The 260575-nt window shown below is 42.5% G+C and overlaps 5 protein-coding genes, 1 long non-coding RNA gene, 2 other non-coding genes and 4 pseudogenes across 81 annotated transcripts, besides 14 other annotated features; 5 read left to right on the top strand and 7 right to left on the bottom strand.

The window, feature by feature from the left end:
* Window positions 36367-36956: an enhancer, noted in NCBI's record as "NANOG hESC enhancer chr21:40931347-40931936 (GRCh37/hg19 assembly coordinates)". NCBI's record gives its function as "activates a minimal SCP1, AML or CMV promoter by ChIP-STARR-seq in naive H9 embryonic stem cells {active_cell/tissue: H9 hESC(naive)}" and the evidence as "EXISTENCE:reporter gene assay evidence [ECO:0000049][PMID:30033119]".
* Window positions 44208-44709: an enhancer, noted in NCBI's record as "NANOG hESC enhancer chr21:40923594-40924095 (GRCh37/hg19 assembly coordinates)". NCBI's record gives its function as "activates a minimal SCP1, AML or CMV promoter by ChIP-STARR-seq in naive H9 embryonic stem cells {active_cell/tissue: H9 hESC(naive)}" and the evidence as "EXISTENCE:reporter gene assay evidence [ECO:0000049][PMID:30033119]".
* Window positions 58129-59022: an enhancer, noted in NCBI's record as "OCT4-NANOG-H3K27ac-H3K4me1 hESC enhancer chr21:40909281-40910174 (GRCh37/hg19 assembly coordinates)". NCBI's record gives its function as "activates a minimal SCP1, AML or CMV promoter by ChIP-STARR-seq in primed H9 embryonic stem cells {active_cell/tissue: H9 hESC(primed)}" and the evidence as "EXISTENCE:reporter gene assay evidence [ECO:0000049][PMID:30033119]".
* Window positions 59917-60811: an enhancer, noted in NCBI's record as "H3K27ac hESC enhancer chr21:40907492-40908386 (GRCh37/hg19 assembly coordinates)". NCBI's record gives its function as "activates a minimal SCP1, AML or CMV promoter by ChIP-STARR-seq in naive H9 embryonic stem cells {active_cell/tissue: H9 hESC(naive)}" and the evidence as "EXISTENCE:reporter gene assay evidence [ECO:0000049][PMID:30033119]".
* Window positions 66566-70017, bottom strand: JCADP1 (JCAD pseudogene 1; annotated as a pseudogene).
* Window positions 67703-68698: an enhancer, noted in NCBI's record as "H3K4me1 hESC enhancer chr21:40899605-40900600 (GRCh37/hg19 assembly coordinates)". NCBI's record gives its function as "activates a minimal SCP1, AML or CMV promoter by ChIP-STARR-seq in primed H9 embryonic stem cells {active_cell/tissue: H9 hESC(primed)}" and the evidence as "EXISTENCE:reporter gene assay evidence [ECO:0000049][PMID:30033119]".
* Window positions 80870-150511, bottom strand: SH3BGR (SH3 domain binding glutamate rich protein). 5 transcript variants are annotated; one of them, NM_001317742.1, is made up of 7 exons: window positions 150484-150511; window positions 133816-134001; window positions 121161-121241; window positions 96461-96553; window positions 87349-87378; window positions 84567-84696; window positions 80870-81288 (listed from the first exon to the last, which is right to left on the bottom strand). In NM_001317742.1, the coding sequence occupies exons 2-6, from the start codon at window positions 133900-133902 to the stop codon at window positions 84601-84603; spliced, it is 387 nt and encodes a 128-aa protein (NP_001304671.1). In that variant the 5' UTR covers window positions 133903-134001; window positions 150484-150511; the 3' UTR covers window positions 80870-81288; window positions 84567-84600. The 5 variants fall into 5 exon arrangements, with proteins under 5 accessions (NP_001304671.1, NP_001001713.1, NP_001304670.1 ...); NM_001001713.1 differs by having other exon boundaries at window positions 150447-150505; NM_007341.3 differs by lacking the exon at window positions 150484-150511 and adding an exon at window positions 144235-144406 and having other exon boundaries at window positions 80872-81288.
* On the bottom strand, window positions 80872-216050 carry GET1-SH3BGR (GET1-SH3BGR readthrough). Of its 3 annotated transcripts, NR_146618.2 has the most exons (14): window positions 215890-216050; window positions 205513-205678; window positions 204540-204607; window positions 203096-203210; window positions 190318-190462; window positions 189645-189814; window positions 185439-185532; window positions 170342-170616; window positions 133816-134001; window positions 121161-121241; window positions 96461-96553; window positions 87349-87378; window positions 84567-84696; window positions 80872-81288 (listed from the first exon to the last, which is right to left on the bottom strand). NR_146618.2 is itself a non-coding variant. In NM_001317744.2 (9 exons), the coding sequence occupies exons 1-8, from the start codon at window positions 215989-215991 to the stop codon at window positions 84601-84603; spliced, it is 822 nt and encodes a 273-aa protein (NP_001304673.1). In that variant the 5' UTR covers window positions 215992-216050; the 3' UTR covers window positions 80872-81288; window positions 84567-84600. The 3 variants fall into 3 exon arrangements, 2 of the variants coding, with proteins under 2 accessions (NP_001304673.1, NP_001337229.1); NM_001317744.2 differs by lacking the exons at window positions 170342-170616; window positions 185439-185532; window positions 189645-189814; window positions 190318-190462; window positions 203096-203210; NM_001350300.2 differs by lacking the exons at window positions 84567-84696; window positions 87349-87378; window positions 170342-170616; ... (2 more) ...; window positions 190318-190462; window positions 203096-203210.
* On the top strand, window positions 104458-104900 carry RPS26P4 (ribosomal protein S26 pseudogene 4; annotated as a pseudogene).
* On the bottom strand, window positions 107421-108067 carry MYL6P2 (MYL6 pseudogene 2; annotated as a pseudogene).
* Window positions 144426-144964: an enhancer, noted in NCBI's record as "H3K27ac-H3K4me1 hESC enhancer chr21:40823338-40823876 (GRCh37/hg19 assembly coordinates)". NCBI's record gives its function as "activates a minimal SCP1, AML or CMV promoter by ChIP-STARR-seq in naive H9 embryonic stem cells {active_cell/tissue: H9 hESC(naive)}" and the evidence as "EXISTENCE:reporter gene assay evidence [ECO:0000049][PMID:30033119]".
* MIR6508 (microRNA 6508) lies at window positions 149307-149366 on the bottom strand. The gene has a single exon (NR_106763.1). It is a non-coding gene; the product is annotated as a microRNA 6508 (primary transcript).
* Window positions 150428-150687: a silencer, noted in NCBI's record as "silent region_13328". NCBI's record gives its function as "represses an Ori minimal core promoter by ATAC-STARR-seq in GM12878 lymphoblastoid cells {active_cell/tissue: GM12878}" and the evidence as "EXISTENCE:reporter gene assay evidence [ECO:0000049][PMID:35858748]".
* Window positions 150598-190648, top strand: LCA5L (lebercilin LCA5 like). 57 transcript variants are annotated; one of them, XM_047440690.1, is made up of 14 exons: window positions 150598-150651; window positions 152175-152241; window positions 156603-156742; window positions 160209-160279; window positions 160803-160956; window positions 166982-167245; window positions 167873-168204; window positions 168471-168617; window positions 172886-173400; window positions 175533-175670; window positions 184574-184658; window positions 186009-186112; window positions 186280-186397; window positions 189764-190648. In XM_047440690.1, the coding sequence occupies exons 7-14, from the start codon at window positions 167883-167885 to the stop codon at window positions 190492-190494; spliced, it is 2160 nt and encodes a 719-aa protein (XP_047296646.1). In that variant the 5' UTR covers window positions 150598-150651; window positions 152175-152241; window positions 156603-156742; window positions 160209-160279; window positions 160803-160956; window positions 166982-167245; window positions 167873-167882; the 3' UTR covers window positions 190495-190648. The 57 variants fall into 57 exon arrangements, with proteins under 57 accessions (XP_047296646.1, XP_047296645.1, XP_011527763.1 ...); XM_047440689.1 differs by lacking the exon at window positions 156603-156742; XM_011529461.2 differs by lacking the exon at window positions 160209-160279 and having other exon boundaries at window positions 160834-160956.
* Window positions 165599-165893: an enhancer, noted in NCBI's record as "tiled region #12540; HepG2 Activating non-DNase unmatched - State 24:Quies, and K562 Activating DNase matched - State 5:Enh". NCBI's record gives its function as "activates a minimal TATA promoter and a strong SV40 promoter by Sharpr-MPRA in HepG2 and K562 cells {active_cell/tissue: HepG2 | K562}" and the evidence as "EXISTENCE:reporter gene assay evidence [ECO:0000049][PMID:27701403]".
* GET1 (guided entry of tail-anchored proteins factor 1) lies at window positions 167848-216050 on the bottom strand. Of its 9 annotated transcripts, NR_146615.2 has the most exons (12): window positions 215890-216050; window positions 205513-205678; window positions 204540-204607; window positions 203096-203210; window positions 190318-190462; window positions 189645-189814; window positions 188459-188583; window positions 187699-187770; window positions 185439-185532; window positions 182372-182503; window positions 170342-170616; window positions 167848-168144 (listed from the first exon to the last, which is right to left on the bottom strand). NR_146615.2 is itself a non-coding variant. In NM_001350296.2 (5 exons), exons 2-5 carry the CDS (start codon window positions 205676-205678, stop codon window positions 199437-199439), a joined length of 423 nt encoding a protein of 140 aa, NP_001337225.1. In that variant the 5' UTR covers window positions 215455-216050; the 3' UTR covers window positions 198487-199436. The 9 variants fall into 9 exon arrangements, 6 of the variants coding, with proteins under 6 accessions (NP_001337225.1, NP_001337224.1, NP_001337223.1 ...); NR_146614.2 differs by lacking the exons at window positions 167848-168144; window positions 170342-170616; window positions 182372-182503; ... (3 more) ...; window positions 189645-189814; window positions 190318-190462 and adding an exon at window positions 198487-199510 and having other exon boundaries at window positions 204900-205678; NR_146616.2 differs by lacking the exons at window positions 167848-168144; window positions 170342-170616; window positions 182372-182503; ... (4 more) ...; window positions 190318-190462; window positions 215890-216050 and adding exons at window positions 198487-199510; window positions 208521-208595 and having other exon boundaries at window positions 204900-205678.
* Window positions 208091-208260: an enhancer, noted in NCBI's record as "active region_18469". NCBI's record gives its function as "activates an Ori minimal core promoter by ATAC-STARR-seq in GM12878 lymphoblastoid cells {active_cell/tissue: GM12878}" and the evidence as "EXISTENCE:reporter gene assay evidence [ECO:0000049][PMID:35858748]".
* Window positions 210236-210285: an enhancer, noted in NCBI's record as "active region_18468". NCBI's record gives its function as "activates an Ori minimal core promoter by ATAC-STARR-seq in GM12878 lymphoblastoid cells {active_cell/tissue: GM12878}" and the evidence as "EXISTENCE:reporter gene assay evidence [ECO:0000049][PMID:35858748]".
* On the top strand, window positions 221955-222613 carry RNF6P1 (ring finger protein 6 pseudogene 1; annotated as a pseudogene).
* LOC105372804 (uncharacterized) lies at window positions 225482-246402 on the bottom strand. The gene is made up of 3 exons (XR_937717.2): window positions 245948-246402; window positions 229014-229214; window positions 225482-225795 (listed from the first exon to the last, which is right to left on the bottom strand). It is a non-coding gene; the product is annotated as an uncharacterized LOC105372804 (long non-coding RNA).
* Window positions 236105-236329: a silencer, noted in NCBI's record as "fragment chr21:40731973-40732197 (GRCh37/hg19 assembly coordinates)". NCBI's record gives its function as "represses an EF-1alpha promoter that drives an FKBP-Casp9 reporter gene in an ReSE screen in HepG2 liver carcinoma cells {active_cell/tissue: HepG2}" and the evidence as "EXISTENCE:reporter gene assay evidence [ECO:0000049][PMID:32094911]".
* Window positions 244528-244732: a silencer, noted in NCBI's record as "fragment chr21:40723570-40723774 (GRCh37/hg19 assembly coordinates)". NCBI's record gives its function as "represses an EF-1alpha promoter that drives an FKBP-Casp9 reporter gene in an ReSE screen in K562 erythroleukemia cells {active_cell/tissue: K562}" and the evidence as "EXISTENCE:reporter gene assay evidence [ECO:0000049][PMID:32094911]".
* Window positions 246606-246885: an enhancer, noted in NCBI's record as "active region_18467". NCBI's record gives its function as "activates an Ori minimal core promoter by ATAC-STARR-seq in GM12878 lymphoblastoid cells {active_cell/tissue: GM12878}" and the evidence as "EXISTENCE:reporter gene assay evidence [ECO:0000049][PMID:35858748]".
* Window positions 247096-247695: a silencer, noted in NCBI's record as "silent region_13327". NCBI's record gives its function as "represses an Ori minimal core promoter by ATAC-STARR-seq in GM12878 lymphoblastoid cells {active_cell/tissue: GM12878}" and the evidence as "EXISTENCE:reporter gene assay evidence [ECO:0000049][PMID:35858748]".
* Window positions 247288-254061, top strand: HMGN1 (high mobility group nucleosome binding domain 1). Of its 4 annotated transcripts, none has more exons than NM_004965.7 (6): window positions 247288-247473; window positions 247799-247831; window positions 247925-247954; window positions 248037-248084; window positions 251102-251230; window positions 253217-254061. In NM_004965.7, the coding sequence occupies exons 1-6, from the start codon at window positions 247459-247461 to the stop codon at window positions 253262-253264; spliced, it is 303 nt and encodes a 100-aa protein (NP_004956.5). In that variant the 5' UTR covers window positions 247288-247458; the 3' UTR covers window positions 253265-254061. The 4 variants fall into 4 exon arrangements, with proteins under 4 accessions (NP_004956.5, XP_047296713.1, XP_047296714.1 ...); XM_047440757.1 differs by lacking the exon at window positions 247288-247473 and adding an exon at window positions 250418-250546 and having other exon boundaries at window positions 247771-247831; XM_047440758.1 differs by lacking the exons at window positions 247288-247473; window positions 247799-247831 and adding exons at window positions 248898-248997; window positions 249084-250546 and having other exon boundaries at window positions 247923-247954.
* On the top strand, window positions 250919-251025 carry LOC124905074 (small nucleolar RNA U13). The gene has a single exon (XR_007067953.1). It is a non-coding gene; the product is annotated as a small nucleolar RNA U13 (small nucleolar RNA).
* Window positions 254062-260575: the final 6514 nt, after the last annotated feature.

Raw genomic sequence — 260575 nt, 5'->3', positions numbered from 1 at the left:
AAGATCAAAGTGCTGGCGAATTTGGTTCCCAGCGAGGGCTCTCTTCCTGACTTTCAGACAGCCACATTCTTGCTGTGTCTTCACATGGCCTTTTACACAGCAGAAAGAGATAGAGGTCTCTGATGCCTCTTCCTCTTCTTCTAGGGACACCAATCCTATTAGATTAGAGTCTCATCTTTCTGATCTCATTTATATTTTATTACCCCCTTATAAGCCCTACCTCCAAATACAGTCACATTGGGGGTTAAGGCTTCAACATAAGAATTTGGGGCAGAGAGCACAAGTCAGTCCCTAACACTCAGGTTTCTCGATGGAGGATTCAGGAAGTATGAACAAGACCCAAATTCTAACCCTTCATGCCTCAAAGGTCTCTGGCCATGGCTGACATTAAAATACATCAGTGCACTGAGGGAAAAGGGTGAAAAATCTTATTTCATTTCTTTAATATTTACTTCTTGCCTTCCTTTTGCTCTAGCCTTATTTCCTTGGTGTGGCAATTTATGGCTATTGAATCTTAAAAGAAAAAAGAAAACACAATTTTTATTGAGAACTCATGTATGCTGAGTATACATTAGTCAGAAGAAAATCTTGATGGGAAATTAGAGGAAAGAAAATCTTCCCACTGACGGCAGCACTTGCCAACTCATTATCAAAATGGATGTTGTGCTTTGTCTCGGCTGGCTCCAACTAGCTGCAGTACGAGTATCTGGGACCTGGGATGTCAGAACCCATTGGACTTCACAGAAGACAATTTCCTGAACAATGAGCAGTGGGAATTATTTTGACAGACTGCATAAAGATCCAAGGAATAATTTCATCCTGTCTAGAAGACAAAAGTCAATGCTTAATTAGCATAATCACTGTGAACTTCCCCATTCCAGCAGTTAAAACCCCCAGAGTTTTCTATTTGGCAAACTAGTTGTATTATCCAACGTCCTCCAGAGAAACAGAAACAATAGGCTATGAAAAGAATGAGAGAGACAGATTTTAAGGATTGATTCACAGTTTTAGGGGCTGGCAAGTCCAAGATCTGCAGGGTTGGCCATCAAGAGTAGAGACCCAGGAAAGAGTTGTATTGAAAGGCAGTCTGGGCCGGGCATGGTGGCTCATGCCTGTAATTCCAGCACTTTGGAAGGCTAAGGTGGGAAGGTCACTTGAGCTCAGGAGTTTGACACCAGCCTGGGCAACATAGCAAGACCCCAGCTCTACAAAAAAAATTAAAAATTAGCTGGACATGGTGGCACATGCCTGTAGTCCCAGCTACTCAGGGGACTGAGGTGGGAGGATCGCTTTAGCCCAGAAGGTTAGGAGGCTCCAGTGAGCCATGATCACACCACTGCACTCCAGCCTAGGGGACAGAGCAAGACCCTGTCTCAAAAAACAAACAAACAAACAAACAAGTAAATAAAAGCAATCTGGCAGCAGAATTTCTTCTTGCTCAGGGGAGGTCAGTCTTTTTCTCTTAAGGCCTTCAGCTGATTGGAGGAGGCCCACCCACATTATGGAGTCTGCTTAACTCAAAATCTGTTGACCTAAATGTTAATGACATCTAAAAAATATCTTTATATTGTTGAAACAAAGAACAGGGCACCATGACCTAGGCAAGTAGACACATAAAATTAATCATTACACCACTCAGCAAATTTCTTCACTGGCATATGTTCCTTTCCCTGTCAAAATAATAAAGATGGCTTTGTATTATTTAGCACCGGTGGTCTTTGTTTTATTCTTGGACGGTCTGGTGAGTCCACCGAGATTGTCCAGCTGGAACCTGTAAAGCAGAAAGGCACAGCTCCTGGAACCCTCAAGTGCTGAGGCTTGGTCTTCCAACTCTCCTGCAGCCTGGGTGCCTTGCAGAGGCAACTGAGCTCAGAGTGCTCCTGGATTTCTCACTGAAACTGCAATTTGTTTTGTTGAAGCTAAGCTGTCCAAGTACCATAGCTCATGCCTTGTGTTGTAACTGATCGGTAGTCTCCCGTGAGACTTCATTTTTTATTTTTTTTTAATTTTGTATTTCCATTGGTTATTGGGGAACAGGTGGTGTTCGGTTACATGAGTACGTTCTTTAGTGGTGATTTGTGAGATTTTGGTGTACCCATCACCCAAGCAGTATATACTACATCCACTCTAGAGTTTTGTCCTCTGAAGTTCCAGTCTCAGTTTGTTTTTGTTGTGTCTGTGATATGTCAGAAGATGAAAAATTGCCACCTTTCCCAGGACTTGGGCTGTAGAGGGAAATTCTTCTATGTCCCTGATGTGCTCAGCCTAGAACAGCTGAGCTTGAAATGGTTAACGCCACCCCCACCACTCCTTAAGAAAGTCTTTCAATTCTGCAATGACCATTATCTGCAAACTCTAGAATTATCTAGTTCAGATAGATAGAGTTAACACTAAATAGAAGAAAATTAACATATCAGATTACAAAGTTTCTTGTAATAAATGCTTTATACAGACTTGTAAGCACTTATATAAATTTTAAATAGAATAAATCCAAAAGGAAAAAATATGAACTCCTAATGCTTCAAATGTTTTGGTTCCTTTAAGTAAAACATTCTTATTGAGACTGCAGTTCTGAAAGCAAAAAGAAAGGTTTAGCCAGAGTTGATTTAATAGCCTTGGCTAATCATATTTAGGTCATAAGAAGGGTCACAGCTGAATCACCACTGTTAACAATTTAAAGAGAGAGAGTTATACACACATATCTGTATAGACAGAAATTTCTCAAACAATTAAACAATGTTTAATCAAGATGAATCATTCAAAATTAGACCATTTTGAGGCCAGATATGGTGGCTTACACCTGTGATCCCAGAACTTTGGGAGGCCAAGGAGGATCACTTGAGGCCAGGAGTTCAAGGTCAGATTAGGCAATATAGTGAGACCTTGTCTCTGCAAAAAACTAGCCAGGCAAGGTGGCATGTGCCTATAATCCCACCTACACGGGATGCTGAGACAGGAGGATCCATCGAGCACAGGAGTGCAAGGCTGCAGTGAGTAATGATCACACCACTGTACTCCAGCCTGGGCAATACAGCAAGACTCTGTCTCAAAAAAAAATTAAACCACTTTGATAATCTGCCTTCTCTTGGATTTAGTAACAGTATAAATACAATAGTAGTATAATATTCTAATTTATGTACATGTAGTTTATTTACTTCCTCATAGAAAGCTTAATCTGAACTTCTTAAATTTCCTATATTAATTTCACCTGATCTTAAACTAACGTTGCTTTTATACATTTTAAGATTACAAAAATGTGTTCAACTAAATTGAATTTGGGCCAGGTATGGTGACTCATGACTGTAATCCCAACACTTTGGGAGGCCAAGGCAGGAGGATCACTTGAGCCCAGGAGTTTCAGACCAGCCTGGGCAATACAGTAAGACCCCATCTCTACAGGGGAAAAAAAAATCAAAAAAATTAACTGAGTGTGGTGGCTCATGCCCATGGTCCCAGCTACTTGGGGAGCTGAGGTGGGAGGATCACTTGAGCCCAGGAGGTCAAGGCTACAGTGAGCCATGATTGCGCCTCTGCACTCTAGCCTGGGTAATAGAGTGAGACTCTGTCTCAAAAAACTAAATCATAAATTGAATTTGAATAGATATTTCTTTAAGAGGGATTAATTCTTATAACTGTTTTCCAGGGTGTCTGCACCATTTTACATTCCCACAACAACACGTGAGTGACCCCGTGTCCCCACATCATTGCAGGCATTTGGTGGTGTTATTCTATTTTGGCCATTGTGATAGGTGTGTTGTGATAGCCCACTGTGAATTTCCAGAAAAGCTAATGAGCACCTTTCCATGTGTTTATTTACCATCTGAATATCCTCTTCAGTGAAATGTCTCTTTATACCATTGATCCATTTCTAATTCAGTTGCTTATGTGTGTTTTGAGAGTTCTTTATATAAATACGCATATGTATGTACACATACATAATATACTAGGATTTTAACTTCATGTACATTAGTTATTTGTCAGATACGTGGCTTTAAAATATTCTCTTCCTGTGTGTAGCTTGTCTTTTCACCCTCTTAACAGGGCCTTTCACTGAGGGAAAGTTTTTAATTTTGACAAAGTCCAGTTTACCAATTTTTCCATTTATGGATTGTGCCTTTGGTGTCAAGTCCAAGAATACTCTGCGTAGCCTTAGATTTCAAAGACTTTCTCCTATATTTCTTTCTAAATGTTTTAGAGTTTTACAGTTTTACATTTTACATTTAAAGCCACAATCCATTTTGAGTTAATTTTTAAATAAATTGTGAGTCTTAAACCAAGCCTTACTTTTGTACCTATCGATGTCCAATTGTTTAAACTGTTTACCTAAATGACGATCTTTCTTTCATTCATTGAATTGCTTGTGCATCTTTGTCAAAAATCAATAAGTCATGTTGTTTATGTACCACATTTTCTTGTACATATACACCATGGAATACAGCCATAAAAAAGAATGAGATCATGTTTGCGGGGACATGGATGGAGCTGGAGGCCATTATCCTTAGCAAACTAACACAGGAACAGAAAACCAGATAGATACTGCATGTTCTCACTTTTGTAAGTGGGAGCTAAATGATGAGAACACACGGACATATAGAGGCGAACAACATACACTGGGGCCTTTCAGAGAATGGAGGGTGACAGGAAGGAGAGGATCAGGAAAAATAACTAATGGGTACTAGGCTTAATTCGTGCGTGATGAAATAATCTGTACAACAAAACTCCATGACACAAGTGTACCTATGTAATAAACCTGCACTTGTACTCCTGAATTTAAAAGTTAAAAAAAAAAAAATCCATACACCATACTTGTGTGGGTCTATTTCTGGGTTATCTATTCTATTCCCATTGATCTATGTGTCTACCCCTCTCCTTATAATATACTCTCTTGATTACCACAGCTATAAAATAAATCTTGAAATTGGATAGACTGGCTCTTCCTACTTTATTCTTTTTTTTTTCTGACACAGCGTCTCACTCTGTCGCCCAGGCTGGTGTACAGTGGCACGATCTCAGCTCACTGCAGCCTCGACCTCCCAGGCTCAGCTGGGACTACAGACACATGCCACTGTGCCCAGCTAAGTTTTGTATTTTTTGTAGAGACGAGGTTTCACCTTATTTGCCAAGGCTGATCTCAAACTCCTGGATTCATGCAATCCACCCTCCTCTGCCTCCCAAAGTGCTGGGATTACAGGCATGAGCCACCACCCCCGGCCCTACTTTATTCTTTTTCAAAATTGTTTTGGCATTATAATTCCTTTGCCTTTCCAAATAAACTTTAGAATACTCTATATTTTCTATTTGTTTTTGGCTTAATATATTTGTTTAGTTTCTTACGGCGGAAGCTTAGATTGATTTGAGACCTTTTATTCTTTGTAATAAAAGCACTTAATGCTTTAAAATTTCCTCTAACTACAGCTTTATCAGAATTCTACAAATTTTAATAGATTTTGTTTCTTTCTACACTCAGTTCAAGCAAAATTGTCTAATTTCCCTTGTCACTCCCTCTTTGACTTATGGATTATTTATAATTTCCAAGTATTAAAGGATTTTCTAGATATCTTTCTGTATGGATCTCTGGCTTAATTCTCTTATGGTCAGAGAATACTTTTCAACATTTCAATTATTTTAAATGTGTTAAGGTTTGTTCTATGGGCCAGAATATGGTCTATCTTGTTCAATGCTGTGTGTATGTTTGGAAACCATATGTATTCTGCTGCTGTAGGGTGGAATGTTTTATAAATGTCAATTACATCAAATTGGTTCATAATGTCATTCAAGCCGTCTATAGTTTGTTGACTTATTTGCTCTCTCAATTACTAAGAGGAATGTTGAAGTGTCCAAGCAGAATCATAGATTTGTCTATGTCTACTTTTAACTCTATCCATTTTAGATTCATATTTTAAAATTTACATGTATACACATTTAGATGATTCTTCTTCTTGGTAAGCTGACCATTTTATCATTGTCAAATGCCCCTCTTTATTCCTGGTAAGTTTTGTATGCTCTGAAGTCTACTTTGTGTGATGTTAATGTAGTCACTCCAGGTTACCACTGATTGATACTTTCATCCTTTTATTTTTAACCTGTCATTATAATTAGAAATTGATTTTTTTGTACTCAGCATATAATTAGGTCTTGTTTTCTTGTCCCAACTGACAATCTCTGATTTTTAATTTGTATTTTTAGACCACTTGTATTTCACATAATTATTAATATGGTCAGGTAAGTCTTCCATGTTATTTGTTTTCTGTTCATTTCTTTGTTTTTTATTCCAGTGTTTCTGCCTCCCAGGCTTCAATGTGTTTAGATTTCCATTTTAATTCATCTATAGGCTTTTTAACAACATCACATAGTACTTTGATTTTTAGTCGTCATTCTAGGGCTTACAATATAAATGAATACATACATATATTATATATAAATGTGTGTATATATGTATATGTATAGACCCTATGTATATTTCACAGTCTACCTGGAATTCATATTTTATACTACTTCAAGTAAAATGTAGAAGACTTACAACCATATAGGTTCTTTTGCCTTTCTCACTTTTTATTATAGTTGTAATATGTATCATTTCTTCACATATTAAAAACTCTACCAGTGTTATAATTTTTGCTTTTAACAGCCATATATATTTTTAAATACCTAAAAACAAAAAATCATCTTACTATGTCTACCCAGATATTTACCATTTCTGTTGCTCTTCTTTCACTCCTGAAGTTTTTTGTTTTTTTTTTTTTTTATTTTATTTATTTATTTATTTTTTTTGAGATGGAGTCTCACTCCGTCACCAAGATGGAGTGCAGTAGCACTATCTAGGCTCCCTGCAACCTCTGCCTCCTGGGTTCCAGTGATTCTCCTGCCTCAGCCTCCTGAGTAGCTGGAATTACAGGCATGTACCACCATGCCCAGCTAATTTTTGTATTTTTAGTAGAGACGGGGTTTCACCAGGTTGGCCAGGATGGTCTCGATCTCTTGACCTCGTGATCCACCCACCTCAGCCTCCCAAAGTGCTGGGATTACAGGCATGAGCTACCAGGCCCGGCCCACTCCTGAAGTTTTAAGTATCCCTCTGATATCATTTTTTCTCAGCCTAAAGAATTTCCCTTAGCATTTCTTTTAGAGCAGGTATGCTGGTGACAAACTCTTTAGTTTTCATTTATCTGATAATTCCTTAATTTGCCATCAATCCTGAAGAATATTTTCACTAGCTATCAAATTCTGGGTTGACTGTTTTTTTCTTTTGGCACTTTAATGATGTTGTTCCACTGTCCTCTCTACTCCATGGTTTCATATGAGGAATCTGCAGTCATGTGAAAAGTTGTTCTCCCATTTGTAGTTTCATTTTTCTGTGACTGCTTTCAAGATTGTTTCCTCTTCTTTGGTTTTCACCAATTTTATTGTTCCGTGTTTATATGTTCTTTTCCTTGATTTTATCCTGTTTAGGGTTTACTGGGTTTCTTGAGCCTATACAGCTGTGTCTTACCAAACTTGGGAAGTTTTTGGCCAGAATTTATTGAAATATTTTTTTCTGCTCCATTATTTCTCTATATTTCTTCTGAGATTCCAATGGCATAAATGTTAGATATTTTGGTATTGTTCCAAAAGTCTCTGAAGCTTTGTTACTATGGAATGAGTGTTTGTGTTCCCCCAAAATTCATATTGAAATCCTAACCCCCAAGGTGATGGTATTAGGAGGTGGGGCCTTTGAGAGGTGATTAGTTCATGAAGGTGGAGCCCTCTTGAATAGGATTAGTTGCCTTTTAAAAGATATTCTTTAATAAACATTGGAGACTATAAAAGATGGGAGGGTGGGAGGTGGGTGAGGGCTGAAAATTACCTATTGGGTACAATGTTCACTGTTTGGGTTATGGGTTCACAGAAAGCCCAGACTTCACCATTACATAATATATACACGTAAGAAATCTGCACTTGTACTTTCTAAATACATACTTTTTAATTTTTTAATAAAATAAAAGATATCCCAGAGAGCTCTCTCACTCTTTCCACCATCTGAGATTATAATAATAAGATGGCTATCTGTAACCTGGAAGAGGTTCCTCACCATAACCTGACCATGGTAGCACCCTGATCTCAGACTTTCAGCCTCCAAACTGTGAGGAATAAATTTCTGTTGTTTACAATCCACTCAGTCTACGGTACTTTCTTATAGTAGCACAAACTGACTAAGAGATTTCTTCATCTTCTTTCTAATTTATTCTTTCTATTCTTCAAATCTACTTATCTTTCTTCAAATTCACTGACTCTTTGTTTTGTCATCTTCATTCTGCTATTGAGCCCATCCAGTAATTTCTCTTTTAATTTCAGATGAGGGTATTTTTCAGTCCTAAACTTTCTATTTGCTGACAATGTCTAACTTTCTACTCATTTCAAGAGTGTTTACCTTTATTTCATGAGTGTTTACCTTTACTTCATGGAGTATAATTATAATAGTTGCTTTAATGTCTTTGTCTGATAATTCCAACATTTGAGTAATCTCAGGGTTGGCATCTGTTGATTGTGTTTTCCCTTGAGAATTGGCTACATTTTTCTGGTTCTTTGTATGTTGAGCAAATATGCATTGTATCCTGGATAGCTTGCATATTATGTTATAATATGACCCTGGGTCACATTAAAATCTTCTGAAGAACGTTGTTTTTTTTTTATTCTTAACATTGTTATTTAAGCAGTCAACCTGGTTACATTCAGACCGTAAGTTTTTTCTCACCTTCTCTGGCAGTAGTTTCAAGGTCAGTTCAGTTTTCAACGTCAGACTTATCTCTACATTCCCAGGTCCCAAGAGGCCCCTTATCTATTCTTCTGTCCTGAAAAATAAATCTATCAGAGTTCTAGCTGCTGCCATTGCTGCCATGCAGTTCTATGCAAATGGGGCTCTATTTAACGTAAAGCAGTAAGAGAAAGGAGAAAGAAAAAAATCACTTTTTGGAACACAGAGGTCTCTTTCTCCAGTTTCTTCTCCCTGCCAGAGAGACAAAGCTGTCAATGTTGTTTCCGGATCGTTCCACACTAGAGCCACATCTTGGGACATGGTCAGAAGAGAAAATGAAAACATGGAGATTCATTCTACACTCTCAGGCTTGCAGAGCCCCCCTTTTTTCAGACAGAGATAGAAAAATGGGGCTTTTCATCAGGTTCTTGTTGCCCACAGCTTCTGCATAGTTCCATGACTAGGACCACCCACAGGTCAAAGATAAAAGGTGAAAGAGGGCAGGCGCGGTGGCTCACGCCTGTAATCCCAACACTTTGGGAAGCCAAGGTGGGTGGATCACGAGGTCAGGAGTTTGAGACCAGCCTGTCCAACATGATGAAACCTCTTCTCTACTAAAAATACAAAAATTAGCTTGGCATGGTGGCATGTGCCTATAATCCCAGCTACTCAGGAGGCTGAGGCAGGAGAATAGCTTGAACCCAGGAGGCGGAGGTTGCAGTGAGCTGAAATCGCACCACTGCACTCCAGCCTCAGGGACACAGCAAGACTGTCTCAGAAAAAAAAAAAAAGGTGAAAGGAAGAAAGAAAACAGAGAACTTACCTTATTTGGGTCACTTCTTCAGGCTTTGATTCCTCTCCTGAATTTGCCTACTATTTTTACTTTTCAGAGCCATCAGGTAATTGCTTTTTTTTTTTCTTTTTCTTTTTAGTTGACATGTGGTAATCGTACATATTTATAGGATATAGAGAGATATTTTGATACATGTATGCAATTTATAATGATCAAATCAGGATAATTCACATATCAATCACCTCAAAGATTTATCATGTATTTGTGTGGTGAACATTCAAAACCCTCTCTTCCAGCTTTTTTAGACAAAACTTACTGTTAACCATGTTCATCCTACAGTGCTGCAGAAAACTAGAACTTATTCTTCCCATGTAGCTGTAACTTTATATCATTAGCCAACCTCTCCCTATCATCCCTTACCTCCTACCCTTCTTATCCTCTGATAACTAAAATTCTACTCTCTGCTTTTATGAGCTTAATTTTTTTTAGTTCCCACAAATGAGTGAGAACATACAAAGTTTGTCTTTCTGTGCCTGGCTTATTTCACTTAATATAATGACCTCCAGTTCCATCCATGTTGCTGCAAATGACATGATTTCATTCTTTTTAATTGATGAATAGTATATATATACACATACACACATACACACATATATATATACACACATATATATATACACCATATACCATATATATGCCAGATTTCCTTTATCCATTCTTCCATTGGTGAAGCCTTAGGTTGATTTCATATATTTGCTATTGTAAATAGCATTGCAATAAATGGAAGTGCAGGTACCCTTTGACATACTGAGATCTTTTCCTTTGGGTAAATATCTGGTAGTGGGATTGCTAGATCATATGGCAGTTCTCTTTCTAGTTTTTTGAGATACCTCTATACTGTTTTCCATAGTGACTATACTAATTTGCATCCCACCAGTAGTATATGAGTTCCCTTTTCTGCTGACCCTTGCCAGCATCTGTTATTTTTTGTCTTTTTGATGACAGCTATTGTAACTGGGGTGAGATGATAGCTCATTATGGTTTTGATTTGCATTTCCCTAATGATTGCTAATGTTGAGCATGTTTTCATATGTTGTTGGCATTTCTACATCTTCTTTTGAGAAATGTTTATTCAGATCTTTTGCCCATTCTTTAATCAGATTATTTGTTTTTCTGCTGTTGAGTTGTTTGAGTTTCTTGTATATTCTGGAAATTAGTTCCTTCCCAGATGAATAGTTTACAAATATTTTCCCCCATTCAACAGGTCATCTCGTCACTCTGTTGATTGTTTTCTTTGCTGTGCAGAAGCTTTTTGGTTTTATATAGTCCCATTTGCCTATTTTTCATTTTGTTGCCTGTGCTTTTGAAGTCTTACCCATAAAATCTTTGCCTAGACTCGTGTCCTGAAGTATTTCTGCTGTTTTCTTCTAGTAGTTTTATCATTTCTGGTTTTATGCTTAAATCTTCAATCTATTTTGAGTTGATTTTTTATATGGTGAGAGATAGGGGTCTAGTTTCATTCTTTTTCATATGGCTATTCAGCTTTCCCAGCACCATTATTGAAGAATACATCCTTTCCTCAATGTATGTTCTTGATGTCTGTGTCGGAAATCAGTTGGCTATAGATACATGGATTTATCTCTGGGTCCTCTATTCTGTTCCATTGGTCAATGTGTCTGTTTTTATACTGATACCATGTTGTTTTTATTACTATTGCTTTGTAGTATATTATGAAGTCAGGTAGTGTGAGGCCTCCAGCTTTATTCTTTTGGCTCAATGTTACTTTAGCTATTTGGGGTCTTTTGTGGTCTCATGTAAATTTTAGGGTTGTTTTTTCTATTTCTGTGAAGAATATCATTAGTATATTGACAGTGATTGAATTGAATCTGTAGATTGCTTTGGGTAGCATCAGGTATTTGCTTTTTGTGTTTGCCTGGAGTTATTAGTTGTAATCTGTGGTAGAAATGAGCTATACTGGGCTTAACTCATATTGGCCAGCACCAGAAGTATGTGTCTTAGGTTATGTTAGATGAGGCAATACAGACGCATCTTTAGAAAGAATTACAATTCTTAATTATTATTATGTTAACTTTCATCATGCTAATTTTTAAATGTGTATTTTCACTCATGCTAATGTGGACACCAATATAACAACTATTTCTTATTCTGTGACCAATCTATCCTGACTAATCATTTTAATATTGTTTTTGCCCAAATTTAGTCTCCAAATTTAGAATCATAAACTAAGATGTCTTTTACACCTAAAATGTCTTTGGGGTTTCCTAAGTAGCCACTAATACATGTGTATATTGGCTACTTCATCGTGTAAAAGGAAAAATAACAAAAATAATTGAGTTTATTTGGCATTCTCCAGATTTTGATTAAGCAAAACTATCTTGAGAGCTCTTCTGCTTATCAAACTCAGGATATAAGAAAATCCTGGCTGGGCGCGGTGGCTCACGCCTGTAATCTCAGCACTTTGGGAGGCCGAGGTGGGCAGATCACAAGGTCAAGAGATCAAGACCATCCTGGCCAACATGGTGAAACCCCGTCTGTACTAAAAATCCAAAACATCAGCTGGGCATGGTGGCACGCATCTGTAGTCCCAGGTACTCAGGAGGCTGAAGCAGGAGAATGGCTTGAACCCGGGAGGCAGAGGTTGCAGTGAGCCAAGATCGTGCCACTGCACTCCAGCCTGGCCACAGAGTGAGACTCTGTCAAAAAAAAAAAGGGAAGGGAAGGGAAGGGAAGGGAAGGGAAGGGAAGGGAAGGGAAGGGAAGGGAAGGGAAGGGAAGGGAAGGGAAGGGAAGGGAAGGGAAGGGAAGGGAAGGGAAGGGAAGGGAAGGGAAGGGAAGGGAAGGGAAGGGAAGGGAAGGGAAGGGAAGGGAAGGGAAGGGAAGGGAAGGGAAGGGAAGGGAAGGGAAGGGAAGGGAAGGGAAGGGAAGGGAAGGGAAGGGAAGGGAAGGGAAGGGAAGGGAAGGGAAGGGAAGGGAAGGGAAGGGAAGGGAAGGGAAGGGAAGGGAAGGGAAGGGAGAAAATCCTAACTAATTAAAAGAGAAATTTAATCTTCCTAGCTTAATTATATAGAAGCAATATATTGTTAACATAGCTATGTCTTTGTGAATACACACTTTTCAGGTTAAGAAGAAGGATACATATTTTCACGCACAAAAACTGATATGTTAATAGTCTACCAATTCACTTGTTGTAAGAGAGATTTTGTTCCTACGTTTAACTATCCTTCTCTTTTGGGGATAATTATAATTCACTTTATGTTTTAAAATAGAACACTGGAGGTCTGTCAATGCTCTGTCTATAATAAGTTTCTACTCTAAAGTGATTATTTATAATATTCCTATAAATTTACATATATTATACCTTAAAGGAGGATATTTTTCTTTATTCTGATACTATTTATTATTACAATAACTCTAAATAGTAATATGGTTTACATTTAATTTGCTTACCATTGTTTAGTCATGAGGCTTTTATTTCTTACTGACCATTCTAATTCCATGACAAACTGAAACCAAGATGATAGTGCCAACCTGAAAATGTGATCATTTGCCTTCCCAAAAGGAGGGATTCGAAGAGTTGAATTTCCATTTATAGCATCATTTGAATCATCAAAACTGCCTGTTGTTTCCTGACAGCGAACAACTAGTCTTCTTTTGACAGACTGGGAACATTTACGGACTCATCCCATCCTGTGTAGAAGGCAGTTTTTAAGGCTTAACTATCATAATCACCATGAACTCCTCATTTCTAGCAGTTAAAAAACCCTGACCTTTCCCACTAGCAAATACAGTCATGCGTCGCTTACCAAAAGGGATACATTTTGAGAAATGCGTTCTTAGGCAATTTCATCATTGTGTGAACATCATAAGTGACATAGCCTACTGCATAGCATACTACACACCTGGAGTAGATGGTACAGCCTATTGCTATGGGCTACTCGATGACACAACTAGCTACACACCTAGGCTACAAACATGTGCAGCATGTTACTCTACTGAATACTGTAGGCAATTGTAATGCAATGGTAAGTATTTGTTTATCTAAACATATCCTAACTCACAAAAGGCACACAAAAATATATTATAATCTGATGGGACACTGTTGTACATGCATTCTGTCATTGACAGAAATGTTATGTGGCACATGACGGTAACTGACTCTTAACTGACTCTGTTTTGTAATTGTTTATTTGTTCTCTGACATGTACATTTCCCCATTTAACTCTCATAAAAGTTGTAAAATAGAGAAAATATTATATGTTCCTTGGAACTTGAGAGAAGTTCTGTTTTTTTTACCCAAGAATAAGCAGCTGGTTAAGACAAAACCAAGATGCAAACCCAGGCCTGTCTGATTTCTGAGTTCACGCTCTTGTCTACTGTATTAATGTATTAGTGTCCTGTGGCTGCGGTGACAAATGACCACAAATTCAGTGGCTTAAAACAACACAAATTTATTATCTTATAGTTCTGGAGGGCAGAAGTGTCTCATGGTCTCATGGGGCTAAAATCAAGACAGCAGCAGGGCTACTTTCCTTTCTGGACGCTCTAGGGGAGAATTCATTTTCTTGCCGTTTCTGGCTTCCGGAGACCACCCTCATGCCTTGGCTTTTGACCCCCTCCTGCATCTTCAAAGCCAGCAACAGCCAGTTGAGTCCTCCCTACACTGTCATCGTTCTGGTCCTTCTGCCTCCCTCCTCCACTTTTAAAAACCCTCATGATTCTAATTGGCCTACCTAGATAATCCAAGATAACCTCCCTAATTTAACGTTAGTTGATTACCAAACCTAATTCCATCTGCAATTTCAATCTGCCTTTCCATGTGACCTAACATAGTCACAGGTTCCAGGGATGAAGACGTGGACCTCTTTGCAGGGCCATTATTCTGCCAGCACACCTATGTGATAGACTGTCTCATTTCCGAACACCCTTGAGCTGCCCTGTGATTAGTTACAAAGTTACCTAAAGATGGAGAATTTGCCATTTCTTTAAAGTATGGCTTTACTAAGTGACCACATCAAAGGTTACCACCTGCGTTGCCAATGTCGTATAATAAATGACAAAACCAGAGTAGCCAGGGCATCCCGACTGCTCTCTACAGGCCCCTTGGCAGGACAGCCTCATATCTACCCACACACATTTCTCATAGACTTAACCCACAATATCCCCATTTCCAGGGACTCCCACCTGTTGGTGGTGTAGGGATCTGTTCATAGCTCTTGGCCTAGACCTTGCCCCACTGGCCAGGACACTAAGTAGCCAGCAGGGGCAGTAGCATCAAATACCTCTGCCACCTCCTCCCAAGAGTTAGGTAACTGTCCCTAGGCCCACTTGCCCACCTTGCATTTATGTTGTCATTTAAAAAGCATCAGAAAAAAAAGGAACAGCTTATTGCTAAGTCTTTCAAAATCAACTCCATGTTAAAGAAAGCACACTCAGTGAGGCAGGACATAGAGGCAGCAGGCAGCAGCTAGGACTGCACTGGCAAAACTAGGCCAAGTAGAGCCCATTTCTGCTCAGATCGGCTCGCTCCCTGGACAGCCTTCAGGTCTAAAGATGACAACATGGCCCTGTTCTGACTCAAATCCATTCATCCAACAGGCTTCCCTAGGACACAGGCCTTCAGGCTACACTCAGCTGAGTTGGCTGTCCTTCCAGATCCCCCAAGAGTCAGTTCCAGAACCTGCACCCTCACCAATGTCCCCACAGCTATGGTCCTGCCAGGGCAAGAAACCAGCCTGAGCTGTCCTTCCCTTTGGCAATGTCTGGGAATCCCACCTGCTTGGTCCCAGGACTGATTTAATCCATGGCAGTGCTTGGCCAGACACACCACAGCTCAAACACCTCAAGGAAAAAAAAAAGTTACAGAAAAGCAAACTGCAACCCTCCCTTGATAAAGTGCAGGAAGTATTGTACCATATCAATTTAGATAACATGTAGATTTGTCAAGGACAGAGAGGAGATAATAAAAATGAATACTAGTAAAGTGGGAGAAGCCCTATAAAATGAATCTAAAGATGACGCCCTTCTGTTTACAATCTCATAACCTCAGGTAAGCCCCTCCGACAGCCTTGGACCAAAGGGTCATGTGCAGGTTCACTGAGAAACAGGACTGGCACACAGTGGCCTTCAACAAGTGATGGATGGATGAATGAATGAGTGCAGGATAGGCTGAAATCCCGAGCGGAAGATGTGAAGCCATAGGTAGAGATTTATTTGAATCCTTCATTGGTAACTAAAATCTTAAGATCAGTCACGGCATATAGGGTTAAAACCGAAAAGAGCAGTGTTTTAGTCCATTCTCATGTTGCTATAAAGAAATACCGAGACTGGGTAATTTATAAAGAAAAGAGGTTTAATTGGCTCATGGCTCAGCAGGCTGTACAGGAAGCTTGACAGCTTCTGGGGAGACCTCAGGAAATTTTCAGTCATGGCAGAAGGAGAGCAAGAAGCAGGTGCACGTTTTACATGACCAGAGCAGGTAGAAGAGAGAGAAGGGGGAGCTACCGCACACTTTTAAATAACCAGATCTCACAATAACTCGCTCATTGTCACAACCAAGGGCGATGGCACTAAACCATTCATGAGAAAACTGTAACCACCCAATGAGTTCACCTTTCCCGCTGCCCAGACAAGAGCCAATTTATCAAGACAGGGGAACGGCAGTGGCGAAAGAGTAATTCACTCAGAGCCGGCTGTGCGGGAGACCGGAGTTTTATGATTACTTAAATCCGTCTCGGGGATCAGAGTTTTTAAAGATAATTTGGCGGAGAGGGGCTTGGGAAGTGAGAAGTGCTGATTGGTCAGGCCGGAGGTAGAATCAGAGGGAGTTTTCTTAATGTCCTCTGTTCCTGGGTGCGACGGCAGAACTGGTTGGGCCAGATGACTGGTCTGGGTGGTGTCAGCTGACCCACCAAGGGCAGGATCTGCAAAGTATCTCAAGCCCTGATCGTAGGTTTCACAATAGTGATGTTATCCCCAGGAGCAATTTGGTGAGGTTCAAACTCTTGGAGCCAGAGGCTGCATAACCCTTAAATTGCAATTTCTAATCTTGTAGCTAATTTGTTAGTCCTGCAAAGGCAGACTAGTTCCCAGGCAAAAAGGGAAAGGGCTGTTATCGATTTTGTTTTCGAGTCAAACGATGAACTGAATTCCGTCCCAAAGTTAGTTCAGCCTATACCCAGGAATGAACAAGGACAGCTTAAAAGTTAGAAGCAAGGTAGAGTCGGTTAGGTCTGATCTCTTTCACTGTCATAATTTCCTCAGTTATAATTTCGCAAAGGCGGTTTCAAAACGCCCCCATGATCCAATCACCTCCCATCAGGACCCGCCTCCAACACTGGGGATTATAACTGAACATAAGATTGCGGTGGGGACACAAATCCAAGCCATATCAGATAGAGTATCTGGCATCTCTTAGGAAGGAGGCAGAAGTGGAGACGTGCCCTTCTGACAGTGGAGTCAGAACCATGCGGAAAGCACCCCTTACACTGCAAATGCCCTGGGGTTTTTATGGGTCTTGGGTGAAAAGCCAAGTTCAGGGATTCCCATGTATTTAGTAAGAAGACTGCTTGCTTTTTTTTTTTCTTTACATAAAAAAAGAGGTCCTGGATCCCTTCACATAATAACATCTGCTGCCTGAGAAGACAAACACTGACGAAAGACCACCTAGATTTTAAAGGAATTTGCACTTTCTGTTTCACAAGGGCCTTTCCACACATTTACACAAAAAATGGAACACAGAGATTCTTTATCCAGGATACTCCCACGGTTGAGGGCACACTGGGATTCCAGAGCCCCTTTTCAGAGCTCTCTGCTCCTCAGGGGTTTGGAAATTCTAGTAAAGTGGAGAAATATCCTGGACTTTGAGTCAGACAACTGATTTTGAAGTTATTTTCTGGTTCACAAAAGCTCTATGATTGTGAGCAGGTTATGTAACTCTCTGAGCCTTGGTTTCTTTATCTGTAAACAGGGAATAATACTAATTCCCTTACAGGTTTACTGTGAAGATTGACTCCAATAACATATGCAAAACAGCAGGCACAGAGTAGGCGCTCAATGAAAGTTAGCATCCTTCCTCTCAACATGCAGGTCACATGTAAATTCACACCCAAAAATGAAAACCTAGGAAAAGAAAATAAATACAACTCTGAATACTTATATCAAAATAATTATCAGATAAATCAACTTTCCTCTATTCCTATTTTTCCCTAGATTAGTTTGGAAATTATTTTCTCTTTCTATCTGTTGGGGCAACGAAGTTCCTCTTCAAAGACTCAACTTTCTGGTCATAAGCTGTATAAGTTGTAAATCAATCCTACCCCCTTTCTTCTTCAAATGCAAATAGCACATTTACCCTTTTTGGAAAAAGTTTAAGTCTTAGCCAATCAGGATTAGCTTAGATTGTGTGGTCCAACCCCAGCCAACAGGAGAAGGACACAGAAACAGGAACTGCGTTAGGATTAAAAACTCCTTTCCTCCTTTGTTCAGTGTGCTTTTGCGATTGTAACAGGCGCAAGCAGCACCCTTCTGCAGAAGTAAAGGTACCTTGCTGAGAAATTTTCTGTCTAAGTGCAGGTTTCTTTTGGCTACGCTGAGTACTTGTTTCCGACATATCCTTTTGCTAGTATCCTTTAAAATTAGACTAGGCATATGTCTATAGACATATACAAAGTCCAAAGTTAGTCCAATCTCTCTCATCCTCCTGAGCAATGCAAAAACATCACAATGTGGACTCCGGTCACCCTTCCCCAGGTCACATGGCATTATTGTCCTGCATTGCATCTTACCTCATTTATAGCCCAAAACTAGTCTTCATTATTTTTATTTTATATAGTCTGTGCTTTTGTCTTTTAGTGGTCTTTTTCATTGAGGGTCTACTACTTTCCATTCATGTTGCACTCACTCTTCAATGATCGCTAGCTGGCTCTAGAATTCTAGATTGATAGTAATTTCTCTCATATATTTGAAAATGCTCACTTGGCATAACAGTTATTAAACACAGGCTTCATCCTCAGAATCCCTGGGATCCCATCGTGACTTTGCCAATTAGGAGCTATCCGACCTTAGCAAATGACTCAAAGTCTCTGTGCCTCAGTTTTCTCATTGGAAACATAAGAATAATATTAGCTCACATCTTATAGGGTTACTGTAAAAATTAAATGAGATAATAAGTGTAAAGCACTTAGAACACAATTCCTTAAATAAGGCTGACTATTATTTTTATTATTACTTTATTGTCTTCTGACTTTTAATGTTTCTGTTGGGAAGTCTGATGGTGCCAAACGTCCTGTGTCTCTTGCATTTAACCTGACTTTGCTCCTCATTACTTTTAGGTAGGACCTTTGTTTTTGGTGTTTTGTGGTTTCATTGCTGTGTGTCTAGATGTTGATTTGTTTTTTTAAATTTATGCTGCTTAGGTCTCATTGTGCTTCCTGAATCTAAGGTTTCATTTCCTTCACGGAAATTAGGAAATGCTCAGCCATTATTTCTTTGAATATTACCTCTATTTCTTCTATTATCTCTCTCTGGAAATTCTGTTACACAACTGTTGGGATCTCTTTCTATCTTCCATTCTATTGACCTTGCCTTTATATTCTCTCTCTCATCTTCTAGATAATTTCTTCACATCTAATTTTTATTTCATTTATTTGGCTCTTTGCTCCATTTAGGTTTTAATTTCAATAGCTTTCTTCATTTATAGAAGTTCTATTTGATTTCTTTGCAATTCTTCTGGCCTTTTTTGTGTCTTTTTTCTTTTTTCATTCCTTCTAATGTCCTTAATGATTTTAAAATAAGTATTTCATGGTGTGTAACAAGTATTCTTTCACCTGAATATCTTGAAAGTCCTATCCTGTGCTGATGTGCCTGCTGACATTCCTGCATGGTGAATTCATTCTGCCATTTCTAACTGTGAGCTCATCTCAGTGGAGCTCTCTCTGTAATTATGCTGTGTGGTCTCATTTAAGAGTGTGTCCCCACAAAGCTGTTTGTTTCTGCTAGACACCCAGGGAAATTATCAGCCTAGACCACCTCGGTTCGTTGCTCAGCTGGATGGGTTGGTGGCTGTCAGACTCTGCAGGTAGAGCAAATGCAAGCCCCACCCCTACCTGAAGGCAGGTGAACACCCAAAGCCTGAGCCACAGCAGACATGCTTCCTTGTCACTTGCCCTGGTGGGCAGATTATTCTTCTAATCTGCCCTTTTATAGAAGATGCAGCAATCTGTGGGTCCTGACCTGATATAAATGTTTTCAGTTCCAGGTTTCTACCATAAGCTGTCCCAACACGATGCTCCTTTCCCAGCATGGGTATTAAAATCTAAACCCCTTGGTTAGGAAGATGAGCAAATCTCCCAAGGCAATAGCAGCATCATTCCTCTCTGACTGCTCTGTTTCTTAGGTCCTGCTCTGTTTTGGCCTAAAGGTGTCCCTCACTTTCTTGCAAGTGGAACTTTCCTTTAGAAGAAACTTGGTTGTATTTTATCTATTATTTCTAGTTGTTTTGTTTTGTTTTGTTTTCTATGGCAAAACTATTGTTTTGCTATAAAAAAATAACAGTTTTGGGGTATGTGGATTACATCATTGATAAAAATAGAAGTCCTAATCTGTGTATTTTTTAAGTTTTTAAAATTTAACATTAAATTCAAAAAGAATACCAAAGAACTCTTTAGAGACTTAAGCTACTTTTTTAAACCACAGAATTTGAATACATTTAATACAATGACATTATTCTTATTATGACTTCTAAGCTAATCATGGAAGCAAGGGAATGTTCAAATTTAAATTTCCTCTTACTGAAGCTCAAGGAAAGCTCAAAAACTTTCCTGAGTCAGCATCCTTTTCTCAAAAGCTTAACTGCCTGCACCAACACCTTACCAAGGCCAGTGAGTAAGAGAGGAAATATGCCCATATGTTTCCCTTGTAGGACTGCCAAACTGTTATTCTCTTCCATTTGTGGGCTAATTAAGCACCATGATTTCATTCTATTAAATATAACAATGCTAAATTTATATAATATATATATATGTGTGTGTGTGTGTGTGTGTGTGTGTGTGTATTCAGAACACTTGATAACACTTCATATACTGCCAATTTTCCAATGCCTATATTCACACTTAAAATCAATTTTTCCTATTTCCTTTTTTTTCCAGTTAACTCCTTGCTAGGAACATAGGAATACATTTATTTCTAAGTGGAATTTTTCCCTAATACATGCCTTAGGATTCTCCTTCTTCTATTTTGACATTCTTTAAATCTGGACTTTGTTGAAATCACTCTATCAGAATGTGAGCTCCTAGAGGGCAGGGACTTGTCTTCTTCAGCCCTATAACCTTTGCCATATAGTTTGTGCTCAGCAAATATATGTTGAATAAATGAAAGAACCTTTGAGCTTTTCCAAATTAACTTCCCTCCCAAAGCTGGAATTCTTTTTAATAGAATCCCCACAACCCAAACTTTGCCTAAATACTTCTAACGACACAGAGCTTTCCACAGCAGGAGGAAGCCTGTTCCACTCATGGCTACACCTGGTTATTTACTTGGTTTGGGTTTTTTTACTTGAATCACTCTACCCCTACACCTGTTCTACATGGGTCCCAGTTTATTCTTCTGTGGTAATGTTCCGCTATGGTGTGAATGTTTAGGTCCCTCCCCCAAAGTTCATGTGTTGAAATCCTAACTGCCAGTGCGATGGTATTAGGAGGTGGGACCATTGGGAGGTCATTAGGGTCATGGGGAGGGTGCTCTGATGAATGAGATTAGTGTCCTTTTTAAAGAGGTCCCAGAAAGCTGCCTTGCTCCTTCCATAATGTGAGGACACAGAGGAGAAGGTGCCCTTTATGGACAGGAAGCAGGTCTATACCAGACACCAAGTCTGCTGGCACCTTGATCTTGGATTTCTCAACTTCTAGAACGGTGAGAAATAAATGTCTGTTGTTTATAAGCCACCCCGGTTATGGTATTCTGTTCTTGTTATAGCAGCCCAAATGGACTACGACATGCTCCCCAGGATTGTACCTGATTCTTCATGGTAGCCTGTAAAAACACAACTCCCTTATCTTATAATAGATTCTTCGAGCTGTGCACGATCTTAGGTTTCATCCTAGAAATTGGGATTTTTTAGAATTTCCTCCACAGATTTGGATGCGGTTGATTCATGGGCCAGCACTAATGCATCACTTTATTCTGGCAACAAGTTCACCCCAAACTTCTCTCCTCCTCAGTTAATTGTTTCTCATTCCTGTAACCAGTCCTGGGCTTGGTCTAATCTGGGCATCCCTTTGGAAAATATGTCACCCCCATAAATGGATGTACACTCTAAGTGCTGTCGGCCCACCCAGGCAACGAAGGAAACGATGTGACACAGTTTTTCTATCAATGTGGCCTGAGCATTTCCGTTGCCTTATGTTTTGTCCCATTTTTAACTTATTGTCAGTTAAGTCTCCAGTTCTTTCTCATAAGCATAGCACATGCAGTCAGGGAAAGAAAACTAAATGCAGAAATTTTCATTTACTCTTTTTAAATTTTAAAATGATTTTTGGTCAATGTTTCAATATTTAGATCAATTGAAAATACTATACATTCCAAGCAAATGACAGAGATGAATGACCCAAAATAAGCCTAGACCTAGACTCAATACCACATATCTTAGCTGCTTGATTCGGAGCCTGGAAAAGAGAATTTGGAAGAAGCAAGTGAATGGACATAAGGGAGATCTTTCAATCCCATGTCAATGCCCCAGGGAGAGAATTCACCATGAAAAGGGCACTAAACAACCAAGTGGGCAGAATGACCTGGCCAGTTACTGTAGCCAGCCTCTGTCACCAGCCACACTAGCAGGCTCCTGAACAAAGGAGTCATAATGGCAAGGGTGGAGGTTACGCATGAGTCCAAACGCATGGGCTCCTATTCACCAGCTGATCTAACTACTGCTACTACCCAATGTCCAATTTGCAAGCAACAGAGACTACCTCTGAGCCTCCAAGATACAATCATCCCTGGAGAAGACTAACAAGACACGTCTTTGCAAGTTAATTACATCAGACCCCTTTCTGATGCAGCAATGCATCTTAATGGAAACCAACACATTTTCTGAGTATGGTTTTGCCTTTCTTGCCTAGAAAGCTTAGCCGGCATCACAGTCTGATAAAATTTATAAAACTATACACACACACACACACACACACACACACACACACACACACTTTTTTATCCACCAACTAAACAGCCTACATAACATTGCATATTGTGGGTCAAGAGACCCACTTTACAATAAAAGAAGTGTAGCAGTGTATACCTGAGCATGCAATCCCTTGGTCCTATCATATAACACTACACATGGAAGCTGCTAATTTAGTGAAGGCTTGGAATCACCGTTTGAAGATGCAACTGAGGCATCAGCTTGGAGGTGATAACCTGCAAAGATGAACCACCATCCTCCAGGAGGCAGCCTAAACCCTTCATGAAGGACCATCATATGGTGGTTTGTCTCCAATAAGCGGTCACAAGAACAAAAGGGGGAGGACAGAGTGGCCCTGCTCCCCATTACTCTCCGCGATCTGCTTGGGAAATTTGTACTTCTCGTGCCCACACACTCCAGGTGCTGTGGGTATAAGGTCCTAGTTGACAGAGAGGGAATGCTTCTTCCAGGGCACACAGTAAGAGTCCCATTGTGGTTTTTGCCCACTCTCTTTAAGCTTCTTGTGACAAGAGACCAACCAGACAGGAAAGTATTTCCCTCCCAGCAGGGGCCATTGACCCTGCTCGTTGGGGTGGGTAAGACTACTGTCATGAGTGGCAGTAGGGAAGATTACATTGGCACCCAGGTGATCCACTGCGTGTCTTTTGTTACACCCCTGCCCAATCTTGACAACAAATGTCCAAGTGTAGTTCTGTGTTAACATGGTAGCCAGGTGTTCAGACTCCTTAGGGATGAGGGTCTAGGTCACCCCCATGAGGTCAGCCACTTAGACCAGAAGTGCTACTCAGCCAAGGGCGGGGAATACAGAACGTGTAAGGGTAGAGGGAGAAGATGAGTGTGCGCTGTGACTTTGAGACGAGTTTAGCAATAAAGACTACAGGACTATAGGGCTCTCCTGAGTTTCCCTAGGAAAGATTAGCCAGAATGCTGGTGCAGCTGTTTAATTAAGCATGATTATGTGCTGCTACATCATCTGTTAGAAAAAAGGGGGAAAAGATACTAACTTGGAGCATTTGCCAATTACCATGGTGTAAAAATTTCCTCCATAGCCTATTTCAAGCTACCAATGGCTTAACAACTGTCCTGCAAAATTCCTGAAAAGTCTAACAATCTGCTGTCACAATCTGTTACAAGCTGGTTTCAGCACACCTTTGAAAGCACATTGCTCTGTGAAGGGAGTAGATCTGAGTCGATCTGGAGTAGATGCTCCAGGAATGTGAGATAGTAGATGCTGTCGCGTACTTCCTGGGTTCCCTACCCTACCCTTTTCAGCATTGAGCCGTCCAGGAATTGCCCTTGGCAAAGGAAGCTGCCTTTCCTAAGGTTTTGCTGGGACCGCCTGCATCTGATGAAGCGGGTGGAGTGGGGACAAAGGCTCAGCCCCCTTGCCTCAGTGGGATGGCTCTCAAGGGCCATCCTAGCTCCAGGGCTCCTAGCAGGATCCACTGATGGCCTGCGTTCAACCAAGGGCAACTCAATCACAGTTTACCTTCCCCCTCCACCCAATCATATTCCTCTCACCCCTCAAAAGAAAATATTCTTCAATAAGTCCCCAGCATGCAAAGCTCAGAGGCTCAGAATCTGATTCCCAGACCTACAAAAATTAAGAAGACATATTTTTGGCAAGAATCATCAAAATAGTGAAGAAGAGAAAGACCAAGAGAATGAGAGAGAAAATATATAAATAAATATAATATAAAATAAAAAGGGGACATAACTACAGGCAAAATGAGATTTGAAATAGTGTAAGAACACCCATATACTAATAAATCTGGGGACCTAGGTTAGAAAGGATCTATTTCTAGGAAAATTGGCTGTTTACTCTGCTGATAGTTTATTTTGCTTTTACAGAAGCTCCTTAGTATAATCAAGTCCCACCTGTCTATTTTCAGTTTTTTGCAATTGCTTTTGAAGACACTTGGGGTGCAGCAGGGGAGCTGTGCCTGCCCAGGATGGGAAAGGTTCACTTGGGGTGCAGCAGGGGAGAAAGATACACAAATACCAAACCTGGCACCAGGAAAAAAAGACAAATACAGAGTAAATGTTAGAGAAACTGATGTAGTGGTCAAAGATCTCTGCTACCAAAAGACCTCCAGTCTCTGACAATTTTCCTTGTTAGATCTCCCAAACATTCAAGAAACCATTAATTCCTAAGTTATCTTGTCTTAATCTAAGATGTTCACAAAATATTAAAAGAGCAAAATAAATCGGACACACTCACTTTAAGAGAGATAATGTAATCTTAATTCTAAAACCAGAAAACAACAATGCGAATTACACACACACACACACACACACACACACACACACACACATCTATATTTGCAAACTCATTTTGTTCTTTATTTTACTAAATCATTTATTTAGCAAAAATTCTAAATAAAATATTAGCTAGCTAAATCTAACTCTATGTACTTTTGAAAAATACAATGTGACCAAATAGAGTTTATTCTAGGAAAACAAAGAAAAATCTGTCAATGTAATTTACAACATTCATAGACTAAAAGTACGTACAATCTCATGACCATTTCAATCAGGAATGACAAAGTATTTGACAAGTTTCAGTGTATATTTTATAATTTAAAAGGTCTCTGGAATAGAAATCAGTTTCTTAAACTTCATAAAGCTTGTATACCAAAATGTTACAGCAAACATCAAGGGAGAGATGCTAGAAGCACTTTAAAATCAGGATAAGACAAGGATGTCCATGATACCACTTCTGCTCATTCTAACAAGGAAGGAAACAGCAACCCCAGATATAGGAATTGGGAAGGAAGCAACAAATCTGTCATTTTCTGTACCTTCTAAGAAATACAAACAGAATCAGGGGACAAATCTCTTGAACTAATGAGTGGGTTCAGAAAGAGCGCCAGAAACGAGCTTACCCAGGCTGGACTCAGTGGCTCACATCTGCAATCCAAGCACTTGGGGAGGCCGAGGCAGGAGAATTGCTTGAGCGCAGGGGTTCGAGACCAGCCTGGACAACATGATGAAACCCTGTCTCTACTAAAAATACAAAAAATTGGCTGGGCATGGTGGCGTGCATCTATGACCCCAGCTACACAGGAGACTGAGATAGGAGGATCACCCGATCCTGGGAGATCGAGGCTGCAGTGAGCCATGATCACGCCACTGCACTCCAACCTGGGCAACAAAGCGAGACCCTGTCTCAACAAAAACAACAACAACAGCAAAAGAAATGAGTTTACCCTGCAAAAATGCAATGACATTGCAACTAGAAAACGTTGTCAAAAATAAGATGCCACTAAAAAAGAACTAAAACTCTAAGTATCAAGATATTAATATAGCCAAGAATTTACAGGCTGTCTGTGGAAAAAAAAAAAAAACATTAATTAAAACTCTGTACAGGACACATTCGCTCATGCAACAAAAATGGTTGCATACCTGCTCAGTGCCATGCACTGTACTGGAGTCAAAAGGTAGAGCAAAATAACAAACCAATCTCTGCTCCCGTGAAGTTCAGATGCTAGTGGGAGAGAGAAAATAAAAAGTAAATATAAGAAATAAATTCTATAAGGTAGTATAAGAACGTAGTATAAGGTCATGGCTCATTGCAGCCTGGACCTCCCAGGCTCAGGTGATCCTCCTACCTCAGTCTCCTGTATAGCTGGGACCACAGATGCACGTCACGATGCCCAGCTAATTTTTCATATTTTTAGTAGATACAGGGTTTCACCATGTTGTCCAGGCTGGTCTCGAACCCCTGGGCTCAAGCAATTCTCCTGCCTCGGCCTCCCCAAGTGCTTGGATTGCAGATGTGAGCCACTGAGTCCAGCCTGGGTAAGCTCGTTCTTTCTGAACCCACTCATTAGTTCAAGAGCTTTGTCCCTTGATTCTGTTTGTGTTTCTTAGAAGGTACAGAAAATGGTAGATTTGTCACTTGCTTCCCAATTCCTAAATCTCTGATTGCTTTTTCCTTCCCTGTTAGAATGAGCAGAAGTTTAAATGCTAGTGGGAGAGAGAAAATAAAAAGTCAATATAAGAAATAAATTCTATAGGGTAGTATAAGAATGTAAGTTTCATGGGTGCAATAGAACGGGTTTAGGGATGCTGGAGAGGGGGTCTCAGATTGAAGGGGGTTGCCAAAGTAGGCCTCGTAGAGAGGTTGATAATTGAGCAAAGACTTGAATGAGAAAGCAGAGTGAGGCACGGGGATACATCAGGGAAGAGTGTTCTAGGCAGAGGAAGTAGCCAGGGCAGGGGGTCTGGGGTGGAAATGTGCCTGGCATATTCAAGGACCAAAGCCAAGGCCAGCGTGGGTGGAGCAGGGTGAATGAGCAGGAGCTGTAGGAGACGATGTGTAGAGAAATGAGGAGCCACTGGACAAAGGAATGATGCGTTCTGATTGACATTTTTAAAACTCATTCCAGCACAGGCACAGTGGCTCACGCCTATAATCCCAGCACTTTGGGAGGCCAAGACGGGCAGATCACTTGAGGCCAGGAGTTTGAGACCAGTCTGGCCAACATGGTGAACCCCTATCTCTACTAAAAATACAAAAATTAGCCAGGCACAGTGGCGCGAGCCTGTTATCCCACCTACTTGGGAGGCTGAGGCACAAGAATCGCTTGAACCGGGGAGGCAGAGGTTGCAGTGAGCCAAAATTGCACGATTGCACTCCAGCCTGGGCAAAAAAGCGATACTCCATGTCAAAAAAAAAAAAAAAATCATTCCAGATAGAGTGTAAGGGAAGATGGGAAAGCAATGAGAAGGTACTGAAAATATCTAGGAAGAGCAAAGAGGCTTGGCCCACAGAAGCAGCAGGGAAGACAGGAAGAGGCAGTCAGATTCTGGAAGTATTTTGGAGGGCCACTCAACGGCATTTCCTGATTAATTCGCTATGAGGTGTGAGAAAAAGAGAGGCGTCCAGGGGGACTTTCAGTGTTTTTGGCCTGAGCAGCTACAGAAGTAGAGCTGCCACTGAAGTGGAGAGAGCAGGTCGGGAGGGAGACCACAGGTTCCGTCCTGGATGCGTTGTGTGTGTAGCAGCCATCCCAGCAGAGAGGTCGGGCTGCAAGCTGGATCAAGGCGTCTGGAGTCCAGGTGGGAAGTGAAGTGGAGATGCAAATGTGTGAGTCATGTGCGTGTAATTTGTATCCACAGCCATGAGCTTGGAAGACAGGGAGCAGGTGTAGGCAGAGAAGAGAAGAGGTCCCAGGACAGGGACCCAGGCAGGAGAGCAAAGGAGAAAAAAAAAAAAAAAACAGAAAGCAGCTGGAGAGGCAGGAGGGAAACCTGGAGTGGTAGACCACGGAAGGCCAGGAAGCAGGCAGAGGAAGGAGAGTGAGCCACACCAGGCGCTGCTGATGGCTTCAGGAAGCCGAAGGCTAAGGTTTCCTCACTGCAGCTTGGTGAAGGGGAGCTTATCGATGACAGTGACAAGAGCAGTTTGGGGAGAGGCGTGAGAAAACCTGATTACAGTAATTTCAAATGAGAATATCACCTTTGCAACATTTCCATAAATCTGAGATCATTCTGAAACAAACATTTTCCTTAATAAAATAAAACAAGAGGAGAGGAACTAGGAACCGGAAATATGGACAATTCTCTCAGAGGTTTTCTGTAAAAGGGAGCAGAGAAATAGGCAATAGCTGAGGAGGAGAGTGGGATCAACAGAAGATTTTTTTTTAAGGTGGAAGAAATGAAAGCATGTTTGTGCACTTATGAGCCAGGAAAGAGATAGAAATGATGATGTAGGAGAGGGAGGGGAGTCTCACGCCGCAGCACACCTTTCAATAGGCAACAGGGGACAGGTCCTAGGCACAAGCAGGAGAACTTCCCCGCTCTAGGAGCTTGGGCAGTTCATCTCTATGGCAGCAGAAGGGAACGTGGAGGATATAAATGCAGACACAGGTGGGTGGGTAGGTGCAGTGGGAGTTTGGAAACGTTCTCTTTCATGTCTTTAGTGAAGAACGAAGCAAGATCACCAGCTGAGACAGGAAGAAGGAGAGGATGGTGGGAATCCAAGAAGAGGAGAACCTCTTGGCATCTTCACCTAGGAGAATGGAAAAGCCAGTGCGCCGGCAATACACAGCACTGCAGACTTGCAGCCGAGTGCGGGTGCCCACTTGATGATATCGGTCATTCGTGTAAGTGGGACCGGTGGGTGCAGTTGTGTTTTTCTCTAGCCCCATTCTGTTAAATCGGCATGAACGAGGAGCACATAGCAAATTGCAGTCGGCAAATTGCAGTGCATCCGCACCACAGCCTGAGCAAGCAAGAGCAATAAAATAACAAGTGCAATAAAGCGAGCAGCAACAGGGAACTGGAAACATGGCAGCAAGTGACTATCATGTGTGCCCAGGACATTTAACTAAGTGAGGAGGAATGAGGACAGGCTGCAGGGCCCACAGGGGAAGGACAGTGGAAAGGGGTCCATGAGTTGTGTGCAGGTTGCTGAAGGGTCCAAGGTTTGGCAGAGTTCAGGCAGTAGATGGAGAAGAGCGGCAAGGCCAGGAGGTGGTGGGCAGGGAGTGGAGATGTCCAGCTAGGATTATGGAGACATTATACTGACTGGTAATGACAAAGCCCAGGGCAATGCTAGAAAGTTCCAATAGAACTATCTGTGATGATGGAAGTGTCCAATATCTGCACTAGCCAACACGGTAGCTGCTAGCCACAGGCACTTGAAATGTGGCTAATGCAACTAAGAAATCAAATGTTTACTTATTCTTGATTGTAACTAATTTAAATGTATATAGCCACTAGTGGTTAGTGGCTACCATATTGGACAGCACAGGTCTAAGGTATAATGAACCATAAGAGTGAGGCACTTGGGTTGCAGGCAGGAGGGGATGTGTATATGACACAATCATTAAGAGAGAGATTCGGGGAACTGGAAGGTTCCTTGTTGGAAGAATCAACCACATGGACTGAAATCATGCAGAATTAAGGCTGGAGTGGTGATGGAGAGAGTGACAGGGAACCAGAAGCCCCAATCACTGAGAAGTGAGCAGTCTGCAGATGGCTGCAGCCGGGGGAGAGGGGGATGCGATCTGATGAGATGAGGCAAAGCTGAGGCATTTAGAGAGGTCCAGAAGGGACAAGAAGAAGCAGGAGGGACCCCTGCCTCACCTCCAGGTCCAGCAGAGTGTTTTCTAGAAGGAACAGTGGAAAGGCCCAAGGGTTTGGGCAGGAATGAGAAATGCAGCAGATATTGGGGATACTCAGACACTGTGGGGATCCGGAAGGAAGCGATGAGGAACCACCTAGAATTCCAGGGCATCCGTGGTGATTGACATGTATGTAAGTGAGAGTCACGCAGAGGCAAGCCGTAGTGGACACAGGGCCAGTGCGTGTGTTGACACTGGGTGCTGGGGCCCGGGAGGGGATCCGGATTCCCTCAAACCCCTGCCAAGGGAGGCCTTCCCCCCAGCCACCATGCCTCTCTCCAGAGCCTCATTGAAATCCTTCTTGGTGGAAGGTAGGAGACCAGCAGAGGTGCACTCCCTGCTAGGCATAGGAACGCTTTACTTCAAGCACTCAGGGTACATTCTACATCCTTGTTAATAGACGTGAAAATGTCAGGAATCCTCAAAAGATGCCACTTAGATGGGTGAAAACCAGAATAAAGACATCATTCTCCCTACATTAAGATATAAACGCAATCCAGTTGAAATAAAATTACAGGCAGGTGTTTTGAGAAACTCAGTAAACTTATTTTAATTTTAACATGGAAGAAGAAAGGTCTATGAAGAGCTGGGTTGGGCCGGTGTGGTGGCTCATGCTTGTAACCCCAGCACTTTGGGAGGCCAAGGCGGGCAGATCACCTGAGATCAGGAGTTCAAGACCAGCCTGGCCAACATGGTGAAACACCATCTCGACTAAAAATATAAAAATCAGCCTGATATGGTGGCGTGTGCCTGTAATCCCAGCTACTCAGGAGGCTGAGCCAGGAGAATCACTTGAACTCAGGAGGTGGAGGTTGCAGTGAGCCGAGATCGTGCCACTGCACTCCAGCCTGGGCAACAGAGCGAGATCCTGTCTCAAAAAAAAAAAGAAAAAAAAAGCTATGTCAACTTTTTAAAAGCCAAGAGCCAAGTGAGACCAGGCACAGGTGGCTCACACCTGTAATCCCAGCACTTTGGAAGGCCCAGCCTGGTGGATGACTTGAGCCCAGGAGTTAAGGACCAGCCTGGACAACATGGCAAAACCCCATCTCCAAAATATATATATACACACACACATACACACACACACACACACACACACACACACACACACACACACACATACATATACAAAAATTAGCCGGGCATGGTGGTGCACACCTGTGGTCCCAGCTACTTGGGAGGTTGAGTTGAGAAAAATCCCTTGAGGTCCAGAGATTGAGGCTGCAGTGAGTCATGATTACACCACTGCACTCCAGCCTTGGGGACAGAGCAAGGCCCTGTTTCAAAAAGAAAAAGAAAAAAAAAAAAAGCAAAATGAAGTAGGCTTGTTCTGCTAGGCATTAAAACACATCTCAAAGTTAAGGTAATGAAAAGACAGCATGCAAGCTGCACAAAGTAGAAACTATATCAAGGAGACAGAATAGAGAGTACAGAGTGAAACCTGTGTCTGAAAAGGATTTAACATATAGTAAAGGGGAACAAAACTCAATAAGGAAAAGAGGACAATGGTTAGTACATAGTGCTGGAGAGACCATGACTGTATCAGTCAATCGAAATATGACTGAATCTCTACCTAACACAGAAATCATCATGCGCTCCAGATGAAAGCAATACCTGCCTGAGGAAGGTAAAAGGGTGAGGATAACAGAAAGACATATAAGAGAATATCTTTATGATTTGTAGATAGGGTAGGACTTCTTAAAACTTCCAATGTACAGAAATATTAATACATTTGATTATATGAAAATGAAGGAGTTTTGTTCCAAATGGTCACCCCAGGGACAAAAATAAATACAGGACAGACAGGGAGAAGATTCTGCAGCAGATAAAATCTACCAGATAAAAAAACAGAAATGTAGAACAAAAAACCCCACAAACCAACAAGAAAATTCCAGCAGCTCTAATAGTAAAATGAGTACAAGCAGTTTACTGCAATGCAGCCAGATGAAAGGCCGCCTGCATTGGGGGAAATGTTGGCCATCATCAATAGTCAGAGAAATGCAAATTAATACCATGGAAAATCACTTTACACCTATTAGCCTGGCACAAATTCAGCAGCTGATGCCAAGTGCTGGCATGGATGGAAGGACACTGGAACTGTGCCCACTGGTGGGAGGGGAGGCTGGGCACAGTCGGGCCTAGCTCACCAATTAGGCCTCAGCACCCCAGGGCCTGGCATTTCTGATTCCAGGCCATGGAAATGTCCCCACGGCCCCTTGTGGAGACATATTTGAGAATATTTGTCACAGCTTTATTTGTAGGACAGAGAGCTGGAAGCACTCTGGGTCCACCACTGGAAGAAAGGATGGGTGAAATGATTTCCTCTGGGGGAACCAGAAAGTACCTGGCCACCAAGGGAAGCGAAGGCCTAGAGAAAATAAGAAACAGAGACATTTACAACAATAATTTCTTGACTGTTTTTTAAATGACTACAAAACAATGATATCCGTTTTGTAGGAACACATAACAAAATGATATCCATTAAACCTAAGGGGAGGGGAAGGGGGACAGTGCAGAGCCCAAATCAAAGGAACAGACTGCCTGGGCTTAGCCCTGACACCACATGCAACTTACCAAGCTCCTCCAGCTGGAGGCCGTGGTGGAATCCATCTCAACACTTGCAAGTGGGGAGCAAACAGTGAGTGTACATAAAGCCCTTGGTACAGCATCTGGTCTGAAAGTGACATTGGAAGGGTTGGGTAATTGCTGTTGCTGTTATAAAAGGAAATTAAAGAACCAAACAAGTGAGAGTCCTTGCAAGAAGCCACACTGAAAATGTGCCAAGAAGCGAGGAGTGTGACCAGATCAGCCCTCTGAACCTGATGTCCAAGCAGGAATGAGAGAGAGAGATGGAGAGGGAGGGATAAGGGAGAGAGGGAGGGAGGGAACGAGGAAGGAGGGAGAGGGGAAAGAGGGAGGAAAGAGAGAGAAGGAAGGAGGAAGGTGGGAGAGGGAAGGAGAGAGGGAGGCAGAGAAAGAGAGAGAGAGAAGAAGGGAAGAGAAAAAGGAGGGAGGGAAAGGGGAAGGGAAAGAGGGAGAGGGAGGAAGTGGAGAGGGAGGAGGAGGTCTTATAGGTAAATGGGGGTGGAGAAGAGGATTTACTGGAAGAGGATTTACTGGAAGAGGATTGCAGGCTGAAATGAACCAATTCTGCTGCCAACCAGTGAGAACAGATGCCACTCTGAATGTCTCCTGCAGCTCCAGGAACTAATACTTTAGTCTTGATTGCTGCTCTCCAGGAGAGTCACAGTGGGTCACATGCCCTGGCAACAGGCAATTTCGATTATTCACCAGACAGTAGCCCAGCAGTTGTCTCTTATTAGAAGAGCTCAGGGCGATCTGTCTCGGGATGTGGCAGTGTCTGCAGCCATACCTAAAACTGCCGCAGAGTATGGTATTTTCCACAACATTATCTTATCCTTTGCCAAAGTTGGCAAATACCGTAAGTTCCTCAGTGGACGCTTGGTGGGTATTGCTAGAAGCTGTGCCAGTGTGCAGTTATGGCAGGTGGTGCTGAGCCACGGGTTCCTTGTCTTGCAAGAGCAGTGCCACCTACAGAAGAGAATGTTCCACAATCTGACAATCAAATGATTAAGAGCCGCAGGCGGTATCTTTCCAGGTTCCTCCCCAAGATTCTCCCAGCGTCTGCACCTTTTCTTCTGCCCTAGGAAGTTTGCTTTCTTGGGGGCTGGGTTGACCACACTCATATCCCTAGGGATCCAGAAGTTCCCTTGCTCTATGATTTCAAAATTAACTCAGCAAAGGGGAGCCCCAGCAGGGGATTGGAAGGAGGAAGAACAGTAAAATTTCGGCTTTATTCCCTTGACCATATCCTGCAGGGTGGCTGTGGTCACTGCCGCATTGAGGCACCTTCTCTAGAGACTCTCTCCTTCCCTGTCCCTTTGCTCACTTCCTCTCTTCCATCCCTTTGGTTTTAGGGATGGTAACAGCTGTTCCACCACTCTCCCTCTCCCTGTTACCACACAACCCTGGTGGTTTCCCTACACCTTTGTACCTGGTGCCTTTATTAAGCCTTTCTTGGGTTTCCCTAATTTGAGTGTGCTTTTCCTGCCTGCTGGGACACTGATTCTGGTGCCCTGTCATTATGATAAGATCCAGCTATGTCTGCTTCTATTCTTGGGCCCTGATACAGGCTTATTTCATGCCATCTTTTTAAAGAACCACTTATATCCCCAGTCATGTTCATTATATATGCTGTGCTGAAGTCTGTTCTCAGTTCTTAAGATTTTCAAAGTCATCCTTGATTAAGCATTCACTACATTCCAAGTACTGCACCAAACACTCCAAATGCATTTCCTCATTTAATTCACACAACACCAATAATAGATGACGTTGCCATCATCATTTTATAGATGAAGACTTTGAGACTTTTGGCTAAGATCTCACAGCCAATTAAGGATCTGCTTATCTTTGGGAAGTTACCAAGAATCTTTGATCGAGATCTTTATTGATTTTGCATCATCATTTTGGGGGAAGTTTTGTTGGTGGTAAGTTTCCTCTCAAAGTGGCTCAAGGAGCTTGTAGCACTATTTCAAATTTCAGTCTCAATGATGGGGACTCTGCGCTGGCTGCTGGCCGCTCCCAAATTGTCAGAGTATTGAAAATGAGTCAACATCTACTTAAAGTTTTAAGATCATTTGCCTTAGCCAAGAGGGGCAGGAAAAGAGAGCCGGAGACAGAGTGAACTTTGTAGTGATTGAATAATGTCTCCCCAAAATTCAAGTCCACCTGGAATCAGAACGTGACCTTATTGGGGAAACAAGGTCAATGCAAATACAATTAAGTTAAAGATCTTGAGATGAGATGTCCAAGTTTTAGGGTGGGCTGGTGGACACCAACTCTATCGCTGATGTCCTTGTAAGAGGAGATTAGGAGACACAGAGACCAGAGGAGAAGGCCGTATGGGAATGAGGTACAGGCTGGAGTGAGGCTGCCATGAGCTGAGGAGCAACTGGGGTCACCAGAAGCTGGAAGAGGCCAGGGAGGATCCTCCCTAGAACCTTCAGTGGGGTTGCAGCTTTGCCAATACCTCAATGGCAGATTTCTGCCCTCCAGAATTGTGAGAGAATACACTTTTGCTGTTTTAAGTCACCGAGTTTATGGTGGTTTGTCACCTAGGAAACTAATACAGTTGGATTAAACAACCTGGAGACAGGAACCTTATTTGAACCATCATAGAAACACTTTATCACCTAAAGCAAACAGTCAATCCAAAAGAATAATACAAGATAAAGAAAACTCTGGCGATTATCTAGCAAATGCACATGGTGTGTTAAATGATTACTTCTAAAGACTGGGGAAAAAATGAGAGGAGAAAGGAGATTTTTATTTTTTGTGCCATTTAGATTTTTTTTTTTTTTACCGTGAACATGTATTACATTTATAACTTTTTAAAAAGATGATGCTGACATTAAAGGGGTTTGGGGTGGGGAGGCCTTACCTGGTAGGTCAGGGGGCATTTGATGCAAACGTGCAGGTTTTGCTCCTTAAGTCCCTGTTGATTGATATCCCAATATAGTCCATGCCCACACTTTGGGGTTTTCACCCCTTCAACAAAGCTCCTAACCTTGTTTGGCTTGTCATTACACATGTCTACGGTTAATCGGTGTTTTCTGAGTGTGGTGTGACTTGCCCCTGCCCTGTAGCTTTTGTTGCTGCATGACTGAGAGAGAGAGTCAGAGACACAGAGAAGAGCAAGAAAAGAGAGACAGAGACAGAGTGAATTGGCAAATGCCTCTCTAGCCCCAGCCAGCTGTGTAGAGGTGCCATGGTCCTATCACTGGGACCTCTGAAGTCATCAGGAACCTAACGACCCTCAATACAGCCGGTTGTTTTCCCCAAGCATGTTGCCCAGGGCGATTCTTCAATTGATGTGGCCCTTAGGATGGGGGACATGATGTCTACAGCCTAGAATCTCACAGCTCTAACTCTGCCAGCCCACAGGGAACTCATGTAATTCAGAGCTACAGGCAGGAGTAGGGGATGGAGGGGCAGCACTTGCCTTAAGGCAATTAGAGGCCCCCAAATCCCACTAGGAACCACTTATGCCCGGTATGAACTGAAGACTTTCTAGGCACCATAGGCTGTGCGAGGCACTTCGGGTGTGTCTTTGTAGAATCCTCATATCACCCCTGTGGATTCAGTACTAATATTCTCCACAGCTCTCTTGATGACACCAACTGTATTAGTCCATTTTCACACTGCTATAAAGGAACACCTGAGATTAGGTAATTGATAAATAAAGGAGGTTTTATTGGCTCACTATTCTGCAGCGTACAGGAAGCATGGCTGCATCTGCTCAGCTTCTAGGGAGGCCTCAGGAAACTTACAATCATGGTGGAAGGCAAGGGGGAAGCCGGCACTTCTTACATGGCCAGAGCAGGAGGAAGAGAGAGCAAGGGGGCAGGTGCCACACACTTTAAAACAACCAGATCTCAGGAGAACTCTATCCCAAGAACAGCGCTAGGGGGATGGTGCTAAACCCTTCATGAGTGACCGCCCCTGCGATCCAATCACCTCCCACCAGGCCCCTGCGATCCAATCACCTCCCACCAGGCCCCACCTCCAACATTGGGGATTACAATTTGACATGAGGTTTGGGCAGGGCCACAGACTCAAACCATATCACTAAGTCTTGCTCAAGGTAATGCAGCCATTAAGCAGAAGAGCTGGGAGGTGAACCCTGCCCTTTCTCCTGTGCACTGGAGCCTGAGGCATAAAACCACACAAGCCCCTGGCCAGTCTCACCCTCGTGACTTTAGGAAACAAAAGACAAGCCATCACTAGAACATGCAGTGAGACCTTCAACTGTTTTCAGTCTTGACTTGAGGAACCACGGGGTGCCCTGCTGGCAGAGAATCCCAGAGGCTACAGGGCCCAGGTGGGGAAGAAATTCTTTGCCTGTGGCTGATTCTCCTTGCCGTTTCCTTTTCCCTATCCAGACCCCCAGGCATGCAGCTGCTAAGGAACACTGCTCACCTCCAGCAAGGACGGCCAGGGTACCGCGCCTCCACATGCATTCCTAATCCTCAGCTGTAGGAAAAAGCATACCTGTCCATACCCAGAGTAGGAGGCTCCATACAAAGCAGGATGGCTGGCCAATCCCACCCACAGTGAGTCCTATAGTGACCATTACAATAATAGGAGTTAAGAAGAAACCACTTAAGCAGATAGCAAGGGTATGGGAGTCCTTGGTAAGGCTTTTCTTTTTAATGAAAAGCAGCCCTGAATTACTTTCCTTTCTAACCAAGAGCAGCCTGTAAAATCGAGCTGCAGACATAGATACCTGCAGTAGTGCCAATCATGTTTAAGATGGCGGCTCCATCTTCCCTTGTCTTTGTCAGCCACATGTAATGTAAGGAGCAGACAAGATGGCGCCCATCACCTGGAAAGCTCATTTGCATAATAAGATGAGGGTGGGGCAACCAGCCTTCCCTGTGTGCTATGTAAACATCATACCTGATTGCACTGAACCAATCTGTGAGCCTTATATAAATCAGACACCACCTCCTCAAAGTGGACTATAAAACCTGGTGCATTCACCAACAGCCGGTCCTTTGAGCTTGGAGACCCCTTTCTCTATGGAGAGAGCTGTTTCTCTTTCTCTTCTCTTCTGCCTGTTAAACTTTGGCTCCTAAACTCCTCGTGCATGTCCATGTCCTAAATTTTCCTGGCACACGACAATGAACCCCGGGGTATGTACCCCAGACAACGTAGCCGCTTCAGCTACAGTCCAGAAGTTGAAACCAACATCTTGAGGAACTTCAAGCACAAGTCAAGAGTTAGGCTAACTCTCACAGTACAGTTCCATCACCACATTCTATACTGTAGTAATTCTTTCCAAAAAATACGTGCATGGCCTGATTGGCTTAGCCATAGTTGAGCCATCAAAGGTAGACCTAGGAATATACAACAGTGTTGAACCCTGACTGGTCACAGTGCTAAGTACATTGCATAAATTTTCTCATTCAATTCTCACAACATTCTAAGGTACTATTTTTATCTCAATTTTAGAACTGAAGAATCACCCAAAAAGAGGTTGAATCCTTCACCCAAAATTACTGTATTAGTCCGTTTTCACACTGCTGATAAAGACATACCGAGACTGAGCAATTTACTAAAGAAAGAGGTTTAATGGACTCACAGTTCCACGTGGCTGGGGAGAGCTCACAATCATGGTGGAAGGCAAAAGGCACATCTTACATGGCAGCAGCAAGAGAGAATGAGAGAGAAGTGAAAGCGGAAACTCCTTATAAAACCATCAGCTCTCGTGAGACTTATTCACTACCACTAGAACATTATGGGGCAAACCACCCCCATGATTCAATTATCTCCCACCAGGTCCCTCCCACAACACGTGGGACTTATGGGAGTACAATTCAAGATGAGATTTGGGTGGGGACACAGAGCCAAACCATATCAATTACATATCTGGAAAATAAGAAAACCAAGATCTAATTGAAAAGCTTAGGATTCTACCGCTGTCACATCCAATGTAGATGTTGTTGTAAATCAAATGAACTGGAATTCAGGCACATTTTTACTGTCACTAAAATTTCCAAACCGAACACTTCTCTTTTTCTAGAATTCAAAATTATACCTTTTTTCAGGTTCAATACTTCTAGTCCCATTTTGTTAATTTGGAACATATTTTCTCTTGAATTTATAACACACTGGTTATTTTTCAGTTGGCAATAAATACCCTTCCTAATGTGACCATAGTAAACAAGTTTAGAAAGACAAACAACCCCATCAACAAGTGGGTGAAGGATATGAACAGACACTTCTCAAAAGAAGACATTTATGCAGCCAAAAGACACATGAAAAAATGCTCATCATCACTGGCCATTAGAGAAATGCAAATCAAAACCACAATGAGATACCATCTCACACCAGTTAGAATGGCGATCATTAAAAAGTCAGGAAACAACAGGTGCTGGAGAGGATGTAGAGAAATAGGAACACTTTTACACTGTTGGTGGGACTGTAAACTAGTTCAACCATTGTGGAAGTCAGTGTGGCGATTCCTCAGGGATCTAGAACTAGAAATACCATTTGACCCAGCCATCCCATTACTGGGTATATACCCAAAGGATTATAAATCATGCTGCTATAAAGACACATGCACACGTATGTTTATTGCGGCACTATTCACAACAGCAAAGACTTGGAACCAACCCAAATGTCCAACAATGATAGACTAGATTAAGAAAATGTGGCACATATACACCATGGAATACTATGCCGCCATAAAAAATGATGAGTTCATGTCCTTTGTAGGGACATGGATGAAGCTGGAAACCATCAGTCTCAGCAAACTATCGCAAGGACAAAAAGCCAAACACCACATGTTCTCTCTCATAGGTGGGAATTGAATAATGAGAACACATGGACACAGGAAGGGGAACATCACATACCAGGGCCTGTTGTGGGGTGGGGGGAGGGGGGAGGGATAGCATTAGGAGATATACCTAATGTAAAGGACGAGTTAATGGGTGCAGCACACCAACATGGCACATGTATACACATGTAACAAATCTGCATGTTGCGCACATGTACCCTAAAACTTAAAGTATAATAAAACAAAAAAAAGAAAAAAAATCATGCCTCATGAACGAGAAGCCACTTTAAATCCCGCTTCATTCCTGAGTGGGAAATCCTACTAAGCCAGCAACTAATGGAAGTATAATATTCTAATAGTTGGGTTATTTTAAAACAAACTCTGTAGAAAGGATGGCTTTCATAATCCCTTTTAGATGCTCGAGACAGCTTTGGTACCGTCACAGAATGAGAAATATTTAAAGACCATGTTCAAATGATTTGCACACGAGCATTAAATGTGTTTCTGCAGGAGCATGTCGAATGAAGCAACGGTATGGTTTAGGAGAGCAGGCCTGAATTACATTCATCAGGTTTGCTAGCACATTGCATTCATCTATTCATAAAATAATTAATGTGTGAAGGGTAAGACTCACATTTTTCCCTCCCGGGTCTTCAGGCTGAAGGTTTGTCATAGCCACCATCACAACCAGCGGCTTTCCTGTACCCAGTTGAACACAGAAAAGGCTTTGTTGTAGGAATTAGCCTCCCAGCCTGAGGGCCTTGGGCTCTCAGAGCCACTTCATGGATGGCAATGCTGTTGCCATGGTTACCAGGCTAACCCTCCACAGTTTGCCTCTTCACCTCACCACAAAAGCTTCGGGAGAAAATAAAACTTAAAGTTGAGCCGCATGCTAATATATGAGCCAATACTGTTACTTGTTAATGTTAAATATTTAAAAAATCATTTTGGAAGAGAAAAAAATAGGAAAACAGGTCTTTGGAAAGCCATCTGTAATTGCTCAACTATTTGGATTTTTAACAGCTCACCAGAGAAAACAGGTGCTTTCCAAGCTTACAGATGTTGCTTTAAAATGGACTTGTTTCTTGGTTTAGAGCCACGCTGTTTGTGTTGGTTTTATTCTTGGATTAAAACCATTGTGACAGTCAGAAATCGGAGAATAATTCATCTCAGTCCCACTATTTAAAAGCCTCCCAACCATCATGCATAGAGCATGGCTTTGGGAAATGGAATTTTTGCTTTTCAATAAATGTCTTTACATTATGTCTATTTCATGTCTTGATGGGACTTCCCACCAGGAAATTCTATGACAAGTTACTTCAATAAGAAAAATTAAAATCCGGCCAGGTGTAGTGGCTCACGCCTGTAATCCCAACAATTTGGGAGTCTAAGGTCGGAGGATCATTTGAGCTCAGGAGTTTGAGACCAGCCTGGGCAAAAGGGTAAAACTGTGTCTCTACAAAAAATATATATAAAAGTTATCCAGGCATATGGACACACACCTGAGGTTCCAGCTGCTCAGGAGGCTGGGGTGGGAGGATCACTTGAGCCCAGAAAGTCGAGGCTGCAGTGTGCCGTGATTGCACCACTGTACTCCAACCTGGGCAACAGAGTGAGATCCTGTCTCAAAAAGAAAAGAAAAAGAAAGAAGCCAGGCGCAGTGGCTCACGCCTGTAATCCCAGTACTTTGGGAGGCTGAGGAGGTCAGATCACGAGGTCAGGAGATCAAGACCATCTTGGCTAACACGGTGAAACCCCGTCTCTACTAAAAATACAAAAAAAAAAAAAAATTAGCTGGGCGTGGTGGCGAGCGCCTGTAGTCCCAGCTACTGGGGAGGCTGAGGCAGGAGAATGGTGCGAATCCGGGAGGCGGAGCTCGCAGTGAGCCAAGATCGCGCCACTGCACTCCAGCCTGGGCGACAGAGCAAGACTCTGTCTCAAAAAAAAAAAAAAAAGAAAAAGAAAGAAAAATCCTTTTCAAGGAGGTTTTACTGATATAATGAGGTAAAAATTATAGTGTCCAATTAAAAGCCAGAATTTATGTTTTATGGACATAAAACCTCAGGTGTGTGCCAGCATGCCTGGCTAACTTTTATATATATATATATATATAAAATATATATATATATATATTTTATATATATATATATATTTTATATATATATATATATATATATTTTTTTTTTTTTTTTTTTTTTTTTTTTTTTGGTAGAGACAAACTTTCACCCTTTTGCCCAGGCTGGTCTCAATTCTTTTCCAGAAATCAGAATTACTCTAGATGAAGCACATCTTGGGCCCTCAGGGCAAGCAAAGGTCTTGGGGGCTAGTGGCATCACTTAAGCAGCTTCATGAGGAGTGGCTTCCAAGAATATGCAGAGCCTGGCCCCCTGCACCTGCAGTGCTGAGTACAATGCTGGCAGTAAGGATGACCAGCTCAGAGTGGGAACCAGAACATTGCCTGTAATTTTAGAAGTAAGGCCAACTCAATCCACATATATATGAAATGATACCAGAGCACTTAATATTGACCTTGGAATTTTGCAAAACCCACAAGGCCTGAGGACAGCTAACCTATGCCCAGGGAGAAAACTATGTGCTTTCTTCTGCATGATTCACTTACAGATAAGTAGACATCAAGGAGTTAAGAGCACTGGCTTTAAGTTGGGAAACTCTAGGGTCAAATGTCAGCCCTTTGCTAACTGTGAGTACTTAGGTGGTCCACATAGTGTTTCCAAGTGTTCATTTCCTCGTGGTAAAATGGGGATGATATTAATAATACCGACTGTATGACTTAATGAGCTATTGCAGGTCAAGTGCTTGGCACAACACTGGGGCAGAATAGACATGCCCTATGTGGTGGTTATAATGATGATGATAAGAGAGAAGGCGGTGGAGGAGAAGGAGGAAAGGATGGAGAAAGAGGAAGAAGAAAGAGGAAGAGAGGAGGTGGGGGCGCAGAATGACTAGGAGGAAGGAGGAGGAGGAGGACATGGAGAGAGGAAGGCAGGAGGAGAAGAATAAGGAGCCCTGAGCAGAAGGAAGAGGAGGAGGGGAAGAGGAAGGAGACCAGCGGCAGAGTATTTACAATATTTATAATCGCCTGCTGTGTACAAACAGTGATAGAGAAAATGACTCCACGGCTGTGGATATGGAGTGACCTGGGTTCAAATCCTGATCCAACACCCAGACATTCATGATCTCTAAAAGATCTCCATGAGTGCCAGAATTTACCACTTGGCCTTCCCTTCAGATCAAATTTACATTTTTTTATTATAATTTCAATAAAGGAAAGAATCCACCCCAACCACCTCCCACTTAAACAGGAATATTATGTAGGAGACCAAACTAAACTGTAGCTTGAGTTGGCTTTAGAAACTCTGTCTCACCTTCCCACCTTTTCTTCTTGTCTCTGCAGAAAAAGTCATTCTGTCTTACAGTCCATTCTCCAGAGCATAGCTCAGAAGAGGGCCTCCGAGGCTGCGTTGAGGTTCAGAATTTCTCAGGGCCACTTAACCATCCTCCTCACAACTGATGGCCCCTCCAAGTGTCACCAAGCAACAGAACGCAATAAAATCAAGCACTGGCTGAGCTTTAAGCTGCAGGAAATATTTCAGGTCATCAGCTGCCATTGGCAGCATTTGTTGGCTGCAGCACTAGGCCTGGGAGACAGAGAGTAAAGATACCCAAGAAACAAGGCTTAGGGAAACAATGCTGCCCTGATATTTTTAATCTTTTGCTGAGACAATTCCCCAAAATATTTCCAACTAGGAACCAAGGTTATTTTCCTGATTGCAAAAGCAGGGTAGCTGTGCCATTTTAGGAATTTGAAAAGGCATGCATGTGTGTCTGTGTCTGTGTCTGTGTGTGTGTAAGCTAAGCATTTGAAGTACAATTTACAGATTGCTAAAGACCAACTCTCGCTATTCACACAGATCATATAGTTTATTCAATAGATACCTCTTGACCCAAATAATAAAATACTTCATGAATTCACAGGCTCCAGCATCACAATCTGCAGAGATCTAAAGTTATAGAGTAATAACATCTGGGTGTTCACCAAAATTGGCATATAGTAGAGATCCAAAGTTCTGGAGTAATAACATCTGGGTGTTGGCAAGGCACCTGTAGTGTAGTTTGATCATTTTACAGTATGTCTTAAACAACATTTAATTCCTTGTGACACTACTTTCACCATAGGCACAAGTCACATTAGTATCTTTAAGTATCTATTCCATATCTTCATGGACCCAAGGTTCTTACAGATTGGCTTGTCCTTTCTTGCTGTATTCACTGCTTTTCAGATCCAACTCCTCAATGCTTAGACATTCCAAGATCCTCCTGCCTCAGCCTCTTGAGTAGCTGGGATTACAGATGCAAGCCACCGTGCCTGGCTTCAACAACTCTTAAATAAAGAGTCTGCCATTTTCATTTTGCACTGAGCCCTACAAATTATGTAGCCAGTCCTCGGTATAGGAAACATCCTTTTCTTCTCTGAGCAGTTGAAGTTTCCCAAAAGGAAGTTTTACTATGAAAATGAGGTAGCAACATCTTCATAAATGGTCTCCTGCCCATTCCAGCAGCAGCCCCAAATACTTTTGTGTTCCCAAAACAAGGCATTTCAGGATCATCTTGGGTCCCGAGATCTAAGATCTAGTACTATTTACACTTCAGGTGTATTAACCCTGTCTTTTATTTTCTTTATTCTGATTCTGTGACATCTGGAGCCTTGCTGACCCTGGACGGACTGCTCCTCCACCTCCAGGGTTACCCATTTCCTAGAGATAGTGAAACCATCCCAATAGTCCCATAGACTGTTCTTTTGGATAAACATAGAAATTGACCTTTCGGAGTCTTAAAACTTGAAACACGTATTTGTTTTATCTGAGTTCTTTTCTCATGAAAGGACTTTCAGCCCTCTCAAAAAAGTATCAAAGAACTGAAACTTACCAGATCACCGTTCCAGAAACCGGACCTCTCATTCATCATGATTACTTCCTTGCCCCTCCCTAGTTCCCGTTTTCTTACACATTATTACATTTCTTCCCTGCCACACAAACCCCTGGTTTTAGTCAGTCAGGGAGATGGGTTTGAGACTGAGCTCCCATCTCCTGGGCTGCAGCACCCTATTAAAGCCTTTTTCCTTGGAAACAATCATCATCTTGGTCATCATTTTCTGTGTGATGAGCAGCAGGACCTAGACCAAACCCCTGGTGTTTCAGTAGCAGTAGCAAACAGCTTGCCTGAGAGTGAGCTTTTCAAATGTAAACTAACCAATTCATAACACAACCGCCTCCTTTCCTGGGCTCTCAGACTCCCCTCCTGCCCTGTCTCATGCCTTTCTTCCCACAGATACCCCCTCCCTCTACCAGCTGACCAACCCTGGTGCTTCCCCAGGTGGTCTCCATGGTGTGACATGGTCCTTTCTGTTGGGACCTGCAAATAACAAACTATCTTTTCAATGGCAGTCACCATCTGATCTGTTGGCCTTAGTGGACCTCAAATTTTCTGTTAATATACTTCAGGAAAGCAAGTTTTTCTTGAGGGAAGCAAAGAGTAAAGGGCCAAACATTTGTTTCTGGACCCACACAATTGTGAGCAAAGTGATCCCAGAAAAGAGACTTCAGTTATTCACTGACAGAGTCTCACATCTTACAAAGTCATAATCTGTGCTAAAATTTTCAATCAAAACCTGGTTTCACTGAGTTGTTTTTCCTATATTAATCTAATATGAAAGTGTCTCTGTTTCTATGTAAAACCCAAAACCGTAAAAACCCTAGAAGAAAATCTAGGAAATACCATTCAGGACATAGGCATGGGTAAAGACTTCTTGACTAAAACACCAAAAACAATTGCAGCAAAAGCCAAAATTGACAAATGGGATCTAATCAAACTAAAGAGCTTCTGCACAGCAAAAGAAACTATCATCAGAGTGAACAGGCAACCTACAGAATGGGAGGAAAATTTTGTAAGCTACCCATCTGACAAAGGTCTAATATCTAGAATCTACAAGAAACTTAAAACAAATTTACAAGAAAAAAAAACAACCCTATCAAAAAGTGGGCAAAGGATATGAACAGACACTTCTCCAAAGAAGACATTTATGTGGCCAAAAATCATATGAAAAAAAGCTCATCATCACTGGTCATTAGAGAAATGCAAATCAAAACCACAATGAGATACCATCTCATGCCAGTTAGAATGGTGATTATTAAAAAGTCAGCAAACAACAGATGCTGGCAAGGCTGTGGACAAATAGGAACACTTTTACACTGTTGGTGGGAGTGTAAATTAGTTCAGCCATTGTGGAAGACACTGTGGCAATTCCTCAAGGATCTAGAACCAGAAATACCATTTGACCCAGCAATCCCATTACTGGGTATACACCTAAAGGATTATAAATCATTCTGCTATAAAGACACAGGCACACATATGTTTATTGTAACACTATTTACAATAGCAAAGACTTGGAACCAACCCAAATGCTCATCAATGATAGACTGGATAAAGAAAATTTGGCAAATATACACCATGGAATACTATGCAGCCATAAAAAAGAATGAGTTCATGTCCTTTGCAGGGACATGTATAAAGCTGAAAGCCGTCATTCTCAGCAAACTAACACAGGAACAGAAATCCAAACATTGCGTGTTCTCACTTATAAGTGGGAGCTGAACAATGAAAACACATGGACACAGAGAGGGGAACATCACACACCGGGGCCTGTCGGTGGGTAGGGGACAAGGGGAGGGAGAGCATTAGGACAAATACCTAATGCATGTGGGGCTTAAAACCTAGATGACATGTTGATAGGTGCAGCAAACCACCATGGCACATGTATACTGAGGTAACAAACCTGCGCTTTCTGCCCATGTATCCCAGAACTTAAAATAAAATTAAAAAAAAAGAAAGTGACTCTGCTTTTATTCTCTTTTCCTTACCTGAGCAATGATCTTTTTATCTTTTTCAAATGACATCCTTGCACTAGCTTTAGTGTATATATAGTCACATTTATTTAGTCAGTTATTCAACAGAGATTTATTGATTTACTGTATGCGGTGTTTTAGGGCAAAGGAATACAACAGTGAACAACACAGGGAAAAATGTCTGATCACACGGAGTTTGTAAGCCAGTACAGTGAGGCAGACAGCAAACTCTACAAATGTTATGTTAGGTAGGAATAACAAGGAAATAAAGCAGGAATGAAGAATAATGAGCGCCAGAAAGACAGGGAGTTCAAATTTTTCTATAATAGCTTTGTTGAGATATATTTCAGATATCATAAAATTCATCCTTTTAAACTATTCAAGCCTGTGGCCTTTAGTATTATTAAAGAATTGTGCAACTATCACCACTATCTACTTCTAGTACATTTTCATTACCCACCCATCTCCTCAAACATATATATATATGGGTATATATATATATACCCATTAGCAGTCACTCCTCATTGCCCCCTCTCCCCAGCCACTGGCTACTAATAATTTCCTTTATATCTTTATTGATTTGCCTATTCTGGACATTTCATATAAATGGAATTATACAACATGTGGCCTTTTATGTCTGTCTTCATTCAGTTAGCATAATGTTTTCAAGATCCATCCATGTTGTAGCATGTATGGGTACTTTGGTACTTTATTCTTTTTTGGCTGAATAATATTCCATTTTATGTATGAACTTTTATTTATCCATTCATCTAATGATGAGCATTTACGTTGTTTTTGCCTTTTGGCTGTTATGAATATTGTTGCCATGAACATTCAGTATGAGCTTTTGTAAGGACAGATTTTCATTTTTCTTGGGCGTATACATACAAGGGTATTATTGAGTCACAGAGTAACTCCATGTGGTTTTTTTGTTTGTTTGTTTTCTTGTTTTATTATTTTTTTTTTTTAGAGAAAGAGTCTCTCTGTGTCACCTAGACCAGAGTACAGTGATGCAATCAAAGCTCACTGTATCCATGTTTAACTTTTTGAGGAAGGAGTTTCATTTTAAATCAAGCAGTCAGGGGAGGCCTTGTTGATAAGACGACATTGAGCAGACCCCTGAAGGAGATGATCTAAACAAAACCTACATGTGGAGGGAGGGAGAGCATGCCAGGCAGAGAACAGCAAGATCCAGAGGCAAGAATGTACCTAGGTTGTCCAAGGAACAGCAAAGTGGCTGGAGTAGCAGGAAAAAGGAAGACGCCACATGTGCGCCCACAATGCTAACCTAAATGTGATCTGGAAACGCTGCACTTAAATGGCAATCTGTTAGCATGTTTTTTGAGCAAATGGAGCTACATATTCCAGCCTCCTGAACTTAACTTTTTAACTCAATTTATTCATAACGATTTTAATAACTGATTGATTCTGATTTCATCCAGGATTTCAGTTGCATCCAGGATTCTGTCCTCTCCAGACATGTTTTATTAAGGAATAAACATGATAGAAGTACACAATGATTGTATAACAAAGGCTAAATTATACAGGTTTTTTTTTGTGTTCAGGGTAGCACAGTACATTGCTGTCCCTGCCCAATAAAGGAAGGTAAACTGCTTTTGGTATTCTGTGCATGTACACTGAGATTAAGAAATGCCCATCATCAAGTTCTGTTACTGCCCATTTCTCAGAACTAACAAAGTATTCAGGAACAGCTACATGATCACAGGCACCAACAGGCCAAAACAGTGGTGTTTCCACACTCTCTGCATCACCTGAAAGGGAGCAAATAGGCTTGACTACTTGCATCTCCTGGAAGTCTTGATTGCTGTGGCTAACTCCTTCATTTTTCCAGGATGGCCTCGGGTTTATAATTTAAGAAGGCAATGAGAATTATAAACAAACATAGTGTGTAAACTGCTAAGGGAAGCTAACTGGGTACAGAAGGGAGTTGGAAGAGGTCAGGGAAGGCTTCACCACAAAACTGATATCTCAGCTACAACATGAAGGATGGGGGATTTCTGGTTTTGCAGATGAGTAAGATATTCCAGGAGAGTGGACAGCAGGGACAAAGGCTCAGAGGCAAGACAGAACATGGGACAGTTTAAAACAAAAAAGCCATTTACCTATGGCTGCAGCATAGAGTATAATGCAGAAATGGAGAGAGACGAGTAGTGTTGGAAAGCAGGGTCTCAACGGGTAGAGCCTTCTCTGCTGATATGGTTTGGCTCTGTGTCCCCACCGAAATCTCATGTTGAATTGTGATCCTGAGTGTTGGAGGTGGGGCCTGGAGGGAGGTGATTGGATCATGGGGTGGTTTGTGGTGGTTTAGCACCATCCGCTTAGTACTATCTCCTGACAGAGTTCTCATGAGATCTGGTTGTTTACAAGTGTGTAGCACGTTCCCCAAATCTTGCTCTCTCCTGCTCCACCATGGGAAGACCGTGCTCGCTTCCCCTTCACCTTCCACCATGATTGTAAGTTTCCAGAGGCCTCCCAGCATGCTTCCTGTACAGCCTGCAGAACTGCAAGTCAGTTAAACCTCTTCTCTTTATAAATTACCCAGTCTCAGGTAGTTCTTTAGAACAGTGTGAGAACGAACTAATATATTGGCCATATAAAGAGTGTGTTTTATGCTGAAAGCCCTAGGCAGGAGACAAAGTATTTCAAGCAGTGGAGTGGCATGATAAGGTTGATGTGTCTGACGGCAGTGGAGTGAACATGGGCAAGACTGGAGAAACAGCACCCGATGAAATTCCCAGTTCTCTCCGCAACAGGGGCTGGAGCATCCAGCCTCACCTAAGTGTGACCACTGAGTGCCATAATATCCATATTTGAGTCCCAGCTCTGCCACCAACTCTATTTAATATGAAAAACACACATTCATTGAGACAACAAATATACTACAGTGAGCCAAACATGACATTCAAAGTCAGACCAGTCCAAATTTAGCCCTGTAATTATTTCAAAATGAACTCATATTTTTTAAAGTTCTTAAAATGTTCTTAGCCTCATTAAATCATTCCTTTTTATTTAAAAACTATTTCAATCTAGTGAATACAGTTATGCCACTTGCCTCATGAGGAAAGCAACCATAACAAATACATGTATATTCATATGTTCTATGTCACTATTATCTGAATGCTTGTTTCCCCCCAAAATATGTTGAAACCTATACTCAATGTAGGCTATTTGGAGGTGAGGCCTTTGGGAGATAATTAGGTCATGAGGGTGAAGCCCTCATGAATGGGATTAGTGCCCTTATAAAAGACCCCAGAGAGCTCCCTCACCACTCCCACCCCTAACATGAGGACACAGTTAGAAGACAGGCATCTATGAACTAAGGAAAGGGCTGTGGAAGTGTTGCACAGCCTGGTCCAGAGGTCCCTTTTTTGGGAACCTGGAATTCAATGTGAAACTAAGATCCTTAATTTTGGGGGATCTAGGTGTTCCACCTTCCAGCGGCACCTGTTTTTCACATATGTAAGCATTATTCCCTGAAAATTACAAATGCTTTGTTGGCATTATTTGTTAGTGGGCTTCACCCTAAGCTCAGTGGTCTAGTTGGAAAATGGAGATTAAATTAGAAGCTACCTATCCAAATGAAATTGGTCTCCTTATAAAATCCTAGGGCAAATTCCTATGATTTTGTGTTACATTGGCATCCATTTTTAATCTCCCTTTAAAACACCCAAACTCCTTTTTAAACGTTCAAATTCTTGTTCTGTGCTTTGAGGTGCAAATATGCAACCATTTTATCTAAAATTTGGTAAGGCCTTTGGCCATAACTTGTTCCATTTACAGAGGTACAATTTAATCCAACTGTCCTTCTAAACTAGTGAGTTTTATTAGACTAGTAAAACTTTACTAGTAAAACTTTTACAGTAAAACTTTACTTTTTCACTAGTTAAAGTTTTACTAGTCTAGTAAAACTTTACTTGTCTAGTAAAACTCACCAGTTTAGAAGGACAGTTGGATTAAATTGTGCCTCTGTAAATGGCACTAAATGTACCTCAAATGGCACTCTGTAAATGGACACTAAAATTTCATGGCTAAAATTTTAAAATATAAGCTATAAAATCTTGATTTATGTTTCTCTGTATTTTTATGCATACATAAGTTCATGTCATATTATCTACATGGTACCAAATGGATTTATAAACAAATGAGTGCTTATAAATTAAGTAAAGAAATCCAACTGCTTTTCAAGCTTGGCATCTTAAAATTACATTAGAAACATTGGCAAATAAGAAACGATTTTGAGTTAACATTCTTTGAATTGTATTTGTATGGATATGTTATTCAAATGTGTTCCAAAATTGTATGAGATTCCTAAACTCTGATAGGTCTTAGTGTATGCAGTAAATTGCTTCATTCTGGTGATTTTACTCTAAAACCTTTTTGCAAATCCTAGTGTTGTGTCTTCAAGGAAATTTATGAAGGTGACCCTGGACTCTGATGAGTACTCTTGAATCCAGGTTTCTGATAACTTTGTAGAGCATACCACTGAATTAGGTAAAACCTTCAGAACTCTAATTTTAAAACTGATGAGTTCATGAAGATTGCTAACCCACCATCAGGCAGAAGAAAAATTATTACATGGGACTGAACTGATAGAGGACTGAAATGATTTTTTATGACTTTTTGTTTGAAACTGTATTAGTTTATTTTCATGCTGCTGATAAAGACATACCTGAGACTGGGAAGAAAAAGAGGTTTAATTGGACTTACAATTCCACATGGCTGGGGAGACCTCAGAATCATGGCGGGAGGTGAAAGGCACTTCTTACATCGCAGCAGCAAGAGAAAATGAGGAAGAAGCAAAAGTGGAAACCCCTGATAAACCCATCAGATCTCATGAGACTTATTCACTATGAGGAGAATAGCACAGGAAAGACCAGCCACCATGATTCAATTACCTCCCCCTGGGTCCCTCCCACAACAGGTGGGAATTCTGGGAGATACAATTCAAGCTGAGATTTGAATGGGGACACAGCCAAACCATATCAGAAACATTGATTATTTTTATATTTTGTTTTCCAGAGTCAAGGAAACTTTTTTGGAGCTATTTATGGTTTACAGCAATTTGGTAAAGTATACTTTTGTAAGCAAAATTAAAATACATTCTGTCTACTTGAATTCTCCAAAATTTCAAAACTATTCATTAGTATTCTCATTTTATGGCAATATGTTTTTTTGTATAAGTTTTATAAGAATCTCTTTTCTTTTTGTAACAGGAAACATTGGAAACACTGGTTATTTTATCAAGGCTTTGACTGGAATGTCGTATTTTCAAAGGGGACCAGATTGCTTTGAGGGATTGAGGTCAACTTTATAAGCCAATAGCCTTAGAAAAAGACTGGCCTGGTACCTTGTCTGCACAGGTCCCTTACAGTGTTTCTGACCTTATGGTAAGTAAAGAATGTCACTTTCTGACAGGACTAGGAGCGTCAAGATATTTGGAGGACCTTAAGAAGACAGAAATCACCCAATTCATTCAGGTGATACAAGCACAACCAGAGGGTGAATCCTTGGCTTGGCTTCCTAGCCTCAAAAGATTTTTGAAAGTCTAATCAGAGATTCCTCATGAAAATGGTCCAGCAAAGCAAGCTTAAAAAGAGCTTATACGACAATCACTATTCTTGCTGTACTTCATGCAAATAATTAGGCCAAGGATAATAAGACTAAAACTTATTTTGCAAATAAATTGGTCCTACTATGATTTATTTTTGGCGGAAATGGGGGATTAGAGAGAGAAAAATTATGCTTCAGAAGAAAGCTATAGTATACCTGTTACTAGATTTTAGTCCTGACCATTGGGGTGGTTTTTATTGTTTTGTTTTGCTTTGTTTTTTGAGATGGAGGCTTGCTCTCTCACCTGGGCTGGAGTGCAGTGATGCAATCTCAACCCGCTGCAACTTCCACCTCCTGGGTTCAAGTGATTCTCCTGCCTCAACCTCCTGAGTAGCTGGGATTACAGGCATCTGCAACCACACCCAGCTAATTTTTGTATTTTTTATAGAGACAGGATTTTACCATGTTACCCAGGCTGGTCTCGAACTCCTGACCTCAGGTGATCCACCCACCTCAGCCTCCAAAGTGCTGAGATTGCAGGCATAAGCCACCATGCCTGGCTGATTTTCCTACAGTTTGGACTGAATCCTGAATTCTTTCCTTGCAACAAGTCTCCAAACTAACATTTCCTTCCACGTTTTTCTCCCATTTTACTGACTTGGAACACTAGAAATTAAAACTGAACTTTTTTTAAAGTCCTGCAAGCTGAAACTAGACAATTTTATATAAATGTTGGGTTAAAGCACTACAGCAACGTAATAGACAAACAGCCTTCATGCCTGTCGATGTATAGATTACACAGAAAGTTCACTGGAATGCCTGATGCAAACTGCAAACCAGGAAAACTGTCAGATTCTCACTGTCTGCTCTCTTTATCTGCAGGTGCTTTGAGCCCAGCACCTACAATTCTTCTCAACTGGCTGCTCTCTAGACTCAAAAAACTGAGTTTATAGTTTGCCCTAACCATTAATCTTTGTTTTTATTTTCTTCAGTTTCTATAAAAATGCCTTTTTTTTTTTTTTTTGAGATGGAGTCTTGCTCTGTTGCCCAGGCTGGAGTGCAATGGCACTATCTCAGCTCACTGCAACCTCCACCTCCCCAGTTCAAGTGATTCTCCTGCCTCAGACTCCCCAGTAGCTGGGATTACAGGCGCGCACCACCATGCCTGGCTAATTTTGTATTCTTAATAGAAACAGGGCTTCACCATGTTGGCCAGGCTGGTCTCGAACTCCTGACCTCAGGTGATCTGCCTGCCTCAGCCTCTCAAAGTGCTGGGATTACAGGCGTGAGCCACCGTGCCCAGCCAGAAATGCCTCTTATTAAATATATGATTGCTCAAATCATATAGAGGCCTGACCTTAGTGGAAGCCTGAAATGAGATCCATTTTTGGGACTGAGATCCTGGCTCAATAACTTATAAGACAATCCACCAATCCAATTTCTGGACTGTGAAACTTCTTGGGAAAGTTTCAGACCAGGGAATGTTGGGATTCAGAAAATGATACTCAAAACAAAGACCTTGGAAGCAAAAGTTTTCGTCTGACCTTCTCCTGCCCTCATGTTATCCATCTCACGTTTCCCTGAGGCTAGGCATAGAAACCAGAATCCGTTTTCCCCAAAGCCAGCTATAAACCAAAAAATATTGCTCTAACTTTTCCTCCACCTTTCTGTGTAAAAACTAGCCATAAAGAAATTATCAAGGCCGTGAATGGTGACTCATGCCTGTAATCCCAGCACTTTAGGAGGCTGAGGCAGACAGATGACTTGAGCTTAGGAGTTTGAGACCAGACTGGGCAACATGGTGAAACCCCATCTCCATTTTTATTTTAAAAAAAATTTTTTTAAGAAATGATCAGACCTACGTTGTTTGATTGTATGTCATAAGGCTTCTGTTCCAGAGAGGGTCCTTCCCATACCCAGAAGGAAGGGATGTTGCTCAGAGAAGCCAAGAAGAATCTAGACAGACAGGCCTTGCCGGATTTCCCCTCCCAGCCTATCAGCATTAGGTCTTACCCCTTTCATCCAATCATATCTCTACACAGCTGTCCATACTCTGTTGAACCTAAGCATAAAAATGGACAGTTTCCCTCTTTGGTTGTTCATTCTGAAGTCTCCTGTGTCACGTAAAACTATGATCAAATGCATGTGTGTGCCTTTTCTCCTATCAATCAGCCTATTGTCATGATTTTCAGGGAAACTTCAGAGGGTGAAAGGGAAGTTATTTCTCTTGGCCTCGACAATGTCCACAAAGGAAGCACTTCTATAGGAAAATAATCACAATCTTTTAGCAAACTATATCCACCCTCTCTAAACATTTTTCTTTGCATCAATGTGTGATTAAAGGAGGAACCAAGTGGCTCAACAAACTGCCATAGTGAGAAGTGTGCATTTAACCTGGGGATTCCCAAAGCTCCTTTTCCTGCTCAGTGTTTCCATCTTCTTGGTGCTATTATTTTCCTCAAATACACATGCACAAATATCTGTTCACAGACATGCATGCACACACTGCAAAGCCTATCTTTTCATCTTTACACCCTGGCAGTTTTAGAGTGAAGGTTGTTATCGCTTTTGTCCTTAAGCTGTGTATGTTCTTTCAATTGAAAAGATACAATCTTGGCCAGGCACAGTGGCTCACACCTATAATCCCAGCACTTTAGGAGGCCAAGGTGGGCAGATCACCTGAGGGCAGGAGTTTGAGACCAGCCTGGCCAACATGGTGAAACCCTGTCTCTACCAAAACTACAAAAAAAAAAAAAAAAATTAACCAGATGTGGTAGCAGGTGCCTGTAGTCCCAGCTACTGGGGAGGCTGAGGCAGGAGAATCACTTGAACCCAAGAAGCAGAGGTTGCAGTAAGCCAAGATGGCACCACTGCACTCCAGCCTGGGCAACAGATGAAGACTCCGTTTCCAGAAAAAAAAAAAAAAAAGGAAAGAAAAAATACAATCTTATGAAAGAAAAAAAAAAAGCTGTACAGAATAGGAATCACTATACTTGCCATTAAAGATTTCAAATCAAAGGTTTAAGCCCTAATATGGTTTGGTTGTGTCCACACCCAAATCTCAACTTGAATTGTGTCTCCCAGAATTCCCACATGTTGTGGGAGGGACCCAGAGGGAGGTAGTTGAATTGTGGGGGCCGGTCTTTCCCGTGCTATTTTCATGATAGTGAGTAAGTCTCACAAGATCTGATGAGTTTATCAGGGGTTTCCGCTTTTGCTTCTTCCTCATTTTTCCCTTGCCACCGCCATGTAAGAAGTGCCTTTCGTCTCCCGCCATGATTCTGAGGCCTCCCCAGCCATGTGGAACTTTAAGTCCAAATAAACTCTTTTTGTTCCCAGTTTCAGGTATGTCTTTCTCAGCAGTGTTAAAATGAACTAATACAGTAAGTTGGTACCGGGAGTTGGGCATTGCTGAAAAGATACTCGAAATTGTGGAAGCAACTTTGGAACTGGGTAACAGGCAGAGACTGGAACAGTTTGGAGGGCTCAGAAGAAGACAGGAACATTTGGGAAAGTTTGGAACTTTCTAGAGACTTGTTGAATGGCTTTGCCCAAAATGCTGATAGTGATATGGACAATAAAGTGGTCTCCAGGCTGAGGTGGTCTCAGATGGAGATGAGGAACTTGTTGGAAACTGGAGTAAAGGTGACTCTTGTTATGTTTTAGCAAACAGACTGGCATCATTTTGCCCCTGCCCTAGAGATTTGTGGAACTTTAAACTTGAGAAAGACGTTTGAGGGTATCTGGCAGAAGAAATTTCTAAGCAGCAAAGCATTCAAGAGGTGATTTGGGTACTGTTAAAGGCATTCAGTTTTGTAAGGGAAGGAGAGCATAAAAGTTTAGAAAATTTGCAGTCTGACGATGCAATAGAAAAGAAAAACCCATTTTTTGAGGAGAAATTCAAGCTGGCTTCAGAAATTTGCATAAACAGCAAGGAGCCTAATGTTAATCCCCAAGACCATGGGGAAAATGTCTCCAGGCCATTTCAGAGACCTTCACGACAGCCCCTCCCATCACAGGCCCAGAGGCCCAGGGGGAAAAAGCGGTTTTGTGGGCTGGCGCCAGGGTCCCCATGCTGTGTGCAGCCTAGGGATTTGGTGCCATGTCCCACTGCTCCAGCTGTGGCTGAAAGGGGCCAACGTACAGCTCAGGCTGTGGTTTCAGAGGGTGAAAGCCCCAAGCCTTGGCAGCTTCCATGTGCTGTTGAGCCTGCAGGTGCACAGAAGTCAAGAATTGAGGTTTGGGAACTTCCACCTAGATTTCAGAAGATGTATGGAAACACCTGGATGCTCAGGCAAAAGTTTGCTGCAGGTGCAGGGCCCTCATGGAGAACATCTGCTAGAGCAGTGCAGAAGAGAAATGTGGGATCAGAGCCCCCACACAGAGTCCCTACTGGGGCACTGCCTAGTGGAGCTGTGAGAAGAGGGCCACCGTCCTCCAGACCCTGGAATGGTAGATCCACTGGCAGCTTGCAGCGTTCACCTGGAAAAGCCACAGACACTCAACGCCAGCCCGTGAAAGCAACCAGGAGGGAGGCTATAGCCTGCAAAGCCACAGGGGCAGAGCTGCCCAAGACCGTGGGAACTCACCTTTTGCATCAGTGTGACCTGGATGTGAGACCTGGAGTCAAAGGCAGTCATTTTGGAGCTTTAAAATTTGACTGCCCAGCTGGATTTCAGACTCGCATGGGCCCTGTAACCCCTTTGTTTTGCTCAATTTCTCCCATTTGGAATGGCTGTATTTACCCAATGCCTGTATCCCCATCGTATCTAGGAAGTAACTAGCTTGCTTTTGATTTTACAAGCTCATAGGTGGAAGGGACTTGTCTTGCCTCAGATGAAACTTTGGACTATGAACTTTTAGGTTAATGCTGAAATGAGTTAAGACTTTAGGGGACTGTTGGGAAGGCATGATTTGTTTTGAAATGTGAGGACATGAGATTTGGAGGGGCCATGGTCTTCCGGAATGATATGGTTTGGCTGAGTCCCCACCCAAATCTCAACTTGAATTGTATCTCTCAGAATTCCCACGTGTTGTGGAAGTGACCCAGGGGGAGGTAATTGAATCATGGGGACTAGTCTTTCTTGTACTATTCTTTTGAAAGTGAATAAGTCTCATGAAATCTGATGGGGTTATCAGGGGTTTCCGTTTTTGCTTCTTCCTCATTTTTCTTTTGCCACCGCCATGTAAGGAGTGCCTTTCGCCTCCCACCATGATTCTGAAGCCTTGTGGCCTCTACAGCCGTGTGGAGCTATAAGTCCAATTAAACCTCTTTTTGTTCCCAGTTTGGGAACAAAGATCTTGTCCCCAAGATGATCGCTGTTTCTTCTGCCCAGAAAAGCTGCACTTTTTTCTGTTCAACTGATTTTATATGCAAGGTACATAGTGGCCATCTCCATCCTTCCTACTTATAGGCAAAGGAAGTTGAAACCCTAAGTTCAAAACTCAAGCCTTAAGTTTGTTTCTTCACCTTTACAAGTTGTTTTTTCTGTTATTTAAAATCAACTGCTCCTTTGGGAAAGAAGTTCTCCATTCAAAAAAAGAAGACAGGCATGGAGCTGAAATCAACTCATGCAAAATAAAGTCACTTTAAAGCAAAAGAAGCAGCTCTTTTGGAATTAACAGTTACAGCTTCCAATATCTGAAGAAAGTAACACTCAGCATTGAATGAATCTATAAAAATTCCCCTGAAATGTGTAACACAGCCAGCATGCAGGGAGCACTTGGGGCAAGGTCTTTGCACCCATCCCCTCCGTGATCTTATTGCAGTAGGTAGTCGGGCAGACATGAGCAGGGCAGAAGAGGGCCCCATCACACCAGGAATGTCAGGCAACCATGAGTTGATGGCCAGGCGGTTGTTAAGCACTAAAATAATAATTGGTCACAGCTAGCGCCAGGGAAAGGCAGTCTCCCAGTAGAAAGAAAAAACCTGAAACTGGTAATCAGCAGCTTCTGGAGAAGATCTCAGGAGTTGGACGAGTGGGCTCAAGCATGCGCACTAGAAGGCAAAATGGCGGTGTTAAGTGGCACATGATCTTCCTCTAGGAACACTTGGCTGGTAAGGGAAGAATGCCTCAAGTGAGCATGCATACAACTCCAGTAAACACTGTACACGCAGCCCCTCCCAAGTGCTGGCAGGTCACAGCACAGGTGGACAGCCCACCCCAAGGGAAGAATAAGGAAAGAAGAGAAGCAAGACACCAGAAGCAAGCCAGCATGTGAAACCCCAAGTCAAAAGTCAAACAGTGCTCTTGTCTCTCCCACTTGGCCCTCTTCCAAGGACACTTCACTTCCTTTCATTCTTCCCCTAAAAATTTTTCATAAGCTTTCACTCCTACTCTAAGACTTGCCTCGGTCTCTCCCTCTGCCTTATGTCCTTCCGTCAAATTCTTTCTTCTGAGGAAGCAAGAATTGAGTTTGCTGCAGACCCATAAGGATTCACTGCTGCTAACAATCTCTAATAATTATGAAGTAGACATTATCATATTCATTTTACAGGTGAGAAAACTGAGGCATTACAAAAGTTGTATGACTTGCCATAACTTGTCAAAGATCACCATGCTAGGAAGTAACAGAGCCAGAAATCAAAATTGAAGCTTGTCAGATCCTAAAATCCATGCTCATAACTGCTACACTATAATGTTTGCCAGTGCTTTGGCATGACCAGTGTAGGAGACCACAACCTGCCCCCACCAAAATATGCCTTTTGGGCATAAGGATTATTTTGAGAAACTGCTGACACAGAAGAAGCCCTGAGAACACAGAGGCAGTTACCCTTTTGTAAGGGAAATTTACTTCTGTAAAGGAGCCCTCCATTTATGAGGGTGCCTCCCCCTCTGTACCAGGAAGACAAGGATGACTCAAATCTGCACAACAAACCTTACCCTTTTTGACTGCTTTTCCTGGTTACCTCCCCACACCTGCCAGCAACACCTTTCTTTGTGACAGCTGAAGATGGTATTAAATATTTAAGCCTGAATTCAAAGTCTCCTCCTTGAGACTGACTCATCTCTCTGGGTATCTATCACATACACAGGAGGCATGCATGTTAATAAACTTCCGTTTGTCTTTCTCTTGTTAATCTGTCTTTTGTTACAGGAGTCCATCCCAAATAATAACTGTGAAGAGCAGAGGGAAACTAAAATTTTCCTCCTCTACACCACAGAAACTTGGAAATAGACTTTAACCAAATTGTTTGTGCTTAAAGTATATGTAGGAATCAGAAAGATCAGAATCAAAACAAAAAACAATGGCTTTTGTCATACGGTGATCCCCCTTATCCAAAGGGGATATGTTCCAAAACACCCAGTGGATACTTGAAACCTTGGATAGTACTGAACCCTGTATATTCTGTTTTCTCCTATCTATACATACCTGTGATAGTTTAATTTATAAGTTAGGCACAAGAGATTAACAACAATTACTCATAAAAAAATAAAGCAATTATAACAATATACTGCAATAAAATTTATGCGAATGCAGTCTCTCTCTCTCTCTCTCTCAAAATATCTTTTTTTTTTTTAAGAGAGACAGGGTCTTGCTCTGTTGCCCAGGCTGGAGCGCAGTCCTGCGATCATAGTTCACTGACGCCTTGACTTTCTGAGCTCCAGTGATCATCCCACCTCGGTTTTCCGAGTAGCTGGGACTACAAGAATGCATCATCACACCCAGCTAATTTTTTAAAATTTATTTTTTGTGGAGAAATTTCACTATGTTGCCCTGCTGGTCTCAAACTCCTATACTCAAGCAATCCTCCCACCTCAGCCTCCCAAAGTGCTGGGATTGCAGGCATGAGCCATTGTGCCCACCCTCAAAATATCTTACTGCGCTACACTCACCCATTTTCAGACCTCCATTTATTGCAGGTAACAGAAACCATGGAAAGTGAAACCACAAATAAGGGAGGACTACTCCAATGAAGAGTGAGATAAGAATAATGGAAAGTGAGATTGAAGCTGCCTTTGCAAAACGATGACTGAGCCAGTGAAAGAGATCTAACTTAACGGGCCTCATCTTGCTTCTCACCTCCAAGCTGTCCTTGTTCATTCCTGGGCATAGGCTGAACTAACTTTGGGAGAAACTTAGTTTACAGTTTATAGTTTATAGTTTAAACAAAGATGGCAACAGCCCTTTCCCAAAGCAGACCTCCTTCTTGCCTGGGGACTAGATTGCCTTTGTAGGACCAACATTAGCCACAAAATTAGAAATTAAGGTTTAGGAGTCATGCAGCTGGAGGCTACAAGATTCTGACCCTCCCCAAACTGCTCCTACGATCAGGGCTTGAGATACTTTGCAGACCCTGCACTGGATGGATCAGCTGGCACCACCCAGATCGATCAACTGGCTCACCTTATCTTGTGGCTCCCACTCAGGAACTGACTCAGCGCCAGAAGACAGCTCCGACGCCTTGTGATTTCCTCCCTGACCAATCAGCATTCCTAGTTCACTGGCTTCCCCCCGCCCACCAAGTTATCCTTAAAAATTCTGCTCCCCGAATGCTCGGGGAGACTGATTTGAGTAATAATAAAGCTCTGGTCTCCCGCACAGCCGGCTCTCTGTGAATTACTCTTTCTCTATTGCAATTCCCCTGTCTTGATGAATCGGCTCTCTAGGCAGTGGGCAAGGTGAACCCCTTGGGTGGTTACAAATTAAGAATGTGATTGGCCTGTTGCCTGTACATTTCTGTTTTGAAAATAACTTTTAGCCAAGAGGTCAATAGCCAACTATTTAACAATTTGGTGTCATGGGACCAAGCAGTGAGAATGGACGGTGGCCAGGGCATTGGCACAGGGTCCAGAGGCCCCCTGCGGAGATGGGTGCCAACGCTTTCATTGCTGGAGCATAAGATGTTGGAGAGGAGAGAGCTCTAGGGGAGGAGCCAGGGCAGCCTGCTGTTTACCTACAGAAACAAAAGCATTTCAATATTGTGGGAATCACTGTGGACAAACCAGAGCATCCCAGCTGTGCATCGACCCCATTTCCAGTCCACCCTGCCATATCTATGGTGTTGGGTGCCACACAGCACTCTGTTCACAACTCTCTTCTACAGGCCTCCCCACCTGGAGGAGATGAATTGATAGGAAATTGTAAAGAACGCTGAACCCCTCAAAGTTCCTTTTCAACAAGAGTCCCATCGCTCAAGAAAAGGCCTCCAGAAAAGCCCATAGATTTTGTGGAAGTGTTGTTTATTGTGAGTCAACAACACATAAAAAGCTAGAAAATTCGTCTAAATTTCCACAGGTGACAATTAATTAGTGGCTTACCAGCAAAAGGTTGATAACAAGGAAAATTCAGGTGAATCTTTAAAAATTCAGCTGACAATGCTCCTTTATTTATTTATTTATTTTTTTTTTTTTTGAGATGCAGTCTCCCTCTGTCACCCAGCCTGGAGTGCAGTGACATGATCTTGGCTCACTGCAACCTCTGCCTCCTGGATTCAAGCGATTCTCCTGCCTCAGCCTCCCGAGTAGCTGGGATTACAGGTGTCCAACACCATGCCCAGCTAAATGCTCTTATTTTCAACAGTAAATGATACGACAGAATGGACAATGTCCCAGAGTTAAAGACTGACTCCTAAACTTCACTGTAGCAGGACCTGACCTACTTCAATGGCCAGAAAGGCTCTGCTGAGCCCACAGAGGCTCTCGGGAGAATTTACGGACTCTCCCACATGTTAAATCAACTTAGCTGATTCAACAGGCAGCCAAAAATAATACTAAGAAATAAACCTGGCCTTTGGAGTCCAACAGAGGGTTTGAATCCTAGCTCTATTAACTTATTAGCTGTGTGCTCCTAGGCAGGCTACTTAACTTTTCCAAGCCTCTAACTCTCCAGTTAGAAATAAAATTCTGGACTGGGCACAGTGAGTCATGCCTGTAATTCCAGCATTTTGAGATGCTAAGGCAGGAAGATTGTTGAGTCCAGGAGTTTGAGAACAGCCTGGTCTCGAACATAGTAAGACCTCCATCTCTGTAAAAATAAAAAAATTAGCCAGGCATGGTGGTGCACACCTGTAGTCCCAGCTACTTGGGAGGCTGAGGTGGGAGGATTGCTTGAGCCCTGGAGGTTGACACTGCAGTGAACCATGATCATGCCACTGCACTTCAGCCTGCTCAACAGAGTGAGACGCTATCTCAAAAAAAAAAAAAAAAGAGAGAAAGAAAGAAAATTCTGTAAAAATAACACATTGTATGGTTGTTGAAAAAACTAAATATGACAATATATAAAAAATCCTTTAAAAAGTAGCTGGCAATTAGTAAACATTTACTAAATATTCCTTCCCTTTTCTTACCAAGAAGTTCATTTAACACTGGCTCAATGCAGTGCGCTCTGGATCACAAAAATGAAAGAGACATGGATTCTATTTTCAGAAACCTATCATCTCAAGTTTTACTTGACATCTACTGAGGAGAAATAAAAACATTCATACTCAAAAAGACTTATCCACAAATGTCTGTGGCAGCTTTATTCAAAATACCCCAAAACTGGCAATGACTCAAATGTCGAGTGTGAGTAAACAAACTGGTAATGCCACACTCAGCAAGAAGGAACAAATTTATGTATATAAAAAATAAAAATAAAAAACTAAAATTTAAATTTAAAAATTAAATTCATTCAATTAAAAATAAATAAAATTAAAATAAATAAAATAAAAAATAAAAAATTTAAAATGTAAGTTTTTTAAAAAAATCTTAAAAATAAATGAATAACATAAAAAATAAATTTAAAAGAAGGAACAAACTACTGATATTAACGACATTACAGGTGAGTCTCAAACACATGTGGAGGAAGAGAACCCAGGCACAAAAAGAGGAAATAGCTGTTGTACTCATTCCCATGCAGTTCCAGGAAAGGAAAATCTAATCCGTAATGTCAGAAAACAGCAGCGGTAGCCTGGGGTCCTGTGGAAGGGAGGGATTAGCTGCACAGGAGAAGAGAGCTTTACAGCATGACAGGAATAATCTGTGTCTTGACAGGGGCATTGGTTATACACACTTGTCAGAACTCATCAAACCGTGCACTCAAAAAGGGTGCATATTGCTGGATGAATTAAACCTCAATAAAATGTATTTTCTAAAAATCCTGCAATCTAGTACAGGGCTTTCAACCCGAGCTCTGAATTTAGTCCCCTTGGGGTTCAAGGTCTCTGTAACTACAGTCAGAGCAGCTCTCTTTCCATCTGATTTTTTATGCTAGGGACCCATTTGAACAGAATCCTATGGCTTTAAAAAATTAAAAACTAGGCCGGGTGTGGTGGCTCACACCTGTAATCCCAGCACTTTGGGAGGCCAAGGCGGGCAGATCACCTGAGGTCAGGAGTTCGAGACCAGCCTGGCCAACATGGTGAAACCCATCTCTACTAAAAATAAAAAATTAGCCGGACTTGGTGGCACGTGCCTGTAGTCCCAGCTACTTGGGAGGCTGAGGCAGGAGAATTGCTTGAACCCGGGAGGTGGAGGTTGCAGTGAGCCGAGATCGGGCCACTGCACTCCAGCCTGGGCAACAGTGTGAGACTCCGTCTCAAAAAAAAAAAAAAATTAAAAACTACTGGACTGAAGGAGAGCTCTGACTTACATGAAAATGATTTGTATCACGAGAAAGGTTAGTTAAAATGCTCTGAGAGGTCAAGTATGGAGTAGTAAATACTCTCTGATGGCAATAGTGAGTAAAGCTTAATGACAGACGTGACCTCAAGCTGGGTCTTAACCTACAAGTAAGACTCAGGCATGTGGACATAGTCGGACGAATAAGCAAAGACTTGGATAGCATGGATAAGAACATGCTACATGTACATGAAGTTCTGATGATTGTGTAGAAAAATAATGGCAAGATACGTTACAATGATATTAATGGCTATTTCTGGGCACAGAGATTATAAATTATTTTATGTTTATTTTTTACTTATCTATATCTTCTTTAAAAAATATGAACATATGTTGCTTTTGTAACAAGAAAAAAGTTTTTAAGACAGTGCCAGGGCACAATGGCTGAAAGGCTGAAAGATTAGATATTGGCATCAAGATGAAAATTGCTTTGGAATCAAGATGAGTTAAATCTTTGACTTTTTTTTTTTTTTTTTTTTTTTTGAGACGGAGTCACACTGTGTCGCCCAGGCTGGAGTGCAGTGGCACGATCTCAGCTCACTGCAACTTCCGCCTCCCGGGTTCAAGCGATTCCCCTGCCTCAACCCCCAAAGTAGCTGGGATTACAGGCACGCAACACCACGACCAGCTAATTTTTGTATTTTAGTAGAGACAAGTACCTGCAGGACATCCACATGGAGACATCCTGCAGGTGCTTTGAATTCTGGGTGTAGTCAGTACATTTTGGGGTGCTTTCTCAGCCTGTACCCTAAAAAACTACCCTCAGCGCTCGCACACAAGTGGGTCTTCTCAGCCTTGTTTGCTCTTTATGATCGTATCTCCAGAACTCTCATCTTGCAAAACTAAAACTCTATACACATTAAACTATAATGACCCCTTGCAACAACCATTCCACTCGCTGTCTCCATTTGATGACTCATACAACGTACTGTATGATTCCACTTATCATACAGCACTCATCCTGTTGTAACGGGCTTATTTCACTTAGTGTGTTCTCAAGGTTCATTCATATTGTAGCATGTGACAGAGCTTCCTTTCTTTTGAACGTTTGAATAATAGTCTGTTGTATGGGCATTCCACATTGTGTTTATCCATTCATCCATTGATGGACATCTGTGTTGGTGCCACCTTTTGGCTATTGTGAATAATGTTGCTTAGAACACAGGTGTACAAATGCCTCTTCAGGACTCTGCTTTCCATTCTTTTGGGCATATACCCAGAACTGGAATTGCTGGATCATACGATAATTCTATTTTTAATTTTTTGAGGAATCTCCTTACCACTGTCCGTAGCAGCTGCACCATTTAACATTCTCACTAACAGTTCTCCACACCCTCACTAACACTTGTTATTTTCTGGGTTTTTTATAGTAGCCATTCTAAATGATGTGCAGGGGTAAGCATCCTTTTTTAAAGGTGGCTTGAGGGAGGCCCCAACCTTTGCAACCAATAGCCTCGCTAACACAGGACTTGAGAATCATCAGGATCTATAGCAAAACCATGAAAATGAAAGAAATTGCCAAAGAAGAAAGAATCAATGGAGAAGAATAGAGAGCCACGGACTGGTCCTTCAGAAATTTTCCTATTTAAAGGGTGAAAAGTGAAAGGAAAGGCAGAGATGGAGGGAGAGGTAGGAACGGAAAGAATCACAGAAGCCAAGCACGTCAGTGTCCTGGGATGTCCTGACAAAGCACCACAGATGGATGGCTTAAGACAAAGAAATTTACTCTCTGACAGTTCTAGAGGCCAGAAGTCTGAAATCAAAGGAGTCAGCAGGGCCACGCCCCCTCTGAGGCTCTGCTTAGAATCCTCTTTGCCTCTTCCTGGCTTCTGCTGGCAGCTGCCAATCCTTCCCGCCCCGTGTTTTGCAGCCTCATTCCTCTGATCTCTGCCTGTGTCGTTACAGGGCGTTCTCCCTAAGTGTCTCTGTCTTCACATGGGGTTTCCTCTCGTTAGAAGGTCACCAGTCATTGGTTAGGGCCAACCCCACTCCAGGGTCAGCTCATCTTTTTTTTTTTTTTTTTGCAATGGAGTCCCGCTCTGTCGCCCAGGCTGGAGTGCAATGGCGCGGTCTCGGTTCACTGCAACCTCCAACTCCCGGGTTCAAGCAATTCTCCTGCCTGAGCCTCCAGAGTGGCTGGGATTACAGCTCTCAAACTCCTGGCCTCATGTGATCTGCCCACCTCAGCCTCCCAAAGTGCTGGGATTACGGGCGTGAGCCACCGAGCCCGGCCGAGTCAGTTCATCTTAACTTGATTACGTCTGCAAAGACTGAGCATGGGCCACAGGGCACGGAGACACGAAGGAGAATGTGTGGCATTCACAGTCCTTTAAAATCGTTCACTAGATCTTCTGTGTCTAAATTTTCACACAGAACCACAGAAACACCAAACTATTTGCCAGTTTGGCCAAATCCTTCATGAAGGAGGGTTTCTGTGAAAACTCTTTCCTAATTATAGGCATTAAATCTTCATGCTATAAAAAATGATTTCAGCCGGGCATGGTGGCTAACGCCTATACTCCTAGCACTTTGGGAGGCTAGCAGATTACTAGAGCTCAGGAGTCGAGACCAGCCTGAGCAACACAGTGAGACCTCGTCTCATTTATTTTTTAAAATTTAATAAAGGGCTTGACGTGGTGGCTCACACCTGTAATCCCAGCACTTTGGAAGGCTGAGGTGGGCAGATCACATGAGGCCAGGAGTTTGAGACCAGCCTAACCAACATGGTGAAACCCTGTCTCTACTAAAAATACAAAAATTAGCTGGGCGTGGTGGCACATGCCTGTAATTCCAACTACTCAGGAGGCCGAGGCAGGAGAATTACTTGAATCTGGGAGGCAGAGGTTGCAGTGAGCCAAAATCATACCACTGCACTCCAACCTGGGCAACAGAGCAAGACCCTGCGTCAAAAAATAATTAATCAATTAAATTTAATTTTTTAAAAAAGGATTATTTCAACGGACTATTGCTTTATCTCCACAAAGCAATTCTGTGTGGATGGTAAGTTTCCTAGTGACAGTGGTAAAGAATGTCATCAGTACATTAAAAACCAGCAGTTTCCAGATCCTACATAGACGGAATCAGAGAATGCTCTTGCAGATGAACAGTGAAGAAAGAGAAAAGGAAAAGAAAACAACAACAAATAAGAGAATACTCCATCAGCAAACGCACGCAAGCGTCACTGGCATCTCATCACAGTCTCTCCTCTCTGCTAGGGTCATACGAATCTGGACACCAGATGCTCATTTTCTTCCCGTGAGATACCATCCTTGGAGAAAGACAGTGAGTGGCCAACTCTGACCCTGTCGTCCCTGCCTCTCAGAGACACAGAGCCTTCTGGAAGGTGGACCTGGCCCCTCCAAGCCTTCAGTCCCTCCACCTCCTCCAGGGAGTCAGCACTCCTGAAGCTCAATAGACACTCAACACACCTCTTCCATTCTCATCAGGTGGCAGGGTCTGCTCTCCTGGCCAGGGGGAAGCCAGTTTCTCTTGCGAACTTTCAATCACTTTGAAAGCACTTCTGAGCCTCTTTTCTGAGTCTGCCACACTTGGAGTCCTCTCTATGAAGTAGAACAAAGTGAATATGAAGGGCAGTTTTGCCCCCACTTCCTTTAAGGACTTGGACTCCAAGGGGTTAGCCTGAGACTCAAGGCTGGAAGCTCCATTGGTGACAACCCTAAGTGAGGTCTGAGTGCTCAGAAGCCTGGGGAGCCCACGTGGCACTGTTCCCTTCCCCTACCAAGAGAGGGCTTTCAGTCCAGCCACACTTTCTCCTGCCATAAAAGGCACCAGTGGACACCATAAGGCCATCAGCCAGTGCTGAGCTGGACAGCGACTCTTGCCTGGGGGCCTCTGGGCTGCAGACGCTCACCTCAGGGAGGCTGGTTCTGCCTCCACCCTCAGGGCACTGGCAGGAGAAATGCCACCGCCATTCAATGCCCAGGATCCTCACAGCCCTCACTTGCAGGGACTTGCCTGGAGGGTTTCTATTGCATCCACTTCCCTCAAAGACCCCTCTAGCTTGCTGGCTCACTCTACTCTTGCCCTGTGGTGAACACCATAGCCTGTAAAGTCTGGTGCCAAGAGCCCTCGGTTCTGGTTAGTCAGGGACAGCGGGAGCACTGTGTCCCTCTCTCCACCACTATCAACCTTCCAAGGGGCCACTTCACTCAGTTTCACAGAACTGAAAGTGCTGGTAAGTTTCTGACTTTCCTGGGACGCCTTGGCTCAGCCGGATAGGAGAGGGGCACTGGTTTTGTGTCACTTGATCTTGAAGACATCACTCTCTTTGCAGGACCTGGGCTCATTACCTCCATTGCCAACCTTCTGGTGTCTCTCTTCTGCTCTCAAGCTTTCATCTGCTGCCCGGAGGATGCATGGCTGTCGTCTCCACCTGAGAGGGACCCAGGGACAGAGGCCAGACACGCAGGTGGCCAGGTTCCAGCTCCTCACCTCAGCTCTCAGACTTATGTCTACCTTTTCCCAACTAAACCCAGGGTCCTCCAGCACCCACATCCTTGGCTGTTGCTCAACTCATTTCCGGGCTGTTTGCACAGAAGCCTGAATTCTCCAGTCTGGGGTCAGCACAGTTTTCCTGCTGCTGTTCCGCCTCCGTTTCCTCATTGCTGCAGCAGCTGTTTTCTTTGTCTTCCTTCTTTGTCTTCTTGAAGCTCCTTGTTAAAACTTACTCGTTAACTTAATAAGCCCAGGCACAATGGCTGACTGGTGTCAGGAGAAAACGCCCAAATCATTGTTTGCTGTTGCACAGACATGTGGGTACCTCCTTCACCACCTCCCACTTGGGCCGGGATGGACTGCATGCCCACAGACACCCACACAGGGCTGACTTCAGCCTGCTTTTGTCATCAGTGCCTGATTTATGGACAAGGAAGTCCTTGGAAAAGCACTGTTGCCGGCTGGGCTGAGGGACCTGTGACCTTTCAGGTTGCAGGCACTTCACCTCTATTTGTGGTCACCAGAAGGGACTGCCGTGTGCATCTGAGCTTCGGAGGCAGCAGGGTCCAAACATTTTGGAGTCAGGGACACACTAGACCCTCCCAGCTTTGCAACAGGAAGGAGCTGCGAGCTTTGGGATTCTTTGGGGAAACTGGTTTGTGTTTGCTGATCTCTGTACTGGTGCCCTGGCCAAGAGCCAGAATGCTGGAGTTCACTGTGCTTTGTAAGGTAAATGAATCCAAGGTCATTGATTGCTTTATCTTCTTCTGATCCCCACCCCCAGATCTTGTTTCTGGAGCTCCATTCTCCCACCCATGCTTCCTGTGACAGCCTGCAGCCCCAGGTCGCTGGAGGACATGCTCAGCAGACTCTGTGGTTGCAGAGCTGTGCTCTCATCAGACCCACTCAGATTTAAGTCATTGTTGTCCGTACCTGTATCTGGCAGCTGTGATTCTGATTTCACAGGGATGAAAATCAAACAAAATACAGTCTTGTTTTTTGTTTGGTTTTCATTTACTTCTTTGAACTTTTCTTGGTCCGAATCCCAGTTTCAAACTTTTTGAGTTTGGTTTGAGTTTCATGAGTGCCCTCGCCCTGTGGGCTTGGGGAAGAAACTTGGCTTTCTGCGTGTCTGTGAGGGCTGCCCCTCACGTCAGGCTGCCATCCTCTCATGACACAGCTGTCTCTTTGGTCAGGAAAGCCACCATTTTCTCTATTTCTGGGAAGCTGGACCCATGGCCACAAGGGGCTAGGATCAGCCAAGGCCGGGCCTCTCTTATTCCCTGACAAGGCTATCAGGCTCTGTGGATTCCAAATGGCACCATCAGCATTTTTCCATGAGCTGGCTCTTGGTCAGTGACAGGACTGGAGTTATAAGATTCATCACCAAACCTTGTGTCCTCAAAGAAACCCTGGGGTTGAGCTGGTTTGATATGTCATATCCTTGGGTCATCAAAGGGAATGTACTGAATGAAGCTGTCATGGGCAGTGGCAGATTGGAGGTGTGGAGGGAGCCCTGAGGTAAGAGGGTGTTTGCAGGGCCCAGTTCCAAGGGGGCCACAAGGAAGCCGACCACCAGCCCGGCCTTCTCAGTTGGAGGCTGCTGCTGACCGTGAATGCCACATATGAGTGAGCACTGTGTCTTCCAAGTAGGGGCTTGGGATGTGCTGGGGGGTGACCTGTGTGATGGTGGAGGTACCTACTGGAGGCTCCAATCCAAAGTCAGACATGCAGAGCTCATGCCTGGGGACTTATGGATCCGCTGCTGGCTGTCCTGATAGTCACCACTTTCTACTCCCTATGGGACTGGTGGTGCAAGCCGTCAGATGGGGGCTTGAGGGGTCTCCCAAACTTAGGCTGAGGAAAAGAGGCCAAGGAGCCACCCTTCTCAGGGTCACTTGTGAATTTCAAATTTGTTGCATAATTGGGAGAATACTGTGACATTTTAGGTAAATGTCTGTCATTTAATGGAATGGAAATTTCTGTGCAATTCAGGCTGTGGGTCGGAGGGCTATGGGGGTGGGAGAGGGGAGAGTTCTAGGCAATAATTGGGATTTCTCTTTGTTTTGAGAATTCGACACGTGTTCTCCTTGAATGAACAGTAACAGATCTTGAAATAATTTCTTCCCATCACCATCAGACACCCGCCACCTGAATTTCCTTGGCTGGTTGCAGACGTTCAGCCACTTGGCAGGACCCAACATTCTCAATTCTTCTTCCCAAGCTGCCTTCTTATTTATCTATTTATTTGAGACCGAGTTTCTCTCTGTTGCCCAGGCTGAGTGCAGTGGTGTGTTCTCAGCTCAAACCCCTGCCTTCTGAGTTCAAGCGATCCTCCTGCCTCAGTCTCCCAAGTAGCTGGGATTACAGGCTCCCACCACCACACCAGGCTAATTTTTGTACTTTTAGTAGAGACGGGGTTTCATCATGTTGGCCAGGCTGGTCTCGAACTCCTGACCTCAAGTGATCCACCCCTCTCAGCCTCCCAAAGTGCTGGGATTACAGAAGTGAGCCACTGCACCCGGCCCCAAGTTGTCTTATTCGTCACATCCTCTGCCCTTCCTCTGACTTCCTATGGACGCTGCCTCATGTGGACGGGCGGACTGTGGGCTTGGGTCATTCCTGCAGGTCTTCTGGGTCCCTCGGACCCAGCAGGCTGCTGACTTCCCGCGCTCCTCTTCTCCAGTTGGCTTGGTCATTAACAGTCTGGGGTTGGTTGATTATGAAGCCCTGCCTCAGAGGTTCTAGAAGCAGAAGTGCTCTGGGGATCCCCGTGGCCTCTCAGTGTGGCGCGGCAGCTTTCAGAGTCACTCCCACGCCCTTTCCCAGCAGGTGTCTTATGATGTGCAAAGGCCGCAGGGCCATCCTCATGCCTATTCAGCAGGCCACAGACCACTCGCATCCTTGTCTTTGCTGGCTGGCATCCCTCAGGGTTATCCCTGCGTGGTGCTGGGAGGTCTCTCAACAGTTTGTACCCATGAGTGATCAGGAGGTCTTCGGCACTGTACATGGTGCCCAGCCTCATTGAAGCTCCACCACTGGAATGCTGGTGGAGGCAGGACCCAGCTCCCCTGGGCTGTTGGTGTTAGCAAGTGCAGGGACTTCAGCATCCTTCAAGGCAGCAGGCTGGGGGAGCTTTTAAAAAGACTCTAGTTCCTGGGGCCTAACCAGAATCTGACTGAAGAGCCACAAACTGACTGAAGAGCCCTTGGGCCTTAAGTGAACGTTGGCAGGAGCCTGGCAGTACTCCTCGTGGGCCTGTGGCAATAGTGGCCATGTGACTGAGGCTCCTCTGCCTGTTGAAACGGGAGAGACTGTGTCTAATGATTTGAGTGCCAGCTTGGCTGCAGTACAATAGAATACTAGGTAGACTTCTAATGCAATTGGCATACTGAAGAATTCATCAGAGTTTTGTTCTATTTTTTTGAGACAGAGTGTTGCTCTGTCTCCCAGGCTAGAGTGCAGTGCAGTGATCTTGGCTCACTGCAAGCTCCACCTCTCAGGTTCATGCCATTTTCCTGCCTCAGCCTCCTGAGTAGCTGGGACTACAGGTGCCTGCCACCATGCCCAGCTAATTTTTTATATTTTTAGTAGAGATGGGGTTTCACTGTGTTAGCCAGGATGGTCTCGATCTCCTGATCTCGTGATCCGCCCACCTCGGCCTCCCAGAGTACTGGGATTACAGGCGTGAGCCACCATGCCCAGCCTCATCAGAGTTTTTTAATAGCAGAATTGATCAAGCAGAATAAGGAATCAGTGAGCTTGAAGACAGGCTATTTGCAAATACACAGTCAGGTTTTTTTCCAAGATGGCAGATCGGAGGCAGTGTTAGTGTGTCTCTCATATTTGGAAGGAAAGAATACTGTGTAGAGATTCACAATGAATTTTTTTTTTCCAAGAATCAAAGCAGGAACTTAACAAGAAAACCAAAAGAATCCACAGACCTTTGAAAGAAGTGGCAGGCTGCAGCCTACCCTATGAGACAAGTAAGAAACTGTTTAAGTCCCCGGAGTGTGAGAGGGGGAGAGTCTGCCTCCAGAGCACACACACCCACCATGGAATCTGAAAATCCAGGCCATGGGAGAAGGTCTTAACTCTACCCAGAGCTGGAACAGACTCAGGGAGTGACATGAAAGATAAAAGTGGAAGCAGCAGCAGGAAGTGCCTTGCAGGCATTCCCAGTCTCCAGCATGAACTGGGGGAAGCCATTCCTGATTATATCCCACAGGGGTCCTCAGAGAAGTCAGCCAACGAACTCAGGGAGGGGTCACAACTTAAAAGAAGCTTTCAACTGAATTAAGAAGTTTTCAACTGAATTTTATAATATAATCTCAGGTGGGGACAAATTCCCTTGAGCAGAATCTAGGGAGGGGTGAATGGCAAGTGCTCTACAGACACTACCCTCAGGAGCTGGGTACCCAGCCTTGTGGGCAGATGGGGAACAGTGTGACCTGAAAGCCAAGATTGCTATCTGTGCAGGGAAGCTGATGGCCTGGCGCAGCTCTGTGCACAGACTGCCTGGATCTAACCCAGCACTGTTAGCAGAGTACTGCAGGAGTGAGATCAGCCTTGCCAAATGCATGGGAGCTGCATGAGACTTACTGCTACCCACTTTTCCCCACTCCCTTTGCAAACTGTCCTGTGCAGCAGAGGCAGTTATGCTCCTCTCCAGAACATTACCCAAGCAGCATGAAAAAAATTTCCCCAACCCTTGCGGGAGCTGTCACTAACCCTGCTCAAGGAGAGTCAGAGTGCAGACCTGCCTAACCCTGCCCCAACCTGGTTGTGCCCCTCCACCCACTCTAGTAGCTTTACACAAAGGACATAAATTTTGGGGAGTTTTATAGCCTCACCCATTGCCTGAGAAACCAGAATACTTTCCCAGGGCAACTTAGGGCAAGCTCAAATCCCACTGTTACTACCACAGCTAGTGCTCTTTGGCAATCACCACCTCCTGGATGGAGGCCAACCAACACAGTCCATTGTAGCACTTCTGAGTAGAATAACACTGTGCCCAGGAAGGAGAAAACAGTCATGTGACCTCAGCTATCACCTCTGCATACAGCACCCTGGCTAACCAGAGGTCTTGAGTCTATCCACATGACAAGTTCACTACAATTATAACCAGCATTCAAGAAAGCCAACACACTAAGCCTATCTACAACCAAGGAATCTCACAGAATCCACATTGCTCCCCTGCCACCTCCATCAGAGCTGGTGCTGGTATCTACAGATGGGAGACTTGAAGACAGGTCACATTACTGGATCCCTTGTAGACATTTCCTAACACCAGCCTGGAATCTGGTAGCCCCACTGGGTGGCTAGACCCAGGAGAGCAATAACAATCCCTATAGTATGGTTCTCAGGAATTCCCATTTTTAGGGAAGAGGAGGAATACAACATCAAAGGGAAGAATACCCAGATGAAAGAATCTAAACAGCAGGTCTTGAGTCCCAGATCTATCCACTAATGGGAAGTTTCAGAGATACAATTGCATTGCTAGGGACAGTAGGGAAAGTCTGCCCCAGTAGGCAGGCAGCCTGTCTGTACATGAAGGGTCTTGGAAAAGGGGTTCTTGTTCTTCTCTGGTACACCATTGCAGACACAGCTGGTGCTTCTCTCATGGGTATGCAGCATGGATGCACCTATGGTCAGCCTTCTGGTACAATTCAGGGTGATAGCATCCCCACAGGAGGAGCACTCCTCAGATTTAGGCTTGCGTGGGAGGCAGAGTCACAACCCCTCTCTACTTGGAACATCAACATTCCTACAGATGAAAAGAAGTGCTTGTCTGATCTGAATAGCCAGAACACTGGGACAGGAGTGAAGCTGGGAGGTAAGTAGTTTTCCTGCTGGCCTGGCAGGGGAGCTGAGGTAGCTCCCACCCTTTACCCTGATAAAACCTTAGACATCTAATTGAGAGCTCCCTCAGACACCTTCATCAAGGCTGGAACCTGCGCCCACCACTGGGTATTACAGCTACCTACCTGTTTTAGCTACAACTGGTGTCTACCCAGGGTTACCTCCTCTACTGGCCTGAAGCCTAAATCATCAACTCAGTAAATAAAATGCTGGGGAAAAATCAAATACATTTAAAAACTGTTCACAATGGGAGAATGAGATAAGCTTCAAGAGATCCTTGCTATTCCAACCATGTAGGAGACAGTGAACTTGCCCATACACCAAGTACATAAATACTACAGCCAACATCTGGGAAAGCCAGCACACAAAGACTCTCTATAACTAAGGAACTCATACGGAGTCTTCCCCCCTAAAATCACCAAGAATCAAATTAGGCTATAATAAACTATAAACATTGAAGTCAGACCCTTAAGAGAAAAAAAAAAAGAAATTAAAGAAAAAAATACAGTCAAATACATTCAAGAACAATTTGAAAAAATAGTCTACCCAAATGAGAAAGAACCAGAGAATTAATTCTGGTAATATGACAGAATAGGGTTCAATAACACCCCAAAAGATCACACTAGCTCCCTAGCAATGAATTCAAACCAATCTAAAATCCTTGAAATAGCAGACACAGAATTCAGAAGATTGATTATTAAGCTACTCAAGGAGATACCAGAGAAAGGTGAAAAACAAAATAAAGGAATTTTTTAAAATTCAGGATATGAATGAAAAATTTTCCAGAAAGATGGGTATCATAAAGAAAAACCAATTAGAACTCCTGGAAATTAAAGACACACTTAGGGAAATACAAAATGCAGTGAAAAGTTTTAAGAATAGACTAGAACAAGTAGAAGAAAGAATTTCAGAGCCTGAAGACAAGGCTTTTGAATTAACCCAATCAGAATCAAAATAAATGAACAAAATCTCCAAGAAATATGGGATTATGTAAAATGGCCATACCTAGTATAACTGGTGAAGGAACTCAAACAAATCATCAAGAAAAGAACAAATAACCCATCAAAAAGTGGGAAAGGACATGAATAGACATTTCTCAAAAGAAGACAAACAGCCAACAAACATACAAAAAAAATGCTCAACATCACGAATGCAGGGAAATGCAAGTTAAAACCACAATGAGATGCTACATTACTGCTGCAAGAATGGCCATAATGAAAAAGTCAAAAAACAATAGATGTTGGTATAGATATGGTGAACACTTTTACACCACCAGTAGGAATGTAAAATAGTGCAATCACTATGGAAAACTGAATGGAGATTCTTAAAAGAATCTCCAGACTACATACATAGAACTACCATTTGACCCAGCAATCCCACTACTGGGTATCTACCCAAAGGAAAAGAACTTATTGTATGAAATGGACACATGCGCATGCATGTTTATAGCAGCACAATTCACAATTGCAAAGATATAGAACTAACCTAAGTGCCCATCAACCAACAAGTGGATAAAGAAAATGTGGTATATATACAACCACGGAACACTACTCATCCATAAAAAGGAATGAAATAATGTCATTTGCAGCAAACTTAGATGGAGCTGGAGGCCATTATTCTAAGTGAAGTAACTCGGGAATCAAAAACCAAATATCATGTGTTCTCACTTATAAGGGAGCACTAAGCTGTGAGGACACAAAGGCATAACAATGATATAATGAAATTTAAGGGATTGAGGGGATGTTTGGGAGGGGGTTGAGGGATAAAAGCCTACATATTAGGTACACTGCTTGGGTGACAGGTGCACTAGAATCTCACAAATCACCACTAAAGAACGTATCTATGTAAACAAAAACTACCTGTACCCCAAAAATTATTGAAACAAAAAGTGCATCAAAAATAAGAAAATACACAGAGAAGAAAAAAGAATAAAGAACAATGAAGCAATCCTACAGGATCTAGAAAGTAGCCTAAAGGGGTAAACCTAATAGTTATTAGCCTTAAAGAGGAGGTAGAGAAAAAGGTAGGGACAGAAAGTTTATTCAAAGGGAAGGTAACAGAGTTTCCCATACCTAGAGAAAGGTATCAATATCCAAGTACAAGGCAGTTATAGAACACTAAGCAGATTTAACCCAAAGAAGACTACCTCGAGGCATTTATAGTCAAATTCCCAAAGGTCAAGGATAAAGAAAAGATCTTAAAAGCAGCAAGATAAAAGAAACAAATAACGTACAATGGACCTCCAACAGACTTTTCAGTAGAAACCTTACAAGCCAGGAGAAAGTGACATGGCATATTTGAAGTGCTGAAGGGAAAATACTTACCCCAGAATAGTACATGCAGTGGAAATATCCTTCAAACATGAAGGAGAAATAAAAACTTTCCCAAAAAAACAAAATGCATGCTTGTACCAAAATATCTCATATAACCCATAAATATATACACCTATGTACCCACAAAATTTTTAATTTAAAATTAAAAATAATTTTTTAAAAAGCAGGGACTACAGAGAAACCTGACCTGCTACAAAACGAACTAAAATTCATGTCATGGGATTAAGACGCACTCATTAAACCATCCTCAACTAGAAGGAGTTGTTCTCTCAGCTAAAAATACCATGTGGGGCTGGTTGCAACTCTGGCACATCACTGCGTGGCAGTTGATAGCTCAGAACCAAATGAGTTATTGGTGTGTGTGTGTCCTTCCGCATCAGTGGGCAAGATATATCCAAGGACAACCAGGCTGGAAAAGGCAGGTGGCAGTTTTAGTATTTTCTCTCTGCAACCTGAAACTTCGGATCTGAGGCCACTGACCAATTTCTAGAACCCTGTGGGTGGACAGTGACCCAGTTCCCTCTGTAACTGGCGCTGGTGGTGGCGGCCACAGCTAGCGGCCCAAAGAACTGGAAGATGAAGGTAATGGAATAGACCTCTGATGGTGCAACTAAGAAAACAAAATAGGTGGATAGTAAGTGAGAAGGGCAAGGCACCTTGCACCAGGGCCCGAACGGCATCGAGTCTGAAGACAGAATGCGAGGACCAAAGCCAGGCGGAGGAGGCGCTCTGGGGCCAAGGCGCACACTGCCCACGGCCAGCCAGGCACCGTAGAGGAACCGTACTGTGGTCCAGGACCGAGAGGAAAGGGCTTGTTGGGAAGGCTGTTCGTGGCTTTGGAGTGGGACACAGGTATATCTCAGCTTCGGTTCAGCCATTGCCGAAGTACTGAATTGAAACCCGGTGCCTCAGTTTCCTCCTTGCCAGATAAAGATGGTATCCACCTCATCGGGTTACTGTGGCAACACACGAAGCCTTTAATACAGAGCCCGGCTCATAGCAGGCACTCCGTTAGTGTTAGTGAATAAAAATAATAGGAAAGCCCACACCCTGATTGTAAGCCTAGACTGTGAGCTTGATTCATGGGAGTCTGCCTCGGAGGTTTCTCTCACCTCCCCTGACAAGATCCGGGTGCTAAATCTACAGAATGCCGGACTGGAACCAGGAGCCCCCCAGGTTAAGCCCCCACTCCACGCCCCCTCTATGCTACTCACACCTGTCCACCTGAGCCCCTCCCCAACTGGAATCTTCCACACCTGAGTACATTTCCGCATCATTGAACAATCTCCTGACTTCTGATTTGGAAAACAGCCAGATGCACTGATACATTTTAAAGATTTCCCAACTCAGTTTTACTACTTCCAAGAAAGTCCTTCCAAAACAAAGTAGTGAAAAAGCCAAGTAACCTAGACAACTGTGAAAGGAATGCCTTTGTTAGGATCGTGAATATATTTCCAAATATTTGGACATATGTTCTATTCGAACTAAAAGTCTTGCGAAAGAAAAGGATAATCAACCCCTTCAATAATCAGAGTTCTGTTTTTACTTATTTGATAAGATAGAACCCCATTAGAGGCTAAAAGACCCCGTATCTTTATCAAAATTGTCAACATGCAATCAGTTGTTGACTGAATTTAGGCTCCTTTTGTATAATGCAAGGATGTGCATTCAAACAATAAATGCACATTTGGCCCAAAATAAAGTTATCTTGGATAAAAGCTTTATAAATGATACACTAATTAATTCACAAATTAATTATAAGTAGAGTTTTTGTCTATTTTCCTCCATCTGGTTGACAAATACCTCTTCCCACCTTCTAATGTCAACTAGCAGTACCCTGACTCGGGTTCACAGCCAGGGGACCTCGGGGGCAGCGACACCATAGCAAGAAGCTTGTCTTTTATCGCCACCTAATGGCCATTCTCTGTTATTACAATGTACCAGGCCCTTCACACCTACTTGCCGTGCTTGCACAGGTGTTAACAGTTAAATGAGGTGCGGTTTTTTTGTTTTGTTTTGTTTTGTTTTTGAGAAAGGGTCTTGCTCTGTCACTCGGGCTGGAGAGCAGTAGCGTGATCAATGGGCTGGGCTAGAGTGCTGGCTCAAGCAATCCTCCCACTTTGGCCTCCCGAGTAGCTGGAACTACAAGCACACGCAACCATGCCTGGCTGATTTTTGTATTTTTTGTAGGGATGGGGTCTTGCTATGTTGCCCAGGTTGGTCTTGAACTCCTGGGCTCAGGCAATCCACCCACCTCGGCCTTCCAAAGTGCTGGGATTACAGGCATAAGTCACCACACCTGGCCCGGGTAAATGAGTTTTGAAAGAAAACATTTGTAGGCTGGGCATGGTGGCTCACGCCTGTAATCCCAGTATTTTGGGAGGCTGCAGTGGGCAGATTGCCTGAGGTCAGAGTTCGAGACCAGCCTGTCCAACACGGTGAAACCCCATCTCTATTAAAAATACAAAAATTAGCCAAACATGGTAGTGCAGGCCTATAGTCCCAGATACTCCGGCAGCTGAGGCAGGAGAATCACTTGAACCTGGGAGACAGAGCTTGCAGTGAGAGTGCCACTGCGCTCCACCCTGGCGACAGAGCGAGACACTGTCTCCAAAAAAAAAAAAAGAAAAAAAATCTGTAAATATTTCCAAAGAATCTTTGCAGGCAATACAGTTCATTCTCTTCCTATACCTTTCACATTTCATTGAGAAAACTAAGAACTCAAAGACAACCACAAAGGAAGATTTCAGTCCAAAGAAACGAGAGGGAGCCCAGGAGAGGAGAGTGGGGAAAGGAGAGTGTATTGTTCAGTGGCTGGAAAAAAAATACACTCAAATTTTTGTGTAGTTGCTTTTCTAATTAAAAAAAAAAAAAAGGAAAGAAAAGAAACAGTTCCTTTGCGTGTTCAGGCCTCCTTTATACTATTAAACCAAGCTCTTTGAACTTCGATTCACTTCAGATCATCATGCAATTATTCCATTTCTCTGGTCTCTTTTGGTTTTTCTTCAAAATGATTTTCCTTATTCACTTGGGGTTTCCTTGTGAGTTATTCTTTTTTACAGATTCACAATGCTGCTTAGTTTCTAGAAGCTTCCTATATTGAAAAGCATTCAGATTTTTTAATCGTATTTTGATACCATACAGTCCATATCTGGGATTCTCCTCACTGTGCCACTGGATTGCTAACCATGGAAGGCTGAAGGGACAGCTGAAGCCAAAACTAGAAGAGAACTGATACCATCCATAGGGTACTATTGATCTAAGTGATTTTTGCATTTCAGTGATACTTTAAATAAAATGAAACAGGAGCAAATACAAATACCCTTCTAAGATGTTAATGTTTCTGACTACAGGAAAACAATATAAGAAAAAATTAATTCAATTTAAATAAGTGGTCTGGGTTTTTATCTTTGCTTATTGTCAGCATAGATATTTATTTTCTTTTTAAAATATGAGAAATAGCAAGGTGGGCAGATCTCTTGAGGACAGGAGTTCCAGACCAGCCTGGCCAATATGGTGAAACCCTGTCTCTACTAAAAATACAAAAATTAGCTGGGCGTAGTGGCACGTGCCTGTAATCACAGCTACTCAGGAGGCTGAGGCAGGAGAATTGCTTGAACCTGGGAGGCGGAGGTTGCAGTGAGCTGAGATCCTGCCACTGAACTCCAGCCTGGGCGATAGAGCAAGACTCTGTTTCAAAAAAAAAAAAGAGAGAGAGAGAGAGAGAAATAGGAGGAAAATTGGCACCTAACTAAATCTATCTCCATCCTACTCTGCCATGAAAGAGAGAAAAGTCAGCCCTGAGCAAGAAGAAGAAAGTTAAGGCCTATTTGTGTAGGGGGTTGTTGTAAAAATTATGCAAGCTTTTTAGATAGGACATAATTTAGTGCAATGAAATTAAAAGTAGAAATTAATTTTCAATTATATGAATTTCCATTTTACTGTGGTCTTTTACCTTAAGCAAAGGGAGAAATGTTTTTAACACAGACTACTTCAATGATTGGAAACAAAATAACCTAATTCTATTCAAAATGCCTTTTTTTGTTACTAGGGTAACAAGAAAAGAGCCGTTTCCCAGAGTTCATGACAGCCACGAGACTTCTGCAACTGCAGAATACACTCTGAAATAACACCAACAGACTCTGCTGCAAAATTAGGAGGCAGACTCCAGAGGGGAAAGTTTATGCCACTCCAAGTTGAATTGCCATAATTAACATGAAATAGGAAAAGAGCACAGCAAGGAGATGAGCCCCTCTGACAATACAGGAGCAACATTTGCTGCAAAAACACAAGGAATCACACATAGGCAGGGAGGTAGCAGGGGGAATATCAAAATCTTACAAGGAAGAAAAAATATCTACAGTAAACTGAGGCAGGCAGGTGAGCAGAGAAATGCTATCAAACTTACCTGGTGTACAAGTCATTGGAGCTGGATCAGCTGTAGGTGAACACACACTCCTGGCCATCAGGAAGAAAAATTACAGGACCCGTCTCCACAGCCATGGCTACAAATCAATCAACAGCAGGAGAAACAGAAGCAGCCACTCCCTTCAGCTCAGAAACGTGTGAAGGGCACTGGGTTGCAGATTTCTGTCCTTACCATCATCCCTCCTTACCATCATCCCCACACAAGTGGATGATAAAGTTACAGTTAGATAAGGCTTCAAAGATGATACGCACAACGTGTGTGTAATAAAAAAAAAAATACGACGTAATGAGACAATCAATGCAATTGAAAACATGGACCAAATAATCAGTGCAATAAAAGACATCGATCCCAACGCAGACAGAAAAGTGCTGCTGAAGATTTAGACTTGGCAACAGACAGACGGAGTTCAGGCATATGCAAGCAGAGACTATAAATAATGAAATGATGCTCCTTGGGACAAGATATTTTTCTATTAATCTTTATTTATATGATGGTTCTCTGGAAAGCACTTCATTTTAAAACCTGTTTCTGAGATAAGTAGCATAAGGCGCATTTGAAGAAATACTATTGTTGTATCACAGAGAACTTCCATGCCTTGAAATCATTTTTTTCAGAGTATTATTAATAAGATGGTCTAGCTATGCAGAGCAAAAAAGAAAAAAAAATCTTCAAAAGCCAAGACTGTCAGGCACATGAAGGTATGCATAAACGGTCTTCACATTTAATTTTGTATGATTCGGGAGATACCTCCATGTACATCTAACCAGGTCAGGCAGCATAAGTCCTCAGTAACCCTGGGTGTGCCGGCTTCAAGCCAAAGTATTCTGTTGAGTTTGGTTTGTGGAGAGACATTTGAAATGTTGCTTCATAGCTTCCATTTTCTAAAAGAAAAGGCAAATATTAGGGAAAGACTGTAGAGAAAGACACAGAATGTTTACCACAATCTTCATCACTTAACATACAATAAAGGAAAGTGTTGCCTTTTATTCTATAAACCACTAGTCATCATTTGCTCCCCACTGAAAGGAAAGGGAATTTGTCTCATGGAAAACTAAGCTAGATTTATATCCTTTCTCTGCATAAACACATATCAAACACCATAAGGAAGACAACATCTCCAATTATAATTTCCCACTGTGTTTTCATGGAAAATAGGCTGAATTGACAGCTTGGTCCCAGAGGCGGAGCTCTAAATGGTTCATGGCTACACCAGAAGAAGGTATTAAGTGGCAAGCTTTGGGGAGGTAGAATCCAGTCTCATATTGGACATTATTTGCCCTGGGACTCAAACATCAATTTAGATTCTAGGTCAGACGTGGTGGTTCATGCCTGTAATTCCAACACTTTGGGAGGCCAAGGTGGGCAGAGCACTTGAGCCTAAGAGTTCGAGACCAGCCTAGGCAACATGGTGAAACCCCATCTCTACAAAAAATACGAAAATTAGCCAGGCATAGTAGTGCGTGCCTGTAATCCCAGCGACTCAAGAAGCTGAGGTGGGAGGATCACCTGAGACCAGGGAGGTCAAAGTGAGCCATGACCTCACCACTGCACTCCAGCCTGGGTGACAGAGTGAGACCCTGTCTCAAAAAATAAAATAAATAAATAAATAATAATAATAATAGATTCTGACTCCAACTTCAACTATGGGAAATGAGAATTCTTTCATAGTTCCATTCATTGCCTTGTTCTGTCTAAAATCGTCTTTTCAAATAAAATGCATGGATAATCTATGAGTTATGAGATGGGTTTGTTTTTGGAAGCCAAATAGTTTGCAGAATACCTGACTGCATCATCATGTCGCATTTTAAAGGTTATTGACTCTCTTCGGGAGTCAGTGGCTGGGATTTAGGGTGCTGCCTGGTTTACTCCTTCACTGTCAGACATTTTGACCTCACAACAGACTATTAGGGACTGGATTCCAAACTAGAACCCATCAGAGAAACAGGCAGAATGTGCTAGCCACAACTGTAACTTGCCTTTTTTTCTTTCTTTTTTGGAAATGGCCTATAAAGAAGCCATCTGTCTACATTAAAGATTCTCTCTCGGCTGTGCCATTTCACATCCAATATTTCTTTATAATTATCACATTAAAACTGCACAATTTTTAAAGAACTTTCCAAGCTGAGTGAACAGACATGGATTTAAACAGGACCAATGAGTCTGTTACTGTGGGTTTTGCTTTGTTTTGTTTCTGGTATGAGGATAAATATAATCATATTTTCATTTTCTACCATTCTTCAGGTAGAATATCTTAAGCTTGCCAGTTTCCTTTTTTTCAAAAATGAGTCCCAACCCACTCCTTAGAAATGGAATTGTAACCAAGTGGCAAGCAGAGGGCTTTAAAGTAGAAGTCTGTGGGTCCAGAGCATGAAAGAAACACCCTGGAGAGACATCAAATCGTGGGCTAGAATCACTTTCTCATTCAAGCAAATGAATGACAAAACCTTTATGGTCCAATAACAAAGTGTGATGGCCACCCTCACTAGCTCCAAGATGCTCTAAAAATAGATTAAGTGCTTTTTATATCAGCTTTTTTTTGTAAGTCTATTAAGAAGGGACATCCCTACTATTCAAATTGGACTTTGGTGCAAAGAGCATTGCTATTTGTCAGCCAATTTTTAAAGAGCACCAAAGATTTCTTCTTCCTTCTCCAAATAAACCCTTCTATCCACCCTTCTTTGTACATGCACCAATTCTTAACTAGAGACCTGCCTGGGGAACATGGTGAAGTCACTTTAGGTATCTTTGACAAGTCAGCTTTTGCTGCCTTGTAATTTTAAACTTCTACTGACGATGGAAAATAATTATGTAATTCTTACTGGTTTGATAAGTGTCTCTCATTTAGAGAATAATGAGTGCATATTCCATCATTATCTCCTGAGAGTAACAGCCCAAAAAGCCGTCTTAATTTTCAGTGGAGGCATAATATGGGAGATAAAAAGACTAAACTTTTTTAAATTTTTTAAAAAACGCTTATAGCTCCAGAGCAAAACCATGAGCAATGTTGCCCTAGAGAATAAACTATGGCCTCAAATTCAGTTGCAAAGCCAATCATATTAATAATAATACAACATGTACCTAGGTATTTGCCAAATATCAGGAAAAAACAGATATTTTTATAGCACTTAATGTCTTCTGTTTTGTTTTGTTTTGTTTTTTGTTTTTGTTTTTGTTTTGGAGACAGAGTCTTGCTCTGTCACCCAGGCTGGAGTGCAGTGGTGCAATCTTGGCTCACTGCAACCTCTGCCTCCCGGGTTCAAGTGATTTTCAGGCTTCAGCCTCCCAAGTAGCTGGGACCGCAGGCATGAGCCACCCCACCCGGCTAATGCACTTCATGTCTTTAGGGGTTTTCACGCATGCTGTCCTATCTGTATGGCTCACAATATTTAAGCATTCGCCCATGTCCTCAAGATCCATTATCAGATTCTATTGTCTTATTAACACTTAATAAATGTTCACTAATATGTGGCACTTATCAAACTAGTAAGAATTACATAATTATTTTCCATCATCAAGGGAAGTTTAAAACCAGAAGGCAGCAAGAGCTTACTTGTCAAAGATACCTAAAGGGACTTCACCATGTTCCCCGGTGTTTCCAGAGGAGCGTTCTGGTTAATAGAAACGGAAATGGAGTACCAAGCACTGACGACTAAACCCGTGGCAGCAATAATTTTCTTTCATGACTCAACACCAGCTTTGTGATTTTTTAAGGTTATAATTTATTGCCATCATTCTGAACATCAGTAGTCACCCCCCTAAAGTTGTACATGTGGTTGGTGGAGGAGTTGAGGTTACAGAATGCTGATAAAAGGACACTTGCTGTATCTTCTCTCAAACAAAGTTTATATAGAGGAAGAGGAGGAAGTAAATGCAAAACAAAACTCTTCCCTGCATCAAAGGTGCACTTTTTCCTAGAAATCCCATCAACCATAGCCTTCTGTGCCCTAGTGTGCAAGAAACAGACCCACGAAAGGTCAGCAGCCCCGCAGCTCTAGAAAGGAGCTGGACCCCGCCAGAAAGGTGTGCAGACCAGGGCTTTGGAAGGAGACAGACAGCCCTGAATTGGAATTCCCTTTCTCCTGTTACTAAGCAAAATGTGCCGCAGATAGCATACAGTACGGTAACTAGCAGCTTTTCCACCCCAGAATCCTGTAGCTACCTGGAGAAGTGGAAGAAATGAAGCATGAAAAGGCCTAGGAATCTTCGTCTTCTCCAGGCTCTTCTCCTTCTGCAGTTTCTTCCTCCTCCTCGGCTTCCCCTTCCGCACCCTCCATGGCTATTTCTTCCGTCTTATTTTAACAAAACTTACATTAGTATTAAGAAGCATAAGGGCCAAGGATACAGTGAGAAAAAGACTGTAAAATGCTGGACTAGAGGTCAAAGCCTCCCACACCCCACCACACAACACACAAACAAACACACACAACACACAAATACACACACCACACATGCCACACAAACACATGCCACACACACACCCCACACACATACCGCCCAAACACACACACACCACGGAAACACACATGACACACAGCACACACACCCCCCCACACACCACCCAGACACACATCCACGCACACACACCACATACACACCACACACAAATACCAAACACCACATAGCACACACACACACCAGACCACACACCCCACACACCACATCACATATACCACAAATACACACACAATATACACATACACATCACACATACACATACATACCCTCCACACCATAACATACACACCATAACACACATCACACACACACACACCAAACACACCACACACCATATACACCACACACAAATACACATACACCACACATACAACACACCACACATACCACACATACATACACACACATAAAAAAAATCATCCTTCTAAACACAGAGTCCTCAATTTAGAATGGTGCTTTAGAATGATATGTTAATCCTAACAGGTTTTATAATCCCACCTAAGTGTACAGTCTCCACTCATATTAACAAACCATTCTCAGCAAATAACCTTTACAAATTCAGAAAGTATATATATATATATATATATATATATATATATATATAGTTAGAAGAATCAAATACAAAAAGAATCAGCAAATTGAATTTTGTCAGGATGAGCTGTTAAATGCACAAGTTGGTTACATTTTCTTGTAACAAGCTAATTTCTTGAAGCAAAAGTTATCAGCAACCTATATATATAATCTGGAATTTCTTCCAAATTAACAATATGTTTTTATCTTATTTTTAAAATTCTATTTTGAAGCTGGCCTAGCAAGAGAGAAACAAAAGAAATAATTATTGGAAAGACGTAAATATTGAGAAATCATGGTGTAGAATATACTAGAAATAATCTATAGGTCTAAGAAGAGGGGTTGGTTTGATATATTAACATTTAAAATGATGAAGCAGATCTGTACTGACTACCTCCCCAAATATAGACACATTCCATGAAAAAAAAGGAGACTACAAGAGTATTCACCAGAAATTGATGGGGTGTGTGTGTGTGTGTGTAGCTACAGTGTGTGTGTGTGTGTGTGTGTGTGTAGCTACAGTGTGTGTGTGTGTGTGTGTGTGTAGCTACAGTGTGTGTGTGTGTGTGTGTGTGTGTATGTAGCTACAGTGGTTATCTCTGGGTAACGAGGGTTAAAAGCTATGTTCATTTTCCTCTTCTATCTGCATTTTTTAAATTTTCTATAAAGATCATGAATTTTGTCATTTCAAAAGTTAACAAAGGCTGGGCGCGGTGGCTCACGCCTGTAATCCCAGCACTTTGGGAGGCCGAGGCGGGCGGATCACAAGGTCAGGAGATCGAGACCATCTTGGCTAACACGGTGAAACCCCGTCTCTACTAAAAATACAAAAAATTAGCCGGGCGCGGTGGCGGGCGCCTGTAGTCCCAGCTACTCGGGAGGCTGAGGCAGGAGAATGGCGTGAACCTGGGAGGCGGAGCTTGCAGTGAGCCGAGATTGCGCCACTGCAATCCGGCCTGGGCTAAACAGCGGGACTCCGTCTCAAAAAAAAAAAAAAGTTAACAAAAGTTTCTTTGGGGGGATTTCTTTTGACATTTGGGACCCTTTTTAATGTTGATGACCTTGTGCTGAAACATCTAGACAATACACGTAACTTAGTAAATTATTCTCCCTACCCTTGTGTTCATAATTTTAAGTTAGTTCTCTAGCATTTTAAAGTGATTAATCCAGGCCCAGTGCAGTGGCTCACACCTGTAATCCCAGCACTTTGGGAGGCCGAGGTGGGTGGATCACTTGGGGTCAGGAGTTCAAGACCAGCCTGGCCAACATGGTGAAATCCCATCTCTACTAAAAATACAAAAATTAGCCAGGTGTGGTGACACGTGCCTGTAATTCCAGCTACTCAGAAGGCTGAGGCAGGAGAATCGCTTGAACCCAGGAAGCGGAGGTTGCAGTGAGCTGAGATCACACCACTGCACTCCAGCCTGGGCAAGAGAGTGAGACCCTGTCTCAAAAAAAAAAAAAAAAAAAAACAATAAAAGTGATTAATTCAAAGATGTTCAAAAACATAAACATAGGTGGAATCCCTCCCTCAATGAAAACACCACTAACCACCATGCAGGATGCCTAAACCCAGTGCATTCAACAGGGTGGAAAAGGACGAGGAGCAGGCATCTCCAGCCAGTGCCCTGGCCTGGCCTGGCCTGATGTCAGTGAGAAACCACGGAAGACACCTTCACCTGAGGGGGCTCCGAACAGAGTCCACAGCCAAGCCCCGTTTCTCTCTCCACCTCCCTCGGACAAACTTATCTCCAACTTACTTTCCTTCTCAGCATGTTAAAGGAGGATTTTCTGGGTGTGTGGGTTGCATCGCTCTCTTATGTTATTAAGAACGTGCCTCAAGCTGCAATCCTCCCACCTAAAAGATGTTTTTATTAAGCAGATTAAGCACAGCTGTTAAAGATGGTCGACCGTACCTCTTCTGTGGCTGTCTCTCCTTCTTCTTCCTTACATCCATAAATCAAAATTAAAGAAAAAAACATAATTCAAGTACGTTTAAAGTCAAATCTGAAAATCAAGCAAACTATAATAAAATACAAGCTAATCAAAATGAACAACACATTAGTTTATCCATAAAATAAGTAAATAGCAAAGATATGATAGCTGGGTGATCCCTACTTCTTTCATACATTATATTTCAAGCTCTTAAAATAACTGTGAGATTAAAGACCGTTTCCCATCACTTGAACTCCTGAGAAAATGTAATTATTAATACTGCTTAGTAATACATTCAATTCTATTTCTAAAGCATACCAAAGATTGATAGTGCTATCTAGCGAAATTCAGACCATATGCAAGCAATGTAAAAATTTGAACAAAAATGTCTTTTCTGACTTTATGCCCTTATAACTATGTCTTTACTTCAGGTTTGAACAAGTTAATAAAAGTAGGTCAAAAACTTTTCCTCTATGAGAACAAAATGATAACATTTCTGAATCACAAAGTATTTTAAATACTGATTTCTGGGTAAAGAAAGAAATTTGCAAGGTAAGAGTGGGTGGGGTCACCCAAGGCTCAAATAGGTCTCTACTGTGCAAGCCACCAGCCCACTGGAATTTCTATTTCCCCCAGATCAAAGCAAAATAACCAGGTTACAGCTCCTAAAAATGCCTCTAAGAAGAAAACAAAAGCTTTTCCATCCCTTCCCAGAATGGTCCGATAAACCTCCCTGAAGCCAGAGTGCCACAATTGCTTTCATTAAAGAGAGAGATGTGGTTCTTGAGAGCAGTCCCTAAAAATTCCTAATGCCTTACAATTCAGGCAGTGAGCTCAGGGAATCATGGACGGGGGGCACTGAATGTGATCTTGCAGTCATATACATTCTCTACCCAGCACCATGTTTATACAGATGAGGACACTGAGGCCACAGAGGGAAGTCATTTGCCAAAGTCAAAGGTCACAGGACAAGGAGTCAACACAATCAGGACTCACTGCAAGTCTACTGATTCCTAATTAAGTGTCTTTGTTACACTACCAGGCAGCCTCTCAAGATTAATAATGGAAAAATCAAAATCACAGAAGGTGGCAGAGTACAACAGCTCATGCCTGTAATCCCAGCTCTTTGGAAGGCTGAGATGGAAGGATCACTTGAGGCCAGGAGTTCAAGACCAGCCTGGGCAACATAGCAAGACGCCCCCATCTCTATGAAACATGTTAAAAATTAGCCAGGCATCCAGAGGCAGAGGCGGGAGGATCACTTGAGCCCAGGAGTTTGAGGCTGCTGTGAGCTATGATCATGCCACTGCACTCCAGCGTGGGTGACAAAATAAGACCTTGTCTATAAAGTAAAATTTTAAAAATCACAGAAGGTAGGCCAGGCACAGTGGCTCATGCCTGTAATCCCAGCACTTTGGGAGGCCAAGGCGGGCAGATCACCTGAGATCAGGAGTTTGAGACCAGCCTGACCAACATGGAAAAACCCCGTCTCTATTAAAAATATAAAATTAGCTGGGCATGGTGGCGCATGCCTGTAATCCCAGCTACTTGGGAGGCTGAGGCAGGAGAATCGCTTGAACCCAGGAGGCGGAGGTTGCGGTGAGTCAAGATTGCGCCACTGCACTCCAGCCTGAGCAACAAGAGCAAAACTCCATCTAAAATAAATAAATAAATAAATATCACAGAAGGCAAGTTATACAGCATCCAACACACTCCCACATCTCCTGGCCCAACTTCATGTTTTTAGCCATTTCCAGAACAATACCTTCCTATTTCTGAGACGGGCACTGAACTTGAAAGCCTGACAGTGCCAGCCAGGTCTGAATCAGGCCAAGAGGACTTTTTCAGCACTGGGAATCTTCAAACTAACCTTTACGTTAAATGCCACTGGTGACACCCCAAGTTTTGGTGCTCAAATAATGTGCAGGAGAAGAGTCTGGCACTTGTTGCAAAATCCAGGGGTTGCTTTCACAGCGACGTGTTGATCGTGCCTCTTTAATCCTGCCTAATCCTGCCCATGTCTCGCCCCTCCTCTGCCATGACCACCATCTTTGCTCACTGGGTTGCTGAAGGAAGCTCCTAAAGAGTGATTATCACCTCCTCTTTTCTTTCTCATCTCCAATCTGTGCTCCAGACTGCAGCCAGAGAGATCGTTCCAAAAAGCACCCAACCTTACTGTACTACCCTCATCTTTAGAAACTTCCATCTCCTCAAGATACTCTATCCTCCTGATATGGTTTGGCTGTGTACCCACCCAAATCTCACCTTGACTTGCAATCATCACCACGTGTCAAGGGTGGGGCCAGGTGGAGGTAACTGAATCAGGGGGGCGGGTTCCCCCATACTGTTCTTGTGGTAGTAAGTCTCACAAGATCTCATGGTTTTGTAAATGGGAGTTCCCCTGCACAAGCCCTCTTGTTTGCCACCATGTAAGACATGGCTTTGCTCCTCCTTCGCCTTCTGCCATGATTGTGAGGCCTCCCCCGCCATGTGGAACGGTGAGTCCATTAAACCTCTTTCCTTTATAAATTACCCAGTCTTGGGTATTTCTTTATTAGCAGCGTGAGAACAGACTAATACACCTCCTTAGAACAGTGAAAAGGCCATCTGGCTCTGTGTACCCCTCTGGCCTCATCCCTCACCACTCTACTTCAGCCATTCTGAGTCACATGCAATTTTCTCACATTGGCCACACCTTCCAGGATATGCTCAAAACATTTCCAAGGAGACTTTCCTAACCCATAAGGTTGAGTTAAGGACCTTCTCACTTGCTCCCATAATCATCATTTACTTATCTGTCTCCCTCACTAGTCTGTGTGTTTGGGGGCATAACCTGTGTCTTATTCATTTTTGGATCTCTGGGAACTGTCTGGCCCCTCCAGGCCACTTTCTGGAACCAACAGGCAAGCTCGATAAATAGGTGTTAGTGATTGGATAGAAGAACACATGAAATCTGTTAGTAACTCTTTGGATCTCAAAGAACTTTGATTTTCTTCTTCTTCACATAGGATCAGAATAAAATTCATTATATGTACCATAGAATTATTGGTTATGTAGAGTTTTACATTCTTCTGAATCCAATTATTTTTATTAGTTATATTCAGTTGAAACAAATGAATTAACCAGATACTGTCAACCGTAGAGCTAGCCTGGGGGGCAGTAGGAAGTCTTATAGGAATGTAAGTCTCAACTTTTATAGTTAGCTAGCAACAACTATGGAGGAACCTAGCACTCTTTTTTTTTGAGACGAAGTTTTGCTCTCGTTGCCCAGACTGGAGTGCAATGGCGCAATCTCAGCTCACTGCAACCTCTGCCTCCTGGGTTCAAGCTATTCTCCTGCCTCAGGCTCCCAAGGAGCTGGGATTACAGGCACCCGCTACCACACCCAGCTAATTTTTTGTATTTTTAGTAGAGATGGGGTTTCACCATGTTGGCCACGCTGGTTTCAAACTCCTGACCTTCAGGTGATTCACCCGCTTCAGCCTCCCGAAGTGCTGGGAATACAGGTGTGAGACACCGCATCTGGCTCCTAGCACTCTTTATCAATATCTGAATTGACCTTAATTTCTTAAAAGATATGTTTAGCAGGGAAAGTGATTGCTCAGGGGAAGTGATTGCTCAGAGAATGCATAAAAATACTTAGCCTCGAAAGGATAAGTAAGCTTGGAAGAACTTTGGGTATTACCACCACAAGCTTCCCCAGAACATAAGCTCTGTGGGGGCAGTGACTCTGTCATTTTCACTGCTCCCTCCACAGTCCCTGGAGTCCTGCCTGGCAAGTGGCAGCACTCAATCTGCCCATAAAATGTTGAATGACTGCATTTGTGTAATGCTACTCCAGCTCAGCTTCAAATCCCCCATAGAATGAGGTGGGATATATTAGTTTTAAAAATAATGGCTGGGCGTGGTGGCACATGCCTGTAAACCCAACACTTTAGGAGGCTGAGGAGGGAGGATCACTTGAGGCCAGGAGTTTGAGGCCAGCCTGGTCAACAGAGCAAGACCCCATCTCTACAAAAAATGTAAAAATTAGCTGGGTGTGGTGGCCTGTGCCTATAGTCCCAGCTACTCGGGAGGCTGACGTGGAAGAATCACTCGAGCCCACTATGATTATGCCAATGCACTCCAGCCTGGGTGACAGAATGAGACTCTGTCTCTAAAAATAAATAAATAAAAATAATAATAATTAAGCTTCCAACCTTGGTTCATAGAATTATAAAATACTGGAATTAGGCAGATCCTTAAAAGTTATCTATGTAAAATGCTTGAATTGACTTTCACGGCTGGCAAGTAATTATAGGCACAAAAGCATTTTTTTAAGATAATTATAATCATCCAGTCAATTAAGCCAAGATCTCACATAATCACCATTTGAGGAAGCATACACCTTAAAGTAATTTCACCTTGTTTTTCAGAGAAAGCCAGAAGAGAGAAACCTCAGAAGTGGGAAGTCTTAGAACCTTCCACAGCAGCTATTTTTGTTGGAAACTTGGCCAGAAAAGCAGACTGCAGAGGTGGTGCGTGGCCAGAACTAAGGACAGGTGTCCGTGGTGGTGAGTGCCAGGCAGCGTTCACTGGGAACAGGTGGCAGGTGTGGGAGATAGTGAAGGACTAGCCCAGCGTGACCTGCAAGGGCAGCCAGCCTCAGAGCGGCTAGAGATGAGAGGACAGAGGCAGAGTCCTCTCGAGCTGCAGGCACTCCAGGGACCCAGGCTGAGACCCATGACTCCTCCCACAAACCTACATCAATGTTTGCCCCTTGAAACTTTTCTCAAGACTGCTATTGGAGGAAGCCAGAGAGGGGTGGTTACAGACCATAATCATGTTATCTGTCAAGCAAGGGCCTCATGACTTTCAGATAGGATGACTGGGTTCACAAAGCATACAATTTTAAATAATTGTACCTTGATCAAAAAACACAAACCAAACCTGCACAAGGTGCAATGTTTCCAGCATTTTCTAAAGCTCTCATGATGTCCCAGTCTGCAGTTCATTTCTTAGAGAATGCCCAGAAGCTGAGCTGACTTTCTGTTTTCCTCCTTTACTCCTGAGGCGCCGGTTCCTTAGCCCCTCACCCTCCCCTGGGTTATCAGGCCAGGCCCCATGAGGTCCCCTATTTTCTAAAGTTACAGGTAAGATCTTCCTAGGCATGAAGTCATGGTCTTTTCGGTGTTCACCCTCCTGACCTCCCAAGTCCTCCTGCCTCAATCCTTTATCAAGGACAGAATTTACATCTTGGCATCTTGTCTTTAAGAACCCTGGAAGTTGAGGAGGTGGTCAGGGGAAGTCCATATCATTAAAGAAGATAATAGTTTTTGTTTCCATTTCTGTTGATTTTTTTAATCAATGTCAAACATTAGGTAAATATTCCTCTCCATTAAATGGAATTGTATGAGTGCCTACAAGTGTGCATTGAGTATGCATGTTTCATAGCAGAGATCAGATAAGCCTGTCCCTGACTTAGGCATTTACCTGGTTTATCACTCAACTGAACATTGCCAGGTGCTGGAGAGAGGTTTTTTGCTCGTTTTGTGTTTTTACTGCACACATGACAATTGTTTTTAACACACAAATGAAGGCAGGTTTTTTTAAAAAAAAGGTAAAAACTTGATATGGTTTGTCATCTAGTTAACAGAAATGCACCAATGCATTGCATTTCTGGTTTCATTAAGGCTAGATGAGATGTCACCATTTGGGGAAGTTGGGTGAAGGGCACACAAGACTCTTATTTTTGAAACTTCCTGTGAGTCTATAGTTATTTCAGAATAAAATGTTTAAAACTGTTTTTATTCCTTCTCATAATAAGTGTGGCTGAAGGCCAGGATATGAATTGTGACTTGTTCTTTCTGCTACACAAAGCTGAGGGGGTAGAGGGGTCAGAGTAAGAGTTATTTTCTCTTCCCACAGGCGACCTATTTGTTCTGGCTTTCCACCCCTAAGGAAGAAAGTATAGACCTTGGTTTTCAAAACCTTAGGCTAATGGGGTGATAAAGCTAGGCGGTCCCTGAGGAAAAAAAAAAAAAGAGCTTGGAATTGGCAAGACGGAGGTGGCCAGACTGGGGAGGAAAGAAGGATTTTCCAGGAGGGGTACTGCCCAGGCCCTGCTCATACACAGAAACAGAGCCAGGGACCGCTGGGGCATTTAAGTAACACAAGGCACTCTGTACAGGCAGCAGCGTCCGCGGTCAGAAGGCCAGCCACTGTGAAAGGCCAGTCTGTGTCCAGCCAGAACAGAGGGTCTGGCCCATGCCAAGGGACAGACAGCAGAAACACCACCACAGACAACCAGCACCCAATCCCTGCCCAGTCACCACTAACGACCCCAGGATGGCTGTGAGACCCTCAGGAGGACAGGGTCTTCAAAACACCCCACCCAGCTGGAAGCTCCTGCCAGCCATGAGGTGGGCACATGGAGCAGATAGAGGGAATTTAAAGCAATAAAGGAAGCTGACATTCCTTGCCCAGGAGTCTTAGGAACCAAATGTGGGCCCACGAATATTCTAAACTTTATATCCACCGCAGCGTGTTGGTTAATGAGGGAAGCCCAGGGGAGCACCTCTGTTTTAACCACAGCAAGCCAAGAGGAGCAAAAAGAAATAGCCTCAAGATGGTTTCAACGGAGCCAGGAGTTTGAAAGCCTTGGATTTATCTGAGGTGTCATACCTACATGAAACTACTAGGATGTGTCTCATACTTTCAAAATCAATGTTCAAAACACACAGAGCTCTCCCTTGTCTTTCTGATTCCCTGTCAGCCTGTCTATGCCTGGGGTGCCCTGGGAGGAGAGATGCCTTTACAAATAGCCCACAATGTCCTCCCATTTCAGCAATTTTTTTTTGAGATGGTCTTACTCTATTGCCCAGACTGGAGTGCAGTGGCACGATCTCAGCTCACTGCAAACTCTGCCTCCCGGGTTCAAGCGATCCTCCCACCTCAGCTTCCCAAATAGCTGGGATTACAGGCGTGCGCCATCACAGCCAGCTAATTTTTGTATTTTTAGTAGAGACGGGGTTTTACCATGTTGGCCAGACTGATCTCAAACTCTTGACCTCAAGTGATCTGCCCACCTCTGCCTTCCAAAGTACAGGGATTATAGGCGTGAGCCATGCGCCCGGCCCCATCTCAGCTTTTAACAACAAACCAGAGACCGTCAAAACAAGCCAGTAGGTTCTTGAAGCACAAAATGCAAGCATTCTAAATATCTAAGTGGTGTTTGTCTCCTTCTTAAATTTTAAAATTCAGCCTATTTTCATATACACTCATAAGGGTTAATCATGTTTTTACAACATTTTTCATCTGTTTACTGACAATCACAGAGGGTTTTTCTAATTTAATTGAATTAAAGTAAATCAAAGAGCATGTGTTGGTTTTCAAACAGGAAGAAGTCAGAATCTGTCTTTCTGTAGGATAAATGGCATTAAAGAGTTGAAAAGTAAATTTGATAATATGATGTTAGTAATATATTCATATAAAATAAAAATATTTTTCACTTACGGTCATTTCTTCACCATAGCCCACACAAAAATAACAAAAAATGGTTTTTTTAATTCCTACCAGGATTCACAAGATTATAATTGACTTTGTCAAAGGCTCACAATTTTAAAATGTAGTAGCAAAGAGAACGTCCAAGCTGGGTGATTCATCACTTCACAGAACTAACCCAGCCCAGTGGCTGAGAAGCTGAAGCAAAGCCCACCCTGGCTATAGGAGGCAGGATCTGATTATAAATATGCTACCTTCCTGCTGGTCTCACGGGAGAAAGGGGCTGGGGTGTAATGCTTTTCATCTTTGTCTCTATGTCTTAAAAGAAGCAAACTCAACTTCAAAGTATTCATCAATATGACTGTAAGGGTGCATTAGGCAACTCATGCAAAGTTCAAATTGTGAAACAGATTATGTTTTAATTACAAGATAATGAAATGGTCACTATATTTAATTTTTAAAGTATTGTTTCTGAATTATACAGGCTGCCATGAAACACCGTCTAACTTCTAGGTCAAGATTGAAGATTTTGTCTTTCTTTAAAACAAAAACTTCAGAGTTGTAATATCAACATTTTGAAATAGCAGTCTACTTCAAATATAAGTCTAAATATCAGGGAATTTCCTTCCCTAGCCCCTCCCAATTTAAGTTCTTTGAGGTAAAGACAAATGGATGCCCAGCCCCACACCCCTTTTTCCATAGCGTGGGTGTGGGTCTCAGCCCCTTTCTAGCCACATTCTATCTGGTGAATGAGGATCCAGCTCTCATAAAAGCTCCCACACCTCTCCCAGAATAAATAAATTAGCAAACCATCAGGGTTTGAAAAATAGTCTTTGCTACAACTGACCCAGTGGAGAAGCCCTCTAACATTCTCCTCTAAGGAGGCCCAGAACAATGCCTGCACCCCATTCCCAGCCCCACCAGGCTCCTTCCTTGGCGCCTGGTTTCCCAGCACATTTTCAGAACTCCTTGAAGAAGTGGCCCATCCCATCCCCTATTATGTCAGCTTGGCACTCACAGAACCACAGTGTCCCCCAACATTGCCCACTCCTTACCCTGCTGCTACTGCATGGGAACCCCTTTAGAATTAATCATGTGACTTCACCAAGATCTGCTATTTCCCTGATTGAACTTAAATTAACTGAGTGTCAATTTCCCTCCCCAAGGAGTCCTTTTTATCCTCAAGTTCCTCTTGTCTTCCGCCAGATATACTGCACTCCCTTAGCTCTATTTCCCCACTGGGCAGGGCTCCTGGGTGGGTGTAAGCTAGGAGTCTGTCATTAATCATGATCAAGCAGAAAGGTCCCTTGTTTATAAAGAGCATACACCTAACCTAGCCATAACACCACCACAACAAATTCTCCAAGCCTTGTCCAGCCGGCTCCCTCCTGGTCTGGGTTCAGGCTCCTTTGTCTTCCCTTTAGCCCTCTCTGCACCAGGATTCCAGTGCTTAACACATCAGTAGAAATTACTTGCTTCCTCCCTGGCTAAACTCTCAGCTCCTTGCCCTCTTTCTGACTGCTTGTGCCCAGAGTCAAGTTGTACAAGCCCTGTAAAAGTCTCGAACAGCAGAGAATCCAGTCAAACTGCTGTGAAAAAGCGAAAACTCACATTCTTCTCCTGGGCTTCAGGGAGGTTGCCCACATCTTCACTGCCCTCTTTTTGTGCCTCAGTTTCTCCACCTTCTTCAGCCTTCTCTGATCCCTGGTCATAAAGGAAACCCAGGATATGAGCTCAAAAACAGAAAAAAGAAAAAAAAAAACAGGCCACATATGCTGTGGCTTTCTTATTTAGACACACAGTATATAAATGAAGCAAACATAGACTGCCCACTCATTAGGTCACTTAGCGACTAGAGCATAGGATCTCCAAACTCCAAAATGCCGACTGGGATAAGTCAAAGATCCAACCTATGTGCATTGCAGGGTAACAAACTGCCTAAGTGAGGAGTTTCAGTTCACCCACTTCAGGCTGATGAGGAGAAGAATTCTATCTTTACACAGTGTTTTCTATTGCTTGTATGGAGGGAGGCTTATAATTTTAGAGATTAAAAATTAAGAAGATAGATAAGGTAGAAAGATAAAGTAGACAGGTAAACATACATAGATGGATAAATGGATGGATGCATGGATGGATGGAGAGATGGATGGATGGATAGATGGATGGATGGATAATGTTCAGAGACAGACAGACAGACGGAGGAATGGATGGATGGGCAAACAGATGGGTAGGCAGGCAGACAGACATAGATAGATAGACAGATAGACAGATGATAGATAGGTGGATGGATGGATGATAATATGGTTAGGCTTTGTGTCCCCACTCAAATCTCATCTTGAATTATAATCCCCATAATGTCAATAATCCCCACATGTCAAGAGAGAGACCAGATGGAGGTAACTGAATCATGGGGTGGTTTCCTCCATGCTGTCCTCATGATGGTGAGTGAGTTCTCACGAGATCTAATGGTTTTATAAGGGGTTCTTCCCTCTTCGTTCAGCACTTCTCCTTCCTGCTGCCTTGTGAAGAAGGTGCCTTGCTTCCCCTTCACCTTCCACCATGACTAAGTTTCCTGAGGCTTCCCCAGCCATGCTGAACTGTGAGTCAATTAAACCTCTTTCCTTTATAAATTACCCAGTCTTGGGCAGTTCTTTATTGCAGTATGAAAATAGACTAATACAGATGGATAGATACAGATGATAGATGATTGATTAGACAGATGAATAGATAATAGATAGATGATAGATGGACAGGTGGATGGATAGAGAGAGAGAGAGATTAGGACCAAGTAGACATTTTGAGGAAACGGGCATGGGGACGATGGCTCGAGACACCAGTGTTTACCTCTGTGGTGCTCAGTGCCTCTCCCACTACATCACCATTGGGAAGGGACGATGCTTCCTTGGGTGATTTTGTCACCCGCATTATGTAAAGTGAGAGTGTTTGAGAATTTTCTTAAGGATAATAGCTTGCATTTCAATGTCTTAACTATTCAAACTATATTTCTCTTCATCCTTAATCTTCACTAAGTAGGTAGGGCAGTCATTACCACCCACACTTCAGAGACAGGAAAATAAAGGCAGAAAATGTCACATTGTGAGTTAGGGGAAGGACTAGGTCTACACCTCCTCCCTGATGCTCTTTTAACTTACAAAATGGGTCCCAGCCTTTTAAAATATCAGGTTATTTTTATTACAGAGGCTCTGCAAGCTCATGGGAGCAAATTAAGCCACACACACACACCCTCCAATCCCACCCTCCTGTGATAATCAGTATTAAAAATGTGATACGGTACCTCTGCATCCTAATACATAAAAGCTATTTTAAGGGGGAATTGATTGTCATTTTTCTTTTATTTTTGTGGTTTTGAAACAGAAATGGGAACACAGTATGCACAACTTCATTTTTAGCTCAATGTACCATGGACATTTGTCCAGGTCAATTCATATGATTGATCCTATTGAATCATTCTTTTTAACATCTGCTTCATATTAAATATACGATAATTTATTCAAACATTTCCCAGTCAATGGGTGTTCCAAATGTTTATATGTTTCTTCCACCACAAATAACACTGTACTAAACTGAATAAAATGGTGAGGCTATTCTTATTAGTTTTCAAAAAGGTGGCAGCAATTCATATCCCCACAGCGATATATGAATGTCTCCTTCTCCTTTATCCTCATAACCAGTGAAGATGATTGTTATTTCTAATGTTTACCAATATGTTGAGAAGAAAATAGAATTTCATTTTTGGTTTCACTTATACATTTATCATTATTGGAAATAAGGGCATATTTTTTATAAATTTTTAGCTATTTCTATTTCCTCTTCAAATAATTGTCTTGATATGTTTTGCCCATTTTATTTGATTTTTTTCTTTTTTGTAGACATTGCAGTGAATGCATTGCTCATTTTTACTTGAGTTGTTTGTGCTTTACTATAAATTTTTAGAGTATCTTTCTATATTAAAAATTTTAGTCCTTTGTCATGTTACAAATGTTTTCCTCCAGTCTACAGTTTTTACAGATTTTGTTGTATTTTTTTTAGTTTTTAGTCTTTTTATGGGCAAATTTATCTAACTTTTATTCTCTAAAATATGCTTCTATTACTTTATATTGTTATTAATATCTAGAGCTTTAATCCATCTGGAATTTAATTTAGCATATAATGTAAAGTCGACGTCTACATTTGTTTTCTTCCAGACAGATGGCAAATTATGTCTATATTATATATAAATCATCATTTCCCATTACATTCAGATTATATATTTGTCATTTACTATAATATATATAAATTGATGTTTCTACACTATCCTATATATAAATACTGATACAATGAAAATAAAAATTAAAATATTTTATATAAACATATAAATATAAATATATTCTCAGATATACATATAAATACATGTATTAGTTCCAAGACCAATATACTGCTTTTATCACTGTAGCTTAGAGGACATATTTTAATATTTGGAAAGTCAAGTTGTTACACAAAGTATTTTTCAAAATTTTCTTGGCTCCTCTCAGACAATTATTATTCCAAATACATTTTAAGATAATGTTTCTTAGTTCCAAAAATTAAAAAATAGAATTTTGATTGAAATAGCACTAAACATTTATTAATTTAGAAAATTTTCATTCCTTATTGTTAAATCATTCCATCCAGGAACACTGCAGGTTTATTTCTTCAGTATTTGTTAGTGTCCTTCAGAATAAAATTAAACTATGTTCTTCACAGAGGCCCTGTATGTTTCTTGATAAATTTATTCCTAAACATTTTACAGATTTTTATCACTACCATGAATGGGATACTTTTCCTTCTTACATTTTAACTTACTACTTATAATTATTGATGTAAACAAAACCTACAAATTTTTGTATATTTTTCTTTCATCTAGAAACTTAAGAAACCATCTTATCAATTCTAATGCATTTCACTGGAATTTTAAAGATTTTTAGGCATGCAATTATATCATATGCAAATAAAGATAATTTTTTTTTTTTTTTTTTTTTTTGAGACGGAGTCTCGCTCTGTCGCCCAGGCCGGACTGCGGACTGCGGTGGCGCAATCTCGGCTCACTGCAAGCTCCGCTTCCTGGGTTCACGCCATTCTCCTGCCTCAGCCTCCCGAGTAGCTGGGACTACAGGTGCCCGCCACCGCACCCGGCTAATTTTTTGTATTTTTAGTAGAGACGGGGTTTCACCTTGTTAGCCAGGATGGTCTCGATCTCCTGACCTCATGATCCACCCGCCTCGGCCTCCCAAAGTGCTGGGATTACAGGCGTGAGCCACCGCGCCCGGCCAAATAAAGATAATTTTAAATTTTATCCATGTCTTATATACATAAGACTTATTACACATTATTACATTATTACAATAACTACGGCTCCTAAAACAATGTTTAATAATATGGTGATGACAGGCATGCCTATCTTGCTTCTAATTTTAATAGAAATGCTTCAGTATTGCATGGTTCATTATGATACTTATAATTACCTTCTGATAAATGTATTTTATGTTTTGTTTCTTTCTACTTATATTTTAATCCATTCTTAACTAGAAATATCTGATAAATTATATCGAATATCTTCTTGGCATTTATAGGTGCAATCATATGGTTTTTCTCCATTAATCAGTTCATGTAATGAATTATGGCAACTGAATAAATTGTTTGATGATGGTGAATTATCTTTAATTCACTTCTGAATATATTTCGCTAATATTTTATTTAGACTTTTCAGAAGGAGCATGATGGCTTACATCTGTAATCCCAACACTCTGGAGGCCTAGATGGGAGGATCACTTGAGGCCAAGGGTTCAAGACTAGCCTGGGCAACATAGCAAGATCCTTCCTCTACAAAAAAAAATTTTTTTATTAGCAAGGCATGGTGATGTATGCCCATAGTACCAGTTACTTGGGAGGCTAAGACAAGAGGACTGCTTGAGCCCAGGAGTCTGAAGCTGCAGTGGGCCATGATTATGCCACTGCACTCCCACCTGGGTGACAGAGCAAGATCTTTACTCAAAAAAAAAAAAAAAGAGACTTTTACCCTCTGATTCATAACTGAGATTGATCTTGGTACAACTGAAAGTATCCTAAGTAATAGGATAGCTGCTACTAGAAACATAGAGTTTGCTGTTTGGGTCCAACAAAGTAAATGCCTGCTGAAACAAACACAATAGTCAATGTTTTTCAGAAGAATGTAACAAAATACAGAATCTCCACAACACAAGACTCACTATGTTCAAGATACCATCCAAAATACTTAACATACAAGGAACCAGGAAAATGTTACTCATTCTCAAGAGAAAAAAACAACCAATGAAGACCAACACAGAAAAGACCTGGATGCTGGAATTTGCAGACAAGGATTTTAAAGCAGCTATTAAACTATTCTCAAAGATGTAAAGGCAAACATGCTTGCAATGAACGAAACAACTGATTCTCAATAGAAAAATAGAAATTAAAAAAATCAAACAAGTGTAACATTTCAGAATTGAAAAATACAATATATGAAATAAAAAAATTACTAGACTGGATGCAGAATGAAAATGACAAATACAAAAATAAGTGAACTTAAAATAAATCAATAGAAATTATCCAATATGAAGATCAAAGAAAAACAAGACTGAAAAAATTTTAAGCCTTAGGGAAATGTGGAATAATAACAAAAGATTTAACATATATGTAATTAGAGTGCCAGAAGGGGAAATGAAAACAAATGGAGCAGAAATAATATTTGAAAATATAATGGTTGAAAATTTTCTAAATTTGGTAAATGATATAGATTCAAGACTCTCAGAAAACCCCAATAATAATAAGTACACAAAAAAAAACATAGGTAGGCATATCATAATCAAATGGCTGCAGACCAAAGATAAAATGAAAATCTTAAAAGCACCCAGAGAAAAATCATACACTATCTACAGGAAACAAGATCATGTCTCATCAGAAACTATGGAGATCAGAAGACAGAAGGGAAAAAAACACATCCAAGGTGTTGAAAGGAAAAAAACCTGTCAACTAAGAATCTTATATCCGGTGAAATATCCCTCAAGAATGAAAGCAAAGTAAAGACACTTCAGATAAAAGAAAAGTAAAGAACTTATTGCCAGCAGACCTTCACTATGAAACAATGCTAAAGGACTAAAGGAAGTTCTTTGGGCTGAAAGAAAATGACACCAGATGGAAACTTCACTCTTCATAAGGCATCAGAAATTTAAAAGTCTGGGTAAGCACAAAAGATTACCTCCTACTTAAAAAAAAAAAGAAGAAGAAGAAGAAGAAGAGGAAGAAGACTGTTCAATGGGAATATTACATAGTAGAGTTAATGGTATATGGAAATGTGATACACATGATCGTATAGCATAAAGGATGGGAAACAGTCAATGGATGCATATGATGGCAATGTTTCTACATATTACATGAAAGTGTTATAACATTAAGTCTAAGTAGACTGTGAGATGTTAAGAATATATATTATACACCTAGAAAACCCCAAAGACTCCTCCAAAAAGCTCTTAGAACTAATAAAAGAATTCAGCAAAGTTTCCAGATATGAAATTAATGTACACAAATCAGTAGCTCTCCTATACACCAACAGTGACCAAGTGAGAATCAAATCAAGATCTCAACTACTTTTACAATAGCTGCAAAAAAATAAAATACTTAGGAATATACCTAACCAAGGAGGTGAAAGACCTCTACAAGGAAAATTACAAAACTGCTGAAAGAAATCATAGACGACACAAACAAATGGAAATACATCCCATGCTCATGAATGGGTAGAATCAATATTATGAAAATGACCACACGGCCAAATGCAATCTACAAATTCAATGCAATTCCCATCAAAATACCACCATCATTCCTCACAGAACTAGAAAAAACAATCCTAAAGTTCATATGGAACCATAAAAGAGCCCACATAGCCAAAGCAAGACTAAACAAAAAGAACAAATCTGGAGGCATCATGTTACCTGATTTCAAACTATAGTATAAGGCCATAGTCACCAAAACAGCATGGTACTGGTATAAAAATAGGCACATAGACCAATGAAACAGAATAGAGAACCCAGAAATAATACCAAATACTTACAGCCAACGATCTTTGACAAAGCAAACAAAAACATAAAGTGGGGAAAGGACACCCTATTCAACAAATGGTGCTGGGATAATTGGCAAGCCACATGTAGGAGAATGACTGGATCCTCATCTCTCACCTTATACAAATATCAACTCAAGATGGATCATGGACTTAAATCTAAGACCTGAAACTATAAAAATTCTAGAAGATAACATCAGAAAAACCCTTGTAGACATTGACTTAGGCAAGGATTTCATGACCAAGAACCCAAAAGCAAATGCAATAAAAACAAAGATAAATAGCTGGGACTGAATTAAACTAAAGAGCTTTTGCACGGCAAAAGGAACAGTCAGCATAGTAAACAGACAACCCACAGAATGGGAGAAAATATTAACAATCTATGTACCTGACAAAGGACTAATATCCAGAATCTACAATGAACTCAAATAAATTATCAAGAAAAAACGTCCCATCAAAAAGTGGGCTAAGGACATGAATAGACAATTCTCAAAAGAAGATATACAAATGGCCAAGAAACATATGCAAAAATGCTCAACATCACTAATGATCAGGGAAATGCAAACCAAAACTACAATGTGATACCACCTTACTCCTGCAAGAATGGCCATAATCAAAAAATCAAAAAATATAGGTGTTGGCGTGGATGCAGTGAACAGGGAACACTTCTACACTGCTGGTGGAAATGCAAACTAGTACAGCCACTATGGAAAACAGTATGGATATTTCTTAAAGAACTAAAAGTAGAACTACCATTTGATCCAGAAATCCCACTACTGGGTATCTACCCAGAGGAAAAGAAGTCATTATACAAAAAAGATACTTGCACACACATTTATGGCAGCACAATGCGCAATTGCCAAAATATGGAACCAACCCAAAAGCCCATCAATCAACAAGTGGATAAAGAAAATGTGGTGTGTGTGTGTGTGTGTATATATATATATATACACACACACACACACACACACACCAAGGGAAACTACTCAGCCATAAAAAGGAATGAATTAATGGCATTCGCAGCAACTTGGATGGAATTGGAGACTATTATTCTAAGTGAAGTAACTCAGAAATGGAAAACCAAACATCGTATGTTCTCACTCAAAAGTGGGAGCTAAACTATGAGGACGCAAAGACATAAGAATGACACAATGGACTTTGGGGACTCAGGGGGAAAGGGTGGGAAGGGGGTGAAGGATAAAAGACGACAAATAGGGTGCAGTGTACACTGCTTGGGTGATGGGTGCACCAAAATCTCACAAATCACCGCTAAAGAACTTGTGTAACCAAATACCACCTGTCCCCCAAAAACCTATGGAAATAAAAAACTTAAAAAATACATACATATTATAGCCACTAGAACAACCACTACCAAATAATGCCAAGAGGCATAGTTAAAAATACAATAGATAAGTTAAAAAGGAAGTCTAAAACACATTCATAAAGCCCAAAAGAAAGCAAAAAAGCATACAACAGAGGAATAAAAATGGGAGACCAGCTCCAGTCTGTGCCTCCAAGATGACAAATAAAAGAAGGAACAAAGGTCATACCAAAAAGGGCCATGGCCACGTGTAGCCTATTTGCTGCACGAACTATACCTGATGTGTGCCCAAGAACAAGGCCATTAAGAAATTTGTCATTTGAAACAAAGTGGAGGCCACAGCAGTCAGGGACATTTCTAAGCAAGCTTCTTCGACACCTATGTGCTTCCCAAGCTGGATATGAAGTTACATTACTGTGTGAGTTGTGCAGTTTATAATATTAAAGCAAAGTAGTGAGGAATCAATCTCGTGAAGCTTGCAAGGACCGAACACCTCCACCCCTACTTAGACCTGCGGGTGCTGCCCCACGACCCCCACCAAAGCCCATGTAAGTAGCTGAGGCCTTAGAAGACTGAAGAAAAACTATTCTCTGGAGAAAAATAAAATGGAAATTGTATTTTTAAATAATAAAAATTGAAATGGGGCTGGGCGTGGTGGCTCATGCCTGTAATCCCAACAACACTTTGGGAGGCCAAGGCGGGTGGATTACTTGAGGTCAGGAGTTCAAGACCAGTCTGGCCAACGTGGTGAAACCCCCGTCTCTACTAAAAATACAAAAACAGCCCAGTGTGGTGGCACCCGCCTGTAGTCCCAGCTATTTGGGAGACTGAGGCAGGAGAATCGCTTGTACTTGGGAGGCGGAGGTTGCAGTGAGCCGAGATCACTCCGTCTCTAAAAATAAAAATAAAAAATAAAATAAATAAATAAATAAATAAAATGGAGGCCAATAGAAAAAATAAAGAAATAGTAAACCTAAACACAATTATGTCAATGATTAATTGTTAATGAACTAAATACTCTGATTTATAACAGATTATCAAGATGAATTAAAATGCTCAAGACCAGCCGGGTGCAGTGGCTCATGCCTGTAATCCCAGCACTCTGGGAGGCCAAAGAGGGAGGATCACTACAGCCTAGGAGTTTGAGACCAGCCTGGGCAACTAGTAGGACCCTCTCTCTATAAAAAATTTAAAAATCAGCTGAGGATGGTGGTGCATGCCTGTAGTCCCAGCTACTCAGGTGGCTGAGGCAGGGGCATCATTTTAGCCTGGGAGGGAAGTCAAGGCTGCAGTGAGCTATGATCATGCCACCGCACTCCAGACAGTGTGAGACTGTCTCAAAAAAAAAAAAAAAAATGCACAAAACCCAATCAGATGCTGTCTCCAAAAAACATATTATAAAAACAAAGACATAGGAAGTTGAAAGGAAATCGATGGAAAAACTATCCCAGGCAAACCATAAGCATAAGAAATCTAGAGTAGCTTTATATAATACAGATATAAAGACAAAGGGCGTTACCAGAAATTGTAAAAGACAGCTGATAATTACAGAAGCTGTAACAATTATAAATACAAATGTGCCTAATAATATAAATTTTTAAAATACAAGAAGAATAAATTGACAGGATTAAAGGGAGGAACAGAAAATGCACAATCATGGTCGGAGATATTCTCAACTGCAGAACAGCTGTGCAAAAATCCAAACGGATCGTCTCTTTTCTTCCAGGGAATTTTAGCCTTTTCAAATTTATTAGAACAACTGATATAGTTAGTTCAAATGCTTCTGCTGTATTAATTCATGACAGCCTGTCTTCTCTCTTATGCTTTTTCCCTTTCCTTACTATTGCTGGCTAAAGTTTCTCTTCACTCTGTTTTCCTCAGCTCTGCCTCCCGGCCTTGTTAACATAAATGTTCTGAAATGCTTCTCTATCTCACTACTGTTTAGTTTCCTATTCATAATAGTCATCATTAAACATAATTCTCTATTAACATTCACAGTTACACAATACATGGGTTCCCATCAAGATAGTTCACCTGCAATTGAGATGCGCCCTTTCGAACACTTACACTTATTTCCCTTCTTTTCTCCATACCCTCATCCATGAACAGAATCCTTGTAATGGATATTTTCCTATATCTCCTTTCTCACATAGTTCCATCCACAGTGATGAACTCACTAGTGATACCAGAACTCCTAGATCTTTCCAAGATAGTTTACAATTCTTGATTTCACTATTATTCAATGTTTTCCTTTACAGAAGTGGCTCTCCACATTGATAAAACATTAGGTTCACCTGGGAGCTCCCTGACTGAAGCTTCTGCTTAATTGCTCTCAAATGTAGCCCTGGCATACTATTTTTAATGGCAAAAACCGCAATTACTCTTGCACCAACCTAATAGCTTTAACAGCTCCCCAGAGATTTCTAATGTGCAGCCAGGGTTGAGGCTGACTGCCAGTATCTAAACTTCTCTCTGTCCCTCTGGAGTAAGAATACCTCCCTCAGACCTGCTGTGCCTCCCCACCCAACTCAGTGCTCACTGCCCTGCCCTGTTGATCACTCTGTTGACCACTGTGTTGACCCCTGCCAGGTCTAAGAGCAGGATGGAAGTGGGCTCTGCCTTTCAAGCTCCAAGCCCATGCCCAGGCCCTTCCTGCAACTGGAACACACCACTGAGGCTGTGCAGGGCCCACAGAGCCACTCCCATCTCTGACAGGCATTTGGACCTTGATTTCCTTCTTCAAACCAAATGTTTTTGCTTTCTAACCTTTCAGGGATTCTCCCATAGTTTCTAGTCCTCAGGCAGCACCCTTTCTGGTTTTCCTGCAGTCATAAGATAAGGGGATGGAGGGGGCTGCAGCAGCATCTCCAACTGGAAGACCCTGGCATCTCTCGAATGATTAGCCCTCTTCCATCTGGTCTTTTGTTGTTTCTGGAACTCCTCTCGTGCACATATCAGGTCTCTAGCATCTGACTTGCAAACTTGTACCTTTCACTCACAATTTCTATTTCTTTGTGTTTTATTTTATGTTTGATGCCTTCTTCCCTCTGGTCTTCTTGAATGGAGGCCTGAACACTGTTCATTCTCTCTGTTGCTCATCTTGTAGTTTTTGTTTGTTTGTTTGAGGGTTTTGGGTTGGGGGGAACAGAGAACAAGTTTATTGGTGAATGCTCATGGCAAGCATTATCCAAAAGAGACAAGATGGGAAGGGTGCTGTGACCAGAAAGCCTTCGGGGCTAGATACACAGTGTCTCACAGGGCAAAGGACAGGGCTGGGGGGATGCTGGGAATGTGCCCAGCTACTCAGCACCACACAGACGAGCTCTTCAGAGTTGACAACCATTGCTGTCCTCATGCCCGGCCGCCAGCATCTCTACTTCTGCCTCTGTCATCTTCCCACCCAGTATGACAAGGACTTGCCGGATTTCAGCGCCCATGATGGTGCCCTTCTCTTCCTTGTCAAACACCCAAAGACCTTCCATATAATCCTTGGACTCGGACATAATCCTAAAACTAGGCACCCTAGTCCTTGTTCCTGGCCACAGTCTGCAGCATGGGCAGGAAGTGCTCAAAGTCCAGCACCTTCACATTCATCTCATCACTCCTGAGGTTCCCCCAGGACCTGGAGCACCTCGGCATTGGTGGGGCTCTGGCCCAAGGCCCTCGTCATGTCCCCATACTGGCTGTAAGGGCCTTGCCATCACCCATTCAGTCAAACAGCTGGAAGGCCTCCTTGAACTCTGCGGTCTGGTTCTCAATGAAGTTACATGTCGGACTGCTCAGCTCTGCTCAGCTACAGGCCAGAATGCATCACCTTCCGTGAAGAATGACTGCTCAGAAGCCTGTCATAAAGGATTATATGCTAGAAACTTTGGAGTACAGGTTTCTGATGGTATTGCTTAAAGAACTGAGGCCATACCAGTGGGCTTAGTCAAAATTTCCAGAACTTTAGTTGAGAAGCAGATGGCTTCCTGAGACTACTAGCCCAAGATCCAGTGGAATGAGGATTCATTACACAGGACTAAATGAATTGGTGAGATATCATACCCTTTCCTGCAGTAAGGACCCATCTTGTAGTTTCAAATTAGAAAATTCCAGAACATCTTTTGAATGAATTTTGTGCTCCAAATTCATATCTTTTATGCTTCTCAACAAATGTTCCTCCAAAGCTCCTTCTGCTTCTTCCTTTTGTACTCCTTCAAGTGAAGTCGCCTGTCCTCTGTCCAGTTTGGCCTTCCTCCTTCAGGTCACCAGGAAATGCCACACTTACTTAAATATTTTGCCATTACTCAAAAATGCTTTCAATAGGCACTCGCTAGTGATACCGGAAAATGAATCTCAAAACTTTTCATCACAAGTCACTTTTGGCCAAAAGTTACATGATCCAGATATATTATCCCTGCCTTATTCATTAGACTGAAATGTGTTCTACAAGAAAATCCATCTTCCAATAGAAGATGTTACTATGACTCTAATAGAGGGATTTGAAACCTCTTTTGAGCAATGTTTGTCTGGCTGTTGGAATGTTAGAACTTCCTAATGTGGTTCCCATGAGAAGGACAGCCCTCGCTGGGATGTATAAGCTTTGGCACTGAGGAGTTACACACCAACAGCAATCTGTAAAGGTAACACTTTAACACTGCTATGACAGCTAGGCATGATGGCTCACACCTGTATATAATCCCAGCACTTTGGGAGGCTGGGGTGGGAGGATCACTTGAGCCCAGGAGTTCAAGTCCAGTGTGGGCAACATGGTGAAATTCTGTCTTTACAAAAAATACAAAAATTAGCCAGGCATGGTGGTGCATATCTGCGGTCCCAGTTACTAGGGAAGCTGTGGTGGGAGGATCGCTTGAGCCCAGAAGGTCGAGGCTGCAGTGAGCCGTGATCAGGCCACTGCACTCCAGCCTGGGAGACAGAGCAAGAACCTGCCTCAAAAAACAGAAACAAAAAAACATTGTTATGGCTGTGTATATCTCTGTCAATTAAGGGCAAATCTAATTGCCTAAATAACTGGATGTCTTTCATTGATATAATAATATTCCCCTGACTAAATTAATGTACTAAAAGACATTGATTGCTGGATGTGGTGGCTCACATCTGTAATCCTAGCACTTTGGAAAGCCAAGGCAGGCAGATTATCTGAGGTCAGGAGTTCAAGATCAGCCTGGCCAACATGCTGAAACCCCGTCTCTACTAAGAAAATACAAAAATTAGCTGGACGTGGTGGCACACACCTGTAATCCCAGCTACTTGGGAGGCTGACGCAGGAAAGTGCTTGAACTTGGGAGGCGGAAGTTGCAGTGAGCCAAGATTGTGCTACTGCACTCCAGCCTGGGTGACAGAGACTCCATCTCAAAAAATAAAAAATAAAAATAAAAAGACATTGATTATATTGTTGTTTTGCCTGGTATCAGACAACAGGTGCTTAAGTTATCAACCATAACTTCAGTTGTTTTAAATGTTAACTTGATCCTTCTTTAATCTGAATCTAGCATGTTTTACAACAGTGTTTTTCGATTGGGAATTCCCATCATATACTCATACAGTTTTATTAATAAATAGATGTTTAGGACCTACTCCAGACCTACTACATCTTGTTTCTTGATATTCTTATCATATGCTTGGTATAGTCAGAGTATATTATGTCTCTGAATAATTACATCAAGATTTTTGCTATGCCCACTTATTGTTGTAAATTAGATATAATGTTTTCTGTATTCTTTGAAATAGGCCTAATGATTATGTTTATAAGTAATTTGTCTAAAATTTGGGGGGTTGATTTTATAGTTTCGTTTTGCATGTCACAGAAAACAACAAATTTTCTCATCAAATATATTATTCTTGTTATGACTTTCTAGACTTTCACTTTTGAAAATTATAAGCAATGAATAAATGGCACCCATTTTAAGTTTTTTGTCATCTACAGATATTTTTGTTAGCATGTTTTGCTTTGATGCTTCCCTGAAGTTATTTGTAATGAGCTACAAGCAAAAATGCTTCATCTTTCATGAAGAATGACTGCTCAGAGCCCCACAGTAAAGGGTTATATGTTAAATACATTTGGGTTCAGGTTTCTGATGGCATTGCTTAAAGAACTTTGAGACCGGCCGGGCGTGGTGGCTCACGCCTGTAATCCCAGCACTTTGGGAGGCCGAGGCGGGCGGATCACGAGGTCAGGAGATCGAGACCATCCTGGCTAACACAGTGAAACCCCGTCTCTACTAAAAAACACAAAAAATTAGCCGGGCGTGGTGGCGGGCGCCTGTAGTCCCAGCTACGCAGGAGGCTGAGGCAGGAGAATGGCGTGAACCCTGGAGGTGGAGCTTGCAGTGAGCCGAGATCGCACCACTGCACTCCAGCCTGGGCGACAGAGCGAGACTCCGTCTCAAAAAAAAAAAAAAAAAAAGAAAACAACTTTGAGACCATATCCGTGGACTTAGTCAAATTTTCCAGAACTTTTGTTGAGAAGCAGATGGGTTCATTAGACGACTAACCCAAGATCCACAAGATCCAGTGGAATAGGAATTAATTACATAGGATTAAATGAATTGGTGAGGGATGATAGTAATTTTTGTCTGGAATACTGTTGATGTTATTTTAATGTCTTATTTTCCTTATATATAAGGAAGCCCTTTTTGCTTTCTCTTAAGCTTTCCATACATCATAATAATGTTGTAGATTCTGCTTTTGTAAGCTGAAATGAATCACTTGTAAATGACCTCTTATTCTCCCTGCCCGATTCCTCTGGAGTTCAAAAATTCTTATTGAATCTGCTTATTCAATCAGAATACATATATATTTTTTGGCAATATACTTATTTGCATAACTTCAACAAGAATCTGTCTTCCTTCTTGCCAGGGCATAATTGAAAACATTGGTTATGTAACCTAGGTCCTGCCTGCCATGTCCTATTAAGAATGATGTTCATTTAATCAGATATGACCACATGCTTTTAAAGAACTAAGGTTGACTTTATGGAACCAATGCTTACTTACAAAGCCCTCTTGGGAAAACTGGTCTGGTCCTTGGCCTAGAACAGCCTGTCTAAGACAAGAAAAATGTTCTAAAAGCAATGATGCTGCATATGATGATACGTTTTATGAGCATGCATTTTCTACATAATTGTCAAGAGTACCTATTTTTAGCTTGAGTGAGATTAATTTTCCTTGCTGACACCTTTCCACAATCTTGTTTACTACAACATGACACCGTGATAAGTAATGTTTCCATAAATCAGATGTCGTCTTTTCAAAGGATACTGGAAGTACTCTGTCCCTGCGCACAGTATAAACACCTATCAACCTAAGCAATGCTGACAGCACCAAAGGCTCTAGCACGAACTGTACTGCTAATTAGCGGGGTTCTTTGTACAAGTCACTTAAGCTCCTTGGGCTTCATGTTGCTTCTCTCAGAAGAGAAGAATCTGGACTGGACGGCCTCTTAGGTATCTCTAGGCCAGGTTTCATAATCCTGTGGCCATCCCTTTCTTCCACAAAACAAGAGTTTTATATAATATGACAGTACCTGAGCACAAATCAGGGTAGGATCTAAAAACGGAGATTAGATATTAAAATAAAAATGAGATAAGATAAAACACAGCAGAGGCTGAAATAGATTTATACGTATTAGTATAAATAGATCTCAAAATATAATTTTTTTTAAAATAGCAAGTTACAATAAACAAACCTGTCCCATTTACATTCAATTTGAAGAATGGTGCTGAATATCTCCGGAGTGTTTCATTGACTTTGGTACCCCAGTTAATTATTGCCTCGAATTTCAGAGGTGAACACCTACTACGAGTTATGAGCTGTATTTGGCTCTGAGGATGTAAATATGAAAGATATAGTCCCAGATTCTGCATCTTATCTCTAACAATCTTCTGTGTTGCTGTCTGAGTCAGAGGCTTTGTGAAATGTAAATCACTCCACACTGACCTTTTCCCATCATTCTCATTGCCAAGAAAAAAGTCCAGACACAGAAGGCCCTTTACAATATCATCCCTACTAACTTTTCTTGCCTCAGCTCTTATCTTTACCCACTTCCATATCCTGGGTTCTACTGAAACCTCTGATTCCATCCAAAGTATGACTTCACTGAATGAAACATACTCTCATAAATTTCATTGCCTTAGTGTATAAATCCATCTTCCCATAGTGTCTTGACTATCTTTTTCCACTTACTGAGCTCCTACTAAATCTTCCAATACCAAGTGAGGTATCAACTCTTTTCGGAGACTTAATATAAGGCCTGAGATTGGTGGACCATCTCCATATTCACATAGACAGTTATTTTATCTACTTACAGAATGCTCACATCTAACTATTCCTCTAGACCATAAAGTCCCTTCAATCAACCAGCCCAGTGTCTGGCCCAGCATGTACGCAAATAAATTCTCTTGAAAGAATAAATTATAAAACAAATACCCCTAAGAGGTAGGTGGTCATATTTCTCTCTTCATTTTATAGCTGGGAAAACGTTAAAAATCTTGCCCCCAAATTCAGGGTCAGCAGGTAAAAAGTATGTAAGGTTTTCTAACTGAATCATATGTTCTTTTCCACTGGAGTTCCTCTTCATTTCATGCTGAATGAGACAGATTATGGATGGAAAGAAATACCAGGACTACAAAAGCCTCGATGAGAAGAGAGGTGAACTCTGAGACTTCTCAGGAGAAATGCAAGAGAAGGGGTCTAGGAAGTGGGATGTCCCTAGACATGAATGGCAAGTCATTATCTCAGAGAAAGAAAAATGGCAATATCTATGTTGATCAACTTCCAACCATTTATTTTATTTTATTTTTGTTGCTGAAAATATGAGATTGATCCTGGACACTCTGCACACTGGAAAATAAGTTCATCTGCTCTAACTTTTCCACATAATTTTCTAAAGTCTGTTTTTTTCCCTGTAAAACTTAAAGCAGCTTTAGACATAGTAACTTTGGACACGGCCATTTGCCATTTGTGTGTCTTTCTGCCTTGAAACAAGTTTTATTTGAGTTGTGTTCTTCTCCATTTAGAGCAATCCTCCTCAAGTTTTGACTAGGACATTTTAAGGGCTTTTAACTAATAAGAGCAAAGGCAATACAACATTGCCATATGCTTAGCTCCAAATCCTTATTGCTCCAGGCCAGGCGCAGTGGCTCATGCCTGTAATCCAGCACTTTGGGAGGCCAAGGTGGGAAGATTACCTAAGGTCAGGAGTTCGAGACCAGCCTGGCCAACATGGTGAAACCTCGTCTCTACTAAAAATACAAAAATTAGCTGGGCGTGGTGGCGGGCACGGGTAACCCCAGCTACTCTGGAGGCTGAGGCACAAGAATTGCTTGAACCCAGGAGGCAGAGGTCGCAGTGAGCTGAGACTGCGCAACCGCATTCCAGCCTGGGTGACAGAGCGAGACTCTGTCTCAAAAAAAAAAGCATTGCTCCAGCTCTTCATTATGAAAATTTTAAAGACAAAGAAAAGCTTTTAAAGATGAACTACATAGATTGAACACTTGCTAACATTTTCATCTGTCTTATCAAACTGCACCCTTAAATATTCTAGTATCATCTTCTAAAAACAAGGGCATTCTCTTACGTAACTCCAGTATTTTTATCACATCTAAGAAAACTAACAAGAACTCCCTAATGTCATCTAATATCCAATTCCTTTCCAAATTCCCCAAGTTGCCTGCAATAAATATTTTACAGTTACTTTCTTTAGACTTGAACCTCTTAAAACATATTAATTGCATCTGATTCTCATATTTCCTCAGTCTATTTTAGTCTAGAACAATTCCATCTCTTTTTATTTATTTCTTTCATGACACTGAATGTTTTAAGAATCTGGGTCAGTTATCTTGAAGAATGTTCCAAATTTTTGTTTTGTCTGATTCTTTCTTTGTGATATTATTTAACTTGCTCCTCTTCCTCTGTGTTTTTTATAGACTAGAACTTGGAGCTGGAGACTGGATTGGATGCAGGTGAAATGATTTAGCAAGAACACTTGACTGGTGAGACTATGGACTTCACGTTTGCAACAGGCAGCATTTGATATCAGTGAGTCCCATTAGTAGTGACAGTGGTTTGGCTACTTTGTTAAGGCTGTGACCAATAGATCTCTTTATTATAAAGATCGGTTTCCCCTTTGAATTTAGCAAATAATGTTTGGCGGGGCTAATACTTTAGCACAGGAAATTTAACTGATTCCCCCAAGAAACAAATTCACCTAATGCCTTTTACCCAGTTTTATTATCTATTCATTAGCTATGCTGTAATCAATTATTACATTGGCTTTGGCAAACGGGTTATTTTTCTAATTCTATCATTTATTCGATATTTGACCTACAACAAAAAGTTTACTCTCAACAACCAGGTATGAATTATAGATTCTAGTTTAAAAGGCAGAAAAAAAATGTTTGGATCTTCTCTTTTAATTATTAATTTTAGAGTAAAATATTGGGGTGATAGTTATCTATATATGTGACAAATGAGTTTTTTAATTTTAATAGACTTAAGCGTAGATAGGTTTTCTATAAATGTAGCCCTAAACACAAGGGAGTGAAGAGGATACTGGGTTAATAATCAGAAAATGTTGAAATCAAATTCTAGGTCTACAGATTATGAGCCTTGTGACCTGGAGCAATCTACTTGAACTTGTCAGCCTCATTATTCACTTATCCATATATTTTCTTTGACATCTATTAATGCTATTATATGAGTTACTTTTTTTAATGGCTGGAATTTCATTTGGAGCTTCGCAATATCTGTTAAGTTGCTAGCCCTCTAGGAGTTTGTTTGTTTTTGTTTGTTTTTGAGAACAGGGTCTCACTATGTTGCCCAGGCAGGTCACAAATGCCTGGGCTCAAACTATCCTCCTGCCTCTACCTTCCTAAGTGCTAGGATTACAGGCACGAACCACAATGCCTGGCTAAGAGTTTGTTCTTGTTGCGACTGCTACTACTATTGTTGTTTAAAAATATTAATAAAATGTCCATGGTGTCTTTTTAAAAAGCAGATTTCATACAATATAACAATTAGGCATTGAAAATACAGCACAAAAAGATGTCTTGCTTGTGGAAAGAGAGATACCAAATTGATGAATGCAGGAGAGAATCAGGAATGGGGAAAGGAACAAAGTGGCCTTACAATTTCCCTGCCTATTTGAGTTTCTTAACTAAAGCAAATAAGATACCACATTCATTCTGGAGAAGCATATACATGAATATTAGTTAAATGAGTCTCCAGTGTAGTGGTTGTTAAACAGAAATGAGCATCAGAATCAACTAAGGGACTTTTTGCAAATGTAGATCCCTGGGCCTCTCCCCTGGTAATTTAGGGTCAGTAAGTCTAGAGTAAAACTCAGGCATCTGAATTTTTTAAAATTGTCCAAGAGATTCTGATACAAAGCAGCAACTGTAGAAGTATTGGAAATCGATTAAACAAAAGATACACAAATGGTCATCGCAGCAGTATTCATGATAGCCAAAACGTGGAAACAACCCAAATACCCAGCCACTGAGGAATGGATGTGTAAAATGCAGTCCATCCATTCGTGCCATGGATAGTAGTCTGCCCTAACAAAGAAAGAAGTGCTGACACCTGCTACAACACAGACAAGCCTTGACAACATGATGCCAAGTGAAAGAAGCCAGTCACAAAGGACCCCATGGTGTATGGTTCCACTGGCATTAAATGCTCAGATGAGGCAAGCCTGCAGAGAACGAAAGCATTTGAGTGGTTCCCTAGGCAGGAAGAATGGCTGAATTAGGGGGTGACAGCTAAGGGGTACTGGGTTTCTTTTAAGGATGATTACAGTATTTTGGAAGTAGACAGTGGTGGTGGTTGCACAACTCTACATATACTAAAAGCCATTGAATTGTACACTTTAAATGGGTGAATTGTGTGGTGTGTGAATTATATCCCAATAAAACTATTTTTTTAAAAAGAGCAAAGATATTAAAATCCTTAATCTCAAATTATGTAACTAAAAATAGATTAAATTAAATTAACCAACATATGGAAAGAAATTAATGGAATAACAGGGGATGATAGTTCCTTTTCAGGAAGACTGGGACCATTGAAAACTACAGGCAGTTTCTAGTTAATCATGAGAAGCTGAAAACAGATATTTGCTTTGGCTTCTTACCAGAGCCCCACTGACAATACAACAAAGATGTTAAAAAGAAAAGGATAAATTCACAAGAACAGGGTAAATGGACAAGAAGTCTTTTTGCAGGAAAAAAAAAATGTCTACGGAAATTCAAAGGCAGTAAAGGGAATCGTTGAGTAATAATTGACTTAACCAGAAAAAATCTGAAACCTAATTGCTTACAAAGAGCGATGTGAGAGAAAGAAGAAGTAGATTTAGTTTCCCTCCTCATCCCTGGACGGCAAGTGACTGTCCCCTTCTAAATAAGCAGTTTTTGTCTCTGTAGAAGCTGAACTAGAGGAAATATGACCTCCTGGGCATGAGGCCAGCTGAAGTAGGCAACCATACTGAAAACAAGGGGTCTATATAAGAAGTTCACATTCTGAAAGGGGAGACCCTCCATTCCCTTCCCTACTTGCTTCTAGAACACTGGCAGCCAGATTTATCTCCCACTTTCCATCACCCCCACCTCCACTACCATCACCACCACCAACACCAACATCACCACCACTACCATCACCACCACCATCACCCACCTCACCACCACTACCACCATCACCACCATCACTGTCACCACCACCACCATCACCACCACCATCATCTCCACCATCACCACCACAATCACCACCTCTACCACTCCACCACCACCATCACCACCATGACCATTACCACTACCACCATCACTATCACCACCAGCACTACCATCACCACCACCACCACCACCACCACCACCACCACCCTTACCACCTCCACCACCACCACCACATAGCCTCGTTATGTTGCCAAGACTGGCCTCGAAACCCTAGGCACAAGCAATCCTCTCACCTCAGCCTTCCTAGTTGCTGGGAATACAGACATGCACCCACCACTGCCAGCTCAGTACTTTGTTTTAAATACAAACAGTCAAAGATCACCAAACATCTGAGGAAAACAACTTACATAAAAATAAAAAGGAAAGCAAAGCAAACAGAGAAGAAACAGAATTAGAGAAAACAGAGAATGCAATGAGTTGAAGAAGATGTAAAAGAAAACTATATTTAATAAACTCAGAATTAAGAAAAATAATGAACCTACATAATAAGAATAGGAAGCTATTTAATAAGGGAACATGCAGAGATAACAACAAAAAAGAGCTTTTGAGAAGTTCAGATATGATTGATAGGAGAAATGGAAAAAAACTACCAATAGAGGGAAGATAAGGTAGAAAATTAAGAAAATATCCCAGAAAGCAGAAAAATACAAAAATATGGAAAATGGGAGAGAAAAGATAAGAAAATTAGAGAATTCATCCAAGAGGTCCAACATTTAAATAAGAAGAATTCCAAAAAGAAAAGAAAGTGAAAATGAACTGGAAATGAATCCGCATAGAAGTCCTCTAACATTTTGTTTTTCAGAGCCAAGGCACATGACCTTCCAAATTAAAGGGTCCCAGCAAATGCCCAGCACAAATAACGAAGACCTCTACCAGCTACCTCATCGTACAACTTCAAAACCAAAAAATTGGACCCTAAAATCTCCCAGAATTGGGAAAGACAAAAATAGGCAGATAAAAAGATCTGGAGACAGACTGGCATCAGACGTGATCTCAGAGCAGCTCTGGAAGTGGGAAGAGATGATGGAGCGGCACCTTCCCGGTTCTGAGGTGCAGCAACGTCCAGCCTGGAATTCTGCACCTAAGCACACTGCAGACTAAAGCAGGAAAATATAAGGCATTTTCTGGCATGAAATGTTTAGCAGGACTGTTTTTTTAAAAAGTAATCTTTGTAGGACTATTTGACCTTTCCAATATCATATATGTAATATTTGAAAAAAGTTATTTTTTTAATATTCAGAAAACAATCTTTTATAGCAAAATAGTCTGTTAGGAGAAATAAGTTCAAGATATTGATTTTACAAGATAGTGACTATAGCAAATAACAATGCACTGTGTTTTGAACATCACTGAGAGTAGATTTTAAGTGTTCTCACCACAAAAAAAAAGTATTCAATGAAAGGCAGATGTTAATTAGCTCAGTTTAGCCAATCCACAATGTATACGTATTTCACAACATCACATTGTACATGGTAAATATACACTTTATTTGTCAACTTAAAAAATAAAATATCACACAAAAATGAAAAAATATACATTCAGTTACAAAGACACTTAAGACAGACATTTATCAAAACCAAATTCCCTCCTCATAGCACAGTAAAACCAGAAACAAATTTCTAAAATACAATTTAATGGTCCTAAGATCAAGGTCATTAAAATGCTCATATCTGGAAGGTACAGTGAAGCTGGTCCACCACAGTGCAGCAGGATGAATGTTATAATCCTCCCAGAAAGTAATCTGGAGGCACGTTCAAAGCCATAAAAAGTTGTGTGCATTTTTGTCTCACTGAAAGAGCTACCGGGAATTTATCCTAAGGAAATACTCCAAAATAAAGAATACTATTTCATGGTGAAAATCAGTGCAGAGTTATTTGTAATTAAAAATAATGAGCAACCCCAGGTTCAAAAATATAAGCATAGTGAAAAAATATTATGCTGGACACAGTGGCTCACACCTGTAGTCCTGGCTACTTGGAAAGCTGAGGCAGGAGGACAACTTGAGCCCAGAAGTTCAAAACTAGCCTGGGCAACATAGCAAGATCCTGTCTCTAAAAAATAAATAAATGAACAAAAATTTTTTTAAATGCATGGCACATCAACTTGATGGAACATTATACAAAATATTTAGATGACATTATGACACCATAATAGCATAAACATGTTTATGACACAATAATAAGTAAAAATTAAACATATAGGAATAAGGAAGTCAATTATGATACATCAGTGTAATAGAGTATCAGACAAAAGTTTTAAATGATCATCATGAAGGCTATAGCCACATGAAAAAATAAAAGATTCTAATGCTATAAAAAAAGGAATAAAAAATAAAAAGATATTGCAAAGGGAAGAAATAAGGAAGACATGATTCCTGGAATTTGTGATGAACAGACAGAAAATATATTTTTCTACTACCGTCTCCCCTTCTGTTTATTGGGACTCTTGGTGAAGACAGTAACTCTGTCAAAAATTTGACCTACAAAAGGTTAAAAAAAAGTCATTTCAAAGCTTTGCCACATTATTATTGACCAAGGATAGAAAATTCCCTTTTGTTTAGATAACCCCCTAGTGGGCCTTTGTAAAAACTAGACTCTCCCCTCCTACCACCCACAGGTCTGGGGTCTGGAAGAAGGGGATTGAGAAGTAGTAGGAATACGGGAGATGTCTACTGAAAGACAGAGAACTTGGGTTAAGACGAGAGATTGAGCTTGGGTAAAGAACAGAGATGGGGGAACTTTCCAGAACATAGGGAGGAGAGAGGAAGCTAGGGAACCGGCAGCAAGCAGGGACGCAAGGGACTCTGCCCAAATTTCCAGTGGTGGGAAGGAGTAGGGCATTTTTTAAAACAATGATGTCTGCCATTTTTCTCTTTCACTCTGTGGGAAAATTCCCCCAAAATAATTGTCTATGCATAGTCCCTCGTTCTCACTACCAGCCCTCCTTAGACCACTCTGTCTAGACCACATACATCTGCTTCCACCTCTCCTCAGAAACTACTTCTGTCATGGCCTCTAATGACCTCCATGTCATCAAAGCCAGTGGTCACTTTTATGGCCTCACCTGACTCAATCTCTCAGCCGCATTTGTCACAACTAACATCACCCTCTTCTGTAAAGAGCCAAGCTCCTCCTGGGCTTCCATGACGCCACACGCTCCTGGTCTCCTCCTGCCTTCCCTACTCTCCATCTTAGCCTCCTCAACTGGTTTCTCATCTTCCAGGCAACTTTAAACTTGAAGTCCCACCTCCACCCCCACTCTGGTCTCCATCCTGTCAACTCTCTCATTACTCTGTTTCATCCACTTTTCATGACTTCAGCTCCATCTACATGCGTTCGCAGCTTCCACGTGTGTGTCTCCAACCAGACTTTGCAGAGACACAGATCAGTATGCAATTGCCTACCTCACTTCTTCACTCAGCTGTCTCATTCAAACTTAACTTCCCCCCTCAATATGGTCCTCTCTCAGAGTGGATTTTTACACACACTGATTAGAAGTCATCATGGAATCCATCCCTATCCACATTCAATCCATCAGCAAGTCTTAGCAAGTCACATGAATTAAACATGCACACAAGTCAAATTCATGGTTCCTGCTTTATTAGCATAACTCTCTATTTAATTATACATAATCAAAGATGAGACGTCACTGGAAGAAAAAAATCTGATAAAACCTACCTTGTCGTTGAATCGAGATCTTACCTGTCCCATTTTTATGAGACCAAAATGTAGTTTGGTTCATTTAAATAGAAATAATGTAAGGGTATATATCATTATGAAATTAACTCATATAAAGCTATATGAGAAGTCAATTCAAAACAAAATAATTGTATAAACACAACCTAGGAGCTCAAATGTTTACATATTTAATGAATGCACTTAAGATTATTCAAAGTAATGATATTTCCTAACTTAGGTATTATAAAATTTATTGTAACAAGGTGAAAACACAGCATAAATATGAAAAGCATAATTTTGGAACTTTTTTTAGTAAAAACTGCATTCTCTCTATGCATAGGACTGCATCAGAATAAGAAGTGTACTAAAGTAATGTTAATTTAGAGATCATCATGTATTAAACAGTCTTGGATGCGGTGATTTCTACCTTCATTTAGTATTACCTGTTTTGAACCCCAATGGAGTTTGTTCAAACTTACCTTTGAGTCTGGAGGAGGAGCCAAACCAAGGAAGGAATAAATAATATTCTCTTCTTTTGCAGAGAAGAAAGAGTCAAAATCCTTGAAGCAAAGAAAAAGAAAGTTTAAAACTACTGCACACTTGTGAGCCAGTTTATTTACGGAAACTGATCTTTTGTATTTCTTAGTCCTTAAGTTAGGAGCTCACACAAAAAGTCATCCCAGTTTGCTTTATCAAAGATGACTAACCTCCAGAGTTAAGAAATCTAACCATGAACTTTACATTTGTTTTTATACACTTTCATTGTGCTTGTATACCACAGCAAGAGCACACACACACACACACCCCTACCCATGCTCAGGAATTGCTGACAAGACCCAAATATACACAGTAAATGGCTTTTCCAAGTTTCACACCACTAGCTGGTTTACTTATAATCTGGCCCTATGCATATGGTCCCTGATCAGCTGAGACTGAGATGATACAGGCTGTCCATACTGTGATTAAAGTATCTCTAAGGGCCCAGATGCATCTCAGGCCCTCCCAATACGAACAGGCACAAGACCATGGGGGACATAGAGGGCGACTGTTTTGGCAAAATAGGAACAACTGGAGTGATTGGAAACTTGGTAGTGGATTGAAATCTGATGCTCAATGAAGCTACCACCCCATCCAGATCCTACCAGGGCCAGTCCTTCACCAGGCAGGTCCAGCCCTAAACCACCTTCCCAGTAATGCAGCTGTCAATAGCTTAGAAGAGTTTCAATTTTTATAATTAAAACATAAACGATATTCCCCCAGACTACTTTATTACTGCCAATCTTCATCATCAGGGCCTTGATGCAATTTCAACAGTGTTGCAAAAAGGCTCACAAAGTCACAGGTGTTTGTCCTACAGGGCAACACACAAACCAACTTAGTTGTTCTTTGCCTACCCTACTCTTAGTGTATGTTCAAAAAGCTTAAAACCAGCCAGGCGTGGTGGCTCATGCCTCTAATCTCAGCACTTCGGGAGGCCAAGGTGGGAGGATTCCTTGAACATGAGTTCAAGACTAGCCTGGGCAACATGGTGAGACCCTGTCTCTACAAAAAATACAAAAATTAGCCGGGCACGGTGGCACACACCTGTGGTCCCAGCTACTTGGGAGGCTGAGGTGGGAGGATCACTTGAGCCTGGCAGATCAAGGCTGCAGTGAGCTGTGATTGTGCCACTACACTCTAGCCTGGGAAACAGAGCAACACCCTGACTCACAAAAAAACCCACAAAATCTTAACACCAAATACAGGTCACAGCTGTTGAGAAAAAAGTATTATGTATTCCTGTGTGTTACTGTTTTTTGTTTTTTTTTTTGAGACAGAGTCTCACTGTGTCTCCCAGGCTGGAGTACAGTGGTGCAATCTCGGTTCACTGCAACCTCTGCCTCCTGGGTTCAAGCGATTCTCCTGCCTCAGCCTCCTGAGTAGCTGGGATTACAGGTGCATGCCATCATGCCCAGCTAATTTTTGTATTTTTAGTAGAGACGGGGTTTCACCATGTTGGCCAGGCTGGTCTCAAACTCCTGACCCCAGATGATCCACCCACCTCAGCCTCCCAAAGTGCTGGGATTACAGGCGTGAGCCACCATGCCCAGCCTCCTGTGTGTTACTCTTATTCAAAGCTTTATTGTTTTCCTATCCATTGCCTCAAGTCTCTCAGTGATTAATTTTATTCTTTTATACTGAATACATGGTTGGAAGCTGCCTCAAATCTTGGTTGAAAGGAATATAACATCATGAGTAAGTGCAGGAACTTTGGTATCAGAAATTCTGATTGATTCCCAGAGTACACACTTACTAATCATTGTTAAAAGATTACATGAGATAACACGTTAATAGTAGTAGCAGTAAGTTGGTGAAATGTAATAAAGTAAATCTATGCTATTTCCCAGAAATTCCATATATAAAGTTCTGAAAACTTCTTTAGTTGGCCAACTCTAGATTTCGAGGCAAGAAAGGTTTTATTATAGTTGAGTGAACTAGTCTTTTGCTTCAATTTAAGACCAAATACCTTCTTCAGAATTTCAGAAGGCTGAAGAACAATTCATCATTATCTTTGACTTGATGCTACCAAATATATGTAGAAAATAATGAACATAAAACAGGTTTTCAACTCCCAGTTCTGCTACTATGGCAGATTAGAGGCCCTAAAAGTTGTCTCAAAGAAAATTTTTAACCCAATTAAGAAAAAAAAAAATTTAAATACACTGCTGACCTGGCATAAAAGAGTCCAGCCAGTGAGAGCGTGAATCCTGAGAATAAGCACACACCAAAGCCACCGATCATGCTGAGAGTTTCTGACACACACATGACACCTTTACCATCACTTTGACACTGAAGAGGAAAAAGGGGGATGTAGATAAAGCCCGGAGCCTCGTCAAGCTGGGGAGTTTCATAAAGCACACACACCAGAACTTCAGAGGGTTCTGCCTTCAAAGTAAATATGAATGAGAAAATACCCCACCAGGCAGAACAGAATGGAAGGAAACTTCCCTGATTCAACTTTGCTTCTGGGTGAAGGGGAAAATATTCTCCTCTGAGAATTTATAACCACAAGTAGAATTCATGAGAGGTTGCAGTTCAAATTCCCATGCCATGTGTGATCCTAAAAAATCTTAAAAGGAAATCTGAGTTTAAGATGTGTCTAGGTTTGATACAGTTCTAAGGAAACTAGCAGAAATAAACCCCAGGCCTCAAACAGTATCCGCTGCTGTGATTTGAATGTCTCCGCCAAAAAGCTTGTGTTGGAAACTTAATCCCCAATGCAACAGTGTTGGGAGGTGGGGCCTAAGGGGAGCTGTTGAGGCCATAAGGGGACCACCCTCATGAACTGATTGATGACATTTATAAAAAGGCTTGAGGCTGTGAGTTTGGGCTCTCCCTTTCTCTTGCTCCTGGGATACCTTCAGCCATGTTTGATGCAGCCAGAAAGCCCTCATCAAATGCTGCCCCTCGATCTTGGACTTTCCACCTCCAGAGCTATGAGCCAAATAAACTTCTATTGTTTATAAACTACCCAGTCTGTGGTATTCTGTTTTAGCAGCACAAAACAGACTAAGATAGCCACTAATAAAGTTTTTAAAAATGAGCAGTTTGAAGCCAAAAGTTACAATATAAATAAGGGAATAAAAAGAAAACATAGTGAGAGCATGAAGAAATAACAGAAGGTGGAATTAAAAATCAGAATCAGATATTGGAATTATCAGGCAAAGAATATAAAACAGCTATATTTAATATATTTAGTGAAATAAAAGAGAAACTCGAAAACAGAATAAATACCTAGAGAGAACAATCAAGCAAATTTAGAAAGGAACCAAAAAGAACTCCTGAAAATAAAAAGATATAATAGCGGAATTGTAAAACCCAATATGTGGATTAAACAAACACACGTGAAGAGAAAATTAGCTAATTGGAAGATGCAGTCAAAGAAATCATCCAGGCTGGGTGTGGTGGCTCATGCCTATAATCCCAGCACTTTAAGAGTCAGAGAAGGGAGGATTGTTTGAGCCCAGGAGTTCAAGACCAGCCTGGGCAACATAGCAAGACTCTGTCTCTATTTTTAAAAATAATAAATAAATAAACAAACAAACAAACAAACAACAAATAATCTAGAGAGGAAAAAAGATGAAAAATGTGGAGGAAATATTATTGTATGAAAACAGTGTGAGAAGAGCTAACAGATGTCTTATAGGAGCTCTTGGAGAAGCAAATACAGATTATAGGGGAAAACCTAAACTCAAGCATACAATTGCTAAACATTTTTTTTTTGTTAATTTAATTGTTTGAGACAAGGTCTCACTATGCTGCCCAAGCTGGTCTCCAACACCTGGGCTCAAGCAATCCTCCCACCTCGGCCTCCCAAAGTGCTAGGATTATAGGCGTGCAACATCTCGCCTGGCCAATTACTAATAATTTTCTAGACTTATTGAAAGATAACAACCCTTAGTCTCAGGAAGCCCAATCAATAATTCTAAAGTAGATAAATAAAAATAACTCTAAACCTAGACACATCGTAGAGAAATATTATTAAAAGCAACCAGAGAGAGGGGAAGAAGAAGACGAAGAGAAAGAGGAAGAAGAAAAGGAGACAGAATGGACAGAAGAAGAAAGGGAGGAAAAGAAAAAGGAAAAAACAAAGTTTCCCAATAAAAGAATAGTGATGAGACTGACAGCTGACTTCTCAATAGCAACTTAGAGGCCAGGTGAAAGTAAAATAATAATTTCAATGTGTTTAGAAAAAATAAACATCAGCCCAGAATTCCAGACTCAGTAAAACTATTTTTTCAAGCATGAAGGTGAAAGAAAGACATTGTCTGGAAAATACCTTTTTTTAAACAAACAAAAACTTAGAGAAGTTACCACCAAGAGAACTTCACTTAAAGAAACTTATAGGATGTATTCAGGAAGAAGAAAATAATTCCAGATGGAATATCTCAGATTCAAGAAGTAAAGATAAAATTAATAGTAAATATGTGGGTAAATCTAAATCTGAACAAACATTGATTGTTCAACCAACAAATAGAAATGCCTAATTTGTGAAGCAGGATGAGAGGCCAACTGAAATACTGAAAAACCAAACACATGTAAACAGAGTGATTAGGGTGAAAGTGTCTAAAGGCCCTTTTAATGTTTGGGACAGACTGGGTGTGGTGGCTCACATCTGTCATCCCAGCACTTTGGGAGGCCAAGGTGGGCGGATCATCTGAGTTCAGGAGTTCAAGACCAGCCTGGCCAACATGGTGAACCCCTATCTCTACTAAAAATACCAAAAAAATTAGCAGGGCATGGTGGTGCGTGCCTGTAATCCCAGCTACTCAGGAGGCTGAGGCAGGAGAATTGCTTGAACCTGGGAGGTGGAGGCTGCAGTGAGCCAAGACTGCACGACTGCACTCCAGCCTGGGTGACAGAACCAGACTCTGGCTTTAAAAAAAAAAAAAGTTTGGGACAAAAGTAAGGTTACTGATTATCTTTAACTAATTTAAGTATGTATGTTAAAATAGCTAAGTTAACCACTAAAAGGATAGATTATTTGAATTGAGTAAAGGGGAAAATAAAATTAGAAAAAAGAGACTTTAGTAAAATTACATCAAGAAAGGATTAAAAAAACTGCAAAACTGAGAAAAATTAAAAGCATATAATAAAGTAGAAGAAACTCCAAATGTACTCATAATTTCAATACATGGGTCAAAAAAGAAAGGTATAAATATCTTAACATTTATACTTAACAATAAAGAAAATACTGCAGGCTGGGCATGGCGGCTCACGTCCATAATCCCTGCACTTTGGGAGGCCAAGGCTGGTGGATCACCTGAGGTCAGGAGTCCAAGACCAACCTGGCCAACATGATGACACCCTGTCTCTACTAAAAATACAAAAAATTAACCGGGCGTGGTGGCGCCTGTAATCCCAGCTACTCAGGAAGCCTGAGGCAGAAGAATCAATCACTTGAACTCGGGAGGCAGAGGTTGCAATGAGCTGAGATCGGGCCACTGCACTCCAGCCTGGGCAACAAGAGCAAAACTCCGTCTCAAAAAATAATAATAATAAATAAAATTAAATTTAAAAAAAAGAAAATACTGCATATCAAAATATATGGAATGAACTGACAGTACTCAGTGAGAAATTTCTAGCCTTAAATATTGACATTAGAGAAGAAAAAAAGGTTAAAAGTGAGCTAAGCATCTAACTGAACATTAAGGTAAGGGGAGGAAAAAAAAGTGTATAGAAGGAAAAAATGATACAGGCAAGGGCAGAAATTTTAAAAATAAGAGAAAAATTAGCTATAAAGATATAAGTATAGAGAGATCAGAAAGAATCAATAAGCCAAAAGACCAAAAACAAACAAACGAACAAAAAACTATGAACAACATAAACTTAAAAAAAAAAATCAGAGAAGACACAACAGAAACATTAGGAATAAAGAGAAGACATAACTACCTATTTTAAACAGGTCTTAAGAATATCTTATTTAAAACTTGGGGGGATGTTGATAATGGGGGAGGCTCTGCATGTGTGGGAACAGGGGGTACATGGGAAATTTCTGTACCTTCCTCTTACTTTTGAAAAAAAATGTTATACTAGACTTTAAAACTTAAAAACAAGCTCAAGGCTGCCATGGGCCATGATGGCACCACTGCACTCCAGCCTGGGCAACAGACAAAGACCCTGATTCAAAAAAAAAAAAAAAACTAGACATCTTAGAATTTATAGAAACAGAATTATGAAAACCAACTTATGAAAAAGTAGAAAGCCTAAACAGTCCATTCATTAAGGAAATTGAAACATTTCCCACAGAGAAGAACCCAAGCCTAGCAAGCTTCCCAGATGAACAAGAGGCTCTCTAAAAGAAAATTATATTTGTTTGGGAATAAGGAATTGCAATGGGAACACATGTGTCATAGTAAACTATGTGCATATTCAGGGAGGTAAAAGAAGACAAAGGTTTTTAAATGAAAAATAAGGTCTAGGCATAGTGATTCACACCAGTAATCCCAGCACGTTGGGGGGTCAAGGCAGGAGGATTGCTTGAGCCCAGGAATTCAAGACCAGCCTCAGCAGCATAGGGAGATGCCATCTCTACAAAAAATACAAAATTTAGCTAGGTGTGGTGCTGCACACCTATAGTCCCAGCTATTCAGGAGGCTGAGGCAAGAGGATCGATCGAGTACAGGAGGTTGAGGCTGCAGTGAGCCATGATCGTGCCACTGCACTCCAGCCTGGGTGACAAAGCAAGACCCTTTCTTTCCAATGACTATCACTGGTGCAGAGGGGAAGGGATGGGATCAGGGAGAGAGGCACACAGAGGGCTTCCACATTTCTGGTAATAGTATACTGTCCTTCTTAAACTGGATAGTGCATACAATGGTTGCTCACTGTATCACTCCTTTTTAAATTATGTATTTCTTATCACATACGGCATATTTCAGAATAAATTTTAGGAACATAACATAGTTTGTTCAGTAACATCGATATGTTGAGAAGCCCTCTCCCCACCCTAACTGGGTTTGCATCCTGTGTTTCCTTACAGCCCTGAGTACCCGGAGACACTCATACCTCTGCTAAATGGGCACCTCTGTGCTGAACGATCTAGGTCTTCTTTGTTTGTGTTCAGTCAGGCCCAGGCTATCTTGGTCCCAGGCAGGCACTCCGGCCCTTACCTGGGCTAAAATGCACAGATGCCAACTTGTCATCAAGAGATGTGTCTGCTCTTTCCAGTTCACATTCCTCTGTCAGGCGGGGAGCCTGGCCTCAACTGTGCCTGGCTTCCAGTGTGGTGTCTCCTTTCTCAATCTAACAGTTGTCTGCCCTGGCTCTCAGGATAATATCTTCATTTGCTCTGCATAGAGTAGCAGAAGTTCAAACTGGCAGGGGCAGGAAGGCACTGAGGACTACCCTTGATGTCCAATCCCCTCACTGCCCAATGAAATCTACTGCTTGCCTCTGGGGTCTCCTTCCACCTGCTGCCATCATCAGGCATGGCATATGACTGACCAAGAATCTTCAGAAGCCAGGGAGACCACTTAAATAATAGTTATATACATTTTAATCATGTAGAAAGAGACATTGACTATCTAGACTAACATTATTTTGAGCCTGCATATCCTTCAGAATTTTTGAGTCTCCTTTTAAAATCTGAGCATACAAATAAAAATAATCATTTTTACCTACTTTCTGGAAACAAAGCCCTCTTCTTCATGAATATACTTTTGTAAGTGTGTCCATAGACCACAGAAAAGCAAATTAAGCAAAGCTTCTCATAAGGTAAACTACAAATACTTCTCTGAAGGTAGAAATAAAAAGAATAGAAACAGTTAAACATGAAATAATTTGTATATTTATTTCATTAGATCCATATTTGTTATAGGAAAATACATCTTAAAAATAGCAGTCATTATTTGGAAAACCTTTTCTTTCTCCTCCGCAATTAAAATGAAAAAAAAATTACTAGATCACAGCAAACTGGGATAAGAGATGACTTTGAAATCTTCTTTTTTATAGCAGAAAATAACTGTAGTAATTTTATCCTAGGAGTTAACATTGGTGGACACCTACATTAATCTTGTGTCTACTGTAACTCACTTAAATTTAAAAGGATGATTAAAATAAGCAAACTAAGACATTTAAAATCTTATTTTCCCTGGAAAAGTACTAGAAGGAAACATGAGATGATTCTTCTGATAATTTCTGAGCACAGAAAGCTTTCCTTAACAAAAATCTGAATTCAGGAATCACAAAGAGAAAAGATTTAATATATTTGGCTACACAAAAAAAATTTAAGTTCTGCATTGCAAAAAAAAAATCCCTTTTGAAAGTCAAAAGACAAGTAAGAAATGTGGAGGAAATATTTGCAACATCTATGGTGATATGGTTTGGCTGTGTCCCCACCCAAATTTCATCTTGAATTGTAGTTCCCATAATCTGTCTCATAGAAGGGACCCAGTCAGAGGTAACTGAATTATGGGAGTGGTTCCCTCATGCTGTTCTCATGATAGTGAGTGAGTTCTCATGAGATCTGATGGTTTTATAAGGGGCTTTTCCCCATCTTCACTCTGCACTTCTCTCTGCTGTGGTCATGTGAAGAAGGGCATGCTTCCTTCCCATTCCACCATGATTGTAAGTTTCCTGAGGCCTTTCCAGCCATGCTGAACTGTGAGTCAATTAAACCTCTTTCCTTTATAAATTATCCAGTCCTGGGTACGTCTTTATTAGCAGCGTGAGAATGAAGTAATACATATGGTCAAAGGGCTACTTTCTTTCATATGCAAAGACTCTTACAAACCAGTAAACATTACCTATAACCCAATTGGAAAACAGCAAAGAATATGCATAGGTAAATCATAGAAAAAGCACAGATAATTTATAAATGTAGTTTTAAAAGATGTTCAATTTACCCATAAAGAAAGAAATCCAGGTAGAAGCAATGAGAATTCATGTTTTACCAAACAGATTGTCAAAGTTGCAAAAGTATGCTATGCACAGTGTTGTCAAAGTCACGGAGAACTAGCCACTCTCAAACTCAGCTGGTGGAAATGTAAACTAGTACAACTGCAACAGAGGAGCATTTGCCAATATTGATCAAAATGTGAGACGCGTATGTACTTTAACTCAGATGTCTTCCAGGAATTTATCCTACATATATATATACACACTCATACCGGATACAAAGATCTGTTATGTATAAAGATAATTCCTACAGCACTGTTTGTAAGGGGGAGAGGCTGAAAACAACCTGAATGTTTTTCATTAGAGGACCAAGCCAAAAAATTGTCACACACAATGGAACATTTTGCAGACATTAAAATATGGGGCAGCCAGGCACAGCAGCTCACACCTATAATCCCAACACTACGGGAGGCAAGATGGGTGCATCACTTGAAGCCAGGAGTGTGAGACCAGCCTGGGAAATACAGTGAGACCCTATCTCTACAAAAAATAAAAAACATTAGCGAGGTGTGGTGGTGCACACCTGTAGTCCCAGCTACTGAGGAGTCTGACACAGGAGGATCGCTTGAGCTCAGGAGTTTGAGGCTGCAGTGAGCTATGATTGCGCCACTGCACTCCAACCTGGGTGACACAGTGAGACCCTATCATAAAATTAAAACAAATAAAATAAGCATGGGCAGCTATACTGTGAACTCTGAGATGCAGTTATTAAGTCAAGAAAACAAAGTCGTATATGATACACTCTGATTTTTTAAATGACATTCAGTTGTAAATCTACATAGAAAATTTCTGCAAACCCAAACACGAAATTGCCAACACTGGCTGCCTCAGAGTAGGACGAGCTACAGAATTCAAAAGAGCCAGTGCAAGATGAAAACATGAGGCCCTTCCTTCAAAAATGGTTGAGAATTTCAAGACAGCAATAGGAGAACATTAAACAAGTACAGAGCCCTCCTGTGGATGGGGTCCTGTGTGGTATCCCAGATCACAGGCCCACAGAGCCAGCCTGGCTCAGGGGAAGGTAGCCAGAATGACAGGGGTCAGAAATTGGAGGGGATACCAGGCACAGTGGCTCATGCCTGTAATCCCAATACTTTGGGAGGCCAGGAGTTTGCCTGAGGCCAGGTGTTCAAGACCAGCCTGGGCAACACAGTGAGACCCCTTTGTCACTACAAAAAATTTTAAAAATTAAAAATTACCCAGGCATGATTGCACCACTGCACTCCAGCCTGGGCAACACAGCAAGACTCTCTCTCTTAAATAAATAAATAATAAATAGAAATGGAGGGGAATAATTTTCACTAGATACCATTTTGAATCACCTTAATTTTTCAGTGGGCATATATATTAATTTTTCAATTATATAATAGAAATGATTTTATAAGAAATAAAATTCCTCATCACCACCATCCCCCCTAAAAAAATATTATCCCTTTCCTTATCCAACAAGAGCCACAATTTTGAGAAATGTGGGTCAGGTAAAGGAAGGTGGGGAAGATGTGGGTAGGACAGGAGCGAGGGGTGAGGAGGAATTTGAACTGGACCACATGTTCACCTTAATATATGCTACCACATTAAGATTGTTTGAAAATACTTCCACACCCACAGGACTTTTGGTTAAGCCTCTGAAGAATGCTAACACAACCACATAAGTTTGTATAGCCCTCTGCTGGACTGAACAGTGTCTCCCATAAATCCATGTCAGCCTGGAACCCCAGAAAGTGACTTTATTTGGGCCGGGCGCGGTGGCTTACACCTGTAATCCCAGCACTTTGGGAGGCCAAGGCAGGTGGATCACCTGAGGTCAGGAGTTCGAGACCAGCCCAGCCAATGTGGTGAAACCTTGTCTCTACTAAAACTATAAAAATTAGCCAGGCGTAGTGGCACACGCCTGTAATCTCAGCTACTCAAGAGGCTGAGGCAGGAGAATCACTTGAACCCAGGAGGTAGAGGTTGCAGTGAGCTGATACTGCACTGCTGCACTCCAGCCTGGGAGACAAGAGAGAAACTCCATCTCAAAAAAAAAGAGGGTTACCTTATTTGGAAATAGGATCTTTGTAGTTGTAATTAGTTAAGATGGGGCCATACTGGATGAGGGCGGGCCCTATTCCCATGACTGCTGTCCTTATGAGAAGGCCATGTGAACACAGAGAGACACACTCCATGTGAGGATGAGGGCAGAGATCAGAGACACTTCCATAAGCCAAGGAGTGCTAAGAACCGGTGGCAAGCTTTAGAAGCTAGGAAAGAAGCATAGAACGAATTCTCCCTCAGAGCCTTCAGAAGGAACCAACCCTGCACCCACATCTTGATTTCGAACTTCCAGTCTCCAGATCTGTGAAAGAATAAATTTCTGTTGTTTTTAGCCACCGTGTGTGTGGTAGTTTGATACAGCAACCCTAGGAAGCTAATACAAGCCCCCAACAACTACACAATTCATCCTTCAAATGAGAGGTCCGCAAACTTTTCTGTGAACAAGCAGATAGTAAATCTTCTTGGCTTTGTGGATCATATGGCCTCTGCTGCATCTATTCAAATCTGCCATGGTGCTAAATCAGCCACAGACAATAGGTAAATGAATGAGTGTGGACATTCATTTATAAATTTATAAAACAGACAGTGGCAGTAAACAATTTTTTAAAAAAGTAACCTAAAGAACCAGCAGTTCTGTGCAGCAAGAGAAGAGGTCAGATAAGATTCCTCCACCTGGCTCCAGCAGTCCCAGGCGCATGGCGCTGAGACATTCCCTCTACTTCACACAGCTCTCATTTCCTCATCTGCAAAAACCCTAGATGGCTTAGATGACCTCTAAGTTAATTTTCAGTTCTCATATTCTGAAGTCCTTTTTTAAAAATATTTCTTTCCAACGACTTGATTTATTAAGTATGATCTATAAACTCTGGGGAAAAAAAGTGATCTCATGGTGAAATGAACTATCAAATGTATAAAACAAAATTGTTGTTATAACCAAAATGCCCAGAACAGTTTTCAAACTAATTAAAGTTACACAAATGTATCTTGTATCTATAGTAAGACTTTATTTCTACAAATCAATTTTATAAAAGTGAAAACTTGCTGGGCACCGTGGCTCACACCTGTAGTCCCAGCACTTTGGGAGGCCAAGGCAGGAGGATCACTTGAGGCCAGGAGTTCCAGAGCAGCCTGGGCAACATAGGGAGACCCTGTCTCTACAAAAAATTTAGAAATTAGCTGGGTGGAGTACTGCACTCCTGCAGTCCCAGCTACTCAAGAGGCTGAAGTGAGAGGATCGCTTGAGCTCAAGAGAAAGAGGCTGCAGTGAGCCATGATTGCACCACTACACTCCAGCCTGGGTGACAGAGAAAACTTACCATGTTCCTCTGCAGATACACGTGTGTGCACACTGCAAGGCTGAACAGAATTCCTAGCTAAATGTATGTATTTTCTGAACATGTGACCTCAATTCTTCAAAATAAAACAAAGAACCTGAAATAATCCCCAAAACTTCTGAATCATCATGATATTGTTTCTGTCCTTTTCTAAATCTTAAATATTGATTATTCATAATGGATCTACCATCCAGCTATTGGATGGCAGAAATAGACCATGACCTGACAGTTGTGAATAATTTCAAATGCTGACTCAAACTTAATCTGCTTTAGAAAATTTCTAATAAACACACACACAGCAGGATTTTTAATAGAAGCACATACTCACCCCACAGTACTGCTCCTCATTGAAGATCTGGGGAGGCAAAGGAATCCCATTTTGAGGTTTTTTCTCTCCAGGAACATTCTCTCTCATCCACCTCCTGTTGTCTTCATCTCCAGCAATATCTAATTCCTTAAAGTCGATTTTATTCGCTTCCAAAAAACCCACTACTTCTTGCTGTTTCTTCCTAATCTGGTCAAGAGTAGAGAAATATTAGGCTGTTTATGAAAAATATTTTGCTTACATTTACAAAAATTAAATCCTTCCTCTAGTTATACTATACAACACAAATAATTTTGTTAAGTATTCAAACAAGGAAAATAATAGAATCACACCTCTTTGTTATAAAGGGTCAACCAAATGACTATTTAAATTCTGAAATTTTAGTATCATCAATGCTTAAATTATTATATAATCAGGCTGGGTGCGATGGCTCACACCTGTAATCCCAGCACTTTGGGAGGCCAAGGCAGGTGGATCGCTTGAGGTCAGAGGTTCGACACCAGCTTGACCAACGTGGTGAAACCTTGTCTCTACTAAAAATACAAAAATTAGCCAAGCATGGTAGCACACGCCTGTAATCCCAGCTACTTGAGAGGCTGAGGCAGGAGAATCACTTGAGCCTGGGAGGTGGAGGTTGCAGTGAGCCGAGATCATGCCACTGCAATCCAGCCTGGGTGACAGAGCAAGATTCCATCCCAAAAAAATATAAATAAATAAAATAATTAATTAATTATTGTATAATCAACTGTTAAAACTAAATTTGGGCTTTAGAAGACTCCATAGGAGTCCTAGGTAATGAACTGCAACCTAGCTTAGTACATAAACAAACTGAAAACCTAACTAGAAATTTGCCTTTGTAACCAGAGCTGAGTTTCAGTCATTGACAGCAGACAAGCTTCAGCCAATCACAGGCGGCCAACTGTTCAAACCACTTTCAAATAAGGCAAATACTGAGTTATAACCCAACCTAGCTGTCTGTACCTCACATCCTTTTTCTGAATGTTATTTCCTTTTCTCTGGCGATAAATATAACCTGCACGTGTGGTGGGGCAGAGCTTTGTGAACCATTTTTTGGTCTGACTGCTGCCAGATTCTGGAATCACAAAAGCCAATTAAGATCTACAAACAGCCAAGCACAGTGGCTCACACCTATAGTCCCAGCACTTTAGGAGGCCAAGGTGGACAGATCACCTGAGGTCAGGAGTTCAAGACCAGCCTGACCAACATGGAGAAACCCCATCTCTACTAAAAATACAAAATTAGCCAGGCGTGGTGGCGCATGCCTTGTAATCCCAGCTACTCGGGAGACTGAAGCAGGAGAATCGCTTGAACCCAGGAGGTGGAGGTTGCAGTGAGCCAAGATTGCGCCACTGCACTCCAGCCTGGGCAACAAGAGCAAAACTGTCGCAAAAAAAAAAAAAAAAAAAATCTACAAAACTAGATGAGTTGTAATGTTGTCTTTTCACATGACCTAATTGGAATAGAGATGCTCTCGTATCTTTTTTGCAGTCTTCAAAATACTTTTAATTTTTTGCAAAGCTTTAATGGCCAAAAAGTAAGTCAGAATTGGGAAGACAAGGGATTGGGAAAAGGGAAAGAAGAGAAAAAAGAGGCCAGACAATGTGGCTCACGCCTATAATCCCAGCATTTTGGAAGGCTGAGACAAAAGGATTGCTTGAGCCCAGGAGTTCGAGGTTACAGTGTGCTGATCATGCCACTGCACTCCAGCTTGGGTGACAAAGCGGGACCCTGTCTCTTAAAAATAAAATAAAAATTTTGTTTAAAGAAGAATAGAAGGCTGGGTGCGGTGGCTCACACCTGTAATCCCAACACTTTGGGAGGCCAAGGTGGGTGGATCACGAGGTCAGGAGTTCGAGACCAGCCTGACCAACATGGTGAAACCCCATCTCTACTAAACATACAAAAATTACCCGGGCGTGGTGGCATGCGCCTGAAATCTCTGCTACTCGGGAGGCTGAGGCAGTAGAATCACTTGAACCTGGGAGGCGGAGGTTGCAGTAAGCCCTGCACTCCAGCCTGGGCGACAGAGTGAGACTCTGTCTCAAAAAAAATTTTTTAGTTTAATTTTTAAAAAATAAAGCAAAATAATAAAATAAAAAAGATACTTTACTATGAAATTCAAATATCAAGTATACCCACACTAAAATGCATTTCATTCAGTTATGAAAATAAGAGTATTAGTCACATTGAACTAAAAGTAGCTTTAGAAATATTACAGGAGATTAAAAAGCTCACACAGAGACTACTGGAGGGGAAGGGCACAAGCAGAGGCTAGAAAAAGCTGGAGGATGTTTCTCCCAGCACATAAAAAAGCCACACAACAAAACAACCCTTTTCTCCCACAGATTCCTCCTTTCCTACTCACACCTGGCTCCTCTCTGAGTTCAGTGCAGCCACACCTAAGGGAACATGGTTGAATGTCCTTTCTCTACCTGTGTAACACGTAATGACTGTATCTGCCAGTAGCCATTTCTTACCAACGTGGCCATCTCTCACACTTAGAACTCCTTCCCCATAAACAATTACAAAAGCAATTACAATTTTCTTTCTTCAAAGAATTCACTCCTGAAAATGTATGATGCCATCTTTTATAAACACTGGCAAATAAGTTACAGCAGACTGTGTGGACCCCATTTTAATAACCACAGGGAGAAACTTACAAAAAGTGTAATCAGACCAGGTGCAGTGGCTCACACCTATAATCCCAGCACTTTGGGAGGCTGAAAGTGGAAGAATCACTTGAGCCCAGGAGGTCAAGACCAGCCAGCCTGGGCAAACAAATTTTTGTCGAGATGGGGCCTCTACAAAAAGTTTTTGTAGAGACCACATCTCTACAAAAAATTTAAAAATTAGACAGGTGTGGTGGTGCATGCCTGTAGTCCCAGCTACTCAAGAGGTGGGAAGATCACTTGAGCCTGGGAGGTGGAGGCTGCAATGAGCTATGATCACATCACTGCACTCCTGCCTTGGCAATAGAACAAGACCCTGTCAGAAAGAAAAAGAAAGAAAGAAAGAAAAAGGCCCAGGCATGGCGGTGCATGCCTGTAATCCCAGCACTTTGGGAGGCCAAGGTGGACGGATCACAAAGTGAAGAGATCGAGACTATCCTGGCCAACATGGTGAAACCCTGTCTCTACTAAAAATACAAAAATTAGCTGGGCATGGTGGCACGCACCTGTAGTGCAAGCTACTTGGGAGGCTGAGACAGGACAATTGCTTGAATCCAGGAGGCGGAGGTTGCAGTGAGCAGATATCGTGCCACTGCACTCCAGCCTGGCGACAGAGTGAGACTCCGTCTCAAAAAAAAAAAGAAAGAAAAAGAAAAAAGGAAGAAGGAAGGAAGGTAGGTAGGGAGAGAGGGAGGGAAGGAGGAGAAAGAAAGGGTAATAAAACAAATAATCAATCAACAGTTATTTATTGACTCTCTACTTTGCACAAGACATTGTGCCAAGTCCTTCATGTGAACAGATTCTTAAACTGCTTGTTTGGGTGAAAAAAAAAAAACCACAGAACTAATTGGTACAATATGGATATAGAATACACTCAGGATACTGAGGCAAAAGTATGGCCATTTATTAAGAGTAAGATTAAAACTTGGCCGGGTACGGTGGCTCAGGCCTGTAATCCTAGAACTGTAGGAAGCTGAGGCAGGCAGATCATCTGAGGCCAGGAGTTCGAGACCAGCCTGGCCAACATGGTAAAACCTCGTCTCTACTAAAAATACAAAAATGAGCCAGGCGTGGTGGCGCATGTCTGTAATCCCAGCTACTTGGGAAGCTGAGGCGGGAGGATCACTTGAACCCCGGAGGCAGAGGTTGCAGTAAGCCCAGATCATGCCACTGCACTCCAGCCTGGGTGAAAGAGTAAGACTCTGTCTCAAAAAAAAAAAAAAAAAGTGAGATTTAGGCCAGGCACAGTGGCTCATGCCTATAATCCCAGCATCTTGGGAGGCCAAGGTAGGTGGATCACCTGAGGTCAGGAGTTTGAGACCAGCCTGGCCAACATGGCGAAACCTTGTCTCTACTAAAAATACAAAAATTAGCTGGGTGTGGTGGCACGCATCTGTAATCCCGCTACTCAGGAGGCTGAGGCAGGAGAATCGCTTGAATCCGGGAGGCAGAGGTTGCAGTGAGCCAATATTGCACCACTGTACTCTGGCCTGGGCAACAGAGCAAGACTCTGTCTCAAATTTTAAAAAAAATAAAAATAATAAATAAATAAATAAACTTTAAAAATTTTCTTTGACATGACAGTATCTAATATCTCAATTTTTTAAAAGTCTTCTGAATAGAATACCATCTCATATAAAAACAACTCACAAAAATGTTTTACAGAGCACAAGAGCCCCTTGTCATTTTCATGTGCCTTGTTTACAAGAAGGACTACACTTTGAGGGTTTCAAACAAATGCTGTAAAAGGTACATGTCTATCCCAAATCTAATATCTCGATGCAAACCCTCTTTTAACTAAACTCAACTCCTTTCTTAGAGACATGTAAACCAAAATATCTATTTTATTCACTTTTGACAAATTTAATGACTCATGTATAGGGTGTTAGGGTGTTTCTTTGTTTGGGGTTTTTTGTTTCTTGTTTTTTTTGTTTCTTGTTTTTTCTTTTGACACAGGGTCTCCCTCTGTTGCCCAGGCTGGAGCGCAGTGGCACGATCTTGGCTCACTGCAGTCTCAATCTCCCCAGGGTCAAGTGATTCTCCCACCTCAGCCTCCCGAATAGCTGGCACTATGGACGCACACCACCACGTCTGGCTAATTTTTGGTAGAGATGGAGTTTCACCATGCTGCCCAGGCTGGTCTCAAAATCCTGGGCTCAAGTGATCCACCTGCCTCAGCCTCCTAAAGTGCTGGGATTACAGGCAAGACCCACAGTGCCCGGCTGGGTGTTTCATAATATAAGGAAAGGTAAGACAAATCTGGATACTTAAGCCCTAGAACCAAATCACCTCCAAGACCAAATTATATAACTATATAATATATAATAATCTTATATATAAGATTTATATATAACTATATAATATATAATAATCATATATATAAGATTTATATATATAACTATATAATATATAATCTTATACATAAGATTTATATATAACTATATAATATATAATAATCTTATATATAAGATTTATATATAACTATATAATATATAATAATCTTATATATAAGATTTATAGATGTAACTATATAATATATAATAATCTTATATATAATAAGATTTATATATGTAACTATATTATAATAATCTTATATATGACTTTTATATATAACAATATAATATAATAAGATTTTTATATTTAACTATATATGATTTTTATATAATTTATATAATATAATGTAATATAACTTACATAATATACATAATTTATATGATTTATATATAATTTGTTCTTGATGGTGATTTGATTATATATGGTATATAATATAAATTAATATCAAGTAATTCTTAATTTTTTTAAATTTTATATTTACTATGTTAATTTTTAAAACAAAATTGACAGTCAATATATATTATAAAATTTTATATAAATAAGTATACAAATCACATATAAACTTATATAAATGGTAATCACGCATTTAATTTAATTAACACTTATACCATCAATATAAAAAAGACAATGGAACTAAAGACAGTGGATCAATAAATTAAAGGCTCTGTTTGCCACAACACAACACTTACTCAATCTGTAAGACTCAGGCCAACAAAGGTACTGCAGTTTGGGGCAAGCACGGACAAATAAATATAGATAGACAGAAAGGTGTGGAATGATGGAATTTCTCTTAAACTTCTGGCATATGGACTCTGGTAATTCCCCAGGATCAGGCCTATGAGAACCAAAGGAGGAGGTGCGTGCTCCCCACCAAGGTGCCCTCCTCCCACAGCTGTGCCGTGGATGCCTGGCACTAGATCTGCTACCCCGCATGGAATCTGCTACCCCGCATGGAAACTGCTACCCCACACGGAAACTGCTACCCCACATGGAAACTGCTCCAAATTCCACAGTTTCACGGCTGAATTTTCAACATTACAAAATCCCATCAGACCTGATGACAGGTTGTTGGACTAAATCATCATTTTAATTAATCGCATTCTCTACACATCTTTTCCAACCTGTCCATAACTATTCACGCCATTTTATAAAGCACTTATTCCCTTACATCTTTTCAGAGACGACTTTGCTGTTTCAAAGAGTAGAGATGCCTTCATTTTAGGCAGTTTTACTTTTAATTAACTATTCAGAAGGCAACTCCTTTATTCGGTCCAAACCCCTGTCTGCTCTTTCTCCAAAGCCTTCTAAGATACCCTCTTGGGAGCACGAATTGGCCTGGGAGGCAGCTGGCCCAGGTCCAAGCCACCTCACCAACATTATTTCTATCAACCATGCCTCAGGGCTTGATGTGGGATGGGAAAAAAGCTATATTTTATTCCATAATTTTGGAATAGATGAAAAATATTTCCAAAAGTCTTGACTTATGTTTCTTCTATTAGAAAGGCAAAAAGAGATGGAGACAATGGGAGGGGAAGACCATGCTTGCGATTAAGCTTCACAAGACAGGCAATTGCATCCAGGTCCATTGCGGGACTGTTGGACGCATGGCATTGTGTTAAGTGCCATTTCTCAGCCCTCATCCCCAAAAAAGGAGAAAAAGAAGAAGAAAAATGAAATCTGTTTGCCCCCTGTAATCCCCCAAACACTAGTCATTTAAACAGAGCCCAGTGCATTGCTTATCACGCTATTCAGGGCACTTGAGTTCTGCCTGGGCTGGGAGCCTGCAGAAAAGGGTCTTAGGATCCAGGCCAGAGGAGGGAAGAGGGGAGTGAGCACATGAGCTAACCTGGCCGGCACTGTCGTCTTGCTGCACCCCTGTGCCCCGGCTCTAGCATGGGGCCCCTCTCCTCCAAAATCCTCCCCCTTGCAGGGTCCCTGATCAAGGAGCTCCTGTGGGCCTGCAAAGTGCAGCTCCTCACAGCGCCTGCTGAGCTGACTCCCAGGGACACAGTATCAGCTCTTGGAAGAGTCCATCTCTTTATGGCCCAGAGGGAGGGGTGTGCATAGCACCCCATCAGTTCCCATCATGGACACACTCCTACTCTTCACCTCTCCCCCTTTGCCCCTTCTCCACCCTCCAGGGTGCCATGGCCCATGCTGGCCCCCCAGGCTGCACTGTCTGTCCTGAGTAGTGGCTCTACAGGATCTGGGGGTATTTGGGGTGTGTGTCATTGTTTGGAGCCTTTGGGACCTCAGTGAAGACTCAGAGAGCTCCGTTTTCCTATCCTGTTACATTTACTTATAAGAAAGTATTGTTCTCTGTCCTAAAGTCACCCAGACACTGTTAGCTACTAGACTGTGTCAGAGTGATCTGACAGCAGCACCTCTTATTGCCACTCACTTGGCACCTCTCGTTTATTGTCTTGTACAGTTAGGAGACTTTCCAACTGAGATCACTGTACTGTAGTATAAAGCACACTGGATTCGAGCCAGAGACGACCTGTGTTTCCATCCTAGCTTGGAAGGCTGCTTTCTGAGCAAGGGCTCTGATCTCCAATTTCTTCATCTGCAAACTGGATGTAACAATGCCTTCCTCACAGTGTTTTGGTGGGAACTGAAGAAGATGATGCATGGAAAAGCATTTTGTACCTTAGGCTGAAAACCTGCACTGTCAGGCACCACATAGCACACTACCATCCCAGTGCACTGTCACACGGGCCATCTAGGTAGGTATTTGGATGGCTATTTTATAACAATGCTGAGGCTCCAATAAATGAATGAATTTTCCAAGAATGACACTCAACGATCTAATTCAAGAGTCATATTTTTCCCACGATATTTACACTGTCAATCAAAATGGAGAAAGGACTGTGAAGCCCAAGAGCCACTATGAGGGTCTGTCCTTAAAGATCGGTTCCAGGGGCTGTGCATCTTGGAGACGGCAGGGACTGTCCTCTCTCCCTTTGTCCCCCCTGCCCCACTGTGGCCTTCTGGAAGAGAGGAGGGTCCTAGAAGAAGTCACGCGCCCTCTCCTGCTCCCCAGGGTCTCTTAACCCAAATCCGTCCAGAACGTGGTAAAATGTGCCACAGCTCTTTGAAGTCAACTATTAAAATTGAGATGTAATACACAGCTGCATGTATTTAATTCCTCATAAGGAGACTACAATTTGCTTTTCCTTTCTCATTTATTTCATTCAACCAACAGAAGTCAGAATGCCCTTACTGATGAGGTATCAGGCAAGAATCCATTTTTTAAATGTACAGGCTGAAGAAATAAGTAGGAAAGGCTTGGCAGACTGACTGCCACACAGTAGCATGGGCACAAGAAGCCACTCTAGGGTTTTCCTGCCAAGAAGTTTTGAGTGAAATTTCTCTACCCATGAAAAATCATTAGCACTGACATCGCAGGGATAATCAATTCTCATTCTTACGGCTAAGGCAGAAATTCTCTCATGTATGTGGTTCTGGAAAATTCTTCTCACACATACTGATCATAGACCCTGATCTACTAAATAATATTAGCTAATAATTATAGTAACTAATAATTGTAACTGAAATCCTAATTAATATTCATTAACTAACTAATAATAACAATTATAGTAGCAACTAATATTAACTAATAGCAGCTAGTAAGTATAAATAACATTCACTAATCATTAGAATATTTCTTGAGTGCTGATAAACACTTGACACCATGCGGGGCACCCACGCACATCATTTCATCAGTCCTCATGACAACACTATGATGTAGGCACTATTCTTATCCTCATTTTACAGACAAGGAAATTGAGGCTTAACAAGGTGAAATAACTTTCCCAAGGTCATACAGTTACAAGTGGCACTGAAACATTTGCTTAGGGAACCAAAACTAATGGCTTTTCCAAGACCCTGGGATGAACATTGCCTCTCCAGGTCATCCAAAGCTAACTAAATTATGGGCCCAAACTTCAAGAACACAGGACATCAAATAAACCTTAAAAATCCATTAACTTATTGATTGTCTTCTGAAGAATATGTAGACCAGGTCTACAGAATATATAGAGGACTGGCTGGTAAGAGGTAAAGTTTTTAGCAATGAGCATCAACAACGTATTTAGAGCCCACCAAAACCATTTTCCCCCCCAAAAAAATTTTTTTATCCAATAGCCAAAAAATTTACTCCTTCTAGATCAACTGAAAGTTTCAGCAGTCATCAATAGCCACAAAAGATTTCGCAGAGTTTCACATTTGGAGTGTGTTCTCATCTTTTTCGGCTAATTTGTTCTAGAGATCACTAAAACAATAGCTGCTCAGTTGTACTTAGCAAAAGGGACAGCCAAGCTATTTTCTCTTGCTTTCTTCTCACCCTCTCTGGAAACCTCATGAACTTTCGGGGCTGGGAGTGGTGGCACTCAGCGGCTGCCTTTGGGGCTGTCACCCCAGCCAATGGCTTACTCTGGGTACTGTTTCTGGCAGAGTGGCTGCTGAAATCCCAGCCGAAACCTGAGATCCTCCAGAAACTAGATATAAAAGGAACAGCCGCCTTGCTGGTCTCTAACTCTTGGGTTTAATAAAACTGTTTTTTCTCTCCACAGCCTTCCTAACTGCTGCTAAAATGCTGGTCGAAATATCAGTTCCAGACAGACAGACACTATATAGGTTCAAGCCTAAAATCAAAGTCTGACCCATTTCCAAAGAGAAATGTGTCACTTCATCACCCCTATTTCTTACGGCAGGTCCAGCTTGCACAGAATGAAGGCCAGAATTGAAGAGGTAGATGGTCTCAAGAAAATTAGACAAAGCACTGGTTATGAAGGTCGGCTTTCAGCTCTTATTTTGGGGCCGTCTGAATGCCTGGAGTGTTTATAACTGTGGCCTGAGAGATGTCTGCTCTGGTCACTGTGACATCACTTTCCTCAAACAATGGATTACACATGCTAACTTTACACTTTCAGTATGGTTACATCATTACATGGCATATACAAGTGATTACACCCCAGAGTCATTTTAGCAATCTGGTTCATCATCCGCTCCAAACAGTGTTACACAAAGTATCATTTATTTACAATTTTAAATTAGTTTAAGCCTTGCAGAATGAATGGCAGAAACACATACAAAAAAGTCCCTGCTTCTATGATATTCACAAGGCAACACAACACAAATCACATGTTAAAAATTCTAGTGTCAAGCACGCCTCCTTACTCGAATCCCTTTTCACACCCAGCCATCCAGATTACACCCTTTCCATGCTTTTTCAACACTATGAAATCAAATGCAGAAAGCAAAGGGCGCACATACTTATTGCAGAGCCACAGCTGACTACACGCAAAAAAGAAACTGAAGGCCAACGTTGGCCATATTTCCAACCCTAAGTTATTCAGAAAAGAGTATAGGAAGAAAGAGTCCACCAGACACCTACCGCTATGGACCCAGAAGATGTAGCAACAAACACTTTGATAACCATTTCGACAGTTGGAAAGAGGACTCCCCCCAACACACCCCTGTCAGGGAATGCGCCGCTAGACAAATCCTGACAGTGACACAGGCAAGCAAGTGCCAGGTCGGGGCTGGCAGCAGCCCAGGGGTCCACTGGGCTCCGGCAGTCCCGCTCCAACTTAAGAGGCTCTGTCTCTCCAAGGAGCAGCAGAGGCATCTTGGGCTCCTCCCTCCATTGGCCCAGGAATATTTTGGGATCTGTCAGGAAAATATTTGATTGGTCGATAAAAGCAGCCACTGGACCCTTTCCCTATCACTTTAAACGCGCGACAACAGTCCCTAAAAGGCCAGGCTGTGCTGTGCACCAATCGGAGACCTGTGCAGAGATGCCTTGGGGCCAAGGGAGGTGGGGCCCCGGTAACAGAGCAGCAGGAGGCGAAAGAAGTGAGGGAGGAGCTCTTGGGAGCTGGAAAAGCCCAGAAAACACCACCTCAGTCTAGGAGGAGGCTGGGTTTAAAGGGCTTTTGGCAAACAAATAAACTGGAAGGGTCAGAATAGCCACAGAGGCCTTTAAGTAAAGAGCAACTTTGTTTTTTTTCCTGGCAGGTTAAAAAAAATTTTTTAAGTAAACTGTCATACAATAGAAATGCCTTTAAGAGTGGCTGTTTCCAGTGTGCTCTCTTTCCCACCTGTTTCTCCTAAAGAACAGAAACTGACCAGCCATGGGCCATCTAAAGTTTCACTGACATCCAGGGAGGTAGGGAAATAGCCGCTGGCTTCTCAATACTCATGGCTGCAACAAGCCAATTGTCTCACTATTTTATTTACTTGTCACTGACTTGAAGTTTATTAACTATTTTAAAGTGCTTGGGGAAAAAACCAAAATAATCTGTTTATAACAGGCTCTTTGTTTACATAGGTATTTTGTGTTTATTTATATATATTTGTGTTTATACATGTTAATATTTATATAGGTATTTTGAATTGTGTTAAAAGTTAGAGAAGGTCCGGGGCAGTGTCTCACACCTGTAATCCCAACACCTTGGGAGGTCAAGGCAGGAGGATTGTGTGAGCCCAGAAGTTCAAGACCAGTCTGGGTAACATACTGAGGTACGACTTTACCAACAACAATAACACAAAAAAAAACAGCCAGGCATGTTGGCAGGCGCCTGTATCTGTATTTCCAGCGACTTGGAAGGCTGAGGTGGAAGGATCCCTTGAGCCCTTTAGCCAGGAGTTTGAGGCTGCAGTGAGCTATGATCACACCCACGGCACTCCAGCCTGGGTGACAGAACAAGACCTTATCTCTAAAACAAAACCAAATCAAACAAACAAACAAATTAAATTAAAGGAATACAAAATCTAGCAAAGAAGCCCAAATGCCAGTTATGCAAATTCTTCTGATAGATTTCAAAATCAAGATCAAGGGCATTAGGGACAAAGGGCTAGTTTTTCAAGAAGCACTTGGGGGATATTTAGCTTAGATAACTGAGTCTCTTACTGTCTCTCTCTCTCTCTGTTCTCCGGCTCCCTTTTTAAAATCCCCTGCTGCCCATCATGGATTGGGTGGCACCGACGTTCCGAAGCAGAGAGGAATCTCCCAGGCTTCTGTACTCCCTCTTCACCTGAGTCCCAGAGCCCCAGAGGCATGTTTCCCACCCCCTCAGGTAGGTGCCTGCAACGAGAAAAGACATCCCAGTCCCCGGAATATCCCAGTTCCTGGAATATCGCTTAAATGCCCCTACATCACAATGAATGATTGAGGTGACTACCAACATTTAACTTTTGGCTTCAACATGCAAAGTTAGCTGCTCCAAAAATAAGGTCCTTGATGAAGATGATTAATGGTTCCCCAAATTTAAGTCAGTAGAATTATAAATTTTATTTTAAAGCACACCAAGGATTACAGATCAGTTTTTCTTTTCTGCATTTTCAAAATTTCTACAGTACGTATTATTTTTTCATACAATTATATATTTTCACACCTTAAAGTCTGCCACATAAGCATGCCATATTTCTCCAAATATTACTTGAAGAAAGTGGGGGCATATTTTCTAATGACTTTGTAAGTTAGTAGCATAAACTATAGCTGGATTCTCAGGTGCTCTAGAGAATACGCATCTCTTGATTATATCAGGTGAAAACTGCCCTCAATAATGACACCTCCTCCATCTGCAAACCCTGGGGAGAAATTAATTTCCTACTCAAATAACAGCTAACAATTTGTAGGTGTTGTCCATGTGCCAGATCTGCTCTAGGTGCTTTGCATAAGCCACTCCCTTAACCTGTATAAGAACCCTAAAACTGTGTTCCATTATTATGCCCACTCACCATGAGGACACAGAACTAGAGATGATGGGAATAGGAAATGGCATATCCAAGACTTAAGCCTCACCCATTCCTCTCCACACCACATGAGAAGCTCCTGAGATGCTACCCTCAAATTCCTAGTGCCCCCTTTTCACTATGAATTTTTTTAAGTTTATTCTTTTCGAAATGACCATAAAAATGTACAAATTAAAAATCTGAAAACTCCAGCTGAAAGATTCCTTCTAATGTATTATTACACTAATGACACAAACGAGCTTCAACATAATTAACAGGAATAGCGAACATTCCAAATGCATCTTAAAATAAAGCTCAATGAACCCCTGACTTACAAAATCCACTTCAGAAAGAAGGTGTATAATTTAGTGAAGATGCAAGCAGCCAACCATTCAACATCTCCAGTGCTTGCTGTTTATGTCTGTTCACAAAGACCAGGAGATCCACGGAGGAAGGAAAGGAGATTTTATTTTTAGGGGGAGATACAACCTGCAGATTGGGGAATGCAGCTTACAGAAAAAACCAAAAATGCACATGCTGCAGAAGGGAGGAAGGAGCTGGTATCTGTGTCTTACAGAGTCAGCCTTACATACATACTGAGCAAGGTTGCAGAGGATCTACTAATATTTATGAGGAAATTCAGGCATGTGTGCAGTGGGTAAACATATATGTATCATACATTCCATGTTCACCTTGGGGTGGAGTTCTAGCATTAAAATGGGATGGAATTTGGCTCTTTATATCAACAGGTGAACTATAGGGCACAAAGACATTTTATGTGCAATTTCTATAAGCTGGCCAAAATTGGCTGGAGGTCTGCAGCTGTTTATCAATAAAGAATGTTTATAAGACCAGTCCTTTGTCCAACTGGAGTTGTAGTAGGTCTGCAAGGCGTTTGGGGGTGGGGGCGCATACTGAGGGAGGGAATGTTTCCATTGGCTGGCATCAGGCAGTCTATCGGGGTCAGTTGGAAATTTTCCAGCTGAAGTTGTGTTGGCTATGCTTTTTCGAAGCTGGTTTCTGCTTACTTAATAGCAGTTAATAATGCAAAAATACGTAACTAACCCCTCATCCTTCTGGCTGTGACATTCTGGAGGTTTTGTTTTGTTTTGTTGTTTGTTTTTTGTTTGTTTCTGTCACCAGGCTGGAGTGCAGTGGCTTGATCTCAGCTCATTGCAACCTCCACCTCCCACATTCATCTCCTGCCTCAGCCTCCCGAGTAGGACATTCTGTTTTTGGTGCATCTCATTTTAGGAAACAGGAGTTCATTTTGTCCGTCTGTTGGAGTATATTTTAACAAGTCAAATAACATCACTTTTTGATTTGATTAATTTTGATTTAAAGACATGAGGTACTGGGCTACAAACTTCATAGAGACCCCCAGATGATCTCATGATAAATGATACCAGATGATATGTTTTGATTTACATAACTTTACAGATAACTTAAAATGACAAATAAAGACACGTCTTTATTATGTAGAATGATGGAAATGATTACCATAATAACTGTAGTGGGTTGAATATTGTTCACCAAAATTCATGTTCAGCCAAACCTCAGCATGTAACCTTATTTGGAAATAGAGTCTTTACAGATGTAATCAGTTGAGGGGGTCTTGTGATTAAATCATCCTGGATTTAGGGTGGGCCCTAAGTCCAATGACTGGTTGTCCTTATAAGAAGACAAGACAGGGAGACACAGAGAAGAACACCCTGTGAAGATGGAAGCAGAAATTGGAGTGGTGCTGCCACAAGCCAAGGAATAGCAGGAGTCCCCATAAGCTGGAAGACTCAAAAAATTCTCCCTAAGAGCCTTCAGAGGAAACATGGACTTTCAGACAACTTGGTTTCATACTTCTGACCTCCAGAAATGTGAGAAGATAAAGTTCTATTGTTCTAAGCCCCTAAGTTCGTGGTAGTCTGTTATGACATCCCTAGGAACCTAGGAACCTAATATAGAGAAATAAAGGCTATGCTTTTTATGTGGCATGATGGAGATGGCCCCAGAATAGTGAAAGGCCATGGCTCTTCTCCTTCCATTGTGTACACAGAAAAGAACACCCCTTCGAAAGCAAAAGCAAAGGCCAGGCACGGTGGCTTATGCCTGAAATCCCAACATTTTGGGAGGCCGAGGCGGGCAGATCACTTGAGGTCAGGAGTTCAAGGCCAGCCTAGCCAACATCGCAAAACCCCATCTCTACTAAAAATACAAAAAGAATTAGCCGGGTGTTGTGACTCACACCTGTAATCCCAGCTACTCAGGAGGCTGATGCAGGAGAATCACCTGAACCCAGGAAGCGGAGGTTGTGGTGAGCTGGGATGGCGCCACTGCATTCCAGCCTGAGCGATAGAGTGATACGTCTCAAAAAAAAAAAAAAAAAAAAGCAAAAGCGAAAGCAAAGAAAGATTCAAGGGCAGATTTGCAGTGACTTATCATGTCTACAGACTGGGAAAAGCTGGTAGAAAAGAGGAGGAAACCATTCTCAGGAAACTCTACCTTTCAATTCCTCCAGTCATGAGCTCCAGGGTTGGATGCTCCCGCAATGGCAAAACTCCGCTCTCGTTACTGTCATGGGGCCACCACCACCCACCAAGCATCAGCCCATCTTTCCATAATGTCAAGTCTAGAGTGACATTTGTCTAATGTTTGCCTACCTGGAGATGTTGCCCCGCCCACCACCACCAGCAAAAACAACCGGCACCCATCTTATACGGATAATTCCCTACCTAAGGAGTTCTAGAAATGCATGGCCCACCAAAACTCAGGGTGGGTCATGCATTTCTAGAGGAAGAAATGGTGATATGGAGAGAAAGCTTGTCCTAACCCACTTCTACCAAAGTAGGATTAAAGTCAATTTGAAAAAAAACACCCGTTTCTCCTTTTATATAAAAACCAAATGCAGAAACTATAGAGAAATGTAATAAGCTTGACTCTACACAAATACCAAAATACACTGTAAACAAAATTAAAGGTAACTGACAAATTGAGGAAATATTTGCAACGTATATCACAAGCCAAGTTTTCAAGCATCAAAAGTCCTTACAAAACCCATTTTTACAAAGATGAATGTCAAGTTTTAAAATGGACAAAAGACAGGAAAATGCAAATCACACAATAAGGACAAATGGCACTCAAGATATGGGAAAAAGTCTATTCTTCCTACTAAAAAGGAAGTGAATACAATTAAAGATGCCAATTTTTGACAATAAAATGGGCAAAAAAATTTTAAGAAAAAAGAGAATTTCCAATGCGGGCCAAGTATCGGGACACTTACTGGAAGGCAGTTTCCCTCTACCTTTAGAAAGCCTCAAAGTGAGCATATGCTTTGGCCCTGCAACCTCGCTTGTAGGAATTTATCCTAAGGAAACAGTCAGGGGTGACCTCAAAGATTCATCTGCAAGGATATTCAACATGGCTTTGATGCAGGAAAAAAAGTAAATAAATAAAAGGAAACAATGTAAGTCTTCCTAAATTATGCCAAATTCCTATGCTGTCATTAAAAAACATCTATAACTCCATCATCTAGGTGATTTTGACTTTTGCTTTGGACTTGCCTGTACATTTCTAAATTCTCTATGCCAAACATGCATTGTTTTGTCATCAGATTTTGTTTTACAAAAAAAAAAAAAAAATCGTCTTTATGACAAGGGGTTAATAGGGGAACTGTGCTTCCCAGGAATTGACCAGGCGTCTACACCCACCTACTGACTCAAGTTACCTAAGACTGACAGAGCCTTAAGAGGTCAGGAGAGCGCCAGAGCGCGTGACAGGCTCCCTCGTCTCGGTGCGGCCACGCGGGAAGGCAGGGTCCCGGGCGCCGAACAGGGACGGCAGGAGGATCGTTTACAGACGTCTACACAAGAAACTCACTTCCCGTCACCGAAGACAAACGCGAGGCCACACTGACCTCCAGGCCCAAGACGCCCCTCCCCGCCGCGGCTCCTGCTGCCCGAGTGCGCATGCGCGCGCCCAGCCCCCGCAGGCCGGCGCTTCCCAGGAGGCCCCGCGCGCGGGTTTCCATGGGGACGCGCCGGCGCTGCGGCGTTGGCGCAGTCGTGGGAACAGCGCGGAGCAGGTAACGGCCCCGCTGCTGCCGTCGTCCCCCTCAGCCGGTTACCCTGTTACAGCCCCAGCTCTGGGCCCTTCCGGACCCTCCTGCTACGCTCTTTCTGGGCTTCCAGTATCGCCGGTCACTCAGTCCTCGCCCCTGCCTGCCTCGCTGGCGCCCCGCCGTTTCCTCCTCGCGGCACAGTTTGCCAAGGAACAGCTACCCCGGCTCGGCAGTGACCGGGCGCCCCGGCGACACACGTACTCTCAGGCCCGCTGGGCAGGGGGACGGCCTGGGCCGAGGTGACCTAGCGCTCCCGGGGCCGCGCCTGGGTCTGGCGAGGGGGCGGAGGCCGATCTCACCGCCGCCCCACCGAGGGAACTTTGGGGTTTTTCTATCTGAATCTTCTATCTGACCTCCGATTTTGCCTCTGCTTACTTGCTGTTTTGCTTTGGATTAGTTTTTCTTTCTAACCTTAGCGCTGGCATCTCCCTATCTCGTAGGAATCTAAATCTTTTGAAATGTCTTCTCTGTCTGTGTTTGTCCCCCACTCACCCAGCCTCGGGGCTCTTTATCCACACCCTCCCCTCAGCGTGTTAACGTTTCGTTGCCACACTTAAGCCAACGGTTAACTTTTTTCAGAGACCAGTTTTCACGGCTGAATGTGAGCTTGAGCCTTTTTTCTGTCTACACTCAATCCCTAGATGAACTCATCCAGTCGCCTGTACTCAGAGCCTATCTGAATTCCAGTGAGCCCCAAGTGTGCATTCCCAGCCCTCGCCCCTCCCCTGAACACCAGATCCCTGCATTTAGCTGCCTGCCACATCCCTACTTGGATGTCTACGGCATCTCAAACACAGCTCGTCCAAGATAGCGCTCAATAATTCCCCAAGCCAAGCCTGTCCTCCCACAATCTTAATCCATCATAGTTGCTGGAAATTCCATCCTCCAGTTGCCCGAGTCTTGCATCCTGTTTGAGTCCTGTTTTTCTCTTCCTCACCTTCAGTCTGTCAGCACTGCCTTCAAAATGCACCCAGAATAGATTCACAATTCTACCATTTCTCTCAACCGCCACTGTCACCACCTTGGTCCAGGCCCCCATCATCTGGTGCGTGGATTATTTTACTTGCTTCCTAATTGGTTTCCCTGAGTCTGCCCCTCCCCCACTTGAGCATGACAGTCTTAATGGTATTTCCCCGTTCTCTGTTATTTCGTATGAGTAAGTTTTTTAAAGGATTATATAAATTACAATTTCCTTATATAAATTACAACTTCCATAGGTAAAAGTGCAGTATTTTCAGTATGTATTTTGCAAATTGCAACTTTTAAACCGGGTCAGCAAGGCCATATAAGCATCCTGCTAACAAGCTAAAAATGTAAAGACACCCCTTAGCTTTGTTAGGTATAAATATGACAGTGCCCCTGGAACAGAACTATGGCAAGAGCTTTACAAGGGACTGTCCTGAAGAACAAAAGAACCCAGAGCCTTCTTCCCAGCGCAAAGACAGGAATCATGTAGGAGTTTAAGCTCTTCCTTTTTTATTTTTTAGAGAAGCACCAAAAGAGGCAAACTGAGATGCAGACAAATGATCATCCGTATGCTGATCATTTTGAATAGTAAGTACCTGGGTGCTGATACCGCGATCAATGTGACAGGTCCCTGCCCTCAAGGAGCTAAGGCCCCTAGCCAATCTCTCTTTTTTTGTTGTTTTTTTTTTTTTTAAGACAGAGCCTTACTCTGTCGGCCAGGCTGGAGTGCAGTGGCAAGATCTCGGCTCACTGCAACCTCCATCTCTGGGCTCAAGCAATTCTCCTGCCTCGGCCTGAGTAGCTGGGATTACAGGTGTACGCCACCATGCCCAGCTAATTTTTGTATTTTTAGTAGAGATGGGGTTTCACCATGTTGGCCAGGCTGGTCTCAAACTCCTGACCTCAGGTAATCTGCCTGCCTCGGCCTTCCAAAGTGCTGGGATTAAAGGCGTGAGCCACTGCGCCCGGCCCTACCCTTGCCACTCTCTTAAACTCCTAGCCCCATCTTTTCTCTTTTGCCATCAGGTAAAACCCCAATTAACCAAAGTAACAGAGTAGGATTGCCACGGTTAGCTGAGGGTCTGTAGGAGATTGCATTTCATAAATGACCATTTTCCTCAGATTTGATCTCCCACCACGCCCTTGTGCTGTCACTTCATAGAGAAGCTTGAAGCTGTCACATGGGAATCCCCTCATTCTTCAGCTCCCAAAACTGCAAGCCTTACTTATATCTGTTCCTACCTTCCTTCCTCCTCCTAACCAAGGCCACTCCCTCTCCGTGCTTTGGATCCCATCGCTTTCCACTCGCCAAAAACTCTACCCTGTCAGGTATACATTCCCTCTCCTGTATGATCACCTGTTCCATCTCAGCTGGCTCTTTGCCATGGTTTTGAAGCATGTTCAAGTCTCCCATCACAAAAGAGAAAAAAAGAATCTTCTTTGACCCCACGTTCCCCTTCAGTTTCCAGTTATTGTCCAATCCCTTATCCCTTTCGACAGGCAAACTTTAAAGAACTGCCATATTCAATGCCTCTATTATTTGTCTCTCACTCCTCAGCCAGTATGGCTTCCCTCTTCATCTCTGCTAAAACAAAAACCAGGAATGAGACTTTTTCAGGCTTTGTCTTGCTCAATCTCTCAGCGGCATCTGAAACTGCTGCCCCCATTTCACTCTACAAACACTGTCTTCCCTTGGCTTCTGTGACCATCCCTGACTCTTCTGCTTTTCCTGCTGCCATTCTGGCTCACCCTCCTCTCCCAGGCTCCTTAATATTGGAGATTCTCAAAGCTCGGCATCTGTTCCCATTTTATTCTCCATTGCGCCCCTTCATCTAGCACAAGGCACAGATTCACACGCACAGCTTTTAAGTTCCAGCCCTGTGCTCTTGACTCCTACCTTTCTCCAACTTGACCCTTTCTCAGCTAGACTCGTACGTTCAGCTAGCTGCGTGACAGTGTTTCTTAATACCACTCAGTCTCCTCCAATTCAACATGCACAAAACCAAACAACCCCACTTCCCAACCCCAGCTGGAACCTCTTCCGTTGTACCTAGGATTCCTCCTTGACCCTTATCACACCCCAACACCCAGTGAATCCTTAAGCCCAGGTGAGGTTGTCTCCTGGGCATCTTTCACATCTCTTCATTGTCGTGGACACCCAAGTGCAAACCACCACCTTCATTCAGCCTGCCGCAGTCCTGTACCAGCTTGTCTCCCCACATTCCCTCTGGCTTTTCTCGATTCTTCACCCTGCAGCCAGAGTAACCTTCAGAAGGCAGAGCTGATTATGCCACCCCTCCCGCCTCCCTCTTTTGCCTACAGTTAGCTTCCCATTGCCCTTGGATTAATGATCCACATCATAAACACGCCTTCCGAAGGCCCTGCAGCTGTTCACCCCCGCCTGCGTCTCAAGACTCATCTGAAACCGCTGGCCCTTCTCACTGGGCTTCAGCCACATGGGCCTCCTCCACCCACCAGGCCTTGGCATTCTTTCCTCTCTGTCTGCATTGTTTTTCCCTCCTCCCTCTCATCCTCTCTTGCCTAATTAGTTCCCACTGACCCTTCCTATCTCAACTCAGACAGTACTTCTACAGGGATAACTTCCCTGATCGCTGTCAGGATCAGGTTTCTTTATCTTCACAGAGTTGTATCTCCTTCCTTGAAGACACTCTGGACAGTCACTATTATGATTAGTTCATTACTGACATAAGGCCCACAAAAATAGAAACATTTGCTGTTTGTGTTCATCATTGTATCTCCACACCCCACATAGTGCCTGGCACATAGTAAGCACTCAAATGGGTGCTGAAAGAATGAATGAAATGAACATTCTAATATGTAAGAGATACTAAGCGCCGTGTGTTTTAATACAATTCTATTAAAATAGAATGAAAATCTAGTAAAAATAATCAGGCAAACACTGAAAATTAAAAAGAATGTTGTGTCAGGGTAGCTAAAAACGGGTACTTGTGTAAAGATTTGTAGCCCTTTACTCAGTGCAGTACATTGCACTTGCCACCACTTGGTGGAAGTAGAGAGGCACGGGTTCTTATCCTGAAGGTGACTAGGGTGTCAGTCGGGTAGTGAATTCAAACATTTGTTCTAAAATATATAAAGTTGTTAAATTACCAAAACCTACATAGCATAGCTAGTCTGTAACCATCCAAACTTTGAACGTGGCACATTTTCATGTTATCAAATAAACTTGAAATTGCTTATATATATAGGTATATTTCATTTATGGATTTTAGTGCTAGACTGGACCTTATATGTCACTGAGAAATCACCTAATTTCTTGCCTTAGACATTTGAGGCCTAATAGCTAGTTGTATTGGCAGAACTGGGAACATACCTTTTTTCTTCCACAGTATACTGCCTCTCAATCAGTGTTTTGTTCGTTTGGTTTTTTTTGGTTTTGAAACAGGGTCCCACTCCATCCCTCAGGCTGGAATGTAGTTGTGCGATCACAGCTCACTGCATCACTGCGGCCTTGACTTCCTGGGCTCAGCCTCCTGAGTGGCTGGGACTGTCACACCCGGCTAATTTTTTTTTAGGAACAGGGTCTCACCATGTTGCCCAGGCTGCTCTCAAACTCCCGGGCCCAAGTGATCTGCCCACCTCAGCCTCCCAAAGTGCTGGGATTACAGGTGTGAGCCACCACGCCAGGCCAATCAGTGTTAAGAATCATAACCTCCCTTTGTCAATGTTTAGAGTGACTCGCAAAATTTCTGAAGCAAAAAATTGGGACACATAAAAGTAGATAAAGTGTTTGAAATAATGTTCTTGAAAACCGTAAGATATTGATTATCTTAGCTATATAATACCACATTTATAAGCTTAGAGAAGAGCTTTTCTGTTCATTTAACATTTTTGTCAAAGAGTTTAGAGTTTAAGCCTTTCATTCAATAGGAAGACCCTGAACTTGGGTCTGGCTGATGTTTTTTTCTAACCAGACAGGCTGTGCTTGTGGCAGAAAGACCACAGAAGTGGTGCTGTGATCTTCTCAAGTGCCCATGGACACTAGTGAATGTCACCTGTCCCACCCTGGTGACATGAACCTTGATTACCTGTTCAAGCACAAATCTGCCAGTTTTCTCCACAGCCACCTGTTTTCCCTTTGCATTTGATTAGTGCTTTGGGAAGAGATACTCTGACGTGGTAAATCCCATTTTGTTTTGTTTTTTTTTGAGACAGGGTCTCACTCTTGTCCGGGCTGGAGTGCAGTGTTGGCATGATCAAATTCACTGCAGCCTCAGCCTCCCAAGTAGCTGGGACCATAGGTGTGTACCACCACACCCAGCTAATTTGTTTTGTTTTGTTTTTTATAGAGATGGCATCTCCCTGTGTTGCTCAGGCTGATGTATCCTCCTTATTGGTATTGATGTTCAAATTGCCCTATCTTTGACTAGTGGGAGCTTCTTAAAGCTGGCTCCTGTGCCCTTTTGATACACACCAGCCTTTCTTCTCTTTGCCTGCCTCAGGCTTAGGATCATCCATTTCTCCAAGGAACCCCAATTCATTATAGCAGAGAATGGTATTTAGTGGAGAATGGTACACAGTGTACTCATTGTTTCTGGGGTGTCGTTGATTCTAGGCCCTCTCAGCAGAGTTAGGGGAAAAATACACGCACACATATACATACATATGTATATACACATACACATACATTTATAGATATATATGCACATAGATCTGTAACTGTATATAACTCCTTGTGTGTGTATGTGTGTGTATTTGAACCTAGCATTTCTCATTCTAATCCAACATTTCAGGGTTCTTTCCAGCCTTCCCTCTTTCAGACAGTAAGAAATTTGACCCCATGATTCTAAATATATTTACTTATGTCCTCAGTTAATTTGTTAGCTCTAATTAATTTCCTAACTTTGCCAGCTACCTGACGCCTCTTTGTCACTCCTCCCCCTTACAACTACTTCACTCTGCTTTCTCAGCCTTCAGCCATGCTTCTGCCACTGCCTCTGCAGGAAAGCCACCTGCTTTAAAAAAAAGTCTTCATGGAGTGCTTATGAGAGGGTCGGCTGTTTTCTCCAGCTCATTTTTCCAAAGCAAACAATCCCACCAGCTATCTCAGGTTGGTCATCTTGTTCCTAGATATAGTCCAAGGCAAGGTAAAGCAAGCTGGTTTCTGGAACAATTAAGATATTTCCCCAAAACGTTTGAACTCACCATCTTCTCTGACTTCTTGAAATTTATAACAGTGCAATTCATTTGCATTTAATAGCCTGCTTTTAGTCTCATTTTAATTTGTGATGTTTTTCAAGGTACCTGTATTAGTTCTGTATTGCTGCTATAACAAATTACCACAAACTCAGTGGCTTCAAACAAATTTATTTTCTTACAGCTCTGGAGGTCAGAAGTCTGAAATGAGTCTTAAGGGGCTAAAGTTAGGATGTCAGCAGGACTGATTCCTTCTAGAGGATCCAAGGGAGGATCATTCCCTTCCCTTTTCTAACTTCTAGAAAAGCCTGTATTCTGTGGCATGTGACCCCTTCTTCCATCTTGAAAGCCAGCAGCGTCGTGTCTTCTCCCTCTGACTCTGCTTCTGTGATCACAGAGCCTTCTCACTCTGACCCCTCCTGTGTCCTTCTTAGACAGGCCCATGTGATTACATTAGGTCCACATGGATAATCTGGGATAACTCAAGATAATCTTCCCACCTCAAGACCTGAAACTGATCACATCTGCAAAGTCCCTTTTGCTATATATAGTAACACAGGTTCTAGGGATTAGGACATGGACATCCTTAGGGGACCATTATTCAGCCTACCACTGTACCAAATGAAAGTCTTAAATCTTAAAAATGAGAATTTAACTCTATTTTACATGTAGACATTGATTGGAAAATGAACGTATCTTAGAGAACTTTACATATCTACACATACACAGATATGCTTTATTTTTTATAATATGCATTATCAGTATTCATCACAGTTATAATAACAATAATATGTTTTATCTGATTCTTTAATTTTTGCCATTCTGGTAGATGAAAAGCGGAATCTAATTTGCATTTCATTATGAGTAAGTTCGAACATCTTTTTATATAACTCTTGGTTTTCTGTGTTTCTGTAATGTGTTTATGCTGTAATGCATTCATATCTTTTGCCCATTTTACTAATGGATTATTTTAAGAGGTCTCTGCAAATTAAGGAAATTAGGTCTTTGTCATATGTATTGAAAATCTTTTTTCCAGTTTGTAAGATGCCTTTGAACTTTATTATTTTTTTAATTATAAGGAAGTTTTATATTTTTATGCAGTTATTTTTATCAGTTGTTTCCTTTATGGTTCTAGGCTTTATGTTTTTCCACACTCTGTGTTTTCTTTTAATAATTTTTTAAACATTTACATTTTGAACCCATCTAACCGTCATTTTAGTGTAAGAAATGCAATAAGAATCTGCTTTTGTTTTGATTTCCAGGTAGATTCTAGCCTACCTCTCATCATTTACTGAAGTCCACTTTCTCTACCTTTATCTTAGACTAGGTTACCATATGTATTTGTTTGTGTTTCTGTTTCTGAACTCTTTATTCCAGAATATTGTTCTGTCAAAGCATTAGTATCAGGCTATTTTAGTGACTGTAGTTTTCTATCTCAGTATCTGATCAAAGTAGTCCCTTCTCATCATTTTTGTTCATATTTCTTTGTATTCTTTCATATTTATTTCTCTATGTGAATTTTGTATCGTTTGGTCAAATTTCACAAAATTACTCAGTATTTCATTGAGAATACATTGATCATGTAGATTAAATTAGGGAGAATTTACAGCTTTATAATCTGTGTCCTTTTGATATAAGAACAAAATGTGTCCTTCACTTAAATATTTTATTTCAGTAGTTTTAAAGTTTCCTTCATATTATTCGTAGTAAACTTAGATGTTTTAAATATTTGGATATAGTAAGTGGGGTATGTTTCATCTATTTTCTAAGTCGTTTTATTTTGCATAGAGGAAAGATTATTTTTAGGGCCAGGCACACCTATAATTCCAGCACTTTGGGAGGCCAAAGTGGGCAGATTTCTTGAGCCAAGGAGTTTGAGACTAGCCTGGGCAACATGGTGAAATCCCATCTCTACAAAAACTTGGCCAGGCATGGTGGCACGTGCCTGTAGTCCCAGCTACCCGGGAGACTGAGGTGGGAGGATCACCTGAACCCAGGAGGTTGAGGCTGCAGTGAGCTGTGATCACGCTACTGCACTCCAGTCTGGGCAGTGGAGTGAGACCCTGTCTCAAAAAAAAGATTAATTTTATAGCCATTTTGTAACCTATGGTGTCAATTTAATTCTCTTGATAGTGTTTTATAAGTATATAATCATTTCATTTCATTTCCACATAATAACTTGCCTCTTCTTTTCCAATATTTAGACCTAGTACCTCCAGAACAATATTAATGAACAACAGTGATAGTAGGCATTTCTTATCTTAATTCTTACATCAGTGTAAATTAATGTTTCACCATTAAGCTTAAAGCTGTTTTTTTGTTTGAGATAGGTATTTATCACATTGGGAAAGCTTTCATTTGGAGCTTTTCAGATTGGGTTAGCAGTAATGAGAAGTTTTTTCAGGAGTAATGGATATGAAGAGAGGAATTAAGCACAGAGGCATCCGGAACATTAATTTATTTGATCAATATTTATTGGACACTTAATATTCTCAGGAACTCCTCTAGGCACTGAGGATATAGCAATAGACAAAGGAGCCAGAATGCATGCCTTGTGAAGCATGCAGTTAGTGGGGAAGCCAGGCTACAAACAGGCTGAGGAAGTAAAATGGGTGTTAGGTTAGATAGTATGTGTTAAAGAGAAAAAATGAAATGGGGAAGGCAATAGGAAATGTTGAGAATGGATAAGAAAAGAGGGAAAATTTGCATGCTGAGTAAGTTTTTTTTCCCAAGAGGCAGGACTGGTTAAGAATATAATTACTGGCCGGGTGCTGTGGCCCGGATCATGCCTGTAATCCCAGCACTTTGGGAGGCCAAGGCAGGTGGATCACTTGAGTCTAGGAGTTCTAGACCAGCCTGGGCAACATAGTAAAATCCCGTCTCTGCAAAAATAAAAAAATTAGTTGGGCATGGTGACACATGCCTGTAGTCCCAGCTACTTGAAAAGCTGAGGCAGGAGGATCGCGTGAGCCCAGGAGGTCGAGACTGCAGTGAGCTGAGCTAACACCACTGCACTCCAGCCTGGATGACACAGTGAGACTCCATCTCAAAAAATATGTATGTAATTACCTACCCATAGAATAATTTCAGCCAGAAACACAGATGTAATCATTTGAATTAAATTATCCTTATGAATTAATTATAAATTTACTACTGAATTTTTTTCATTATATGCGTGTAACAAAATATTTACTTTTAAGAATTAGGATTTTCTAGTTGTATTATTAACCAAGAATCTGATAATTCATGAAAGTATGGAACCAGAATACATTTTAGTATATAATACTAAATCAGTCACTGTCTCTGCTTCTAAAATACAATCCAGTGCTTACAATTAGCTACCAAGAGGGTCGTCTTTTTGTTATTTTTATTGTTGACAGGCAAGAAACACATAATCCAAAAACTTTAATTATTTATGTTCAACTCTGTACTGGAAAGAAAGAGCAGGCAGGTGAGCCACAAGATCTTTTCTGCCAAAAACTTGAAAAGGCACTGCTGTGTATGGCTCCTTCAAATCTTACTTCAACATCACTGTTTGATAATCACATCCAAGAATTTCCCAATCAACTGCCAACAGGTGATTCACTTTCATAGAGAAAAAGCCGCCTGTGGCCAGGTGCAGTAGCTCACACCTGTAATCCCAGCACTTTGGGAGGCCAAGGTGAGTAGATCACTTGAGGTCAGGAGTTTGAGACCAGCCTGGCCAACATGGTAAAACCCCGTCTGTACTAAAAATACAAAAAAATTAGCCGGGCATGGTGGCGGGCGCCTGTAATCCCAGCTACTCAGGAGGCTGAGGCAGGAGAATTGCTTGAACCTGGGAGGCAGAGGTTGCAGTGAGCCAAGACCACACCAATCCATAATACAAGGGAATATATATATATTAATTAAAACTGCTTCAAAACCTTATTCTTATTACATAAATATGTTTCTTTGTGAGATTGTAACATTTTCCTTTTGTAATACCATTTTAGGTTTTTTAAAATATATTCTTTCTTTAAAAAGAGACCAAAACCTGTCAAAAAAATACTACCGTGGAAAGCTCATAAATACTACAGTGTGAAGAACCCTGTGCTTATCTTCAGTTTATCATCAGACATCTTAGGGAAGTTTAATAAAGAACACCAGGTATGCAGTAATCACTTTCAAACATTTTAGTGTGTTTTATTTTCCATCTGCCTTGTTGCAAAAGCAGGAGAAAAGACACCTGACCGTTGTATTCAGAATGATTCAGACATATACCTTGATCTTGAACATTCTTATTTCTAATTCACTAATTAGATAAGCATAATATAGAAGTTTACTGTTCTTTTAAGTAGCCATCCCTTTCACCATAGTGCATTCCGGGAAAACGTAACCTCAACCAGATCAGATTTTTTCCATTAGAATAGTGTTTATAATTACTCATTGTGTTCCCGAGTCATAACAGCAAAGAAACAACTATAAACTCCATAATGATAGAGACATAATAAAATTATGCTTCATGTGCAGTAAAATAGGCACCACTATACTGTAAACTGTTCAAAATATAAATGCTGCCAAACTAAATCTGAACTATACTGTAAATTTGATACAAAAACTAGTGTAACTATAGTAGATATTAATTTTATAATTACTAACTTTGCCTATTTTAAGATCCTTTTGCCTTACCTTCTTCATAACCCCAGACCCTGGAAGACACTAAATAAATGTTCTTTGACTGAACATATTAATTAATTAAGAACATCAGTGGCCGGACATGGTGGGTCATGCCTGTAATCCTAGCACTTTGAGAGGCTGAGATGGGAGGATTGCTTGAGCCTAGGAGTTCAAGACCAGCCTGGGCAACATAGTGAGACCCTATCTCTTCAAAAACTAAAAATATTAGCCAGGCATGGTGGTATGTGCCTGTAATCCCAGCTAAATGAAAGGCTGAGGTGGGAGAACTGCTTGAGCCTAGGAGGTCAAGCCTGCAGTGAGCTGTGATCACACCACTGCACTCCAGTCTAGGCAACAGAGTAAGACCCCGTCTCAAAAGAAAGAACAGTAGGTGGTTGGTTTAAGGCCTGGATTTTTCAAAAATGCACCACATAATCAGAAATTTGTATGTGGAAACTACACTTTTTATTGATAACAATAGAGAAGTGTAGTGTATGTATATTAATATGAAGATTTCTGAAATAGTTTAATCAACTTAAAAGTACAGTTATAGGCCTGATACTAGTCATCAGTCAATTTTTAACAGGTCAGTGAGAAAACTGGTATTTAGCAGACTGAATATATGATCCTACTTGATACCTGCATTCAGGACACATTCATTGCCAACTATAGTAATAGCCAAGAATCAAACTGGGTTTTACTTTTGTTTACATTGCTGATAATGTCTCTCAGTCGCCATTTCATGGAAAAGAATAGAACTCACACAGTGCCAGGTGAACCCAAACATACCTGTATTGAGGTCATATAGGTAGAAATTTTAGGATGGTTCTGGAGTCCTGGGAATTCCAGAATGCTAGGAATATCCTGTCTCTTTGATGAGTATAATTTATGTACAAGTAACTCTTTTGGAAATTTACCTACCCTGCCAAGGCAGGAGAATTGGCAAAACTCTGTCTCTACAAAAAAAAAAAAAAAAAAAAAAGCTGGATGTGGTGGCATGGACCTGTAGTCCAGCTACTTGGGAGGCTGAGGAGGGAGGATCACTTGAACCCAGGAGGTGGAGGTTGCAGTGAGCCAAGATCGTGCCACTGCACTCCAGCCTGGGCAATAGAAGAAGACCCTCTCTCAAAAAAAAAAAAAAAAAGCTACAGTAACCAAAATAGTGTGGTATTGGTATGAATATAGAGAAACAGATCAGTAGAACAGTATAGAGAGCACAGAAATAGATCAACATATGAATATCTGGGTTTTTACAAAGATGCAAAGGCAATTGAGTGGGAAAAGGATAGTCTTTGCAACAAACGGTGCTGAAGCAATTAGATGCCCATATACCAAAAAATGAATTTTAATCCATAATAAGTAACTCAAAATGGATTACAGATTTAAAGTAAAACTTCTAGAAGAAAGAAAGGAGGATATCTTTGTGACCTCAGGTCATGCAAAAATTTCTTAGATACAGCACCAAAAGGATCTTTTTTTTTTTTTTTTTTTTTTTGAGACAGAGTTTCTTGTCACCCAGGTTGGAGTACAATGGCGCAATCTCAGCTCACTGCAACCTCCACCTCCTGGGTTCAAGCAATTCTCCTGCCTCAGCCTCCCAAGTAGCTGGGATTATAGGCGCCCGCCACCACGCCCAGCTAATTTTCTTATTTTTTGGTAGAGATGGGGTTTAAATTTGTTGGCCAGGCTGGTCACGAACTCCTGACCTCAGGCAATCCGCCTGTCTTGGCCTCCCAAAGTGCTGGGATTACAGGCATGAGCCACCGTGCCCGGCCAGGATCATTCTTCAAAGAACAAATTGATAATTGGGCTTCACCAAAATTAACAGTCTGCTCTTTAAAAGACATTTTTAAGAGAATGAAAAATCACAGATGAGGAGAAAATGTTTGCAAAGCATATATCTGATAAAGGATTTATATCCAGAATATTCACAGCAATTTTATTTGTAATAGCCCAAAACTGGAAATAGCTGAAATGTCTGTGAACAGATGAATAAACAAATTATGGTTTATACATACAATTGGAAACTACTCAGCAACTTAAAAACAAAACAAATGAACTACTGATATTGATGCACATAGTAACATGGATGAATCTCATAATAATAATGCTGAGTGAAAGAAGCCAACCAAATAAAAATACATACTGGATTATTCCATTTATATAAAACTCTATAAAATGCAAAATAATTGATAGTGACAAAAAAACAGGGTTTGCCTGGGTTGGGAGTGAGGCGCAGGGAAGGATGAGAGGAATTACAATGGGGTGCTGGGAGGCTTTGGGAGATTATGTGGTTGTGTTCACTGTCTTGATTGTGGTGATAGTTTCATGGGGATACACATTTCTAATCTTATCAAATGGTACTCTTACTAATTTTCTTTGATACCTCAATAAAAGAGGGTTAAAAATAAAGAATTGTATCCCAAAGGCTTAGGAATCAGTTGTGTTAAATATGTACGCTCAGTAAGCCAAATAAATTGACCTATTTGATACATTTTTTAAAATCTTCATTTTAAAATGTTAGCGAATCAGGTACAAAATTCATTTAAGTGTTATTATCATCTGGTCCCAGTTTTTCTTATGACCTCTTTTTGTCAAAGACTATGCCATTAATATTAAAAACAATTGTCTATTTGTTGTAGCAAAAAGAAGCATACTGAGTTTACCTAAAAGCCGATTTTACCTAAAAGCTGATTTTAGTGACACTGACATTAATAAGCTGTGATAAACACTGGGCCAGTCAGTTTATACACTGATCTTACCAAGTTGTAAATATATTATTTCAAAAGAATATAGCATCTAAATATACTCTATAAAGCATTCATGACAACTTTTAAATTTAGTAAGCTCCCAAAAATTCAGTGTCTTAGGATATGGATTGAAATTATGATTTTTGATTTTCAGATATTTTTGCCTATTTAAGACAAATCGGTGAACACAGCAATTAATCTGAAGTTGCTTGTAGCTTTTTTTACATGAGACAGATTAGGTTATAGTAGTGATCAATAGTAGAATTGATCACTGCCTTATACTATGTGTTTTAGAAATTTGACAAAAGCAAGTTGACAGTACATCCACTAGAAAATTTATGGCAGGCCAGGCGCGCTGGCTTACACCTGTAATCCCAGCACTTTGGGAGCCCGAGGCGGGCAGATCACAAGGTCAAGAGATCGAGACCATCCTGGCCAACATGGTGAAACCCCATCTCTACTAAAAATACAAAAATTAGCTGGGCTTGGTGGCACGTACCTGTAGTCCCAGCTACTTGGGAGGCTGAGGCAGGAGAATCGCTTGAACCCGGGAGGCAGAGGTTGCAGTGAGCCGAGATCATGCCACTGCACTCCAGCCTGGCGACAGAGCAAGACTCCATCTCAAAAATAAAATAAATAAAATTGGTAGCAGTCATTTTCTACTCATCCATTCCACCAACAAAAAAAAAATTGTCTTTATGGTAAGACCACCCTTTGCCCATCCTGAGGAAACTAGATCCCTAACGTTAGGCTAGGCAAATTATTGAGCAGGAAAGATTGTGGATAATTTTGCTAGTAAGGGATCTTCTCACTGAAACATTGACAGATTTTTGATTTTTCAAGCATTTTTAAGAAGCTACAATTACTTCTAGCTATAAGGATCCTGCAAAATACAGACATCCACTGGAGCCAGTAGGTAATGGGACAACTCAGCATCCACAGAGGCTTATGACTTGCACATCCACGTGGAGAGGGCGGTAACACCTTCCAATCCACCACCTTTCTCACAGCTAAGTCTAGAAAGCCTCATTAGGGGACATTTTAATCTGGTAGAATTGTTTTAAGAGTGAAGTTATTTATAGTCTTGTTTATTCTTATGTGGCTCTACAGGATTTCCATTGGAATTTTTTTTCTTTTTTGGCTGTTACATCAATTTTTATTAAACTAAGAGACTAAGATGGCTAGGCTTCTACTTTATCAAACATGGGACAATTGAAGTTCACTTTAGTCTTCTGTGAGAGGCTTGCATTTTTTAAAGAAAAAAGGACAAAGTCAGGAGAGGGACAATTGCAAACGTCGTTTTTCAGGAATTCTCATTGGTCTACAGAAATAACAGTGACTGGCGATTAGATTGTTGTTTGAACCACAGGGTATGAGCTGTGGTGTCCAGCATATGGCATTGTTAGGTTAATTTATAGCTATTGGTGGTGTCAGTCAGAGCCCACGGAGCAAGCAGCTTAGAAATGATTACTTAGCTCAGCTGGGGGGATGGGGGGACGTGACTGCTGTCTCATTCCAGTGCCTCTTTGGGCCTGGTCATTTAAAGGGGGTTGCATTCCTCAGATAAGCTTCTTTTCTTTCTCAACCCTATGGGATTGGTGGTGTCACTCACATTTTACAGATGGACAAGAGCACTTAAGTGACAGGCAGACCCAAGTTCAAACCCAAGCCGGTCTGCCTTCAAATTGTCCATCACCTTCTACTCCATCCCACTCCCTCCCACTACTGTAGCTGGACAATTTGTGAATGTAACATGAAAAACACTCTTGAATTAAGCCTTTATCCAAAATTGCCTGCATAAGAAGACTTGTTGAAGGAGTGTTCTAAAGTGAGGAAGAAGGAGGGGCTTTAGCAGAAGTCAGCCGAACTCTAGCTTGAGTCAGAAACAACTGGCCAAAAAAACAAATTCTTCTTGCGGATTAGCAACCATTGTTTGAGCCATTTGGATTTACCAAGATAGGTGAGGAGGAAATTAGGGACTGAGGTCATGAGCAAGAGGGCAGGGAGGAACAGCTCCTGGGGACAAGGACAGGCAAGGCTATGAGGGCTACACGGGAGCATTTGTAGTCTTTCAGGGTCCCTTACACCAACATCTGGGATTCTTCTTTTTGTTTTTGTTTGTTTGTTTGTTTGTTTGTTTGTTTTTGAGACAGAGTTGGCCCTGTCACCCAGGCTGGAATGCAGTGCCGCGATCACAGCTCACTGCAACCTCTGCCTCCTGGACTCAAGCAATCCCACTTCAGCCTCCCAAGTCGCTGGGACTACAAGTGTGCACCACCACACCCCACTAATTTTTGTATTTGTTTTGTAGAGACGGTTTCGCCATGTTGCCCAGGCTGGTCCTAAACTTCTGAGCTCAAGCTATCCACCCACCTCAGCCTCCCAAAGTGCTGGTATTTCAGATGTGAGCCACAATGCCCAGCCTGGATTCTTCTTAATCTAGATGCAAAGGTTCACAAATAAGGATCTGCTTCTGCCCACCGCTACACAGCAGAATGTGTCTGGAAAGAGAAATTCTTTGCCTTAGGATTGTGTAATGCTCCCACCAATGTGGTGTTGCAGTCATGGTGCTTAATGAAAAAAGCACTGCCCCTGGAGCTAAGAAACAGGGACAGTCTCTGAACTTTAAACCTGTCTGAACCTATTCCCTCTAGGTGGCTGAGATGAGGTGATGTGAAATAAGTTTGTACAAAGTAAGAGCACTAGTTAGATATTAAGTGTAATGCTAATATTAATTATTACTAAGATCATTTGATTTCTTGTAGTGAGGAGATTGTGGACTGCCTAATATATTTCATCAGAAGAGAAGGCTGGAGAATTAAGCAGATGCAGCAAAAAGCAGAAACTGACTTCAAAAAAAACCCTCTCAGTAGAGAAAGTGATATTAGATTCCTATTGCAAAGGATCTAATGCCAGTTAAATTCTCTTTTGCTTTCTTGATAAAACAGGAGAATTGAGAATTAAATGAAAAGGTAAATCCTTTTAAAGACCTCAGAAGATGGATCTGTTTGTTTCAATCTGCTTTTGAGGTAAGCTGCTATAAAAGAGATACTTGTGGTGGTATTGTCCTTAGTGCAGTAGCATAATAAAGAAATGCAGAACCATCTGCTTTGTAACTAATGTTAATTTTATTAAGGGTATAAATTTGGGGTCTTTCTTGTATTTCACTTTCTATTCCTTCCATTTTAAATTATCACTTTAGACAACTAAGAGGGCTTATTGAAAGTATTCAAAGTTTATGTCCATGGCTGAGCATGGTGGCTCACGCCTGTAATCCCACCACTTTGTGAGACCAAGGTGGGAGGATCACTTGAGCCCAGGAGTTCAAGACCAGCCTGGGCAACATAGTGAGACTCCCATTTCTACCAAAAAATAATAAGTTAGCCAGGTGTGACGGCACACACTCGTAGTCCCAGCTACTCCAGAGGCTGAGCTGAGAGGATCGCTTGAGCCCAGGAGGTCAAGGCTGCAGAAAGCCATGGCCACACCACTGCACTCCAACCTAGGCAACAGAGTGACACCCTGTCTTTAAAAAAAAAAAAAAAAAAAAAAAAAAAAAAATATATATATATATATATATAAAATAAAGCATAGGTTCATTTTAATGTCAATAAATTCAAAAATACTTTTATTAGGTTTTACTTTTCTTTTATTAGGTTGTTTGCTATGTCTTTGGCTGATCTAACAAAAACAAATATAGATGAGCATTTCTTCGGCGTGGCATTAGAAAACAATAGGAGGTCTGCAGCATGCAAGAGAAGCCCAGGCACAGGCGATTTTTCACGGAACAGTAATGCTTCCAATAAGAGTGTTGATTATAGCAGATCTCAGTGCTCCTGTGGAAGTTTAAGTTCTCAGTATGATTATTCAGAAGACTTTCTCTGTGATTGTTCAGAAAAGGCTATTAATAGAAATTATTTAAAGCAGCCTGTGGTAAAAGAAAAGGAGAAGAAAAAGTATAATGTTTCTAAAATCTCCCAATCTAAAGGTAAGGAGTAAAATTTCCCAAGCAAGACCAAATTTCTGTCATAATGATGTTATTTTACTGCACTAGTGTTTGAAGTGGTTCATACTCAGTTTTATTGTTTTCCCATATTGTAAATGTGTATTATAGGTGAACTTTTATAGAATAAATTAGGAAATAGAGAAATTAAGAGTAATTATAAAATAACAGAAAGGCTTCACATGTAAAGCCTAGCCCCCTGCATGGCTTACCCTACTGGAGCCTACTAGTGAGGTTAGTTCTGTTTTTAGTTAACAGGTGGCCTTGTTACAGAGTACCACAATATTTGGATTTCACTGGCTTCTTGCCTTTCATCTCAGCTGAAGAATCAGTGTTTGAATTGCCAGTGAAATGTAAATACCTATCTCAGCACCCCAAGAGGATGGTCTCCAAGTCTGGTGAGACATATTGGCAAACACCATCTTTTGAAACAGAGATGGTTCAAAAGGCTGTTAATAATGTCATTTCTTTGTAGATTTTTTTTTTTTTTTTTTGAGACAGAGTCTTGCTCTGGTTACCCAGGCTGGAGTGCAGTGGCGCCATCTCGGCTCACTGCAAGCTCTGCCTCCCGGGTTCACGCCATTCTCCTGCCTCAGCCTCCTGAGTAGCTGGGACTACAGGCACCCACCACCACGCCCGGCTAATTTTTTGTATTTTTAGTAGAGACAGGGTTTCACCGTGTTAGCCAGGATGGTCTCGATCTCCTGACCTCGTGATCCGCCTGCCTCGGCCTCCCAAAGTGCTGGGATTACAGGCGTGAGCCACCGCGCCCGGCTCTTTGTAGATTTTTAAAGTACCAGCTCTATCAACTCCCAGCTGTCCAAATTGGAATTAGCTTGTGTTATCTTTGATCTCCTTTCTTCCTCCTTCCCTGCCCAGACTGTAATTCCTTCCTCCCATTTGAGGCAATCTTGAGCTCATAAGTATTCCTTATATAGAAACAGCTGGGGCTCTTGTCCATGTTGACCATCAGAGCACTTCAGTCAACAGGAGGACAATAAAGGGCCTGCTGTTTGGGGAGTGCATCTGCCACCGCCATGTCCACCTTGCATCTTGCATCCCCAGTCTGCTGTTACCAGCTGTGTCCAGGACCCTCTGTGCCACTTCTGGAACACCCAGAATCTTCAGTTCCCCTGCTATAGCACAGGGATTCTTTATCTAAGACACATGTCTGTGAACCCCATGAAATTCTATGCATTTTTTTGTGTCTATGTGTGTTTGTAAACTTTTCTAGACGGCCCTGTACCTTTCATCAGAGTCTCAAAAGGTTAAATGTTACTTTTCTAGAGAGCTGGGGGTCCTACCTCCACTGGCAAGGCCCAGGGCAGGAAATGAAAAGTCCAGTACTTCTCTCATGCCTGGACTCCATCAAAAATGAACATCATGGTTAGATCCTACAAACACACAATTCCTTATCCACATTTGAAATTTACAAATCTCCAAAAACCCAACATCTTTCATATCCTTGGCATCAAAGTTGATTTGGCAACAAAAACCTTATTTGAACTAATATGAAGCAGATCTTTAGTTATTTCACTTAGTGTGAATAGTGATTATAATTTCACTGCAAAAATATAGTTTCATTAAAGGGTGTTGTTCCAGACCCCAATGAGAGAACTGTGGAAAATACCATATATGCACTCACCTTTAAAACCCACCCCCAAATTCTGAAACAGTCTGGTTCCAAGGGTTTACAATAAGAGATCTTGAATCTATATACTACATTTTATATTGATGGTAAGCTTTTGTGGGATCATGCAAGAGGGCAGTTGGCATTTATAAAACTTTCTACAAGAGAGAAATTGCATTTCGAATTCTAAGTACCTTATAATTTAGCTTTTTAAAGCTGATTACTCTTGGAGTATATATTCCTCCATCAAGTATGCGTGATGGATACAGTATGAATTTGTTACATACCCCTCAAATGCAAGTGGTGTACTTACCTTTCTGAAGCCAACAAACCTGGCTTGTCCTCCCCACCCACTCACTAGGGTAGACAGGAAAGTCAATCTCAGACACGTTTGGGGAATAAGGGAATATGAGGGGGCAGGGACATGGAAAGGGCCTCACACAAAGAAGAATACTGGGGGAGAAGCCTCTGCCCTTCATTTTTACCACTTACATGTTCCTTGTCCAAGCCATATGATCTTTAAAAGGCCAGCACCTCCCCTTTCCAACGCATCCATGCCCTCTGTGCACTTCTTGACTCCTGGGGCCTTGGCCAGAGCTCCTGTGGCCATGGCGTTTAGTCCCTTAGCACCCTCTCATGCCTCTGCCCTCCCATCACTTGAGCATGGCATGAGAGGGAAATATAAGCCTCCAGTGCCCATGGATCCCATCACGCATCCTTCTCATCTCAGTGAAATCCCTCTCCTCCAGGGTCAGAGCACCTAAGAGCTGGAAGACATTACAAGTTGGGGGTCAGGTTCAGTCATGCTGGCCATAGTGTAGAACATGTCAGTCCTCGCCCACCCCTGTTTTAAACCAGCCTGATCCATACGGCCTGGGTCTAGAGCTTCCCTAGCCAGTGCCCAGAGTATTAAAGTGTACGGCCTCAACAAAACCACAGACACCTCTTCGCAGGCCTTCTAGTAGATGTCCTAGAGGCTGGCCTGCTCTGCTTTCCACTTACTGTGCTCAGAAGCCTATTCTAAAATACTTAATATTCAGCCATAGCCCCTACTAAACCATGGGAAAATAAATACACTTGAAGGTATAATTGCAAAGACAGGCCACCAGTTATTGATGTTATACTGTGTTGTATAATCTATGAGTTCTTTCATAGTTATGATTCAAATGTTTTATCCCCAGAAAGCATGCTTTGGCTCTCTTGGTTCATTGTTTCTATCACAGGTAGAATTGCCTTTCCCACCACCTGGAGCAGACATATTAAGCCACATCTCAGATGTGTCCACACTTGGACCAGTAGTTTAAGGTTAGGACTTGGGTGACACTGGCCACTAAGTGTCCTTCCCTCTCCAGAATGAGGATCAGACATTTTTAGAGTTTAGAATCCAGTTTCAATTTCTCCTTCTCCGAATCTAGATATATGAATACATACACTTGCACACCACATATACATTTACATACACAGGTGCACACATACATATACCTCTATATCCTACAAATGCACACACCTGTGGGGCACTAGCATAGGCACATAGACAATGGGCTCTGTCTCACCACTTCCTAGCTGTGTGCTCATTGACAAGGGACATCCCCAAGCTTCCATGTGTTTATCTTTAAAATGGGATAATAGTACAGTGATTTACAAATGTATTTAACATACTCAAATTCAATTAGGTAAGTTTGGTGCTAACTGATAATTTTTAGAGACTTTTTGTTTAAGATAGACCCCTGGACACATGCCAATTACTTCATTTGGTGCCCAGCCAAAGTAACAGGAAAAATTAACTGTGTTGGATTTATTGAGAGATGGAAAATCGGTATCTGTATAAACAGATAGACTCTTATGCAATTTGATGACCTTTTGAGGGTCATTTTGAATATATAAGTTCTTTACATTGGATTCTCATGTTATACTCTAATTACCCATAACATATTGTTGAAAGGATTACATCAGATAATCTACAGAAAGCATTTAGTTTAATGCCTGACATATGATAAGCACTTAGTAAATTTCAGCTATTGTCATGGGGTTGGTTTGTTTGTTTTTGAGACAGGGTCTCACTTTGTCACCCAGGCTGGAATGCAGTGGTGCAATCATAGCTCACTGCAGCCTCAAACTCCTGGGCTCAAGGGATCCTCCCGCCAAGGCTTCCTGAGGAGCTAGGACTATAGGCATGTGCCACCATGTTAGGCTACTTTTCAAAATTTTGTAGAGGCCGGGCACAATGGCTCCCACCTGTAATCCCAGCACTTTGGGAGGCCAAGGAGGGTGGATCACTTGAGGGTCAGGAGTTTGAGACCAGCCTGGCCAACATGGTGAAACTCCGTCTCTACTAAAAATACAAAAATTAGCAGGGCATAGTGGCAGACACGTGTAATCCCAGCTACTCGGGAGGCTGAGGCAGGAGAATCGCTTGAACCCGGGATGCAGAGGTTGCAGTGAGCCAAGGTTGCACCACTACACTCCAGCCTGGGCAATGGAGGGAGACTCCATCTCAAAAAAAAATAAAAATAAACATTTAAAAAAATTGTTTTTTAGAGATGGGATCTTAACTCTGTTGATCAGGCTGGTCTCAAACTCTTGTCCTCAAGCAGTCCTCCCACTGCAGCCTCCCAAAGTGTAGAGATTACAGACATGAGCCACTGCACCTGGCCTATTATCACAGCTTTTAGTCTAGCTGTTATAATAGAAATCTAAGTACAGATTTTAGAGTCAAAGAAGACCTGGTTTTCAATCCATTCTGTGTCACTTCGTGGCTATGTAATCTTGGACAAATGATGTAAAATCTCCAGCTATAAAATATATTACAACTGATCTTAAAGAATTGTATTAAATGAGGTAGTTATATATAAAGTACCTAGCCTAAAGCATGGGTATTCATTAAATGATAGTTTTGTCCCCTTCTAGTTACACTTACGCTTGTGTGTATGTGTGTGGTGTGTGTGCATGGGGGCATGGGAGAGAGATTATGCATATGTGCATATTTGCATATCTGTATATTTTACTAGTAATAAACTGGATTTTCTGCTTACACAGGCCAGAAGGAAATATCAGTTGAAAAAAAGCACACCTGGAATGCATCACTCTTTAATTCTCAAATCCATATGATTGCCCAAAGAAGAGATGCTATGGCTCATCGAATACTCTCAGCAAGGCTTCATAAAATTAAAGGACTAAAAAATGAATTAGCTGATATGCATCATAAATTGGAAGCCATCCTTACAGAAAACCAATTTTTGAAACAACTTCAGCTTAGGCATTTGAAAGCTATAGGAAAATATGAGAATTCACAAAATAATCTACCTCAAATTATGGCTAAACATCAGAATGAAGTAAAAAATTTAAGGCAACTACTTAGGAAATCCCAGGAAAAGGAAAGAACTCTATCTAGGAAACTTAGAGAAACTGACAGCCAGTTACTGAAGACTAAAGATATCTTGCAGGCACTGCAGAAACTTTCTGAAGACAAAAACCTTGCAGAAAGGGAAGAACTCACTCATAAATTATCTATTATCACAACAAAAATGGACGCAAATGACAAAAAAATACAGGTCTGTATTTCAGGGGCCCAGACAGTTTAAGATTCCAAAGTTAATAGAGAGAGGGTGTGAATTAATCATGGATGCGCCCCCTCTGTAACAAAGCATTACTAACTGCTTCACTTGGCGTGCTGCACTAAATAATTATGTTGTCTAATAGAGGGCACAGAAAGGGAGTGGTTTGAAGGAAAAACAGAAGCAGCTCAAACTAGAAATGTTCATCTGTTGCAGTGCACAAGAGTTCACTCTGTGGCTGGACTGGTTTATCTGGAAATGACCATTCTCTAAGAGAGCACAGCTACAGTGCTAAGGGACTTTTTCCCTGTGCTGAAAAGATTGCATTGTGTTACGTGAAACCTCTCTTTGAAGTCAACCCTCTACCTTAAACTGTTGATTAAAAGGCTACTTCCCTAAAAACCTACTCAGTGCATCCGTTCAGGGCCTTTGTATTCTCCCTCACCATTTTGGCCAGGAATTACCACACAGACATTTGTAGTTATTTTCAAAATAGCAGCTTTTCCCAGATAATGTTCCTGGGTAGTAGGGAAGGAAAAGGAATTAAAATAATTAAAGAGATGACTGGATTGATTTTCCTCAACAGCACTTGGTTGTCAAAAGCCTGGGGATTACATTATAAGGGATGACTTGGGAGAAGGCATTGATATCATATTAAGAATTCTCCTGCATATCTTACATTAGCTAGTTTGAGTCTGTATAGACATAAACATAAATGGAATTAATTTAGGATTTAATTCTGTAATATTTGATGCTGAAACACGAGTATTTTCTATGATCTTGAAGTAAGTAAATATCAGGTTCGTTTCCTCCACGTTTTAATCTCAGTTATTTCTTCTGTTGTTAAAATTCCCTATTTTCCAATAAATTTTTTTCACATGAAATTAATATGTGATCTACAGAAAATAATGAGCAACCTCAATTTTCACTCTTGTATACCAAAGTGATATTATTGGGCCTTTTAGGTAATATTGTATTCATCTTAGCGTATGTCTGTCATGTAAAAGCAAATCTGTTTTCATGTATGTATCTAAGTTGTTCATGTTTTTATATCTATACATAAAACCAAAACAAATTCCATAACTATTTTCTTTGATACAAAAAGCACTTACCAAGTATGAGAAATTTCTGTTTGGTTGTAGGCATTTAGTGGAGGAAAACTGTTTTGTGGACCAAAACATGTTATTTCTTTAACATTAATGTTTTAGGGAGTGGTATTTTTAGTGATTCTTTCCCCTTGTAGCTTTCCATGTCTTCCACTTTTCCTGTTTGGGAAAGTACTGCTGTTATAATGGAGGAGGTCCTACTTTATGTTAAAACAAAGAAAAGTGGTCCTTTTGGTAAGCTTTCTGTCAAGTCCAGATCTAACAGTTCTCCAATAAAATAGTTCTCATTCCAGAGAGCAGATGAATATATTTATGGATGGTTATTGAATTAAATCAGTCATTTCATTGTCTTACAGTCCATCAGTGTGGATGGATGTGGTGGTTTGAGTCCCTTTTATAACATTCAGTTTCTGTTGTCTGGGAATGCCCATCCATGATGTCTACTGATTTTCAGGATCTGGTCAGAATGTTTAAATCGGGCAGGGCACAGTGGCCTCTCGCCCGTAATACCAGCACTTTGGGAGGCCGAGGTGGGCCAGGAGCTTGAGACCAGCCTGGCCAACACAGCAAAACCCTGTCTTTACTAAAAATACAAAAATTATCCAGGCATGGTGGTGTGCACCTGTAAACCCAGCTACCCAGGGGCTGAGGCAGGAGAATCGTTTGAACCCAGGAGGTGGAGGCTGCAGTGAGCCGAGATCGCACCACTGCATTCCAGCCTGGGCAACAGAGCAAGACTCCAACTTAGAAAAAAAAAAAAAAAAACGAATTGTTAAATCAAATTTTAGAGTATGTAAAAAACAGGCTCCAAACGTGTGATATTTGTTCTCTAGAGCTGGGATCTGGGATTTGGGGTCTTTCTTTCGGTTATACTTCATTCCAATATATGTCCCCTGTATAAGTCATTCACTAAAATTGTATTGAAAATGTGCACTTTTCATAAATGTAGTTAGTTCCATGATAATTGAAGTTTTTAACATACTAACTTGGTTGCAGAATAGTTATAATATATACTGTTTTCAGAGCTTGGAAAAACAACTGAGGTTGAACTGCAGAGCCTTTAGCCGGCAGCTGGCTATTGAGACTCGGAAGACTTTAGCAGCTCAGACAGCTACCAAGACTCTGCAGGTGGAAGTAAAACACCTTCAACAAAAACTTAAGGTATTTCTTTTAAAACAAAATGTAAGAATGAAATCCTGTTTCCCGAAATATATGAGCTATTTATGTCTATTATATCTTTAAGTGATTTTTTATTTTACATACATATATAAGGCTCCTCTACCCTTTGTAGGGGGCCTGGGCCCCCATCCACAGTTCTGTTTATCTTTTTTTTTTTTTTTTTTTGAGATAGAATCTTGCTCTGTCACCCAGGCTGGAGTGCAGTGGCATGATCTCGGCTCACTGCAGCCTCTGCCTCCCAGGTTCAAGTGATTCTCTTATCTCAACCTCCTGAGTAGCTAGGAGTACAGGCATGCAACACCACGCTTGGCTAATTTTTGTTATTTTTAGTAGAGACGGGCTTTTGCCGTGTTGGCCAGGCTGGTCTTGAACTCCTGGGCTCAAGTGATCCACCTGCCTTGGTCTCCCATAGTGCTGGGATTACAGGTGTGAGCCACCGCACCTGGCCTAAATTATGTAACTTCATTAATATCTTTCTCAGATATTTTCTCTACAATCATATGAACAGACAAAGGATCTGCAATTATTAGAATGAGTTAACAGCTTGGCGAATGTGTACTGTCATTAGAAAAATAGAAACTCTATTCATTAACAAGGCTTCTTGTTAGCATTCCTATTTCATCACGTTAAGTAATACAGCGTTTGTTAACATTTTAATGTAACTCAAAATTAACGTTTAAAAACATAATATTTAAGATAAATTTTAATGACTCATAAATTTATCTTAGTTTTACTTAAAAATGTGTTTGAAAAACTGTCTTAAAAATATGTATACTGCTTTAAAAATAAGAATTTTTAAAATATTTTGTCAGGCTTTTTGCTATCTTTCTGCCTTCAAGATTGGTAAAATGTCCAACAATTTAGATAAGATGCTTAAGAAATACGCTGTTTCAAGCCTCAACTAATAAATCTTAAGCTTGATTCTTTAAGACAAGGATCTTTAACTTTTTTATTTTTAAGGAAGGCAAAAATGAGCTCCTTTAGGCCTCTTTTACAAGGGCACTAATCCCATTCACAAGGATTCTGCCCTTGTGACCTAATCACCTCCCAAAAGGCCCACGTCGTAAAAGTATCACTATGGGGGCTAGGATATTAACATAAGAAATTTAGCACTATATCAATAATTTCCCTTTCTTTCTTTTTTCTTTTTTCTTTTTTTTTTTTGAACAGGGTCTTGCTCTGTTGCCCAGACTAGAATGCGGTGGCACCATCCTGGCTCACTGCAGCCTCGAACTCCTGGGCTAAAGTGATCTTCCCACCTCGGCCTCCCAAGTAGCTGGGATCACAGGTACATGCCACCATACCCAGCTAATTTTTAAAATTTTTGTAGAGACGGGGTCTCGCTGTGTTGCCCAGGCTGGTCTCAAACTCCTGGGCTCAAGCAATCCTCCTGCCTTGGCCTTCCAAAGTGTTAGGATTACAGGTGTGAGCCACCACACCCAGCCTGATCTTTAACTTTTTTGTGACAATTAGGCAATTTAGATTTTCCAGGAGCCTTGAGATGACTCAGAGACAGGAGAAGAATAGTGGGGGGTGAGGAGTTGGGGCGGAGCTGGACGAGTTGGATAATTCATCTGATGAATTATGTTGGTATCATTGAGAACTGGGATTTGGAGGATGAAAGAAAGAAAATTTTCCCTTTGTAAAGAAGAAAAAAGAGTTCCTTTTTTCTGTGGAGTTCCAGGAAACTTCAAAAAGAATACATAGAACATAGGCATGGCTATTGCAGCTAGCTGAGAAATCTAACAGAAGAGACTTCAAGATCCCCTGGTCACAGCAAACACACACACATATGGAGACACAATTGGGGAATTTTAAAATAAATTTTATGCTTCCTCATGCAGACATATGAATATGAATAACATGCAGCCATTAAAAAACCATTTCTGGCCAGGCATGGTGGCTCACACCTGTAATCCCAGCACTTTGGGAGGCCGAGGCGGGCAGATCACCTGAGGTTGGGAGTTCGAGACCAGCCTGACCAACATGGCAAAACCCCGTCTCTACTAAAAATACAAAAATTAGCTTGGCATGGTGATGCGTGCCTGTAATCCCATTACTTGGGAGGCTGAGGCAGGAGAATTGCTTGAACCTGGGAAGCAGAGGTTGCAGTGAGCCAAGATTGTGCCACTGCACTCCACCCTGGGTGACAGAGTGAGGCTCCATCTCAAAAAAATTTAAAAAAAATAAAATAAAAATAACCATTTTTAACAGAGAAATGCTTAATACTTAATGAAATGCTTAATGAAAAGATAGAAAATTCTATATACAGTAAGATCCAAATTTATTTTTAAAAAGAAAATTAAATGTACCTCCACACAATGGATATCTATATATCTGTAAACAGCAATGAAGAATCTTGATGTACTACTATGGAATAATCTCTAGGATACACTGGTAAGTGAAGAAAGGAAGGCAAACGAAACTGTAATATCCTTGATATGGTTTGGCTGTGTCCCCACCCAAATCTCATCTTGAATTGTAGCTCCCACAGTTCCCACATGTCAGGGGAGGGACCCAGTGGGAGGTAATTAGATCATAGAGGCAGGTCTTTCCCATGCTGTTCTTGTGATAGTGAATAAGTCTCATGAGATCTGATGGTTTTATAAAAAGAAACTCCCCCGCTGGGCGCGGTGGCTCACGCCTGTAATCCCAGCACTTTGGGAGGCCAAGGTGGGTGGATCACGAGGTCAGGAGATGGAGACAATCCTGGCAAACACGGCGAAACCCCATCTCTACTAAAAAATACAAAAAATTAACCAGGCATGGTGGCGGGCACCTGTAGTCCCAGCTACTTGGGAGGCTGAGGCAGGAGAATGGTGTGAACTCGGGAGGCGGAGCTTGCAGTGAGCGGAGATCACGCCACCGCACTCCAGCCTGGGCGACAGAGCGAGACTCCATCTCAAAAAAAAATTAAAAATTAAAAAATTAAATAAATAAATAAAAAGAAGCTCCCCTGCACAAGTCCTCTGTTGTCCACTGCCATGTAAGAAGTCCTTTTGCTCCTCCTTTGTCTTCAACCATGATTGTGAGGCCTCCCCAGCCATGTGGAACTGTGAGTCCATTAAACCTCTGTCCCTTATAAATTACCTAGACTCAGTTATGTCTTTATCAGCAGCCTGAAAAAGGACTAATACAATCCTATTTAAGATAAAGGAAGCAATAGAAATATATCCATCTATTTGCCTACATTTAAAAAATAAACCAGTAATAGGATAACAGCAGAAAAAGAGAGAATAGAGTAGAAGGGACAGCTCTAGAACCTAGATTTCATGAATATCTTTATGGAACCATGAAAATATTTCCATAAGTACAAAGCAGAATTAAACGTAAAAAAAACTAAAAAGCAGCTGGGTACAGTGGCTCATGCCTGTAATCCCAGCACTTTGGGAGGCCAAGGTGGGCGGATCACCTGAGGTCAGGAGTTCAAGACCAGCCTGGCCAACATGGTGAAACCCCATCTCTACAAAAATACAAAAATAAAAAAATTAGCCAGGTGTGGTGGTGCGCGCCTGTAATCCCAGCTACTCAGGAGGCTGGGGCAGGAGAAATGCTTGAACCCAGGAGGCGGAGATTACAGTGAGCTAAGATCGTGCCATTGCACTCCAGCCTGGGTGACAGAGCGAGACTCTGTCTCAAAAATAAAATAAAAAGCTATCCCTAAATATCCAAAGTAAAATGCAGATGAACCCAAATGTGTATACAGTTAGCCCTTTGTAACCGCGGGATGCAGAACCTGCAGACAGGGAACGCTGACTGTATCCTATTGGTGGCACAAAGCCACAGAAAGAAGCCATTCCAAGTGACTTAAAACACATAATGTCATTGCATATGGCCAGTGAGATACACTGTAAGGACACAAATAACTTTACAAAAAAATCTTACACTGTTTAGTAATGATATAGTTGGTAATGATGTTGATGTTGTTGTTTTGAGAATGTTGTGTGTATCTTATGGGATAAAGCTCCTGATAGATTATGGTGTTGTCATTGAGAACTGGGATTTGGGGGATGGACAAAAAAAAAATACAGAAGTAAGATAGAGTCAAATAAAAATCCTATAGTCCTGATTTTGATCTGAAGTGAAAGTATGCAATATTCTCAGAGTAACCAGGAGCAATGAACACCTCCAGCACCCAGATTATGGTCTGTAAGTTCCATATCCCACTGAAACAAACCAAGGCTCCCTAAAAAAATTCTAGGTCTGGTGCAGGAAATACACTAGATGAACCTGGAACGTATTGTCATACAAAAGCAAAGAAACTATTAAGGACCATTAGGGTAGTATCAAAAGGACTCAGGCCCATCTAGAATAGGTTCTTACTGGCCAAAGATGGGGATATTTGAGGATCAATAAAGATAACTGCCCAGGTTAAAACTTATCAAATGAATCCACACTTCATAATGATACTTAAAAGACTAAACACCTCAGCGATGAGTCACTTGTGGAGGATACTAGGGAACAGCATGCTGTCTTGAAGACTGGTCAGTAGAGGACAAGAAGCAAACATTTTTACCTTCCCTGTATGAACGACTCCTCAGAGTAACCAAATCGTTTGTGAGGGGGTAAGATCCTCCTTATAAAAGCATTCCACTCAATAATGAAGAAGGAATGACAGGATTAGAATTGTCACTATTTTGGAAACTCCTAATGAATTAGTGGCTCTAATCAATGATCATCAGTGGCTCCTAGTATCACATAAGAGATACGCGCTTCCTGACAGAGGTACACACCACCACCTACTCATGCCAACGAACCGAACCTAAACCTAGTTACAGACTGGGCTCTACCTACCAACTGAAAAAAGAAGAGGGGAGAGGAACATGCTCAGGATGGGATGCAGTCAGCAGCATGAGACTGTGGGAAACTGCATTACAGATACCCCCATTTCTACGATTAAATAGCAAAGCAGAAAAAATAAGAGGTGAGAGTGAGAATCTATAGATTAAAAGACAGTAAGAGATATATTAATCAGTCGCAGTGTTTTGAACCTTGTTTAGATTCTAATTCAAACAAACCTTTTAAAAACTATAGAAAATGGGGAAAATGTTAAACAAACTGGATATTTGATTATGTGAAGGAATTATTGATTGGGGGAAGTGGAATGAAGATACTGCAGTTAGGTTTTAAAAGGGATACCCTTGTTTGCTACAGATACTGAAATAAGTTATTAGAGGTCTAGATTTGCTTCAAATAAGCCAGGGCTGGGGAGTGGTCAGAGAGAGTGGGAAACAGCACATGAGTTGTTCATTAGTAAAGCTGGTTCATGGGCTCATGGAGGTTTACTGTACTATTCTACTTTTATTTTTTTATATATTTTAATTTGTATAATAAAGTTTCAAAGGGAAAAATGCTTTTGAAATTACATATTTTATGCATTTTTAAAAGAGTAGAAATGGCTAGATCAAGAAGGTGGCCTCAACACATGCTTTTTGTCCCTCCCTGCCAAAGCCCCATGGAAATGACAGAAAATGTTATTTTTAAAATAACACTCCAAGCCAGGCATGGTGGCTTACATCATTTTTTGGGAAGTTGAGGCAGAAGGATCTTTTGAGCCCAAGAAGTCAAGACCAGCCAAGGCAACAGAACAAAGCCTGTCTCTACAAAAAAATTTAGAAATTATCTGGGCATGGTGGCACAAGCCTGTAATCCCAGCTACTCCAGAGGCTGAGGCAGAAGATCTCGAGCCCAGGAGTTAGAGGCTTTAGTGATGGCGCCACTGCACTCCAGCCTGGGCAACAGAGAGAGACTCTTGTCTCTAAAAATAAATAAAATAATCCAGAATACCAGAAAGGAATACCAAAACTACCAGATCTAACAAAGAATTTCTGGAAGATAAAAAGGGGTTTTTCTTTTTTGTAGATTAATGAAACCAAACATAGACAATCACAAAGTAAAATATGCACAGACACACACACACACACACACACACACACACACACACAGAGAGAGAGAGAGAGAGAGAGAGAGAGAGGGAGAGAACCAGACAGATGCAGTACTGCCTTTTATGACCTAGCCTTGGCAGTCACGCAGCATCACTTCTGCCTCACAGCATTTGTCAGGGCAGTCCTAGGCAGTTCAAGCAGTGAACTCCACCTTTTGGTAGCGAGTCACGAGGTTGTTGAAGAGCATATAGGACTAGAAATCTTGTCGTGGGAATTCTAGGAAAATACAGTCTGCCACATTAACGAAAGTCATAGTTTGAGCTTGGAAGAGTCTGGTCCCAAAGGTCAAAAGTTCGTTTCTTTACTTTGAAACTCATTTTCAAAGTCATCCCACACCGAGTTCTAGGCCCACTTCTGCAGTATGAGCCGAAGTAAGAAGAGGGATGTCAGCCTTCCACAGCTCCCACGTGAGGTACTGCCACCCGTCTTACACCCAGGCTACGGTCACACTCCTGCATTAAGACACTGCTTTCTATCTAAGTTCCGGAAGCCATCAATGCTGACCTTAATATGATTCCACACCATGACCCAACTTCCCATTTAACTCTTCCTTGATACCCTTTGTGCTTGCGGGCAGGCTTTGCGCTGAGTATTCCACGAGCATTGCATGAACACTCCCAGCCACGGGTTAGCTTCTTGTTTCCCTTGACTGACTGAACCCAACCACACAAGTATCCCGGGTTGTGTTCCAAACAGGCTGTGTTAGACTTCTGGCCCAGCTCTGTCGTGGTGCCCAACCTGAAGCTCTGCTCCAAGCCGCAAGGAGGACCGTCCTCCAGGTTGCTTCCTTTTGACCCACGCCGCCCCTGTCGCAGCCTCTTGTTGTTGTTCTGTTGTTGCTGTGCCTCCTTCCTGCTCTCGGTTGCTGACCTCCAGGTGTCCAGACCAAATCAAAAGATAGAACTGAATTTTTCAGGTAATCAAAATGTGTCCCTGTAAACATGAAAATGTTTCCTAACCAGTGTGGATGAAAACTCATTCTAAAATGTTTTACACAGTATCCTTCATCTGAAAGCTATTATCCAGAATACACCTGATCAACTTTTCATGGTGATGAACTGTCAGCATTTACTGTTCTTTTGGCTGTTACCACAATAAGAAAAGAGAGATGAACTGTTAACATTTTTGCCTCCAGAAACTTAAATTCTAGAAAAGATTAATATTCTCATGTTTTATCCCTTTGTGTACCTCTGATAATAAACTAATTTTATGATTCAAATGAGTAGAAAATTTACACTGTACAATTCAGGTACAAAAATATGTCATGTTCTTTATTTTCTGTAACTAAGCCATACTTCCTTATGAGCCCCAGTCCCACAAATTAGGGATGAGGATGGCAGTTGGACAAGAAGAAATGGATAAAAGCTTGTCTCAGTCTCTTCTAACTCAAAACAGTCTTATGCTAGGTTGTCTCTTAGACTTGCAGACTTTTTCCTCATCCCTATCTTCTGTCTCAGTGGAGATGGCATCCTGGGCATGAGAGAAAACATATGTGTACTCTTGGTGGAGTGAAAAAGAGGCCTCTGGTCTGTGTTCTGCCCTCTGGCCCCTCTCTAGAGCTGGTTCTCCTGACGAGTGACTAGTCTTAAATCAAATTCCCAGGACCCTGTCTGATGTGTACTGAATGTGGCTGCTAAAACTCCTGGCCTCTTCTCAGTCTGGTCAAATAAATCCTGGTGATTGTCCCCTGCTGACTGTTGATGCAAATGCTCTGAGATGCATCCTCCATCTGATCCCTGGCTAGATTCTCTGTTGCAAAGCCTGTGCTATGGGAGCACCTGGATCTGTAACCTTAAGGACTCCAGGGCAGGTGCAGCTCCCTCCACAGGTCCCACTGGTTGCAAGGGTAAGGGAAGCACAATCTCTGGCCTAGAGAGGGTATTTAGCCCTTTCTAACTTACACTTGGGCAATACCATGTTACTTTAGCTCCATGATGAATGGGGCGGCGGGGGAGGCGCTTTTTAAGGGGCTTGCAATTTTCCTGGACCACGCCAAGGCCTCTTGCACTGAGACTTTCCCAAACCTCAGAGATGTTTCTCACCCCCTGAATATCCCTTGGCCCATAGATTTGACCCTAAGGGGCACAAGGAGACAAGAGCTCTCTCTCCCCGCCCCACCCCCCGTGTGTGTGTGTGTGTGTGCACATGCACGTCTGTCACACTCTGACATCCCTGGGTTCCTTCCTCCTTACTTCATATATGCCCACCTCTCTTAACCATGGTTGTTACTAAAATTCAATGGTCTTGAGTCCAAAGCCTTTCTTGCCTCCTGGTGTACATGTAAGAAGGAGCATTTGATATTTAATAAAAACCCTTTCTTTGTTCCTCAACAAGTTAAGGTTTCAAAATGTCTGTTTTGCCAAGACTCAAAAAAATCAATATGAAATTTAAAATGGAACAATGATACCCTTGTTCTAGGCTTCCCCCCCGGCCCTTGTCTAGACGTAGCCCTGTCTCATAGAACTTTCTATTAGATGGTGGAAATGTTCACCTGTGCCATCCAATACTGTAGTCACTAGTCACACACAGCTGCTGACCGCCTATTGGAAATACAAATAGTGTGGCTGACGACCTAAATTTTAGTTTTACTTTCATTTAAATGAAATCACAACATATAGTTAGTGGCTACTGTAATGCACAGTACAGAAGAATATTTCATAAACTTCAAGGCCCACAGGACAGAAGGAAAACAGTGGACAAGCTGACCTGCAAGGCTCTTCAAAAATACTGTCCCGATCACAATAATGTGTCACTTTGTTTAAAGAGCTAGTACTTTTCGATGTCAGGAATGGTATAGGATGATATGGCCTATTTCTGTTTCTTCTAAAATCTACAGATTTTATTCATAGGATACTGAGCTCATTTAAATTGTTTTTAAAAGAAATCAGGGTTGACAAAAGCAAGCATTTATAGAAAAATTGGTTTTGTGGTTCTTTTTAGGAAAAGGATCGTGAGCTTGAAATTAAAAACATCTATAGTCATCGAATACTTAAAAATTTACATGACACAGAGGACTATCCAAAAGGTATGTTTTAATTACTTTTGCTCAAAATCTATTTTTAAGTATCTAGTCAGATTTTCCTAATTTATATAGACAAAATAATGGATATTTTCAAAAATCACTTCATTAGGCATTAAAATACATTTTGTGATTCTAGAAGAATAACGAGACTGAGATGGTGACATGGCTAGCAAGGAATAGAAATGCTTTCCCGTTCTCCCATCCTCAGCACACCCCTTTATGTCCTTTCTTCAGGTGGAGCAAAAGGATAACTTCAGCTTGAAGCAAAATGTCTGCCAAAAAGTGAACTTTCTAAGTGTATCTGTTAGCCAGTGTATGGCTTTTCAAAATGAACTTTATTGGGGTATACTTGACCTCAATAAAATGCATCCATTTTAAGTGTGCACGCAGCTCAGTGGGTTTTGACAGATGTTTATACCGATGGAGCCACCACCCCAATCAAGATATTGAATATTTCCACCTCCCCAGGAAGTTTCCTCGTGTCCCCTGCAGTCAGTAGTCCCCTACCTCACCCGAGGCAACCACTGACTTTCCTTTGGTCACAATAGCCTAGGTTGTCTGTTCTAGAATTTCATGTAAGTGGAATCCCACAGCTGCACCCTTTTGTATCTGGCTGCTTTTGTTCAGCATAGTGTTTTTGAGATTCATCTATATTGATGCCACTATCATTAGTGTATACCTCTCATTGGTGAGGTCTTCTTTTCTTCAAGAGCACGTGCACTGCTTTCCCCCCAAAATCTCCCAGCAACAGATTCGACTCAGAAGTACCATAGGAATACTCACCTCTGTTTTATTAGAAGAAGTAGCTACATGTTTACTTCCAGATGCAACAACCTCAAATTTCCTTGCCTGCCTTTGTTTGCTTCTGGCTTATAATCTAGAATAATAGAGACAATGAATCAACCGAGGGGTTGTTTAAATGATATAATTTCCTTCACTTTTCAGGAAAGTGCAGTCTAGATTTAGTGGTCATGCGCTTCAGCATGGACAGTCTAACCACTGATAATCAAGAGCTCCGCCACAGGATAGCTCGGTGGCCTGGCCTCTCACAATTACACGTCTACCTTGCTGAATCCCATCCACAAAGGACAGCCTTGTCCTCCAACAGCAACAATGTCTTATCCTAACACCTACTTGTTTTATACTCAAACACTGTGAGGCCCAAAGTAAGACAAAGCAAGGGCCCTGGAGGGAAAAACAGGAAACTAACAAATGCTTATATATATATTGAATATTTAGAAAATACTTAGTATACTTTATTATTACATTGCATAAAAGTTATTTTATGTTTAAAATCAATATTGTATCCAAATGTAAAATATGTTTCTTACATATAATCTACCTGTTCCATAGTTTCTTCAACAAAATCAGTCCAAGCAGACAGAAAAATTTTGCCATTCACAAGTATGAGACACCAGGGAACCCAAAAATCAGATGTTCCACCTTTGACAACTAAGGTACAGCAAATTTGGAATCTTGCAGTGTCTGATTAAACATGTCTTAACAAAAATAGGCTACAGTCACTTGTTCTATGTGAAAAGTATTTGTAGTCATTAGAATAAAATGCAATTTTAAGTTATCTAGACCCCCCAAAATGTGTTTTTGCTGCTTTTCTAAATTACAGGGTAAAAAGGCAACAGGAAACATCGATCATAAAGAAAAATCAACTGAAATAAATCATGAAATTCCTCACTGTGTGAATAAACTACCAAAGCAAGAGGATTCTAAGAGAAAATATGAAGGTAATTTTAACTCTTTAAAGTCTATCTTATCTGATTTCTTTAAAATTGTGAATTACTATATGTGTATATAAAGCACACATAAAACAGCTGGGCATGGCAGCTCGCACCTGTAATCCCAGCACTTTGGGAGGCCAAGGCAGGCAGATCACCTGAGGTCAAGAGTTTGAGACCAGCCTGGCCAACATGGTGAAACCCTATCTCTACTAAAAAATACAAAACTTAACCGCACATGGCGGTATGTGCCTGTAATCCCAGCTACTCAGGAGGCTGAGGCAGGAAAATCGCTTGGACCCAGGAGGCAGAGGTTGCAGTGAGCCAAGATCGTGCCACTGCACTCCAACCTGGGTGACAGAGTGAGACTCTGTCTCAAAAAATTAAAAAAAAAACATAAAACCGTTTCCAGAATTATAATGAAAGGAACACCTATGTACCCAGTAGCCTGCTTAAGAAACAGTGGATGAGTACTCCTTGGAACACCCTTGGGCCCTTCACAATCATATCCCCTCGCCCTGCCCACCAGAAACCACCACCGTCTTGGGTTTTAGGCCAGTCATTCCCTTGCTTTCCCTCACAGCTCCCTGTCTTTATATGTAGCTACATTCGTCTGCTTGGGCTGCCATAAGAAAATACCACAGACTGCCGGTTTAAACAACACTTATTTATTTTCTCATGGTTCTGGAGGCTAGGAAGTCCGAGATCAAGGTTCTAGGCATTTGGCTTCAGTTAAGGCCCTCTTCCTGGCTTTAGATGTCCCGCTTCTCACTATGTCTTCATGTGGCGTTTCCTTAGTGCTCGCACGAGGAGAGTCGGGGAGAGAGCACCAGTGCTCCAGTGTTTCTTTTTATAAGGACACTAATTCCGTCATGAAGGCCCCAACCTTGTGATCTCATTTAACCTTAATTACTTCCTTAAAGACCCAGTCTCCAAATATAGCCATACTGGGGGTTACGGCTTCAACATATGAAATTTGGGAGGAAGGAATACAAACATTCATTTCATAATAGTATCCTTAAATAATATATTCAGCTTTGAAAAACTGAGTAGCAAATTATTCAAATCCAGCTGAGCAAAGGGCAATATTACCACTTTTGAATAAAGACTTCCAGAAAAAGGACCCCAGCTTCAGCTCCCTTGAATATACAAGGGCCCAATCAGTGGGTGAGGTCCTGAATCATCCTGGGAGATAGAAAAACCCTCAGATCCATGGCATCTGGCAGAGCTCTTCTGGGCAGGCCCAAGAGAGCTAGGGCCAAGAGAACGGGCTGCCCAGATTTTCCTATTCTAAGATCACCAAAGCTTACCTTCAGCTCTTGGGAGTAGGTGGAAACAAACTGCTTCTTTGGGTTCCAAGGAGAGTCCTCAGCTGGCCCAGACTGCAGGGTTTGATAGAGAGTACAACACTTCATCAGCCATGGGCAAGACAGGCCAAGGCCCTGGCTCACCTGGTGTTTGGGACCTGGAGGTCTAATGGAGCAGGGGTCCTAGTCTGTCTCCTCATCTCTGGTGTGCAGCTAACATCCTGGGATTGCCCTTCATCATTTCCTGCAGATTCCTGTCACTCCCCTTCTCTACTGGATCTTCTCTTTCCTAAGCCAAGTCCTCCTCTTTCTTGGTAAATTCCATCATGTTTTAAAGAGCACAACCTTCACTAGCTTCTTGTAAATGGGTGCAGGTAAGGTAAATTTGTATACCTCTCATCTGGAAGTGTCATTATTCTGCCCTTACACTTGATTAATACTTGCCTAGATAGGAAACTCTAGGTTGAGGGTCATTTTCCTTTGGAATTTTGAAGATGTGGCTCATTGTTTTCATGTTACATTACCACTCGTGGGAGATCTGGCTGCAGCCCCGCAAGGCTGGGTAAGAGCAACTTCTGAGGAAAGTACATGCATGATGAATGAGTCCCAGAGTTCATTCAGGGCTGCAAATCAGATGTGTTCCCTTAGGCAGCATGGAGAGCCCTTGTTGAACACATTGGGCCTTCAGTAGAGGCCCAAGGGCCTCACCTTAGTTGTAAGGCCAAATAATGTTTAAATAACACAGTAGTTTGACAGAACTCACCGGCAAAGCCACTCTCTCTGTTGCAGTTTGGTGGAAACTGATCGTCAGTTGCAGTTGCACTGTGGTCACTGGTGTGTTTAAATTTTCTGCTTATTTTTCAGTCCATTGTCCTAATTCATAGTGTCCTAGAAAGTGTATCCATTCATTTGACAAATACTTTCTGAGCATGCACTATGTGTCTGACACTGTTCTAGGCATTAGGGAGACAGGAGGAAGCAAATGCAAAACCCTGCCCTCATGTGCTTATATTCTGTAGTGGGAACATCCTTCCCCATCAGTTCACATGGATCCAGCTCATTGTCTATAATAACTGCCTGGAATTCCACAGACTGCACGTGCCATACCTTATTTAACCATTATTCCTTTGGCAGATGTTTAGGAGGTTTTATTGTTACTAACCCACGCCACAGTGAACATCGTTGCACTTATCCTTGTCTATTTTTTGTAGGTTCGTTCTAAGAAGAAGTTGTTAGGTCTAAGAGTATATTCACCTAAAATCTTGATACTGCCAAATTGCCATCCAAAAATGCTGTACCAACAACACACCCACCAGCGGGGACCAAACATTCCAATTTCCCCATCTTCTCACCAGCTCTAGAAATTATTTGCCAATTGGATGGATGAAAAATGTTCTCATTGTGTCCTGTTCTGTTCTGTTCTGTTCTTCTGTTCTGTTTTGTTTTGTTTTGTTTTGAAACAGCTCTGCTCTGTTGCCCAAGCTGGTATGCAGTGGCACAGTCACGGCTCACTGCAGTCTTGTCCTCCTGGGCTCAAGTGATCCTCCCACCTTAGCCTCCTGAGTAGCCAAGACTACAGGCAGACACCACCACACCCAGCTAATTTTTGTATTTTTTGTAGAGACAGGGTTTCGCTATGTTGCCCAGGCTGGTCTCAGACTCTTGGGCTCAAACAGTCCTCCTGCCTCAGCCTCCCAAAGTGCCGGAATTACAGGTGTGAGCCACTGCACCCAGCCATCATTGTTTCAACTGGCAGTATGTCCAGTTAGTGATGTTAAACATCTATTAATAACCTTATTGGCAAATTTTATTTCTTCTTCTATGAATGTCATTTTTCTTTTGGTTTCATAATTCCCATCTGCTTGGGAAGTTCCAAGAAACTGTAACATAACACATTTGTTAATAGCACCTTTCTCTGTAATCTTTTGTCTATGCATCTATTTTCTTACCTTTTCTGTCATTTCAGTGTGCTTGTGAGGCGGTGCACGTAAGTGTACTAGACATGCCATCTTGAAATAGAGATCCATTCATTTTAAACAGCACTAAATTGCCTATTTTTCTAATATAGATTTATCAGGGGAAGAGAAACATTTGGAAGTCCAAATACTGCTGGAGAATACTGGAAGACAAAAAGACAAAAAAGAAGACCAAGAAAAGAAAAACATTTTTGTGAAAGAAGAGCAAGAACTACCACCAAAAATAATTGAAGTTATTCATCCTGAAAGAGAAAGCAATCAAGAAGATGTTCTAGTAAGAGAAAAGTTTAAAAGAAGCATGCAGAGAAATGGTGTGGATGACACACTTGGCAAAGGCACTGCTCCCTACACGAAAGGCCCCCTCAGACAAAGAAGACATTACTCATTCACAGAAGCAACTGAAAACCTGCATCATGGGCTTCCTGCTTCAGGGGGGCCAGCCAATGCCGGCAACATGAGGTACAGTCATAGTACAGGCAAGCATCTCAGTAACAGAGAGGAAATGGAGCTAGAGCATTCTGACAGTGGGTATGAGCCCTCATTTGGTAAGTCTTCCAGAATAAAAGTGAAGGATACAACTTTCAGAGATAAGAAAAGCAGTCTCATGGAAGAACTCTTTGGATCAGGCTATGTCTTGAAAACTGACCAATCAAGTCCTGGTGTTGCAAAAGGCTCAGAGGAGCCTTTGCAAAGTAAGGAGTCGCATCCCCTGCCTCCCAGTCAGGCCTCCACCAGCCATGCTTTCGGAGACTCTAAAGTAACTGTGGTAAATTCTATTAAGCCATCGTCACCTACAGAAGGAAAAAGAAAAATAATTATTTAAATATAATCAATATCCTAATGCATTCTGGTTTGATATAATGCTGCTTATGTGCCTTGCATCTTATTTTTGAAATGTGTGAGAGAGGGAGTGTATGTATGTGTGTGTTTTAGTACTTAATTGACTTTCGATAATTAAATTTTTGTTTGATTGCTAATCTAGTAAAAAATCTATTTTATATTAGCCAATGATAACACTTCAAATACAAATTTACATCTTTACAACTGAAACATCCATTATCTTCTGGAAGACTGGTTTACTATATGGTTTTAGTATTCTGTGGGACTCCATAGCTAGTAACTCTTAAGTTAGTCAACCCAAGACATGCATCTCCTACACAACAAAATTTATCAGCAATAGAGTTGAATTGTAACTTAAAAACATGGAAGCAGGCCAGATGCAGTGGTTCTTGCCTGTAATCCCAGCATTTTAGGAGGCCAAGGTGGGAGGATCACTTGAGTCCAGGAGTTTAAGACCAGCCTGGCCAACATGGTACAACCCCGTCTCTACAAAAATTATAAGAATTAGCCAGGTGTGGTGGTGTGTGCCTGTAGTCCCAGCTACTTGGGAGGCTGAGGTCAAAGAATCACTTGTGCCCAGGTCGAGGCTTCAGTGAGCATGATCGTGCCACTGCACTCTAGCTTGGGCAATCGGAGTGAGACCGTGTCTCAAAAAATAAAAACAAAATGTGGCAGCAGCTTTGAAAGGGAACAATATGATCAAAAGACTCTTTTTACTAAAAAAAAAAAATAGGCTGGGTGCCATGGCTCACGCCAGTAATCCCAACACTTTGGGAGACCGAGGTAGGTGGATCACCTGAGGTTAGGAGTTTGAGACCAGCCTGGCCAACATGGTGAAACCCTGTCTCTACTAAAAATACAAAAAATCAGCTGGGTGTGGTGGCACATGCCTGTAATGGCAGCTACCCAGGAGGCTGAGGCAGGAGAATCGCTGGAACCCCAGGAGGCAGAGGCTGCAGTGAACCAAAATAACACCACTGCACCCTAGCCTGGGTGACAGAGCGAGACTCCATCTCAAAAAAAAAAAAAAATACATATATGTATGTATGTGTGTATATATATAGTGATTACCAAGCTTAGTTTCATGAAAATCTTTTTTTTTTTTTTTTTTTTTGACAGTGTCTCAGTGTGTCACCCAGGCTGGAGTGCAGTGATAACAATCTTGGCTCACTGCAACCTCCGCCCTGCCGGGGTTCAAGCGATTCTCGTGTCTCAGCCTACAGAGTAGCTGGGATTACAGGCATGCACCACCACACCCAGCTAATTTTTCTATTTTTATTAGAGACTAAAAATGGTTTTGCCATGTTAGCCAGGCTGGTCTTGAACTCCTGACCTCAGGTGATCTGCCCACCTCAGCCTCCCAAAGTGCTGGGAATGACAGGCGTGAGCCACCGTGCCCAGCCATGAAAATCATTTTTGAGTTTCTCTTATTCAGCTAACCTGGGTATCCAATGTCCTGCCTTTGTGGGTGATGCTTTCCTTGTGTACACCTGAGATCCAGTATCATTTATTGAGATTTGTTGCATACCTGTATGTTGACCATTTTTCTGTTAACCTTGTTCTAAAAACCATAAAACAGTACCATGGCCCTGCTGGTGTTTATTCGAGCTAGCTGCTCAGTCCTAACTAATATATTTACTAAACTTAGGATATTTTAAATTAGGACTGTAAAAAGGAGGCTATACTCCCAGCCTCACTTTATTTAGCTTACTTCATTTAGTTATAAGGGCAACTTGTTTATAATCTAGACCATACTATTTCCTTTCCAATGATGTTTATGTGTTGGTGTGTAATATTAACTGTAATGGCAGCTACCCGGAAGGCTGAGGCAGGAGAATCGCTTGAACCTGGGAGGAGGTTGCAGTGAGCCAGGATCGTGCCACTGCACTCCAGCCTGGGCGAAGGAGCAAGACCCTGTCTCAAAAAATATAAAAATAAAAATAGAGCCGGGCGCAGTGGCTCACGCCTGTAATCCCAACACTTTGGGAGGCTGAGGCGGGCGATCACCTGAGGTCGGGAGTTCGAGACCAGCCTGACCAATTTGGTGAAACCCCGTCTCTACTAAAAATACAAAAATTAGCCATGCGTGGTGGCCAGCATCTGTAGTCCCAGCTACACAGGAGGCTGAGGCAGGAGAATTGCTTGAACCTGGGAGGCAGAGGTTGCAGTGAGCCAAGATCCCGCCACTGCACTCTAGCCTGGGCGACAGAGTGAGACTCCATCTCAAAAAAAAAATAAAAATAAAAATAGTAGACCGGGAGCGGTGGCTCACCCCAGCACTTTGGGAGGCCGAGGCGGGCGGATCATGAAGTCAGATCGAGACCATCCTGGCTAACACGGTGAACCCCGTCTCTACTAAAAATAACAAAAAATTAGCCGGGCGTGGTGGCGGCGCCTTTAGTCCCAGCTACTGGAGAGGCTGAGGCGGGAGAATGGCGTGAACCCGGGAGGCGGAGCTTGCAGTGAGCCGAGATCGCACCACTGCACTCCAGCCTGGGCAACAGAGCGAGACTCCGTGTCAAACTAATTAATTAAAAAATAATAAAACCAAAGATGAGATAAATACTACAATTGGCATATGCTTTGATCGTTTATGAAAAGCAAGGTGGAATAACATAGAAAAGAAGAGGACGGAAGGAGTAAGGGAGGCAGGGAGGGAGAGCTCTCACAGGCTCATAAGGGGAAATACGCAAATTAAGTGAGATGACATAGTGGCCTCAATTCCGGAGAAATGTATTAAAAGGACTCCTGGAAATGGTATGCTGAGTAACATGACAGTGTCTACTCCAGCTTCATAGCAGACAGAGGATTTTCCAAGGGATCTTTTCTTATGCCCACCCACAATGAAAGCACACATCGTGATATTAAATCAGAGCTATATTTAGAAGTGTAGAGAACTAATTTAATAAAAATACAATCTAAGCCTGTTGTTGTCTAGTCATCTTAACTGTATGAATAAAAAAGTTAGAGGGTAACAGATTAACATGCTAACTTTTTATCTCTGAGTATTATGAGATTGGGGCCAATTTTTAATTTACTTTTAGTGTTTTCTACTCTGGCTTTCTTTCGCATGTTTGCTATGATGAACATAACTTTACGATCATGGAAAAAAGATTTTTAAAAACAAATCCATTTCCTGAGCTCTGAGAGAGAAGGTACTCCAACACTCTTGCTGTAACAAAAGCTAAAAATGCTGTACCAACTATAGAAAACGTTTCTAAATCAGCTGCTCAGCTGGTAAACACGAAAAGAAATTAGGCACCCAAGGAGATAAGTAAGCAAAGCACTAAAGTAAGCTTCTGCCTAAAGGGCATTTGCCGAATATGTCTGAGCAACACAGACTCCTCCTGAGGACAAAACCCAGGCAGCCCAAGTTAGGGGGTCCGTTTTCCATACAATGCTGGGACCTCCCTGGGGTCTCCAGCTCAGTGAACTAAAAGATTGTAAGTAAAGAACTCAGACTCTTTACAGGTGGCTCAAGACTGTAATCCCAACACTTTGGGAGGCCGAGGCAGGCAGATCACTTGAGGCCAGGAGTTCGAGATCAGCCTGGCCAACATGGTGAAACCCCGTCTCTTACTAAAAATACAAGTATTAGCCAGGTGTGGTCGTGCACGCCTGTAATCCCAGCTACTCGGGAGGCTGAGGCAGGAGAATCGCTTGAACCCAGGAGGCAGGGGTTGCTGTGAGCCGAGATCATGCCACTGCACTCCAGCCTGGGTGACAGAGCAAGACTCCATCTCAAATAAACTAATTAATTAATTAAATAAAATAAAAGCTAGCACGAAAGACACGCAACTCTTCCTTGCACTTGAACATTTAGAGGTCATCATTATTATTGAAATTAGGGGCCAATGTTGCCCTAATTTCAACATTTTTGTGTCTTAAGGAATAGGGAGCCCTGGGGAAGGGGGAGAGACGGGAATGGCCAAGTCAGTGGTGCAGTCAGCACACACACATTTATACATTAAATCTGCTGCCTCATACGGGTGTAGTTCTTGATGCCCCAAAACAATTACAGTAGTAACATCAAAGATCACTGATCACAGACCACCATAACATATAATAACGAAAAAATATGAGATGTTATGAGAACTACCAAAACGTGACACACACACACAAAGTGAGCACATGCTGTGGATAAACGGCGCTGACAGACTTGCTCGATGCAGGGTTGCCACAGACCTTCAATTTGTGAAAAATATAGTCTCTACAGAGCACAGTAAAGTGAAGCGCAAAAAAACAGACATGTCTGCGTGCTGAAAAGCATGAGAAACCAAACAATGTATTTTTACAGATTCAAGTATGTGATACAACTCTGACGAATAGGAAATGATAAAATTCAGAGCAGTGGTGTTACCTTTACTCAGTGGGGATCGCAAAGGTTCTTCTAAAACTTGGGTGAAAGATACAAAGATTTGTATTGTATTTTTATTCTTTAAAATTTACATATTTTAAATATTTTATACCTCTCAATATTTAATAAAAACTATTTTTTAAAAAGACTCAGGAAAAATGGCTGGACACAGTGGCTCACACCTGTAATCACAGCACTCTGGGAAGCTGAGGCAGAAGATCACTTAAGGCCAGGAGTTTGAAACCAGCCTGGGCAACATAGCAAGACCCCGTCTCTACAAAAATTTAAAAATTAGTCCAAAGTTGTGGTACACACCTATTGTCCCACCTACTTAGCAGGCTGAGGCAGGAGGATTACTTGAGTCCAGGAGTTCGAGACCAACCTGGGAACACAGTCAGACCCTCCTCTCTACAAAAATAAAAAATGAGAAACAGCCAGGCATGGTGGCGCATGCCTGTAATCCCAGCTACTCAGGAGGCCAAGGCTGGAGGATCACTTGAGACCAGGAGCACGAGGTTGTAGTGAGCTATGATCATGTCACTGCACTCCAGCCTGGGTGACAGAATGAGACCCTGTCTCTAAAAAAAAAAAAAATACAGGAAAAGAATTTGGCCAACATAAAGGAATGATTACCCTACCCTTTAGAGTCCAATATCCTTTCCCACAATATTGGCTAAAACTACACAATATTCATGCTATTTATGATTGAATTCACTAGTAAGAGTCAGCACTCTGCGTGTCAATAGATTGATACGCATTAGAACCCAAAGATGCATGCAGGAAAGCCGACCCACACAAGAACCCTGGGTCCAGAGACAGGATGAGCTGCCTGGCCTGGGATTCCAATGGTGTTCAAACCAGTCACACATGGCTTTGAATCTGAGATGTCATCAAAGTGCTCCATACCGCAGGCCTTATAAGAGAGCAGCACTTAGAAAATTCTCCTGACGGTTGTTAATTGCTAACATTTCAACTGCAAAGAAAACAGACTCCATACACGGCTCTAGTGGAAAACCATTATGTGATTGTGAGTTAAATACTCTTGGGTACTGACTGAAGGCATGCAGGAGGAGTACAGAAAAGCTCAAGGAATAGTCTCTGGCCCTAAAGGCACTTGCGTCATCACTGAAATAACCTTTTATCACACACAAAACAAGGATCTACAACAAGAGAAACAAAACCACAACAGCAGACACAACAAATCAGTCATACAGATAGTATTTTAAATGCTCAGATGAGGATGGGAAAGAAAGGAAACCACCACCATAAGGGAGAAAGCTTTAAGTCTAAAGCTCCGGTTCCGGGGGGCTGTCAGCACGTGCGCGTGCACACACACACACACACACCTCTCCCATGATGCACTGTGTAAGAAAAACTATGGAAGGCCAGAGAGCCCCCCCAGGTCAGGGGACAGTAAACCAGTTTGCCTAGCATTCCAGCCCCTTATGGTGGCAACAGCACATAAAATGAATAAAAATTGATTATGGGCTGGGCATGGTGGCTCACACCTGTAATCCCAGCACTTGAGCCCAAGAGTTTGAGACCAGCCTGGGCAACATAGTGAGACCCTGTCTCTACTTAAAAAAAAAAAAAAAATTAAAAAAAGATTATGGATTTGTATATTTAAAAATTTCCCTGCTTGATTTACCATAAATTTATGACAAAATCGGTATGAAGAGAGCTTTAGATGTATTTTAAATCAAAGAGATACCTGCTTTCACGTGAAGCTATAAAATATATCCAGTATTTTTAAAATAAAAACAAAAACCCACTGGGCGTGGTGGCTCAGGTCTGTAATCCCAACTTTGGGGGCCTGAGGCAGGTGGATCACCTGAGGTCAAGAGTTCAAGACCAGCCCGGCCAACATAGTGAAACCCCATCTCTACTAAACATACAAAAAATAGGCGTCATGGTGCAAGCCTATAGTCCCAGCTACTCGGGAGGCTGAGGCAGAAGAATCACTTGAACCCAGGAGGCAGAGGTTGCAGTGAGCCGAGATCGCGCCACTGCACTCCAGCCTGGGCGACAGAGCAAAACTCCATCTCAAAAAATAAAATAAATTTAAAAAAAATAAACCTATCATTACCTTTCAACATTATACACACATATATGCAAAAAACAAAAGCACAGATGCTAACGCCAGTCACCCTAGTTCTATGGAGTCATAGGTTTTTCTTCCTTGCTGCTTTTCTGTACTTCCCAAGTTCCATTTTTAAAAAAAAACAGTAAATAGGTACTACTTTTGTCTTTTTAGGTATTATTTTTATACCTTTAAAACATGTCTTAAAAGCACATGCATGAATATTCATAAATGCATGGAATATCACTGGCAGAATCATAAAAAACTGTTAACAGAGGAAAACTTTGGGAAATTGGGGGACAAGAGTCGTAAGATGCACATTTACTGTAGCTCTTTCTCTATCTTCTGAATTCATCACCGTGTTCATCATCTGTTAAAACAAATGGCAGGCCGGGCGCGGTGGCTTGCGCCTGTAATCCCAGCACTTTGGGAGGCCGAGGCGGGTGGATCGGCTGAGGTCAGGAGTTCGAGACCAACCTGGCCAACATGGTGAAATCCTGTCTCTACTAAAAATACAAAAATTAGCTGGGCGTCATGGCGGGCGCCTGTAATCCCAGCACTTTGGGATGCCGAGGCGGGTGGATCAGCTGAGGTCAGGAGTTCAAGACCAACCTGGCCAAATCCTGTCTCTACTAAAAATACAAAAATTAGCTGGGCGTGACGGCGGGCGCCTGTAATCCCAGCTACTTGGGAGGCTGAGGTAAGAGAATCACTTGAACCCAGGAGGCAAAGGGTGCAGTGAGCCGAGATCACACCACTGCACTCCAGCCTGGGTGACAGAGCAAGACTCCCATCTCAAAAAAAAAAAAAAAAAAACTGTATAATTTCTAAAAAAACACAATAATGTGAAACATAAAGGACATTTACATTTCCCCTATTTAATCATCACAAACTATTCACGCATGGGGAAAGTTAATAGCTGTGAACCAGAAATTTTTACCTCTAGCCTCAGTGAGATTTGTCAAAATTCTTGTAACAACTGAATGAGAATATCTTTAAGAGATACGGGTATCATCATGGACACTGTATGCGGATGAGTGATCCCAGCAGTTCCCTGGGCACGCTCTACATGGCCGGTGCACTGTTGACTGTCCACCATCATTTCTGCCTGCAGCTTACTAAAACGGGAGTTAGGCACGTGCCCCCTTGGTGCTATATTTCGTCTGAAGGACTAGTTCCTGCAGCTTCCGTGTGCTACTCTCATCTCCTCCCCAGGTTGGCTTCTCATCCTTTGTGGGCAAAATGTATCCCGTGTGGTGACGGACACTGGAAGCTGGTGTCCAGTTCCTCCACCAGGCTGTGGCTGCGTTCCCTGCTCTGTCCTTTCTTAAAGCTAAGTAAACTTGGTGCTGGGTAAGCCTGCGTGCATGTGTGTTTGAGTAAGTGGAACCCAAAAGCTGCTGTGGTGGCCTTCAGCATGACAATAAATAAAGGACCACAGCACTTTGTCTTCTCACAGTCCAATCAGCTAAAATAACAACAAACTACTTATTAGATCATTAGGAAACAAAAGAGTACAAATATGAACTTGCAGAAACTAGTGAGAAAATTCAGCTTTACTGGGATATGGTGACTCAGTTAACAGCCACTTGTCAGTTGCGGGTGGCTCACAGCAAACAAGTAGCTGTAAGGCAGGAAGTTACACAAGCATTTGCAAAGATTTTAATTAGAAAAAAGTGTTTTAAGGAACATTTAATAGAATTATACTTTGTAGGCCACACAGGTTATTGGTTCAGATTAATCAGGACTTATAAGGTTTGTTTTCTGTGTTCCATTCTAAAGAGCATAAATATTAAATGCTTATAAAATACACTTCATTCAAAATGCTTTAAATACAAAACACAAGTTGAGCACAAAACAATGCATCATGGTCTCGTGGATACATTTACAAAACACTGTAATGAAAAATTAACAGCCTCAAGTAAGTAGATAATACTATACAACTCTTGCTCAACAAATGACATTTTAAACAAAGGGAGAAAAAGCCCACGCAATGTCAATTAGTGTTGTTCTTTTAACCATATTGAATGTGATTAAAGAAGAAATTTTCGAATTTTTAGTAGTGGTATTAAAATTAAGTTACTTTCTAAACTGGATTAAAAACAGCACTAAGTCTTCAAAGAACTTACTTAAAGTTGTTAGAAAATTTTGACTTTCCAGTTGGCAATATGACCAAAATACATAAGAGGGCAAATCACAAGTGACAGCATGGAGATGTCCCTAAACATTTCACATTTCGTACAGATCGAGGACGGTGTTCACTAGTACATACGTGTCATAAACTGGACTTTCTTGGCTCAATGACAGGTGTAGAAAATCGTGATTCTTATAAGACTCTCTCATAAAGTCCAAGAACAAACATATTCAACAAAAAAAAAATCTAAACTATGCACTTTTGTTTCTTAAAAAACAAAACAGTGTAAATCAGATTTTAAGCTAGGAAGAGGAAATCCGTTTTTTAGCCTCGCGGCTGTATCCATCCTCCTGTTCAGCTGAACGGATGAAGCACAATAGCGACAACTTTGTTACAGACTAAAATCCAACAGGTAATTCCAACACCACCTGAAAACAAAGACATTCACCATGAGAGCGCATACCAGCAGTGCTGCCCCCATCTGTCTCTGCTGTCTTTAACTCACAGCAAAGAGAGTATTTCCATTCTTTTTGAGCAGTGCTGGGCTGAAGTGAAGTTTATGTTTCATAGGTTCAAATTTGTCACTTTCTTTTTTTTTTTTTTTTTTTGAGACGGAGTCTCGCTCTGTCCCCCAGGCTGGAGTGCAATGGTGCGATCTCGGCTCACTGCACCTCTGCCTCCCGGGCTCAAGCGATTCTCCTGCCTCAGCCTCCCGAGTAGCTGGGATTACAGGTGTGCACCACCACACCTGGCTAATTTTTTTTTTGAGACAGAGTCTCGCTCTGTCACCCAGGTGGGAGTACAGTGGCGCGATCTTGGCTCACTGCAAGCTCTACCTCCCGGGTTCACGCCATTGTCCTGCCTCAGCCTCCCGAGTAGCTGGGACTACAGGCGCCCGCCACCGCACCCGGCTAATTTTTTGTATTTTTAGTAGAGATGGGGTTTCACCGTGGTCTCGATCTCCTGAACTCATGATCTGCCCGCCCCGACCTCCCAAAGTGCTGGGATTACAGGCATGAGCCACCGCACCCGGCCGACACCCGGCTAATTTTGTATTTTTAGTACAGACACGGTTTCACCATGTAGGTCAGGCTAGTCTCAAACTCCTGACCTCAGATGATTTGCCTAACTCGGCCTCCAAAAGTGCTGGGATTACAGGTGTGAGCCACCATTCCCAGCCCGAATTTGTCACTTTCTATAGAATCATAGGGCTGTATTCTTTACTAAGCAGGAATTGCAGTGAACGGTGGACCCTGGGCTGAATTTCCCTTTCCTGCCAGAGAGATGTGCATTACTATTTATGATATTAATAGATTCCAAAACCAAACCTGTAAGATTATTTATTTTTCCTTTCTCAGAAAGCATTATAAACAAAGCAATGTCTACCTATGCCTTTCTTGCCCCACCAATAATGGAGAGGCATACATATCCCCCTGTCCAGGAAGACAGGCTGCAAGAGTGACCCATGGACCTGCTGGATGCATGGAAGGGTGGCTGGATGCTTCTCTGGCCGCAGTGCAGAGCTCCTGGCCTAGGCCCAGCTGTGTCAAACAAAGGAGAGGGGAAGGAAAGGGTGGGGAAGGGGACAGGGGTGGTAGCTAAATTGGGAGTCTTTGAAACAGCCATTCCTGGCCAGGCACAGTGGCTCACACCTGTAATCCCAGCACTTTGGGAGGATAAGGCAGGTGGATCACCTGAGGTCAAGAGTTCAAGACCAGCCTGGCCAACATGGTGAAACCCTGTCTCTACTAAAACTACAAAAACTAGTCGGGCGTGTGGTGGGCACCTGTAATCCCAGCTACCGGGGAGGCTGAGGCAGGAGAACCACTTGAACCTGGGAGGTGGAAGTTGCAGTGAGCAGAGATCACACCACTGCACTCCAGCCTGGGCGACAGAGTGAGACTCGGTCTTAAAAAAAAAAAAAATAGTCATTCCTTTTGATACAGTATTCACCTCTAACATAATCACAAATCACAACCAAAGACCAGCAAGTATGTGTGCTGCAGCATTATCTTTAATAGCAAAAAATCAGGACCGGAATAAATATCCTTCATCAGGAAAATCTGCAAATGAGATATCTAAATGAAGAACAGCTACTGAAAATTCCTTAATAAAGAAATTTGCCAGGCAAGGTGACACACCTATAATCCCAGCACTTTGAGAGGCTGAGGAGGGAGGATTGCTTGATGCCAGGAGTTTGGGACCAACCTAAGCAACAAAGCAAGACCCCATCTCTATAAAAAACTTTTTTTTTTAATTAGCTGGGCATGGTGGTGTGCAACTGTGATCCTAACTATTCAGGAGACTAAGGTGGGAGGACCGCTTGAGCCAAGGAGTTCCAGGCTGTAGTGAGCTATGAGGGTGCCACTGCCAGCCTGGGCAACAGAGCAAGACCCTGCCTCAAAAAGAAAAGAGAAGAAAAAAAAGAAAAGAAATGTACTGATATGGTGCTATGGTCTGAATGTTTGTATCCCCCTAAAATTCATATGCTAATATGCTACCCCCCACAGTGATGGCATTAAGAATTGGGGCCTTATGGGAGGTGATTAAGTCACAAGGGCAGAGTCCGTGTGAATGGGATTAGTGCCCTTATAAAAGAGGCCTAAAGGAGCTTGTCCTTCCACCATGCAAGGACATAGTGAGAAGACACCATCCATGAACTGGAAAATGGGCCATCATCAGACACCAAATCTGCCGGCACCTTGATTTTGGACTCCCCAGCCTCCGGAACAGTGAGAAATAAATTTCTGTTGTTTATGAGCTACCCAGTTTATAGTATTTCACTTAACCCTAACAAACTAAAACATGTGGGAATAGGCTTACCCTATAAAGTAAAAAGGAGGCACAACATGTGATGTGCCAGGTGACCTTAACTATATCAAAATAAATGGGGAAAAAAAGGCAAAGAAAAACATATCACAGCATTAAAAGCTAATAGGAATCTTATTTTTTATTTATTTTATTTTATTTGACACAGATTCTCACTCTGTCACCCAGGCTGGGGTACACTGGCGTGATCTCAGCTCACTGCAACCTCTCGGATTCAAGTGATTCTCACACCTCAGCCTCCCAAGTAGCTGGAATTACAGGCACGCACCACCATGCCCAGCTAATTTTTTGTATTTTAGTAGAGATAGGGTTTCACCATGTTGGCCAGGCTGGTCTCAAACTCCTGAGCTCAGGCAATCCGCCCACCTTGGCCTCCCAAAGTGCTAGGATTACAGGCGTGAGCCACTGCACCCAGCTGGGATTTTTAATTGATAGCTATATTTCTAATCATTCTATAGTGACATGTACTACTTTTAATATCTAAAAAAAATTTATCTTCAAAAATAAAAGAACGTGGCTGGGCATAGTGGTTCATGCCTGTAATCTCAGTACTTTGGGAGGCCAAGGCATGAGGATCACTTAAGGTCAGGAGTTTGAGACCAGCCTGGCCAACATGGTGAAACGCTGTCTCTACTAAAAATACAAAAATTAGCTGGGCGTGGTAGTGCATGCCTGTAATTTCAGCTAGTTGGGAGGCTGAGGCATAAGAATTGCTTGAACCTGGGAGGCAGAGGTTGTTGCAGTGAGCCAAGATCGCACCACTGACTCCAGCCTGGGTGACGGAGTGAGACTCAGTCTCAAAAAATAAAAAATAAAAGAATAGCCAGGAGCAGCAAGTGCTACAGAGAAGCCAACCATAATAGGGATTGAAAAGATACATAATTTTGGAACTACGGCTAGTGTTTCAATGGGGTATCAGACTTGACGTATTGGGCATGGATCCCGGAAACAGACCTAGGACTGAATCCTAGCTTTGCTCCTTAACATTTTGGTGACACTGGACAAGTGAAGTAACTTTTTCAGACCTCAGTTTCTTCATGGGAAGCCTCATGTGAGGCTGAGACACAAAACCCCGCTCACTAAATGGACGGTGAGGAGGATGTCAGGCTAACTTAATCTTCTACCACACACCTCTACATAAGCCTATTCACACTCTTCCACTGCATCTTCCAGAAAATTCTTACCTGCTACTCTAGTAGGAAAGGCTACCAGGCGGTCTAGAGGGGTTATCCATTTACTCGGCACGACAGCCACAGGGACAGAATAATACTTCCAAATGAGTGAGATCATCAGGGCAGCCTGTAAAGACACCTCTGGTGAGCAAAGCAGCCTGCCAATCACACAACCGACCACACAGAAGGGAGGACAGGGAAATGCGAAAATAAAACCAGGAAAACTCTCCAGACTGAGCACCTCAAGCCTAGGAACCCAGTCCCCACAGACAACAGATGAGCACGCACAGCCACTAATGTCCCTTGGTGAAACCTTGAATGAGAAAGTCAAATTAAAGACGAGCTCAGCAGCATGTCTGAACACTGCCAACAAGTAGGCGAGCCTTCCTATGTGAACTGGCATTTCACTGTTTTAGGATGAACACAATCTACACATAATTTAAATTAGCTGATAAACTAACCAAAGTCTCCCATAACACGGGTGTGCTTTTCTCACTGAGTATCTCGTTTGAGTAGCCAGACTGTATGCTCAACACACCTTATTAGTGACGAAAGCCATCCTTGGAAAAAATAGTGAATTCTCCCACGTACACCAGTGTTAGCAAGGGACGCAGAGGTGAGCCCTGTGTAAGTTTCAATGGTGGGGGATGCTTTATTTCCCTCCATCCCCCCACAGCATTCCTTCGATTGTCATCTGTCCCCTTCCTGGCTTGAACAGGCCGCTCAGAAGAGACATGAAAGAGGGTTGCTGGCCTAACTCCTTTGTCTGCGGAAACTTATCTCTTAGCAAATGACAGTGCCTCAGAATTAATTTCCTTCAATATACCCTGCCAAACTAAGCTTTTTTGGGGGTGGGCTTGAATCCTTTGCCTTGGTTACCGGATCACATGGTACTGCAACTCGGATATTTACGGCAGCTGCTAAAGGTGTCTGGGCAGCACAACTGCACTCTCGGGGCAGAGCAGAGCCCAACAGCTCCAGGAGAGGCTATGAGGGTTAAGCCCCAGGCAGGGAGGCTAGAAGCCAATTCCAGTCGGAAAAGCTGGTTCTCTACCTGGAGGGTGGAGAGCGTGCATGAAGTACACCAGGTAACAAGTAAGGGCCAAAAGTATTGAAGATCTCAGAAAAAACTGATGTCATCTATAAGCCTCTCGCTTCATCCCACCAGGCCCTTCAAACCACACTGGGATGCAGGCATGGTGAAAGCTCTCCGAGAACTTACTTCACAGTCCATCTGCCAAAAAGTCCCAAACTTTAACAACTCTCCTCAAGAGAAAGGCTTCCTTTTAGTCTGACTTAGAGACCGAGAGTGTTTAGAGCTCCATGTGGGCAGGGACACACGACACGACAGCTGAAGGTGGAACAGCCCGAACTCCCAGCCCTGGATCTGCAGACACGGCTCTGGAGGCCGGGGTCACCAACTCCAATGACCCGGCTGACGCTCTAGCACACTTACCTGCAATACGTAGAAAGCGACACTTATCACCCATTTTATCTTGGCTAATTGAGCTGTCCGAGCTTTCACTGAAAGGAAAAACAGGATAAATAATTATGTCAGTCCTGAAAAATTAACAAAATATTCAAATACACAGAAATGTTATTTTCCCTTATAATACACTTTCTGATTATAAATGGAACAATCGCTCAACATATTTAGAAAATATAAAATAGAATTTTTAAGTCACCCACCATCTCATTATGCCATTATTTAAAATAGTATCCGACTCAGATTGAGATTTGAATAGCTTTAATTTTGAAAACTCTTAAAACGACTCATGAAATCAAAGATTCTTTGTATAATACAGTTACCACTTACCAACAGGACTAAATTTTCCTCCTTATTTCCCAGTGTGCACAGTACACGAACCCCTGGTGGGAGTCCAGCTTGTCCTGGGCCTGGACAGGCCCCTCTGTCTGTTTTCCTAGCCACAGAGACAGCTCTCTGACTGTGCACACACTGTGACCGGGGTCCCTCAGCACACGGGCTGCCCTGAGAAAGCGCTCTTCATCACAGGACACTGGACCCGGGAGGTGACACTCAGAAGAGGACACTGCTGGGCATTTTTCTAGAGAGTGGAACAAAAGCCTCTGGGAATCCACTGTGAGACTTTTTTTCTGGGCTTCTCTCAGAAAAGTGATGAATTTAAAAATGAAAACCTACAATTTTTAAGAGTTAGCTTAAAATTTTAAAGAGTTGGCTCTGAGGAAAATCTGAGAGGATCTTAGATATTTCTGTGCTTAGAAAGCAAAGGTTCACCAGCAAATAAGAGGAAAGTAATACTTATTACTGAGTTTCCTCCAGATAACTTAAGTTTCCATCAATATTCAGAACATCCAAGAAGCAAAGTATGTATTCTACTAATCTTCACATACAGACTTCTCTATTCATCCGCTCTCATGAAGCCTCCAGGCTGCAAGGGACACAGTACCATGGGTTTTGAGCTTATCCGTCATCTTGTTGATCTTTCTTTCCAGCCTGGCATATCTGGCAAACTCGTCCATCATGTTGACTGTGGAGAGCTCCTGCTTCATGTCCTGGATCTCCGCTCTCATCTGTGACTCCTGCTCCGCGTCCTTCTGCAGCACCCTGGACATCTGGCAGGGCGGACAACGGGGATCAGCACCTTCCAACACGGGTCACAGGAGGGTTCCCCAGTCCCCCGCTACTTTCTGTCTATGCCCTGACCACTCTGTGACCCAGCCAGTTGTGTGCGTCCCTGCAGGACTGAATGCAAACTGCGGCCGTGAACGTTCCCAGGACTGATAAAGAGCAAAGGCTGTTGCTGGAGAACACTGGGAGATTCATCCTGCTGAGAAACACCTACAAACTAGCCCCACCATGACAAAGTCCTTAAACTCCCACATACACTCCATACCCCAACCCCCGGGTGGCAGACAGCCCTAGGTAAATGTCCCTTTCTCTCACTGGCTGTCCCGGGACTGCCGCAGCTCTTGTAAGTTCCCGTCATGAATGCTGTGGACTTATCACCCTGGCGTTTAGTGCTTCTTTCTTTGGAATCCAAGCCAGCCCCATCTCCAGGCAGTCTGGAGCAGCCCCTTGAGGGAACTCCCCTGCCACTGCTTTTGAGGTGACTCCAGCATGGGTTTGGCCAGACAGAACCGGTACACCTTCCTCCAACATCCTACTCCCACCTCTGCCAACTGGGCAAGCTGCCCTCTACCTACACAGCCAGCCTCTGCTGCCTTTTTCGGCTCCCTATAACGACCACAAAAAAAAAAAAAAAAAAAACTCATATTCAAATTGCTATTCAAACTATATTTTTCCTTTTACAGATATGCCCATGAATTTGCTCCAATACAAATGTTTGTCTGTTTCACTATAAATAAAATTGCAATTGTGAAATGAAAACCAATTCCATCACCAGAGCTGTTATTCCAGTGACAGGGAACATGTAACCTCTCCCCTCCCAGAAGAATTCAGTCCTAGATTAGACGGGGCAGAGCAAGGTGCAGGTGCAGGGTAACAGTGGTGAGGCAGGGGCCCAGGGCAGAATGTCAGTGCCCAAGCTCAGTGCAGAGGGCCTTCCCACAGAATGGCACCCTGGCAAGAGGCATCAGGGCCAGGCATGGTGATACAGGGGTCCCCAAGAAAGGGCAGCCTGACACAGGAGTCAGGGTCTGTAGGGTGAGGGAGACAGACATACAAGACAAGAAGGAACCCTGCCAGGGTCGGAGCCCAGGTGGGGAGAGGCATGCATTCACTTGGGTAACAGTGGGCGGTGGACACCAGAGATTAATTACAAAAGGGTGATCACAGAAATAAACATATTGAGAGTAACGGAAGCCAGTCTTCTCACTTTCAACAAAGACACTTAGAAAGATGCCTCAGCCTGGCATGGTGGCTCGGCCTGCAACCCTAACACTCTGGAGGCCGGGGTGGGAGGATCTCTTGTATACAGGAGTTCAAGGCTACAGTGAGCTGAGATCATGCCATGGGACTCCAGCCTGGGCGACAGGGTGAGACCTTGTCTCAAAAAAAAAAGGGGGACAAAAGAAAAAAGGCCAGGTTCGGTGTCTCATGCCAATAATCCCAGCACTTTGGGAGGCCAAGGCAGGTGAATCGCTTGAGCCCAGGAGTTCAAGACCAGCCTTGGCAACATGGTGAAACCCTGTCTCTACAAAAAATATGAAAAATTAGCCACTTTCATAACCTGGTGAAGGAAGGAAGGGAAGAAGGGAGGAAGGGAGGGAGGAAGGAAGGAAGGAAGGCAGGCAGGCAGGCGTCTCGGAGAGAAGCAGAATGAATCTTGTGGTGTTGGCTTCAATTGGAGATCTGTGGTTTCCACAGATAGGCAGAGAAATACAGACATAAACAAAGAAGCACGCTCCCCAGGCTGGCCTGGCTGGTCCCTGTGAGCAGAGGGGCCCCGCATGACCTGGAGGCCCGCCTGCGCAGCCCCCGCAGGCCCCTGTTCCCTGCACCAGCCCCAGCCGTCCACTCTCCAGGGAACGGCCCGGCCACGGCACCGGGATGGGAGAGGTGACTGGAGCGCAACGGAGGAGTCGGCAGTGACCGCCAGGTGGCGCCCGCAGATCTGCCGGGAAGGCCTAGTCCAAGGACTGCGCGGGCGCCCCAAGACCAGATCCCTCAGTGGCGCCTCTGGCACCTACCCCAAGGGATCAGCGAACATCCCCAAATCCCAGTCCCACACCAGCGGATGAGACACAATGAGAACACAGCACTGCCTCTCAGAAATCCCTACCAAGTATCAGACATGCCAGTAGGCGTCCCTTCTGCGAAATCACTGGCCTCTGACACCCACAAATGACAGCCATGAAAGTCAAGGGAAGACTGGGAAACTCCTCCAGACAGGAGGCTAGAGGCCGGGAAATGCAATGCATGATTCCGAACTGGGTCCTTTCCCTGTTAAGGACATTACTGCGAAACGTGGGGAACCTGCATGGGGTCTGAGGATCAGATCGTGGTAACGTACTTGACGCCTGCATTAGATCTCGGCTCACTGCAACCTCGACTTCCTGGGCTCAAGCGATACTCCCACCTGAGCCTCCTGAGCATCTGGGACTACAGGCCTGCACCACCACACTCGACTAATTTTTTTTTAGTTTTAGTAGACACACGGTTTCACTATGTTGCCAGTGAACTCCTGAGCTCAAGCGATCCGCCAGCCTCGGCCTCCCAAAGTGCTGGGATTAAAGGCGTGAGCCACTGTGCCCGGCCCCCAAGATTCTTTTGAATACCAAAGTATCTCGGAATGAGGGGGTTTGGGTTGACAACTTCCAAATGGTTCAGGAAACAAAATCAGTTATCGGTATTGACTGTATATAACTTTTCTGCACATTTGTGTTTGTTTCGAAATTTTAAAAATAGATTAATAAAGACGAAATGTTATAGTGTATCTAAAGTGTGCCTGGCACACAATAAATCAGATCCCCCCCCCTCCCCCTTCCAGCTTACAGGTCTCCTCCGCCTGCCGCACAGTAGGGACAACTCTCCATTTAGAGCTTGGAAGCCGCGACCCGCCAGTCGCCTGAGGGTGTCTGCGCATGCGCGTGGTTTCTGACCCGCCCAGTGATGCCGCCTACCAGCGCCTGCGTGATGAGGCAAAAGTGGGGGGGGGGAGTGTGGGGAGTAGGGGGGGTGGAGGGGTCTAGGGGCTCATGCGCAGCGTGTTCACTGCAGCGCAGCTTCTGGCAGCCTTTGCGCAGGGAGTAGGGGGTTCAAATCCAGCTCTCTTTGTGGTGCCTCTGCCCTGGCCACTACCCAGCACTATAACCGAAGGAGCTATACTCCAGCCTGATCCACTCTGGAGAAGGAAATAGGAATGGGCCAAATTCTCTTAGATGAATCACAAAATTATCTTTCAAAAGCAAGGAAAATCTACAGACACTGCTAAGGACTTTTTGATAATTTCGCCTTATACAAATTACACTTCAATAAATCTGACTTTTAAAACCATATTTTAAAAAGAAAAAGAGATTCCAAGACATTATTTAGCATTATAGGGAATACACAAAACAACTCAGGAATGGGAGGTGAGTGAAGGCAGAAGGGTGAACTTCAGGAAAACTGAAGGCAGCTTTGTAAGGTTAACAAAAACAACTGGTGCTTGAAAAAATAATTACATCTATTACATGTATAAGCACAATAAAAACTGTCTGAGCCAGGCGCAGTGCAGTAATCCCAGCACTTTCGGAGACTGACGCGGGAAGATCGTTTGAGCCCAGGAGTTCGAGACCAGGCGGGGCAACATAGCAAGACCCAATCTCTACCAAAAAATTAAAAATTAGTCAGGTGTGGTGGTGCACGCCTGTGGTCCGTGTGGCCCCAGCTACTCAGGAGGCTGAGGCGGGGAGGGAGGGATCACTTGAGCCCGAAAGGTTGAGGCTGCTGTGAGTTATGATGGCACCACCACACTACAGCCTTGGCAACAGAGTGAGACCCTGTCTCTAAAAAAAAAAAAGTTTTAAAGTATAAATTTGCAAATATGTATCAATGTTAATCCAAGACCCACGTATAAGTGTTAAAATGTTCTAGAATCATGCAGTGTAAGATTTAATATGAATCTAAATGTAATAATGCAAATATTAATTTTTAGAACAAAAGTGAATCTCTGAATTAATTGATGGCATGACAACGTGCACACCCCGTGCTAGTCCCTGCCAGCAGTAGAGCAGGCAAACCCAGGAACCACCAACTCAGGTCACCCTGAGTCCCTGAACACAGAGGACAGGGTCTTCCAACTCAGGAAGCTCCAGACCCTGAACAGCCCCAGATGCCACTCTCGGCCAGGAACCCTACCGGCAAGGGCGGAGAAGCGGGCAGCTCTCCAGGCCACCAGCCCCAGTCCTTGGCTGCTGCCCCCACGAGAGCCCCACTGGAGGCCCTGCCCGCACATGCGCACTTCACAAGCGCGCTTCTGAGTCACAGGATTCTGGGGTAGGTCCTGTGAAGCAGAGAGTCGTCCTCCTAAACTAATACTTGGGGACCATTCCCAAGCCTGGTCCATGGCAGGGACTCACTAAGCAACGGCTCTGAGGAAAAGGGTGTGGGGGCGGAGGGGGTGCTCTCTAAGAAGATGACCACAGAGGCAAACCCTGCAATATCCTCCTCTCGCTTCAGTCCCCTAGAGGAAAAAGGAGGTGGCCACTCTTTACAGCAGAAAGTGAAGGATAATTTAGAAAAAGTTGAATCTCAAAGGGCACTCGGCCCGTAAGCCCAGAAGGCAACACACGCAGAGTCCTTCATCTGCAAAGCTCGGATTGAGAGGAAGGGCCTCCTGGCGCCTGCGCAGTGCATGTGGCTCGTGTGGCCACTCAGCCCACACCAGCTCTGGGGCGCCTGCGCAGTGCGTGCAGCTCGCAGGGACCCTGAGCCAGCGCCAGTCCTAGGGCGCCTGCACAGTGTATGCGGTTTGCATAGACTCTGAGCCCGCGCCAGTCCTGGAGCGCCTGCGCAGTGTGTGCGGTATGCGTGGACTCTGAGCCCGTGCCAGTCCTGGGGCACCTGTGCAGTGCGTGCGGCTTGCATGGACTTTGACCCCGCGCGAGTCCTGGAGCACCTGCGCAGTGCATGCAGTTTGCACGGACCTTGAGCCCGGGCCAGTCCTGCGACGCCTGCGTAGTAGTGCCGTTCGCATGGACCCTCAGCCCCCGCCAGTCCTGGGGCACCTACGCAGTACACCTCCCCTGCACCCGCAGAGCTGCAGAGCCGGTGCTCACCAAAGGCGTCTTTGTTCCCCTCTATAGCTGAAGAAAGTCCTGGACCACCTACTGAATGAACTAGGCGCTCTCAACCATGCGTCCCCGTGACCAGCTTGAAGAGAAGGGAGCGATCCCAGGAAAATTCCAACCACGCCAACACCACGGACTTGGTGTCCTTACCAGGCATCCCACCCCCACCGCAGCGGACAGCTGAGATCGCCTCCCAGGACCTTGCTAGGCTTAACTGGCCCAAGGACTTCTGATACTTCAGACCTCCTAAGGCCTCACGCGGGGGGAGGGGGGAGACCAGTGCGGGGACCAGTGCGGCCTAGACTGAGTGCTGAGATCGGGGTGCTGCCTCCCTAACTTCTGCTAAGACGAAAGCTTCAGAAACATCCCAACGGAGGTTATAATCTAAGTACCTGAGCGCGGCCCCATCCCTGAGGGCACTGTTTTCCCAATTCGACTTTCTGCTGCTTGTCATGAGTCTTTCCCACTTGAATCCTCAAATCAGAGAGGCTGTGATGAAGTAGCCTCTGACGATGGTGAAGGAGCAGCATTTGACCCTACTGAAGACCAGCGCGTTCCTTACAGCTTTTCACAGACTCTCACCACAAACCCAGTGACCAGGCCAAACATCTCTCTTACCGATTACAGGGTGGGTGTACTCTGCTGGGATAATAATTATGTTATCCTTCTGAACCTGGCTAACAACAAGTGTTAACAATCATAGGGAAATGGGTTTAGGAAAGCTAACTGGGTTGAGGTTAGAGAGGCCATAAGGTTGTATGAGGCAGCACAGGATGTGGCCACAGGTCCTGAGTCACAGAGCAAGACCCGGCCTCTAAAAACAAATTTTTCTATTTTGGAGGGTGGAGGATAGGGGGTGGGAGGGAGACAATCAGGAAAAATAACTAATGAATACTAGACTTAATAACTGGGTGACGAAATAATCTGTACAACAAACACCCATGACACAAGTTTACCTATATAACAAACCCGCACATGTATCCCTGAACTTAAAAGTTAAAAAAAAAAAAAAAAATTGTCGGCCAGGTGTGGTGGCTCACAGCTGTAATCTCCGCACTTTGGGAGGCTGAGGCAGGTGGATCACCTTAGGTCAGGAGTTCGAGACCAGCCAGGCCAACATGGTGAAACCCTCTTTCTACTAAAAAAAATACAAAAATTAGCTAGGTGTGGTGGTGCATGCATGTAATCCCAGCTACTCGGGAGGCTAAGGCAGGAGAATCGCTTGAACCCAGGAGGCAGAGGTTGCAGTGAGCCGAGATAGCGCCACTGCACTCCAGCCTCGGCAAAAGAGCAAAACTCTGTCTCAAAAAATAATAATAATAATAATAATAACAACAACAAAAGGAACTCAACAACAAAAAACAACTGGATTTTAAAAGGGGGCAAAAGATTTGACTAGACATGTCTCCAAAGATAAACAGATGGCCATAAGCATCTGAAAAGATACTCAACATCACTATTAGGGAAATGCAAATCAAAACTAAAATGAGACACCACCTTACGTCCATTAGAATGGTTAGTATTACAAAAAAAAAAAAAGGCCGGGGGTGGTGGCTCACGCCTGTAATCCCAGTACTTTGGGAGGCCCAGGCAGGTGGATCACCTGAGGTCAGGAGTTCGAGACCAGCCTCGCCAACATGGCAAAACCCCGTCTCTACTAAAAATACAAAAATTAGCCCAGCATGGTGGCATGCACCTGTAATCCCAGCTACCTGGAAGGCTGAGACAGAAGAATTGCTTGAACCTGGGAGGCGGAGGTTGCAGTGAGCCAAGATTGAGCCACTGCACTCCAGCCTGGGTGACAGAGAGAGACTCCCTCTCAAAAAAATAAAAATTAGCTGGGCGCAGTGGCTCAAACCTGTAATCCCAGCTACCTGGAAGGCTGAGACAGAAGAATTGCTTGAACCTGGGAGGCGGAGGTTGCAGTGAGCCAAGATTGAGCCACTGCACTCCAGCCTGGGTGACAGAGAGAGACTCCCTCTCAAAAAAATAAAAATTAGCTGGGTGCAGTGGCTCACACCTGTAATCCCAGCACTTTGGGAGGCCAAGGTGGGCAGATCACCGGAGATCAGGAGTTCGAGACCAGCCTGGCCAACATGGTGAAACCTCGTCTCTACTAAAAATACAAAAATTAGCCGGGCATAGTGGCGGGCACCTGTAATCCCAGCTACTTGGGAAGCTGAGGCAGGAGAATCTCTTGAACTCGGGGGGCAGAGGTTGCAGTGAGCTGAGATTGCGCCATTGCACTCCAGCCTGGGCAACAAGAGCAAGACTCTGTCTCAAAAAATAAATAAACAAAATAAAATAAATAATAAAAAAAAAAATAGGCTGGGCGCGGTGGCACAAGCCTGTAATCCCAGCACTTTGGGAGGCCAAGGCGGGCAGATCACAAGGTCAGGAGATCGAGACCATCCTGGCTAATTCGGTGAAACCTCGTCTCTACTAAAAATACAAAAAAATTAGCCGGTTGTGGTGGTGGTGGGCACCTGTAGTCCCAGCTACTCGGGAGGCTGAGGCAGGAGAATGGTGTGAACCCGGGAGGCGGAGCTTGCAGTGAGCCGAGACTGCGCTACTGCACTCCAGCCTGGGCAACGGAGCAAGACTCCATCTCAAAAAATAAAAATAAATAAAAAAATAAAAAGAATAAATAAATAAGAAAACAAAATACATGTTGAAGGATATGGAGCAACTGGAACCCTTCTGCACTGCTGGTGAGAATGTCGAATGGTGTGGCTGCTATGGAAAACAGTATGGTGGTTTTTCAAAAAAATTCAACATAGAATTACCATAGATTCAGGAATTCCACTGCTGGGTATATGTCCAGAAAAACTGAAAGCAGAGACTCAAAGAGATATTTGTAAACATTTTAGCATTATCTACAATAGTCAAAAGGTAGAAACAACCCAAGTGTCCATAGACAGATGAACTAATAAACAAAATGTGGCCTATACATACAATGGGATACTATTCAGCCTTAAAAGGGGAGGAAATCCTGACTCATGATACACCATGGATGAACCTTAAGGATATTATGCTGAGTGAAAAGAAGCCAGTCACAAAAGGAAAAATACTGTCTGATTCCACTTATATGAGGTCCCAAGAGTAGTCAAATTCACAGAGGCAGAAAGTACAATGGTGATTGCCAGGGAGAGGTAGGAATGGAAAGTTGTTGTTTAATGAGTGCGAGAGTTTCGGTTAGAGGAGATAAAAAAAGTTCTGGGATGGGGCCAGGCGTGGTGGCACACGCCTGTAATCCTAGCACTTTGGGAGGCCAAGGAGCACAGATCACTTGAGGTCAGGAGTTTGAGACCAACCTGGGCAACATAGTGAGACCCCGTCTCTATTAAAAATACAAAAATTAGCCGGGCATGGTGGCAGGTACTGGTAATCACAGCTACCTGGGAGGCTGAGGCAGGAGAATCGCTTGAACCTGGAAGGTGGAGGCTGCAGTGAGCCAAGATCAGGCCACTGCACTCCTACATAGGCAACAGAGTGAGACTCTGTCTCAAAAAAAAAAAAAAAGAAAATGTTCTGGGAGCGGGGCCACGTGCAGTGGTTCACACCTGTAATCCCAGCACTTTGGGAGGCCAGGATGGGTGGATGGCTTGAGGTCAGGAGTTTGAGACCAGCCTGGCCAACATGGCAAAGCTCTGTCTCTACTAAAAATACAAAAAAATACCTGGGCGTGGTGGTGCATGCCTGTGGTCCCAGCTACTTGGGAGGCTGAGGTGGGAGGATCACTTGAACCTGGGAGGCAGAGGTTGCAATGAGTCGAGATTACACCACTGCACAGAGCCAGACCCTGTCTTAAAATAATAATAATAAAGTTCTGGGATAATGGTTGCACAAAAATGTGAATGTACTTAATGCCACTGAACTGTACACCTAAAAATGATAAAGATGATAAACTTCATATTATGTGTATTTTACAATTAAAAACAAGAAGATGAGCATGGGCCAGCTCATCAGGAGTCTTTTATGCAATGCCTGAGACATCATCTTAAAGACTGGATAGCATCAGGAAAGATTCTGAAGGAGACTCAGGGGTTAAAAGAGAATTCCCTATATCTCAGGACAATGCAGACAGTAGGACAATTGAGAGAGTAAGAATAGAGTTTTGCACAAAACAGGCACTCAATGAATACTGGTGGAATAAAATATCCTCCACTACTACCAATTTATCTTAGGAGAGAAAAGCAAGAACTGTTTTCCAAGACAACGCTGAAACGAATGCGCCCAATCTTTGAGGACTCCGCCTTTGCCCAACAGCTCCTCATTTCTGCTGTGGGCATACGGAGGGCGCTCATTCTCGGGGACAGTTCCCAAGGTACCCCCGCCTTCCATGGCCACACCCCACCACGCCCTGTCCAATTTGCCACCAAATCCCTATCCCTGCTCCAAAAGGCAATCAAATCTCCACCTCCAGTCACTAGGTGGATGACTTAGTGCCACCACTAAATTCTCTTGAGCCAGACTCCTCCGGGAGGTAAAGGAGGGTGGGATGATAATACTCGCCTCTCCCAGCAGCCGTGAGACAGAGGTAATGTACTCACTACCTGGCAGAAAGAGAGTGTTCCCCAACCTGGTTGCTCCCTTGGATACTGAAGGCATCACGCTGTACTGAGATTCTCTCTACACCTGTCTCCCACCCTACCCACCCCAAGAATGTGGGCTCCTGGACGCGAGGATCCATCTCTCCGGGACCTGGAACAGCTGACTTCGCCCGCCAGGCCTCTGGGAAACCCTGGCCGAGGGCTGCTCGAATGCCTCTAGGAACCAGGATTAACGGAAACGAGGCTGACAGCGGGGCACTAGGAACTCCCAGTGTGAGGTTCGCCGCCGCCACCCACAGCCAGAAGAGTCCAGGGTTGCCCGGTGTTTCTCCCAACCCCCTAGAACCCAGAAAGTCTGATTTTGGGGTAAAGCGTCGTACCTTTTAGACGCTAACAACTATCTCAAAAAAGCTTACGGACCAACCAAGACGCTACTACGGCCTTCAGTCGCCCAGTTGAGACCCCTGTACCTACGCCAGACCCGCCGGGGGACTGGGGCGGCATCCCCACCGGCCCTTGGGAGGCCAGGCAGCCACTTACGAAGGATGAGAAGGACGGGAGGAGGATCCTAAGAACATTGCATCCAAACACGAAGCTGAGCACCAGCAACCACGCCCAGTGGTCGGCCGCGGCTGAGCTCATCCCGGACGCTCCTGGCTGTGCTGGGTCCGCTACGGCAGCTCCATGGGGACCACAACAACAGCGGCGACCGCGCCTGCGCGGTGAAGCCAAGCGCCCCAGAACAGGCGCGCCGACGCGCCTGCGAACTGCGTCGCCCTCGCGGGAGGCGGGGCCGTTTTTTCGTCCGGCTCCAGTTGGAGCGGTTAACACGTTCCGGGTTTCTCCTGGGCCTTCGGCGGTTCCGTAGCCTTCTAGCACCCATCCCTACTGAACCAGTTTTCTGACGTCCGTGTTTCTTTTTTTCCTTCTTTTTAAAATTAAAAACCTTCTCATAGTACCAAACTCTGGTTTCAAGTGCTAACGACTCCCTGCTTTTGTCATAATTAGTACTTTCTTTAAATTAACTTTTAATTCTAGATAAGTTTAAGAAAAACTCTTCCATAAATAGAAAACTACCGTTTTTATAGTAGCAGGTAACTGTCGTGTTCCAAGCAGTTACATGGAAAATGCCTTACGTTTTCGTTCCAGATCTAAACACTGTAGTAAGTCTAACCAATTTACACAACTGCATACCTGAAAAATAAGTTTAATAGAATGCACTGTTCACAATCATTAGTAATAGTTAATAAATTAACCTGAATCTAGGTGAAGATCAGGTTTTGCAGCGAAAGAATCCCAACTCAAATGTATGCAAAGTGAGCAGGGCGAGGTGGCTCACGCCTGTAATCCCAGCACTTTGAGAGGCCGAGGCGGGCAGGTCATGAGGTCAAGAGATTGAAACCAGCCTGGCCAACATGGTGAAACCCCGTCTCTACGATACAAAAATTAGCCGGGCGTGGTGGCGCGCGCCTGTAGTCCCAGCTACTCCGGAGGCTGAGGCAGGAGAATCGCTTGAACCCGGAAGACGGAGGTTGCAGTTAGCCAAGATCGCGCCACTGCACTCCAGCTCTGGCGACAGAGCGAGACTCCGTCTCAAAAAAAAAAAAAAGTATGCCTAGTGGATAAAGCAAGACATGTTCAACTGTCTCTTCTGCCATGCTGCCATGACTGGTTTCTGAGGACTAATTCCTAATCAAAATGATGCAAGATTGCGGGTACACTGGCTCACGCCTGTAATCCCAGCACTTTGGGAGATCCAAGCAAGGTGGATCACAGGCCCAGGAGTTTGAAACCAGTCTGGGTAACATAGTGAGATCCCCATCTCTACAATAAAATATAAAAATTAGCCGGGCACTGTGGCACGTGCCTGTGGCCTCAGCTACTAGGGAGGCTGAGATGAGAGGATCGCCTGAGCCTGGGAGGTCGAGGCTGCAGTGAGCTGTGATCACACCACTGGACTCCAGCCTGGGCGACAGAGCACAACTCTGGCTCATTATTATGAACCAGTTAAAATAATTATGCGGCTGGGCACAGTGGCTCAAGCCTGTAATCCCAGCACTCTGGGAAGCCGAGGCAGGTGGACCACCTAAGGTCAGGAGTTCGAGACCAGCCTGACCAACATGGCAAAACCCTGTCTCTATTAAAAATACAAAAATTAGCTGGGTGTGGTGGCGGGCACCTGTAGTCCCAGCTACTCAGGAGGCAGAAGAAGGAGAATCGCTTGAACCTGGGAGGCGGAGGTTGCAGTGAGTTGAGATCGCACCATTGCACTCCAGCCTGGGTGACAAGAGTGAAACTCTGTCAAGAAAGAAAGAAAGAGAGAAAGAGAAAGAGAAAAAGAAAGAAAGAAAGAAAGAAAGAGAGAGAGAGAGACAGAAAGAAAGAAAGAAAGAAAGAAAGAAAGAAAGAAAGAAAGAAAGAAAGAAAGAAAGAAAGAAAGAAAGGGAAAGGAAAGGAAAGAAAGAGAGAAAGAAAGAGAAAAAGAAAAAGAAAAGAAAAGAAAGAGGCTGTGGTTCTACAAATTTCTGTGTCAAGAAAACATGTGAAGCAAAACTATTCTGTAGTGGTAGAGTGAATTCCTTCCCTGAAAGGACTTATTGGTTAAGTGACTTCTGAACTGACCAAAACAAAGAGCAGGAGTCTGGCTCTCCTCCATAGCCTTCCCTTCCACCTGGATGGACCACGCAGCACGGCAGCCAGGCTCCTGGCTCCTCTCTCACTGGAGATTGAGATGGATTTAGAAGGAGAAACTGCCTCTTGAAAAGTGATGACAGGCCAAGCATGGTGGCTCATGCCTGTAATCCCAGTATTTTGGGAGGCCGAGGTGGGTAGATCACCTGAGGTCAGGAGTTCGAGACCAGCCTGATCAACATGGTGAAAACCCATCTCTCCTAAAAATACAAAAATTAGTCGGGCGTGGTGGCGCATGGCACACGCCTGTAATCCCAGCTACTCAAGAGGCTGAGGCAGTAGAATCACTTGAACCCAGGAGGCGGAGATTGCAGTGAGCCCAGATCACACTGTTGCACTCCAGCCTGAGCAACAGAGAGACTCAATCTCAAAAAACAAGAAAAAAAAAAGGAAAAGTGATGACAGCCCCGACCCCACTGGACCCCTTTCACCCGCCCCCAGTCTCTGCCTCTGGCTAAAGAGAAGTCCACTACCACACCCCACTGCCACCTATCTTCAGGAAAAGGATTACCTAATTCCTGGACAGTCGAGAACTCCTAACAAAAAAAAAACCCTGGAGCATGTCCTCAACTTTGCAGCAGCGGTGGGAGAGAAGCAGCAGCACCCGGGCTTCACAGGCAACCCAGTCTGAAGAACTCAACCCTCTCCTGTTGCTTCCTGTGAGCAGCACTTCACAAAAGCACCAACAATGGAAGGCGGAGACCCTCTTCCAACACATGGAAAGCAATGTGAGAGCCAGGGTGTTTCAGCATGAGTCAATCTACATCTAGCACAGGTTAAGATAGTAAACAAAGCTCATAACAAGAACAAGACTGTTCATTTCTTAATGCTGCTGTAACATATTACCATGAACTCAGTGGCTTAACTTTATTATCTCACAGTTCCAGGAGAAAGATACCTGAAATGAGTCTTATTGGGCTAAAAATAAAAGCAAAGCTGAGTTCCTTCTGGTGGTTCACGGGAGAATCCATTTCTTTGCTTTTTCCAGCTTCTAGAGGCTGCCTGCGTTCCTGGTCTTGCATCCCTCTTCCTTGTCAAATCCAGCAGGCACAGTTCTCTGACTCCTGCTTCCATTGTTACATCTTCCCTGGCTCTCCTGCTTCCCTCTTTCACTCTAGAAGAATCTTTGTGATTATACTGGATCCATGTGGCTAAACCAAAATAATCTCTCCATTTAAAATTGTTAACTTAATTACATCTGCAAAGTCCATTTGCCACAAAAAGTAACATATTCACATGTGCTGGGGATTAGGTTGTGGACATGGTGGGGGGACAGTATTCTGCCTACTGTAAATACCATAATCATTCGTGAAAATGAACCAAGATGGCAGCAAGAGAAACTCCACAGAGAAGAAGCCTATTACTGGTTTATTAATGAACATGGTGTTGGTTGCCAGAGGAAAACCATAAGCTTCCAAGCACTACTGGAGAAATAACATCAGTTGCTTCCAATCAATCACTGTTCGATGGATCCAGGCACATGCCCCACCTCAGCCTGACCTGAGAATAGGGTAATTGGGACATATGTCAGAGGCTCAGGAGTCCCTAAAAAAATTTCAAATAGAGAATCTTTTTAAAATGTCTGAACACCTTTTATTGCACATAAAATGCACCTTAAAGTGGACAAGATGGGAACCAAACATTGAAATCTGTGAGTTGAATAAATCCAGTGAAGAGTGTTGGCTTCAGCCAGAAATCAATATAAATCATGAAAATAAGTGGATTTTAAATTCCTGGTCAAAGGCTGGGCACGGTAGCTCATGCCTGTAATCCCAATAGTTTGAGAGGGTTTTGAACCCAGGAGTTCAAAACCACACTGAGCAACATAGCAAGACTTCGTCTCTACAATCAATTAATTCCTGGTCAATGTGATATGGGTATTCAACTCTTAAACCCCAACAGAAATGATGACCTAAAAACAGGTGCTGGCTGGGGGCGATGGCTCACGCCTATAATCCCAGCACTTTGGGAGGCCGAGGTGGGTGGATCACCTGAGGCTGGGAGCTTGAGAGCAGCCTGGCCAACATGGTGAAACCCCATCTCTACTAAAAATACAAAAAATAGCTGGGCATGTTGGCACACACCTGTAATCCCAGCTACTTGGGAAGCTGAGGCAGGAGAATCACTTGAACCCAGGAGGCGGAGGTTGCAGTGAGCCGAGATGGCACCATTGCACTCCAGCCTGGTGACAGAGTGCAACTCAGTCTCAAAAAAAAAAAAAAAAAAAAAAAAAGAATGTTTACTTACAATATAGGAAAGATTAGAAATGAAATTTGGAATCAATAGGCAAGTTCTAGACCTATTGCTCTGCATGCTAATTTACTTAGTGGTTATGCAAGCCAATCAGATAGTAGTGAATTCAGGCAAAAGAAGGAAAACCATTTGGAGAAGCACATATTTGGGGAAAATAGTGCTAGAATCATTATTACAATGAGAAACACAGTTCAGAGACTAGAGCCAACAAGGTTACATTATACCTTAAATAATCAAAGTTGTTGGCCAGGCATGATGGCTCATGCCTGTGATCCTAGCACTTTGGGAGGCCAAGGTGGCAGATCAACTGAGCCCAGGAGTATGAGACTAGCCTGGGCAACCTGGCGAAACCTTGTCTCTACAAAAAAACAATTAGCTGAGCATAGTGACTCAAATCTGTAGTCCTAGCTACTCAGGTGGCTGAGACACGAGGATCTCTTGAGCCCAGGAGGTTGAGGTTGCAGTGAGCTGTGATTGCACCACTATACTCCAGCCTGGGCAACAGAGCAAGACCCTGTCTCAAGAAAATAAAATAATAAAAGTTGTTTACCAATTCAGAAACAACTATACTGCTTATTCTGAGGAATATAATTCACAGAGGGAAAAAAGATCTTTACACAGACTTTAGAAGGTCTATCAGGAGAACAGCTATAGCTCTTTCTTCTTAAGAGACAGAGAACACAGAAAAGTTTCATTCCTTAATTCAAGACTTGAGTCAAGTAAAGCAGTGGAAGAAGAAAAAGAATACAGCAGGTCCAAACTGCTACCAACACCATCCAACTATCACACTAGACTGTCAAGTTAAAAAAAAAAAAATCACCCTGTAGAAAATAGAAATTGGGACCGGGCACAGTGGCTCACACCTGTAATCCTAACACTTTGGGAGGCCGAGGCAGGAGGATCACTTGAGTTCAGGAGCTCTAGACCAGCCTGGGCAACATAGTGAGACCCCCATGTCTACAAAACATACAAAAATTAGCTGGACATGGTGGCACATGTCTATAGTCCCAGCTACTCAGGAGGCTGAAGAGAGAAAATCATTTCAGCTTTGGAGACGGAGGCTGCAGTGAGCCAAGATCACGCCACTGCACTCCAGTCTGGGTGACAGAGCAAGACCCTGTCAAAAAAAAAGGGGGGGAGGGGAAAGGGAAGTGGAGGGCAGGGGAGGGGACAGAAGTGGAGGGGAGGGGATAGAGATTGGGACAGTGTTACAAATGGATCTGAGCCCAGAGCAAAACTGTCAGAAAATGCAAATACCAATGAAAGCAGCAGCGGGGGCTTTTGTCAAACCACTTCTTGTTCAGAGCAGACAAGTACCAGGACTTCTGTCATAATAATCTTTCTTTTTTTTCTTTTTTTCTTTTTTTTTTTTTTTTTTGAGATGGAGTTTCGCTCTTGTTGCCCAGGCTGGAGTGCAATGGCTTGGTATCGGCTCACTGAAACCTCTGCTTCCCGGGTTCAAGCGATTCTCCTGCCTCAGCCTCCTGAGTAGCTGGGATTACAGGCACACACCAACACACCCAGCTCATTTTTGTATTTTTGTAGAGACAGGGTTTCACCATATTGGCCAGGCTGGTCTCGAACTCCTGACTTCAGGCGATCTGCCCGCTTCGGCTTCCCAAAGTGCTGGGATTATAGGTGTGAGCCACCGCACCTGGCCAACAATCTTTCTTCGTCGGACTTCAGAGAGCCAGGCTAACAAGCCCTTCATCGGTGGCTTTTATATCAATTTTAAACCAATCATGACTGAGTTTGGAGAGCTGAAGTCTCTTCAGGGAGACTACATCTCAGTCAGAGACTCAAAGGAACATCAGCACTGACCAGCAGTGTGATCAGAACTGAGGGAAGCAGGGTCAGTTACTGAGGGCAGCAAACGCAAGGCAGATTCAAGAGAGCACATCCAGAAGGCAGCACTGAAATGCAAGGTGAAAATGAGCTTGCCTCAACTCATTCTAAAACCTATGAAAACAGAGTCGACAAAGAGAGAAGGAATTTAGTGGGAACTGAAACTTTCCCTATTCTTAGCATTATCCACTTGGTTTTACTAGATGACAATAATGATGATCATATTGATGATTACACACAGGTTGAATTACAGAGCAGACTGACCATCTTTCCCCCAGGAACTAGGAAGCATCAGTATTCAGAGCGAATCAAGTAAAATCTGCAGTGTTTGTTTCAGTAGCTGACTGGCAGGAACTAAGCTCAGGCAATTCCTCACATGCACGCGTTTTACAGCCATCGTATTGCTCAGTAGCTGCGAGACACCTACAGTCATCCTGTATGTTGGCAGCCTGTTTGAGAATCCAGGATGGCTAACAAAGAATGAAGAATTGGTGTCTTTTGGAATACTGCATTTTAGTATAGCTGAATTTTTAAGCCTTTGTGTGTGTGTATAGCTAATCTGAAAGAAAAACAGAATGTAATATGAACTATTTTGCTATGCTTAACTAGTTTTTGATTGTTGTTGTTTGCTAGAGACAGGGTCTCGACTTGTCACTCAGGCTGTAGTGCAGTGGCATCACTATAGCTCACTGCAGCCTCGAACTCCTGGATTCATGCAATCCTCCCACCTCAGCCTCCCAAGTAGCTAGGACTACAGGTGTGCAGCACCACACCTGGCTAATTTTAATGAGGTTTTTAAAAAGTGTGTATAAAAGATAATATTTAAGGTGATGGATATCTCAATAAACCTGCTTTAATCTTTAACACTATATGAATGTATCAAATGATCAAATGGATCCCCAAAATATGTACATCTATTATGTACCAATACAAAAGATTCCAGGCCAGGTGGGGTGGCTCAGGCCTGCAGCCCAAACACTTTGAGAGGCCAAGGCAGGAGGACTGCTTGAGGCCAGAAGCTGGAGACCACTCTGGGCAACATAGAAAGACCCCCACCTTGGCCGGGCGCGGCGGCTCACGCCTGTAATCCCAGCACTTTGGGAGGCTGAAGCGGGCGGATCACAGGTCAGGAGATCGAGACCATCCTGGCTAACACAGTGAAACCCCGTCTCCACTAAAAAATACATAAAAGCCGGGCGTGGTGGCGGGCGCCTGTAGTCCCAGCTACCCGGGAGGCTGAGGCAGGAGAATGGAGTGAGCCCGGGAGGTGGAGCTTGCAGTGAGCCAAGATCGTGCCACTGCACTCCAGCCTGGGCGACAGAGCAAGACTCCATCTCAAAAAAAAAAAAAGAAAAAGAAAAAAAGAAAGACCCTCCATCTCTACAGTATAAAAGAATAAAATAAAAGGAGTCCAAGAAATAAATTAAATTATACATATAGAAGGGTTCTTGAAAGAACAAGAATTTAAATCTTTAAATAAAGTAAAATGTTATAAAATGGAAGTGTAGGCTGTGCACCGTGGCTCACGCCTATAATCCCAGCGTTTTGGGAGGCTGAGGTGGGCGATCACCTGAGGTCGGGAGTTTGAGACCAGCCTGGCCAGCACGGTGAAACCCCGTCTCTACTAAAAATACAAAAATTAGCCGGGCGTGGTGGTGGGCACCTGTTATCCCAGCTGCTTGGGAGGCTGAGACAGGAGAATTGCTTGAAACCGGAAGGCAGAAGTTGCAGTGAGCCGAGATCATGCCACTGCACTCCAGCTTGGTCAACAAGAGTGAAACTCTGTCTCAAAAATAAAAATAAAAATAAAAAAATAAAAAAAGAAGTTTAAGAACAAGCATTTATGCAACATTTTAAAATACAAATATTAAATTATCCTAAACGGCAGCACTATTTATATTGCTAGATGGTGTTGTGCGACATTGAATTATATGCTTTAAAATGGCTAATTGTATCTTCTATGAATTTCACCTCAGTTTGAAAAATATTGCTAAAACCAGATAACCTTTATTTATTTTTTATTTTTTGAGATGGAATCTCGCTCTGTTGCCCAGGCTGGAGTGCAGTGACACAATCTTGGCTCACTGCAACTTTCGCCTCCCAGGTTCAAGTAATTCTCCTGCCTCTCAGCCTTCCAAGTAGCTGGGATTACAGGCACGTACCACCATGCCCTGTTAATTTTTGTATTTTTAGTAGAGATGGGGTTTCACCATGTTGGCCAGGCTGGTCTCGAACTCCTGACCTCAAGTCATCCACCCACCTCGGCCTCCCAAAGTGTTGGGATTACAGGCATGAGCCACCACATCCGGCCCCAGATAACCTTTAATATGTTTTTATTTTAGTCCGTATTTTACACCAAGGCCTTCTGATTAGGTAAAGTTCAATAGGTTAAAAATTAATCTTATGGTTATTAGTGCAGCCAACTTTATTTAGACCATAAATTTTCACAGGCTTAGCACTATGCCCAGAAATTTATCTCTAAATAAACTTTCGTTTGCTTTTTAAATTTGTTTTTATTTTATGCCATGCCATCTTCGTTTTAAAAATAATTAAAATATTGAAAGTTTTTATTTTAAAATAGTTTCAAATTTGTAGAAAAGTTGTGGCCAGGCACAGTGGCTCAAGCCTGTAATTCCAGCACCTTGGGAGGTGAAGCCAGGAGAATCACTTGAGCCCAGGAGTTTGAGATCAGACTGAGCAGCATAGAGAGAGAGACCCTGTCTCTAAAAAATATTCTTTTTTCTTAATTAGCCAGGCATGGTGGTGCACACCTGTAGTCCCAGCTACTTGGGAAGCTGAGGTGGGAGGATTGCTTGAGCCCAGGAGCTCAAGGCTGCAATAAGTTGTGATTGCACCACTGCACTCCAGCCTGGGTGACAGAGCAAGACTCTGTCCCAAAATGGAAAGAAAGAAAGAAAAGTTGCAAAAAATAAAAATGGTGTCAAGAACATTCAATGTAGGCAGAGCTGGTGGTTCACACCTATAATCCAAGCACTTTGGGAAGCTAAGGTGAGAGGATCGCTTGAGGCCAGGAGTTCAAGACCAACCTAGGCAACATAGCAAGACCTTGTCTCAAAAAAAAAAAAAAAAATCCTTAATTTAGATTAACCTAGTTCATTTTACTTCATTTGCTCCTTCATGTTCTTTCTCTCCCTCTGTTAAGCAGAATACCATACACCAGTGTCAATCACTGAGAGAGAAACATCACACACTGATTACCAATCCCAAGGGAGGGCTCTAAACACCTCGTTAATTTCTGCTAAGATTCCTGCATTTGCTAGGAGATTTTGCACAAACCCAGCTGTCCGAGTATAAGTCCAGGGAGATAGAACACTTACACAAGTAAGGCAAAGCAACTTTATTACTCCCAGAAAGGCGGCAAAAGCCAACAGAAGCCTAGGATCCACGGTGAGCTGGTCCCCAAGCCTCAAGAAAGGTGCATAGGACAGAGGAAGTCTCATCTGCACGAGCTCCACTTCACACTGCAGCTGAGGGACTCAGAAAGCACACCACCCCCCAACTCTGGGTTTTATACTCTGGCCAGGACTTGACTTAACTGATCACAAGTGTTGCAGGACATCTGTTCTAGGAGGATCGTGGAGAGAGCCTGGGTTGTTCCTCTTTATCTCAGGATGTTGCAATCTTGGTACATTCTGCCTGGGAACCGCAAGCAAGAAGGGGAGAGCTGGGTTGACCAAGGTTCTTTGGGGACTTGTTCTCTGTTTCTCTCTCTCTCTCATTCTTTTCTCCTTCTCGCTCTCTCATTCTTTCTCTCTCTCTCTGTGTGTGTGTGTGTGTGTGTGTGTGTGTGTGTGTCACTAACAATGTACTCTTACATTTTTTTTGGAGACAAGGTCTTGCTCTGTCACCCAGGCTGGAGTGCAGTGGCGCAATCTTGGCTCACTACAACCTCTGTCTCCCAGGTTCAAGTGATTCTCCTGCCTCAGCCTCCGAGTAGCTGGGGTTACAGGCATGCGCCACCACTCCCAGCTAATTTTTGTATTTTTAGTAGAGACGGGGTTACACCATGTTGGCAAGGCTGGTCTCAAACTCCTGACCTCAGGTGATTCACCCACCTCAGCCTCCCAAAGTGCTGGGATTACAGGTGTGAGTCACTTCGCCCGGCCTCTTACATAATTTGTCAACTTCTGTAATGTTAACATTAATACAATACTTTAATCTGCTATTTGTGTTCCAATTTTGTCAACTGACTGCATAATTTCCTTTGTAGCATTTTTCTCCTTCAGTATAAGATCTAGGGTTGGCCAGGCGTGGTGGCTCATGTCTGTAATCCCAGCACTTTGGGAGGTCAAGGCGTGTGGATCACCTGAGGTCAGGAGTTCGAGACCAGCCTGGCCAACACGGTGAAACCCCGTCTCTATGACAAATACAAAAATGAGCTGGGCATGGTGGTGGACATCTGTAATCCCAGCTACATGGGAGGCTGAGGCAGGAGACTCGCTTGAACCCAGGAGGCGGAGGTTGCAGTGAGCTGATATCGAGCCATTGCACTCCAGCCTAGACAACGACAGCGAAACTCCATCTCAAAAACAAAAAAAAGATCCAGGGTCAGGTATTTTATTTAATTTACATGTCTCTTTGGCCTCCTTTAATCTGAAACATTTCCATATCTTTTCTTTGTTTTTTATTATATTGACATTTTTGAAGATACAGTTCTCCTGCCTATAAAAAAAAAAAAAAAGGAAAAAAAAAAAGGTTTATGAGCCAGAGCAGTGGATGTGCCTGTAGTCCCAGTACTTGGGAGGCTGCAGTGAGAGGATTACTAGAGCTGAGGAGTTGGTGACCAGCCTCGGCAACATAGTGAGACCCCATCCCTAAAAAAAAAGTATTTTGAGAAACTGTTTTGCAAAGTAGTATAACATAGTTATACCTTTTTTTTTGAGACGGAGTCTCACTCTGTCGCCAGGGTGGAGTGCAGTGGTGCGATCTCGGCTCACTGCAACCTCCACCTCCCAGGTTCAAGTGATTCTCCAGCCTCAGCCTCTCTAGTAGATGGGACTCGGAGAGATAATTTTTGTATTTTTGTAATTTTTGTATTTTTAGTAGAGATGGGGTTTCACCATGTTGGCCAGGACGGTCTTGATCTCTTGACCTCGTGATCCACCTGCCTCGGACTCAAAGTGCTGGGATTACAGGCAGGAGCCACCATGCCTGGCCAGTTATACTATTTTACATTCCTTCTAGCAGTGACTAACAGTGTACGAGAGTTCCAGTTCTGGCTGGGCACAGTGGCTTATGCCTGTAATCCCAACACTTTAGGAGGCTGAGTCGGGCAGATCACCTGAGGTCAGGAGTTCAAGACCAGCCTGGCCAACATGGTGAAACCCTGTCTCTACTAAAAATACAAAACTTAGCCGGCAGGTTAGTGGGCACCTGTAATCTCAGCTACTTGGGGAGACTGAGGTGAAAGAATTGCTTGAACCCGGGAGGCGGAGCTTGCAGTGAGCCGAGATTGCACCACTACACTCCAGCCTGGGTGACAGCAAGACTCTGTCTCAAAAAAAAAGAAATGTATTTCAAGAAACTGCTAACCTCTTTTGCAAAGTAGTATAGCATAGTTATACCTTTTTTTTTTTTTTTTTGAGATGGAGTCTCACTCTGTCGCCCAGGCTGTAGTGCAGTGGCGTGATCTCGGCTCACTGCAACCTCTGCCCCCTGGGTTCAAGCGATTCTCCTGCCTCAACTTCCCGAGTAGCTGGGACTACAGGCGCGCGCCACCATGCCCAGATAATTTTGTATTTTTAGTAGAGACAGGGTTTCACCATGTTGGCCAGGATGGTCTCGATCTCTTGACCTCGTGATCTACCCGCCTCGCCCTCAAAGTGCTGGGATTACAGGCGGGAGCCACAGCACCTGGCCAGTTATACCATTTTATATTCCCTCTAGCAGTGACTAACAGCGTACAAGAGTTCCAGTTCCGGCCGGGCGCAGTGGCTCACACCTGTAATCCCAGCACTTTGGGAGGCCAAGGCGGGTGGATCACCTGAGGTCAGGAGTTCAAGACCAGCCTGGCCAACATGGTGAAACCCTGTCTCTACTAAAAATACAAAAATTAGCCGGGCTGGTTGATGGGCACCTGTAATCTCAGCTACTTGGGGAGACTGAGGTGAGAGAATCACCTGAACCCAGGAGGCAGAGGTTGCAGTGAGCAGAGATCATGCCACTGTACTCCAGCCTGGGAGACAGAATGAGACTCCGTCTCAAAAACAAACAAACAAACCAACCAACCACAGGAGTTCCAGTTCCTCCACATCCTCACCAATACTTGGTAGTGTCAGTCTTTTCAATCTAGCCATTCTAATAAGGGGTAATGGTATCTCATTATAGTTTTCTGCTATATTTGCATTTCCCTAATGACTACTAATATTGAACACATTTTCATATGCTTGTCATTCTTATATCTTTGATGAAATATCTGTTCAGATCTTTGTTGCCCCTTTCTTTACTGAGTTGTTTATTATCTATTATAATGTTGAGTTTATTCTGTATACAAATCCTTTATCTGTAATATGTTTTGCAAACATTTTATCCCAGTCTGTGGCTTGTCTTTTCATTCTCTTAACACTGTCCTTTGAAGAGCGGAAGGTTGTTTTGTTGTGTTCCTGAGACAGGGTCTTGCTCTGTCACCCTAGTTACAGTGCAGTAGCTCAATCACGACTCACTGCAACCTCTGCCTCCCAGCCTCAAGCGATCCTTCCACCTCTGTCTCCCAGGTAGCTGGGACTAGAGATACATGACACTATGACCAGCTAATTTTTAAATTTTTTGTAGAGACAAGGTCTCATTATGTTTCCCAGGCTAGTCAGAGGCAGAAGATTTTAAGCTACGGTAAAAGAAAGTGGATCAGTGGTTACCTGGGGCTTCGGGAGTTATGGCCAGGATTGGCTGCAGATGGACAGGCGGGATCTTTTCCAGGTGATTTAAGTGTTCCAAAACTGGATTGTGGTGATGGTTGCACAGCCCTGTAGATTTACTAAGAATCCCCCAAGGCAGGTGCATCGCTTGAGCCCAGCAGTTTGAGACAGTCTAGGTAAGTAAATGGTGAAACCCCGTCTCTACAAAGAAATTTAAAATTATCCAGGCATGATGGCATACACCTGTAGTTCCAGCTGACTCGGGAGGCTACAGCGAGAGGATTGCTTGAGGCTTCAGTCCAGGAGGTGGAGGCTGCAGTGAGCTATAGTCACACCACTGCATTCTAGCCTGGGCAACAGAGTGAGACCCCGCCTCAAGAAGAGAAGAGACGAGGGGAGGGGAGGGGAAAGGGGGAAGGAGGAGGGGATGGGGAGGGGGAGGGGGAGGGAGAGGGAAGGGAAGAGAGGAGGGAAGGGAAGGGAGGAGGGAAGGGGGAAGGGAAGGAAAAAGGGAAGGGAAGGGAAGGGGGAAGAGAAGGGGGAAGGGAAGGGGGAAAAATATATTCCATTCTCAGAAAAAAATTAAATCATTCTTTCCAGCAGCATATCCAATTGGGTAGAAAAACATTATTTTTAAAAATGAGGCGGGGCGTGGTGGCTCACACCTACAATCCCAGCACTTTGGGAGGCCGAGGTGGGCAGATTACTTGAGACCAGGAGTTCAAGACCAGCCTGGCCAATATGGTGAGACCCCATCTCTACTAAAAATAAAAATAAATAGCAGGATGTGGTGGCGTGCACCTGTAATCCCAGCTACTTGGAAGACTGAGGCATGAGAATCTCTTGAACACGTGAGGTGGAAGTTGCAGTGAGCCGAGATTGTGCCACTGCACTCCAGCCTGGGCCCTGTCTCAGAAAAAATTAAATTAATTTTTTTAAAAAATGAGGCTGAGTATGATGGCTCACACCTGTAATCCCGGCACTTTGGGAGGCCAACATGAGATGATTCCTTGAGGTCAGGAGTTTGAGACCAGCCTGGCCAACATAATGAGAACCTGCCTCAACAAAATAAATAAAATAAGCTGAGGCCGGGTGCAGCGGCTCATGCCTGTAATCCCAGTACTTTGGGAAGCCAAGGCAGGCGGATCATCTGAGATCAGGAGTTCGAGACCAGCTTGGCCAACATGGTGAAACCCCGTCTCCACTAAAAATACAAAAATTAGCTGGGTGTGGTGGCAGGCACCTGTAATCCCAGCTACTTGGGAGGCTGAGGCTGGAGAATCACCTGAACCCGGGAGGTGGAGGTTGCAGTGAGCAGAGATTGTGCCACTGCACTCCAGCCTGGGTGATAGAGTGAGACTCTGTCTCAAAAAATAATAATAAATAAATAAGTTTAGTGGCCAAGTTTGGAGGCTTATATCTGTAATCCCAGCACTTTGGGAGGCCAAGATGAGAGGACTGGGTTTGGGATCAGCCTGGGCAACATAGCGAGACAGCGTCTCTAAAAAAAAAAAAAAAAATCTAATTAGTGGGCATGGTGGTGCACACCTGTAGTCCCAGCTACTCTGAAGGCTAAAGTGGGAGGATTACTTGAGCCCCGGAGACACAGCCTGCAGTGAGTGATGATCGCACCACTGAATGATTGTGCCACTGAACCCGGGAGGCAGAGGTTTCAGTGAGCCTGGGCAACAGAGTGAGACCCCATCTCAAAAAAAAAAAAAAAAGGAAGGAAATTCTGACATGCTACAACATGGATGAACCCCAGCAACATTATGCTAAGTGAAATAAACCAGTCACAAAAAAAAAAAAAACAAATATTGTACGATTCCACTTGTATGAGGTATCTAAAGTAGTCAAACTGAGAAACAGAAAGTGGAATAGTGGTTACCGGGGACTGGGGGGACGTGGACATGAGAAGTTGTTTAATGGGTAGAGTTTTGGAGATCTGTTCCACCGTAATATGAGTACTTAGCACTACTGAACTGGACAATTAAAAATCGTTAAGATGGTAAATGTTATGATACGTGTTTTTACAAGAATTACATTTTTCTCTAAAAAAAGATATTTTAAAAAAGATATTAAAGCCTTTTAGGTATCAGATACTTCACTCACTGCAGAGTAAAATATGATGATGAACCAAATATGCCCAGACCTTGTTCTCTTATGGCTTAACTAAACAACTGTAAGTACTGTAAACAATTATAAGCATGCAAAGCATTTTGAAGGGACACATAAGTTTATCTTGGTAACTGTCCACATCCTAGCTCCAAGTTGGATGATAGGTTTACAGATGCACATTATATTGTTTGTAAATAATATAAAACAAAGGAAGGATACGCATGAAATAAAAATGGGGTGTGTGCATTATTTAAGACTTTTTCAAAAAAGTAAGTCAGGCGTGGTGGCTCACGCCTGTAATCCCAGCACTTTGGGAGGCTGAGGTGGGCGGATCACCTGAGGTCAAGAGTTCAAGACCAGCTTGGACAACATGGTGAAACCCTGTCTCTACTAAAAATACAAAAATTAGCCAGGCACGGTGGCATGTGCCTCCCAGCTGCTCGGGAGGCTGAGGCAGGAGAATTGCTTGAACCCAGGAGGCAGGGGTTGTTGCAGTGAGCTGAGATTGCACCACTGCACTCTAGCCTAGGCAGCAGGGCAAGACTCCATCTCAAAAACAAAACAAAAAAGTAGTATGGAATCCTATTAAATACAGAAGGCCCTGATCTAGTGTGGAGATTGAGCATGCAAGGGTTAATAAGGGATTTCATATACTTCATTCTTTTCATCTCACTCCCATGGAAAAAATAGGCTAGACTGATTAATAGGTCTGTGTCAGAAAATTTCCAAAGAAAAATGCAACCTGTGATCTCCTTGCCTCCCCTACAGCCCCACGAGTGATACACTGAAGAGACAATTCTCCTCTTTTCTTTATAGGTTGGCTCAGAGATGAGAGAACACCCTGGAATGTTCCAAATTAAGTTTCACCAAACATTTTGAAAGTATTCAAAATAAACACACAAGTAAAATAGACTAACCTACAAGTCTAAGATTTCTCATTCCATTTAGAGCTATTAATGGAAAGAATAGCTTCGCTGGCCCAGGCAACATAACAGGCACATTTTGATAATGAGAGAGTCCTTTTTGGATCAAACCTAAATTTATGGTACTTCACACACAGTTCAGGGTGGTGAGCTGACCACATGGCAGAGTGCCATGGAAAAAGCATTTTGCAGCATGCAAATATGATCAATAAAACCAACAAGAAGATGATGCAAAATCCTGTCATAATAAAGACCTTGGCTGGGCCCGGAAGCCCATGCCTGTAATCCCAGGGCTTTGGGAGGCCAAGGTAGGAGGATCTCTTGAGCCCAGGAGTTTGAAATTACAGTGACTATGATCATACCACTGCATTTCAGCCTGAGTGATAGAGTAAGTCTCAAAAACAAAAAAAGAAAAATGTAAAAGTAGCATTTAGATGACATTTTTTTCTGCTTTTAGTTATTATCCTGGCCAACACTCCAAACCACAGACGTAGGGCAACATCTAATCAAACTTAAGGCAGCTTCCTCCTGCAGGCTTAAGAAGGGATCGCCCCTCAGGCTATGTCAGATACACATGTCTGTACCATTGCCTCTGCTTTTATAGCTCACCCGAGACAGGGAAACCTTTAGCTTGTTCATGTGATTTCAAGAGTCAGGCAGAACAAGTGCCCCTTAATATTTGAGTAGGTTTTGGGGGGTTTCACTCATGTCTTGAATATTAAATGGCTGCCCCTTAGAGGGAGTGATTATCCTTTGAAGCCACAAAAGCTGAGCCATATGGGAGAGAAGCAAGGGGCCTTTCCTTTCCATATTTGGAAAACCAGGCCTCATTTGTGATTAGGAGAGAACAATGTGGCCAATTTATGGCTGGCTTAGCGTTCTTTTTTTTTTTTTTTTTTTTTTTTTTTGAGACGGAGTCTCACTCTGTCGCCCAGGCTGGAGTGCAGTCGTGCGATCTCGGCTCACTGCAAGCTCCGCTTCCCGGGTTCACGCCATTCTCCTGCCTCAGCCTCCTGAGTAGCTGGGACTACAGGCACCCACCACCACGCCTGACTAATTTTTTGTATTTTTAGTAGAGACGGGGTTTCACCGTGCTAGCCAGGATGGTCTCGATCTCCTGACCTCGTGATCCACCCGCCTCAGGCTCCCAAAGTGCTGGGATTACAGGCATGAGCCACCGCGCCCCTCTGTGTTCTTTTTAAAATAACAATCAGCACTGTGGACTGTTAGAGGGATACATGTAACAACAGAAATCCAATCATCGTATCTAATGACAATTAATTACACAGTCATGTATCCATAAAGTTTGGAAACAGGCTAGAAACATATGCTGCACGGTGAGCTATATGTGTATATTGTGTTTGGGTGTCACTGGCCAGCTCATCCATCATAGTGATGATAGACAAGCTGTGTCAAGCCCTGTGTTTTTGCTCTCATTTGCATCCTTTGCTTCTCATCCTTCTGCAGCAGCCTGGATATCCAATACAGTGATGAGCGCTGAGCATTCACATGTTCTGACCATCACCTCCCTTCATACCTTCTCCTTGGCTCACAGGCTTGGGTCACACCTACCCCTATTTATCTTCTGTCTTCATCACGTGGACAAACCAGCTCAGACCCTGGGCTTCCTGTGAAACAGTGTGGTCCAGCACGGCAGTGTAGGATCCAGAGCTCTTCCCATTTCTTCCTTTCCCTTCCACTCTCTTCCGTTGGCTTCGTTTCTGCCCTGCCACTCACTGAAACTGCTTCATCAGGACGATGGGTGACATCCCTAGTTGCCAGGTGTAGGCATTTTATGTTCCCCATTTGACCCATCCACACGCCTGAGGTTTCAGCTCTCGCCCGAACATCTCTTTTCTTTCAAATATTTCCTTCCTCCTAAGCTCCAGGCCTGTAGCTGCAACTGCCTACCGGACCCGGATGTTTCCCAAAATGTAATGCATCAACACCAGACCTACCAGCTTCCTCTCAAACTCTCTGCATCCCTGGCAGGGCAAATGGCTCCCCATCCACACAGCCTGGCGGATACTGCTGAATACCAGGCCACATCAACTCTTCTCCTTGTCCTTTGTGACACAGCCCTCATTTTGTTCAGGTTTCCACTGTCTCCACTCCTGGCCCAACTCCAGGGGTGGGCCTGATTTGGCCAAAGGGTATCCGAGTCCCCCTGACTGTGACTACATTCTAAGCAGTAAAAAAAGCCAATCGATTGACACTCTGAGAAAAGAGACATTATTTGTCTGGATGCTGTAATCTGGATATGACACCTAGAATTTCCATTTCAGACAGAGAAAGAAGCCAACTCAGAAAGAGGCACAACAAAAGAGGAAAAAAAGAAACTGGGACCGGGTGTGGTGGCTCACACCTGTAATCCCAGCACTTTGGGAGGCTGAGGTGGGTGGATCACCTAAGGTCAGGAGTTTGAGACCAGCCTGGCCAACATGGTGAAACCCCATCTCTACTAAAAATACAAAAATTAGCCAAGTGTGGTGGCGGCCGCCTGTAATCCCAGCTACTTGGGAGGCTGAGGCAGGAGAGTCACTTGAATCTAGGAGGCGGAGGTTGCAGTGAGCCAAGATAGCGCCACTGCACTCCAGCCTGGGCGACAAAACTGAACCTCCGTCTCAAAAAAGAAAAAAAAATAACTTGGGACTGTGATAACCCATTAAGCTGCTGCATCTATGACCCAGGGCAAGCCTATTATGAATCCCACATCCATCTTCTATTGTTGGAGATGATCTCCTTTCTCGTGGTTGATGCTAATTTGGGTTCTATTGCTCACAGCCAAAAGTCTCTGTGCTCTGTCTCACATTAGATTCACTGAAGAGTCCTGTCAGTCCCCACCAAAATATATCCCCAATTCACCACCACCACCACTGATCCCCATCCCTACAGCCAAGATCCGAGTCATTCATTGCCTAAGTGAATTTACTATGTACCCCTGGTCTCCTCTGTCTCAAGATAACCCGATCCTACATCTCAACCTCTCAGGCTAAACTCTGCGTTTTCTTCCTTCAAGGCATGTCAAAGTATCCTGTTTACTGGTTTATTGTCTGTCTTCTCAAGCTAGAGCACAAGTTCTATGAGGACAGGAAGCTTGACTCTTTTTTAGGGGGGACAGGATCTCTCTCTGTCACCCAGGCTGGAGTGCAGTGGCACAATCTCAGCTCACTGCAACCTCTGCCTTTCAGGTTCAAGTGATTCTCCAGCCTCAGCCACCTGAGTAGCCGTGATTACAAGCACGTACCACTATGCCCAGCTAATTTTGTTCTGCTACTTTTTGTAGAGACAGGGGTCTCCCTGTGTTGCTCAGATTGGTCTTGAACTCTTGGGCTCAAGCAATCCTCCTGCCTTGGCCTCCCAAAGTGCTAGGATTACAGGCAGGAGCCACTGCACCCTGCCAACTCTTCTTTTTAAACCACTTTATTCAGGTATGATTAACATATCAAAACCATACATATTGAATGTAAACATCTGGATGAGATTAGGGATAAGTATACACTTGGGAAACCATTATCACCATCATGGCCATAAACATACTCATCCCCTCGCAGTTTCACTGCACCTCCTTTATTATGATCTCTGCTATTTTTGTGACAAAAACACTTAACATATTAAGATCCACTCTCTTAGCAAACTTTTAGTATACAATACTTTTTTAAAAAGAGATAGGGGTTTCCTTACGTGGCCCAGGCTGGTTTTCTCAAAGTCTTGAACTCAAGTAATCCTCCCCGCTTCAGCCTTTCCCCATTGCGTGTCCTTGTCAAAAATTAGTTGTCAGCTGGGCACAGTGGCTCACACCTGTAATCCCAGAATTTTGAGAGGCCAAGGTGGGTGGATCACCTGAGATCAGGAGTTTGAGACCAGCCTGACCAATATGGTGAAACCCCATCTCTACTAAAAATACAAAAATTAGCCGGGCGTGGTTGCGTGCGCCTGTAGTCCCAGCTACTTGGGAGGCTGAGGCAGGAGAATTCCTTGAACCCAGGAGGCAGAGGTTGCAGTGAGCAGAGATAGCGCCAATGCACTCCAGTCTGGGCGACAGAGCGAGAATCCCTCTATTAAAAATGGAAAATCATTTGTCCGTGAGAGGCTGAGGCAGGACGATGGCTTGAGCCCAGGAGTTTGAGACTAGGCTGGGCGACATAGTGAGGCCCTGTTTCCACAAAAAAATTTAAAAATTAGCCAGACATAGGGATATGCACCTATAGTCCAGCTCCTCAGGAGGCTGAAAGGAGAGAATTATTTGAGCCCAGGAGGTTGGAGGCTACAGTAAGCCATGATCACGTCACTGCACTCCAGCCTGGACAACAGAGAGAGACCCTGTCTCAAAAAAAAGAAAGGAAAGAAGGAAGTTACCAGAGGAGGAATGTGTCCATCCTAGGTACAATACTTATTTATAGATAGGATTAAAAAAAGATCATGGGGAGATGTGCTCTGCTACAAGGATTTGTGATAAATGATTAATTTTCCTAATTACTACATTTTGCAAGAATTGATATTATTATCTTTAAAGCAAAATTAGGAACGCTTCTGTTCTCAAGATATTGGGATATCAGGACATTCCTAAGTCTGGGTCACTTTAGTAAACATTATCAATCTGTTCCTTTAACCGTAAACATCTAGAGGCTAGAAATACCTGACTTTCTGGGAATGCAGCTCAGCATGTCCCAGCCTCATTTTACACAGCCCTCAAGATGGAGTCGCTCTGGTTCAAACGCCTCTGACATATTTCTCCCCTCCCTTTACAAGAGGACCCTTAACCCTAAAGTTTGCAGAGGGACAAAGATCTGTCTTCTGTAACTCCTTCAGGCTGAATAGGGGTGACGATATTCCTGCCTAATTATTGGGTCTCTTGCATTCAGGGTAGAGAGGAGCTCAGTCAGAAAGCATCAGTATGATGAGGGGTGTTCATAACTCTGAGTTCCAACAAAAGGTCATATCTGGAAGCTTAATAAGGGTCCAATTTAAGTAAGCTTGTCTTGCATTCCTACACGAAGAATATAACCGCAATATATTCCACAATAGCAAAGCAAAATAAGTAAAATAATTCCAAGTAAACTAAACAGAAAGGCCTTCTAAGAACTGGGCAGTTGTTGGAACTAAGCCGATATAGGGTCGACTGATAGCGCATCAATGGCAGAGATATGAGTGTCTAAAGCTTTCATAGCCTGAGTAACGTTATGTGAATAGTCTGGAACATACACACAACATTTAGTTTTGATCAAAACACAAGTTCCTCCTGGGGCGGCTGTTAAAATGTCCAAAGCCATACGGTTTTGTAAGGGTACCTGCCTAATCTGAGAAGTTTCCTCAGGATGGTAAGGGCATGGCAGCATGGCATGTATTACTGAAAGCTGCAACCGTGTGCTCGGCTAAGGCTTCAGCTTGTAATTTGGTAGCTGCCTGTGAGGAAAACATAGCCATGGGGTAGAACCACCAAGATGCTTGTTTTTGTCGCCTATGGCGAGCCTTTACAATTTCCCAGTTAGATGGGAGAGAGTCCAATTTGGTGAGGATACATCCCGGGAGATAACGGTGACCACACATACACCTTCCGGTCCAGTTAGAAGGTAAGTACGGCCAGCCATGAGTTCTGCAAGCCCATAACCATCCCCAAGGAGAAGGGTAGGCATCCATTTTTGGCAAATTATGTTGCCATACCATCCACATCTGGTCTGCTAATAAAAGGGTCTCACTACATTGTTGAGGTGGCAAAAATCCCATATCACAGGTTCTAGTCTGGTGGTGACTATTATTGTGCCTTTCAAAACATAGAGGTGCTTCACCTGATACCTGTATGCCTCAGCCTCCCAAGTAGCTGGAATCACAGGCATGCACAAGCATGCCTGGCTAATTTTTGTGTTTTTAGTAGAGATGGTGTTTCACTGTGTTGGCCAGGCTGGTCTGAAACTCCTGACCTCAAGTCATCTGTCAGCCTCAGCCTCCCAAAGTGCTGGGATTACAGCTGTCTTCTGCCCAAGTCCAATCTAAAGTTGAGGTGGAATTTAGTTGTTTCCTAATTAGATTAAAAATGTGCTGGCCAGGCACAGTGGCTCATGCCTGTAATCCCAGCACTTTGGGAGGCCAAGCAGGGCAGATCACTTGAGGTCATGAGCTCAAGACCAGCCTGGCCAACATGGCGAAACCCTGTTTCTACTAAAAAAAAAAATAAAAATAAAAATAAAAAAAAGACAAAATTAGCCGGGCATGGTAGCAGGTGCCTGTAATCCCAGCTACTCCAGAGGCTGAGGCAGGAGAATCGCTTAGAACCCGGGAGGCAGAGATTGCAGTAAGCCGGGGTCACACCACTGCATTCTAGCCTGGGCAACAGAGAGATACTCTGTCTCAAACAAAAACAAACAAAAAAAAGAAGTGCCTTTTGCCTCCCGCCATGATTCTGAGGCCTCCCCAGCCACATAGAACTGTAAGTCCAATTAAACCTGTTTTTCTACCCAGTCTCAGGTATGTCTTTATCAGCAGCGTGAAAATGGACTAATACAACTCCCTACCGCACGTGGCACAACCAACTCTTCAAAAGTTGAATGAATTAGGCTACAGAGTTTTGCCTCATCCGCCATATTCACCTGACCTCCCGCCAATAGACTACCACTCCTTCAAGCATCTCGACAACTTTTTGCATGAAAAACACTTCCACAACCAGCAAAATGCAGAAAATGCTTTCCAAGAGTTCACCGAATCCCAAAGCATGGATTTTTTACACCAAAGGAATGACAAACTTGTTTCTCATTGGCAAAAATGTGTTGATTGTAATGGTTCCTATTTTGATTAACAAAGATGTGTTTGAGCCTAGTTATAATTATTTAAAATTCATGGTCTGAAACCGCAATTACTTTTCCACCAGCTTAGATTCTATTTGCATTTATGTTTATCAGGGATATTGGCCTGTAATGTTCTTTTCTTACAGTGTCCACGGCTGGCTTTGGTATTAAGGCAATGATGGGCTCATAAAATGAGTTTAGAAACGCTCCTTTTTTTTCAGTTTTTTGGAAGACTTTGAGAAGGATTGGCATTAATTCTTCATTAAATGTCTGGTAAAATTGACCAGTGAAGCAATCTGATCATGGGCTTTTCTTCATTGGGAGATTTTGATTACTGATTCAATCTCCTTACCCATATTGATCCGTTTAAATTTTTTCTTTCTTCATGGTTCAGTCTTGGTAGGATGTACGTTTCTAGGAATCTATTCATTTCTTCTAGGTTATGCAAATTGTTGGCATGTAATTATTAATAGTAGTATCTTATGAGCCTTTGTATTTCTGTGGTATCTGCTGTAATGTCTCTTCTTTCTTTTATAATTTTATCTATTTGCGTGTTCTTTTATCCTTAGGCTAGCTAAAGGTTTGCCAATCTTGTTTATCTTTTTAAAAATCCAACTATTACTATCATTGATTTTGTTTTTTCTTTAGACGGAGTCTCACTCTGTCCTCCAGGCTGGAGTGCAGTGGCACGATCTCAGCTCACTGCAACCTCTGCCTCCCAGGTTCAAGCGATTCTCCTGCCTCAGCCTCCCGAGTAGCTGGGACTATAGCTGCGCGCCACCATGCCCAGCTAATTCTTGTATTTTTAGTAAAGACGGCGTTTCACCATGTTGGCCAGGATGGTCTCAATCTCCTGATATCGTCATCCACCCGCCTCGGCCTCCCAGAGTGCTGGGATTACAGGAGTGAGCCACTGCGCCTGGCCATATCATTGATCTTCTGTATTGTTTTTCTATTCTCTATTTCATTTATTTCAGCTCTCATCTTTATTATTTCCTTCATTCTGCTAACCTTAGTTTTTGTTTTTCCTTTTTTAGTTCCTTGAGGTGAATATTAAGATGTTTGAGATCTCTTTTTTTTCTTTTTTTTTGAGATGAAGTCTCGCTCTATCACCCAGGCTGGAGTTCAGTGGTGCAATCTCGGCTCACTGCAAGCTCTGCCTCCCGGGTTCACGCCATTCTCCTGCCTCAGCCTACCGAGTAGCTGGGACTTACAGGCGCCCACCACCATGCCTGGCTAATTTTTTTTTTTTTTTTAGTAGAGACGGGGTTTCACTGTGTTAGCCAGGATGGTCTCAATCTCCTGACCTCGTGATCTGCCTGCCTGGGCCTCCCAAAGTGCTGGGATTACAGGCGTGAGCCACCGTGCCTGACCTCTTTTTTTCTTAATGTAGGCGTTTAGTGCAATAAATGTCCCTCTTTGAACAGCTTTTACTGCATCCCGTAAGTTTTGGTATGTTGTGTTTCCATTTTAATTTGTCTCAAGATTTTTTTTCTTATTTGATTTCTTCTTTGATCTATTGGTTGTTTAGGAGTGTGCTATTTAACTTCCACATATTTGTGAGTTTTTCAATTTTCCTCCTATTATTGATTTCCAGTTTCATAGTATTGTGGTGAGAAAAAAGATATTTGATATAATTTCAATCTTCAGGGCTGTGTGTGGTGGCTTATGCCTGTAATCTCAGCACTTTCAGAGGCCAAAGCGGGCAGATCACTTGAGGTCAGGAGATGGAGACCAGCCTGGACAACATGGTGAAATCCTGTCTCTACTAAAAAATACAAAAATTAGCCAGGCATGGTGGTACATGCCTGTAATCCCAGCCTCCCTGGAAGGCTGAGACAGGAGAATCACTTGAACTCGGGAGGCAGAGATTGCAGTGAGCCGAGATTGTGCCACTGCACTCCAGCATGGGCAGCAGAGCGAGACTCCGTCTCAAAAAATAATAATAATAATTTCAATTTTCTTAAATTTGTTTAAACTTTATAAAAGGAAAGTTTTGTTTCGCTGCCCAATATATGATCTATCCTAGGAAATGTTACATGTGCATTTGAGAAGATGTGTGTTCTGCTGCTGTTAGATGGAATGTTCTGTGTATGTCCGCTCTATTGGTTATAGTGGTTGTTCAAGTCCACTGTTTCTCTTTTTTGTCTAGATTATCTATCCATTGTTGAAAGTGAAGTATTCAAATTTCCCACTATTATTGTATTGTTGTCTATTTCATCCTTCAATTCCATTAATATTTGTTTTATACATTTAGGTGTTCTAATGTAGGGTGCATACATATTTACAATTCTTATATTCTCTTGATCATTTGACCCTTCATCACACAATGATCTTTTTTGTCTCTTGTGACATCTTGACTTAAAGTATATTTTTTTGATGGTATAACCACTCCTGCTCTCTTTTGATTACCATTTGCATGGAGTATCTTTTTCTATCCCTTCACTTTCAGCCTATGTCTATCTTTAAATTTTTATTCATTCAGTCATTCTATGTCTTTGTTTTTTGGAGATTAAGTCTCACTATGTTGCCCAGGCTAAAGTGTAGTGGCTATTCTCAGGAACACTTACAGCATACTACAGCCCCAAACTCCTGGCCTCAAGGGATTCTCCTGCCTCAGCCTTCTAAGCAGCTGACAGCTGAGATTACAGGCACACACCACTATGCCTGGCTCACTCTATGTCTTTTGATTGGAGAAATGAATCAATTTTCATTTAAGGTAATTAGTGATATAGGAGGATTTACCACTACCATCTTGTTCATTGTTTTCTGTTTGGTAGTTCCTTTGTTTTTTTTTTTCCTTCTTTTGAGATGCAGTCTCAGTCTGTCACCCAGGCTGGAGGGTAGTGGCACGATCTCGGCTCACTGCAAACTCTGCCTCCTAGGTTAAAGTGATTCTCCTGCCTCAGCCTCCTGAGTAGCTGGGATCATAGGCATGTGCCACCATGCCTGGCTAATTTTTGTATTTTTAGTAGAAACGGTGTTTCACTGTATTGGCCAGGCTGGTCTTGAACTCCTGACCTCCAGTCATCTGTCAGCCTCAGCCTCCCAAAGTGCTGGGATTACAGGCGTGAGCCACCACGCCTGGCCACCTTTGTTTCTTTCTTCTCTTACTACTTCCTTTTAATGTCATGATTTTTGTGGTGGCATGCTTTGATTATTTTATCTTTGTCTTTTGTGTATCTACTACCAGTTTTTGCTTTGTGATTACCATGAGGCTTACATAAAACATCTTACACTTATAACAGTCAAAGCTGATATTTTCAATTGCATATAAAAGTTCTGGCTGGGCGCAGTGCTCATGCCTGTAATCCCAGCACTTTGGGAGGCCAAGGCGGGTGGATCACGAGGTCAGGAGATCGACACCATGCTGGCTAACATGGTGAAACCCCGTCTCTACTAAAAAAATACAAAAAAAATTAGCCAGGCGTGGTGGTGGGTGCCGGTAGTCCCAGGTACTCAGGAGGCTGAGGCAGGAGAATGGTGTGCACCTGGGAGGCAGAGCTTGCGGTGAGCCAAGATCACGCCACTGCACTTCAGTCTGGGAGACAGAGTGAGACTCCGTCTCAAAAAAAAAAAAAAAAAAAAAGCTCTACACTTTTACTTCTTCCCTCCCACATTTATTTTATTGATATCACAATGTATATCTTTTATACTGTGTAATCACTAACAATTTTTATAGTTATATAATAATACTTTTGTCTTTTTTTATACTAGAATTAAAATTTATATGCCACCATTACAGTATGAATATTCTGAATTTGATTATACTTACCTTTACCCGTGAGTTTTATACCTTCATATGTTTTCATGTTGCTAATTAGCATCCTTTCATTTGAACTTGAACAACTCTGTTTAGCATTTCTTCTAAAGCAGGTCTAGTGGTGATGAACTCCTTCAGCTTTTGTTTGTCTGGGAAGTCTATCTCTGCTTGATTTCTGACAGCTTTGCCAAGTATAGTATTCTTTCCTGGCACTAAGAGTACTTAGTTCTTTCAGCACTTTGAATCCCACTTTCTCCTGGCCTGCAAGATTTCTGCTGAAAAATTTGCTTATAGTTTACAGTGGCTTTCTTGTATGTGATGAGTCACTTTTCTTACGTTGCTTTCAAGATTTTTTTATTTTTTTTTTTGAGACAGAGTCTCATTCTGTTGCCCAGGCTGGAGTGCAGTGGCACAATCTCAGCTCACTGCAACCTTCGCCTCCTAGGTTCAAGCGATTCTTGTGCCTCAGCCTCCTGAGTAGCTGGGATTACAGGCATGCACCACCACACCCAGCTAATTTTTGTATTTTTAGTAGAGACAGGGTTTCACCATTTTGTCCAGGCTAGTCTTGAACTCCTGGCTTCAAATGATCCATCCACCTCAGCCTCCAAAAGTGCTGGGATTACAGGCACAAGCCACTGTGCTCAGTCCAAGATCCTTTGTGTTTGACTTTTGACAAGTTGATTATGTGTCTCAAGAACCTCATTATGCTCAAGTATTTTCAGTATTATAGGCTTCATGGGGATGGATGTTTGTTTTCCTCTCCAGATTTGGGAATTTTTCTGTCATTATTTCCTCAAGTGTAAGTTTTCCATCCCTTTCTCTTTCTGTGCTCCTTCTTGGATTCCCATAACGCACATATTGGCTGCATTGAGTTGTCCCATAAGTTTCATAAACTTTCCTCACTCATTTTCATTCTTCTTTTCACTGAAAATGTTTGAGGTGATAAATGTTATATGTACTTTGTCACAATTTTTAACAATGTTTGTTCCATCTATATGGTGGAATACAATGCAGTAATACAAAAAAAGAATAATTTGTAAAGAACTGATAAAAAACAATCTCTATTGTTAAGTGAAAATGCATGGGTACCAAACAGTGTAAAAATAAAGGAGGAAGAAAAGAACATATATTAATTTGCTTCCACAAAATATCTCAAGAGGGATACCTAAGAAGCAGCAACATTGGTTTCTTCTTAGAAGTAGATAGCCAGGGGGAACAGAAGCAGAAGGCAGACTTCTCTGGAAATTTTTTTGTTCCTTTGGAATTTTTTTTTCCTTTAAGACAGGATTTCACTCTGCCACCCAGGCTTGAGTGCAGTGGACTGCACAATCATAGCTCACTGCAGCCTCGACCTCCTGGGCTCAAGTGATCCTTCCACCACAGCGTTTTGAGTAACTGGAAATGCACGTGTGTGCCACACACCCAGCTAATTTTTTTTTTTTTAATTTTGTAGAGACGGGGTCTTGTGTTGTTGCCCAGAATGGAATCTTTGGAATTTGAATCACAGAAACACATCGTCCAAAACTAAATGAAAATGTAAAAGGTGATATCTATATATAACCTACACATATATGCGGGCATCACAAACTAAAATTCCTCCAGAAGCCCAGTAGGAAATACAAAGGAGTGAAATCAGCAGGTCTGGAACCTTGGCAGCTGGAGAAAGAACACCTCCTTACAAGATACAAGGTCAAGTGCAGTCTGTGGAACGCACGCCCAAAGGACGCCAAGAGAAGTGGAAGAGCTAAATTTGTAAGTGAAAATTTCTGACTCTGACATGTTGAAAAAATACTTCACTATAGGACAGGAGCGATGGCTCACGCCTGTAATCCCAGCACTTTTGGAGGCTGAGGCGGGCAGATCACGAGGTCAGCAGATCGAGACCATCCTGGCTAACACGGTGAAACCCTGTTTCGACTAAAAATACAAAAAATTAGCTGGGCATGGTGGCGGGCGCCTGTAGTCCCAGCTACTTGGGAGGCTGAGGCAGGACAATGGTGTGAACCCAGGAGGCGGAGCTTGCAGTGAGCTGAGACTGCACCACTGCACTCCAGCCTGGGTGACAGAGCGAAACTCCGTCTCAAAAAAACAAAACAAAACAAAAAAAAACTTATATATATCCAGAAATGTATACATAGGTGAAAAGCTCAATTAGTATTCATGAAGTGAACACAGTGCAACCAACATCCAGATCAAGAAATCGAGCATGAATAGCCAGCCCCTCAAATTTTTCCATTGCTCTCTCCTCCAGTCGCTAGCTCCCCACCTCAACCCCAACCAGGAAGCACTAACCTGACTTCTAACAGACTGGATTAGTTTTGCCTGCTTTTGTACGTTACATGAATACAATCACACAGTATACACACTTTTGGATCTGGTATCTTTCTCTCAACATTATGCTAGTAAAATTAACCCACATTGTTGTATGTAGTTGCATATGGGTTATTTTCATTGCTGACGGTCTTCCATTTATTCATCTATTCTTCTGTTGACTGGCGTTTAGGTTGCTCTCTGTTTGGGCTTATAACAAATTTTTCGGCTACAAATATTCTATTTCATGTCTTCTGGTGAAAATATATAAGCATTTTTGTTGTGTACCTTTCTAGGAGTGGAATGACTGAGTCCTGAAAGTGTCTGTTTAGGTTTAAAACATACTGCCAATTGGACATGGTGGCACATGCCTGTAGTTCCAACCACTTGGGAACCTGAGGCAGGAGGATTGCTTGAATCCAGTTCTGGGCTATAGTGTGTTATGCTGATCAGGTCGTTAGCATCATTATGGTGACTTTCCACGGAGCAAAAGACCCACAGGTTTGCCTATGAAGGGGTCAGGTCAGAAACGGAGCAGGTCAAAACCCCCATGCTGATGAGTAGTGGAATCTACTGCCAAATAGTTTTTCATTTGAGTTCTGGCTGCTCCATTTGTTTGTGTTGGCAACTTAAAAAAAACTAGGCCAAATAAAACATCTGTGGACCATCAGTTGTCACCTCTGGCCTAGCGCATCTTCGGTTCTTATGGGAGAAAGTTCTTTATGAGGTAAGTCCAAAAGCATAGAGTTCGCTTGCTTAAGACCTTGCAGTATCCCTCAATCTTTGGATAATGATCGAACTTCATGACGGGCTGCTCTTCTTTTTTTCTGCCTCTTTTCCCTGATCTTTACGTCCATTTTTCGTATCTCCATCCCTGCCACTTTAAAGGTCTTGGTGGGCTGCCACACTCTAGCAAGTCAGCATGCCTTGAAATATGCTGACCCCCCCTGCCGATGGCTTCCCCTTTCTTTACTAGGCCAATTGGGTACTTTCTCTCCCCACTAAATTACTAGACCCAGTGCTTGGGATACAAACCTGGATTCTCTCTACCCCAGGGACTTCACGGTGCCTGCCACAGGGCAGGTGCTCAGTACATGCTTGTGCCACAAACTTGGGTACTCTCTGATGTTGAATTTTTTTAAGGTAATCCATGCAGATAGGAAAGTGAAAAAAAATTACACACGAGAAAAGGGAAATTTTACCCTCAATCTTCCCACTTTTCCCCAGAGGCAACCGCTGGTACCACTTCCTTGTGTATTCTTCCTGAGATATATATGGAATGTATAAGGATATATATTCAATCAATGCTATGGAGAAAAAAAAACAGCCCTCTGGGGGTCCGCGAGTGCTGGAGACGGTCGCGCACGGCTCTCAGGAGCTGCAATCTGAGAGCTGCCCTACTCTGGGCCCAGAAACGACCCTCGTGCACCTGCAGTCCTCCAGGGAAATCTGAAGAAAGTTCCACAGCTTGGATCCCCAGCACTTTGGGAGGCCGAGGCGGGAGGATCGCTTGAGCCCAGGAGTCGGAGACCATGCTGTGCAACATAGTGAAACCCCCTCTCTACAAAAAATACAAAAGTTAGCTGGGCAAAATGGTGCCCTGTGGTCCCAGCTACTCGGGAGGCCGGAGTGGGAGGTTCGCTGGAGCCGAAGGGGTCGAGGCTGCAATGAGCCGTGATCGCACCACTGCACTCCAGCCTGGACGACACAACGAGACCCTGTCTCAAATAAAAGGAAGGAAGGAAGGAAGTTACACAGAAAGGCCGCGTCGGCTCTCCTTCCCACGCCCTCCTGCAGCGCCTGCGCACCAGGGCCCGCTTCACGCAGGCCTGCGAAGCTGGAGCCCCTGGATAGCCTTTCTTGCCGACAGAGGCGGGAGAAATTTGCTACTTCCTGTATACCTTATCCTTCTCCCTTCCCAGTCTAAGATACGAACTATAAATGTTCGAACCCAATTCACCCCGGAGGGGAGGGGCCAGATACCAGTGGCCTGAAGGCGCCCAGGTATCCAGAAGAATTGTGGGTGGGGACCCGCGGTCCCGTGACGTGCGTCCGCCAATCAGCGCGCAGACCGCACTTTGCGGCTCGGCTTCAAACTACCGTGAGGCCGGAGCGCCACTGGGACCCCGCCCCCTTCGCCTGGGTCTGGGGCCCCGCGAGACGGCGGAAAGGGGTGGGGGCGCCCGGGGGGGGGGGGGGGGCCCCCGGAAGGGGGCGGGGTCCGGGATCAATTAAGGGCCCGCCTCACCTATTCCGGGCGCGGGCTGAGTCCCGTAGCCAATGGGCGGGGGTGGGGGGCGGCCCGGCCGGCGGGGAGGGGGAGCCCGCGGCCGGGGACGCGGGGGGAGGAGGAGGCGGGCTCCCAATCCGGTTCCATCCGGTTCTCCCACCGCCCCCGCTGTGGGTCTCAGCAGCTCGGGCGGCGGGAGGAGTGGCAGCGGCAAGGCAGCCCAGTTTCGCGAAGGCTGTCGGCGCGCCGCGGCCCGCAGGCACCCGGCACGCGCCTTCCCCGCAGGCACCCGGCACGCGCCTTCCCCGCCGCCACGATGCCCAAGAGGAAGGTGAGCGGCGGCCGCGGCCCGCACACGCCCCCTGGAGCCGCCGCCGGCGCCCCGCCGGGCCCCGCGAGGCCCAGGCCCCGTTGCACCCACGGTGGCGACGGGCCCGGGAGGCGCTTGGAGACCGGCGGGCGGGCAGGCGAGCGCTCGGCGGCCGCGGGGGCGGGCGTTCTGGAACGTTTGGCGGCCGGGGGAGCTGAGGGGGCTATTCGAACGGGGCGGCGGGAAGCCGTGACGTCACGCGGCCGGGCATTGTTCTCGGGGCCGGGCGGGCCCGCGAGTCCTGGGACTGCGGCCCGCCTCTATTCGTGCGTCTCCGTCTCCGCAGGTCAGCTCCGCCGAAGGCGCCGCCAAGGAAGAGGTGAGTGCGGGCCTTCTGCGGGGGGTGGTGGGTTTCCCGTGAGCCGCTGGCCTGCCTTCTCTTCTCGCTGACTCTCCTTTTTCTTTCTCCAAGCCCAAGAGGAGATCGGCGCGGTTGTCAGCTGTAAGTAAAGCGAGCCCCGTAACCGTTCGTTTTCCGCGGGTCGTCCCGGGTGAGGACGCTCAGTGCTGCTTTTGCCTTTCAGAAACCTCCTGCAAAAGTGGAAGCGAAGCCGAAAAAGGCAGCAGCGAAGGTAAGCCTCGAAACGCGCATTGGGATGCAGCGGGGCCTTAGGCTACACTGCTTCTTAATGCGGGGCTTCCATTTTGATTAGCTATTGGAGCTTTATTTATACTTTAATAATTACGGTAAATAATTTTTCTAGTGGTCGAGGCAAAAATGTAATGGATATATTCATCCTGGTTTATAGAACTATATCACACTAATGCTGCTGCAGATGTTAGGAGACTTAGGACGACAAAAAATATTAAATATTAAGTCTACAAAGGAAATTTATTCTTTGCGTTGCGTACATTGTGGCTGGTGCTTGGCTTTTAATTCGTGCTTGTACTTCCTTTTTTGACAATAAAAGAGTCAAGATAGCACCGAGGCCAGGAGAAAGGGAACGTGTAAGTTTTTATATATACAGTTTCCAAGCCAACTTCGGGAAGCCTTAACCTTTTTACGGGGTGGGGGTGGGGAGGTAAAAAGTTGTGATCTCTGAGAAAATAACCGCCACTACTCTGGAAGTGTTCATCAGCAGTTATACAAAACCGTGATTTTGGCTGCTCCCTAACAAATTCGTGATTGCATGATTCGAATTGCAGGTCTGTAGAATGAAGTTGGCTTTGGGTGTACGTGTGTTTGATAACTTGCAGGGTGGAAAAGCAGAACATGTGTAAAACAAGTATAAGCTTTGTGTTTGGATATAGCATTGAAACCTGTAAAGCTCTACATGTTCTTCGCGGGGTGATTAATTTTTATCCAAAACTTAGGTGAGAGTTTGCTATTTGAAGTCTCAAAAAAAATTTTTGTTAATGCCTTCACCTCTTTCCTAAAAGTGTAGGTAGAAGTTTAGCACTGCAGTCATCAGAAGAGGCAAGATTAATTTCCTTGACATTGAGGAGTTGTTGGATAATTACTAAATTTGTCCTTGTTAAATAAAGGTATAAAACAAAGATGTTTTTTCTTTTTTAATTTAAATTTTTTACAGAGCTGAGTGTAAAAATGTTAACTATGTTTTCTTTAACAGAAAGTTCTGTTTTTGTGATCCTTTTAAAAATAAAGCTTCACGGAAGGTATGAGAATAGTATTTTTCAACTTTAAATTTCTCATTACCAGAAGACCATGTGGTAATTCTCTGTATACAGTTAGAACAGCACGGAAACTTGAAGGCCTAAAAAATTAGCTGACCTTGTTAAAAATGTTGGCGTGAGCAGTATATTATTACCTATCTTTTTTTATTGTGTGTGTGTGTGTGTGTGTGTTTTAAACTAATTGGCTGAAATATCTGCCTGTTTCCCTCTTTACATTTTTCTTGTTTCTTTCCTTATTTATCTTTGTCCATCTTGAGATCTACTGTAAAGTGAATTTTTTAATGAAAACAGTTCCAAGTTTTACTCTCAGTGGGTTTGGGACATCAGATGTAATTGAGAGGCCAACAGGTAAGTCTTCATGTCAGTGTTTGTTGAGGAACGAGCCTATGAGGTCAGTTTTCCCAAAAGGAAAAAGGGCAGAAGGGATTTGTTCATTTTTACATCTCGTTTCTGTAATACACCTTTGACTTCATGGTTGATCAGACTTTGAAGTCTAAACAGAACGTAAGCACTTGGTGTATCGATTATCATACTACACAGTAGACATGTTTTCAAGGCATATCTTGTCACTGTGTGTGCTTCTGACTTGTATCTTTCCCTAGAACTAAATATTTTGAAGGTCCAAACATTATACTTTGGGAAACTTGATTGATTTTTTTTTAATCTAGCTTTTCAGCTGATAATGGTTACACGTGGTATTATTTCAAGTCCAAGATATTATGTATTCTATTTTAACTGTTTCCCAGTTTTGTATTTTTTGTATTGGAATGATTATGAAATTAATGAGAAATCTTTAGAAACAGACTACAAAAGAGTAGTTCTTAAATACAGAAGTGATTGTGAAACTTTGTGATAGCAATGTGTGTAGTAGCAGTTTTGTCTCAAATACATTTATCATTTGTTACTCAAAGGATGTTGAAGTATTAAAAGTCATTATGCTGTCTGTGGAATCCTACTATTAGTACAGAACACCCTGCAGTGATTTTTCCGCCCGTGTTAGCATTGAAGTTGTGAGCTCTACTTGCTTGTCTTTATGGCCCTTTAATTCAAGTAATTGGTCAGTATCCGTATGGGTCTTTTATACCACCCGCTGGGGGCTAAACTAATTTAGCTGCTGCTGTATACTTACTAACAAGGAATAAATGTTAAGCTTTCTTCTCAGTATTGATGGATGGTATCTAAAAGTATTTTTATGTTTCTTTAACATGGCTTAAATTTTGAACTTAATGTATCAAGTTAGTATGGTCATATTAATACCTGTGCTTTTCAGATTCTTCAAACACCTAAATGAAAGTGATAAATTCAAAACTGATCCTTTTAGTTCCTCATTATATGATATGAAGGGATTAACTGTAGCAGGATAGTCAACCTGACCGTACGGCATGGTGCTTTTTTTCAGGTGATTGGTCTTAATGTGAGGGTTAAGGTCTTGTGAGGACAGTATTGTTGAAGTTCACAACAAATTTGGGGATGGGTGGGAATACGGTCGACGAGACTCCTCCGGTATTCAACTTCATGACATTGTCCTGTCATGTGGAACTGTAGGGAATAGTGGATGATGGCGACAGTGGTGAAATATAGCTCGGGCTTTAGGATTTGTCATATGTCTAATGAGGCTTGACATGCAAGTACTATTAAAATCTCCTTAGCATACATTGTTTTCCTGATTACTGGGGGGGACCTTAAGTTGTCTCATGTAATAGGTGTATCAACTGATGTGTGATAGACATTAATATGACAGCTGTTATGGATACAGTCTATACAAAATGAGATCCTTTCATAAGCTTGAAGATTGGGGTTTCACGCTCATGTGTGAGATGTCCCTCTCTCAAACCTTACTATGAAGTCAGCACCACTGGGCACATTACTTGTCTGACATGAAGGGGAAAAAGTAAAACAAAATGTAAATAAGGAGTAAAGCATGTACTTAAAATATATTCTTATTCTATCATAGGATAAATCTTCAGACAAAAAAGTGCAAACAAAAGGGAAAAGGGGAGCAAAGGGAAAACAGGCCGAAGTGGCTAACCAAGAAACTAAAGAAGACTTACCTGCGGAAAACGGGGAAACGAAGACTGAGGAGGTCAGAAGTGTGTGTGTGTGTGTGTGTGTGTGTGTGATTGCTTTGACTCTGAACAGTAGATACTAAATTGTACATTTTTTGTAGCAGATAACAGTATTCATTATAATATTGAACAAAGTTTTGTACGGTATCCCAAAGTGATTGGACAAATGGTTTTCTATGATTTATGTTATTGGAAAGTAAATATGTAAATGGCTTATTTAAGAGCAAGAAATTTTAATATGCTCAATTTCAGATATAATTCAATCTTTGTTTTGTTTTTATATTCTGGATGTTGCTTTTAAATATATTTTTGAAAATTTATTCCCCTTACTTGCATTTTTCCTGGCATTTTTTTCCCACTTTCATTTCTAATGAAAATGTTTTTGTTTGTATTTTTCTTAAAGGTCTAAATAATAACATAGATCAAGTAAATAAAAAGACTAGTGTCATTAATCTTTATTCTTAGAGACAGTGTCTGTTAGCCAGGCTGAATCTTTATTGTTTTAAGCTGTGAGGAAAAGATGTCTTTTTTTTTTTATTAATGAAGCAGTGGGAGTAGAGAAGGAACAAAGAAGTCTGTAACAGGTTTTGATTGATTTGTTGTGAGCACTACTGCACTCCTCTAGCCTGGAAGCTGTTTCTTAAAAAATAACTGAACTGCAAGATTCAGTTAAGCCAGACCTTTATTTTATGTTTGTTATATTAGCTAAGCTAGAAAAGATAAGTAATTTAGTATATTGATTTTTAAATTTTGATATCACTTAAGTATTTGATGTTTATATTTGATATTTATCAAATTCTTAAGTTATAAACTACTTATTCCTAAGTTAAGAAATTTATAATCACAGTTTATTTTTTTAACTTGTACTTCTTGTACTTCTTAATTCCTTTTTTTTTTTTTTTTTTTGAGACGGAATTTCGCTCTTGTTGCCCAAGCTGGAGTGCAGTGGTGGGATCTTGGCTCACTGCATCCTCCACCTCCCGGGTTCAAGCGATTATCCTGCCTCAGCCTCCTGAGCGGCTGGGATTACAGGCGTGCATCCCCACACCCAACTAATTTTTTGTATTTTTAGTAGAAACGGGGTTTCGCCGTGTTAGCCAGGCTGGTTTCAAACTCCTGACCTCAGGTGATCTGTCCGCCTTGGCCTCACAAAGTGCTGGTATTACAGGTGTGAGCCACCGCTCCTGGCCTGTACTACTTAATTCTAACCATACATCAAATACTGTGTGATAATAAGATCACATTGCTAATCTAGTTTTGATTTTAAAGGAAGAACTTGACCTTCTAGTACATGTTATCAAATTACAGTTGGTTTCCCTTGTTTATAGCTGTGTTCTATTAATATAAGGCTGCCACAAGTATGAAACCGTTTTCACATAGGGGAAGTACAGGATTGGGTTCCTACAAACCTCTGATCACAACATTTTCATCAACTGAAAATACGTGACTTTGTTACATGTGTATTTCTGTTTAGACATGCCTTAATGTATGTTAAATTCACATCGAACTCACTACCCAGTAGCACTGTAATTTGTACCTGAACAAAGCCCTCCAACACATACGTTCTCTGTGTGGCACATCACAGCCTTGAATTGAGCAACATTAGATAGCACTTGAACAAGATGCGTGGGGGCCATTTTAAACAACAAAATCATCAGTAAAAAGCACAAAGGTGTAAAATATGTGGCACTAAGTAGACCGGAAAAACAGTTGTTTACGGCATTAGAGCTGAAACAAGAAGACAGAGTGACCTCAGCTTGGAGTGTACATGTGATGCAACTCAACATTTTTTCCTGCTCTGTAGATGCATGCACATGACCATGGAAGGGCTGCAAGTATTGATTTGGGGTGAGGGGGTGGTTAACAAAAGTTTTTTAACAAGAGTAGGTAGGTGACTTTACAAATAACAAAGGTTATTGACTTTTTTAAAGACCTGATAGTTGCATATAAATAAAACGACAACGTGTTAAATGCTAAAGATCTCAATTTCCTTTCTTTTGCAGAGTCCAGCCTCTGATGAAGCAGGAGAGAAAGAAGCCAAGTCTGATTAATAACCATATACCATGTCTTATCAGTGGTCCCTGTCTCCCTTCTTGTACAATCCAGAGGAATATTTTTATCAACTATTTTGTAAATGCAAGTTTTTTAGTAGCTCTAGAAACATTTTTAAGAAGGAGGGAATCCCACCTCATCCCATTTTTTAAGTGTAAATGCTTTTTTTTAAGAGGTGAAATCATTTGCTGGTTGTTTATTTTTTGGTACAACCAGAAAATAGTGTGGGATATTGAATTATGGGAGGCTCTGACTGTCTCGGGTGTCAGCTTAACATTCCACAGATGGGGGGTTAGTTTTTATATCCTATAATACAAAGCATATTAAATGGCAATATGGAGTCAGTCCTGCATTTAATGTCTTGAACATTTTAAATTACTTCTATTACCATGTTGTTTTTTAGTAGAATTGTTTCCTAAAGAAAACCACTCTTTGATCATGGCTCTCTCTGCCAGAATTGTGTGCACTCTGTAACATCTTTGTGGTAGTCCTGTTTTCCTAATAACTTTGTTACTGTGCTGTGAAAGATTACAGATTTGAACATGTAGTGTACGTGCTGTTGAGTTGTGAACTGGTGGGCCGTATGTAACAGCTGACCAACGTGAAGATACTGGTACTTGATAGCCTCTTAAGGAAAATTTGCTTCCAAATTTTAAGCTGGAAAGTCACTGGAATAACTTTAAAAAAGAATTACAATACATGGCTTTTTAGAATTTCGTTACGTATGTTAAGATTTGTGTACAAATTGAAATGTCTGTACTGATCCTCAACCAATAAAATCTCAGTTATGAAAATATTTTGAAGCACATGGATTAAATTCTGGTTTAAATTTTATTTACAGAATTTCCACATTTGAGCCTGGCCAACATGGTGAAACCCTGTCCCTACTAAAAATGCAAAAAAAAATTAGCCAGGTGTGGTGGCAGGTGCCTGTAATCCCAGCTACTCGGGAGGCTGAGCCAGGAGAATCGCTTGAACCTGGGAGGTGGAGGTTGCAGCGCACCCAGATCGCACTACTGCACTCCAGCCTGGGCAACAGAGTGAGACCCTGTCTCAAAAAAAAAAATTCCATATTTGATCTTCCAAAGTTGTTTTTTTTAAGTGAAATGTTTGAATTTTTGTTTAATACAGTCATGGGTCACCACTGACTGGATACAGTCTAAGAAACACATTGTTAGGCAGTTTTCTTGCGTGAACATCATAGAGAGTGCTTACACAAACCTCAGTGGCATAGCCTATTACCTATGTAAGCTGTATGGTTTAACCTATTGCTCCTAGGCAATAGACCTGTACAGCATGTTATTATGTAAATACTATAGGGAGTTGTAATAGAATGGTAAGTACTTGTGTATCTAAAGAGAAGGTACAGTATATAATATGGGACCATTATGTGGTTCATTGTTGGTTGATACCTGAGACATAACTGCTTGAGTATCTATGTCCTTTGAAGTTGCTTGACTATATTGGTTTAAGGGAAAAACAATCCAATATCCTTTGAATCAAAGCAAATACGTAATTCTTAACTCTTCGTATGAGGTTAAAAAAAGTACAGATAGGCCAGGTGTGGTGGCTCACACCTGTAATGCCAGCACTTAGGGAGGCCGAGGTGGGTAGGTCACCTGAGGTCAGGTGTTTGAGACCAAGATGGTGAAACCGCATCTCTACTAAAAATAAAACAGTTAGCTGGGTTTGGTGGTGGGCACCTGTAATCCCAGCTACTCAGGAGGCTGAGGCAGAAGAATTGCTTGAACCCAGGTGGTAGAGGTTGCTGTAAGCTGAGTTCACGCCATTGCATTCCAGCCTGGGTGACAAGTGAAACTTGTCCCAAAAAAAGAAGCTACAACTAAATCTAGTATGGTATGTATTTTCCAGATTTGCTTTCATATACATTCTGTTGTCATTCTGCCCTCTTAAGTATAGTCTTCAGAGGTGGTGTGGGGCAACTCTTGACTTGGCAACAGTGAAAACGGCCGGAGAACAGACCTTGTTGAGGTTATCACTAAATAGGGATCCTTGGAACAGAATTTAAACCTCTGTACACTTGGTGTGTTGTTTTGCCTGTGGGCTGATCAGTAGGCAAGAATCCTTTAAAAACAAGCCCTATGGGATCATAGATCTCTGCACGGACTGCCAGAGCAGAGTTTATAGGGAATAGTGAGGATACAGTAAAAGCAAATGCAGAGGATAGTGATGTGTCATGAACTGACGGCAAAGAAGCTTTGATAACCCTTGGGGGATGGGGAAGGACTAGGAGCCACCTGAGCGCTGTTGGTCATTACACGATGGAGGCCTGAAACGGTGATGAACAGATTTGCCTTTAACTCTGAAGTATAGGTAGAATAGATGAGTTTTTGATAAGCCTTTTAACCATAGAACCATCTGCCAGTGTTTAGTTAGTTGTCATCCCCAACCTTCCCACCCCGGACGGTGGTAATAGATGTTTTCAAATCACAGATTTTCTTAATCGTTGAATACTCGTTGTAATGATATATTTAAAGAAATCACTAGTTTTTCTTACAAATTAAAACAGGTAAAGGGTTTTGGCTTATAGAATACCAAAAACATTGTAGAAAAGCATAACAGAAGTACTTTAAGATCCTGCCTTGAACTACTCCGTTAGGCTTTTCTACAGTTTTTTTGGAGCGAGCCTTGCCTTGTTAAATCTGACCTATTACTTGGGTGTTTGCTAGCCCTAAGGCTGCCCATTTTCCTTTTTTTTTTTTCTTTTAAATCCTACCCACAGGAAGGAACACCTTTTGTTGTTGTTTCTGAGACGGAGTCTCACTCTGTCGCCCAGGCTGGAGTGCAGTGGTGCGATCTCAGCTAACTGCAACCTTTGCCGCCTAGGTTCAAGCAATTCTCTTGCCTCAGCCTCCTGAATAGCTAAGATTACAGGCGTGAGCCACCACACCCGGCTAATTTTTTTGTATTTTTATTAGACACTGGGTTTCACCATGTTGGCCAGGCTGGTCTCGAACTCCTGACCTCATGATCCGCCCGCCTCGGCCTCCCAAAGTGCTGGGATTACCGGCGTGAGCCACCACGCCTTGGCCAGGACACATATTTTTATGATAAACCGACTTCAACTGTCAAAGGAAAAAAAAAATTTTTTTTAACTAAGCCACCTTGGGGGCTGGATGTGGCAGTCACACCAGTGCTGTGGGAGGCCAAGGTGGGAGGATTGCTTGAGCCTGAGTTCAGAATCAGCCTGAGCAACAGCGAGACCCAGTCTCTACAAAAAATTTTAAAAATTAGCCAAGCATAGTGGTGCATATCTGTAGTCCCAGCTACTCAGGAGGCTGAAGAAGGAGGATCACAAGCCCAGGATTTCAAGGCTGCAGTGAGCTGTGATTGTGTCATGGCACTGCAGCCTGGGGTACAAAGATCTTGTCTCAAAAGCCACTTTGAGGCATGTTTTCTGGGATCAGTACAGAAAGTTAATATCTTGCCGTTTAAACAGAGTCGACAGTACTTTTGAGTGATGAGAATGGTTGACTGGCTGTACCAATATCAGACATCTAAAAGTATAAGGAAGAGAACTTCTTATCAGACAGCAATTGGTTGATTAGAAAAACTAGTGAACAAGAACCCTGCATTCTCTTGACTTCTCAGAGATTGAGCTTGACGTGCGTCAAATGTGGGTTAATCAGGATTTAAGGCACAGATCTTGGTACTTAGTACTTGGATTCATGGTAATCATGGAGGCCCCAGGGGGAAGTTCTGTTCTGTTGTAGCAGTTTGGGAAATGTGTATAAAAGTCTTGTGGGGTTAGGGATGAGGTTGGGGAGATGGACAGATGCAGGGATGAGAAATATGTGTGTCATCATAGGGGAGAAATTAATACACATTGGAAAAAAAACTCAGGAACTGCAGGCAAGCTAAAATCACCCATAATTCACTTAAACAGCTATTTAAGTAGCTATTTAAAGATGCATTTTTCTCAGATCCTATTCTATGCTTGTACATCCTATTTTGTAGTCTTTATCATACTGTGACCTTTCTCCCATTTCAGTGAATACACTTACACAGCGTTTGTAAGCACTGTGTAGTATTTTATTTCAAGAATATATAATTTGTCAGACATTTAGACTTTTTCGCATTAAAACAAGAATTGTCAAACTAAAAACTAATCTCTGCTAACCCACACAGATAGACCTAAAGATGTATCTGCTTATCACAATCTCCATTTGTTCCATGAGTTTGCAATAGAAATACTTGGTTGAAACACCAAGTAATTTTGAGAATTAGAATTGAGAATTTCTAAACATTAGGTTTAAAAAGATGATGGGAAGCAGCTCATCAATTGGTAACAATTGTTTTTATTTCAAGATCGTGAAAGCTAGGATTACATTTTTTAAAACCTCAAAGAGTATAAAGTAAGAAACCATTTAGGGGCCCTGCATGGTGCCTCATGCCTGAAATCCCAGCATTTTGGGAGGCCAAGGTGGGCAGATCACTTGAGCTTGAGGTCAGGAGTTTGAGACCAGCCGAGCCGACAAGGCAAAACCCCGTCTCTACTAAAATACAAAAATTAGTCTGTGGTGGGCGCCTGTAGTATCAGCTACTTGGGAGGCTGAAACTGGAGAATCACTTGAACCCAGGAGGCAGAGGTTGCAGCGACCCAAGATCTGCCACTGCACTCCAGCCTGGGCGAAAGAGCAAGACTCTGCCTCAAAAAACAAACAAAAAAACCATTTAATCCCAGAAGCTAAAAGCAATTATTTTAGGGTGAATTTTCTTCATATGTTTGGGTTTTTCCTTAACTGTAAAATGTTTTAATACTTGCTTAATAGTTCATCGTGTGGCAAAACCATAATTTGGCCATTACACTTTTTTTTATAATTATTAAGGGCTGGGCGCAGTGGCTCACGCCTGTAATCCCAGCACTTTGGGAGGCCGAGGCGGGCGGATCACGAGGTTAGGAGATTGAGACCATCCTGGCTAACACGGTGAAACCCCCGTCTCTACTAAAAATACAAAAAGAAATTAGCCGGGCGTGCTGGTGGGCGCCTGCCGTCCCAGCTCCTTGGGAGGCTGAGGCAGGAGAATGGCGTGAACCCAGGAGGCGGAGGTTGCGGTGAGCCGAGATAGCGCCATTGCACTCCAGCTTGGGCGACAGAGCGAGACTGTCAGAAAAAAAAAATTACTCTATTTGGGATAATACTGCTCATGCCAACAGTACAGTATACCGAAGCCCCTGTACCAGGCAACCAGTCCCAGTAGCCATCAACGTTTTTGGAAGCAAATAAGAGTGGATATTTTTAAAATAATATCTACAAATACAAAACTGAAAAGGAACAAAATGCATAAGAACAAATATTTAGGAGTAAAAGCTCATTTACCTTTGTAGTATTGGACATTTTCTCAGGATTGGATACAAATTCAATTTTAAAAGAAGCTGCTATTAAGAAAAAAAAAATCGGCAGGGCACAGTGGCTCATGCCTGTAATCCTAGCACTTTGGGAGGCCAAGGCAAGTGGATCACTTGGGCTCAGGAGTTGGAAACCAGCCTGGCCAACATGGTGAAACCCTGTCTCTACTAAAAATACAAAAAAATTAGCCGGGCCTGGTGGCGGGTGCCTGTAATCCCAGCTACTCCGGAGGCTGAGGCAGGAGAATCACTGGAACTTGGGAGGCAGAGGTTGCACTGAACCGCACCACTGCACTCCAGCATGGGCGACAGAGTTAGACCCCGTCTCAGGGGAAAAAAAAAATTATATATATTATATATATATATATATCTCCATCATGGCTAGTTCCACTTTAGAATTACGTATTAGCGTGGCTCACGCCTGTAATCTCAGCACTTTGGGAGGCCGACGCGGGCGGATCACGAGGTCAGGAAATCGAGACCATCCTGGCTAATACAGTGAAAGCCCGTCTCTACTAAAAATATAAAAAATTAGCCGGGCGCGGTGGCGGGCGCCTGTAGTCCCAGCTACTCGGGAGGCTGAGGCAGGAGAATGGCGTGAACCCGGGAGGCGGAGCTTGCAGTGAGCCGAGATCGCGCCACTGCACTCCAGCCTGGGTAATAGAGCGAGACTCCGTCTCAAAACAAAACAGAAAAAAAAAAGAAAAGAAAAGAAAAAAGAATTACATATTAGCTTCCAGATGCTGATTCCACAAAAATCTTTTCCAGTGGAAAAAAGTAGGTAGATGTTTGAGATTTTTTGAGGGCATGGAGATGTATAGTGCCATGGTTAGTGATGGAATTGAAGGGAAACGGCACGAAGATACGAGACACTCGCTGGGGTGAACGCGGATCGGCATCAGGGCAAGGGACCATCATCTGTAGCTCCATTCCACCACCTCTCGGTTGCAAATGAAGGTAACCTGACAACAGAAGGGGCTAAGGATATAGGTAATGGGCTTAACTGAAGAGACGATAATACTTTACCCAGAGGGTCAGAGTGGATGATGCGGGGCCTGGCAGTTAGTGCACCATAAACGTCTGCTTTCTTTCTTGAGTGATTTTCAGAACCTACAATTACTAGATTCCTGGCAGATTCCTGCCCGCCTCCCACCACCTCACAGCAATATATAGTGTTGAGGAAAGCCTTTGAAACTACACTTAATTTAACCTTAAGCTGAGCATTATAATGGGTAACTCGTACTCATAAAATCTGGCTGTGCTGTCTTGTTAGAGAGTGGCTTTTGTTAAGTCCCTCAGTGTTTCCTTACATCCTTAAGTGTAAAGAAAGATTACTTTTGTGTTTTAGATTTAATCCATAACTGCAAATTATATTAAAAAGTTATATATAATTTTATACTACAAATGTTATCTCTGAAAAGCACTTAATGTTGTTACTCCTTAGAAAATTCTAATTTAAAAAATGTACAAATACTAATAATACATTGAAGTTATGTATGAGAATTTTAAAATACACTAATCTGTTATGCATGATTCATAGAGAAGAAAGATTGGGAGTCTTGCATGCTTGGCTGTTTTTATGTAAGGATGTGGTTGCATATTAAAACGTGCAAGATTGTCATTTCCACCAGTGCCCATTTAGATTTTCAAAAGAAATATATTTAAGACAGTCTTAAAGGTCATCACATGATTTCTCACTTTCTGCTTCAGTTCTCCTTATTTCATCTATTTTTAAAGACAATATGAATGAAATATTAAATTCAACGAACTTAATTGAGCTAATATGAATAAAGCAGTCTCCTAGATACCGGGATGGGCAGAGCCTAGGTGCTTTGGTGGACGGGTGCGCTGCTCTCGCACATTTTCAGGTCTCATTGTGGTTCTTGGTTGGTATCAAAAATGAGCGTTTTTGGGCCGGGTGCAGTGGCTCACGCCTGTA

The sequence above is a fragment of the Homo sapiens genome, chromosome 21 (assembly GCF_000001405.40).
Source record: "Homo sapiens chromosome 21, GRCh38.p14 Primary Assembly".
Lineage (NCBI taxonomy): Eukaryota > Metazoa > Chordata > Mammalia > Primates > Hominidae > Homo > Homo sapiens.
This window is presented reverse-complemented; position numbering and strand designations above follow the sequence as displayed.

What these genes read in the sequence shown, in the direction of transcription:
- LCA5L (XM_011529470.2), top strand. Translation starts at nt 167,883, where the DNA reads ATGTCTTTGGCTGATCTAACAAAAACAAATATAGATGAGCATTTCTTC. An exon ending in GAGGATGGTCTCCAAGTCTG is followed by an intron (nt 168,618 to 172,885) that starts GTGAGACATATT and finishes CTGCTTACACAG; the next exon opens with GCCAGAAGGAAATATCAGTT. An exon ending in ACCTTCAACAAAAACTTAAG is followed by an intron (nt 175,671 to 184,573) that starts GTATTTCTTTTA and finishes GGTTCTTTTTAG; the next exon opens with GAAAAGGATCGTGAGCTTGA.
- SH3BGR (NM_007341.3), bottom strand. Translation starts at nt 144,279, where the DNA reads ATGGTTATCAAAGTGTTTGTTGCTACATCTTCTGGGTCCATAGCG. An exon ending in ATGAGGAGCAGTACTGTGGG is followed by an intron (nt 121,242 to 133,815) that starts GTGAGTATGTGC and finishes CTTTGCTTCAAG; the next exon opens with GATTTTGACTCTTTCTTCTC. An exon ending in CTGAAGCCCAGGAGAAGAAT is followed by an intron (nt 87,379 to 96,460) that starts GTGAGTTTTCGC and finishes TATGGATGTAAG; the next exon opens with GAAGAAGAAGGAGAGACAGC.
- HMGN1 (XM_047440757.1), top strand. An exon ending in GGGAAACGAAGACTGAGGAG is followed by an intron (nt 251,231 to 253,216) that starts GTCAGAAGTGTG and finishes TTTCTTTTGCAG; the next exon opens with AGTCCAGCCTCTGATGAAGC.
- GET1-SH3BGR (NM_001317744.2), bottom strand. Translation starts at nt 215,991, where the DNA reads ATGAGCTCAGCCGCGGCCGACCACTGGGCGTGGTTGCTGGTGCTCAGC. An exon ending in GGATAAGCTCAAAACCCATG is followed by an intron (nt 204,608 to 205,512) that starts GTACTGTGTCCC and finishes TTTTCCTTTCAG; the next exon opens with TGAAAGCTCGGACAGCTCAA. An exon ending in ATGAGGAGCAGTACTGTGGG is followed by an intron (nt 121,242 to 133,815) that starts GTGAGTATGTGC and finishes CTTTGCTTCAAG; the next exon opens with GATTTTGACTCTTTCTTCTC.
- GET1 (NM_004627.6), bottom strand. Translation starts at nt 215,991, where the DNA reads ATGAGCTCAGCCGCGGCCGACCACTGGGCGTGGTTGCTGGTGCTCAGC. An exon ending in GGATAAGCTCAAAACCCATG is followed by an intron (nt 204,608 to 205,512) that starts GTACTGTGTCCC and finishes TTTTCCTTTCAG; the next exon opens with TGAAAGCTCGGACAGCTCAA. An exon ending in CTTTCCTACTAGAGTAGCAG is followed by an intron (nt 199,511 to 203,095) that starts GTAAGAATTTTC and finishes CTTTGTTTTCAG; the next exon opens with GTGGTGTTGGAATTACCTGT.